The sequence below is a fragment of the Aulonocara stuartgranti genome (assembly GCF_965226115.1).
Source record: "Aulonocara stuartgranti genome assembly, chromosome: 5".
Classification (NCBI taxonomy): Eukaryota; Metazoa; Chordata; class Actinopteri; order Cichliformes; family Cichlidae; genus Aulonocara; species Aulonocara stuartgranti.
The window spans coordinates 8406194-8625699 of NC_138943.1; the positions used below are offsets into that span (position 1 = coordinate 8406194).

At 40.2% G+C, this 219506-nt stretch overlaps 7 protein-coding genes across 16 annotated transcripts; 3 read left to right on the forward strand and 4 right to left on the reverse strand.

Moving 5' to 3' along the window:
• Positions 1–8447: 8447 nt before the first annotated feature.
• Positions 8448–74254, reverse strand: spdef (SAM pointed domain containing ets transcription factor). 3 transcript variants are annotated; one of them, XM_082532481.1, is made up of 6 exons: positions 73926–74254; positions 11784–12236; positions 10888–11085; positions 10646–10693; positions 10241–10375; positions 8448–9430 (listed from the first exon to the last, which is right to left on the reverse strand). In XM_082532481.1, the coding sequence occupies exons 2-6, from the start codon at positions 12226–12228 to the stop codon at positions 9252–9254; spliced, it is 1005 nt and encodes a 334-aa protein (XP_082388607.1). In that variant the 5' UTR covers positions 12229–12236; positions 73926–74254; the 3' UTR covers positions 8448–9251. The 3 variants fall into 3 exon arrangements, with proteins under 3 accessions (XP_082388607.1, XP_082388606.1, XP_082388605.1); XM_082532480.1 differs by lacking the exon at positions 73926–74254 and adding an exon at positions 17317–17749; XM_082532479.1 differs by lacking the exon at positions 73926–74254 and adding an exon at positions 14048–14247.
• ilrun (inflammation and lipid regulator with UBA-like and NBR1-like domains) lies at positions 36889–53342 on the reverse strand. Its single transcript, XM_082532482.1, has 5 exons — positions 53007–53342; positions 50504–50658; positions 50183–50380; positions 44665–44969; positions 36889–40477 (listed from the first exon to the last, which is right to left on the reverse strand). Exons 1-5 carry the CDS (start codon positions 53162–53164, stop codon positions 40451–40453), a joined length of 843 nt encoding a protein of 280 aa, XP_082388608.1. The 5' UTR covers positions 53165–53342; the 3' UTR covers positions 36889–40450.
• Positions 54523–66737, forward strand: snrpc (small nuclear ribonucleoprotein polypeptide C). Its single transcript, XM_082532486.1, has 6 exons — positions 54523–54616; positions 61849–61891; positions 62027–62135; positions 63523–63582; positions 65478–65582; positions 66230–66737. The coding sequence occupies exons 1-6, from the start codon at positions 54609–54611 to the stop codon at positions 66352–66354; spliced, it is 450 nt and encodes a 149-aa protein (XP_082388612.1). The 5' UTR covers positions 54523–54608; the 3' UTR covers positions 66355–66737.
• A 13461-nt stretch (positions 74255–87715) lies between the features above and the next one.
• anks1ab (ankyrin repeat and sterile alpha motif domain containing 1Ab) lies at positions 87716–143728 on the forward strand. Of its 8 annotated transcripts, none has more exons than XM_082532471.1 (16): positions 87716–87782; positions 88287–88719; positions 112533–112605; positions 119625–119740; positions 123659–123757; positions 125672–125818; positions 130149–130256; positions 130977–131147; positions 132971–133108; positions 133327–133398; positions 134073–134156; positions 134272–134409; positions 135367–135543; positions 137897–137995; positions 138818–138915; positions 141092–143728. In XM_082532471.1, the coding sequence occupies exons 2-16, from the start codon at positions 88426–88428 to the stop codon at positions 141123–141125; spliced, it is 1848 nt and encodes a 615-aa protein (XP_082388597.1). In that variant the 5' UTR covers positions 87716–87782; positions 88287–88425; the 3' UTR covers positions 141126–143728. The 8 variants fall into 8 exon arrangements, 5 of the variants coding, with proteins under 5 accessions (XP_082388597.1, XP_082388596.1, XP_082388598.1 ...); XM_082532470.1 differs by having other exon boundaries at positions 87739–87782; positions 88198–88719; XR_014276692.1 differs by lacking the exon at positions 87716–87782 and having other exon boundaries at positions 88137–88719; positions 138818–139488.
• On the forward strand, positions 107380–108664 carry LOC309706188 (piggyBac transposable element-derived protein 4-like). Its single transcript, XM_082532483.1, has 2 exons — positions 107380–107719; positions 107809–108664. Exons 1-2 carry the CDS (start codon positions 107534–107536, stop codon positions 108355–108357), a joined length of 735 nt encoding a protein of 244 aa, XP_082388609.1. The 5' UTR covers positions 107380–107533; the 3' UTR covers positions 108358–108664.
• Positions 143729–145445: 1717 nt separating the features above from the next.
• Positions 145446–156567, reverse strand: LOC309706184 (T-complex protein 11-like protein 1). The gene is made up of 10 exons (XM_082532476.1): positions 155627–156567; positions 154883–154973; positions 154628–154757; positions 154401–154521; positions 153048–153268; positions 152179–152315; positions 150214–150395; positions 149699–149880; positions 147949–148121; positions 145446–146910 (listed from the first exon to the last, which is right to left on the reverse strand). The coding sequence occupies exons 2-10, from the start codon at positions 154959–154961 to the stop codon at positions 146678–146680; spliced, it is 1458 nt and encodes a 485-aa protein (XP_082388602.1). The 5' UTR covers positions 154962–154973; positions 155627–156567; the 3' UTR covers positions 145446–146677.
• A 443-nt stretch (positions 156568–157010) lies between these two features.
• On the reverse strand, positions 157011–202754 carry phc2b (polyhomeotic homolog 2b). Its single transcript, XM_082532469.1, has 15 exons — positions 202595–202754; positions 186656–187016; positions 184430–184573; positions 184210–184287; positions 183717–183878; positions 182306–182428; positions 181746–182040; positions 173429–173733; positions 172182–172377; positions 166891–167102; positions 165374–165503; positions 161438–161540; positions 161145–161259; positions 160014–160338; positions 157011–159897 (listed from the first exon to the last, which is right to left on the reverse strand). Exons 2-15 carry the CDS (start codon positions 186956–186958, stop codon positions 159743–159745), a joined length of 2646 nt encoding a protein of 881 aa, XP_082388595.1. The 5' UTR covers positions 186959–187016; positions 202595–202754; the 3' UTR covers positions 157011–159742.
• Positions 202755–219506: the final 16752 nt, after the last annotated feature.

Genomic DNA, 219506 nt, shown 5'->3' on the forward strand with positions numbered 1-219506 from the left:
AAAGTGGGATTCTTAGTTTTCTGCTTTTGCATTGTTGACACACGGTAATAAAAAAAAATCCAAACCAAAAGGGGGAAAAAATCTAAATATCTTTAATGAGAGGGGCTCGTTTATAAACCGCAACTAGTAGTGTATTTAATAATGATTTTCATCATTTAATATGATTTCACAAAAAATCTGCAGCCTGCCACAAGAGGGCAGCATAACCCAAGACTCACTAAAGATGTTCCAACAAATAGTCATAGAACATATATTCTAATTTTCATATACCCAACAAAAGCAGCAGTGAAAAAAACAAAAAGTAAAACAGCACTTCCAAGCCAAGTGATTCATGATGTAGAGGAAAGTAGTTGTTTGTCGCTTGTTTATTCTGCAATCACTTATACAGCACTTTCTAGTCTTACTGACAACATTATGCTCCAAGCCATATTTGGCCTTTTCATATATATTCATGCAGCACTTTTGTCTGTGTTATTAAACTCTTCATCCACCTTGCATTAAACCTATGGCCAAGTCCGAATCACCAGTTAACCTAAAGTAATCTATATCACTGTGGGGAGAGCTCGGAGTGCCCAGAGGAAATCAATGCAGACTCCAGACAGAAGGGACAGGAGATGAGAACATTCAAACACAGAGCCCTCTTAATGTCAGGCAAAGGTGCTAACCACTGCGCCGAAGTCAGTTCGCTGATGGAGCTACTGATCAAATTTGTGGTTATGCTTTTTCACATTACAGTTGTCACATGACTTACAGGGAAATTCAGCAATGGAAAAAAAACCTGCTACAAAACTAGTCTCTGTCTTTTGTGGTTGGGTGGATGTTTCTAAACAGACAACAGCACATCTTATTGGTAGTCCTAACACCTACCAAACACTGATATGTTTTGCTATAGGTTTATCTTGTATTTGATCTTATATCTTGTCAGAAGGGTTAAAAAAAAATACTGTAATTTTCTGAAGCTTTACATTACCTATCTGTCACTTCAGCATGGTGAAGATGACTAAAGTAATCACAGATATCACACAGTCATAGCTTTTGACTGAAAGGATGACATCGTAATTCCACTTAAGCCTTTGAAAACATGTGTCCCTATGTGTCAAACTACCCAGAGGGAAACATGGATCAAGAGGCTCATGAGCCTATCCCAACGTGTTGTATACACGTTGGGATAGGCTCACCTCTTATTCATCAAAAGAACCGCTTTTCATCTACAACAGTAAACTGGTCCGCATAGCTCCGGGCCACCTCGTTTTGGCAGATGTTCTCCCTCTGACTCGCTGCAAGATTGAGTGCAATTGTGAAATCTCTCAAAACCTGTTGGACTTCTCGAGAGCACAGTTGGAGGTGGGAAAAGTTAACATGACACTAAGGACATGAACCGGAAAAGAATATACATAAAAAGTAATTAGATGATAAGAGTTGAGCCTTTTAGGAACGTCACAAAGCTGATTTTACATTCACTTCATTTACTTAGACACAGCAAACAGATCCAGTCAACAACAAAAAAAAGGTTTGAACAAAGAGTTCTGATCCCACAGATGTTTGCTTAGACCAGATCTTCCCAAAGTGTGGGGCCCGCCCCCTAAGGGGGGCGCAGAGTCATTGCGGGGGGCATGAAAAGGGAAAAAACAACGCTTGGACACTGCTAGCACGGGGCGCCCACACAAACGCAAAGCAGGAGATGAAGCATCGCTGAATATGTTTCCAAACCAACTTCATTCTAAGCCAAAGACTAGAAAATATGGTGAAGCATATCTTCCCTTTGGCTTCACCTGCACAAGTGCCAAGGTAGGTCTCCCCTGCAGAATTGGTTTTCCCTGCAGGTGCTGGGCTCTTCAAATCACTGACAAACAGTATCCCACATTCTTGATTTTAGTTCACAAACACTTGTTGTAATAAATAACTACTCCTGACATTTTGGAAATATTAGCTCTTTATACAGTAAAGCATAGCTAGACTGGCCATCGGGCATACCGGGCATTTGCCCGGTGGGCCGCTGGCGATTTTTTGTTTTTATGGGCCGATGGATTTGGGGTTTTTTTAGGAAGGGTATATATAATAAAAGGTGTTGGATTGGCCAATTGGTCATGATCGACTCTGGGCTGGACCTATTACAGCCGAGGAGGCCGGATGCACCCTCCCCCTTGTTTAGCAATCACGTGATTTTCGCGCAAGGCATGCCGGGAACTCGTGGCAAAACAATCCAAGTACTGCATCAAATGCAAGAATTTGCAGCACCGCAAAACGTTCATTCTCCGGTTCCAATACCTTCTTGTTTTTCTTTGCCGCACAAAAAAGGAATGTACAAAACAAAAGGAGAACAATGCCGGTCCGTACAAAGACAGACTCGACGAAAAGACAAACAAAAGATACGAGGAAAAAATCAAAGGAGTGAAAGGGTCAGACCCTTACTAGCACACAGAGTGGACAAAAGACGTTAGCGTGCTGCCCAACTTTCACGGTTCTTGGAGTGAGCGCATACACTCATGAAGTTTAGTAACTTCAGGTCACTGCAACAAGCCCAGGTACAGTTTACCGACGGATGGGTACAGGACCTTGAAATGCACCGTGTAGAACGAAAGACCATCGTATGAACAAAGGTAAGTTTACCAGTCTCACATATCGTCGTCATAAATACACATCCGTTAACCGTTTATTAATAGGACCTTTGAGCTCAACCGTAATTAATTAGTAGTGGAAATAATTTCTGGTAGCATCACAGAAATGTAGCAGTAACCAGAGGTGTGGACTCGAGTCACATGACTTGGACTCGAGTCAGACTCGAGTCATTAATTTTATGACTTTAGACTTGACTTGAAAAAATGTTCTAAGACTTGTGACTTGACTTGGACTTTTACACCAATGACTTGGGACTTGAATTGGACTTGAACCGGTTTACTTGAAAAGACTTGATATTTTACCCCAAATATAAAATTTAACATGCATATTATATAGAGATTGAAAATGTGACGTCATTCACGGGTAGAACCGCAAAGGATTCTGGGAACTCGTGGCAAGAGGTACTAGCGCACGCAGGCTTTCAATTAAAATCAGTCACACAGCGATAAAAAGAAACACAAAAATGTCAAGAAGCTGTTGTGTTATTAACTGCAATAGCCGGTCGCATGACAGCCACGGGAAGCCGACGGGTAAAGAGATCGGTTGTTATCGGATTACGTCGTTGAAGAGAAATTGTTCGAGCCATGTTTCCGAAGTAACAAAGACGCGACGGGTGGCCTGGATTGCAGCCATTCAAAGACCAAATATAACGTCCCAGAACACTCCAGCTCACAGGTTAGTCTGCTCCAAGCATTTACACAAAGGTCAGTCTTCTGTTGTAGTTAATGCGTCATTTTTCTTAACATAATTGGTGATATAGGTTACAAGCAAGTCTGGCGCTGAACAGAAATTGTCGCGCTATGCTCCTTTATTTATTGTGTTTATTGTGCATAAATAGTGAATTGTCCTGACACAATATTGCGTTTCGCTTCTGTTATTATGGTACATTGACAAAAACATATACTTTTATTCACAGGATAAAACAGGTTTTTTGTATCACTAATTGCCCAGTACGATTACAGCATACAGTATTATTGTCACTGCTACATTTCTGTGATGCTACCAGAAATTATTTCCACTACTAATTAATTACCGTTGAGCTCAAAGGTCCTATTAATAAACGGTTAAGGAATGTGTATTTATGACAACAATTTGTGAGACTGGTAAACTTATGATACGTACGATGGTCTTTCGTTCTACACGGTGCATTTCAAGGTCCTGTACCCATCCGTCGGTAAACTGTACCTGGGCTTGTTGCAGTGACCGGAAGTTACTAAACTTCATGAGTGTATGCACTCACTCCAAGAACCGTATGATTATAAATATGCATATAAATATGCTACGATGAGATAGCTGACTTCATCTAATTAGCAAATGTTTTCAAGGCTACGTTGGTGATGCAGTTTTTTTTTTAAATGATATTTTTTAAAAAAAATATCATTTATTTATGTATGATATTTTTGTCATGCGATTTCAAAGCCGGTCCTACAACCGCATCCAAGAATAACATGCAGCTTATCTCAGAACTGTCGGTGAAAATTATTCTTGGAGGTAGGTTTAATTGAGCTGCATTTTAAAGAGGTGCAATTTCACAATTTGTGTATATTTTCTAAGTTCACTATTTTGTCATGTGTTGAGAAAAACACAGATTAAAAAATTACATGGTCTAATATTTACATTTAGCATATAACTGCAACATGCTTTTTTTTTTTTTTTTTTTTAAAGACTCGAAAGGACTTGAAATTCAAAGTTTCAGACTTGTGACTTGACTCGGACTTTTACACCAGTGACTTGAGACTCGACTCTGACTTGCCTGACATTACTTGAGACTTGACTTGAGACTTGAGGATAAAGACTTGAGACTTACTTGAGACTTGCAAAACAATGACTTGGTCCCACCTCTGGCAGTAACAATAATATTGTATGTTGTAATCGCACTGGACAATTAGTGATACAAAACAACTTTTTTATCCTGTGAATAAAAATATATGTTTTTGTCAGTGTACCATGGTAATAACAGAAGCGAAACGTAATATCGTGTCAGGACAATTTACTATTTATGTACAATAAATAAAGGAGCATAGCGCGACAATTTCTGTTCAGCGTCAGACTTGCTTGTAACCTATATCACCAATTATGTTAAGAAAAATGACGCATTAACTACTACAAAACTCTGACCTTTGTGGGAATGCTTGGAGCAGACTAACCTGTGAGCTGGAGTGTTCTGAGACGTTATATTTGGTATATCCAGACCATCCGTCGGCTCTTACTTCGGAAACATGGCTTAAAAAATTTCTCTTCAACGACGTAATCCGATAAAAAAACAAAACGATCTCTTTACCCGTCGGCTTCCCGTGGCTGTCATGCGACCGGCTATTGCAGTTAATAATACAACAGCGTCTTGCCATTTTTTGGGTTTCTTTTTAGTACCTCTTGCCACAAGTTCCCAGAATCCTTTGCGGTTTTACCCCTGAATGACGTCACATATTCAATCTTTATCCTGGTGGGCCGTCTCTAGTCAAAATGCCCGGGCCGATTTTTTGTCCCAGTTCCAGCCTTGCAGTAAAGTTACAGTGGGATACAAATAATATCAGGCTGATCCTGCCAGGATTTGTTCCCTCGGTTCAAATCACGGACAAACAGTATCCCACAGTTGTTAGTGTTTTTAAACCCATTTTGCACAGAGAGGCATTTTTTGAAAAATGTATTGATAGCAATGTTGAATATTATTACACAGGGAAAAAACAACTACATGTAAAATAATTACACCATGACGCCTCTGCCTTTCTAAATAGAGGGACAGTAACTGCGTGTAAATGTAAGCGTGTAAAACCTGAAGATAGAGACAAAATACTGTTAATCTGACTATCTGCCATTCTGCAATTCCTCTCATGTAAACAATAACGTGGCGCACAGCGTGACGTGGAAAAAGGCACCTTTAACATTGTGTGATGAACTCTGTATTCCTCTCCACACATAAACCCCCAAAAGGAGTTTTAAAAAATCTCAGTTTTCGGTGATTCCAAACGCCGTTTACGTGTGGACGAAACAGCTGCGTTTTCAAAATCACCCGTGTACGTGGGGACGCAGCGTAAAAGACTTAGTAGTTTATTTTATTACTACCTGCAGATTACTTGTATTTGCTTAATTGTTTATTAAATGTTTGAGGTGTGAAATAAGCCGCAATGGAGCAAAATATGGGTGTGTGTGGTTAGAGGATGTGTTTGTGCGTGCGCGCGGAGGGTGGGGGGGATATTTTTCTTGTAAAACAAAGGGGGGCCCAGCAAAAAACGTTTGGGAACTAGATGTGTTAAACTGGTGTGAAAGAGCTAAATCAGAGTACATGGAACTAACATAAACTTCAAGTAATGTTCACATGAACATAGTTGTGGGGTGGAGCAGCTTTTAGTCTCCTGTGAATTTGTATCAGACAGATGTGATGTGTGCCCTCTAGAGAGTTTACAGGTATGTGTGTGCTAACACAACGCAGAGGAGGAGAGACATCAAGAATGATGTCAGAGCAGATATCGTTGCTGTCGATCAATTTGGGAGGGCTTGTAAGGCCGTTTCAAAACAATTTGTTCTTTTTTCTACAGTAAAAAATTGCTTTCGGCTGCTCGTCGAGTCACAAGGGGTCATCGTGGTATGTAGCTCCAAATATTTGATTTGGTAGATTTTGACACGGTTCCTGGTGCAACCCCCCCCCCCCACCCCTCCCCCAGCCACCCAGGGATTTGTATCCCCTCCCACTGAATGAAAAAGAAATCAAATCAAATTCAAGTCTGAAAAGTGAAGTCATCAAAGGGCGAGTTCTTTGGTTGACCTTAATAAAAAAAAAAACTAAAAAAAACCAAAACCTTTTCTCGTAACAATCTGGGTTCAGTCACTAGTTTCACATCCTGCTGAATAAAATATGAAATTTATCTTGCAATGCCCGATCATTCTCAGAGTCAGTGAGGAGGATAATCAAGGATATGCTTATTGGGTAAAGGCCTACCAAAGCTGATGACTAATACAGAAGCTGCCTGTAAATAAACGGTATGTCATTACTGCTTCTTATTTAGGCGATATTGCACTTTCAGAAAAACACAATATTGGCAACAGGAATGTCATTGATCACCACATGCAAGCACATTTGCATAGGTTATGTGTGCAAAATGAATCATCTGTGTTATGACATATGGACATTGTGTCTCTGGGGGTTTGAACATCATTGAAAGGTTCTGGCAGAGACCAAGTATGAAATCGTATGGGGGAGTTGCTTGGCCTTTTTAGTGTTCTACTAGTGTTTTACTTAAGTGTAAATTAATTATTTATGTCTGGTGTTGGTGACAGCTTTCATTATAGTTTATAATATAAGACATTTTTACATCGCTTTTGTGAAAAAAGGAAACATGATACAAGCAAAGTGAGACTCATTAGCAGGTGTTTCCCAATTAGTGATTGTTGCTGGTGGAAACCACGAGAGCTGTGTAAATGTAATGCCTGGCAAATTCATTTGTAGATTAAACAAAAGCAGGCCTGCACCATATCTGCTGCCATGGGCCTAGCCTTGGTTTTTATCAACCATTTGGCCAGTCATCACACATCTATGTTCTGGTAAAGAAAACTCAGAAAAATTACACATTGTTTTTTTAAGTGCTCTAAGGAAGGCTAAGTTCATGTGCTACATTCTTGTTCCCTCAGGAGCAACAGAAAGCATCTGGCATGAGCAGGGTGACCCGGTGTCCTATTGTATTGCACATTTTGTTTTTCTCTCTTGGCTCTAGTTTAATTTGTTCCTGTTTGCAAAGTCAACATGTGAGTCACAAGGCACCTTTGGCTCAAAACACTGCCAATCTGTGGAAGAGCAGTTAACTGTTTTTACAGTTATTGGGACATAAAAGGGGAGAGAGTGGTGTAAGAATACAAGAAAAACAAAAAACAGCTGCATCAATCCATGCGCAGCTTTAGCTCAAGCCGCATCTTGTCCTTCACAAATGTATTCTTTGTGCCACATTAGTTTGTAGAGATCGGCTTCCCAGGACCGTTTTGAAGGTTAGGTTTTTGTGCAGATCCCAATGGACCCTATAAAGAAATACTCGCCACAGCCACAATCTTTTCACCCTGCTGCCGTCCGCAACAACAGAACAAACCGCTACTAAAACTCCAGTGAGATTATGTGAGATTATTAAACTCTGTGTCCAGACTTTATGGCAAGAATGACATGCTAAACTTTTGAAATTTTCATTTCAAAAGTTTACCTACAGTTTTGTTGTCATGGTGCAGTTGAACTATTTTTTATCTTGACTTTTTTGATTGTTTAACAGGTGCAGCAGTAAGTTGACACTGAGATCGTGACATCGTTTGACAATTGAGCATTTAAAAACAAAAGTTAACCCGTGACTCGCAGCGGTTTCTAGTGGTTGCCTGGGACCTCTCTGTGTTTCATTTGCATGTTCGCCCTGTACTTGCCTAACTTTATAAGTAAAAAAAACCCAACTTATTAAAAGTGCATCATGGGTTATCATAATAGAACCAGCAAAATGTTCATTCAGCTTATTTTTCACTTCATATTTTTGCCCTGCTAGTCTAGGTCTCAGCTAAAGAGGCTCTGTGTTTGAGGATATACTACTGAGTTAACTGGTGATCCTAACTTGGCTGCAGGTGTGAATGAGTATGACTAGTTGGTGACAGACTGGCAACCTGTCCAGGGTGTTCTCTGATCCTATGACAGCTGGGAGCTCCAGCCCTCTGCCATCCAAAGTTGCATAAACAACTAATAAAACAGAATGGAGAAAAAAAAGAGTTTTAATAATTTATCCCGTGTTTCAAGTTGCCAACTAGTGCAATGACTGAAAAAAATCATTTCATATTCCAGGAATGACGAATTTGTGCAACATGTCACGTCAATTCTCAGGTAAAACTTTATTTTTATTGCATATTTTGTCTCCATTTGTATATGATTATTCATTTCAAGTCTTTTTGGTTTATTAAACTTTGAAAACTTTGGGTTTCAAAGACTCACAGCATTAATTGCAGTATACGGCTGTGTAAATGGACCAGGCAGGGTAAACTATATAAAGGTATTCGAAGAGGAATGCATCACACTTCAGAAGTTATACATTAGAAAACAAACATATATACAAGGGTCCCTATTACACTTCCACAGCAGGATTTGAGGCAATTCCTAAAAAGAGGAAGTCCATTTCTCAGGTGCTTCAAGATGAGATAAGAAGAGTTTCCTGTTCAGACAAAGCCAGTGCAGCTGTAGACGCTTTTACCGAAGAGCCATCAGTTGGAATGCTTTGATTTGAGCTCAAGATATTTGGAAATCACAATAGGGAAACATAAACAGGCAGATCATGCAAATAATAAGGCAGTTCATGTACTGTTTTTCTGTTTTGCTTTGTCTTTGTTTTTTTATTCTGTTCTCTTTTTAATTTTGCAGCAGGAAAAAGCCTCAACAGCTACACTGTTTTTGTCTCTTCCTGGCTGGCTTTGCACAGATAAGACTGCAGCAGCTGCCAGCTGTTACTTCAGTGTTGGCAGTCAGGTGTGTACCATCGGGGTAATTCAGTGCACATGTTCCATGTCACCTTTTCGTCTCAGGAATTAGGTGTTCAGGTGCATGGTGACACAATTTGTCTTTGTAATTTTCCGAGTTCCCATCTCATCATCCTCTGTCTTCTCCTCCCACTTTGCTTGCAGTCTCATACTGGGTGAACAAACTGGTAGACCAGTCTCTGAGACACGTCGGGCTTGCGGATGATGCCTTTCTTGTAGTACTGACGTATGGAACGGCTCAGCTTGTCGTAGTTCATTGCAGGTCGATTCTTTCGTTGTCCCCACAGTCTCGCCACGTGAGCAGAGTCTTCGATTTTGAAAATACCTGGTGGGAATCAAAAGCAGTTATTACCACACAACGCAACACGTGCAAAACAGTGGATGATTACACTTTATGTGCACACATAAAAAGTCCGCCACTTGGACTCATATTTCATTTGGCATGCTTTTTGCCTTTCAGGCATTAACAAACCCAATAAGCGAAACCCTGACATACATCCGGCATTCATTCCATTGCGGTTTCACTTTAAATACGTTTTAACGGTGTATTCTTATTGTGTGTGGCTGATTTTTATTGTGTAGTGTTTGTACCAATTTGTACCATTGCACTACAGGGTGTGAAAAAAAGGAGGGAGGCGCGCACACTCTTAGGTTCTGATTTAAATCTGCCTTAAAATAAGAACAGTGAATGAAATAACTATACTTGTTCTATTTACTAATTTTGCATACACATGGCCCCTTTATATAGTGTTGTCCTACAATTATTACTTTTAAATTGTAATAATGCAAATTTATTGAAAAACTTTACTCTCATTCAAAATTTCCTGTTTGTTTTTTGATTTTTTTAAAATTAATGTGTCATGATTTTGGAGCTTCAAAGCAGTATGATGAGCCCATAAAACAGTAGATGAACTAATAAGAGATAAAAGCAGTTGCGACAAAAATTGAAATGTAAAAAAAATACATTTTGTTTTAAGCTGAAGAATAAAAGAAGAAATCACTTAAATTGTAATAGCACAATGTCATACACATTCTTCTGCTTTTATTTAAAAACACCAGGTAAATTAAGTTTTATTCATGTGCTCAAGGACTAAATAGAGCAAATAAAGAATAACTGAAATGAAAATGAAAGTACCCTTTTCTTTATTGAGCCAGCGAATGCAACGTCCATAGTTGTGGGGTTTGAGCAGGAGCTCTCTGAGAAACTGCCACAGATGAATAGGTTGACCTGAGCAAGATGAATCTGCCTCAGACCAAAGCTCCTCACTGCCTGCACAGCAAAACAAAACCATTCAGTCCTTAGGGTCATTGTGCATTGTTTCAATGAAAAAGCTCTGTACCGTGAGGGACCAAAAGATCAAGGAGCCCTTTAATCAGGACACTGAAAATACACAATGCAAAAGCCTGATTTTTCACTGAAATTCTGCAGCATATAGTTATTGGCGTCTATGTAAAATACAGTGTTAAAATTATACTGTGCGTTGGATTTTTTGTGTGAATGCAACTTGCATGACAGCTAATGCAAACATAAGAATCTTACCTGTAGTTTTAGTGTCTCCAATGGAAAACCGCTCTTTCATCCATGCAGCTGGAAAGTAAACAGATGCAGAAGTTCAAGCTAAGAAAAGGCTAGAACTTCAAATAATCCCACCCAAACACACATGAACGCAGTAATAAAATTTGCACCCGCTCAAAAGTTCACAGCAGCCAAATATCCGATAATAAAATCATCACAGGGGGTGCAGCAGGTTGCACATGTTGAACGTGTTAAATAAATATTACCTGACTTCCATATGTCCAGGTGTGCGTGCAGCGTGTCTCCACACTGCGGGGAACGCTGGTGAAACTCCTCCTCGCTCATGGCGCACAGATCCTTTCCCGTCAGCTCCTGGAAGGCCTTTCCCGCATGGGGCAATCTGTAGAGATGTTCAGTCCAGAGCAGCCACTTCTGGACATTCCCAGTGTTCCACTCTATCGGATCTGCAGGCGGAAATAGATATGAAATCAGTGAGAAAACTTCCAGCTGCCAATGCAATAAATGACCTTATCTTGGACCATTTCTTTAGTGACACTAATGTCATATGGATCAAGATAAGTCATTTATATATCAATATTGTTTTCACCTTTACCCTGTCTGTATTTTGTTTGCCTTTGACTCATAATAAATCTGCTGAAACCACAAGATAATCAAGCTTTTATGCCACAACAGTTTTAATCAGTAGAACAGACGATTGGGGATTGCATAGGTTTATAACAGCTAGAAGCCATACAATACATGAAAAACGCTTCCTCTGTTTGCTTTATGAGCAGGAGAGGCCTCGCCCTTAAGACTGTGTACACGTCTACTGGCAGGCAAGAACCATCACTATTACAATCCAGGAGTACCTTTGCAAAGGTCAGGATTAAACAGATCCTGGAGCAGGCAAACACAGCTTTGCGTCAGTAAGGATATGATTTAGGAGTTCTGTCATCTTGTGTCCACACAAATATGTGTTGATTTTGCGAGTAAGATCCAGTAGCTTAAGTATCTGAATCAATACTTCTATATTTGCAAATACAGAGAAACACTTCAGCATTTTGGGGGAGATGAAATATGTTTTGTTTAAGGTCAGTTTCTTTGTCAGCTATACGCTGTAATACACTCGCCACAGCTGCAGGTGTGCTGGAAAGCAGCCTACCTGGGGTGATGTTGAGCAGTTTGCAGGCTGTTTCAATGTCCTTCAGTACTTCTCCCACAACCATGCTCTGCACCTGCTCCAGGGATCGCTCCTCCTCCTGCCCCTCCAGGCCAGGAGAGATCCCCTGTTCCTGGCTATCAATGACCGGGCACTGCTCCGGTTCCTCCCGGGGTTCTACGCGGTTCATGGGTAAAGCCAGTGCTGAAGAGGCCTCTGAAACTTTCACCAGCCAAGTAGCATCTTCTGTGAGGAGCATGTCAAAGCAGGAGAGGTAGACGCCTGGCATGCCCCGCTCCAGGGCTTCCACATTTGGTTTGGTTTCCCCCATCTCCCAGGGGTCTTCGCAGCCTCTGCTTTGCTCCAGGATGGAGAGGGAGTCCTCTGTCATCCCAATCCGAGACCCATACGATGTGGTTTCTGGTACGCTGCCCACTGGGTTTGACATAACTGGTCCTGAGAGAGAGAGAGAAAAAGAAACACAAAAAGCCACATTAAACTTCTATCCTGTGAACTGCAAATGAAGTGAGACGTGATTTAAAAGTTTGTAACTATTCGGCGCAGCATAAAATCTGAAAGATCTCTCTGTCACATAAGCCCATGGTAACAGGTGTGCATGCCACTTAAATCTGCAGCAGACATTAGTTCATTTTAAGTAATTTAATCAAAAAAATATGCAAAAAAAAATCACGATTTAAGTCATGGTTACCTTTTCAAACAGTTCCTCTCCTTTGTTTCTCAAGATACTAAAATGACAGCTGCTTTAGTTTTGCAATGATCTCCATCAGAGTTGTGCATGAATGTGCAGAGAACCGAGGTTAGACTGTGCTGGTGTAGGCTCTATAAGAAGCTCTATAAGTCTAATGGAGATACTGACCCTCAAAACAGTTAAAACACACACAGCGCTGACAGGCGTGGGGCAAAATGGATCTGACTGAGTCTTATTTGAGGGTCACTGGCCCAGAATGATTCGTTTCATGGGGGTAGGTGACTTGTATTGAGACCCGAAACAGCTCTGCTGTCTGCCCGGGCTTTCAAGGTGCCGTCTCTGCAGCCCTCTGTCTCCACTGTCAGCTGGAGATTTTAATCAAATCGAAGTTAGATAATGTGGAGAGAAGAGCGTGCATAAAATCTGCCCAGCCAAAATGTCTGTTTTATGAAGAGCAGGCTTTATGAAAACAGCCCTTTAATAGGAGGTGGCCTTTAAAAGTGTACACCTATGAAGGTTTGTAAGCTGTAGCGCAAGTGTAATCTTGATTATGACACCCATAATGCTTACCTGCCACAGCTGGTAAATGGGAGGACATAGCAGCAGGTTATCAGCAGCTGTGGCTGATGCCACAGTAAAGGAAGTAAACTCCCACAGAGTACATGTTCAGGGAGAGTCACCATGTAAATTGTCAAAGTGCAAACAATTAAAGTCTCGTAAAATTTGCAAAAGTGATATATGGCATCCACCGAGTCAAAACCAACAATAAGGGTAACTTTGAAATAAACCACAAAGACATGAGAGCTCTCGAAAGAAAAAGAATCCATTAGTTTGCAAAGCTTTAACAAACGTGAATTTTTCAGCCGTGCTGCACTGACCATGGTCTTATCTGTTTTGTTGTTTATGCTGTTTGTACCTTTGATTTTTTTCCTGCTCTTGTTCTTGTTAAAATGCTTTTACTTGGCATTATCAGTTCTCTTATTTTAAATAGATTTTTGTTGTTCCGTGTAAGGTTTTCCCAGTTTAACCTGTCGTCATTTTATCACCACACACACACAATACGAGCTCAGAAACTATTCTCTCCTTCCATTATCAAAATAAACCAACTCAGTGGAGAATTATTGTCTGTTATGTGGGATTTCAGATTACACACTACCTGAAGCTGCTGTATGAACAGGTCTCCTATTGAGGTCAGGCGCATCAGCCTGCAATAGGAAAACCTGGATTGCGTGGCTATATTCACCTAAAAAGAAATGTAAAATCTGAACAAGCTAAAACTGTATTTCCACTATTGCCAAACACAACTAAATGAAATTTCAACTGCAAAAAGAAAACAAAACCCCCTTCTAGCTCTTGGACCTCAGCATGCCATTGATAAATAGCCTCCACAGTCTTCCTTTTATCTCTAAACTTCTCGTAAATATCACCCACAATGCCTTTTACTCCATCAGTCTGTCAGATTAAAAGCCACTGGTATCCAAGCCTGCTGCTGTGTGTCAACTCTGCTCTGTAACAGCTTGCGCTAAGCCCATTAGCAAAGCAAATTTAGCCATATTACCTTCTTCCAAAAGGAAGCGGGGACACCAGAGAAAGACACAAACACCCATCCCTGCAGAGAGGGATTAAGGCCCTGACTGATCTCTAAATGAGTTTGGTCAAGACGCTGATATTCATTTCAGGAGCATTAGTTTGCTCCATTTACTCAGCAAAGTCAGCCTTGGAATCAGAAGGAATGGGACTCCATCCATGCTGGCGCCCTCCCTGGGAACCATATTTTTTCCACCTGCTTGGTCTTATTTAACATAAATACGATGATTATGTGAGGTGAAGTTTGTATCACTGTCTTAAGTTTTGTATGGTTATAGCTGCGCAAAGAGATTTTTGTTTTTTTTATCCAAATTGCCCTATTTTTATGTGGAAAAATTCTTTTCCTAAAATGAAAGTGGTGAAATTTCCAAACCAGTGGAGCCAATCTAGCTAAATATTAACCTGCGAGCCAATTCAGCATTGTTGAACAGTTTTGTGAAAGAAGACAGGTAAGTGTTTAATTTATAGTTAATGAGTAGTGATTAAAACAACTCTAAATGTCCGGTCTTGTTTAACTTGGATGAATCCATTCAAGCACCAAAAAAAGAGAAAAGGTCAGCGATTAGATCTGATGCCATCTATCAAGGCATAATCAAAACACACTGAGTGTTATGCTGGTAGCGTTTCAGTCTGGTATTAAGAAGCGTATACAGCCAAGAGTGACTGTTTGCCATGTGACACCCCCCCCCCCCCCCTTTTTTTTTTTTCCCCTGTTCCTCATGGGAAATTTGGTCCTGCTCATGAAGTCATTGTTCAGAGAAAAACGGAAGGAATTTCATCTTCTTCTTACTTAATATGACTGTTGCTCTGAAAGAAACGCCTGCTGGTTGGAAGAGGAGATTTAGATCTGCAGATTGCTCCCTTAGGGGATTTTTTATTGCAGCAGTGACATGTGCAGGTGCTCTGTTCACGTTATAAATTAGCTTCAGTTTATGTGCTTATTTTATGAAATGCAATAAAGGTTTATTTCGCGTGCTTGTACTTACATTGCCTTATAATACTGATCCCATTAAACTCTGTTTTTAACAAATTTTTCCAACCACCAACACTGCGAGGGGATGTATGGTGATTCATATCTGCTGTTAGTCAGGTGTGCAGGCATTAAGCCAATATCAAAGGAAAATGGCTTTGATGTTGGTCTAAATTAATCTTGACAAAGAGTCTACTTAGAGCTAATTATGCTGGTAATAAACCTCATTTAATTGGGGTTGGACCTAAAGATTGGAAAACTTGAAAATGGGATAAAAAAAATAAACCTGTCACTGTTCTAGCAAAGACAGATATAAGGGCAGCCGTTACGTGGCCTCGGGCGTTTTCTTGAGCGCTGGGTTTAAATTGTAAATCATCACAAGATTGAAGAAAGAAAAAAAAAACCCAAACAAGCAAAAAAAACAACAGTTTTTTAAATTTTAAACACAAGGATGACCCTTTTCATCAGCTGCCTTACAAAGTGTGATGATATATGTTATTTGAGATACAATTCACAACTCATAACTTTATCAGATCATAGCACACACTGGCAAACAGGCACTCTGGTTAACCTTTAAATGCTAGAAATAAAAATACAGAATCTATCGGACAATTTCGCACTTGACCCAACATAACTGAAATCCTGCAAGTCTGAGGGAAATGGGCTGTGAAGCCACTGAAGAGAAAAACATGTAAGAAGGAACAAGGAACAAATCTCTATGTATAACAGGGCATATGTAGAGGATTTGGTTGAACCATCAACTTGTTTTTTCTAGATGCAACTAGTTCATATTTGCATATGACCAGTTCATGGAAACATGAATCTTTTACTTTTTGTTTATTTAATGTAATTTTTAAACTTGTGTGGGTTTGAAACTTATTGCAAATCTGAAATAGCTGTCAGCAAACTGTCAGCGTGCTTCTTTAGAAGAGAATCCCGGATCATTTTCAGTCTCCCGAGCGATCAGAGGCAGCAGATTGTTCATGAGAAGTCAAGTCTCACCCTCCTCAATGGAAGTGAAAAAGGAGCTAGGGTTTGTTCACTCTTTACACAATCATCACTGTTACCTTTCACGTGTACTGATTGCAAAGCTATGAAATTGTGTGCCATTATTTCTGTGTTTATATGATATGATATCTGTTTCAAAGCTTTAAAAACACTTTTGACTTCAGACCTGGTCCGACAACCAGGAAAGAACTACTATTTGATTGTGTAAAAACCTGCCCCAGTATTTCACACCAAACCTCCTGAATCAAGTAACCAAGTATTGCATGAAATTATCAGGAGATGTGGTTTATATATTTTGATAAAGGGAGAATAGCAAATTTTGGGGGGGAATAGAAAGGTCTTTTCTGTTTTTCTTACCCCACTGTTTGTACAATGTTATTACGTGTGATTATCTGTGCTATCTTGTTATCTGTGCCATGAATTAAAAAGAGATGTTAAGATTTATATAGATTCTACATTTAAACTGTGGCTTTAAACAGAGACAAAAATAATTTCATACACTTCTATACTAACAAGGTCACAAGGCCTCTGAGAAATAATCGATTAGCTTGGCATGAAAAGGAATATAAATGCACCTGTACCCTTGGAAGAAACAGAGCAGACAATCCTTCTGTTATTCCTCTTTGGAATTTCTCTTCTTTCTGTCTCAGGTAGTTGCAGTCGTATTTGATTTCCACCTTTGAGTAAAACCACAGTGAAATCGCCCGTCTCATCCCGCAGTGACAGCAGAAAGAAATCTGTTGGGTTTTTTGTGTTTGTTTCAAAGTCAGTCTATTGCTGTGGTTTATGGCATCTAACTGACAACAGCATTTTATCTGACCAGATTTTGCATATTTCCTTTCTGAATGGAAACTTTCAGATTTGCATGAGATTTATGAAAGAAGAAGAACAGGTCTCAGTCTCTTTTTTCCTTTTATATTTGACTGGGTATTTATTTATTTGCTTAATCTAACCTGCAGTTGGTTCAGGAATGTTTGAATGTTTCTTTTTAATATTTTTACTCTTAACTTTCATATTATGAACAGGGAATGTATTTAATAATTAAACCTTTCCCTTTAATAACTGTTGCTTTTTAACAGAGTCAAAATCTCTGGACTTCACTAATTAGGTTACACGACCTGTTCAAGACTACTAAGAAAACTATAGACACACACACATATATATCTCAGATATACAGCTTATGTCCTATAAATAATGGGCCTATAATAAGATTGTGCTACAGAAACATCCAAGACCCTGTTTAACAGAGAGCAACGTCTTACCCCAGCAATGATGCTCTGATGTTCTTGAGTCAATGACTTGACTGGATGCTGGCAGATGCAGTGTTGTTTCCAGCCAGTGGCCGGTTGCTGCCTGAAGGTGAGGCGCAACAGGCAGCGGGCAACCTTCAGTCGGCTTCTTGCTGGTGACTATCACTGAGCCCCAAACCCAGGTCTCCTCAAATCTTCTCAGGCTTTTTTGTTTGTTTAGTTGGTTGGTTTTTGGTTTTGGCAGAATTATACTTAACCTGAAAGTCACAGACTAAAACACAACTGCACACTTAGTTCAAGTGGAAGCACCTGCTACGGGTGTGTTCAAAGTGAAGCCAAGAGGACTAGTGGCTGGGTGAGTGAGTGCAAAGGAATTCCACCTCCATTGACTGCAATTTATATTTATAAGGCAGCCATGTTTACTTATGCAGACAACTCTCTCTCTCTCTCTCTCTCTCTCTCGCTCTCCCTCTCTCTCTCTCTGTGTGTGTGTGTGTGTGTGTGTGTGTGTGTCTTTGCTGATTAGCTCAGACCTCCTCAAACACTGCAAGCCAACCTTAGTGTTTAGGTGAGAGAGAATTCAAAGCGATCAGATTAAATAAATAAAAATTGCTGTTTAAAGTAAGTGATTATGTAGCCAAATACAAAATTTTAGTTAGGAATACTTTTCGTATCACGTTTCCATGTGTTGCTGGTTTTTGTTTGTACTCCTACTTTTTACTTCACTACCATTTGAAGACTATAATTACAAACGTACCATTTTTATGCCGTTTATGTTAAAAATAGGAAACATATTATTATTGATGTCTGAGCTGTGAGTAGTAACTTCTCACATAGTGCTAAAAAAAAGTGGATGTAACAGATCAAATTTATCCCTCAAACTCACAGAGTTTAAATGATAAATGTAGCTTCAAAACATGTCCATTTGTAGTGAAGTCTATAAATATAAACAGTCATTGGCTTCTGTTACCCATGACTTTAATGAGCACTTTCCTGAATGCAAGCTCAAAGGCTGACTGAAAACAACATGCTGTTCATTTTGTACATTGTAGTCCTGATTGTCATCACAAGGAAGTTAGAGTTGGAGGTAAGTGATAAGTCGCCAACATAAGTGCACCATGCAGATTCACGCCTCACTTGTGACATCTAGTTTTAAACAGCAGTGACAATGAGAGGAAAAATACTGGGCTCTAGGTTTCAAAACCAGACTTTGCAGAACATGGTAGCTATGCCGATCTTTGATATAAAGTATATTAGCAAACCCCTGTCCCCAGTATGGATGATAATAAACAGCTGCTTCTTCTCAAAAATCTAATAATGCCATACTTAATGACTCATTGTTTTCTACAGCACTGCTGTTATTGGTTATGCTGTAAGAACATTTTTAATCTAATATGTTAGTCACCACGAATTAAGTGAGATTTTAAATGTGTGTCACTTTAACGTAAACCACTAATCTGCGTATTTCCATCACTGTCTACTCAAGAACATGGAAGGAGATGCTGTTTAAACAAAAACATTAATTACTAAACACTTAAGATAATAATGTTTGTATATACCATTAAAGTCACAGTTTGATGTTAACATGTTAGCGTTCCGGTGTGCTCACATACAAAGCTGGTGTAATATTTCATTTTGCTTCTAAAAGGATTTCCGTGTAAGAACCCCAAGAGAAACCATAGACTCTTTTCTGTGTTAAGAATATTTGCACAGGCATCCACTGAAGTAATATGATGCTTCAGCAGAATGAAATTTAATATTACCTACAGTTAGTGTTTGCTTGTGTTTCTCCACTGAGCTGCAAAAAGGGAGATATTGAATAGTAAAATAATTCTGGCTTACGCATTTGTCTAACTCAGACTGCTCTTCACTACATGTCTGGTTTTTCCATTTGAATAACTATTTGCAAAAAATTACTGATGCTTTCCTCCCAAAACCTACTTTCTTTGAGACAGGGTCTTCTTGTGGCTTGTTTAAAAGGAATGAATAATTAAAGTGGTTTTAGCTGTCATATGGGAGGGTTGCACCTAAAAAATACGAACCTGTTGAGAATTAGCTGAATAACCTCTCAAAAGCAGATTTACTTTGTATTATTATTACTGCCCCCATAAGCAGCAATTTAAAGATTCTGCACATTAACACCATTGTTGCGTGGACATGACATCACTCTTACTCACCCGAGTTTATTTGCAAGTCATTCTTCTTCTTTAATGCCATGTTGTAATTTATAATCCAGTTAAACTTTGTTTTTCTTAACAATTTACTTATTATTCCTTTGTGATAATGTGCTTAGTTTCAACAGTGGTTTCTCAGCTTAGATATCATGAAACCCAAATAATTCATAACACCTGTGTGGGTGTGCCGGGCTTTCACAATATAACCGACAGAGCTGGAGGTCATTTTTTAACTGCTGAACACTGTTTATCATTACCATCACGTTTTTTCCCCTTATTATTATATTATTAAATGGCAATCACCAAAGTACAGTCACTTGAAAAAGAAGGTACACCTGTTTTATTTCTTACATTAGGTAAAACCTTAGAGGAACTACGACATATGACATACTAAACTGTCTTATTTAACAAAGACTAAGCTAAAATACAAAAGCAGTTAGTAAAAGCCTCAGTAAAGCCTTACTGCTTCCATTAGAATTAAGAGGGTAAGTAGCAGCCAGTTGCTGATAATCACATTCACATGATTAACTGACGATCAGCAAGTGTGAGCACCTCCATAAAAGCAGAAATGTTGGCAGTTTGCTGGTGTGGGACATTCAGATGTCTGTTAACACAGTGCTGAGGGGGAAAGGTTTTAGCAGTGAGCATAAACAAACATCTGTTACTTCCCATCAATCCAAGAAGGTAATTTCCAAACAATTTGACCTCCGTCATTCTGCACTGAGAGAGATTATTCGCAAGTGGAAAAGAATCAAATCACATGACTCTCTTCCCAGGTTTGGACGTAAAAGCAAATTTAACTCAAGATCAGATCATGCAACAATCAGAGAAACTGCAAAAAGCCCAAGAGCTATATCTCAGAATCTGCAGGACTCACTTGCTAAATGTTAAAGACAGTAAAATCAGAAAAAGACTGAACAAGTATGAGTTGTTTGGAGAGGCTGTCAGAAGAAAGCGTTTTCTCTCTCTAAAGAACATGACAGCACAGCTTTGGTGTGCATAGTTGCATCAGAATAAACTACAAGGTTTCTGTAAAATGTCCTTTGGGTAGAAATAACCAAAATGCAGATGAAAATGCACCACAAAGAGCTCATACCAAGTAGGGATGGTAATTAATAAGAATTTAGCAATTTCAATTCTATTATCAATATCACTTATCGATTCTCATTGGGTTTGCATTGCCTCCACTTTGAAAGCCACCACCATCGCTAAAGAGCATGTCAGACATTACATTCATGCAAATTAACTGCATGTACAAAGTAATGCATTGCACATACTACACAGAACAGTTTTCTTAAAAGTACTGGAGTAATTAATTACTCCCAGGAGAAAGTAACTACTCTTTACATTAATTGACAATGTATTGTCTCATTATTACCATTAAACAATATAAACATATAAGCTACAATCCCACTGGTCAACACAAATTCCTATCCTAATGAGGTACACATATGATCTTTCTCTTAGTATTTAGGGATGAAGCCGACAGCACAAAGCAAAGATGGAAACCAGCACAAAGAGGCTTCTAGGCGCTCACCACAGTGATTCTGCTTTAGAAACATGAACAGGTAGAAAAAGCGGCTGCAGCCTGACTGCTTATCAATTTGTTACCTGTTGAGGTTCAGGGTCTGGCTGCTGGGCAGGGGTCGGCATTCACTCAGGTTTGGCATTACTTTGGCTTCTTGGATGGCTTAACATTAGCATGCTGTCTGTGCAGGTGCTTGCAAAGAGCTGAAGTTGTGTTAGCAACATAAAGTGATTGTTTCTGTCCTGGATGCAGTTTGCACTTAACCACCCCACTCTCTTCCTTTTGTGCAATAAAAATAAAAGTAATAAAAGTGTCCATATCCACTCTGCAGACTGCCACAAGAACTGAAATCAGCTGTGCGCAGGTGCAAGTGGAACCGATAAGCGGGATCAATGACAGACTAACAATTCCAAGTAATTGAACTACTGCTGGCCCAGAGTAGTGCAGGCCTTAAAATTCACTAAGTAGCTACATATGGAGCAATCATATTTTTGTATTTTATGACAGTCCCAGATGTAAATCATGACCCAGGGAACTCCATAAACACTATATTTAAGTTCAAACTGAGATCTTTTTTTTTTTCATGAACACAAATCAGTGCATTAAATTATCCATTTCACAATTTGAAGTGACACTACATTGCATTCACTACATACTGCTGAATAGCAACATCAACAACTTCTCTGAACAAATAAATAACCTGGTGAAGTTAGTCCACTTTTGTTTCCTACTGCACAGACAAGATAAACAAATAAAAAATAAATAAAATGTTTTCATATGGATGACTGCATGGACTCTGTTTTTATAGTTCATGCATAGAAAAAACACAAGGTGAAACAATCCCCCAAATAATTCCTATTTTGATTACTTGACAGCTATGTGTTAAGTGTTAACATTGCACAGGTTTTATTAAGCTTTTACATAATACTTTGCACTAATATGAGTATTTTATGATTTCTTATGCAAATCCTGGCTTGAAAATAATATTAGCACACTTGTTGTACCTTGACCCGAAAAGGCTCCCAAAATATTGTCAGAGAAATATGAAATATAGACATTTCACACAGAAAAGGGTTTGCAGCAACATAGACAACAAAGTGATATTATGAACATCGATAACAATTGCAGAAAACAAACATATATTCCCAAACTGTACTTACCTGAAGCACCATATCGCTGCTTTTAAACATGCACTTAATTTATTTAGAATCTGTGAATCTCAACCAAAATTCAGAAAACTCTTTGTGTAATTGTGTTTGCTTTAACTGCAAAGTGACTGTAATTAAAAATAAAACCTCTTTCTGCTGGAGGAGTGTTTTGTGTAATTTTAGCCTGTTTGAACAATGTGGATCTGTCAAAACCATAGAAACAGGTGTTTGTGAAAGGGCATTCAATGAAAGCTTGTTATTAGCAGAACAGTGGTAACCCACAACAATAAAAGTACTACTTTATATCTAATCTTTCCCAACTAATCTTGCTTTTAATTTATCGTCGCTAAATGGCCCGTCCTCTGATAGCACCCAGGAAATTCTAAAGATTCCTGTTCTTTTTCAATCCCCGAACACATTTTCTATTCTTTGATTCAGAATGCAAGAGCTCTGAGTTTGATATGGTGAGCCAAACAGTTTGAATGGATTGATTGTGAGATATGGAGAGGGTGTGCACAAACTGCGTCAAGGCTTCTCAGCAACCAAGTGTTTGTAGACACACCAAATCAAACTGTGAGAGATGACAGCCACCATTCATAAGACAGCTCACTTTGAAACTAAATAGGAACATGTGCATTTGTGCATGGGCATAAATGTGCAAACGTGCATTTAATTACCTAGTATACGAGTGCAAACCTGTGTATGCACACGATAATACAAAGCTGCATTTTACTAATTAAAAACTGGCTTATAGTTGAAGTTAAATTTGCAACATTATTCTAAAAGATAACATTTTTAAAAAATTCTTTCATTAAATGGAAATGATTGGAGATTTGCAGGAAGAAAAATATTTGTTTGCTTTTGGCTTTGCCCACATCCATTCCATGAGCAAAATTTGCATGGCAGTTTCTCTAGCTAGCGTTTGCTTTTTTCCTTGGCTCTAGAACAATATTCTCATGGTTGAAAGACAATGAGCTAAAAGAAACTAACAGACTAAATGTCAAACACAAAGCCACAATCGGTCCATGATGATCTTGATATGACTAATGATTGTGCAGGTGTCCTTACTGTAAACAGGTGCCAATGACCCACCTAAGTTGTCTTAGCAGTGTCAATAAACCCCTGTAGTTGGCCTCAGTGTAATCTTTGTTGCATGAATTTGCTTCATACTGTCATGAATACAAAGTCAGTTGTCTTTCAACTGTGTGGGAGCTTAGTAAGCTGAAAAACGAATTTCACATTGGAAAAATGAAGCATCCCGAAGCCTCATTATTAGTGTATGGGCTTATTTAGTGACTACTTCTTAAAAATAGAGAGATTTATTCACCGAGCTACGCAGTAGATCTGTAGACACTTCCTAGAGATCTACTGCAAACTGGCAGCCTGCCAAGGTGCTGTGCAGCCTGTAAATTACTTGGACCTGCAGGGACATGCCTGATGCTGACTTTGTCCCTAAGTTGGCCCTGTGCACACTGTCTAGCACTGTGGAACCCAACTGGCATTGCCATAGAATACCAGAATTGGCAGGTTCACCAATGGTACCATGTGCTTTTCATAGTTCAGAGATGCCAGTAACATTGCTCATCACATTTGGGGGTGGATCAATGATAATCTGATGAGACATTACCATGAACAGAGACATAGGCCTCTATGTGCTAGGCAACAAAACCCTGACTGCCATTAGGTATCACAATTTAATCCTTAGACCCATTGTCTGGCCCTACAGTGCTGCAGTGGGTCCTTGGTTCTTCCTAGTGTGCAACAATACCCAGCCTCTTGTGGCGAGAGTATGGGGACCGTTCCTGGAGAATGAAGAAATTGATACCACATCTCAGACGTGTTGTATTGGATTTAGGCCACCACGCTTTCCTGACCTAAATCCAGTACAACACCTCTGGGATGATTCCGTCTATGCTGTAAGGTTAGACTGTCCAGAAGCTCAGTCCAGAAGTGGGAGGCAATCCCCCAGGACACCTTCCATTGTCTCATAAGGACATTTATCAGGAATGCATACAAGCAGGCATGAGCCATGCAAACTACTGAATACAATTTTGAATTGCTGCAATAAAATGTCAGCAAAGCATTTACCATCTTGTCTGGTTTTCACTTTCGTTTTCAGGGTGTCTTTGAGTTCAGCCCTCTGTTAGTTGATCAAACAACTTCAAACAATTTCTTTCATAACCAACACCGTAAAAGAGCAATTCTTAATTATACATTTCATTTTAAACCTTCATAATCACACTGACCCTTTGCTCATCAAAACACCAATGTGACAGTATATAAAATGTTCAGGTGTAGGCTTCATAATGGTATGGTGATGGGGTTGTTTGTTTAAAAAGTTGTGTATTAGCCATTACTTTTTTCCTTAAAAGTATCACTTACATGACAGTACATTACATTACTATCAAAGTGTTTTGATAGTAATGGATAGTAAAGTGATTTGTTACACTACTTGATACATTGCTTTCTCATTACTCCGTAGAATAAACTGAAATGCAAATCCATATCATAATGAGGACATACATGCAATCTTTCTATGGTGTTAAAACACAAAACAAAGTTGATAACCAGCCTAAAAGGACTTCACAATGATTCTTCTGCACAAACATGTATTAGTAGAAATGCAAACCTAACCTCTCATCACTTACTCCGTTACCTGTTGAACATCATGCTCTGGCTGCTGGGCTAGGGCCAGCATGAACTCAGCTTTCTAGCTTTGGGTTAGCATGCTGTCTGTTCTGTCTGACCTGTCTCTGCAGATGCTTGCAAAAACTGGATTTCAGAGGCAACAATTAATCTATTTTTTAAGTTGAATAACAGTCAGCTGTTAGTGGTAATATAACAAAGTGGATTCTATTGAGAACAGCAGCAACTCAGTCAGGAAATGGCCACAAAAAATCACAGCGCTGATGCTCCGGCATCAATTTCCTACCAAGTCAATTGCTACAGACCTCCAAACTTTGTGTGGCCTTCAGATTAGTTTAAGAACAGTGTGCAGAACTCTATATAGAATGGGTTTCCTAATTTAATGTGTTTACTAGAAAGAGATAGCATATTTCTCCTAATTTGGCTTCTCTTGATTGGCTCAATGCAGAATCTAATTTAAAATCCTGCTCCTCACATACAAGGTCTTGAATAACCAGGCCCCATCTTACCTTAATGACCTTATAGTACCACATCACCTCATTAGAGCTCTTACACTGCAGGCTTACTTGTGGTTCCTAGCATATTTAAAAGTCGAATAGCATAGCATAGCATCTTTATTTATAACGCAGTTTACATCCAACAATGTTGGCCAAAGTGCTACAAATATAAAACAAGAGAAAACAGTTAAATTACATATAGAATACCTTAAAAAGAAAAAATTAATATGATTAATAACAAACAGATTAAGAGACATCAACAAGTCCTGCTGTGCTGAAAGCCAAGGTAAATAAAGATGCTTTAAGACATGATTTAAAAACAGATAAGGAAGGTGCCTGTCTAACATGTAAAGCCAACTCATTCCACAATTTTGGTGCTGCCACAGCAAATGCCCGATCCCCTCTGAGCTTACGATTAGTCCTGGGCACACTCAGGAGGAGCTGGTCTGCCGACCTGAGGGACCGGGAAGGTATGTATGGATGAAGAAGCTCAGAGAGGTACAGAGGGGCAGCATTGGACAAACATTTAAAAACAAATAAAAGCAGCTTAAAATGGATCCTAAAATGCATGGGGAGCCAATGAAGTGAATATATAACTGGGGTGATATGCTCGCATCTACGAGTGCCAGTTAAAAGACGTGCAGCAGCATTCTGAACTAGCTGCAGTCGAAAAGCAGAAGATCGCCTCACCCCATAATAAAGAGAATTACAGTAATCCAGCCGAACAGTTAGAAAGGCATGGATTACTGTTTCAAACTGCTGTCATGCAAGAAAGTGCTTAATTTTGGCCAGCTGCCTCAGATGAAAGAAACTAGACCTTACAACCGACCAGATCTGGCTTTCAAGCTTAAGTTCAAGATCCATTTTAAAACCCAGATTTACAATCTCTGGTTTACAGAATGATTTCAGGGATTGCAAATCAACACATGGAACACCAGTGGTGGCAGGTCTGAACACCATTACTTCAGCTTTAGAATCATTAAAACAAAGAAAGTTTAGCGCCAACCACGACTTGATGTCCTCCAGACATGTTTGCAGGCGATTTACAGACAACCCATCTTTCTTTTTAAGAGGAACATAAAACTGGCAGTTATCCGCATAACGGTGAAAAGAGAGTCCATGTCTCCTAATAATTGAGCCCAAGGAAAGTAAATAAAGCGAAAACAGGATAGGGCCCAGAATGGAATCCTGTTGTACTCCATGACACAACGGAGCACAGGAGGACTCACTAAGCGAACTGAAAAGGTTCAATCTGTTAAGTAAGACCTGAACCATTTCAGAGCCACACCTGTTATACACACTGCTCCAAACGTGAGATTGAAATTTCCTGGTTTACGGTGTCAGATGCAGCAGTTAAATCGAGTAAGATAAGAATGACACTTTCACCAGAATCACATGATAAAAATATATAATTAAAAATTCTTAAAAGTGCTGATTCAGTGCTATGCATTGCTTTAAAACCAGATTGGAAAATCTCCTGGACATTTTGTGAATTCAAGTACGGGATCAATTGGTTACATACTACTTTTTCCAAGACTTTAGATTAAAAGGGCAGCTTAGATATTGGTCTAAAGTTTTCAACAGCGTTTGTATCTAGCCCAGGTTTCTTAAGAAGTGGTTGCACAATTGCATCTTTCAAATTCTTTGGAATCACACCTGAGGTAAGGCTGCCATTTAAAATGGTTAAAATAGTTGAACTTATGGTAGAAAAAAAGCACGGGTTTCATCGTTCAACCAGGGTTCAAACTTAGTCTTAGGATGCCTGATTTTTATAGGGGCAACAATATCCAAGGCAGTCTGGCAAGTGGTATGAAACCAAGAAGTGAGTTCCTCTACGTTTTGGAGTGTCTCAGGAATGGAGATTTGATTATAGGTGGAGAACCGTGCTGCAGTGAAAGAATTTAACAAACGAGATGGCTGAGCAGGGACGTGCCCCCTGAATTAATTTCTAGATAAAGAAATGTCAAACAGAACCGGCATATGATTAGAGAAAACAGGGTCAGAGACTTTCAGATTAGAAACAGGCAATGCGTGCGCTAAAACCAGATCGACAGTGTGGCCACACTGTTGTGTGGGTGCAGACACACATCGAACTAAATTAAAAGAATCAGTAAGATTCAAAAAGTCTTTAACCAGGGGCTTTTCTGGACAGCATAAGTGAATATTAAGATCCCTGACAATACAAAAGGAGTCATAGTTTATCGTGACTGCAGCAAATTCCTTTATAAAGTCCTTACTGTATTTTGGGGCCCTGTATATTATTGTGCACAGAATGGGAGGCAAATACTTTCCTCCCATGATGCATTGAGTGTTTCTTCTTTATTCACCTTTTTCACTTTTTCACATGTGTTTATACACATCTTTGCATTTAATTCTGAGTTATTGATAATCTCTGGCTCTCTACCATAGCATGTCTTTGTCTTCATCCACTCACCCCCAAATGGTTGCAGCAAATGGCCACCCCTCCCTGAGCCTGGTTGTGTTGGAGGTTTCCTGTTAAGAGGGAGGTTTTCCTTCCCACTGTCACCAAAACACTTGCACACAAAGGGTCATATGATTGTCGGGGTTTTCTCTCTTTTCTTTTTATTATTGCAGGGTCTTTAACTTACAATATAATGCGCAAAAGGAGAACAGTACTTGTCTGACTGCATTGTGCCAAGTGCAAATTTTGGTGGAGGGTGCACTTATAGAATGTGGTTATTTTTCAGGACTTGAATCCACCCCCTTAGTACTAGTGAAAGGAACTTTTAATGCTTCACCATACCAAGACATTTTGGACAACTTCATGCTCCAAATTTTGTGAAAAAATTAGGGATGGCCCCTTTGTTTAGAATGAAGAAAAATAACAAATTAGCAGCCTAGCAGTTCATCACTTCAAGCAACAGTAATCATGTCATGGAGTAATCATGGTTTCATAATATCAATAAGATTGAGAACAAAGATAAGTAGTTTCAGTATATCAGCCCTTCTCTTTTCCCTCACCCCAATTAATCAGGGTGAGGGAAAAGAGGTTGGTTGGTTTTTGCACCTGAGCCTAGTTCTGCCAGAGGTTTCTTCTCTCTGGATATTTTCCTTCCCAAAGCGCTTGCTTATAGAGACCGTGTGATTATTGAAGTTCCTTTCTAATACTGCAGGGCCTTTATCTTACAATATTAGGTGCCTTGAGGTGACTGTAGCTGCCAGCAGATGCAATATAAAGAAAATTCAACTGAACTGAAATGAATCATGTCCAGGTCAGAACCATACAACGAGCTATGTTATCTAAAAGAATTAGACCCTGAAAACTGTTTCTCTTTTTCTTATTAAGTTCTTTACACATTCTGTAAATGTAAAGTTGTTAATTTTCATTGTTTTACGTTAATATCATTTAAATTAAATTTGCTGGAATAGAGTGGAGTGCTGAAGCTTAGCTTCAAACATTTTCTCAGGTCGATTTCTCAGTCACCTTTTCTTATTATGTTATCAGATGTAAAGTTCCACTGAAAACTAACAGTACTCAGGTCATACATCATGCAAATGCAAATTGACAGGTTTTGCCGTCTTTGTTGTGAAAATGTTTAAATAATTACATTCTGATGAATTCCAAACTGAAAACAATTTTGTTTCTGTCAGCGTTAGAACTGTAATGACTATCACTGATGGAGACGAGAGCAGGATCACTTCCTGCTTCAGGGAAAAAAAATTTGCATTAGTATACATATATCCGTGTTTGAAGGCGAATTGTGCTAAGGGAATGTTTACTTAAAAGGACTTATTTTGACTTGTTTTTGTTTTGTTTTGTTTTTTAAGCAGAAACTGAGGGCGAAAAGAGGCATTCAGGAAGTTATAACTGTTTGCGGATCAGGACATATAACATAAAGTTTATGTATATAAGATGCCCAGGTGCTGTCTTCTTGTTAAACACACTCGCTGCTCTCTGGTTCTCTTCTGTCTCAGGCTTGGAATTTATTAGCTGTTCTTCATATGAGATTGAAGAGCCTTTCAGCCTGTTGCAGCAATGCTTTGAAATACTCTACCACTCCAGCTCTGTTTATAATGATTAATCCGAGTTTTCGTTTTACAGGCTTTGTGACAAGATGTCTGTGAAAAGCGCTTGTAATTAAACGTTACTTACATGATATTTACTTCCTTGGTGCTGAAATACTGTGTTTGGTTTTCACCAAACGTGATGCTGTGCATTATGGCCAAACATCTCCACTTTGGACTCATCTATCTAAACGACATTGTTCCAGAAATCTTGTGGTTAGTTCATGTGAAAAACAAAGATGTGTTGCTCTTTTTAGAGAGAAAAGGTCAAGTCTTCCAAACAAGCCGTGCTGGTTCAGTGTTTTTCTAAAGTTCATTGTCATGAACTTTAACTTTTAACATGCTTAATGACGCCTTAGTATTGCTAGGTCTTGTTTGTTTGTTTGTTTGTTTGTTTGTTTTTTAAATATATTGTATTTTCTCTGAGCATTGCTGTGTCTGACCTTTAGGAGAATTTTCTGGAACTTCCAGTTCGCCTTGTAATCGGAAGGTTGCCGGTTCGAGCCCCGGCTTGGACAGTCTCGGTCGTTGTGTCCTTGGGCAAGACACTTCACCCATTGCCTACTGGTGGTAGTCAGAGGGCCCGGTGCGCCAGTGTCCGGCAGCCTCGCCTCTGTCAGTGCGCCCCAGGGTGGCTGTGGTTGCAATGTAGCTGCCATCACCAGTGTGTGAATGTGTGTGTGAATGGGTGGATGACTGGATGTGTAAAGCGCTTTGGGGTCCTTAGGGACTAGTAAAGCGCTATATAAATACAGGCCATTTACCATTTCCACCCCTAAAGATTATCATCTAAACTGAACATTTTTCACAATTGAATAAATCTTTGTTATTCTGGAATGACAGACCAAATTGTTTAGGAATGGTCTTACGTTTGTAAGACTGTAAGACCATTAGTAAGTCCTGATTATTTGGCAGCAACAACTGTGTTAACACACACCTGAATGTCAGCAAAGCTGCAAATTTCTCCTGTTATAGAGGTGGTCTTCTGGATGTTCACAGTGGGATGCAAAAGTTTGGGAAACCTTGTTAATAGTCATTATTTTCCTGTATAAATCGTTGGTTGTTACAATAAAAAAAATGTCAGTTAAATATATCATATAGGAGACACACACAGTGAAATGAAGTTTGTTGGATTTACAGAAAGTGTCCAATAATTGTTTAAACAAAATCAAGCAGGTGGATAAATTTGGGCACCACAAAAAAAGAAATGAAATCAATTTGTAGTAGATCCGCTTTTTGCAGAAATTACAGCCTCTAAACGCCTGCTGTAGGTTCCAATGAGAGCCTGGATTGTGGTTGAAGGTATTTTGGACCATTTCTCTTTACAAAACATCTCTAGTTCATTCAGGTTTGATGGCTTCTGAGCATGGACAGCTCTCTTTAACTCACCTCACAGATTTTCAATTATATTCAGGTCTGGGGACTGAGATGGCTGTTCCAGAACGTTGTACTTGTTCCTCTGCATGAATGTCTTAGTGGATTTTGAGCAGTGTTTCGTGTCATTGTCTTGAAAGATCCAGCCCCGGCGCAGCTTCAGCTTTGTCACTGATTCCTGGACATTGGTCTCCAGAATCTGCTGATACTGAGTGGAATCCATGTGTCCCTCAACTTTGACAAGATTCCCAGTCCCTGCACTGGCCACACAGCTCCACAGCATGATGGAACCACCACCATATTTTACTGTAAGTAGCAGGTGTTTTTCTTGGGATGCTGTGTTCTTTTTCCTCCATGCATAACGCCCCTTGTTATGCCCAAATAACTCAATTTTCGTTTCTTCAGTCCACAGCATCTTATTCCAGAATGAAGCTGACTTGTCCAAATGTGCTTTAGCAAACCTCAAGCGGCTCTGTTTGTGCTGGAGAAAAGGCTTCTCTGCATCACTCTCACATACAGCATCTCCTTGTGTAAAGTGCGCCGAATGGTTGAACGATGCACAGTGACTCCATATGCTGCAAGATGATGTTGTAGGTCTTTGGTGCTGGTCTGTGGGTTGACTGACTGTTCTCACCATTCGTCGCTTCTGTCTATCCGAGATTTTTATTCGAGCCTTAACTTGAACTGAGCCTGTGGTCTTCCATTTTCTCAATATGTTCTTAACTGTGGAAACAGACAGCTTAAATCTCTGAGACATCTTTCTGTATCCTTCCCCTAAACCATGATGGTGAACAATCTTTGTCCTCAGGTCATTTGAGAGTTGTTTTGAGACCCCCATGTTGCTACTCTTCAGAAAAAATGTAGGTCAGGTGTTACTGAGCTTACCAAGCCAATTTGAGTTCCAATAATTAGTTCTAAAGGTTTTTGAATCAATAAAATGATAACAGTGCCCAAATTTATGCACCTGCTTGATTTTGTTTAAACAATTATTGCACACCTTCTGTAAATCCAACAAACTTCATTTCACTTCTCAAATATCACTGTGTGTGTCTCCTATATGATATATTTAACTGACATTTTTTATTGTAACAACCAACGATTTATACAGGAAAATAATGACTATTAACAAGGTTGCCCAAACTTTTGCATCCCACTGTATGTAACACCTGGGTTTTACTTGCCTTCTTTAGTCCTATGGAATCAGTACTGGTTTGTCTAGGTTTTAACTCACTGCTGCTTCATTTTAGCTTAATTTTTGTTAAATAAATAAAGACAAGATCTAATGTGTTGTTGTTCATCTGAGGTTGTATTTTCCTTATTCTTGACAATTTTTATTCTGTCCTGACACCTTGTTAAAATAACTGACGTTACTCACTGTGCCCGTTTGTACACTGCTCAAAAAACAAAGGGAACACAAAAACAAGACATCCCAGATCTGAATTAATGAAATATTCTTATTAAATACTCTGGTCTTTACATACTTGAATGTACTGACAGCAAATCACACAACAATTATCAATGGAAATCAAATTTAGCAACCCACAGAGGTCTGGATTTGGAGTCACACTCAAAATTAAAGTGGAAAAAACACACTACATGTGCATCCAAATTTGATGTAATGTCCTTAAAACAAGTCAAAATGAGGCTCAGTAGTGTGTGTGGTCTCCACGTGCCTGTTTGACCTCCATAAAATGCCTGGGCATGCTCTTGATGAGATCGCAGATGGTCTCCTGAGGGATCTCCTCCCAGAAATGGACTAAAGCATCCGCCAACTCCTGGACAGTCTGTGGTGCAACGTGGAGTTGGTGGATGGAGCCAGACATGATGTCCCAGATGTGCCTAATTGGACTCAGGTCTGCAGGGTCAGGTCAGTCCATAGCATCAATGCCTTCGTCTTGCAGGAACTGCTGACACACTCCAGCCACATGAGATCTAGCATTGTCCTGGATTAGAAGGAACCCTGGGCCAACCACACAAACATATGAGCTGTGTCCAAATTCATGGGCTGCATCCTCCTGAGGACCCGGCCTTCGCGGTCTACGTGGGCCGGGTCCTCAGAAGGTCGGGTAGGCCGGAAGTAAACGGCTGGGGAAATTGGACGATCTAGCCTTCTGATTAGCGTCACCGCTGTCTCGGTGGAGTTTAATAAACTCGGCCGTCTGCTCCTTGCTATCTAAAATATAACAGGACACTGGCGTAAATTCTCGACCATCTCACACTTCTGTTTATTCAGTTTTCTGTTTGACGTATATTCAACTGTGTAAAAACCAAAGAAGAACCCACCCGGGGGATTAATAAAGTTTTATTTTATCTAATCTAATAACTTTAATCTCAGCCAAACCGATTTACTCACGAACAAATAAAACACTGAAAAAAAGACAAACAATAACATTTTTAGGTTGTCTAAGTGACTTATTTATTACATTTAACCTGAGTAGCAAAAGTCCGATGTGATCTGAAAATGATGTGCCGGGAGTTGGCCCGTTCTCGGCGGCTTCAGTAACCCTCGAGCTCTCGGCTAGCTATCGAGCTGGTGGGTAACAGACGTCTCCGAAAACGTCGAAGCACTTTTGCAAATATGCGATATCTTGATAAGCCGAGCAGATATTTGAAGTTTACACACCCACATTCTCGCCTGAAAATATGTTAAAAGTTTATTTTGTGACCCAGAAAGACTAGTAAGAGTAATTTTAAAACTTAGTTGCGGCCGCCATTGCCAGAAACTGGAGTTTGGCTGGGCCGCGCTATGAATTCTGGGATATGGTGGGCCACGAAGGACACACCCGACCCATCCTTCAAATTCGGGGAAAAGGAGGACGCATTTGTCGGCTGCATTTGGAGGAGTCTACAAATTTGGACAGCCTTCGGCGTGTTGCTGTGACGTAATCGGTCTACAAATGCGTCCTCAGGAGGATGCAGCCCATGAATTTGGACACAGCTATGGTCTCACAAGGGGTCTAAGGATCTTATCTCAGTACCTAATGGCAGTCAATCTACCTCTGGCGAGCACATGGAGGGCTGTGTGGCCCCCCCAGAGAAATGCCACTCCACACCATTACTGACCCACTGCCAAACCGGTCATGCTGGAGGATGTTGCAGGCAGCAGAACATTCTCCGCAGTGTCTCCAGACTCTGTCACATGTGCTCAGTGTGAACCTGTTTTCATGTGTGAAGAGCACTGGGCGCCAGTGGCAAAGCTGCCAATTTTGGTATTCTCTGGCAAATGCCAAACATCCTGCAGGGTGTTGGGACGTAAGCACAACCCCCACCTGTGGACATTGGGCCCTCATGCCACCCTAATGGATTCTGTTTCTGACCGTTTGAGCAGACACATACATATTTGTGGCCTGCTGGAGGTCATTTTGCAGGGCTCTGGCAGTACTCTTCCTGTTCCTCCTTGCACAAAGGTAGCAGTCCTACTGCTGGGTTGTTGCCCTCCTACGGCCTCCTTCACATCTCCTGATGTACCAACCTGTCTCCTGGTAGTGCCTCCATGCTCTGGAAACTACGCTGACAGACACAGGAAACGTTCTTGCCACAGCTCGCATTCATGTGCCATCCTGGATGAGCTGCACTACCTGAGCCATGTGTGTGGGTTGTAGTCTGTCTCAAGCTACCACTAGAGTGAAATCACCCCAGCATTCAAAAGTGACCAAAACATCAGCCAGAAAGCACAGGTACTGAAAAGTGGTCTGTGGTCACCAGTCCTTGATTGGGGATGTCTCGCTAATTGCCTATAATTTCCACCTGTTGTCTATTCCATTTGCACAACAGCATGTGAAACTGATTGTTAATCAGTGTTGCTTCCTAAGTGGACAGTTTGATTTCACAGAAGTGTGATTGACTTTGAGTTACATTGCGTTATTTAAGTGTTCCCTTTATTTTTTGAGCAGTGTATTTTGGCAGAGCATGTGCAATCAGTTTATCAGAGCTGAAAACAGGAGAAGTGACCCAACACAGAAAAGTTAGCACTGGAAAAATAAAACAATTATTTTAAAGAGATTTCAAATGTTCTCCTTCTCATAAAGTGTCCTTTGTTATAAAGTCCATCTTATAAAAATGCTGATTTCAGTACAGTACCTGAGACACAACGCCTGGTTTCTCATGTATTTAAAAATTATATGTTTAAATCTGCAGCTGCAGGATAATAAGAGGCTACATGACATTTTTCAAGTGAGCAAATTTTCTTGTAAGGCAGTACTATTTAACTTCAGGAAATGCTTTCCCACTATTTACTTTTCGTAGTTCCCGATGCTCAAGACTTACCATCATTTAAAGTTGCCTGTCATTTATAACGCCTGCGGTGCTCCCCACCCACACAAATAAAATCCATAATCTAATCACATTGATAGCTCCAAAGGCAGCAAATTCCCCATTAACCAGATGGTGTTTGAAAACATATGGCAGCTTCCTGTCCCTAACGCTGACTCTCTCTCTCTCTCTTTTTATTGTACTAAAAATGCAAGAGTTGTACTTTAAACCTTTATTTTACATTAAATGGCTGACTTTGAGGACTCTCGTCACATGTCACATGTCACTGACAAGAGATCCCCAGGAAAAACTGCAGCAAGCTATTCTTCTTTAAACATTTTATATAAATTTGAGTTGTAAACATACCGTCCTAAACATAAATATGACAAATTAAAACATTATCTATAAACACAGACATTTTTTCAACATTAACTTAAAACCAAGTCAGTAAAATGTATTCCATTTTAATTACTTTAATATTAAAGTAAAGTTTTCAAGACAAAAACATTATCTGTCACATCTGACTTTCATTCTTTCACTAAAACAGTTGAAGCCTCACATTAAAGACCTCATTAACCTAATAGAAATGACAGAAAAAAGGAAAATAGAAAAACAGTGACTCAAGCGCAATGAGAGATGATAGACATGATGGGATGTTTGCTGAATTAACGCTGCAAAAGTCAATATTTGTCCTCAGTCACCCTGGCACACAAGACACATTCAAACAATTGCCTCAGTGCTGGCTTGCCTGAATGCACATGGACATCTCGCCTTCCCACACATAAACACACACACCTTGATATACTGCCAAAATAATAGATACAGACATAGACATATCACACCTTATCAACATATCTTATCACCATAAGACTAGCTGCTGTCATATGAGGCTTTCGTGCAAAGAGACTTACTGCTTCCACAGGAATTAAGATGATATCAGTAGTCATGTGCTGCTAGCTGATGAACGGCAAGTGTGAGCAAGACCTGCAAGACTTCTATTAAAAAAAGCAATGTTGGCAATTCACATGTCTTAAGCATTCACATATATGATAACACAATGTCACATTCACAGCAAATTTATCCCAAGATCAGACCGTGCGCATTTAGAGAAAATGCAAAAAGATCCAAGAGCTGCATGCAGACTCCAGTTATGTTAACTGTTAGAGTTCATGACAGTACAACGAGAAAAAAACCCTGAACAATTATGGCTTGTTTGGAAGTTTTGCCTTCTCTCTAAAAATAACACGGCAGCACAGGTCAAAATTAAAAATAAAAATAAAAAACAATGAAAAAAATAGAACACCTAATAACTCTGCCAATACATGCACACCATCTATCTTGAAGATAGGTGTGTCCCCAAAATACACTGGCATCAAAGCCTGACAGCTCAACCACGATGACTGACAGATGTGCTGACATTGGCAGCTGTAGGTGCTGGCGCATCCCTGGTGCTAATTAGAATCACTGATCTGCACCTGTTTACCATGTGCATGCTAATGGTGCCTTTTATAGAACTTTTAATGAAACACAATGTGGCTCTGTGTGTGACACAGATCATCCAAGAGGCTTTGGTTTTGTGGTTGAAATTTTATTACTATTTAATAATTTGCTTGGCATTAATTAAAGAACGCGTGTCTATGTGTTGTACTTTTTGTGTTAATGGATGCAGCTTGCTACCTTAAAACTCCACACGTTCATCCAAGTACAGTAAGCTGTGGCTAAAACTCATTTTGAAGATCTGAAGTGGGACTTTGCGTGATGTTACTGTGGCTACACAATGCATCTTTTGTGCTGTCGATGGATGTGAAACTGTAGCTCAACGATTACATGATACTGTTTGTGTTGGGTGTAGCTTAAGGTTAAAGCGCAGCTGGAGTATAGAGTGATTTTATGCAAAGATGGCATTTACTTTGACCCCATGAAAAAAACAAACACTGAAGTCATTGTTTCAGTGTTAATTTAATCATACAAATGCTTAATTATAGTTACAGGAGGAAAAAAAAAACAACTTAATTTTGACAATTTCTCTTCAGATAAATGTGCTATCTTAGGACTATGTAAACTTTCATCTCATCCACTCACTCTGCCACCCATCTCAAGTCCAAACATAGTCACAAACTAAAACTAAAGAATGGATCCAGCAGTATTTTCTCACCATTTTTCTCTTCCTCACACACACAAGCAAGCCAACAAGAAGGAAGCTCACGCATGCACGCACACATGCACGCACACGTGCACGCACACATGCACGCACACACGAAAAGAAGGAAAAGACAGACGTGAATAATCGAAGCAGTGCAGAACAGTGTATACTGTTTGGGAGGAGGACTGTCAGATGACTCAATACAAACAGAGAAGAGCTGCAACACAGAATGCTGGTGAATTTTAAAGATAAACATACATTATAATAGAAGAAACAATCCCCTTGATAATTAACCATCAAAAGTTGTTTAAAGGACTTTAAAATCAAAATATTAAAAGTTTCTAATAATCCTGTTTGAACACTTCCTTATAAAAACTGTAACACTATAATGGCGTTCTATGGACCACCCATTTTATTTTTAGGGCAAAAAGATACACAGAAAAAAAACCAAACAAACAAACAAAAAAAAAAAAACATGGACATAATGAAGGCAGCAAAGCTGAAGTAGAAATTCAGGTGTAACAGCAGACAAACTCATTCATGTGATCAGAAGAGAAAAACAAACAAACCCAAAAAACATACAATAACCTTCACAGTCAACATCAGACACTGGTGTAGGAATGAAACTAGTGTTTAACATTGAAACCTTTCATTTCAGGATATATAAAAACAAAAACCTGAAGCTGTGAGGAATACACAAATCAATATTTTGAGGAGGGGGGAATGCTGGTGTCACGATCCACAATAAGCCAAAGAAAACCTTAACTGACCCTCAGTGCTAACAATGCTGATAACAAACATCTACATTCTTCAGACAATCTGCTAGGCTCACACTACAACTCATCACCTTTCCCCCCTCATTCAGTATACTCAGCACTCATGACAAGTCTGGTGTAGTTTGGTCTTCTGATTTTTAGCACCACCTGCTGGCTATGAATGGGAATTATTAAATCTGCAGCACAGACAAAAAGACAAAATAAATAACATCTGGGACATTTTTGATGCGTGAATTTTTGGTGCAGAATCACTCAAAAATACTTCTGAGGTACACACTTATTAAAGCTCTCTCAGTAATGATGTGCATGTGTCAAGTCATCCTTTCCCCAAGTAGTATACACCATTTATGTCAGTTCAATCCAAAGAGAAACCATTAACATTTACACGCACACACGCACCAGGCAGGCACATACATACATACATAGACATGGACTCAGTCATTCATCACGCAAAATAGATTTAGATGGCTTTATCAACCTTTCCTCACAACTCACATATTCAAGCTTACTCACATCCATTTGCGCTTCAGCCTCCATTAAAAGCGAAACCCACCCTAAACAAAACAAAACAAAAATAATAATAATAAAATAAACTCCACCCTTGTCCCATGCAGTTTCAATTATGCACCTGCAGACTATGCAGCGGATGATGCCACCCGTTAGTGTCTGGTCTCTCTGGATTTTGTCTTTGGAAGAAACTGGGTTCCTACACAAGAATGACAAATATTTATATGCAGAAGGGCAGGAAGTCTTAGCTTTTAATAGTCTATGTAAACTTGGATAATAAGACTTGTTTCTTTAGATATTTTGTCAGACGACACAAGTCAAATGCATGTTCTCTGACTTGAATTGAATGGCATCCTGGATTCACAAAGTCCAACCCTGCTTAGTTTGAAGTTAACTGCAGTAGCGAGAGAAAACGGCTTCTGTTGGAAGCATCCAAGCCATCTTACAGTGCAAATCTGTATGACAGCAGAACATAAAATCTCCAAATTATCAAGGATGAGTGCTAAACTCAAATCAAGGACTGCAAAGAAAAGGGGAAAAAAAAGTGACTGAATGTGGAGCAATCAGTCTAACAAGCCAAGTCGTAGCAGGGGGGAAAGTGTGTTGCTGCAATGCAGTAACTGCTGGAGTCATATTGGAGTTTTGAGAATTTCAAGTTTCCAGCTTGTGAATTTCTTAAAATTTGAATTACAAATGGAAATGTGTGATTTTTCTGGAGCTTTAACCAAACAAATGCGGACGACTCACTTTAGCCAAAGTCAGATATTCAATGTTGCCAAAGCCAAAATTAAAGTGCCCCTATTGTGCTTTCTCCTTCCCTCCAGTGTGTTACATATCTTCTGCGCATGGAAATAGTTTGCAGAGTTAAAAAGGCCAAACTGAATTATTCCAACTCCAAAAAAAAAGCTGTCCTCATTTACACATTTCACACATGTAATAGTGACACAAACACAGCACAGTACAGGACTAATCAGCCATTTTCACAAGGCTAAAAATCCTTGTGTTTTAACAGTAACGATCAACATTATCATAGCTAGCAGACAACAGCTGTGCTGATGAGTCAAAGTAAAAGGCAGAAGCGATACAATGTATTTCTAACAGTTTTAAAAACCTTTTGTTAGCAGTCAACAGCTTTCAGACGGTTTCCTCACTTGTCATGAGAGGGGCCTCAAAAAGCTGTGAGCGTGCCAAAAATGTGAACATTATTTTGAACACTGAAATCATGTAAAACAATTCAGGCTGTAAATGAGCATAACAGGGGCACTTTAGACATAGTGTTACATTTTAAACATGGCATCACCATATCCATTACGACCAGTTGTCTGGTGATGCAAAATTGGTTGATGATGGGAAAGATTCCCATCTCTCTCATACATGAATGCAACTTTGAGGCTTACATTTTTGTACGCACTTAAGTGATGATTTTCCAGAGCTGGCAAAGACCTGTGCATGTTTTCTTTCTTTCCTTTCTTATGTGTAGTTTTCTGCTTCTGTGTTTTACCTAAAGGAGTTTGAAACTTCTGCACATTTAGATTTTTTACATTTTTTTGAGGGGGATGGTGAATAAAAGATAACACCTTTTTTGAAATACTGTGTAAAACCTCAACATGAATGACCACTAGAATTTCCTGTACTACTCTAACATATTTAAAAAAATAAATAAAAAAATTTCTAGACCTGGGTAGGAACCCAAAAGAGAGAAAGCATTCAACTGCCCACGGGAATACCAAACTGTTTAGGGTGACTTTCACTTTAATTAGGCACGTTTTTACCACGTAAATAAAAAATAGTCAGGTGTATCTATTTGTAAAGGTTTATAGCACTCTTAAATGAAGCATTCACACATGCGAGTCCAGGTGTTGATGTCAGGTGGGATGTTTCACGGCAGCTGATGTAATCCATCACCTCACTGTCCTCTGTGTTTCTGTGGAAAGGGTCACGGGTTGTTTTTGGAAGAGGGTTGTCATGAGTCAATATAAAACAACTGTTCCTCTCCCCCTCCAACTCCTCTGTGTTTAAGGACTCCCAGGGTGCTAAGCTCTTCATTCACCGTGGGGGAGAGGGGTCTTTGTCATTCTAGCTCTGTCCAAATGGGTAGGGTCCCTGTGGGGGAAGACAAAAAAAAAAAAATGAGAGAAAGCCTTTTGGTTTAGTTTCTATTACAACACAAAGGGGAAAGAAAAGCATAAGCTCCACCATGTCTGTGTTTATCTTCAGTTTCAGGGCGGTAATAAAAGGTGACAAAACCAAACCGCCCAGGCAGTCTTCTTTCGAATTAATGCATCGCTTAAAAAGCCACAAAAGATTCACACAGCTAGTTGACTCTAATTATTCCAGTGTAACAAACCCTGAAAAGGTTGAGAGGTCAAACTGTGAACAAAGCTTTGCCTATGAAAAGTACTGGACCACACCTCTTAACCTTTGAATTCTGATATTTGCATTTCTACAGGTGTATAAGATGATGGACGTAGCCACGCAGTGTGCCTTTACAAGCATATATAAAATAATGGGTTGTTCTAAAGAGCTTACTAAATTTGAGTGTGGTACTGTAACAGGATGCCACCACTGCAACAAGTCGGCTCATGCAAATTTCTTCCCTCCTAGAGAGTCCACGATCGGCTTTAAGTGGAAAGTGGAAGCATTGCGGAACCACAGCGCTTCAGCCATGTGCATAAAAGTCGCCAGCTCTCTGCTGACCCAGAAAGTGCAGACGCCAAAACTTCCACTGGCATAAACATCAGCATAATAACTGCATGCATGGAGCTCCGTGGCATGGGCGATCAGCTCCTCCAGGTGTAATGTGTAGGTGGTTCAGTCCATACAGTGTTTGAGGAGAGAATACCATAGAACAAAAAGGTCTCATCTAAAAGATTTAACTGTAATTTTTTTCTTCAACAAAGACCACTGAGGGAGTTTAACAACGCTGTAACATAGAGGTTTACACGTGTCACAAATAATTACCTGTCAGCCAAACTGTAGCAACAATCCATATCATCTCTGATTTTAACAGGCTGTTTAGCCACACTAGAATTGCAATTACAGTAATTAAGAATAAAAGTAAGAACTTAACAAGAAATGAGGAGCTCGCTTTGCTTTTCTCTGATACTTACCACCAACACTGCAAGAAAATACAAAACCTGGCCAAAACTAAAACTCTATAGCATTCCCAGTTGAAAAAGTGGGGCTTTTCATTCCTTTGGAATGTTCAGGCCTTCCACTGTAATTAAAAAATATATATTTAAGTGAGGTTTATTTACTCAAACTTACAAAAGAAAAGAAAAAAAAAAAAAAAAAAAAAAAAAAAAGGGAAAGCGGTTTTGGCTTTGACCATTTGCAGACCAACCGCTGATTTGAATGTAGCTACCGCCAAAGCACACACACACAAAAAAAACCCCCTACTTTGTCTGTAAAATTAGAACATTTTTTTTTAAATATTCAAACTTTGTTCTGCATCATCAGACGATTGCGCAATATGCTTCGCCAAACTGTACCGTAAGACTAAAATGGATTAAGTCACAGAAACTCTTTTCTGTTTTAAGTAATCCATCTCAAGTTACAACTAATTAGAATAAAGTTTTAAACCCTGAGGCTCGTCTAACTGTCCACAACCTGATATGCCGACAGCTGCAGAGCAGACTGCCAAGAAGACGGTTAGTGTCTAACCACAATCCCCCGAGTAAAGATATCTAATCATCTAATTACTCACGTGAACTTTCCTTTGGCAACATTTTACTCAGTGCGAAGTATATGTAGGTGAATTGATTATATTAAATTTGTGTTAAAATGTGTGCAAATATGTGTAGTCCCAAGAGGAAGAAAATGATAAATGCAATTATCACATTCATGCCCATAAAAAGAGAGAGAGGAAAAAAAGACATCTGATACTTGGGACCAGCTTCACAGGTTAAGTGGAACTAAACTAAACACTGATAATGTAATAGAATTTAATTTTACAGAGAAATAATGATCATTATCGCTTCTTCTTTTTTTTGTATAAAGAAAAAAATCCACGTAGCATTGCTGAAAGAAGGTTTCAGTCTCACAATTCAGCACTGATATGATTTCCACATCTCCTTCTTGGTGGGACAGCGTCAGAGCTGAAAGCAGCACGTAAAGGTTACTTAGTGCTTTGTTTAAATGGATCAAGTTTAAGAGCTCTAATGTGCAGCTGTCACGTTATAAATAAACAGCGACATGGAGGGTACACGAGTGGTAAAATACAGTGGGGCAAAAAAGTATTTAGTCAGCCACCGATTGTGCAAGTTCCCCCACCTAAAATGATGACAGAGGTCAGTAATTTGCACCAGAGGTACACTTCAACTGTGAGAGACAGAATGTGAAAAAAAAAATCCATGAATCCACATGATAGGATTTGTAAAGAATTTATTCGTAAATCAGGGTGGAAAATAAGTATTTGGTCAATAACAAAAATACAACTCAATACTTTGTAACATAACCTTTGTTGGCAATAACAGAGGTCAAATGTTTACTATAGGTCTTTACCAGGTTTGCACACACAGTAGCTGGTATTTTGGCCCATTCCTCCATGCAGATCTTCTCGAGAGCAGTGATGTTTTGGGGCTGTCGCCGAGCAACACGGACTTTCAACTCCCGCCACAGATTTTCTATGGGGTTGAGGTCTGGAGACTGGCTAGGCCACTCCAGGACTTTCAAATGCTTCTTACGGAGCCACTCCTTTGTTGCCCGGGCGGTGTGTTTTGGATCATTGTCATGTTGGAAGACCCAGCCTCGTTTCATCTTCAAAGTTCTCACTGATGGAAGGAGGTTTTGGCTCAAAATCTCACGATACATGGCCCCATTCATTCTGTCCTTAACACGGATCAGTCGTCCTGTCCCCTTGGCAGAAAAACAGCCCCATAGCATGATGTTTCCACCCCCATGCTTCACAGTAGGTATGGTGTTCTTGGGATGCAACTCAGTATTCTTCTTCCTCCAAACACGACGAGTTGAGTTTATACCAAAAAGTTCTACTTTGGTTTCATCTGACCACATGACATTCTCCCAATCCTCTGCTGTATCATCCATGTGCTCTCTGGCAAACTTCAGACGGGCCTGGACATGCACTGGCTTCAGCAGCGGAACACGTCTGGCACTGCGGGATTTGATTCCCTGCCGTTGTAGTGTGTTACTGATGGTGACCTTTGTTACTTTGGTCCCAGCTCTCTGCAGGTCATTCACCAGGTCCCCCCGTGTGGTTCTGGGATCTTTGCTCACCGTTCTCATGATCATTTTGACCCCACGGGATGAGATCTTGCGTGGAGCCCCAGATCGAGGGAGATTATCAGTGGTCTTGTATGTCTTCCATTTTCTGATGATTGCTCCCACAGTTGATTTTTTCACACCAAGCTGCTTGCCTATTGTAGATTCACTCTTCCCAGTCTGGTGCAGGTCTACAATACTTTTCCTGGTGTCCTTCGAAAGCTCTTTGGTCTTGGCCATGGCGGAGTTTGGAGTCTGACTGTTTGAGGCTGTGGACAGGTGTCTTTTATACAGATGATGAGTTCAAACAGGTGCCATTCATACAGGTAACGAGTGGGGGACAGAAAAGCTTCTTACAGAAGACGTTACAGGTCTGGGAGAGCCAGAGATTTTCCTTGTTTGAGGTGACCAAATACTTATTTTCCACCCTGATTTACGAATAAATTCTTTACAAATCCTACCATGTGAATTCATGGATTTTTTTTTCACATTCTGTCTCTCACAGTTGAAGTGTACCTCTGGTGCAAATTACTGACCTCTGTCATCATTTTAAGTGGGGGAACTTGCACAATCGGTGGCTGACTAAATACTTTTTTGCCCCACTGTAAATAACTTACAAATTCCAGAGATTAATCTTTTTCTTGCCAGCACTGCTCTCTTATTTGCAACGCCAGTGTTGCATTTTTCCATTATATTCTTTGTTATAATCTCTAGTGAACACAGGCAGAATCCAAACATGTGTTAACAAAGAAAGCTGATAACTGCCACTGTGATACCTGTCAGGGGTTTGAGGTTTATGTGAAACACACAGATGCAAAGACATCCTGGCAATGTCGAACACTTCGTAAGCTACACCCTATAGAGCCATAGAACTGCATAAAGCTCAATATTTAAACATTTTGTACAAGTCAAAACAACTGCTCATCTGCTGCCCATCACCTGTAGAACAGAGTATATAGTTTTTACAAAAACTTGCATATGGTACTTAAAAGTATAAAGGAGTGAATGCAGTGATGTAGGCTTAAAGGTGAGAGCAGATCTGTGATGAGTTCATTTTTACATATACATACCTGTCCATAAGTTACCACAGAAAGATTAGTTTGGAGACCATTTGACGCCCTATTTACAGCATTATGAGACAGTCCATTCTGATCTTGCTGGATTGGCTCTTGCGTGCGTTCCCAGGCTCCACCTGGATCTCTGAAACTGTTGTCAGTGGCATCATGCTTGTTCTTCTGTGGTGAGGCAAAAGGGTTGAAGTCTCCCTGCACATTGCGCTGGGGCTGAGTGTTGAATTCTGTCTCGAAGGAAGATAGCTGCTGGGTCACTCCAAGAAGACCTCCAACTTCTACACTAAGAATCACCCATATTACATCTGTGGAGATAACAAACAAGCACAAAAGTGACCTGACTGTGTAAGACTCAAATGTTTTGCCAGTTTGACAACTTTCTTAGTGTTAAATTGCCATTAAGAGAATATGTAGAATCACAATTGCTTTTATTACCAAGCTTGTACACAAACAGGAATTTGTTGCTGTATGTTGGTGCCAAAAAAACAAAAAAAAGAGTATGCAGCTAGTAAGGTTTTTAACGGGTAACTTTTCTGCTCTTTTCCAACTGTTTATATGGATTTATATGTACTCTTTTAGAGCATTTTTGCATGCTTTACAGCTGGTGAAACACTGGTTTTTGGAGGTTATCCCCTAAAGCATGCACTGCATTGCTGTTTTGAAGCTTTTAGAAAATAATTACTGAAACTATTATCTTCCACTTTGTATTGTGACCTCTTCCAACACTAACACTGTTACCAGCAATGTAACTAATGGTGCTGACATAATTGCATAATTTCCTTAGGGATTAATAAAGTTTTCTGATTCTGATAACAACAACAAGGGAGAGGTAGATGTAAGCACAGGAGTGCATGATGAGGAAGGAGATAAGAGACTGCTGTGAACAGGTTTCACAGGCTAAGGTGTGAATATCTACAGCTGAGGGTGATGTTGATTCTCTGCTGGGCATTTGTGGAGCTCCCCAGGTGACCTTCTGTCAGAAACATGCAGATTTCACTCCCTTCCCCCTTCACTTTAAACCAGCTTTCTTCTGATTGTCTGTCCCTCTAAAATAAAAGACTGAGATAGCGGGTGGGACCTCTGTGCTCACAGCCAGAGCTACATGCTTGAGACAACAATATGAAGTAGGTTTGTTACAAGTCTCAAATGAAGGCTTAAACCACGGGCATCCTCAACATTGTCTGGTGTCTGGTTAAAGCCTGACAGTCTGATGAAATTTTGTTGTTCGTCTTATTTTATGAGAAACTGAAGTATGCGCCAACCAGCGTGCAGCCTGTTACAGTCGCTCCTGCTTTTCTCTTAGTTTAGCTTTTTTTTTTTCTTACGTATTCTTTTTTTTTTCTGACTTGTATTTTCCTCCGTTTTCTATCTCTTACTCAATCATGTGGATTGAGAGAGTTTTTGTTCTTCTGGTGGCCGTGGAACTGTTACTTTTATCAAGGAACGGGACCGCGGCACATCTCTTACACTCACGGACTGTTTACTCCAGAGATCAGCTGATTGCCCTGATGCCGGCCGGTTCGCTGGCCAGGCCCGCAGAAGTACCAGCTGAAATTTGGAGGAAAACACATCGGGGATGCAGAGGTCAAGGACAGAAGAGAAGAAAGAAGGAGACGGTGAGACAGCGGAGGCTCGAAGCGAGGAGGAGGTTTAAACCGTGTCTGCCGTCTATCATGATGGGAAATGTGCGATCGTTGGCAAATAAAATCGACGAGCTCTCAGCACTGGTACGGAGTCAGAGGGAATACCGAGAGTGTAGCCTGATGTGTTTCACCGAATCATGGCTGCACCAGGACATTCCCGATGAGAATGCTTCCGTGGAAGGCTTCCACACTGTTTGGGCGGACAGGGACAGCATCGCTAGCGGTAAGCGGAAAGGAGGTGGGCTTGCTGTTTTAGTTAACAACCGGTGGTGTAACCCTGCCAACATAACAATCAAAGAAAAGATTTGTTGCCCGGACATTGAACTGTGTGCTGTTGGACTCAGGCCGTATTATTTACCCAGGGAATTCTCTCACGTCATCTTGGTGGCTGTTTATGTTCCTCCCTCTGCTAACCCCACAGCTGCATGTGACACTATCCACTCTGCCATAGCTCGGCTACAGACTCAGCACCCGAGTGCCTTTATTGTGATCTCGGGTGACTTCAACCATGTATCACTGGACAATACACTAACAACATTCAAACAATATGTGGACTGTCCCACCAGGGGAGAGAAAATCTTAGACTTACTGTATGCTAACGTCAAGGATGCATACAGCTCCTCCTCCCTCCCCCCACTTGGTAGGTCAGATCATAACCTGATTCACCTCACCCCCCGCTATGTGCCAATTGTGAGGAGGGAACCTGTGACCACCAGGACTGTTAGGAGGTGGTCAGAGGAGGCAATAGCGGAACTACAGGGCTGTTTCGAGGTGACCAACTGGGAAACACTGTGAGCCTCACGCCGAGGACATCAATGAGCTTACTGAGTGTATCACAGGCTACATAACTTTCTGCACCGACTCCATTGTTCCAGCTCAGACTGTTCATTGTTACCCAAATAACAAGCCGTGGGTGACTAAGGACATCAAAGCCCCCCTCAACAACAAGAAGAGGGCTTTCAGAGGGGGCAACAAAGAGGAGGTGAGGAAGGTCCAGGTGTTACTAAAGGACAAGATCAGAGAGGCTAAGGACAATTACAGGAGGAAGCTGGAGTGGAAACTCCAGCAGAACAGCATGAGAGAGGTGTGGAGGGGCATGAAGACCATCACTGGATTCAGGCCAACCAACAGCAGGGGAGCTGAGGGAGGTGAGAATAGAGCCAATGAGTTGAATCTGTTTTTCAATAGATTCGACACCACAGTGTCTGCTCCTACCCCCACAACCTCACCTGTAGTCAGCCTGGAATCCAGAGCCACACCACTGTGCCAGCCTCTCTCTTCACATGGCGCTGTTGCCTCCTGTGAGATTCCTGACACCCCTCCCCCACCCATCACCTTCACTCAATACCAGGTTGAGATGCAAATGAGGAGACTTCACTCAGGCAAGTCTGCTGGACCAGACGGAGTGAGTCCCCTCGTCCTCAAGACCTGTGCCCCCCAGCTGTGTGGAGTCTTTCATAAACTGTTTATGCTGAGTCTGAGTCTGCAGAGGGTCCCAGTGATGTGGAAGACATCATGCCTCGTCCCTGTACCAAAGACGCCACGTCCCAGTGGCCCCCCAGGATTACAGGCCCGTGGCACTGACCTCCCACATCATGAAGACCCTGGAAAGGCTCATCCTGGACCAGCTGCGACCCATAGTAAGACCACATCTGGATCCCCTTCAGTTCGCTTATCAGCCTCGTCTCGGAACTGAGGACGCCATCATCTACCTGCTCAATCGTGTCTACACCCATCTGGACCAGCCGGCGAGCACTGTGAGGGTCATGTTTTTTGACTTTTCTAGTGCTTTCAATACCATCAGGCCGACCCTCCTGGGTGATAAGTTAGCAGCGATGCAGGTGGATGCTTCTCTGGTGTCCTGGATTGTTGATTACCTGACAGGAAGACCACAATATGTACGTCTCCCACAGTGTGTGTCTGACAAGGTGATCAGCAACACAGGGGCACCACAGGGGACTGTCCTCTCCCCCTTCCTCTTCACCCTCTACACCACAGACTTCAGCCACTGCACAGAGACCTGCCATCTTCAGAAGTTTTCTGATGACTCTGCGGTGGTTGGATGCATCAGCAGGGATGATGAGACAGAGTACCGGGCTGTGGTCGACTCCTTTGTCACGTGGTGTGAGCAGAATCATCTGCATCTCAATGTGGCAAAGACCAAGGAACTGATCGTGGACTTCAGGAAGACCAGGAAACACTTGACCCCTGTTTCAATCCAGGGGGTCAGTGTTGACATTGTGGAGGACTATAAATACCTTGGAGTTCACATTGACAATAAACTGGACTGGGCTAAAAACACCACAGCACTTTACAGGAAGGGCCAGAGTCGTCTCTATTTTTTGAGGCGACTGAGGTCCTTCTACATCTGCCAGAAAATGCTCAGGATTTTCTATGAGTCAGTTGTGGCCAGTGCGATCCTCTATGCTGTTGCATGCTGGGGGAGCAGGCTGAGGGTCGCAGATGCCAACAGACTTAATAAACTGATCCGTAAGGCCAGTAATGTCGTGGGGATGGAGCTGGACTCCCTCAAGGTGGTGTCGGAGAGGCGGATGCTGTCCAAGATAAAGACAATGTTGGATAACACCTCCCACCCACTCCATGACATGCTGGTCAGTCACAGGAGCTCGTTCAGTGAGAGACTGAGATTACCGAAAAGCACCACTGAACGACACAGGAAATCTTTCCTGCCTGTGGCTCCCTGTACAACGCATCCACTTAACACACTGGTTACTGCTACAACTACACGTTTCTTTTCCAGCTATTTATTTATGAGTGACTTATGTATGTATATATATATATATGTATATATTGTACTATTCTTAGTTAGCGTATTGTCTGTCTTGTCTTACTGTTGGTTTATGTTGGTTTATAATGGAGCACTGTAACAAAAAAATAATTTCCCCCAAGGATCAATAAAGTATTCTGATTCTGATTACAGACTAAGGCAGTTCAATTATGGCAAAAGTCATAATCATGGGGGGTGAGGAACAGTGTTAGGCCTTGACCAGGGGGCAATTTTTTGTCTCCGGTAGCTATTGGTTCCTGCCAACCTGCCTCCGCTGTGGGAAGTCTGCCGGCACAGATGGAGGCCAAGAGGGCACAGAGTGACAGTGAGCTCAAGTGGCTCAGAGACCTGCAAAGCAGTCACAGAGGCGAGAAAAAAACCAAAGCCGACAGCAAATTGTCGCACACTGTTGAAAGTGGGCTGAGTGAAAGACCGTCGGATCTGCAGAAACAGGGAGCCACACACAACTGATAATCCTGCAGTTTTTGACTACAAAAACTTGAGTCTTACTTCCTCTAGATCAGGGCTGCCCAATCCCAGTCCTCGAGAGCTACTATCCTGCAGCTTTTAGATGCATCCCTACTCCAACACAGCTGAATCAAATGGTTTGATTACCTCTTCAGCATGCCATCGTGTTTGGCAAAGGCCTGATAACAAGCCATTCATTTGATTCGGGTGTGTGGGAACAAGGATGCATCTAAAAGCTGCAGGACGGTAGCTCTCGAGGACCAGGATTGGGCACCCCTGCTCTAGATTGATGTCTCTTAATGAGCTTTTCTGAAGCTGCAGTAAAAAGCGACTGACTTTAAGTTATTAGGATGAGCAAAGAACACAGCTATGAAGAAAAGGGGAGCCTAATGTATTACAGAGTACCTAAACAAGACCTTTGTTCTGAACATGAAAGCAAAATACTAACAGTTGTATTATAATGTTGTTTTTAATCATCACGGGAACCGAAAATTGTAAATGAGATATAAATCTGATTAATTATCTTGGCTTAGTATGAACTGAAATTATTATTTACTATTATTAGTCATAGGTCTCATAAATGTACTTGATAGTTAATCAAAGTAGTAGTGGTTCTTACCTCCATAAAATAATCCAGTGGCAGTACACATCCTCCACTGGCCCTGGTACATGCCAGGAGTTGTGGGACTTCGCATCTGCACACTCACATCTGATATTTCCTGGGGATCTAGCGACTTCACAATAACTGTGTTTACATGCCCAAACTGATCGCCTCCAATGTACTTGAGACAAACGCCCGGTGGCCATGACTCTGCACCTACAAGACACCAAGAAGAATTCATTCAAAATACATCTCAACAAAATCCATGAACACGTTACAGATTTATAAAGACTATCTACATGTATACAATGTGAAGGTGTAAATGTAAAGCCCATATACCTGTGTTTTGTATCCTCCAGGTCTTAGTGAACAGCGTATCTGGAGGGACAGACTCTCCTTCCCCAATTGTCACATCCTCAACAAAGGACATAGATGGGGTGTTGACATTGGGACTTTCAAAGTCATAATATGCACCAATAGCAGCCTGCAGATTCCTGTTCCAATGCAAAAGAAGCGAGCATAGAGTTAATACACATCAGCAATACCTATCGATCCTGGTTATTAAACTTGAAATCATAGTGCTGAAGTATAAAGTAAAATCTGTCCAAGTGTTTTTGTTTGTCTTTGCAAAGCCTGCCCTACTTTTACAATTAGCATTATTTGTAACATATTTGCCAGATCAGCTTGTCCTCATAACATATTTGACTACTTCAACATGCACCTCCTGAGTACAGTACTGTTAAAAAGTATCTGCCTTTTCTGATTTCTTACATTTTGGATATTACACTTACATGTTTTCAGATCAAACAAATTTTAATTAGTCAAAAAGAACAAATACATTTTAAATGATGATTTCATGTATTAAGGGGGGGGGGCTATCCAAACTAAAATTCCTCCAAGAACATCATCTAAGGAACTGCAGGCCACACTTGGCTCACGTAATGTCAGAGTGTATGACTCAACAAAAAACAGAGACTGGGCAAAAACACTTCTGACCAAAAATGGATTCTTATATGGCACTTTTCTACTCTTCCACAGCACAAAGCATTTTGTATAACATGCCTCATTCACACACTCCTATTCATTTTTCTATGCTTAAGTGCTTTCTATCTAAATTTTACACACATTCATACTCTGATGCATCCATTCTAGTATGCATAGTTAGTATCTTGCCCACAGATATCTGGCATGCAGACTGGAGCTGCCAGGGACCAAACCACCAACTTTCCAATTATTAGATGACCTGCTCTACCTACTGAGCTACCAAAAAAATCCCCACAAAGGCTTGCCAAATGCACCTGATGATCCCCAAAACAGAAAATATTCAGTGGAATGATGAGACTGGTTCAGTTTTTTGGAAAGTTTATATCTGGCATAAACTAACACAATATTTGATAAGAAATAACATCACACCAATAGTCAATCATGGTGGTGGTAGTATAATGGCCTTGGGCTGCTTTGCTGCTTTAGGAGCTGGACGACTTGCCATTATTGATGGAATCGTGAATTCCAATCTATACTAGAAAAACCTGAAGCCATCGGTTTTTTGTCCTGAAGCAGAAGCACACCCAGGTTATGCAGCAGGACAACAACAAAATATCAGAAAGATCAAAATAAATAAGATAAAAAGAAAACAAATGTTTTGGAGTGGCTTAGTTAAAGTCTGAATTTAAATCTGATTAAGATGCTTTGGCATAACCTTAAACAGGCTGCTCATGATCGAAAAGCCTCTAATGTGGCTGAATTAAAGAGTGGGCCATAATTCCTCCACAGCTGTGTAAAAGACTCATTGCCAGTTACTGCAGACTCTTAATTGTAGTTCTTACTGCCAAGGGTGGCAAAACTAGTTATTAGGTTTGTCTCAGATAGGTTTGGATAACTTTTCCCCCCTTAATTAAATTGTCATATAAAAACTGTATTTTGTATTAACTCTGATTATCTTTGTCTACTCACATTTTTTGCTGATCTGAAGCATGTAAGTGTGAAAAATACACAACAAAAAGAAGTAAAAACAAAGTTGTACAGTCCTACATAGTCATCTTAGTGGCACTTCTCTTAGTTTAGCTTTGCCAGTAAGAGAGAAATAAGGCTGCCTGGTTTAGTGGTTTGCTACCTCTGAGCCATTGCTCATATACTAGCCATAAATTCATGTTTACTTAGAACTTCCAAATCTTGGATTCAGGGGACAGATTCAAACAACTGCCGCGCAATGATGCCTTCTTTCCATTATGACCTCCTAAGCTCCATTCCCCTATACAGAAGCTATGTGAAATCAAGTTTTATCTTTCAAAATTGATCCAATAAAGGGCATCAATCGCTGACAAACTAAAGAACGTGAGCATAGCTGGCCAGGAGCACAAAGGCGTTGTGATCAAGACCACTTGTTGTCGGCCGCTGATAGATCACGACTGGTTACGTCATCAGAATAACGTGAAGTGAGCGACGCTGCCTTGAGTTTTGGCTTCCCGATGAGCACGGTTTAACTGGCTCTGTGCGCTGTTATGTAACATGGCTGACGATCCGGGAGGGAGAGTTCCCTGTGCTTAAATTAGCCTGCTAGCTATTTGGTTCCTCGGTGACTTCACCTTACTGTTTCCTCTGCGGTCACGGCAAACTTTACCGTTTCACTTCCGTTTGCCAGTGATGATAGCTTGGAGTTAACAGTCATCCCATAGAATGGGAATGGTGATATGATTACCTTCAGGGTTCAACATCACCTCCATAGCGCTCTATTTTGAACATTTTTTTTTTTATCTATGTAGGCTAACAAGCTAATTATAAAGCTAGGTTAGCGTCATACTCCTGTCCTCCCCACAGCGGGCCCTCCAATCCCCGCACTCACCAGTTGGTCATGTCCAGGAAGAAGGCGCAGCCGGCAGGGTTGAGCTGAAAGCCCAGCAGCCTCTGGAACTCCGAAATAAGGACGTCCTTGTCCGTGGTGCCCATGCAGCTGAACTTCTGCATGAGCTCCGCGTCCACGTCCATGTCCGTGCCCTCCATGGGTGCCAGGTGTCCCGTGGCGGAGACGGGGGTGGTACGGGGGTCCTCTCTCAATTGAGTCCGAGGCCTTGTTCAGCCATAACAACCAGTTCAACAACAACAACCGTTAATGCGCATGGCACAACTAGGGGGACGATGTTTGACGTTGCAACAGCGCGCTCGTCGCCCTCCGCCAATCACTTGGTGGGCGTCGACGTCATCTGTTGCTATTTGTAGCCACCTTTTCATTGGTTTATCAATGAAATCTGTTTCCCATCTATCTGTTCAATGTAAAATATGGACAGTATGACTACCGATGTACATGAAAACAGCACTGAATATATTAATTATATAAAATTTGAATTAGAATTAGAATTTAATTACACATATAAAATTTTTCAGAATTATAAAAACTCACTTTTTTAAAGATGTACTTTTCCTTAACCTTTCTATGAAGTGATTATGCTTGAAAGCAAAATTCAACATACAGGAAAGAAATATATAAATCAATAACGATCTGTATATATCATTTACATATATCAAATTTTCACAGTTTAACATTATACCTCATGTACCTAATCTTTTATCTATTCACATAATCATATTTTATGTATCAATGTCATGCTTCAAAATCCCCATTTTTCAATTTTATAAATGATAAATGAATACAAAGTTTTAAAAAACTTGTGTTGTTCATTATCAATATAAGGGGTTATATGAATATAGTGCTTTTGACAACATTTCCTGTCCAGTGTCTTGGGAGAAATGAACACATTTATTTTATTTATGTTGGGGTTTTTTTTGTTTTTGTTTTGAACAACACTGAATCTACTACATGCATGTAAATGGTGCCCTTTATCTGCACCGCCTTCTTTTTTTTTAACTGGATTGCAAAATATAATTGTTTTATTATTGGTACAAATAATATGGTGGGTTTAAAAAATGTAATTAGTTTGTTTGTTTGAAAGTTGCTGATTTTGGTTGCACTTACGAATGTAATTACGTCATTTACATGCAGGGGTAGTATGTACTGCCTAATAGTAATGGAAATCACTAAATGTCAAAAAATTATTATTATTATTATTATTATTATTATCATTGTACTTTTCATCTACTGTATTTAAATCACAACTAACTTGTGAGTTCATCAATAACTAAAGAAAAAGCACATACAACACATACAAAATTCAATTCATGTCATTTGCAGTTAACAAACTACTAAATCTAATATATGGTTTTAGAAACTGGGTTAACAAGTTAAAGCCAATACATGCCACATACATGCTAATTTGTGACTTAAGCCATGGCTGTGATAACAACTAAATACCAACAGAAGAAAGAAAACCATGTAATTTTCCATAGCACGATTTTAGGCGGAACTAAATTTGTGTAGGTCTCCATATCTTGTCGGAACGCTTATTGGGAGCACCGGCGTCGCGCTTTCTGGTGGAGGTTCCTGTGAAACATGCCGAAGTAAGTTCACATAAAATTTGTTTTTACTGATAAGTCTTCTACCTATTTCGTTTAACAGCATTGGTGTGCGTTTGTATTTAAATTAAGTAAGAATTGGTGGTAAGAAAAACCCTGGAGACTAATAACCGGGGTATGCTCAGACCGAGGCTGTAAGCTGTGTCTGGGCTCTGGCTATTTGCTGGAGCGAAAGCCAACATAAACGTTTACCAGCAAATATCGACAGATAGTGAAGTCATGGGTCTGTGATATTGAACAGATCAGTCTCTCAATTGTTTCTATTGAGGCTTACGTAATTTGTGTAATACGCTTAACAAATATCTAAACTACAGAGCAATTCACTGTTTTGTTCGAGTTTTCTCGCGGTTCCTAATGGTCCAACAAACAAATGTGTATTTAGTTCAAACTTTTCATTGTTTTTTCCCGCAGAATTACAGTGGCGTTTGCCTTTTTTTAAAAAGTATTTTTTAGCTAAAATTAGTGAGTCATCTGGCCCGAGAATATCTTATCTATTTCTGAAAAATAAGAATAATGTAAACATTTCTTGCATGACCACAGAAGTATACATGCTATCCTTTGTGAAAGGTAAATATTTCCAGCCGGGAGGGACTTTTCATGTAGGGCATCTCAAAATCTAGGTGGACATTTTCTAACACCTGCATGGAGCATATGTTACTTAAAAAATGCATTCTCCTTTACAACACACTTCTAATATACAAAAGGCTATATTAGAGGGAATATTTTGTGTAGTGGTGATTTGAGCTGACATGTGACATGGTGTTACCCTGTTGGAAAACTGTGGTTTCTAAAGGGCTGGACATTACTCAGGTACACCATGTTGTTTAAAAGTTGATTCATTTTATTTGGATGCAGCATTTTCAGTGGGTGAATAGTTTAATTTCTCATCCATACTTTTCCCACTGAAAAATGTTATTTACAGATGAACTCAATAAACCTTATGGGATTTCCTTACCTGGATTATTGACCATCAAACCGTGAACCATTGATACAAGGCAGGATGGATCCAGCATTTTATGCTGCTTCCACCAGTCTCTGACCGTTCAAATATCACAACAGAAGTAGCGACTCGTCAGACCAGAAAACATATTTTCAATCTTTTGTCTGCCAAGGCAACGATTTGGTGTGAATTGTTGCCTCATTTTCCTGTTCTTAGCAGACTTTAGTGACACCCAGTATGGTCTTCTTTTGCTGTAGTCCATCTGCTTCAAGGTTTGATGTGCTGAGCATCCCAAGAAAATCAAACCAGCGTGCCTGTGTAGAATATCCACAAAACTTAAAAAGAGGTTATACACACACAATACGGTAATATCAGAATCAGAATCAGAATACTTTATTGATCCCTGGGGGAAATTATTTTTTGTTACAGTGCTCCATTTTAAACCAACATTAAGACAAGACAGACAATACACTAACTAAGAATAGTACAATATATACATATACATACATACATACATACATACATACATACATACATACATAAGTCACTCATAAATAAATAGTTGGAAAAGAAACATGTGTAGTTGTAGCAGTAACCAGTGTGTTAAGTGGATGCGTTGTACAGGGAGATGGCCACAGGCAGGAATGATTTCCTGTGTCGTTCAGTGGTGCTTTTCGGTAATCTCAGTCTCTCACTGAACGTGCTCCTGTGACTGACCAGTAGGGCTGAACGATTATGGAAAATAATCTAATTGCGATTTTTTTGCCCCAATATTGCGATTGCGATGCGATATGCGATTATTTTTTAAGGTCTTTGTCTTCTGTATTATTAAACAAAGACAAGCAATACATCATATAGTATGGCCAATACTATATTACATTAATTTTAAACTGTTCTTTCCTGGAAGACAGACCTCTGTTATGATGACATGAGGTGATGCATGAATTGATGACTGACATTTTTATTTAACTTCTTCAATCACAACAGTATATTTGAACATACACAATAGTTTATTTTTAGCTTACAAACATCTGAGCATAAAGTGCTGACAAGGAACCCTGGTGTAAACATTAAAATGAAAGTCAGTACAATGTGCAGATTGCAGAAATATACATTAAAAAAAATCAGTGGCTTTACCACACTCAGTTTTTCGACATCTGTGAACTACTAGACAGTCATTCAATTAAAAAATAATATTAAATAAATAAAACTAATAAATAAAAAATACACACATCTTACTGATCTCTGCAGTCAGTAACATTACACATAAAGTGCAAACATAATAGCAATTGTATAAACACACACACAAACACGCCTTTAAAATTTAAAGGCGTGAAATTGGACGGTCTAGTTCTGATTAGCGTCACCGCTGTCTCGGTGGAGTTTAATAAACTCGGCCGTCTGCTTCTTGCTATCTAAAATATAACCAGACACTGGTGTAAATTCTCGACTGTCTCATACTTCTGTTTAATAAGTTTTCTGTTTGACGTTTAGTCAGCTGTGTGAAAACCAAGGAGGAACCCACCCGGGGGATTAATAAAGTTTTATTTTATCTAATCTAATAACTTTAATCTCAGCCAAACCGATTTACTCACGAACAAACAAAACACTGAAAAAAGCCCAACAATAACATTTTTAGGTTGTCTAAGTGACTTATATATTACGTTTAACCCGAGCAGCGAAACTCCGCGGTGATCTGAAAATGATGTGCCGGGAGTTGTGCCATTCTCGGCCGCATCAGTAATCCTCGAGCTCCCGGCTAGCTGTCGAGCTGGTGGGTAGCAGACGCCTCTGAAAACGTCGCAGCACTTTTGCAAATATGGGATATCTTGATAAACCGAGCAGATATTTGATGTTTACACAACTACTTTCTCGCCTGAAAATATGTTAAAAGTTTATTTTGTGACCCAGAAAGATTAGTATGAGTAATTTTAAAACTTAGTAGCGGCCACCATTGCTGGAAACTGGAGTTTGGCTGGGCCGCGCTATGAATTCTGGGATATGGTAGTAATTTGGACAGCCTTATAATCGCAGTATAATCGCAGCCTTTGCGGTTAGAAAATTGCACTTGATCATGTCGCGATATTATCGCAAATGCGATATATCGTTCAGCCCTACTGACCAGCATGTCATGGAGTGGGTGGGAGGTGTTATCCAACATTGTCTTTATCTTGGACAGCATCCGCCTCTCCGACACCACCTTGAGGGAGTCCAGCTCCATCCCCACAACATTGCTGGCCTTACGGATTAGTTTATTAAGTCTGTTGGCATCTGCAACCCTCAGCCTGCTCCCCCAGCATGCAACAGCATAGAGGATCGCACTGGCCACAACTGACTCATAGAAAATCCTCAGCATTTTCTGGCAGATGTTGAAGGACCTCAGTCGCCTCAAAAAATAGAGACGACTCTGGCCCTTCCTGTAAAGTGCTGTGGTGTTTTTAGCCCAGTCCAGTTTATTGTCAATGTGTACTCCAAGGTATTTATAGTCCTCCACAATGTCAACACTGACCCCCTGAATTGAAACAGGGGTCAAGTGTTTCCTGGTCTTCCTGAAGTCCACGATCAGTTCCTTGGTCTTTGCCACGTTGAGCTGCAGATGATTCTGCTCACACCACGTGACAAAGGAGTCGACCACAGCCCGGTACTCTGTCTCATCATCCCTGCTGATGCATCCAACCACCGCAGAGTCATCAGAAAACTTCTGAAGATGGCATGTCTCTGTGCAGTGGCTGAAGTCTGTGGTGTAGAGGGTGAAGAGGAAGGGGGAGAGGACAGTCCCCTGTGGTGCCCCTGTGTTGCTGATCACCTTGTCAGACACACACTGTGGGAGACGTACATATTGTGGTCTTCCTGTCAGGTAATCAACAATCCAGGACACCAGAGAAGCATCCACCTGCATCGCTGCTAACTTATCACCCAGGAGGGTCGGCCTGATGGTGTTGAAAGCACTGGAAAAGTCAAAAAACATGACCCTCACAGTGCTCGCCGGCTGGTCCAGATGGGTGTAGACACGATTGAGCAGGTAGATGATGGCGTCCTCAGTTCCGAGACGAGGGTGATAAGCGAACTGAAGGGGATCCAGGTGTGGTCTTACTATGGGTCGCAGCTGGTCCAGGATGAGCCTTTCCAGGGTCTTCATGATGTGGGAGGTCAATGCCACGGGCCTGTAATCCTGGGGGCCACTGGGACGTGGCGTCTTTGGTACAGGGACGAGGCATGATGTCTTCCACATCACCGGGACCCTCTGCAGACTCAGACTCAGCATAAACAGTTTATGAAAGACTCCACACAGCTGGGGGGCACAGGCCTTGAGGACAAGGGGACTCACTCCGTCTGGTCCAGCAGACTTGCCTGAGTGAAGTCTCCTCATTTGCATCTCAACCTGGTATTGAGTGAAGGTGATGGGTGGGGGAGGGGTGTCAGGAATCTCACAGGAGGCAACAGCGCCATGTGAAGAGAGAGGCTGGCACAGTGGTGTGGCTCTGGATTCCAGGTTGACTACAGGTGAGGTTGTGGGGGTCGGAGCAGACACTGTGGTGTCGAATCTATTGAAAAACAGATTCAACTCATTGGCTCTATTCTCACCTCCCTCAGTTCCCCTGCTGTTGGTTGGCCTGAATCCAGTGATGGTCTTCATGCCCCTCCACACCTCTCTCATGCTGTTCTGCTGGAGTTTCCACTCCAGCTTCCTCCTGTAATTGTCCTTAGCCTCTCTGATCTTGTCCTTTAGTAACACCTGGATCTTCCTCACCTCCTCTTTGTTGCCCCCTCTGAAAGCCCTCTTCTTGTTGTTGAGGAGGGGTTTGATGTCCTTAGTCACCCACGGCTTGTTATTTGGGTAACAATGAACAGTCTGAGCTGGAACAATGGAGTCGGTGCAGAAAGTTATGTAGTCTGTGATACATTCAGTAAGCTCATTGATGTCCTCGGCGTGAGGCTCACAGAGTGTTTCCCAGTCGGTCACCTCGAAACAGCCCTGTAGTTCTGCTAAGGCCTCCTCTGACCACCTCCTGACAGTCCTGGTGGTCACAGGTTCCCTCCTCACAATTGGCACATAGCGGGGGGTGAGGTGAATCAGGTTATGATCTGACCTACCAAGTGGGGGGAGGGAGGAGGAGCTGTATGCATCCTTGACGTTAGCATACAGTAAGTCTAAAGTTTTCTCTCCCCTGGTGGGACAGTCCACATATTGTTTGAATGTTGGTAGTGTATTGTCCAGTGATACATGGTTGAAGTCACCCGAGATCACAATAAAGGCACTCGGGTGCTGAGTCTGTAGCCGAGCTATGGCAGAGTGGATAGTGTCACATGCAGCTGTGGGGTTAGCAGAGGGGGGTACATAAACAGCCACCAAGATGACGTGAGAGAATTCCCTGGGTAAATAATACGGCCTGAGTCCAACAGCACACAGTTCAGTGTCCGGGCAACAAATCCTTTCTTTGATTGTTATGTTGGCAGGGTTACACCACCGGTTGTTAACTAAAACAGCAAGCCCACCTCCTTTCCGCTTACCGCTAGCGATGCTGTCCCTGTCCGCCCGAACAGTGTGGAAGCCTTCCACGGAAGCATTCTCATCGGGAATGTCCTGGTGCAGCCATGATTCGGTGAAACACATCAGGCTACACTCTCGGTATTCCCTCTGACTCCGTACCAGTGCTGAGAGCTCGTCGATTTTAATTGCCAACGATCGCACATTACCCATCACGATAGACGGCAGACACGGTTTAAACCTCCTCCTCGCTTCGAGCCTCCGCTGTCTCACCGTCACCTTTTTTCTTCTCTTCTGTCCTTGACCTCTGCATCCCCGATGTGTTTTCCTCCAAATTTCAGCTGGTACTTCTGCGGGCCTGGCCAGCGAACCGGCCGGCATCAGGGCGATCAGCTGATCTCTGGAGTAAACAGTCCGTGCGTGTAGGAGATGTGCCGCGGTCCCGTTCCTTGATAAAAGTAACAGTTCCACGGCCACCAGAAGAACAAAAACTCTCTCAATCCACATGATTGAGTAAGAGATAGAAAACGGAGGAAAATACAAGTCAGGAAAAAAAAGAATACGTAAGAAAAAAAAAGCTAAACTAAGAGAAAAGCAGGAGCGACTGTAACAGGCTGCACGCTGGTTGGCGCATGCGCACTAAAAGATATTGTGTGTGTATACCACATAAAATTTGTTTTGAGGTCAGTAAACACAACCAGAATTCATACATAAGGCACACGGGATTTTATTAGGGGCGCTGCCGATTTTCAGAAAAATCAAAGGATTTATTTTAAGTGTGTCATATTTTCCAAAAAACACAGTAATAACGACAGCCCGCTAGCATGCGCTACCAAATACAGAGCTTTGTTGTGTATCTGACGGGCGAAAGCTAAACCAGTTCCACACCACTGAAGTTGCAGCATTTTTACAAACCAATTCTGGTTCATCCGTTTCAACGATCCGCGTTCGCCCTTCTCATTCGCTGTCACCGGCACTCTTTTTCCTCCATGTGCATATGTAAAGAAAGGCACTGCGCATGTGCGTTTTACCCATATTCTATTGCAATATTTCATTTTCTTATCATTGCCCGAAATTATACCGGTATTACTGTGAATGGTATGATATGGCCCAGCCCTATTTTAAATATACATGTATTTTGCCAGAAACACCAGGATTTCAGGTTAAAGCTCAACAAACTATTTAAAAAAAAAAAAAAAAAAAAACGCCAAACAGCTAAAACGGCAAATGAGAGCAGGTAAACTGATTCAGCAAAAAGATGTAAACACAAAGCGCGTTTGTTTGTTTTTATTTTATTTATTGACCTCTGGCAAGAAAGCCAAATTTTTGCTCTTCAGTACTGAAGAAATTAAACCTTTACAAATTATGCAAAATTTCAAAACGCTTAGCTGCGTCTCTAATAAAACCGCTGTAACTTTACCTTCAAAAGCATAAGGTAATATTCATATGTTGATTCATGGTATTTGTCTGTTGTTGATCTACTGCAGAATATTTTTAAAGGTGTCATCTGCTATAAAATGCCAGGACAGGAAAATCTCCTTCATGTTCTTCTGTATTGTATCCTCAGTTACTTTGACACAAAGGCAAGTCTCACAAGTGTCAGCTTTAGTTTTTATACATAGATATAGAAATATGGATATGTACTGATAAATGATCAGAATTATAATATCTCCGATTGGTCATATTTAAAAGGTCTGGATTTAAAAAACAAAAAAAACAAAAAAAAACAACACAAGTACTAAAAAGTTAACCTCTGGGTTTTTTTGGTTTTGTTTTTTTAATCCTCAGGTTTTACTGTGACTACTGTGATACCTACCTTACACATGATTCGGTAAGTTTTGTTTGTATCATATCAAATTGTTGAAAGGCATTAGCGTGTGCGTGCGTGCGCGCGCGCGCGCGCGCGTGTGTGTGTCTTTTCTGTTCCAGTTAAATATCTCATGGTTTTACTCTGTTTCTGTTTAAGCCGTCAGTGAGGAAAACCCACTGCAGTGGCCGAAAGCACAAAGAAAATGTGAAAGATTACTACCAGAAATGGATGGAGGAGCAAGCACAGAGTCTGATTGATAAAACAAGTAAGAATATTATTGTCTGAATGTCTTGTGTCAAGAATAAAATTACTATAGGCTTTGGTTTGAGGTAAGATTAGGAAGCTTGAGTCATAGTCTCCTGATGACAAAACATGTTTTGATCAGGGGAGAAACTCTGTTCTGACTCTGAGCTCTTCTGGATACAGATCACTTGTCCAACAAGCCTATCGTAAATGTGAAAGTGCCCTCTAGTGGCAGTATCAGTGATGTTTTTATTTGCTTGTACAGTGGTCCGTCGTTTATCGCGGGAGTTGCGTTCTAAAAATAACCTGCGATAGGTGAAATCCGCGAAGTAGCCAACTTTATTTTTTACTGTTATTATAGATGTTTTAAGGCTGTAAAACCCCTCACTACACACACTTTTCTCAGACAGGCAAGAAGATTTTCACACTTTTCTCTCTTGTTTAAACACCCTCAAAGTTCAAATCTTCGTAGAAAAATAAGTCCAGTATTATATTATAATCCGAAAAATACGGTAACTTCTACCTTCCTTTAGCATGTCCAGAAGTCCAACTTTTTGTGCGATGGTGAGCATCTTCCTCTGCCTTTTGGGTGCTACTGCAGGTGCCTTTGACGGTGCAAAACGTTTCGTCGACATTGTTGTGCTTGTTGGGGAGAAAACTTACAAACATATAGTACAGCACTTCAGAGTCACACTGCTAGCGATCGAAGATTTATTTAAATTTGACAAGCTGAACACATTCTGTACTGGACAGGTGACACGGCATGGCGGAGATTGTTTGATGATTGTCTACAACCGATCAGGACGCAGAACACAATGCACTGTAATTTAAAAAAAAAAAAAAAAGCATGCAAAATTGCACAAAAAAAATCCGCGAAACGTGAACCACGTTATAACGAGGGACCACTGTACAGCAAACCGTCTATATGCTTAATGTAGGCACCGCATGCTCTTTTCCATATTTAGTAAGCTGGTTTAGAGGCAGACAGTAAAAGCCTGTTACATATCCCACACGGGCATGCTTTTGCACTCATGTAGGATATCCAAGTTCCCTGCTTAACCAGTGGGCTCTATACACCATCTTACTTGGGCCTATGAGATTACATACCACTAATCCATATATAAAATGCAAAGCTCATGAGTGTTTTTGTCCACTGTGGAGGAATCTGTTGTTTTACAGACTAAGTTCTTCTTTGTGGCTTTTAAACATGACACATGATTTAGTTTTTTGAAGTCACTTTTATGTTACTTCCTCTCCCATTTAAAAAGATCCCATTTGTTGGACTCCATATGTAGAGCATTGCACTGAAGTTAGATTGGGATCTGTACAGGATTCATAATCTTTATGAACAATGTCTTTTTTTTTTTTGTGTGTGTGTGTGTTTTTAATTTTGTCTTTTCTGCCAACAGCGGCCGCATTTCAACAGGGAAAGATTCCTCCCACACCGTTCCCAGGTGGCCCTCCCCCAGGTGAGTCCATCTTTACACTTGGTACTAATCTAATTTAATTAACCAACCATAACATGGACACTGGCTTTTTATAAATTCATAACCATATGGGAAATTTTGTTAACATTTTCTTTTTAATTGGAATGAAGTGCATTTCACTAGACTAACAAGAAGCCATACATGTGGAGCTTTAGCAGTCATATCCACAGGATAACTAACAATTAATTTGCATGAATAAAGCATCTCATGACATGAAAAAAAAAAAATTCAGTATTTTTATATATATTTCCTGAAAGCTGGATTTATGACTCGGGTTGGGATTGCTTAAACGTGTATTAAGTCCAGACTATGTGCCAATTATTAGCGTTTTAAAGCTTTTAAATAAGAGCCTTTGTATTCAGCATCTAAACTTATTACATGCATCTAGCGTGTATGCTAGAGATGCATCTGACCCTGTGAGATCAGACAAAAGCACACATTCCTTAAGTAATGTCAGATTGAGTTCATATGTAACTAGTCCCTGTAAAGTTGAGTAAATTCACTTTAAGGTGCTTCTTGGGTAGCGCTTGCAGGAGACAGAACATGATGTGCCTCCTGCAAGTGCTATCCAAGAAGCACCTTTTGCTTATATTATTGTATTATTGCCAGTAGTGAGAATGCATTTGAAGCAGATTGTCTCTTGTTGTGTGTTTATGTGCAAGGAAGGGCAACTACGAGCAATTTCTCAGTGTTGTGTGAAAATAAATTATTATATATATATATTTTTTTTTGGTAAATAAAATGTTGTTTTGTTTTGTTTTTTAAATTCCAAATTGTGGTAAAACTGTGACCACAAACCTGCACGACAAAGTTAATGGTAAACATATGTTGAGTTACCCCCACTCTAACTGACTGTGGCAACTCTAATCACATAAATTAATAAATAAATAGTTTATTAATGTTTATTAATCTTGTGGTTGCAAGATGTTAAGAGGCCGTACACCATCATCCACCACTGCAGCCCTAACAGACAGCAGCAGCTCTTTCTCTGTTAGTGTAGGTTGAAAACAAGCAAAGTGGGAGGTAAAAGAAATGATGGTTGAACATACTGGTGGGTGTGGTTCTACAGTACTTTAACCTAGAAATAAACAGTTGCATGTTTGGTTTACTTCCAACACGGCAGTGTGTAACCATATTCTGCACAGTTATGTGCAGATTAGCCTGCAAGGAAAGATGGCTACTGGTGCTAGCACTAACATTAGCATAGGCAAACTGTTAGGTGTTATGCAGTGTAAAGTACTGCACTTATCAGTGAGATTTAAAAACCCTGAATTTAATACTGAATAATGTAATTATTAGTTATTAAATGCTGCTTAAATACACATCCAGTATTTTTAACATGTTTAACCTCATCCATTAGCTGGTACTCTATTTTGGCTGTATGCTGAGTGTTGTCTTTTAGAAAAGTTGACTAATCTATTTTCCCCCCCCACCAGGAAGCACCTCGCTTCAATTATTTTATGATTTCCAGGAGTGAGAATGCATCTAAGTGAACGGTCGCCTGCTGTGGTGCTACAGGGAAACTCTTTAAAATTTCCCAACATTGAGCTCATGCGTGAAAATGAATTAAGGGGAACAACAAAACTGACAAGTTTGCAGATTTATTGATCAAAGAGAAGGAGAAAAAAAAAAAAACAAGGTCAAAGATAGTGATGATAAAACTGCAACCAATAAAACGATCCCTTAGAGCTGTAGTGAGCATAAGCTTTGTCTGTTGTTGGATATTTGTTTTCTCTTGTTGGTCAAATATCACTGTAAATGAGGCTCTTTGCATATACTGTGATTCACTCTATGGGATTTTGACATGTAAATTTCTGTGCACTTGTACAGAGTCTTAACATTAATTGTGCACTGGCATTTTTCTGTCTCAAATGCAGCTGGTCCTCCTCGTCCAGGCATGCTACCAACACCCCCAATGGGAGGTCCTCCAATGATGCCTATGATGGGGCCTCCACCACATGGCATGATGCCCGGTGGGCCTGGTAAGAAACATTTTTCCTTAATTTTTTTTTCTTTTCTTTTTTTAAACCCCAACAGTTGCTGTTGTTTTAACTTCTGTTTCTTTTAAATCTTACTGCCAATACTACAGCATTGTAAATAAGGATGTGCTATAAATGCCTCGCCGGTTAAGTAAAGGTGTCATTAAACTTGTTGCGCCATCTTGTGATAAAATTTGGTATTACCTGAAGGTGTGGCCTGGCCCTAGTTCCATTTTTAATTGATATTTATTCAACATGATACAGAAACATTTGAACATAGTCAAGTCATTTGAAAAGTTTGTTAAACAAGAGTGTGTTCATAAGCAATGACCACACATGCAGATGAAGCTGTTGACCACACAGGGTTATTTGAATATTTATTTATTATTCTATTGTGTGTGAATTCTCTTTCCTGATTGGCAGCCTTTCTTTTGCTTTTATATCACTGTAAAATCAATATCTTTTGAATCAGTTTTGGCAAAATTTAAATATCTTAAGCAATCACACATTTCTGTGCCTTGGTGGCCCGATGAGACAAAAGACAAGGAGGTTATTTGAAAAAGTCTGTCAGCGCACTGATGTGGGCGTTTGGGTAAACTGGTGTAATGAATAATACCTAAAGCTGTGTATGCCATCACCATTACATCTAGGAGGCATGAGGCCACCAATGGGAGGACCCATGCAGATGATGCCAGGACCACCAAACATGATGCGTCATCCTCGACCGATGATGATGCCGCCGGTGAGGCCGGGCATGATGAGACCAGACAGATAAGGCTGAGTGGACTTTGTGCTTTGTTTGTTTCCATCAAGAGCCGCTGTGTACGGAGGACACTTGGCTTAAACTCTTTTTATTTTTTTATTTTTTTTTTAAGCCTGCTCAGCCTGTCTTCAACCTTGAACATACATTTAAATTATGTCATTTCTGTATAAATACTTCATTTCCTGGTATTTGTGATAATATCCATACAAATCTTGTCATTTTGAAGTGTATGATTGGAAGAACTTTTTTTTTTTTTCCCCTGATATTCAACGAACACATAAGAGAAGCAGGTTTGATTTGACAATGTTCATCACTAAGGTTTTGCTTTGTTTTAGATTTTAAATGTTTTTGTACTTTGTTACAATGGTTGGAGGAATAAAATGTTGATTTAAAAACCTGTTTCCTTGTAATTATTTAAACCTTTATGTTCAGACTCTAAGCCAAGCCAGTATTAAAGCATTTACTTTATCAATCAAAAATTTTAATAAAACTCGTAATGTTGCCTCCGTACAACACCACTGATTGTAAGTCAGTCACAATCTAACCATTTCTGTAGTATTAACTGATGTGACTTTAACTGATGTGTGATTTTCAGAGGCTCAATTTGATTGGACAAAACAATCATTTTTAATACTATGAAAATCATTTGCAGTCAGTAACTAGTTGAAATCCACAGCTCATGGACATCACTAAATGCTGTTACTTGCCAGGCCTGGCAGAGCATCACATTCAGTTGCTTCTTGCTTGTGATGTTTTCTCTGCCTTCAGTTTTGTTGTCAGTGAATGAAAGCCGTGCGCTACTGGGTTGAAATCAAGTGATGGATTTGGACATAGAACAATATCCAATTTCTTTGGGTTACTTTTGCAGTGCGCTTTGTGTCATACATGGGAGTGAAACGCTGGTTTGTTTGAATCAGGGTAGTAAGTATATCTCTGTACACTGCAGAATTCATCCTGCTGTGTCAATCAGCAGTCACAACATAAAACACTGGTAACTAGATGCTCATCTGTTTCACGGATGCAGCATGCTTCCGATAATGAGATGTTCCTTTTCCAGTCATTCTGAAAATTGCAAAGATTTTGGACATGATACACTTTCCTCCTCAAGAGTTTTCTTTACTTGCAAGATGTCACTAGATTAGATGTTGTGAAGTTGTTTTTATTAACCAAAGAATAAAACTTGCAATCATCCTTGTGGTCTTTCAAGCTTTTTGGTGGTCCTGAGCTGGCCAGTTCTTTCAGTCTTAAGACTATAAGAGTCTGTGGATTTGACCGCTAATTTTCCTCTGATAGGTTTATATTGGATTATATTTGGTTTTTCAGCTTCACTTACTTTGACATCTTTTTGGACATCGCGGTCAGACTTGAATAGCTACCAAAAGCAAGTTGAACACTTGGAATCAAGATCCACATCTTTTATCTTCTTAATTCATCATAAAACAAGGGCACAGGCGTCACCTTGCTTTGAAACTGCTCTTGAGCCAATTGCCCAATTACTAATCAGAAATATTGCCTTAATATTTCAGCTTCAATATTTCAGACTCTGTGCTTATAATTTTAATTTGTACAGCATACTTTATGCAGAAAATATTTAAAACTTTATACGACAGGAATCAAGGCGATTCACAGTATCTGTACACCATAACGCAACAAAGATAGTGAAGAATGTGGAGCATTTAGGAGCTAAAAAGTAGATCAATTCAGTTCAATATGTTTTTCTTTTTACTAAAGAGTTTTATTCACAACAGTCACCTCAAGGTGCTTAATAATGTGAGGAAAGACCCTACAATAACAGAAACCCCAACAATCATACCACCTCCTATGAACAAGCATGTTGGCGACAGTGGGAAGGATAAACTCTGTTTCAACAGGAAGAAACAAAGCCAGGCTCAGGGAGGGACAGCCACGGGGAGAGTTAGAGATTATTAGTAACTCACAATTAAATACAGAGATGTGTATAAACATACGCTACAAAGGGAGCGAGAGAAGAAAGAAAAGTGCATCACAGAAATTCCCCAGTTGCCTAAGTCTAATGCAGCGTAACTAAGAAAGGATTCCAGGTCCCCTGATCCAGATTTAACTATATGCTTTATCAAAAAGCAAAGTTTTGAGCCTAATCTTAAAAGTAGAGAAGGTCTGTCTCTTGAATCCAAGCTGGAAGGTGGAAGAGGAGCCTAAAAGCTGAAGGCTCTGCCTCCCATTCTACTTTTAAATATCATAGGAAACAGAGGTAAGCCCGCAGTCTGAGAGCAAAGTGCTCTATTGGGGTGATACGAAAGCAGCTGGGCAGCAGTGCAACTCAAATGTATTTTTAATGTTTATTTGAAAAGGGACAATGCACATTAATTAACGTGAGCACTTGGGTCCATCATTTAAATGCCCCAGATGTAGCCATACACAGTAATTATCATCTGCAGTCCCTGATGGGTTGATGGTATTTCTAAAAAGTAACAAAGCCAAAAATGCAAAAACATCTTTGCATAGATAAGTGCAGCTGAAGCATTTGGAATAAACAAAGATTAAAGACCACTAATATAGCTCACATGCCAAAACCCCCTGTAATTAAACACTAATGTAGAATATGGCAATGTTGTTTTATACATTTGGAAAAAGAGTTGACAGATTTTTATTTCCTGAATGTTTCAGTCAACCCTTTGCTAACGGGTTTGGCATATGAACTCAAGTAGGTGACACAGAGCCGGTATATCTGCCTAGATATTGCTTTTAAAATTAAACTGTGTCTTTGAAATTAAAGCTCATAGTTGGCAGCTGAATGTTGTTTTGAGCTGCTGACAGAATTACATGGTGTGGATTGTGTGTGTGTTCAAAAATGGATTTGACACAGCATCGCTCAAAAGAAAAAAAGTGTTTGCTTCTGCTCTCAAAAGAGGAAAAGCGGAAAACTAGAATGCAATTATTGCCACTGTAATACACTCTGAACTCTACCTGCTCGTGTCCCGGTTTGTTATTCGACGCAAACATTTAGAGAATTTTAAACCAGAAATTGTAGAAAGAAGTTTCAAGGTTTGCCCCTCCCGTACTTGGTTCATCCTACATGCGAGGGGCACGTTGTCTCCGCCTGCAGGTATTAATGTGTTGGTTAATGTGTTAGCCTCTCTCAGCATTGCAAGCAGAGAAACACAACAGATGGATATTTCTAATATTGTTTCACAAGACAAATGAGAAAGTTCACCCACCCTCATTACTTTACCCAGTCAAGCATGTTTGAAGAATTACAGCTCTTACATAAGAATCTGCAGCAGCTAGTGAATCATTATCTCAGCTGACATTTGTATCTTCCACGCCTTGCAAGAATTCACTTCTGTCCTCTAGCTGGGCTCTAACCTCCCTATCCGTTAACACAAACCTCTGCCCATAGTTATGAAATTTTCTCAACAGATGGAGCTAGAGAGTCGTAATGCTTTCCAATTAGAGCCAAGACACTGGAATGATGTGCAGTGACTGATTTTTGTGCTTCCATGGACTGTCAAATTTCTTTGTATCTCACACTCCCAGAGGACATTTATGTGGCTTTATGGTTTAGGAAATTTCTAGGCCACGTACAAAAAAGAAACAAATTTGTTGGTGGGCAATAGCCATATGCTTCACGCTGCGTTTGCCAATTTATAGACTTGCAGAGCAGAGGGAAGGCACTGCAAAGACAATCCAAACTGTTACAGTGCTGTGCACCACATCAGATAACTTTTGGGAGCTGTCAGTTATGCATGGTGTAAATTGTAATCTTCAAAGAGACTCTGATAGATTACATGCATTCTTTAGGACACTCTAAAGGATAGATTTCATTAAGTGTCACATAAACATTCACTCTCCACATCAGTGAGACAGAAATAAAACCATGTTAATGCACATTTTATGCATATGTCGAGCATAGGCGGATGCCCCTGTGTCATCTGAAATCCACAGACTCTTTATGAATATTCAATCCAGCCATGAAGTGGAGCGTTGCCCTGAAGGGGAGGAAGTGGAGTGGCGAAAAGTGTTTATGATTAGAGCTCAGGAGTTGAGGAAATCATGAGAAATATGTATTATAACGAAATCTACAGAAGCAAAGCAGCTCGTGAGCATCCACCGCATTGTCGGATTGAGTGAAATTAGGCCCTGAAAAAAACATTTATGCAGAGATATTTTCAACAATGCAGGCAAAGGGAGCTTTGGGAGAAAGTATTCCCTTGATGTTTCCATCACTGGAGCTCTGTTTTGCACTATAAAACACTATCATATACACTCACTGACCACTTTGTTCGGTACAACTTGCCAGCACCAGGTTGGACCCTTTTCGCCTTTAGAACATATGTCAGGGAGTGAATCTCCCAGGGTATCAGATTTCGCATTTTTAATTCATATATAACACACAACACTGCTCATTAAGAAATAAATCTGAAAGTAAAATTTTTACTTTGGTTTTAACAAATTCACCAATATCAGAGTTGCACATCGGCAAAACGTGAAACTGCATTACAAACATGGAAAACAAAACAGACCTCCTGAATTTATTTACTCAGCTGATATGCAACAGTGTGAAATAAATTCAATTTCTTTTCTTCTTCTTTTTTTTTTATCTCACTAGAGAAATAAATGGTGCTTTAGCCACTAAATGCTCAACAAATGTCACCAGTTAGGAGCTAACACTACCAATTGAAGCTGCACAGCTAGTGTTGGGTGTTTTTGTGGAACACACTTTAAACACACAGTTTAAATCTATGTAGCTTTGGAGTTAGATTCCTATCTGCTCCATACCGCATGCCAAACTATCCTTAAGCCAGATACTGAACCCCAAGTTGCTCTCTCATGGGTTCATCGAAGTGTGAATGTTAGATTGAAAGCAAAAAGAAGTGCTTGTAAGAATGTGTGTGAATGAGGCCTGTTGTATAAAGACCTTTCAGTGCTGAAGTAGAGTAGAAAAGCACTATATGAGAACCAGTCCACTTTAAACCAAAACAATGAGCTGAAAGGTGCTGCAGAGCTCTGCAAAGCTTCACAGTGTTGGGTTATAGTTCTCTGTGGGTTCATTGCAACAAACTTATTAATGTAAGGATGTTTGATTTATCTTGGTTAAATGTAACTAACTTAACTTTATATTCTTTTGATGTTTGCTAACTCTTCTCATCTTTTTCCGTTTTTTACAGTGCAGCTCACATTCACCTTTTTGATATTCCTGTCACAAGTCAACGCATTAATGTCACGAATATCAACACTCAGAGCTCACAGAGAGGCACTCGGAAAGCTATTCTCTGCAGACCCCCAGACCCATTGGCGAGGCCTCAGCACAGAGGGGCTTAAGCAGAACTGCTGATTGATTAACCATTCATACCAAACAGGTTAGACTGCGGCAGACAGCCAGCTACCTCTGCCCAGATTTACGCTCTTTGCAAGATAGTTTGGCTTCTGTATTCATGATGGTGCATCTCCTTTCACTCCCAGCATGCACTTGGCACTCTTTCCATCCAGCAGCCTTGGCTGAATAGAAAATAATAATCCCCTGACCAGCAATTCCTCTAAAACCATTTGGCTCATAACTGCATGAAGACCAGGGTGATGCTTCAGTACGGCATGCAGGGGATGATTGCACAGAGCTACTGGGTGGACTATTGTTTAAAAGAATCAGGGAGAAAGAAAGCAGTCTGCAAGGCAAAGGTTTGGGTAGAGTTCTTTAATACCCCTTGTCTCTCCCTTTCCTCCTCCCTTTTGTCTCTTCCTCCAACTCTTCTACCTCCTCTCCTCCTCCTCCTCCTCTCTCTTGCCTCATTCTCTCTGCTGCCCTGCTACCAACACTACTCTGTAATTTAATCCATTTAGTCATGGCTCCAGATCAATATCCATTTTCCTTGGCCTTAGGGAGAGCCTCTTGAATCTGCTTGTTTCAAACAGTGGTTGTGTTGGCCAGCAGGGGCTCCCGTGGGCCTGCTGGCTGATACAGATGTACTACACAACAGTATCTGGGAAAACAAAGCTCGCTCTTTGAACTTGCATCTCATCTCTCACTCGCCTCACATTTTAACCTGTGTTTTGTTCCACAACCTACACTTCTTCTAAGATTTCCTTCTTGATTACTCTAAACAATACTCTTCCTGAGAGAGGATGAAATGCAACCCCTAGTTGGTTAGTAAATAAATGACACTGAATCAGATTCAATTAAAGCTAATTTGATGAGTGGACCGTGCCAGTGACCAGGAAGGAAGTTGGAATTATTATTTCTTCTCCCTCCAGGATTGATTTAGACCCACTGTCAGCACAGTGGAGCATACTGGGATGGGAGATGAAGAGTATTTACTATTACTATACTGCATTGAGGAGATTCAATCATGAACAGCCTGTTAAAGTGTCCTTGAGCAAAATGACGACACACCATCAGATAAATGTCTATATTTAGCTGAAGAACTAGTCATTCGCTGCCACTGGGCAAACATTTTGATCACACATAACATTGTTAGTTGCCCTGCTTCAGTATAAACTGTCTTAAGCCCACCCCACGGGTGCCACCGGCCAGCTGTACGCTCTGTGGACACTGACAGTGATTCTCCTTCACCTGCTCAACTGCGTTGTGCATTGCCATGTTTTATAAATAACTGTGTGTTAAATATTCATCTGTTAGCATTTGCATACAAGTATTTTGCACTTTACAGATGAGTTTCATAAAGTCAAAAGGACAGCCAAATAATTTACCCTCAACTACTGATATGGTTGGAACTGTCAGACCTTACTGCACTTTAAGTTAGTACAAAAAGGCCTGAATAAAACGCTACTCTCACCTGCCACTATGTTATTTATAGTTTAACTGCTCGTTACTAAAAAAAATCTAATCAGCCAGTCGCATGGCAACAACTTACTGCATTTAGGCATGTAGAAATGGTCAAGACAACCTGCTTGAAGTTCACTGAGTGAGGAAAAGTGATTTAGGGTAAGTGACTTTGAACGTGGCATGCTTGTTGGTGACAGATGGCTTGGTCTGAGTATTTCAGAAACTGATGATTTACTTGGATTTTCTCACACAACCATCTCGAGTGTTTACAGAGAATGGTCCAAAAAGAGATAATATCCAGTGAGCAGAAGTTCTTGGGTTGAAAATGCCTTGTTCATGGCAGAAGTCAAAGGAGAATAACCAGAAAGCTTTAAGCAGATAGGAAGGGATCGATTGTCAAATAAGCATTTGCAATACAATCAACAGTGTTGGGAAGGTTACTTTTAAAATGTATTCCATTACAGAATACATGCCCAAAAATGTATTCTGTAACGTATTCCGTTACGTTACTCGATGGGAGTAACGTATTCTGAATACTTTGGATTACTTAATATATGCTGCTTACAACTACGTGAATGTACTATTGCTGTGATTTATTACTGTTACTGAAGGTCCGCGGCTCCGAACCGTAGCAAAGGGACCTCTGGCTAATATGGTGAGTTCCATGTCGGGCTCATAGCTGAAAACTAGCTTTACTTTGTTGTCTGGGTCAACTTTGCAGCGAGAGACAGAGAGAGGCGTTGAAAGGCTGCTGCAACGAAACTTATTGTTTCAGAGGAAAACACGAACACAGTGTACAGTCGAGTCTTAATAGCTTACTTACAACTGGGCTCGTCAGACTCTCTTCTTCTTGGCTGCAGTCATTATTATTACATGCTTCCAGCTCCCGTTTCTGCTCGGTGACAGCTCGTACTTTTCCTTTTTCTCCCTCCCTCGCTCACAGACACATAAGGGTATGGCAGTCCATTCTCCCAGCAGCACGGACTACATTCTTTAGAGCTATACCTGTAGCATTCTGCCTATTAGCTTAGCACAACAAAAACAACAACAAAAAGGCACTCTCTCACCCAGGAAACACGCAGAGAGAGCGTCACCCTGTAACCATGGCAACCGTAACGCTGCCGCCTGGAACAACAGAACATAGCTGTCAAACAAAACCCAAACAGTCCTGACCCGCCACAATATGAAACAGGAAAGTACCGCCGTGTAATCCATTTATTTCAACTAAGTAACTGTATTCTAAATACCACCTTTTTAAACGGTAACTGTAACGGAATACAGTTACTCATATTTTGTATTTTAAATACGTAACAGCGGTACATGTATTCCGTACGGAACACTCCCCAACACTGACAATCAAGGTATGCAGAAGAGCGTCTTTGAACATACACCATATTGATCCTCAAAGCAGATGCGCTACTGTAGCAAAAGAGCAAACTGGATGCCAGTGCTGTCAGCTAAGAACAGGAAACAGAGGCTAAAATTTGCGCAGGCTCACCACAATTTTGCAATAGAAGATCACATCATGTTAATAGGGAGCAAAACCTCTGAGGAATGTGTCCACCACCTTGTTGAATGTATACCATGAAGAATTCTAAATGCAAAAAGATGTCTGAGCTGGTACAGGCAAGGTGTACCTAATAAAATGACCAGTAAATATAAATGATCAGCTCCATGAATCAATATTTAAGTCAGAAATTCATTCATTCTTTCTCTTTTGTAAGGATTTGAAATTTACAACCATATTAAACTGTATGTTCAAACTTTGTACCATAAAAGTTTCATGCAAATTCGAGACTGTCAAGCAGGAAATGCTCTAAAAATACTATCTGACACGAATGGACCCAGTGATGCTTAGCAAGTGGTGTTGACTACGTTTACATTTGACTATGCAAGCATCTCCAAATGCATGTCAGCTGCTCAAAATACATAAAAACGATTTCCAACAACTTAAAAGCCTCATCTTTTTAAAAGCTTTTCTGAGTTTTCTTCCTAATACGGCAACATTATAATGCCAACCGTTTAAATATATGAAGTATTCCTTTAAGATAACAGATCCTAATGAATTCAAATGAATGAATGAATGTTTAACCTTTAAAATCAAGTATCAAGTTATTCCTATTCTTATGATTGTTTACATGGATAGACACTTCACATCTAAGGCATGAACCTCTCTAACAGTCAAGCTGAATTTAAAAGCTACAGAAAAAGAAACATCCAGGAACATAGAGGCCGATCTTCTCTTCTGGAGTGTTTTTGTTTTCCCCAATTCCAAAAGTCTAAATTTGGAATAAAGTCACCTGATAAATTTTTCATATAACCTCACCTCCAACTAAAGGACTTGAATTTTTTATCAAGGTCCTCATCACCTCAAACATATGGTTCCCGTCCATACATGCATTTAAAAGCAGTTGCAAATTTCTGCCTTTTAAGAGTGTCCCAAGTCAATTGTTGATGTGGCATCACAAGATTATTTTTGTGCTTTTCTTAGGAAACCTCATTTTCTGGCTTTTTAAAGCACATCCTGCCCCTCTGTTCATATGATGTTGCTCCAGCGTACTCAGAACATTTCTAGTTTGAGCATCAGAATGGGAGGAAAGGTGATTTAAGCGACTCTGTAAATGCACACAGTTGTTGGTGACAGCTGGCTAGTCTGAGGTTTATAGAAACTTAATCTGCACAACAATCACTAGGTGTACAGAGAAAGAGAAATCATGGTTGTTCTCTGATAGAAAAAGTTTGTTGAAACCACAAGTCATATTAAATTGGCCAGATTTCTTTGAGGTGATTGAAGGGAACAGTTTCTCAAATAACTAACTGTTACAACTGAGGTATTTAGAAGAGCATCTTTGAATGCAAAGCAGCAGAAAACCACACCAGGTGCCTCTCATGTAAGCTAAGTTGGGAAAAGGGGGGCTACAATTCACACAGGGTCACCAAAATTGGACAGTATCAGATTGCTGAAGCTCAGTTGGGCACCAGTTTGCCTTCAGAACTGCTTTAATTTGTCATAACACTGACAATACTGGATTTTAGTTCATACTGACATGATAGTATAATGATAGCATAATCTGTGTTTTCCTGTTCCACCAGCTCCCAAATTGGACAGATCTTGTTGGAGGCCATCTGAGTACAGTGAATTTACTGTCATGTTCAAGAAACCAGTTTGAGATCATTTGAACATTGTGACATGACACTTTATCCTCCTGGAAGCAGTCATCAGAAGATGGGTACAGTGTGGTTATGAAGGGATGAACATGATAAAGCAACACTTGTGAGGTAGTTGATTCTGTTCATCTGGCTGTACCGGGGTTTTTTTGTTTATAAAATCGTTCTCTGTAAACCATAGAGATGGTTGTGTGGGAAAATCCCAGTAAACTTGCAGCTATTGAATTACTCAGAGCAGCCCATCTGGCAACAGTAACCGTGCCACATTCAGAATGTCTTAAATCAAATTTCTTCACCTTTCTGACATTCAGTCTGAACATCAGCATTTTGTCTTGATCATATCTACATGCCCAAATGAACTGATTTTCTGCCATGCGACTGGCCGATTAGATGTGTGTTAATGCACAGTTGAATTCGTGTACCTAATAAAGTGTCCAATGACTGTTTTTGGCTATTCTGGATAAACTATGTAAATTATATAAAGGAACTTTTTCCAAATGCAGGATGTAGTATATTCATTTATATACATAATAACCTCAAAAGCCTAAAAAATAAGGCATTTTAAATGTTTGTCACCAAATGCTGAAAACGTTAAAATTTTTTCTCTCTTCTGTCTTCTCTTTTAAAAATAGAATGATAATACTCACTTGACTGACAGCAGCCCCACATGGTGCAGGCATTAAGGCTTTCCTGTTCATGTTCATTCTGTGTTCTTATCATCAGGATCATGAACAACTTAATGCCCTCCAGTACAGTCCTTTTCACTTGCTCATGCACACAGAAGATGAAACGAACAAAGCGAAGGTGCAAAATCTGCAGTTTTATCCATAATGGCTGTGGAAGATTAACAGCAGAAAAGAAAGAAGTCTGAAAAATCTTTGCCTCAGAGGCACATGTGAAACTGCCTCAAGTTTTGCAAATTGTTTCTGCTGGGTGCTGTCTTTGCAATCAAATAGCTTATCTCTCCTATAGAAATTTCTCTTGTTCTCTTCTGCCAGTCAATATGCACCGATGTGGAAATTGGAAAAGCCATCATCTGTTACTATCTCACTCATGCATGTGATGGTGTTCAATACAAGCACTTGGCTCTTGTTAGAAATTAGCTAAGGCCCATCTTTATCAAAGTGTACTTTAGACTGCTTGTCCACTCTGTGCTTTCTTTTCTCTCTCGTCTCTCATTTGCCAAAGATTTGTTGATCCGATAATCAGCTTTCTGCTAAATTAACATATTCAGTCCCTTAAAACAAAACTGAAACCATTTTCTAGGCACAATTTGTGAGAATTCAGAGTTTTTACTGTCATTAGTGTCTTCGAATTGCCAAGGCAAGCTTCTCTGAGGAGATACTAATTTGCACATTTGCAGCTATTACTGACTAAAAAAATGTGTTTTATACACATAAAACAACAGAGACATTTCTCCTTCTAAAAATAAGAACAAGCAGGTAAATCAAGGTTCAAACAAAACATTTCCTGTAATGTCACCTTTTAAATCTGAAGATGTCATCATCACAGCGAGGATGAATGCTAGAGTGCTGTGCCGCCTTTTACTCCAGCAACAAGTAAAGTTGTTTCTAAAAATGTGCTCAATATAGAGTCAAGGGCAGAGTCTATTTTTGTAGAAGGAGAGGATTCTTGCTCTCTTTGTTGTTGAGAAAGTTTGAAAAGGCTAAAAGCACTGGAGTTAGTGTTGCGTATCTAAAGATGAAGGCAGATTTAGCCAGGGTTTTGGACCAGAGTTTGTCCAACAAAGAGCTGACGATAGAAAGCAGCTCCTGTAGTATTTTGTACCTTAAACATGTGCAAACCTTTCTTTTATAAATGGATTTTTTTCTTCAGCTATCAACAGTGATTAATGTCTTTATTCTCAACTTGTGTTCTTAATCTATCTTAAAGTGCTGTGTGAGCCGGTTCATAATGGAAGTGCATTGTCTGACACTATCACATCGCTGAGAATAAATTTCTCGACTCTCTTGCTGAATATATTGAGCATGTCTCATTGATTCATGACTGCCAATATCATTACTATCATTTAGACATACATTTCCGGTGCTCAGTGAATATGGAGCTTGTCAAGGGCAGCTATTATGGTGATGTTACACTGAAAGTGACCTGGCTGTGAACCGTCAGCGTTATCTGTGGATTAATTACTCTGCCCTCTCATCCTCACTCTACCTGTGTAGGGTGAGGATGAGATTGCGTCTTCTCCCTTTGTCCCATCTTTCCTCTGAATATAAATGTGTTCCCCATTCAATGCCTCACCATGTACCTCCAGTAAGAAGCAGAAAATTGTTAGCACTTAAATACAATTGGAAAATCTGTGGTGTTCCTTTTTCTTCTCTTTAACCGTGATATTCTGAGCCAGCCGCAGTAAAAACAGTGAATGTGTGAGTCTGTCAGTGGTGATTGTCATCATCGTCCCCCTGATGGGAAATTCAGAAACATGGAGCTGTGCCCATTGTTTTCACTGAGAGCGGCACAGGGAGCATTAACCTAACACAGGAAGCTCTGCATGCCTCTGGCTCTCCAACACAAACATTTACCCTGCATGCATACATACGTACACGTGCGGCCATAAAATGCGTGCATTCATGCATGACGACACTGCAGGTAAACACCCACCCACCCGACACACATGCCAACATACTACTGTTTCTGTTCTTGCATGCAAATGACAGAGATACAGTTAGAATTCAGGTTGTGTTTTGATTCTGATCTTTCCGGCCTGTTATGTTTATCTGTTAATTTTATCTTTGTCCTTTTGTGGCCGGCAGCATTTACTGTTTCACACGACTCCTCGCAGTGTGAAAGCAAAGAATGAGCAATCCCTTATCACACCACACCGAAAAAGTATTTTATATCCTTTTGACAATGATGGCATATGAAACCTGTAATGGCATTGATCATATAAGCAGATTTCGCTGGTACATTTCTTGGAATCAATCCTTAAATGTCTGCTGAGGATACAGCTCTCACTGTTTCTCACCATCACAACAACTTGTTCAAAGGCATCTGCTGCCTATCAATCTGTCTGATAAAAACATAAATCTACTATTAAAAGAAGAAATACAGATATTTCAACAAACATCTGAAGGCAAGACAAAGCTTATCTAAATATGAATTCTCAAGAATCCCTCAAATGAATTATCCTTATTTGTCCTGTGATATAGAATACAGTTTTAATATCTTAAGTAATATAATTCATTTAAAATTGTTCTGCAACGAGACTATTTCCTTATGAACACACAAACACAGCATACTGTATATACTGACATACAGTATACTGCAAATAACCATTTCATCCAGTTTGGTTGTTAATCTTAACCTAATCAGACTAACACCCCCATATTTTTGATTAGTTTACTGAAGCCATATATTTAAAATGGCAAATCAAGTACGTGATTTCAGCATAGTATTCATGTATAAGTTACTGCATATCAATGCCACCATGCATTGCGTACAATATCCTCTAGTGGAGTCCAAGTATAATATTATGAAACTTACCCAAACCCCAAGTACATAAATGTCCATCTAATTAGAAATGTGTAAAAAACTTACCATGGATTAAAGAGCAGGAGCCCACGAGCAGATGAAAGGCTCGTTTATTTTGTGATGTACTTCTGGTAAAGTCAAGAATAATCAAATAAATTCTACTTACATTTCAACTGTAAAACACACACAAAGAACTCTCATTTCAACCTTGACACATCAGATGTTTAATGATTGTAATCAGTCAGAGGAGGGAAAATAGGAATATTTTCATGAATGGAAAGAAATTTGACACTGAGCAAGATATTAACTACCATTAAAGGTAATTAATAATTGTAAAATATCTACAGCGAGACCAGTAAGATCAGTAAGAGTAAAAACTTGCATGGAGTATACTGGAAAACAAAACAACACAGCATAGGGTTGAGGTATCATTGTTAACTCTTATAAAAGATTTACTCATCCCTCCTACAGAAATGAATATATCCAGGTCTATAATTATACATTACTTATGCATTATTTACCCTTGGTATTAAGGATGCAAAAAAGTAGTTCTGCAAATGGTATTTCTGAGGATGTGTTGCTTATCAGTTCCAATGTTTCTTCCCACTTCAGAAGCAGAATCAGAATCAGAAGACTTTATTTATACCCAAGGGACAATTAACATACAACAGAGCTGCATGATGTTTGATTTGAATGTTTTCCTGGGTGTGGAGCATGCGTAATAGTTAGCAATGACAGAGTACGTTGTCAGTGAGTGAACACATATAAATCTAGTTGATCTAGTTAATTCAAATATAACCAACAAGAAGGAATCAATTAATAACCATAAACATAATAGATTTATATTAATCAAGCATTTTTATATATCTAAGTAATCAAACAAATCCCTTAAGTTTTTTTGAGTGTAAAAACCCTTCTGTAACATAGCAAAAACCTCAACAATCAAAGGGCCTTTTTTGAGCAAGCACCTGGCAACAGGGGGAAGGATAAACGTCCTCTTAACAGGAAGAAACCTAAAATAAATATAAAATATAAAATATTAGATATATTTCACTTTTTATCTGATAATAGCATTAGAAAAAGTACCACAGGACCACCAAGGTCAGTGAAAATCCCTTCAAAGACTGTAATGAACCCTTTCATCACACAAGAGAGTCTCGTTAAACAAGGGTGAAAAATGGGGATCATCAAAGTCATGACCATCACCTCAGAGCCATGGATGTCTGCACATGATTCTGTGCTTATTAAGTTTAATTTATACATTAGAATTGCCTAAATTTGGATATACGTTCTTAAGAAATATTTGATTTCTCTTTAATATAATGCACCCTAAATGGTACTTGCTTTGTGGTGCCCAAAGTGCCAAAAAACAAATAAATAAGTGAAAATAATAAATAAGTGAAAAGTCTCTTTCCATAAATCATGAACATGCTGTGAGCTGTTTCATGTATTCAAGTATTTTCTCTTTTACTACACCTGCCAACAACTTCACTCATTCTGCAGATTAAAGCCCCTGTAGACAGCAAAAACAAAATAATAAAGCATAAAATAAAAATAAAGCATAAAAATGCTCACAATAAGGTCTTTGGAAACATGTCATGATTTCTGGAAAGAGACATGCCTGCTGAGTTTTTCAATTGCATTTTTATGGTGTTTTGAAGACCACAAGGTCTGCCATCTAGTTCCATCTTAGAAGAGGCAGCTGTAGTTCAGGAATCACTGGAGTTCATTTCTTGGGTGTGGTCTGGCTGTACACATACCATGCGTGGAAAAACTTATTTAAGCAACTCAGGGTGCTGTACACTTAACCACGCCTGGACGTGGCATGCAGCAGCCATACTTGTCAAACAAACTGGACTTTGGGATTATACTCAGTTGCAGATACGGACTGCAGCGCACAGAGTCATCATTCCTGTAATGCTTCTTTAAAATCTGACTGAAGGGCACATGTTCAATCAGTAAAGTGTAGTATCACAATGTGTCACAAAAAACAGCAGGCACGCAGACATCTACACACAGATCCTAGCACTTGCTGTCCAATGATGAAATTTACATCTCAGATATAAAAGGATCCTTTTCCATGTGAAAACCAAAACACACATTCAACAGAAGGGCGATATCTCCAAAAACGGGAAACCTACGTCAAAAATAGTCTAAACAAGAAGCACTCCAAGACTGCAAACCTCCACTGGGGCAGCTCACTCTCTGGGCAGTATTTACTTTTAAGGGAATCGTATTGTTTTTTGTATATTCATTTTGTGTTCTTTATTATTTTTAAGCATAATTTAAGAGGTTTGTAGTGCAGTAAAAATAACATATTTGGGGGCCAACATGAAAGAAAGGCAGATGTAAAATGAAAAAATGAGGTCAGAGGTCAAATGTGACATGATATTTGGATACAAACTCTGACGGGATACTTAGAACCCCCATATATCATTCCCTATATGGCTATATGTTGTCAATACAAACATTGGATGTAAGAAACATCTTACTTATGATTGGTCTATTGACCTTGAAGGAGAGGTCAGAGGTCGCTTTATAAGGTACGTATTATTCGTTGACAATAGCACACTTGTAAAAATCATAGGTTCTAAGTTATAAGGCTTTTTGTCAGTTTTCGATGAATAAATCGTTAAGCTGACTCTGAAGACCTTGAAGGACGTAAGCCAAGTTTAAAAGGATTGTTGACATGAGTCAAGTCTACACCTCTGCAAAGTGTTATCAGATTCCATTTAAAACTTTTTGAGCTATTGTGTTTACAGACAGAAAGAATGACATGTATATATGCATGCAAATGCTACCCCCTTGGCAGAGGTACAGTAATAAATTAATAGCTGCACATGTTCGGTAAAAAAAATGGACTTTTTTTGGAGTGGTGATCCACTCTTTTACCACACTTTACAAAATAGGTGAAAACTGTTAACCACCAAACTCTTTGGCTATCACCATTTCCAAGCTGTTTAATTAGAAACACACTAGCAGGTAGCCAACTGTTGCCTCCTTCAGTTTAGGAAACCTAATTTCCCATATCCTTCAAATATTTCAGATCTTACTGGTAAAAGAGAGTCTGATAAAATTCACAAAACAGCAAAGTGAGATTACTGACAAAACCCCACTAAACTCTGAGAAAAGATCGTATCTCTACCCTCTAGTCTCTCTTTCTCATGCCGTCCTCCTCTAACGCTGACGGATATCCAGCACTACGTCTTCACTCAGCCGTGCACACTTGCCCTCCCATTTCCCTGCTGAGAGGTCAGTGCTGTTCGTGTCTGCTGGAAAGCTTTCACAGGAGCCTCATCTTTAGCTACTCTGAGCTAACAGCAGGTAGTTTTGCTGTTGCCTCTATTTGAAGTGATTCATTTCATCCCTTGACTTTGAAGTGTACAATGAAGGAACATTTGTAGTGTTGCCGAGTGTTGATTCAGAGAGAAACACTTGTTCTCAGTAGCTCCAAAATGATGGCAAACGCATGACTTTTGCTGCTGAGGTCCCGAACGTGTTTCAGGGTTATTTCAGAATGTGTATCTGCTGCGTTGTTGCCCTCTAAATGACCTTTTTTCTAGTCTGCTAAGCACAACTGGATTGAGTATGATATCAATCCTTGGACTGCTCTGCTACACCAATGATAAATAGTAATAATTCCCACTTTTGGGGTATGTGAAAATGATAGCATGGATGAATGGCATCCCTGCTGCCTTTGGGAGCAGAGGACCTCAGAGGTTAGCATCAAAGCATTTGGGTCCATGACTCTCGGGTTAATGTACTCTAAATCTCTCCAAGGCAAACAAGTGAAAAAATGCCATTTGGATCTACGCATTCACAGGCATGCAGGGAGCTGTATTTCACTTTTTACGATTTTCATCAGACGCTGATTTGCAGCACTTGTTTTGGAACTTATCTGAAGGTAATAGCGTCCTCGGTTGATTAACTTTATTAGATCTTTACCCAGTGGCCTCATTCTCTGTGCCTGTAATGCCGACTGATTAGGTGGGAACTGCAGGGCACCAAATTGCAGAGAAGGATAATGATTTACATGCGGGAGTGATGAGAAAATGGTATTAGAAGTTTTGAAATGTTATTAAAAATGTCAGTTGTAGACCTGGATACACATACAGCAGGTGCAGATAGAACAAGAAGAATCAGAGGAATCCTAAAGAGGCATTCATGTGTCACGGTGTGCAAACAATTTAGAAGCACAAAATCCACATTCACAGGCACAAACCCCGTGCACTTGAAAACACTGCACTTCAGCATGTGCGTTTACTGTATACACTGCCTCTCTGTGACTTGCACAGTGTGCATGTCTTTGTTAGAAGAGTGTTCATGAGTCACCACTGTCTTTACCCTAAGGCTCAGCATCCAGCCAGCTGAAGGAGGGGATGGATGTTTTATTTTTGTCTCTCTAATATGGCGTGAAGACATCATTATCTCGTAACGTTTTTTTTTTTCCAGAGCTTTTATTGTTTAAAATGGCACTGAATACGTGTATAACTTAAACTGTTTCATCATTAGACGTTCAATCCAGCGTGCGTCATTAGGAAAGGGTTTTGTTATTGCGAGCCTAAGCAGCGTGTGGCTGTATGAACCCTCCTCGGAGAACGAAGGATGTTATCTTTTCTGTCATGCTCATACCAGCACTGCCCATGGGGAAGAGGTGAGCATGCAAGGAACTTGGCTGATTGAGGGCACAGGGCACAGAGGCGAGCTGTGCACTGCTATGGCTGCCTGTGAATACTAAGGATGTCTCACAAGAGAATCTTTTGTCAGCGTCAGCGCCCTTTGAGAAGAGTCATAAATAGCACAGGGGGTGTGAGATCTTGTCTACATTCCTGCCATATCATCAAGATTTCCTATTTCAGTGTTTAAAACCTTTGTACTTAACAAAAACTCATACATATAATCGATAAATTATGTAAAGCTAAAAATTTTCTAACTTTCTGACACGGTGAGGGGCGATCATATTAAAAATCGCCACATTTCGAAAGAATTTCTCATGAAGTCACAGTTCAGGTGACTATAAGCCCTCAATTTTAGCTACATTTTGATACATTTTTTCACCTTTTGGCTCTGTTCGATGAAAGAGCCTTCTTCTTTTGCCTGCTCTCTTTAGGGGTTGCCACAGTGGATCATCTGCCTCCCTCACCCTCACTCCCTCTAACCCTATCCCAGCCATCCTCCTCTGTCGCATCAACCCTCTGCATGTGTTATGGTCCTGGGTGTTTGACCCACCTCTTTGAGTTTGGGGCTTTCACGTTCTTTTGGAGATTATGTATCGGAATTTCAGGAGCAGGACCAAGCATCCAAACACACTCCTTCCGGTTGTCATCTATATAGGTTCGTGCCCCACCCTCCCTGCCTCCTTGTTCTCCATTCTTTAACTTCTTCACTTCTATTTAGTACATGGGGATCTGCCAGGCCCGGGAGCCATCGCCAGTCCTCTTCGATGCCTTCCCCAAACCGCAGCTCAATTCATGTCAAAGCATTCACTTTTACCTACTAAAACGCTGTTAAACCTAAAATGAGGACGTGGGCCCAGCTAGTGAATTTATTGTTAAATATTTTCTGTTTGTCAGTTAGTTTGCTCATTATTTATGCTGTCATCTTTGTGTTATTCCTTAGCATTTTCAGTCTTCAGTGTTTAGTTCCATTTACTTTCTCTGTTTCCTATCTTATTCATTGTTCCTGCATTCTCCATTTAGTTATGGTCCTCACTTCCTGTTTTATTTTTATAGTTTCTCATTTCTAGTGTCTTGAGTTTAATTCACTTCCTCTCCTGTGTAATTGTATTTGATTACTGTGACTCTTGACCCTCCTGTGTCCACTTCCCCATAACGACTTTGTATGTAGGTAAGTTTATTTAAATAGTGCTCTTCACAGACACAAAGGTCACAAAGTGAGACAATTAAAACACAACTAATATCAACGGAGAGCCTTTAAACCAGAAGACAAATAAATAAATGAATTTAAATAAGTTTTTCAAAGACTCCACAGAGTCAGCTAAACGAAGCTGGAGTGGTAAACCGTTCCCGAGGCTTGGAGCCACAGACTGAAAAGCTTTGTCCACCCAGTTTTTTTCTTGTGTGTACTCAAGCTCTTCCTTTGTCTTTTGTCGCAGCATCTGTTAACCTCCTCTCTCTGTTTCCAGACAGTTTGGGAGTTTGTTTAGTTTTCTGATAGACTTTGTTTATGAACTTTTCACCAGCCAAAATAAAGGCTCACTTTTGATTCTGCACTAGATCCATGAGCCTTCTCCATCTTTTATTTCTGAGCTTCATATTCACCACCTGTTGTCCAGAGCATCAACTACTGGTTCGAACCATCTCAACCCTGCCTCTTTAAGTCACCAAGTCCAAAGGGCTCAACCTGAGCTCCCTCTCTGATCTACGCATGTCTAATCTTCTCCTGTCTTTTTTTTGTCAGTGCCGCCGTCAACAAACCATACAGCGTGGTAGGTCTCACTACCATCTTGTAAATATTCCCTTTCACTCTTGCTGTTCTCTTTCTGTCACAAATCATCCCTGACGCTCATCTCTACCCTGTCTGAAGAGTGATATTTTCTAGCAGAAACACTGTCTGGTGTCATCTTAAACTCTCCTCACATGTAAAATGAAATCCACTCAGCTTTTTTTTTTTAATCATTACTTTACATGGTTCTAAAATTGTGTTACTATCTCACTATGCCTCTACCTCTCTCTCTTCAAAGACTCACATTTACCAGTTAGCAAAATATCAAATGAAATTTGGTATTTATTTTAAATTCCTAGTCCTGCTTTCCTCTGAGGCCAAAAAAAGAGTTGTTCCCAGGGCTTTTATGTCTGTGCTGGATTATGTTGACGTTATTCGTCTGCAGGCATCCTCGCGGTGTTTACACAAGCTTGATGGATTCATCACAAAACTCAAAACTCTTGCTGTTGCACATTGTATGCTTGAAGTGGATGAACTGTTTTGTCCTCTTGTAAACTCATGAACAAGAACATTTGGTTTTGCAGAGCCTACAGAGTTATATCCTTCAAAAAAGTATACAAAAAATGTGTTTTTGGTCTTATGGATGAATTACAAAAACGAAGGGGACTTTTAAAGATGCTGCTTGGGATCAGTAGCAAAAATCTGTTCAATCTTAGTGAGTTGGTCTCACCAAATGACTAGAAGAAGCAGTCACATCTGTCTGCAGCTGTATGCATGACCCTTATTACCCCTGTTTTATGCTTAGTTGATGTTTCAAATCCATTTGCATACGTGTTTAATGTGAATACCTGTGTGCACACTGGATGTGTATTGCACATAATCCTGATTGAGCTGCTGCCTACAACTTAGTGAGTGCTCTTGCAAAGAAGATTAGATTAAAAATATAATCATAAATGATAGTAACAATGAAAATGGCACCAAAATCAGTTTCACTGAACTGTGAATATTTGGGCCTCAAATGGATTTGTGATTATAATATATGAATATGTAAGCGTGTTAGCGATAAAGCTTCAGGTCAGGGAGAATTTGCAGAGGTAAGAAAATGGGAGAAGCTCCGGGAGGAGCATCCTTACTTTTTTGCCAAGATTTTAGGTCACAACATCAGAAAAGAGTTAGGCCAAGAAAAGAGTTTTAGATAGGAATACGCTGTGTATAAATAGGTATACTGCACAAAGGTACAACGCTAGAAATCTCATTGGTATTCCATACAGGTTCAGTAAAGGTTTGAAATACTTTTTAGACTCTTTCTGCTCTACAGTAACAAAGCTAAGTAACTCAATAACCTCAATCTCTTCCATGCACCCACACTGGTAGACACACATGAACGACAACGCAGGAATCCCGACTCTCCCTCCTTTTCTAATGGAGCAGCCACCCAGTGCGTCAGTAACCTGATTACCCCAGCTGTCAGTCTGAATAAGGCCAGGCTTCGGGATCCTCCCGTCGTCTGATCCTCACTACAGGATAGAAGCAGTCCTCCTTGAGATTTTGGAGCAGAGCAGGACGGACACAATCACAGGGAAGGGAAAGAACTGGTAGGACCAGAAAAAGCCAGCAGGTAAGATGCAGTAGTTAAAACTTTGATTCTGGCTTCTTTGGTTCTGGTGAGTCTAAGTTTCTTAAATATTTGGGAGAAGATTATATTTTAAGGTAGACACATTATGTTTTATATTTACAGTATAAACACATGTGCTTCTTGCTCTATCTAAACCTGAGTTACCCTTCCAGATTTCTTTGGGAGTATTCACTTTTAGGCTTTGCATAACTAAATAAATGACTTGAACTGATGATAAAAACGGAATTATTTATTTTTTAAAAAGGCTGCATGTGTGGATAAAAGCAAGTGTAGGAGTATCAAAGTGAGCAGCCAGTTAGTAAGGGGAGGGCTACAGGATACAACTAGTGGGTGGACCTTGATTATTGTTTCCGTGCACAACAAGTCTCTCATTTGTGCCGTCTTTACCTCAAAACAGGAGAACTTTGAATGACTTTGAATAAGCTGCTGCGCAGAAAGATTAACTGATCCTTCAACATCTATATTTTATTAATCTGCATCTTCCAGTACATCTGTTGGCTTTCCACAACTACAAGCTTAAAAACTCCACAAAGACTTTGGATCACTCTCTGGACTGACTGAACAAGTTAGAGTACGGCAGAAAAACAGTGAAGGCACTGAGCTGCACTTGGCAGCTCCAGAAGCAATGGCAGAGTGCACACCGGATGTAAACCCCACCAACGTAATCCAGAATCCAGAGGCTGACATAAAGGAGCTGAGTGAGGTTTCGGCTGAGTCTGCATCAGCGGGAGCAGCCAAAGTCAGACCTGCAGACGCGGGGCTGATTCGAAGTTTGTCCAAGTCAGACTCTGATTTGTTGGCATCGCCACTTGGAGAGGAGGATGGAGGTCTGGTTGGCCGAAGTGGGTCTGTGTCTAACTGCAGCTCTGGGCAGCCATCCATGGAGCGCATGCCTTCCTTTGCCTCTGAGTGGGATGAGGTAATACTCAAGTTCTAGGGATGGGGAAAAAGTGGGAGGGTGTAGAGGACAGAGGGAGTGGTACTGTCACTATTCAGGCATGGACAGGCTTTCGAATGGAGCGTGTTAATGTCTTTAAGAGAGAGTGTGTTAGCAAGTGTGAATGTGTGAGGGGGAAAACAGAAAACCAATAAGAGAAGTAACTCTGGATTAGTGTGAAAAAAGACAAATGAGAACGGGCGAGGCAGTGCATTTCATGCTAGAGGAAGGAAGGAAGGAAGGGAGAGGGGGAGAGCGGAGGCAGCGCAATGAGAGCGATCAGGAGTCCAGCAGAAGCAGTGATAGAGTAACTTTACCCAGGCTGTTGGCGGAGAATGCCTGCGGGCGAGTGCTTGAATGCATGAATGGCTTGATCACTTGCACCGACCTCCCTGTAGCAGCCCTGGCATCCAAGACTAATTGGGCTTGTGCTGTCATTCCATATCCACTCAGTACATGTCTCAAGGGCCGACCCACGCTTCCACTGTATCCGGCTCTCTTCTGGCTCCTTTTCTACGTCTTGCGCCATCTACTTTCAGCCCAATGTGAATGGTCCTCCACCCCCCCATTATCCCCAAAAGCCTTAACTTGTGATTTCTGAGCACTTTGGAGCATCAATGCAGTACACCCTAAAGCACTGCAAAAACCACGGAATGAATAATCATTTCTTAGCAGAACTTAAATGGTTGGAGACAACGAAGACAATGGCTGACGACTGATAATATATTATTAAATTATACAGCTTAGAGGCAGAGCAGTACAATTTTTTAAAATGTCCACAGCAAAGTAGAACATATCTGACGCTTCATGCCTGGTGATTATTCCCCATCACAATAATAACGTGAAGGATTTTAATCAGATTATCAGATTAAGTTTTGGCATAGTGCCATATGTCATCAAACCCAGCTGATATCTTGGCTAGCAAATGGTTTAAGTCGAACTGAAATGGCTCTTAAGAAAAGGCTTTAGTTGTCTGCAATTTATTTGGGGCACTCAGTTCTTCCTGCTTGCATGAATTTTTTGCTATCAGTGCTTAAGCAAAAGCTATTGGCTCCACTGATAATTACAACTTGACCGATTCGTTTCTTAAAAATCAATCTTTTTTATGCAAAACAGAAGAGAAACTACAATTGGGCAGCCAAATGAGCAATACGAAACCCTTTATTTTGTGGATACTCTTTCATTACATCCACTAAGACTTTATATAAAAGATGGATCTAAAAAGTCACTGTAATGCAAATGTGCATTCCTTAATGTCCAGCAGGGAAGAATGGTTGCAAAACAAGGTCACATTATACACATGTCTTTGAGGAAACACTGCTTCTGCTCTTTTACTCAATTTTATTTTTATTTACTCATTTGCTAGCTTCAAGTGTTATTGAATACATCATCATGCTCAAGTTGTAACTTGTGGGTCCAAAAAGAAGGTAAAGCAGGATATAGTATCCTGTAACTGTTAGATCTCGCTTGTTACATCCAGTTTAAAGCCCATAGGTCAGCTAATGTTTCACAACAGGACTTCACTTAACATTGGGTCACATTGTGCTCACTACATCCATCTTTTATATTCAGTCTGTCATCCATTATTTTTGGTTAGGCTGGGACTATTCCAAAGTCCAGCATCTGAAGACACTGCTGTCAGGTTACAGTTATCCAAAAAGAAAGTTTTCCTCACATTCTGCTCTCTGTGATTGTAAACCAATGCCTGTGATTCTTGTTTTCCATATATTATCAGTTGTAAGTAAATCTAACACAAAACAAAGTAAAATTCATTTTTAAGATTTTAGAATTTGTAACGTGCACCAGAAGGACAGCACTTTTTAGTTTCTTTTAGATTTCACTGATTTCATAATTTTATATATCTAATTATTTAAGATTGCAAATTCAAAGAAGACTTATGTTTGTATGTATGACTTTTAAATGACAATTAAACACAAAATGCCTTCCCTTGATGTCAATGATGGCCCTACAGGCTCCAGAAATCACGACTGCTTCCTAAAAGTTTAAAAGCCTTTACTGTTATTTTAAGTGTATGTATACTGACTGCACTGGAAAGTGCCATATGCCTGTTGGGGAAATCAGTTTTCTTTTCATTTTTTCTTCTATATTTGTAATTAATTTACAGCACTTTAAGCTTTTCTTAAAGAATGCTCAGAGTGAGTTGTTACAGTAAACGTTGCCTAAATCTGTCTCACTGTGACCATCAGTAAGACAGCTGACTTGTTTGTCCTTTTCTTGACTCAGTTTCGAGCCTGTTTGGACTTGATTCAATTTTAAAAGATTTATCTTAAACTAATCTTGCCTCATGTTTTAATGAAAGCATTTTAAAAAAATATGTTCACATTAAAAACGTATGGTTTGTACCATATGTTACAACAAGGGCTGCAATGAAGCAGTTTAGGGGTCCGAGACATCTTGAACTTGGATCTCTCTCTTTGTCAGCCCTGCATGCCCTGTGCCTGTTCTCCACTCCACCCTTGTTCTCTGACAGGCCTGTTTACCCAGGCTATGTTGGGTGGGGTGTCCTGTTCTCAAGGGCATCCTGTTTTGCAGCTGTCCTGGAGTGTCTGTTTCTCTTCCACATGTCAAGGGATTTGTTTGGGTTGGGGATATGGGTGTGGGTGAGGCTCAGGGCAAAAGTTAAATCAGTTTGTGCATACATGTGTTTATATACACTATGTGTATATATACAATAGCACCAACACTTAGGGAGACTTACACCACATTTTTATTGCATTAGCAAATAAAAAACAGCTATCAAAGGCATTACATTAAGCACAAAATGTTTGTTATGCTTAAGTTCAAATAAGGACAAAAAAGTACTTGGATGCTCTCTGTTAGCATCAAAGTCATAATATTTTAGTCTTTGCTTTCTGTGTTTTTACTTGTAGATCAGCTTGACAGCTTTCTGTTAATAGCTATGGTGAAGTTTTTCCATCATGTTTCAGTCAGGAAAGCTTTCAGTTCATGCAGACAAGCATGTCAACAAGCTGGCTTTTTTCTCTCCCTTAGGTGCTCTAAGGACTCTTTAAGAGTCTCTTTTGAGTCATCATCTTGATAAAAAAAAAAAAAAAAGAAGAAGAAGCTTATTTTGGTTGCTGCCCTTAAAATGCAGAGTTCATGATTCCTTCAGTGAATAGATACAAGTTCACCTGAACACTGCCTCAAACCTGCATGCATCCACCACCTTGCTTTGTCATAATGTGCCAAAGCAAGGTGGCCTGACTGAAGATTCCCCCCCTGGCTTTCTCCATACCAGCTTTCTAGCATTAGATCCTTGTAGGTTGAATTTAAAACCATCCAAAAATAACACAAGTTTTAAAAAGCCTTACTGTGCATGTTCTTTTGCAAATTTAATCCTTGCTGCCTTATTCTTTAGGCCTACAAACGGTTTCTGTCATATCACTCTCCCTCTGTGCTTGCTCTTTCTACTCAAATGGCCTGTGAGCTGAATTTGTCTTGTTATTCCTGTTGATGCGTGATATGATTCTTGTGTTTACCAAATTTGCAGTTGCTAGGCAAAGATCTTTTATAGTAAATGTACAAAACCAATGACCCTATGAAATTGCCTTATGGATCTTTCTGAAAGTCTGCTGATCCAATTATTGAGCCAATGTATGTCATAATGCAATCAACCACCACATTAAACATGAAAACATCAATGCAACGTACCAGGCCTAGAGGGGGACTGGGCTTCAGGTCATATAAATAAAATCACTTTTGTGGCAGTACATGCACACAAAGAAAGCCAAACTGTGTACACATACTGGCATTCAGATGATCTCATTAAAAAAAGAAACCTGATACATTTAAAACATTATTATATCTGGTATGTTATATAATTATAAAGCATTTTTTGTTCTCCTTTATTGTGAAAAGACTTGTTATTCTATGAAAGTTTTATTTAAACAAAGGCAGGCATTAGTTTTTGTGATGAGAAAGCTTTCCTTTCTGATACTGTGGATCAAAAATCTTCAGATTAGCCATTAGTTCAGCACTTAACGTTGTTGGTGTAGAGAGTGATACTACTGTGTAATGCTTTGACGCATACAAATCCTTGTGGATTTGTCTGTAGTGTGATTAAACTAAGCTTTAATTAAGGAAAATACTCAGCAGAAAACCTCAGAGCCCTGAAATGGCAGACATCTGCAGGGTGAGTGGTGCTGCTGCATCTGTTGTTTCACATTTATGACATGAATCATAATGTCCTGTGCTTGTCCTGTCAGCTGTTGCTCGATTACTAAATGATATTGCTGACATGTGCCTAGGACTTGCACCCTTCATCAGAATTTCTGCCTAAAGTAAGATTGTTTTGACTCCATATAATTTTATTTTATTGAAAATTCATAAAACAGATGAACAATTACATTTCCTGCATCCTTCATATTTTTGTAATTGTCCCAAATTCAGTTTAAATATGTAAACTGTATTAGTCGATATACCTTGGTTGTAAAGTTGTTTTATTTCCTTTCTGTCAAACACAATAACCACAGGTGAGGTTTTTTTTTCAATGTTTAGAACAGGTTTCATGACTTTGTAATGACGTATTTCCTTTTGATTTTCTAAAATATTTTTCCTTTGTGAATTTGACTCTGTTAGCCACTTCTCCATTTTAGTTCTTTCCCACTACAAATAAGCTGTAAGACCAGGAAATGCTGCCTGCTTCACTGTCACTCTGGAAAGCTGAGGAATATAACAGCCGGGTGTTCTGAGAAACCGTCCTACTTTGGCAAATTATAGGCTACCTGTAGGCAAATTTGACTTCTGACAAACCCTAACCATAACCATAACAAATATTCACAATAGCTTAAAAAAATGAAGTAAATTTGGGTTTTGTGTTGTGCGCATATGCAGAGCATGCGCAGAAACAAGGGGTAGGATAGTTTGTAAGGTAGGATGGATTCCCTCACCTAGTGGGGGTGAGGGGTCATAGTTTGGTCCCGCCTTCACTGTTGTGATTGGTGTGGGGGTAGGGACAGGCTTAGGGAGTCGGGGGGTTCCCCGGAGGCATCTTCCTTGGGGGGCTCAACCCGGGGTAGCGGTCATGTCCGGTTAGGGGCTCTGTTGGTTCTCAGGTGACTGTTTCCTCGTGGCTGCGTGCAGCGGGGCTAGGGGAGGGTCTGTGCTGACGGACGTGGGTTACTGACCTGGTAGCCTGGCTGCCCCTGGGTGGGTCCGGGATGGGCGTGAGGTTCTGGGGGCGCTCCGTCTCTGGGCTGGGGCCCTGGCCAGGCCTCGGGGGATTGGGTCCTGGTTGGTGTGTTGCCAGGGTTGTGGGCGGGTGGGTGCATGGGGGCCCAGGTGCCGCCGGTGCGTCGAGCCACCTGGGGGGCACTTCAACTGGTGGGGGAGATTGTCACATCTTGCAGGAGCTTTCCTCTCTTCAGGAACTCTCTCTGCAGGAGGGGGAGATACAGGAGAGGTGGAGGAAGATCTCAGCCTGGGCATCTATTGTCTCATGTAGTCTGGAAGATGAATGGATGGTGGGGTGGGTGCAATTTTCTCTGTGGTGGGGTTGGGTGGACTGTCCCGGGCCCTGTGGGGCCGGGAGGTGCTGCTGCACTGGGCCCCGGTCTGGATGGGCCTGGGCCCCCTTTCCCTGGCGGGTCGCGGAATATGGGGGTGCCTACTGGGAGGGGTCACTTGCCCCTCCCTTCCTTCCCTCCCCATCTCCAGCTGCCTCCCTCTTCCTGCTCCACCACAACCACCCACACATGCAGGGCCTTGGAGTAGGGGTATGTCACCAGGGTGCAGAGGAGGCTACCCCCCCCCCCCCCCCCCCCCATTCTCTGCGGCCTGCTGGAGCGGGGGGGCTAGGAGGAGGAGTTGGACGTCCGACTGCGGTCTGGAGTGTGGGGCCTCCCTGCTGCTGCGGAGTCGGGGCGGTCTGCCTCTCCCCACCGCAGGGAAAAGGGTAACACCACCTGGGTCTGGGTGCAGTTCCCCCCTCCAGGGGCAAGGGTACCTAGACCCGGTTCGTAGAGTACGCTTGGGGAGTGTGATCGTGTGTACAGCGTCTCTTTATGTCTGTCTCCACGTTGGTTGAGTGTGGAGTAAGTGCATATGAGAGCATGAGGGTGGGAATGGATGTTTGTATCTGTGTGTGCCTGTATGTCTGTGTCTATATGTCAGGTTGGGTGTCAGACGCCACCTCTCTGGGGACATCTCAGGCCCTCCAAGGTTTGGAGGCCTATCTCCCCCTACCACCACTTCCCCTGCCAGTGGCGGACTCCCTCAGGTGTCGGTGCGTTGGTGGTTCTTTGTGTCTGGGGATGGGCGTCCAGGTACACACCGGCTCACTCCTTGGCGGCCGCTTATCGGGGCCAGGAGCCTGGGGCTCGGTCGGGCCACTTCGGAGGTGGGGTGCCCCCGGCCTCTTGGCCTGGGGCTCGGTCACTCAGGCACAGCTGGCTGCCGGCGGAGCTCACGGGCGCGTCACTGCAACTCCCCCTGGCTTCTGCTCTGCGGCTGCTGAGTGAGCCCTCATCTGGGACTCTCCTCAGCTCTTTCTGGGACAGTGGCGCAGCTGCCCCTCTATTGGTCTTCCTTGGTCTCTTGTGTTCTGGGGGCCTCTGGATGTCTGGAGCCTGGATCTCCTCCATGCCTGCTTCATGCCCTGGAGGACGGGGCTGTGGCCCCCCCACACCCTCTAGCAGATCATTACATGAAGGAACCTTTTAAAAAAAACAAGCGCGTCCATGCTCACAGGTGTACACACGGGTGATCACACCCACAAACTACACCCTTTTTGGCTTCTACCTCAAAGCACACTGTGTTCTGTTGATCTTATGTGCTGCACAATAATGTTTAATATTTAGTATTTACTGTCATATTCCCATATATCATTGTGATGTTGTTTATTCTATTACTCTTGTTCTCTTCTGCTTGTTTTCTTTTTTCTTTCTCAACAGGTGATCCAGGTGATTGATATATGCATTTTTTCCCCTTTTTTTCCTGCCCATTCTGTTGGTTTTTGGTTTTTGCCAAAAATAAATAAATAAATAAATAAATAAAATAAATAAATAAAAAGACTTAATTAACAAAAAAAAAAGAAAAGAAAAAAAAAGGATGGATTCCCAGGACACCGGCATTAACTTCAACACCACTGATGACAGCAAAGTTTGAACTACTTCTGATTTGTGGTGTCTTGTAAAACAAAATTCAAGTTCAAATTTGGTTTTAATTGTTTGTGTAAAACAAAATTACTTATGCATACATATCTAGGTTAAATCTTACAGCCCAAATTAGCTAAACTAGTAGCTAGCTAGCTTAAAACAGGTGCAGCTGAAGTTTGCTAACATTAAAAAACAAAATGTCTCATAAATCAAATAAAATTGTAGCAAGTGTTAATATTTTATGGTAAGGGTTATGGTAATTATTATTAATTGAGAATAATTTAAATGGCTTGTAAGTGGTGATATTTATTTTAAAACCTGATTTACACTTTTTTTTCAAGCACAACTATATGTTTTATGAACATCCCACCAAATCTAAATATTCCAGTACATGATTTTATGTCAGCATCCTGCACTATTTTTGTTTGAATGTATATTTTAATTATACAGGAACAAGCAAGTTTTTTCTTCTTTCTTTGAGGATAGGGAAAAAAGCACTAGCCTGTTAATAATAAAAAAAAAAAAGATTATCTGTCAGTGATGTGATTTGAGCGTCTACGTTAAGCTTCAAAAATGCATCTTAGACTACATCTTGCAGGCCTTAATAACATTTATTAATAACTACTCAAAGATAAACTACTATCCAGTTTTACCATTACTGTTCCTGTAAAATTAAACAACATTTTTAAATTGGTTTGATGGTTATTATCAGTAGCAGGCATTTAGCAAATTTCTCCCAGTAAACTGACTACTTTCACCTTTTACTACTTTTACATGTGGATTTAGTTGTGAATTTCTCCTTTTCCCTTTTTGACATAATGCTACAAATAACTTCAATTATAAAGTAATTTTCACTTCAGTCATCTTAATGTCGTTAAGGTGATTGGCATCGTCAGTACATGTGTTGAACGCTCAAAAGCCAAAGGTTAAGCAGCCACATATTGCAGATGCTTAATTGGGTTCATTTCTGCATGTACTCAAAGTTTCCCAGTGGTATTTCTGGGGTTTCAAATTATTCTGTGGTTATAAATCACACAAGCTGATGTGGCCCTCCAATATATTTTTATCTTGTTAATTTCGTTCTGTTAAATATTCACATGCTTTATGCATGTCATAAAAAAAATGAAAAGGGCACAAAAATATCTTAATGTTGTAGATTACAGCTGGTGCCAAGTTTTTTACAGTATGTGCAAGCTGGTTCATAATTTATACAGCGAGCTACAGCAGAGTGAACACATTCCAAGATCTGGTTTGACAGATGTGGTACATTAATATGAGAGTAATGGTGTTTTCAGGGGGCTTGGTGGGGTGAGGCACAGTCCTGCTTCTGATGCCGTGTTGTCTGTAACATTTCACAACAGGTGTATCAGAAGCAGGAGACTGCTTCCACACTGCTTCCAAACTGCTTTTAATGCAGTTTTTGCACATGTGCAAGAGCTGAAACTATAATTCCTTTCAAAAATGGGAGTTTAAAATTTTGAAAATAGAAATTTCAGATTGTACATTTTAAGATGTCCCAAACTGTCGAGCCTAATCAGCATCCTCTCCTATTACCTGATTCCACTCTTTCCAGGCCTCCTCTAGCATTAAGATCACCACAAAAACTGTGACCTATGATCTTCATGGCATGAGTTCAGCTCCATTAGCAGGTCCATGTAGCATAGTTTTAATTATAAAACTGCACCAATTTAACATCTATGATTTAGAGTAACAGAAAAAAAAACATATTAGCACCCTTGATGTTTTGTATGTTTTCTGGTATTTCACTGGAGAAATCTGCATTTGCATAAAAGTGAACACCCTTTTTTCAAATTTGGTTGATTTTGTGACTTGGCACAGATATTTATTTGGAGGGTTTTTTTGACAAGCAGGATTGAATAAAACTTTATTATGAAAGTTACATTTAAGTGGCCCTTAAATTTATTGCAATGTGAGCTCAACCTAAGCTAGCAGCTTTCACAATAAATCTTAAAATATTTCTTCCTCAAAAGAATTTTAGAATCTTGTGAAAAAATAGTTTCAAACCTGTTCAATATAACTATATTTACATCATATGGATTCTTAAATGATACTTGAAAAGATGAATAAGCTGAACCATAAAGGCGTTCTTGACTTTACTGTTACTATTCTCGCAGGCTTTATTTATGCTGTGTGGTTTCAGAGCTGTCAAATAAAATCCGGTGGATAGAATTATGTGTTGCTGGTCTTGTATACTGTGGAGCTGCTGGGCCATCTGTCTTTATTGACAGTGATACTGAGGCGCTAATCCTGTTTCCAGACAAGGGACAGTGAAGCAGGCAGCCTTTCTAAGTAGTCTTTTTAGTATTTCTATATTCAGCCATCTATTTCTTTGTCTTTTCTGTTCTGGATTTGCAGCCATCATTTATGCGCATTCAGACTCTGGCTCAGTGAACAATAATGCTCTCTAAAGGGCATTGTTTAGGATCATTTCACATTATCTCAAACATGTTAGCTAGTATGTAGTTTGTGGAATTTAAATGCCTACTGTTGTTACAAAACTAGCTGAACTGCAAATATTTGTATATTGTAGCATTTTTATACTTTTTTGTGTTCTTGCTGCACAGAAAAAGGGAAATTAAGAAAGGATGGTGCTGATCAAGTGTGTGACACTTGCCAAGCTTAGCTTGTCATCGGGTCTTTAATATAGCTTATACCTCTTCAGCAATGGCCCCATCTGATCAATCACAGTCATGAACAGTGTTGGTCAAGTTACTTGAAAAAAGTAATCAGTAACTAATTACTGATTACTTCCCCAAAAAAGTAATCCCGTTACTTTACTGATTACTTATTTTCAAAAGTAATTAGTTATTTAGTTACTTAGTTACTTTTTAAAAACACGATTTACAACCTGAACAGGTGATAAAGTGATAGATCTTTCAGCCCAATTCTACTTTTTCTACATAATCCATCATACAAAATGTAATCAAATGGAAAGGTCCCTTTTTAAAACTTGTTTTATTAGTTTTAATCTTTTAACTTTATGCATCAAGCAAAAATGTAATTATATGCAACATTCTCTGACTGGAAGAGATTTGTTTAATATTTAAACCTATTTTCTGCACATTCCGGCACATAATTTTTCTTTTTTGTGTGTGTTTACACTCACTCTTTCAAATAGATGCAAGTAAAACACAGCAGAAAATAAATAAAATCAAAGACTCAGCGGTCCTATTTTCACCTGTAAAGCAGGAGCAGGGTAGGCGGAGGTTTACCCTGGTGCAGGTGTGCCGCATAGGTCAGTTGAAGAATCCGCGAGTTTCTCTGTGAATTTCCCATTACGTCGTTGCGCACTCGGTGCTTGTTTGGAAGTTTGGGGGGGGGGGGGTTTTCGCTGTAAAAAGAAGTTTTCTTCCCACGCACAACGGATGCTAATGTTTTTGTCACGTTTTATGGAATCAAACTTAAAGGAAGGTCAGTACTTCCACGCTTTAAACGCTGCACGCTCATACTCTCTCCCGGACTCCATGTATTATCCACTGTTGATTTTTTTTTTTTGAATACGTTTTATTGACAAAGCACAAAATACAGATATACAAATACAAAATAGCAAACACAATGTCAGGGGGTTCGTATAAAAAAGCAAAATAGACACAGTCTATTATAGAATCACATGATATTGAACAGGGAACATAGGTTTATGGTTTTGACAGCTTTTTGATTGAGAATGTTGTATGGTTTTAACATATTGTTTGGTTTCATTTAAAAAGCACCGAAAGGATGGTTTTTTGCTTTAGATTATCCACTGTTGATCTGCAGACAGCTGTTGTCACAAATGTCGCACTTGTTTACGTCACTGTCATGAGACATTCTTGCAAAAAAATCACGGTTTTAGTAAGGCAGTAACGCAGCGTTCCTACGGGAAAGTAACGGTAATCTAATTACCGTTTTTGCAATAGTAATCCCTTACTTTACTCGTTACTTGAAAAGTAATTGGATTACAGTAACGCGTTACAAGTAACAAGTATTCAATCAATCAATCAAATCAGTTTTATATTTCTATAAGCCTCAATATATAACCCGTTAAAAGTAACGCATTACTGCCCATCTCTGGTCATGAATAAGTCTGCTTACAACAGACTGATGCATGCTACAAAGAAAGATAAATCTAGAATATTAGAAAAATATGAATATGTTAAATATGTAGAGCCAGCAAGTATTAGTGGTGTTTGTGTGTATAATTGAAATAGTGCTGTACAGTAGTTATTAATGTGTGTGTGTGTGTGTGTGTGTGTGTGTGTGTGTGTGTGTGTGCTTTACTATTTTGGCAAGTGAAAATGTGCTACTATATTAATGATTTTTGCCTTTTTGAGCCAGACAAAACCAAAAAATATAACTGTAAGTTAACAGACTGCTCTGTCAGTAAGACATACCACTTGCACAGGGAAAATATGATAGATTATAATTGTTATTCAGTTAAATTGATGCTCAGTTTGAGTTTTTATTCTTTCTTCTGCAGCGCTGGTGGTGTTTGATGGTCTCAGACCAAGTAAAGAGTATGTGTAAAAATAGAAAATGCAGGCTTAGTCTAATTTAGACTAATTAATTTAGGCAAATTTAGGGTCAACAAGTAAAAATAGGGTTCCTGTTTTAGGGTTATATATTGAGGCTTATAGAAATATAAAACTGATTTGATTGATTGATTGATTGAATGAACAGGAAAAAAAGGATTTTAAGGAATTAATTAAGGATTAAAGTTGAATTTTTATTTATTACTGATGTTTAGCAAAGATAGACAAAGATTTTAGACGTTCAAAAGAAATGTGAAACTCATTCTTGGTATCTATGAGAGGTCAGAGGGATGTCGCAGGACTGTTGACACTATTTTCTAGAGAACTGATTGGTCAGAAGGTGATGATTTTGCAGCTTTTTGTTCTCTTTTCTTAAATATAACCTGCTCTAGACCGGCTTTTTTAATCATGCTTTTAAATCTAAGCCCTTTTCGTGGGACATTTTTTTAAGGGACATAAAACATAGTAAATACACACATCTATACTGTGATAAAGATGCAGTATGTCTGCCAGCAGGGTTAGGGTTAGGGAGCTGCCTTAGCTGTTTGCTGACTTGTACTTCCCACTTTGCCTGTTGATTGGTTTTTTTGGTGGAAGGGACAGGACAACCGAATAGAATATTAATTGTCACTTTGTGCATTTGACATGTTGCGTTTGTAATAATTTCAATTAAATATAGATTTTAACCCTCCTGCCATCCTTTAAAAAACTCACACCCATCACCCTAGGGACCATTCTCAGCCACGCCATAAAAAGACCATATATCCATATTTTATTCCACTTTAAATTAGCCAACCTTGTAAAACTACTTCTCCCTGAAATATTCATGTAAAGTTTTAATTATATTTTCGTTGTTTTAACCCTTCAAATCCCAGTGTTATTACATGAGCGCCCTGTGTTATAAGCCCCAAAAACCAAAAAATGAAACTAAATATTTCCACAAAAAACCAGTTGAAGTAATATGTGATTGTCATTATAAGTAGGCCTTTAGATGGACCAAAGATTGGCACCAACATACATTTTGACCTGCCATTATTTTTTTTGCATTTTTTTTGCAATTTAAAAATTAAAACTTCAAGGCCCTGAGTCTTCATTGACATCCAAGAAAAGAAGAAAAAATAAAATCATATGATGATAATTTGGGGTTGAAAAATAGCGTTTATAATGGAAGTCAATGGGCAGAAAATGGTCCCCAGGGTGATGGGTGTGGGGATTTCTGCTGCTCAGCCATTTTAGGCTGATTTAAGGAATTCACACTGGAATATTAACATTGACAGGTAAAAACTATCCTGTGGCAAGTTTGGTTATATTCCACTGAACACAGTGGAAATGGCAGCCATTTAACACATAGCAGTGGCACAAAAAGGTCCCAAGAAGGCAGGAGGGTTAAATGTTTTGAAATTAATTAATTGCATTCTGTTTTTATTTATGTTTGACACAGTGTCCCCAGACAAGCAGGTCCAACAGCAACTAAACCCTCTGTAATTTTTGCCGCTAGCTGAAGTTGGGGAATTTTCCATTTTTATTGTATAAACATTAAAATATTCCATCTCCTGGTTTCCAGCAGTACTTGAGGGTCTAGAATCTCTTGGAATGTCATCACACGTGTATTTATTTCTCATCTTGTGTGCACTAAAGCACCCATGATGAGAGTTAGTATCTAAAGACTGTAGAGTAACACTCACTCAGGCTGACTACCCCAGGATAAAATTGTCCAAACCCTGGCAAATAACAGGCCTGTCTTAAAGATAACAGGCTCAGTCACCAGCATGTTAAAGTGCCATTGATTTAAGTCAGCAATGTGTTATTTGTATTGATTTGTCAGTGATATAAAGGATACACAATACATCCCAGGCTGTAAAGCAACACAACTGAGTTATTGTTACAGTTCTGATAACTGACTTTCTGCTGATGATAAAATGTAGGCTGTTGCAGAGGTGTGGTCCCTGGGTTTCGGCACCACTTGTAAAATGCACTTCACGCACACACAGTTTGATATAGCGAGATATCACGTTTATTTCTGACTATGCTTTTTGTGACAGTTCACAGTCTGGTCAGCTCCGGTCTCAGCTGTTTCAAGCTTCTCTCCTCTCGTGTCCCGTCTCACTAAAAAAGGGGAAAAACTGTCATCAGACCAAACGCCACCAGCTGTGTTCTCACCTGCCTTCCCAGCACCGCCCCGTTGAGCTCACTGCACCACCCCTCCCCTGCAGCCAAGCCAGGGACCACACCTTCTCCACATAGGCAAACCTGATTTCTAACGTGATTTTTGTGTTTCTTTTCCTGCGTGCAAAACGTCTCACTCACGAGTAAAGCAGCACCAAGAGATCAAAAATGACTTGATGTTATGTCTTCCTAATTAGCTCACTTGAGTTGAGCATCATCCTCTGTAGTTAAAGCGCTGCTCCTTCCATATTTACAGCAGTTTTACTGTCCTCTTATATGAATAAACATCATATCACCTGGTTTCTAATTAAATAGCTTTGTAAGTGTCTTAAATAAACTTGCAGATGGGAGCAGGTAAAAAGTTGCTTTTCTTTGAAAGGATACTTTTGGCCTTTTACCAGCAGAGGTCTTGATTCTGATTACAGTAAGGGGCATTGTTCTTGTAACGACAGCAATGCCTCTTTGCTGTTTGCTGTGTCTGAGGGGCGAGGCTCCAGTTCCACCATAAACTACAACATCATCCCCACTGCTGCTGTGTTGTAAACCTTTTTGTTGAGAAAAACCAACCAGCTTGAGTGGAGTATATTACATTTTATTCACACCTATGCTTCTAAATACATTTTGCAGTATGCACACATCTAATTTTAGATGCATGCAAGAAAAATCCTCATGCTGTTGTGCCTTCCTCCTTAGTTTTCCGTGCAGCTAAGAACAGCCTCTTTATCTCAGTATCCCCAACTGCTTCCTTTAAAATGAAAATAGGCTACAGACAACAGGAAAATAAAAATTGCAAAGCATTTCTTAGTACTGTTATTGACAGAAAGCAATCATTGGCCTGAATGGGGAGAAAAATTGGGCAATCAAGTTGCCTGATATACTTTTTTACCCACAGTTGGTTGAGAATTGTCAAACAAACGTCTCTAAACCAACAAAACCTGCCTTTATATCACCCACACAGAGTGGGGGTGAGTTAAGGAGTTAAATTATTTAATCACCTTGGATTTGTGTTCAAGTCTTAATCTCCTAAATTAGATCAAGACCAGTCCTCCAAAAATTTGGTCTCTGAGACAAAGTGGAGAAAAACATTGTTGTGGCAAGTGTAATTCAAAAAATGTTGATCTTAACTTGTCCTTTTGGTCAATAATTAGGATTTAAACCTCTTCAGAAAAAAGCTTGTTTCAAGATTGAGAGGAATAAGTCATGATATCTGGAGGTGTTACAGAGTAAGTGCCAAGGACTGAAGGAGTGATCACAGGAATTCAGCAGGGCAGTTGATTGCATTGGAAAGAAGCAAAATTATTTCACCTTTACCATCAGATCTTTTTCATTGAAGCACTCGAGCATGAAAAGGTGGCACAGAGTGGATAATTTTTTGCAATATGTGCATGAACTGAGGAGCGGCTTAAACTGTATTAACATCTAAATCACTTCAGGATTTAGTGCTATCATTCAGCTGAGCACCGATTTTTATGATACAGCCCACTCAAACCTCCAAGTGCTTCATAACAGCATTATCAGTAGCATTTCAGTGTGAATACATCTACTTGATCATATCCCTTCTGACTCCCAGACATTTTCTCAATGGTATTAAGTTAAACTTAATACCATTGAGAAAAGGCTGGGTTAACTTCACCTTTCAGATATAATACTTAAGGAAAAAGCAGTGCTTAACTGGATTCAGAGAACAAACTGTGACTTTATAAATTGTTATTTTATACCTATTTGGTTAGGTTGATGCACGCTAGTTATACTGCTGTATTAGGCCAACAGAGCACTGCTTCCAAACTCCAGCATTACTTCAGGTCCCTGGAGTTTCCATTGTGGGTCAAAGCCTTTATCTTTATCAGGCTGGGTTCAGGTGTCAGACACTGTGTCTATTATACATATTAGAATTCAAATATATAACTTTTTGATAAAGCTAGTAATTGACCTATTCCTTAGTTATGCTGCTGTAGGCTTAAGCTGCAGGCAGATCTCCCATAATGCACCGAGCACCTTTCCTCTCTTCCACTCCCCATGTATTTGTACACCGTTACTGCATGTAATTAGCTTTGTGTCTTCTCTCTCTTGTAGTTTGCGCTTTGTTCTGTGATTTGTTTGTTGTGTTTCTTCCTTCACCCCAGCCGGTCGTGGCAGATGGCTGCCCTCCCTTACCCTGGTTCTGCCGGAGGTTTCTTCCTGTTAAAATAGAGCTTTGTTTTTTTCTTTTCAGTAATGCAAAGCCCTTACTTCTAGGCTATTGTTGGGTTTCTGTGTCTCATGTTATGGTGCCTTTACCTTATACTATATAAAGCATCTTGAGATTGGTTTTTTTAATAATTAATTTTTTTGTGATTGGACACTGTATAAATAAACTGAATTAAAGTAGGTTTTGCTTTGTGTTGATGCAGAAAGTCTGTGAGGTGTGTCTTAATATGAGTTAGATTGGTGTTACACTGAGTGATAGAACAGCCTGCTGCTGGTTATCTTGGCATTAAACCTACAAACAGGTTTAATTGGCTATATTAGTTTTGTCTAAAACCAACAAAATATTCCATCGAGCAACTGTTATGCTTATTTTTATCACCAATTAATATATTATATAATAAAATCAGATATTTTATTCATGCAAAAACCAAAGTTTGGAAATAGAGACTATGTGTTTTGGCTGTTGGTGATTTCGTTGCTGACTTCTTGGGAGCTGTTCCTGGGAGTGTTCATTTTCTGTATGGAGTCGAGATTTAACAATTACTGAGAATTTGAGGTGCTGGTGGGCAGATTTTGTGGACTTTAGACAGAGCGAGGCTTATTTGTTCCCTGTGTCCCACCTTTATTCTAACCTGAAGAAGCCAAATTGTAGGTATAACTTCATATTTTGTGTGCAGATTTGAGCGTTTTATTGATCCTCTCTTCTAACTCACGGCAAGAAAGCCAACAAGCACATTTTCCCAAATGTAGAACTATTGCTTTAATTTTTCTTGTGGTGTAAAGATTCCTCTGTAACATCAGTCTTTCGTTACCACCATTTTTAGCTTTGGCTTAGGGATAAAGTAGACTTACTTGTTAGTGGATAAGTACATTTGGTACAGTTCACATGGTAACTGTTTCGTGAGAAATACCTTCAATATACATTACAGTGCAAAACATTTTGGGCACCAGGTAAGGGTACAAACAGTAAACACAGAGCCAGAATAAAAGCCAAAGAATAAAGCCCTGATTTTATGGCGCCTAAGTGTGGGAAGAAGAGATAGGATGAACTATGGCAAGCACTCCAAGATATTGGGGACATCCTACTCGCTCTATAAAACTATGTAAAAGTGTACCTGGGAGAATTAATGCAGTTTTAAAAGCAACAGATGGACTTTATATGAACTTAATTGACAAACTATTCATGCCTTTGTTTTTGAAAGCAAGCTTTACTTCTGGTGGGTGCAATGTTTGCACAGTTCTGTGTGTTTTAACGTATATGATGGCAACTTTCTCTTTTTGAAATCACATAAAATACCCTAAAGGTTTTTTGCAACTATTGTTTGGGGAATTGTATGCACCGGATGAGGCCATATGCACATGAAGACATTTCAGCACTTTAGTTATTACGTAATTAATTTCCTCAGAAGCAGCATTTTTTGGTGACGGGTCTTAATAAAGGTGCACTTAAGCTTAGATGTAATGCACTCCTGATGAGTGTGTCTATGTGATATAGAATGTAACTGGGTTAATTCATAAAGTAATGTGCGGTCTGTATTGCTGGAGGCATATGCTGTGTGTCCCACGTGCCTGACTTCCAAATGAATCAAGGCAATCCACAGTGTTGATGCCACTAGCGAAGTGCATAGGGCTTTTTCAAACACTAAATATTACATCAAATAAGCCTGGCTGTGTCTCTGGTGTCACTAGTGGAAGCAGAATCAGTTTTTCAGGCTTGCAAAAATCTTCATGCTGATTATGAATAGACTACTCCAGTGTTTCTAAATATAGTCTCTAGCCTGATTCGCAATACTGTGTTCATACATTTTAAGGTGACCCCAGCCTGTTAATTGGCTTGCTTGAAGTTGTCAGAACTTGTAGCTGGATTTACACTTGTCTGTAATAGCTGAAGGATATTGAATGTTATTTTTGTAGTAGATTCTTTTATAACAGAGTGACTGGTACAGATCATTTGCCTTGTTGTTCTTGTTCATGACTATACACCTGGCCAGTGGTAGGGCTGCCACGATTAGTCGACTAGTCACGATAGTCGACGACTAATTTAATTAAACCCCCACGGACCGCCATTTGGCTTTTTCTACCTTTAAAACCCGGGAGAGCAGCCAAATGGCTTTTAGCTAAGCTTTAGCTTCAGCCAAGTGGAAGCTAAATTGGCTAGTCATTCATATATGTAAATTGGGTTGTTACCTGGGAATTCTGGAGGGAGGGGAGTGGGGGTGTGTGATTGAGGGGGTGGGGGAGCTGCTAAAAGCTGTGCACTTCCTTTTGTGTTTCATCTTGATGCATTCTCAATCATCCAGGGAAATAAATCTCCAAAAGTCACCAACTTGGAGTGTTTCAGTTTGCCATCTTAGGGAGAAATCAACACACATGGGTGTATGTCCTTTGTTGCTGAGATTTATTGATAAAAACAGTACAAAAAACCAACCATTTGTACACATATTTACAAATAATAATAAAAAGTGAGTGAGTACATTTCAACATTATACCAGTGGTCTGATTGATGCCACAATGGAGCAAATCGAGCAAAGACTGATAAGTTTGCTGCAATTTCCAGTGTGTGGGGATCATTTGTCACCAACTGCATCACGTGGTCTACATATCACCGTTGATGAACAGCTTTCCCCATCAAAGACTCGGTGCTGTTTCCTGCAGTATATTGCAAGTAAACCTGACAAGTTTGGGATCAAGTTTTGGGTGGCTTGCGACCTAAAATCCAAGTACATTTGCAATGTCTTCCCATATCTTGGCAAGGACCCCAGTCGTCCCACTGGGGAGAGACTTTCTGAAAATGTAGTAATGAGGCTGATGGAACCATTCCTAGACAAGGGCAGAAATGTTACCACGGACAATTTTTTCACATCGCTTTCACTTGCGCAAAAACTTCTTAGACGGAAAACCACCATCCTCGGCACAGTCAACAGGATTCGCAGGGAAATTCCTCAATCCACTAGACAGACAGATCGCAATGAATTCACCACTCAGGTATGTTACAGGTCTTTTGTGGTTCTATGTTTATGTGTTTCATTGTGTGTAAAAGGGCTATGGAAATAACAATTTATCTTATTTCTTAGGTGTTTTCAACCTCTGCTGCCACGCTGACGGCATATGCGGCCAAACGGAAGAAGACAGTCTATATTCTTAGCAGCATGCACAGCGTGGTTCAGACTGATAACACCACCAAAAGGAAGCCAAACACTGTCACCCTTTACAACAAAACAAAGTGTGGCGTGGATGTGATGGACCAGATGGTTCGGGAGTACACTGTCCACAGAGGAACACGGCGCTGGCCAGTCGCCGTGTTTTATAACATGATTGACATGGCAGCACTGAATGCACATGTGCTGTATCAAGCATGCACCGGGACGAAGGAAAGACGGGTGGACTTCCTGGTGGAGCTTGCAAGAGAGTTGGCTCACTCTCATGTAGCTGCGAAGAAGGCAAGAAAAGAACAGTTGCTTCGGACACAACCCTCCACACCTAGCCCTGGAAAAAGAGCCACGTGTCAGGTCAAACACAACTGCAAGAACAATCATGCCACTGTGCGATGTGTTCACTGCAAAAGATACACATGTGGTAAATGCAGACTACAGATACCATGGCAGTGCCAGGATTGTGAGTGATTGCTGAAAATGTTGAATTGTACTCACTCACTTTTTTATTATTATTTGTAAATATTTGTACAAATGGTTGGTTTTTTGTACTGTTTTTATCAATAAATCTCAGCAACAAAGGACATACACCCATGTGTGTTGATTTCTCCCTAAGATGGCAAACTGAAACACTCCAAGTTGGTGACTTTTGGAGATTTATTTCCCTGGATGATTGAGAATGCATCAAGATGAAACACAAAAGGAAGTGCACAGCTTTTAGCAGCTCCCCCACGCCCTCAATCACACACCCCCACTCCCCTCCCTCCAGAATTCCCAGATAACGACCTAATATACATATGAATGACTAGCCAATTTAGCTTCCACTTGGCTGAAGCTAAAGCTTAGCTAAAAGCCTACCAGCCATTTGGCTGCTCTCGGGTTTTATAGGTAGAAAGGTAGAAGCCTGGGGATGCTAGTCGACGCGTCGTTTGAAGCTTTGTAAGAGCCCAAAAGACGCAGGAATAAGTAGTAGGATTTAAGAGTGTAATAACGGACTGAAACAGAAGATGGCAGCACTGCATGTACAAGGATGCCAGCTGCCGTTAAACCCCGAAGAAGAAGAAGCTGTGTCCCAGAATTCATAGCGCGGCCCAGCTCAGTTTCCAACAATGGCAGCAGTTAGTTTTAATATTACTCTTATTATTCTTTCATAAAATAAACGTTTAACGTGTTTTCAGGCGAGAATGTAGCTGTGTAAACCTCAAATATCTGCTCAGTTTATCAAGACACCACATATTTTCAAAAGCGCTCCGACGTTTTCAGAGACGTCTGTTACCCACCAGCTCGATAGCGAGCCGGGGTTCAAGCCTCACTAGAGCTGGTGAGAACACCGGACTCTGGGCAAATCGTTTTCAAACCCACCGCCGTCTTTCGCTACTCAGGTTAAACATGAAATATAAGTCACTTAGATAACTTAAAATTGTTATTGTTTGGCTTTTTTCAGTATTTTATTTGTTCCTGAGTAAATCGGCTGAGTTTATTGAACTCCACCGCAACAATCTGCACATTTCATTAAAATTTAATAAACTTCCATCTTGTCTTTATTTTTAGTTAGCACATACCTTAAACACTTCAAGCTGTAAGCTAGTGATAGTTATATAAGAGCAGATGCATGCTGGTGCAATAAGTCTGTTTAACTACAATAGATGCATGATCTGATTAGTCGACTAATTGCAAAAATAATCGGTGGACTAACAAAATAATCGTTTGTGGCAGCCCTAGATTACAGTGATTATTATTCATAGGAACGGGGAATAGGGTTGTAATAAATAAAATATAAGGATGTCCATTTGATGGCCCTGTAATGTACTGGCAGTCTGTCCAGGATGTACTTTTTCTTTTGTCCTCTGACATGGCATGGGCGAGGTGCTCATGGCAGCACCCGCTGCTTATTGAGAGTAAGGGCGATATGCGTTTTCACGTCAAAAAGTCGTCATAAATAAGGCTCCAATAACACCAGAAGAAGTCGCCAGATTTGTCGCTAGTCGCTTTTTATAAAAAAAAAGTCGCAACACTGCCTGTGAAAGCTAAGATAGAACACATCCCGCCCACAGCCCTAGGTTGGAGAAGTAGTTAACAAAATGCAGAAGTAGACTAATAAAATTCACATCTATTTCATCTTTGGACGTCTATTTTTATTTTTTAAGCTTCAACCAAATTTCTTTAGCAGGTGAAGGCTCCAAATACACAGGTCTAGAAACCAGTTGGCGACCCAATGGCAAATCACTGGTCACTAGGAAAAATGTTTTTTCCCCGGCCATTTGGTGAGTGATTGTGCAAAATTAGCCTCACAGATTTGCTTTGATTGCTAGCAAATTTGCAAGGTTGTCTATAGTTTGTAATGAACCGACCCGTCAGCAAACAGATCAAACGTTTTCAAGTTTTACTTCCACTCAGCCAGTAGTATGCAAGTGTCTGCCGGCAAGTTGGTGTGGGTAAGTTGGTGTAAACTGTGGGTAACGGCAACAATCTGCTAGTGACCAATCACAATGAGGTGTTTGGTGCAAAACTTCCTTTGTAACTTTGTAACTCACCTACACATTTTTCCATAGCACCAGAGATTGTCAAGGTGTTGTCGACTGAGCGCTTAGCTTGGTGTTTAGGGTAGTTTAGGTAGTACCAAAACCATGACTGATTGAATAAAATTGATAGTGGACATAAGTGTATTTGGAACAACAGTAAGCTTCGGTTCAATAAGAAGCGATCATTAGAATGAACTGAACATGATTTATTGATGTACAAAATTCAATTTGAGGTATTTGGCGTTCAGACCCCGATGGCCTAGCACAGCAGAACATAATCCCAGCTGTGATAGGGATAGAGTCTAGACGCTGGTGGTGGAGATGAAGATGGAGGCTTGAATGGAGCCTGAGTGATGAGAGGCGGTGATAGGGAGGAGGTGAGTTGCATGAAGGCGACTGCAAGGAAGAATAACAGATGCGCAGTGAGATTTAAAGTAGCCAAGTAAAGGCTGATCGGCCTGAAGGAGGCCAGCAGAAAACTGATTGGACTAGACATGTGATGTCATAATCAACTTGACAGCGTGGGAAAGTGGAATTGATGTAAAGCTTAGATTATCCGTCAACACCTGGGAAGCAGACAGATGGGTGACGACAGATCTTCCTTATTGAACTTACGCATAAGCTTCATTTAAATGTCAGTCTCATGAAGAGGATGTTTCAGAGCCATTTCAGCTTATTTCACCGGGCTAAAGTCCAAACTTTAGATATTTTTTTCTTTTTCACATTTCCTAAAATTGTAAAACTTCTAGATTAACATGCAAAAACAGATTTAATTTTATTAGTTTATTTTCTATGAATTTCAACTTGAAGATGTCAAACTGTTCCATTTTTGAATTATTGTGTTTAGTAACAATGCAATAGTCTCTCTCAGATAATTAAACTACTGATAAAAACAAGAAATCGCAGATAATCCACACAGGGTTATCACCTCTGGCTAAAGCTGGAAAAATCTCCAGCATCGCTAAGGCTGCAAATTTCACTAGCTGGCAGGCCAAGTTGCACCTCTAAACTACCTTTATGCCAGTGAAGATAAAAAAAAAAACACTTGGAAAGTCCTGCTATTCTTGATTGCGTCATTTCTTGACTGTTTTTGTGCACAGCTGGGATTCTCTGTCTCGAGCAAATGCTGTGTTTCAAACTTTGGAGTGTAGAGTGTAAAGCTTGTTTATTATCATTTTTATGCAATGAAAAATGTAGAAAGTAATTCTATCTTGCCTTTCTCAGTGCTTCAATTTTTGACAAACTTTAAATCAAGTCTATGAAGTGCAATAATAAAATACTGGAGTTTTCTTCAACTGCTGAAATGTATATTCCTATATATCTGTGCATATTCATTTCTATTGGGATGAAAAAAAATAATGTTCATAGCTTGTCTTCCTTGCCTTTCAAATATCAGCTGTGATACCTTTATCAGTCTCCAAAAGCATTTCACTAGAATCTGCACAAATGTTCTGTTACTCAGCAAAATAAACAAAAACAAACAACCTTAAAATATATTTTGGCTCTGGAAAATCAGAGTCCTCTTAAATAAACACGCTCAGCTCTAAGCCCCAGAACAACTCTTTTTTGAGTTGTTCTGTAATCTCCTGCATGCAGCATTGTGCACACTTAATCTTGCAGTAAGCTATTGCTTTATTCTCTGAAGCCTAAATAACACAGGTCTGAGGGGGCAATCAGTTACTCCCTGAAACAGTCAACAGCAGCTCTCATTCTCTTGGGTCTTAGTTTATGCATTTTGGACCTGGTTACAGAACTTCCTAGATATTCTTGCTTCACCTTAATCAACCGTCTGTGTTTTTGCTGAGTGAAGCATTAGTCATTGAATTGCTGTCCACGTTGGACTGTTGCTCGTAATCCATCAATGCAAAGTAGCCTGCCTTCTCTCCAACACTCCCAGCAGTAGCAGTGCACAGACCTAACTCTTCAGGCAGTCTCACTCCTTCCTGTTTTATAATTGGTTTGGCTCAGGTAGGATAAAGGAAGGTTGGATGTGTGTTTTACATTAATGCATTAAAGTCGATCCATTATGATGTGTTGCCTTCTGTTTTAAAGTCATGAGTTAATATGTCAGTCTCGGGTAAGGTAATTTTTCACCAGTGTTTCACGTTTATTTCTCTTCAACAGATTGAGAAGATCATGAACTTAATTGGAGCAGGAATTGAAACATCCAAAAACAAGCAGCCCATACCAAGTTCAGGTAATCCATCAGTAACCAACTTGAATTTGGAGTCTTTTCTTCTCCACAGATTTGACTTTGTGGTGTAAATGCAAAATAACAACACTGTCTGAGGTATTAAGGAATGTTACTCATTTACCACTGATGAGTTAATTGAGCACGATTTATATAGAATATTATCTGAAACCCATCATTTTACACCAGCAAGAGCTCCTTCATGGCATTTAAACACGCCTTCAGAAAGGACGAAGAGCTCTTTTATTGTTCTCACAAGTTACAGTGATTCATGCTGACTTTTGTTTGGCACATCATTGTTGTTATTTATTACTCACAAGGTTTCCACTTCATGGGAAATCAAATTCTAAATTCCCCTCAGTGTTGTAATTTTTTTTCTCGTGGTACTGTAGATCTCAATAGGGCTTGATTTGATAGTACGCTTCATCAACTGTCCTTCAGGCAGTACAGAGGGAGAAGCCAGCTGGCATCATCTCAGTTTGTTTAGATAACGCAACTGAGTTGATACAGTGTAAACCTACCCCCATTACATACTCTGTAGGAAAGGAGGCTTTGTCGTACAGGACTGTGTAAGGGTGTTTTTCTGCACAGGACTGCGTTTTACGTGTCTCATCAGATTTATTGGGATAACATTTTCATTAGTAATGTGCAGTATGCTTTATGGGCTGCAGTGTCTGCTAACGAGAGAGTTTCTTTCATCATATTTCTGATTCAATGCTGTCATTTCTTCCATAACATCTTCCTGTATTCCTCTTACAAATGTCCATTTGGTGTATTTATGTGATTGCTTTGACCACTTTTAATATAAAATAGTGAAGATTGTAAATTTTCTGTTTTGGATTTAGCATTAAATTTTATTTTCAGTCGTCATGTCAGGAAGACAATTGATTTCTGTTAGCCTTGAGAAGTAAAACCTATATTGTAAAAGTAAATAAACATTATACAGCTTTTTGAGTGGCAACAATATGGTGAAAATTCTCAATGTTTATGATTTCCCCTAAAGTAAAAAAATGCAGATCAAAGTGCTTTTAAGAAACTCACAATTTAGAAATGTACATTTTCAAAAGAAGAGGACGAAAGTATATCAAAAACAATAAAAATAAACTGTTCTTAGAAATCATTAAATGTACTTATTTCATCACAATTCAATTCTTTTAAGGATAATTTCTGTTCATTCATTATCTTTAAGCTCAAATATATCTTTTTTTAAGGAAAGCTTGTTAATTTATCATTTTAATTTTGACTTAAATTCCAGCTCAGTGAGCAGTGTTGGATTAAATGCTATCTAAGCAATTGAGACCTGGAGTTATTCCACATTACGTAAGAGCAAATATGGTGTTTGTTTTCGCTACACTTATAGGTGTGTACTATTAATAGTCCTTGTTTGAAGAATGACATGCTGAAAGTGTCCCAGATTCAGCTGAGTCATACACTTGCTGCTCCGATTTAAATCGGAGATTGTGCACAACTAGTTCTGATGGTTGCCAGGATGCTTTTTTTGTGTCTCTCTTAATAAAAAGGTCATATTTCCTTTTTTCACTGTGTAAGGGAAGGATCGGCTACCCTTCAGAGTAATCACATGGGGAAGGAGGTACACATAGATAGGAGGGGAGAGATGTAGGAGGGATTATGCAAAGATGGAAACCTAAATTGTAAATCTTTATTCCACTTTTAGCTTTTGTTGTGACAGGATGAGGAAAAACTTATCCACTTCATAACACAAGTGAAGGATGGTCATTCATCTTCTCGAAGCAATTTCTGAAAAGAATCAGATTTTCTCGGCTAGCAAAATGTTAATGCAGTTTTGTACCATATAAATCCTCAAAGATAATGATGTTTGTGTTGTGTGCCCATCACAAGTGCCTTGATTGTATGAAAGAGTTCACTGAGTAAATGTGCTTAGAATAAGAGAGGGACTGGAGAGAGACCGCACAGCTAACAGCACACAGGAGGCATCGGCTCGGTTTGTGTACAGGCACACTCTGACGTTCAAAGGAAAAGAGTCCGCCTTCAGTTTCTCTGAATTAATTCAGCTTTGCGGCTCATTTTCTCCAGTGCTTGGGTGTGTTGACAAGGAGCTACTGCTTTTCTCCTGCTCTGATAAAAAGGCATGGCTTTATCTACACACAACCTCTACCTCTTCTTCGGTAAATAGGCCATTCGGGGTGTTCCGTGGAGCCAAGTCTAGACCTCGTAGTGCTCACACAGCACAGAAACCCACTTGGACAGATTTGACAGCTTGGGCTGTTTAACAGGGGATAAGACAGTGACCCATTTCCCCCCACCCCCCATAGGAGAATTGGATCCTCTGTCAGTCAGTAATTAGGTTTTACTATCGTGGGAGGTGTTCCTGTCCCAAAAGAATGAAAAAAATTGGGTGGGGTGGATGGTATTTTGAGCAGTTTTGTTGTATCGTAAAAGCTGAGATTGGTATGAGGCTTAGAAGAAAAGTGTAAAGTATGAGAAGGAGGAGTTGTGGGATCTTGTAGTGAATCATAATTAGTCCACTTCAATCCTTCTTACTTCCTATTACCATCTTATCTCACCCATATGTTTCATCGCCGCCTCCTCTATTAGTCTTTTTCCGTCTTATCTCTCTTGCACATTCTCTCCTTCTCCCTTCCTTTCTCCTTCCCCCTATCCATCATTCTTGTCCTCAGTCACAGAAAATTTAATAGCAGCCTCTTTTCCTGATAACGAATGATGAGCATCGGTCCTTGTGGATGACTGACAGGTCATTGAGACCTGACTTGGCCTTTCACCTAATTGTTAAGGGCGAAGAAACAAAGGTATACGTGGCCAATTAAAGAGAAGGTTCAATCAATAGCCCTTCACTTTGCCTCCCTGTGTTGTCATTGCTTCTCCTCGCCCTCTCTACCTTACTGACTGGCTGGCTACCCATTGGGGAATGTGTGAGGTGATTGCAGGCTGCTTGAAAGCCTGCATAATAATGCTTTGCCTGGAGCTGTACTGGGATAACACCACTGGACACCCTGCATAAGTGAGTGAGAGAGTCTTTCAAGCCTTGTTCACCTGTCATTAACATGCATTTTTGGTCAAGATCACAAGTGGACAGTTCTAATTACAGGTGTGAATATACTCAAGATGTACCGAGATCACATAGCTCAGACCTCCATTGAAGGTGGTTTGATTCACCTTTTTTGTATATAAAAGATGAACGTAACATTTGGGACATCAGGGATTGGTTTGTGTAGACTGCATTTCAAAGCTCAGGTGTTGGGTTAGTGGGTCCTGACATGTTGCGGAAAAAAGACAGAATAATGAAAGATGGACATATTTAGATGAAAAAATGAAGTGCTAAACTTGGTTAGCAAATGCTTCCATAAACCGTGGAGGTGCAAAGCACATACCACACATATTCACAATTTAGTTCTAATAGTACATAAAATAATAGATTTTTATGCAATAAAACTGAGGCACAGACTCTTGAACTGTTTAAATGTCAAAAGGTCACCAACACCACAAAGAAAGTTACAGTTCAATAACTATAAGCTATCTACTTCAGGTACTTTAGCATTGGCTTCATTTTTCAGCCACTTGACTGCAGAGTTGCACTTGTCAACTGAAGCTTTGCTAGTCACTAAAATACAGCTGTGCATCTGCCATTGGCTTTAGCAGTTTGAACACCTGTGGCTATTATTTATTATTACTTCTGCGAAAGACTGTTGGATGATTTTGTAATTTGTGAAAGGCACTTTAATGCAATTCAATTCAGTTCAGCTCAATTTTATTTACATAACACCAAATCACAACAGTAGTTGCGTCAAGGCACTTTATATTGTAAAGCCTACAATAATACAAAGAAAGAAAAAGCCCCTCTGAGAAAGTTCTTTGGTGACAGTGAAGGAAAAGCTCCCTTCTAACAAGAAGAAACCTCTGGCAGTACCTGGCTCAGGAAGGTACTGCCATCTACTTAGTGATAGCTTACAGTAATCTGCTGTTGTGTAGAGCAGTGAGATGCTGGTTTGAAAAATTAGACTGCAGCAGGAATCTGGTATTTGGTCTTATCATTAGTTTTTGTCATTGTCTCTCTTTTTCCCCTTATTCTCTTTCCCCTCAACCCCCAAACCAGTCGAGGCACATGCCTGCCCCTTCCTGATACTGGTTCTACAGTGTGTCTTTTCCAGTTAAACAAGGTTCCTTACTTCCCACCATCATGAAGAGTTAGCTCACAGGGGGCTCAATCATTGGGGTTATATTGTATTGTCTTTACCTCCAATTCAAATGTCTTGGGATGTTGCAAATGATTAAAAGTGATAGCTTGGCATTCAAATGCCAAGTGTGAACTTCTGCAGTTGTCCAGTTGTGATCAGATTACTAAAGACATGTTAATGCCACACATGACCTGATTTGTTTATTTTTAACCCCAATTCTAAAAATTTTATGTCATCTTACTTTCTTATGCCGGCTTTTTCCTGTAAGAAGCCTCTGTTGTGCTCTAAAAATGGTTGACATGACATGAGCATCTGGAAGTACATAATGGAATTTGCCTCTTTTCTGTCATGCTGGATGAGATGGAGAAGAGGCAGGTCTCGACATGTCCTCTTCTCTTCTCTTCTCTTCTCTTCTCTTCTCTTCTCTTCTCTTCTCTTCTCTTCTCTTCTCTTCTCTTCTCTTCTCTTCTCTTCTCTTCTCTTCTCTTCTCTTCTCTTCTCCAAGTGTATTAAAAACTCTGCTGACTTGAATCAATGCTGCCCCCCCTTGTCCTATCATCAAAGTAAGATGTAAATGAATTAAAGCCTTCTGGTAATAAGCAGGGATTTGAGCAGAGTCTTTGTTTCAATATCCCATGTTAGCCAAAAAAACTGGCGTGGCTCCTGCAGAACTGGATCGAGGTCCCATCATCCCTTTAAATTCTAGTCATTCTTAGCTGGAAAAGACTGTGATTTGGGGCTTTCGGAGCTTGTTCCTCGCCTCTGATGGTGGTGTCCTTTCTCCACTGGCAAGATCAGAGTGCTTCTGTGCAATTCTAATCAGTGCAGTGGAGGGGGAGAGAGGGGGAGAGGTACGTTAAGGTTAGAAAGGCACTGCCAGAAAAGAGTGAGTATGTGTGCATTTTATTGAGAGAGAAAGAGGAGCAAGATATAATGGGAAGGGGTAGACAGACAGACGATGAGTCGAGAGAGAAAGTGTGCGTGCGTTTGCATCTGTCTGTGTGTTTGAGAACGAGAGGCAAGGAGCAAGACAGAGTGAGGGAGAGTGCAAGCCAGAGAGGGAGAGAGAGGCAGAGGGAGGGGAAGTGATATAGTGGGAGAGAGGTGGTTACGTGGAGCAGCACCCCACTTCATCAGGCAGCATACGGCAGCCCTGCAGTGCGATCACACAGTATGGGTATGGGGCTATGAGATTGAGAGAAAGAAAGCTGAGAGAAGCGAGAGAGACAAGAGGGGGGGGGGGAGTTACAAAGAAGAGCTTGAGGGATTTGCTTGGATGAGAAGGGGGGGGGATGAACAGTGAGTCTGTTGGCTGTCGTGGATGTGAGAAGGACGTGGCGGCAGTGGCTGAGCTTAAGGCAGATCGTTGGTCTCCTGTGTAGAAGTAGCCAGCGTGAGGACGCTATGCCCTGTGAGCAGTGAGGGGTAGCGTGTGTGAGCCAGGAGCAGCTGCTGTGACTGCATCTGCGCTGCCTGCGTGTCTCCGACAGGCAGGGGATGCAGCAAACCTCTGCCCTGAGCACAGAGGCTGCTAGCTGCACCCAGCAAGGGGAAGAACCAGGTGGGCTGGGGAGGGAGTGGGGGGCGCCTGCCTCAGGAAGGAGCTACCTTAACCGGCACTGTGGTCCTGCAGTGATCCTCGCTTCAGAGTCAAGAGGCTCACCTGCCATCTGTTGGATCTGAACCTGGATTTACTGCTTTCAGAGATGAGAAGCACGTTCTTTGGCTTAGCCGCACATCCAGCAGCTTGCTGAAAAGTGTGAATGTGGGCAGCACAGGGAGCACTGGTACCACCAAGGACATTGAGCCTTTTTCCTTTGGCAGACAGCTTACCTGGAGCTTTATCAAGGAATCTAAACTTGGATTTTATTATGAATTGAGGAGTTTGGAATCAGCACACTGTGGAAAGCCTAAGCCAACGTTTCTTTGATGTAGGATTTACAATATGTCTACCTGACCGTACTCCGTGTGGCTGTGGAGTAAGGACGAAATATGATTTAAGCAAATGTCTATTCCTTGATCAAAAATTACACGCGTACCTCAACAGTACTTTAGAATGCTGCTACCTTCATTGTATGAGCCTTGTCCTAGCTCTCAAAGAGGTTGACCAATGAAGCCATGGGACTCAGCCAGAGCTTTACAAGTATGTGGTGAAAACCCTGACAGATTCATTTTGGGGGAGCTGAGTATTTCTGTGTTACATCCTGATGGAGTAGTTTCTGATTTTAGAATAAGTGACGGGGATATTTTTAACAGAGTAAATAATGTCAGGTATATGAAAATGTCTTATTTAGTGAAACATAATTTCCATTTCCACTCAGTCTGAAAATGATCTAGTCTCTTGACTTGTAGTGGTGTGTTGTAATGATTTTGGACGAACTAGGCACTTGTTTTTACACTTGCTCATCTGCTCACTAAAGGAATGCTTAGTGAGCTCGGTTTGTTGGAAGATGCTGTAGTGGCTCAGTCCAACATAACTTAACAATACAGAGCTTCAGATGGGCTCCCTTCCCCGCACTACCTCCACCCTTGCCTGACATATCTAGTCAGTCACACTAACACCAGTGGGTGTATATTAGCCTAGTCAGTCCCCTGCAGGGCTTGAGCGGTGCCTGCAGCACTTCCTTTCCTCCTCCTGTGTTTGAGTTTAGCCGGGCCCCCGCCTGTACTGTGGGAGCCCCTCACCCCCGGCCTGGACCCTGTCTCCCCCCTACCCTGCCTGGTGCTGCTGCACTCGGCTCTGCTTCTGCTGGCCGAGGATGATGTGGCAATGCCATGTGTCGTCCTCTGAGTGCCGCTGCTACCGGCTGAACGGCTTCTCCCTGCTGAAGCGCTTCCCTCTCTCGGCAGATGGGGCCTGTGGTAAAGCCCTGGACCAGCCGGTGGGAGAGTGGCTGGAGCACGTGGGGCTGCCGCAGTACGAGAGCAAGCTCCTGCTCAATGGCTTTGATGACCTACGATTCATGGTGAGTCACCTGCAGCATGTCATCTCAAGGGTCGGTTCCACTTTACATCACCCTGTCTCTCCACTGTCAAACAAGCTGCATTAGTCTTTTTATGTCACCACTCTGCTTGTCTCTTGGTAACTCCACGCCCCCTTATTTCTGTCTCTCACTCACCCTTCCACTCTCTCTCTTCCTTTATAACACTTTCCCATCTCCTCTCCATAACTCCTCCTCACCTCTGTGCAACGCATGACCCAGCTAAAATTTATGGCCTCTTCCTGAATCCCTATAAAGAGTATGAGCTGTCACCAGTGGGAACACACAGACAGCCAACATTCATTAACTTTTTCCCAGCATTCCCAGTCATCTCATTTACTGCAAAATTCAAATGTCTGTCTCCACATCGATTCCCTTGATTTACAGCCACTGTACTTGACCTCTGTTTAGGTATAGTCACTTAACCAGGACAAACAATTCTTAATATAAGCACAGCATGTTTTATCCTAGATACACTTTGCATGGTTGATTGCTAAATCTTATTAAATCCTCCACAGATTATTCTCTGTACTATCCATATGGTGGGCCTATCTTGCATTTACTGTACAAGAGATGATTACACTGCAGCAGCATGCTGTTGTGCTGTATTTTTTTTTTTTACAATGATATGCTGCAATTGCATTACATATGTTTGCATGCATCTATTTTTCTATTTTCAAATTTTTTATTTATACTGTAAAAAATGATCAAAATCACAGTTTTTTCCACTGTGGTGGCTAAAAAATGATGCCAGAGATAAGTTTTCCTAAAACATAAAAAGTTATTGAAGAATTATATACAATTTAGCATTTTTTTTATGCAACAGTAAGAATCTAATATTAATATATTCATACTAAAGTGATGTCCACAATCTGTCTGAAAGCTTTATCATGTTTCCCGTAAAGAACATTGTGAGGAAACCTGATATTGCATTTGACAGGGATAGCCAAAAACACCACTTTCCATCTGATAGTCATGTTTCTCTGAAAACATGGCTATATGCTGTAAATAAGTAGGCCTGGGGGTAACATTTCTCAGGCCACAGAGTTGCAATAGCACCATGGGTTATATGATACAGTGCGTCTGATGTCACAGTGGAATTCAGTCAAGTGAGACCAGTGAGGTCAGAAAAAAAGAGTGGTTGTATTGACAAATCAGTATAGTTTATAAGTGCTACTGTCTTTTCTGGATTTCTTTTCCCATTTTGGGTAGAAATGAGATTGCAGTATAGTGGAAATTTGTAAGAATGTGACCATTCAGATGGACTCAGCTTTATATTTGTTTATGAGGCGATAACACAACTATAAGAGCATGGTTGTAAAAAATAAAGGAATACAGTATTTGGTAGGTGATTACAGCTACACTAATAAATCAGTTATCTCCAGAATAATACACTGGAGTTAATTAAGTTGGAAGTAATTTACACACTGAGAGATTTGGAAATGCTGTTATGTAATTAACACTAGTAACAAAAGGGCAAGTTGACTTTTTTCAGTCAGAAAATGTCCAGCAAAAAACACATTATGGATTCAGCCAGTTGTATTGTACTAGACAAAACTCAGGTCATCTGTATTAAATTCAGACTTCAGTGCATAAGATTTGAGGGGATGAGTCCTTTGGCACTAAAAAAGGATGATTTCTAACCTTGACTGATTAAATCTAATCTTTATATGTTTTTAGTCCTCTTGCAAATGACCATGTGGGAGCAGGTACTTCATTTAGTTGATGGAGAAATCTGTTCTTCTTATTGATTTGTTACATAGGCAACATAAGCCAACAAAAGCCAGATGCAACAACCAGGTAGAATAACTGTCATCCTCAATTGACTAAGCAATATCTCTGCCTGTATTTTGTTATTTTGCCCAAAATGTAACATTCATCATTTAGTAGATATAGTAGACTTAGAGAACAAAAAGCGAGCTTTACCGTCTGATTGGGATTGAATGAATCCATGTAGATCAAGATTTCCAGGATACAGTGTGATGTGGACTTGGTTCATTAGCCTTTCTGATGTTCATGTTCATGCCACAGTTAATGTGTCTGCTAGACTTGATGCATCAAGGAAATAAATCATTAGCTTCACAAGGCAAATTAGCCATGGATATTTACAAGGATGTGGAGGTTGCAAACAAGAAGAAAGGTCAGAGTAGGCAGGCACTGTGAATGTTTAATATTGACCTTTTAGATTGTGCTAGGCTTGCTTCAGATGTCATCAATCTAACTGAACTTAAATATCAGAACTCATTTGTGGGATTCATTGCAAATTTGAGTAAAGTGATCAGTAGAGGGCAGTACTGTGGCTCCTTTTTAATTCCCCGTCATGTTTGATTTCATTTATGTATTAACACTGTATTTAGGAACAATGCAATGGAGCCCAGAGGAACATGTAGTAATATTTAACCATTTCTGGAAATCAGCTGACATAAAAACAGGGTAAACCCAGAGCAGATTTTACTTTAAACACTATATCGTTTGTGAGCCCAGAGGGGATTGAAAGCTCTTCCCAGTTTAATTCTGCAGTGACAGGAGTCTCAGCACGCAAGCCTTTCTGTGCCCACAACCCACTGCTGTCACAGCTTAAGATACACTGTATAGTCCTGCTTGGAAAGTTTCCTTGTGTCCGCCCGTCAGCGCACAAGAGCAGCCACTCACATGAGTCGGCAAGGCTCTCTGCATGTGATGATTGCTCTGAGATGCAGCTTTTGAGGGATCATAAATTATGAACAGTTGTGTGCCCATTCTCATAATTTTTACACGATGATAATCATTTTTGCACTACCAAAAGTGGGGCACCCGTAGCTTTCACTCTCTTGGCCTTCATGGCCACACACACATGGCTTATAAGCTATGTAAGAACTGAACCATACATTCCTGTCACATGTTTCAAATGCGGCATGAAATAACAAGTTTGCAAAGTCTCCCGAGGCATCATCAAACTTCCAACCGTGTTAATAAAAGTGGAGGATCTATTTTTGGACCTCCCTTACATCAGGCCCGCTTCATTTTGACCTTTTATTCTTGCAATCAGTGAGTAATCTCCCAACTGCACCCTGATAGAGGCCTGTGAATACTGCTGCATTGTGCTCTGAAACCAATCCAGAGAGAGCAGATTGAGTAAAGACTACAGAACATTTTAACATTCTTGGCCAGAGAGAATCAATCTGCAGCAGTCCTCAGGGAAAAACGCTTAGCTCTTCATTTTCATGGTTCTCCTTGTATTTACATTCCTACCTATAAACCAGTAGAAGATGATGAAGCAAGTGGGGCTGTGATTTGAATAAGGGAAGAATTTTCTTTTTGAAGCTTTCAGGATGTGAGAAAAAAATCTATTGTTCATTGTTTCCACACCCTAAATTAACAAATAGTCTCAAATTGTTGTGGAATACTTCCTCTTGGACTGTTTGGTGTCCCTGGATGAAGCACAGCAGCACAGGGATCCTGGAGACGCAGCAGCAATTCTGAAGGCTTTGTTCCTGCTGAGTCGCACCAGATCAGATTGATTACTCTTGGCACGCACAATTTATTTGACTTCATTGTCCTCCCACTCTGCTGTTACTGCTTGTGTCAGAGATGTGCATATTCTGCGTGTTTGCGCATGCGGTGTGTGTTAAGAGCAAGTGTGTATTTTTTCAGTCACAGTTTTACCCTTGCAGTAAGGCTGTGGAGCAAGTCATGATACTTTTGAGTGGATTGTTTATTTCTGTGCAAATATGTACACGGTATTATAAATGATTTTTCTTGCATACTGTTGTTCTGTATATCCATTTTCATTCTGCGTACTGTCTATGTGCTTGTGTGTATGTGATTGTTTGCATGCACGTATGTCTGATGACTACGCCTTTGGGTGCGCCTGTGTGTGAATGTGTTTATTTGTGTGTCTCTCCTGTGTTTGTGCACATGCAGGGAAGTAACGTGATGGAGGACCAGGATCTCAGAGACATCGGGATCACTGATCCAGGACATCGAAAGAAAATCCTCCACGCGGCACGCAACTTGCCCAAGGTGCTTAATATCGTAGGTTATCTTCAGCACTAAGGAGACCAGCAACTGACAGGATCTCAAATAACAAAAAAACCCCAATAAGGACAAGTACTTCACTAACAATAGCAAATAAGCTAAAAATAGATAAATGGCACCCTGATATGTGTTATAGTGTTGAAGGAGTATTCATGCTGTCCATAGAGTGGGTTAAGCCTGAAGCAACAAAGCTGTCTAAGCAAACAAAATGACAGAGTGGGTTCATTTAAAACCTATTATCTTTCATTCAGGAATACACACTTTTCACTCTATGATAGCTGGGATGGGCTCCAGTTCAGTGACCCTCAACTGGACAACTGATTAAGAGGATAGTTGAATGAATGAATGGATGGATGAGTGGCTTTATTTGTGTTTGTTATACTCTGATATCTGTTTGATATCACTGCAAATGAAAAAACGAGTCATAAAACACTAGTTATTACTTTTTTTTTAGACAACTATCCATTTTTAAAAGACAATTTTTCTCCTCATTTACAATAAAAAAAATAAATATAAGGTATGCTTGAGGGAATTATGTTTTATACTATGCTAGTATTATTTTAACATTAATCCACAAATTAACCGGTGACTCTGTTAAAAACATTAAAATGATAGCATTATGCAGTTGGTCCAGCACCTTCGTGATGCAAGTCCTGTTTTAGTTCACAGATGCTTTCTGTGAGATTGAACTCTGGTTAATATGGAAATCATTACAGTTTAATGAACTCATTTGGCCTCTTTCACTACGATGTTTGTAGAAATGTTGTTAAACTGAACAAAAACCAACTGTGCATGCAAAATTACTGTTAAATTCATGTAACGGTTGCACTGGCCAATTTTGTTCTTACCATCGTGAGTACGATAGTGAATCATTCTGATCTTGCCTTCTACATTCTGCATACGGCGACACCTCCATTTCTCCAAGGTCCATTTCTTGCATATTTACTTTGAGGTGGACTATGAAGGAAGCTGATGAAGTTATTTTAAGAATGGAACAATATTATCCAAACTGCTTTATTAAAAGCAACTCTTTTCCATGTTCTTGGTTTGAACTTGGTTTGAGCAGATCTTGACTATGTCTACGTGCCACTGATTTACTGTACAAATCTCTGTCTGTGTGTTTGTTTTTTTTGGCTGCTAACTCCTCCTACACAGTCAGGAGTTGAGCAACCAAACTTGGCACGCAGGTACATCATAGGCTCCTGAAGGTTATTATGTATATCAGGTTTCTGATGTCATCAGATTCCCTAGCAATTACTGTACTAAGCAACAGGCTAAAATGACTTGTTTTTAGTGTTTAACAATTATAACACCATCTAAAAGTATTGTATCTTTTTTTGTCATCATAGTAGCATCTCATTTATATCCACAAAAACTGAATTATACATGATCTATGGTATGTTGCCTAGCAACCACATAGCAGTTAGCTAAACTTACCTATTTACGTGCCTACAGCAAAGCATCATATCATTTTCATTTCATGGCCACCAGCATGAACAGGTCAAACAATGCTATAGCATGGGCATGTACTAGTTCCTTTAGACCACCACTTGAACAAGTGTACCTAAAGAAGTGGAAGCAGCTGTCACCTAAGATCATAAGCTTTGCAGTGTTGTACAAATTACATTTTTGTTCTGGAGATGAGAAAAGTTTAGATGGAATATGTAGGGATCAGCAAAGTCAGGAGTAACCTTCCCCGGGGATTATAAATGATGATTTCACAGCACTCCATCCGGCAATCGTTGATGTTCCAGTCAAGAGCTGAACTGACATTGCTGTTTTTTAAGCTACTTGCCTAGCATGGCCGCTGCAGCAGTCAGCTTTAGTTGGGTAGAAAACCCAAATTGTCCTTCCATAAAGTCACAGTTCTTGCTTACTTAGATGCATCTGTCTCCGTAGGTAAAAGCACTGGGGTGTGATGGCAGCACATCTCTTGCCACTTGGTTGGATGGCCTTGGTCTGCATGAATATCTGCCCAACTTTCTTGCCAGCGGCTACCGCACACTGGAGTGTGTTAAGAACCTGTGGGAACTGGAGATCATCAATGTAAGAGGCCACTGATTACTCAAATTATAAATGCATGCACTACGAGTAATTAAATGCATAAAGTAGCAAAAAAATTACTTTTACTTATTTTTTTCTACTAACATTTTGCAATGTTTTATGACATTTTTCCCTTTCTGAGTCCGAAAACATTTTTTTTTCGATAAAATAAATGTTACCTAAAAATATAATTAAGTAAGTATTAAGTATTTAACTGTGTCTACAATAGTCAGTGCTCACCCATTAATATTGTATGCGCTACTCTCCTTAGTACTTCTATATTTGTACCATTATGTTTACAGTTCAGTTGCTTGGGTCGTGTTTTATTTACCTTCATGTTTGAATAACAAAGCTGTCATGGCTGAGGTGGGTAGGTGAGCTAGTGACTAACACTGTGGCACCGCAAGGAGTGAGCATGCTCTGCTCATTGTTAAGGAAGAAAATCTTTAAAGTTAATATTTTTAAGCTGTCTTGCTGATGTTCATCAAGAGCATGCAATCATACAGGTCATTGTATTATATAAAGCTATTCTTTAACCAGGAAGTTAAATTCTTCAGGTTCTGATTATATCTTTCATAAGAGTGTCGTGGGCTGACATAAGCAGGATTAACCTAGCGTGTTTTCTAATGTCAGGTAAAACCATAGATGCAAGAAAAAACACTCTGCACCAGGAAAACATGCACTCAGGGACACAGAAACTATATTTTATAGCTACAAAACTAATTTCAAAACGGTAGAGGAAATGTAGTTTGTTTTCGTTTGTCACTTGTCATTCTGGCAATTGTTTTTAACACAGCTAGCATGAAGTTTTTTTGAGACTGAGAGGTCTGTGTGAGTGTTTCTGGATTCATTCGGTACATTAGAGAGAGCAGTCTAAAGAAACTGAAAAAGGTAAGTTTGTATGATAATATATTATATTGCAATCATATTCTCAAATTATACATGCCCTGTCTGTAACATCTGAAAATAAAATATAATAAATAATAAAAACAAAGATCGACCAAATGGACCAATACGGCAATGCCACGATGATCCATTTGGCAAAGTAAATCCATTGGGTATCCTTGTTGGTCTTCAGACAACAATTCTGATGGCTAAAGAACCAAATGGGACAGGCGGAAAAAAAAACAAAAAACAAAAAACAAATTATACATGCCCGTCATAACTAAGACTAAATGAAAGAAAACTAAAATAAATTGAGACATTTTTTAATAATAAATAATCACATAATCACTCACCATACCTTTTATACAAGACAAGAGTAATGAATATTGATTGTATTTAAATGTGACATTCAAAAATGGATATAGAATACAATTTAATAATCCTTTAGTTGTCCCACAGGGGGAAATTTGGTTGGAACAGCAGCAAAAAAAAACACATATACAAACAGAACAGGACACAGGACATAGAACAATAGTTACCAAAGCAGTAGTGTACAGTTATTAAAATTAAAGTACAGATATATAGCATGTACTTGGAAAATAATTCAGAAAACATTTGATTTAAGTTTGCCTTAGTTGATAATTAGTTGCTTTTGTATTAAGCTCTATGAACTTTTGAGGGTTTACAGTCCAGCACTGATTAACTCTGTGGATGGATGAAGTCGAGCCAGTTCTCATAGCCTTAATAACAAGGCCATCCTAATATGTGGCTCCCAACGAAGTTAAGAGACAAAGTTGTGACTGATGACATGGAGAAATGTAATTTGGTTTTATCCGTATGGAAATAGTGTAACATTTTATGATAATTTGTAATTAGAGAGGCGGTCTTATTAATTTTGCCTAGAAACATGGGTGCAACATGTATAGGAGGATTGATTTCTCAGATTGTGTGTACATGGAGAACAGTGTTTTTCTGACAGGTTTGAAACATTATTACTAGAATATGGAAGTAGAAAAACACATGATCATTAGTTAGAGATTTTTCAAGACGGTGCTCTTTTTAAAAAATAATTTATAATGAAATATTGATAATATTGGCTACATGTAAATTATCCAAATGGATTAATCTGCCTGTGATGACGATTTGCAAATAGCCATGGCCTTGTCTGCTGGAGTCACAAATCAAAGCGCTTAAGCAGTATTGAGCTGCAACAACTTTATAGGCATCCTTTTGATGTTTTTCCATTTGCCACTTGATACCTGGTTTATTCACATTGTATTCACATTTCACTTTTTATAACTGATGCTAGAGATGTTGCAAAGTGGAAGTTTATTGTTGATCAATTGCTTTAATATGAAAGCTGTGCAATGTCTGCAGCATTATCTCCTTTTTGCACTTTATAAGAAGGAGAAGCTTGTGTAAATTCAGTGTTATGATATCATCTTGCTCATGTGAAGAGCAAGAAACTCATAAAAAGGTAATTTACCATGAGAGAGTGGTGATCTCTTGCCTATATCATAGTGGATATACATATATATATATATATATATATATATATATATATATATATAGTAAATGTCCAAACTAGAACATGTCTGAAGTGGGCTGTTTCCTTATGTATGCTGCATGTGAGAGATGACAACTGGAAAATATCCCAACTTGATTTTCCTAAAACTGTCCAAACTTCATATGTGAAAATAGGATAATCCAAACGTGTCATAGGGTTATGTTGCTGACATCGGAGCAGCAGAGACACAAGGGTTGTGAGAGTCAATACAAGCAAGTTTGTCAGACAGAATGTGATGAGACAGGAATGTGCGTTATATAAAGCAATACATAAATCCCATCTATATGCCAATACAATTTTTTGTGTTGTGCAGCTGTCTGAATGCAGCCATCTCATTTGACCAAATGGTTATCAATCAATCAATCAACAGTATTGTGCATTTCCTTTGTTCACTGCAATAATGTGATCAATATTTCTTACTCTGAGAGAGGGTCTGACTGGATCACTGATGTATATGGAATCAAAATCTGTCTGTCAGTTTTTAATGTGGTGATAATGTTTCCGTGTTTTCTAATTTATAACAGATTGTGTTGAAAATATTATTTATTTTTCTTGTTGTGACTCATAAAAAAATACCAGCAATGAGATGATCCAATATGGCTCATACGCAAAGACAGCACCGCAACAAAGCTGATACTGAGTCATCATTTTTCTTTTTGTTTTGTTTTTTTTTACACTTCTCACTCAGTTTGTTTGTGTGCATAGTTATGAAAAACACAAAAAACTGTGGCGGTAAATTAGCAGAAACCAGCAACAGCTGCAGTCACAGCAGCAGCAGCAGCAGCAACAGTCGAGCAGCAGCCAAGCATACTGTCCATGCAGTGTGTGAGAGATGGTGTCCAGCAGACTGCGATGCAGAAGGATGGGGGTGTGAGTGCAGGGCACATTACTTTCAGTGTGCAGAGTAGCAGAACTGCCTCTCAGCATCTGAACTCACTTTGCCCATCACATCTCCGACATCCTCCTCAGCGTCTCACTGCAAACAGCATCGAGCACTGAGATGATCTATGAGCTGGTTCCCTGTATAATCCCAAGGTGTTCTTTATTACTATTTAAATTCCGTCTCATTTCACAGGCCTCGTGCACACTGGCCTCACTGGGATTCTGCACATGGTTTTGATGAAAACAGCACCAGAAATCCAGCACACAAACCAGTTGCCTCTTCTGCCTCCGACTCCCACTGAATAAATAATTGAAGCTTTAGACAAAGAATCATATGAGCCTGTTATGGAATATTTTGTACCCGTGACATAATTGCAAATGTAACATTAATCACTCAACATCCACCTTTACTGGATGAGCATGAATGTTAATAGCCGATTATGCAAATTGTCAGTTTTGGGGTGATGGGTTTTGACTATATAAAATTAGCTTATTGTTCCTTTTGTGATGATTTGAGTCTCACTAGCTGCAGCGGCCTTTGTAAAAAAAAAAAAAGTTTAGCGAGACAGATGCTGTGGATAGACGAGCAGTGTTTTTATACTGTGAATGGCAAACACAGTGTGTATTTACATAGTGACACTGTTATGCTTTATCCTTTTCATATGTCACATGTTATCCTACATAAATCAGTAAAGTCTTGTGTGTTTTTTAAGCACTATGTCCAAAAATGGGTCGTAAATTATAGAGCGTCCCGAGAAGGAGACAGTGCGGTACTTCAAGCTTACGGCAAAACAGATTGAGGTTGAATTATTGACGAGAGTCATTTCTGTTTGCCTGTGGATGCCTGCCAGTGAGGGGTGCTTGCCACCAACTCTGTGTCAGTTTATTTTGAATATAAAGTATCTATATTATTTTAGTCTAGATAAACTCCTGTATGTAAGATATGGATCTAAGAGTACAGGAAAGTCTCATGCTATGCCCTGATGTTGTCCTCTCTAGGTTATTAAGGTTGGTCCTCTGGGTCACAGGAAGAGGATCATTGCCTCTCTAGCAGAGAGACCCTACGAAGAGGCTCCATCTAAGTCCCGTCGTCTGTCCCCAATTATGGTAATGCATTTCATATTTTCTCACATTTTCTCTAGAATTCACAAAAATACGGTCAGCTCTAAAAGATGGAAGATGTTTTTATTTAAAGCACCAGCCAGACTGCAGCAGTGTTAGTGCTGCTATTTAACCACTGTCGACACTTATTCGATTAATAGATCAGATATGCTTAATGTGCTTAGTAAGAAGGATAGCTCTGCTCATACCCTCGGTATAACACACATATTGTGTCACTCTTGTCTGTTATGAGATTTTTTTTTCCCTCAGCATGTTTAGCCTCGTTCCTGTGTGCTGTTATATTTTAGTTTATTTTTTTCTTACTCTACAACAATCCAGACAGAGCTGAAGTGTAAAGCAGCATGGCACGGTTGAGCTGTTTTTCTATACTGACATCATTTTGTGAGAAAATGGATCCTTTTTCTTTCTGCAGCGGAAATCTAATTTTGGAATGAGATTCTTCAATATCATTATGTTCACAACAGTTAAATACTGAGGGCTGATTTCCCAGGCAGATTAAACTGGGCTAAAAAGAATTGAGAATCTCCATGGAAGAGGCTCTTTTTGTCGAGGATTAGGCTTGGATGTAGATCAGGAAAACCAGCCTGTGTAGACAGTGCTTTCAAATCATTAATCTGTGTGTGTGTGTGTGTGTGTGTGTGTGTGTGTGTGTGTGTGTGTGTGTGTGTGTGTGTGTGTGTGTGTGTGTGTCGATGCGTATGGCAGTTCCATGACCTCCTATCCCAGACCACATCTCCCCTGAGTCAGCTGGACCCCTACACCAGTCGCTCCATGGACATGCTCCTTCCCCTGACCGAGTCAGATCGGAGGCGAAGAGGAGTTGACCAAGACTGTAGTGTATCTCTGCGTTCTTATAGCGAGAGGCCACGTTCTGTAGTGAGTGCCACCTTCTTTTACCTAAATGCTTTTCTCCAACAATGTCTGTAGCTTTCAGCAGATGCAGGAGCACAATCAGGCACAAAGAAATGACAAAGATGCAAAGAAAACAGCCTGTTCTCTGTTTCCGCACACAGAAAACCATTGACAATAAGTCAGTCAGATTAATTGCAAGCCTTTTCTACAAACCCTTGTTTGACCTTCAATCTAACATACATAATATTTACAGTATATTTAGTCTTTCTAGCCATAGGTTTGACATCATTTGTCTTATCCAGTGTCTAACATTTGGGTTTTTCTTGGTACTGAGGCTCATATTGTTTCCTGCTTGTTATCAAGTAGAAATAACTTTGGGGGTATTGGTATTCCGTTTTAAATAATCACATCACTCTTACCTCTTCTTTCTTTTTTAAATAAATAAAAGAAACAAATAAATAAATGCTGCCGAAAGTTAAATGTGTTGTGCTGGTCCGGATGTAAAACGAAGTTTTGCATTGAAGGGTGGATGTGCAGAGTGATTGATTAAAGCAAAATGTAACTAGAACCAGTGAAAAAAGCAGAGGTGCATTCAAGGTTGTTGGGTTTTTACATTGTATTTTTGCTGCGTAGCCAGGTCTAAGCAGAGATGTTCAGACATCCTTCCACTCAGCCACCTCCTACAGCTCTTGCTTAGTCCTTAATCTTGGAGATATATAAACTCTCCAGTATGTCCTAGGTCTGCCTGAGGCTCTCCTCTTGATTAGACATACCTGATAAACCTCAACTAGGAGATGTCCTGGAGATATCCTGATCAGCTCATACCACCTTGTGGCTCTAATCTTAAGGATGTGCTCAGATGTACGTAGAAAATACAGTCGATGGAAAGTTTTGGAAACCCACATTTTGGAGCTGACATTTTGAATCAATATAGTTGGAAAACTCAATGTCATATTTAATCATCTGTCTGATATTTTCTCCCTGTCCAAATAAACATTTGAAGCACTGCTGATTCTTAATGAACAAAAACTTGAGTTTATTTCTTATATATAAATATGTGTAATTTTAGCTAATTAAGCTAATCTTAACTTCCATTAAGTCCCCAAACTGATAAATAGAATATAGAAAATATGTGTAAAATATAAAAAAAATAAATTGATGATCATTGTGATGAAGTAGTCTAAGGAAGAAAAAACAAAAAAGACATGAAGTGCCATTGAGCATTTTTTTTTTTTTTGTAGACTATTGTTTCTTCTTTAAGAGAAGAAACCAAGAATAACATAGTGATCAAATCTTAGCATTTGTTAAAGGTCAAACTACAACACAAACAGTGAAGCTGGCATAGCTGCTTTCTGACTCACTGAGGCCAATCTGGAAGCACACGGGAGCATCCACAAATAAGGAAAGGGAATATGGTACCACTGCTGTATAAAAATCAATACTTACAATTTCCATAAAATCTTAGTGTGTAATGATCATCATAAGTATATTTTACTCTGACAGTGATTCATGAAAGCACTGAGCACAGCCTACACTGACCTTAAGGCCCAGCATGCATAATATTTATTCGTTTCCTAGCATAAAAGACTTGCATTAAACTGCTGACCAGACATCTGCCTTCACACTAATGTTCAGCGGTCAGAAACCCTTTACCTTGCCAACTTGATGGATGCACAAATTAGTATTTGAAATGAGTGTGGTTACAAAGATCCTGCAAAACATTGAAAAAATAGCATTTTATCCCCTTTAATATCTACAAAAATTGAACACAAGGCAGAGAATATTTTGTTCTTGGATCAGTCTGTTCTCTTCATTGCATTTAGCAGCCTGTTCATTTGCATCTGCAGGACAGACACAGCGACCGGCATAAAGAGTCTCGTCTAAACCTCCGGCCGCCGAGCCACTCTGCTACCTATGCCACGGTCTCCGCCTGGCATCACCAGCCTGAGAAACTCATTCTGGACTCCTGCGGGTACGAGGCAACAGTAAGTCACTTTTACTGTCTTCAGCATAGATGCCAGAATATGCTGTAAATATGTTATAGATGGACTATTAAACACTATTAAACAAGAAATAGTGTAGAACACTTTTATTCAAATACATCCTGTGCTTGCGATGGCCCGTCTGTGTCTGTAGTTGACTTCGTTTGCCAGCACCAACTTTTAAATCATTTTTTAAATTGTGTTTTGACTCTTTCCTCTAGTATCTAGGATCATTGATAATCAGGGATCTACGAGGGATTGAGTCCACACAAGATGCCTGTGCAAAAATTAGGGTAAGTATTTGCCAATGTCCTTCTAAGAGCAAATGTAAAAGCCATCGTGGTAACACCCAACGCTGACGCGTGGTTGGGGAGAGAGCTATAACTTTATGTATAGAATAACCAGTTAAACATACTTTTTTTTTAAAATTTGAAAAAATTGGTGGTATTTTCCCAAAATAAGGTTTAAAAAGCCTTTTTTTTTCTTACAGGTTCTTGCCGGTTGATTTTTTTTTTTACTACTTTAATTTACATTGTGGGCAAACACCATGCTAGTTCATGCCATCAATCCAATAATAAATAAATTTTTAAGTCCACTAAAATACAATAAAGTAACAACTAGATGTATCTGGCAGCAAACAGCTGAAACTAAACCTTTAACTTGCTTTCATGTGAGCAGCAATACTGTTGGTTCATGATCTGTGTTCAGGTTATTATAAAGGAGATGATCAGGCATATTGGTTCAAAAGAGCCGATGTTCGGGGGTTGGGAGGCAGTCGTCTGCTGCGACTGGTGAAAACATGAGGGGAAAGAAGAGAGAAAAAAGAAGTATGAAACAGGACAAAGCCTAAATTGTAATAACAATAACTGAAAAGTGTTTTTATCCGTCATAACAATTAATAAACTCCCCAAAACAGGCAGTAATTTTTTTTCTTTATTCTCACTTATTCTTTTTGTATCTATTCCAGAAATCCAAGGACTCCAAAAAGGGTCCAGTTGTCATACTGTCCATTACCTATAGAGGTGTTAAGTTCATCGATGCAGCCACAAAGGTAATGGGAATTATTGATTATTGACCTGTCCAATGCAAACACTGCTGTCGACTTTCTCACTGTCCATTAGTGGTTGATTCCCATTTAGCGCTCACTTCATTCCTGTCTTCATTAGACTATAGTAGCAGAACATGAGATCAGGAACATCTCATGTGCCGCGCAAGACCCAGATGACCTCTGCACATTTGCATACATTACCAAGGATCTGAAGAGCGGCCACCACTTCTGTCATGTCTTCAGCACTGTGGAAGTGGTGAGTAACATCAGCCCTGTGATTGATTTAATAGAATTAGAACTATAAGCATAATACACTGTAATTATGCTAATATATTAAAATAATCCACTACAGACAGCCCCATATTTTCATATCATTGTGGAACATTTTGCAAATTTTGGGGTAAAGAAAGAAAGAAAACCAAAATGTCCCATTGTAGGACGTCATATATCCTGCAGTTAAACCTACCTTGAGCATCCTATGGATTATTTTCTTGATTGGCTCATCAAATAGCTTGATTAAAGACCCACTCCTGCTATGCATGGCATTTCCATGCACAAGCACAAATTATGTTGTCATTTGAGTCGAAAGGTCTGTTAAAAGGTCAGCAGTGAGGTTTCATTTTTGGCAGCTCGACCACTGTGGGGGCACTTTAACTGCAGGGAAAAAAATTTTGTTTGTGGGTTTGTTTGTTTTTTTTTAATGAACTGCATTGAAAAAGATCTTTACAGGACTAAAAAAAACACTGCTGAGCCTCGATTATTTATACTTCACACAGTTCCTCCATGCACAGAATGTCAGATTAAAAACTGCTTTAGCTTTTCTCTGTAAATGCATCATATTTAAACAAGAGCCTGTGGATAATTATACAAAGTAATTATCCTAAAAATGTGAAGAGCAGCGCTTTTGTGTGCTGCGAATTTGCTGAAAACAAGTGTTGCTAACCAAATTGAATAGTGGTTAACTCAAAACAAATACTGTAACACGTTCAGAAGACTTTTTTAGTCCAAGCTTTGTAGCGTAACTAATACAAGGTGCTTAGTTGTGTTTTTTTATGGAAATTAAATGTTTACTGAGCACACAAGCAAAGTGCATAAAGATTTTGTCTTTGTTGTGTGCGGTCATTTAAAGTCAGCTGTTAAAAAGTTGTTTTTGCCTGCTTTGCTTTTCGTCACATATTTCAGTACAATGAATCTTTATTTTCCACTCACACAGACACAGACCTACGAGATCATCCTAACGCTGGGACAGGCATTTGAGGTGGCTTATCAGATGGCGATTCAGTCCAGGGCGAGACACTACATGCCTCCTTCATCTCTGGGCTCTGAGGTCATAGACACCAAAACCAGCCGTCCTGTATCTCAGTCCTGGAGCAGCATGCGAAGATCAGCAGTGAGTACCAGCCTATAAAACCTTAAGAAAATCGTGGCGAATGTGTGCATCTCTGAGTGCATTTGAGTGGTGAGGTTGCTCTACACGTTAAAAGGAAAGCGGGTGTGAAGGAACATATTGTGCAGTCATACTTCAAAATAGGTAGACAGACCCTGTGACCCACTTTTTCTCCACTGCTGAACCCCTAATGGGCCACCTACAAAGGAGGATTTGCTGTGCGTGTGGTAGAAAGTGATGAGTCATTACTTTGCTCTGTGAGTCACTCCAATCAGAGGAGACTTTCTTTTTGTGCATATGTGAAGCGTGATGAATGATTCCTTTTATTTGTTGCTAACAGTGGGGTGGGAGGAGGTGTGTGATTTCCTCTGGGATTTTTCTAAGCTTGTGCACAGCCTCGTTGGTCAGAACCACCCGCTGCTTCCTCACTTCTGATTGAGTGTGCTGCATAAATGTTCAGGTATACCCTGAGCATTGATGTATTGACCTTTCAGGCTGCATATAATAAGCACTCAGTGATCACTGTCACCTGAGAGCGCTGCACAGCCACCACTAGGAGCATGCACGCACACACACTGCTGGACCACTTGCTTATTCAGAGACACAAATCACATTGTTTTACTACCTGCCTGCAAGGATAATATATGGAGTGATCACAGAGCTGCATAATGAGCCTGCTGGTTGTTTAAGTTTTAGATGAGAAGAGTGGGGGGGGGGCTGATTTCTGTCAGCTGCGATTTGTTTTAATACACTTCGCTGCTACCAAGTGAAGTGAAACAAAAACTGTGACAATCATGAAGGTTTCTTATGTATTTTACCTAAGAAGAGATTGACTGTTTGCTAAGCCCTGTCCTCTGTAGTTTGCATAAAGACAATATTTCCTAAAACAAAAAATATTTATCAACTGTTACTGTCAGGTTTTTCCCCCCTCTGGTTTTAAAACAAAAATATTGTAAAGGAATCTTAAGTATGCATCTCAAAATGAAAAAAAAAAAAGTCCAGTGTATGCCCATTGGCCAGATTCGTTAATGGCTGTTTCCCTTAAAGAAATCCAGTTGCGATTGGTCGGTGTATTTCTTACGCCAGGAAAAGCCCCACCCTACTATTATCATTAAAATACATAGTTATCAGAAATAATGCAGTGACTAAAACATATGTCATTAGATGACATGTATACATTACTGTTATTGGGTTAAATAGTACTCAATGACATGACATATTAGGAAACCAAAATATTTGAGTGTTTGCCCATTTAGTGTCAGAGCTTTGAAATAAAGCAGAAAATGGTAAACATAAGTGAAAACAACTGTTAAACCAGTGTGCTAAGACAGATTCAAAAGCTGCACACCTCTGGCTCAATTTCACAAACTTCGCCAGCTCATCATCTATGCACAAATATTTTTTGTTGTGTCTAAAGCTAGCTAACCCTAGTATTTTATCTGTGCTGTGGATAGAATATTTCTAAAAATGCTTTACAAAGCTTCCACTGTTAATTAGCGTGATGATCAAATGTTGCTTACTTGAGTAACTTTAGCTGGAGTGTAAATGTGCCCATATTCAATAAAGAAAAGGGCCTAGCCAGTAATGTTAACCTTTGACAGACCCCAGGATGCACTCAGTAAAGGAACAGTGCAAAGTGGATTTCTTAATAATGATGTATGTTCTTGAGTTTCTTGGCTTTGGGAATAAGTTTGTAATCTTTGGTGTGTTTGTTTGCTTTTTAAATTGGAATATAGGAACAACACTGATGCAACCTTCATAGCTGTTTCCAGTATATAATCGCTTCACCGGGATCACTGACAAATATTGATATGTGAATTTGAACAATTTATAGAAATACTGTTACCCTGGACAGTTAATTTCTCAAATCAGATGCATGCACAGTTATTGTAGGTTTGTAGGTACTAAACTAGTCTTCTGGGCATGCTGCTGATTTCTTTAAACAGTAAAAACACTCGTAAATGAATTCCTCACACTTTGCTCCATCTTTACTATAGCCACATGCACGCCACTTGAGCAAGTGGAGAAATCCAACTCTTCACAGACCTGCCATATGGAGGGCCAAAAATGACACAAGTATAAATAAATACTGCCATGCCTAGCTGGAGCTACTAAGCTATAATTGGACCGTCAGTATTCATGGACAGGGTTAAGTAAACAGTCAATGACAAGAAAACTCAAAGATGCTGAGAAATTTGCCCTCTTGAGCTTTAAGGACAGATAATGAACTGCTCGTTCTGCTGCTTCTGGATTTCTACACTGTCTGTTTAGTGCATATAAATTCTCTGTCCCTCTGCGCTCTTCTGTTTTTTTAACATGTCTTTATTCTTGTCTTCTTGGTCCTCCTGCTTCCCAGGGTGCCCCTCTGCTCGAATGCCGCTGCTGTCACTGTCACACGTGTACTACCCACCGTCCTTCCTTCCTCCCGTTGCACTCTGTTAGCCCTGGAGTCCAGGTCCTTCTCTTTCCTTTCCTCTATTCAATCCTTAATCATGCATCTTCTTACACACAATTCCCTCTCCTCTTTATTTTTCTTGCATCTGAGTGCTTCGGTGCACCTCGCCTCCACGTTGTGTGGTTATTAGTATTTCAACCATGAACCTCATCCTTTTATTTTCCCATCTCTCATCTTCATCTTACATTTTAGTGTTAAAATGCAATTAGCTCTGTGGTTGGAGCGACTCATTGATGTGATTTACCGTCTTTATATGAAGACTGTTGGCTAAATTATGCCAGTGTGGGTTTAGCCCATTGCGTCAATAACATGATGGCTGAAGTTGTTTCTGCTCGATGGTTTTAAACTGTTTTTAAGATATTTTCAACTGAAGGTGTCTTTCATAAGCAGGAAATTTCAGATTGCCAAACGCCTACGTTGAGATTTTTTTCAAGCTAATTAAAAGTCAAATGTATTTCTAAGTAAATTACTCAGCGTAATGCATGTAGAATTATGTGTCTTTGCCGTTTGTGCTATGACAGTAGCCAATGGTGTAGAGCATGGTGCTTTTGAACTACTAATCAGCGTATGTTTTAACTCCCAGAGGGTCGTATTGTTGGTTTTACTGCCGCTGCTTATACAGGCTGAGGGTCTTTTCTGTCAGACATCATCCATGTTGTGGATTGAGCCCTGAGTGTCTGTGATTATAACATGATCACTGGACTGTACCTCTAATCCACATGCACATGTGTGAGCTGAGGACTTGTCAGTGTGGCGCAATGGCCTCCACTGCCACACGTCTCACGCCCTCCTCTCGTCCCTCCTCCCTCCCTCCCCCGGCAGATCGACCCCCTGGAGATGGACCCAGACATGCAGTCCCTGGGCAGCACCACCTGGCTCTTGGACCAGCGGGACGCCAACAGGCGCCCTGTCAGCACCAAGTACGAGACCACCATATTCTGAGGCCGGACTCCCACAGCCGCCCCTCTGCACCCCCCTGTATTTTCCTCTGCCCCTGCATCCGGTTCTCTATTTATCTCTCACACTCACACATATATACATGTGAGCCCCGTGCCTTCTCACTGTGATGGTATAGCATCCCTCAGGGCTGCCTACTCCTGCACCCTCCTTTGCCCTGCCCAGCGACCCAAACCAACCTCCTACCTGCCATGACAAACACTCCTGCGGCTCCCCCATGCCTCCCCAACACCCCCTGGCAGCCTCCGTCGCCTGTTGCTGCTACAGCCAATGGCGGAGCTCTGGAACGGATGATCCTGGACTGATCTCATTTTACAGTGGCCCCGCTCTCTCAACCAAACTGCCTCTTCCTCCTCATCCTCCTCTTCCTGACAACTTGCATCTGCCTCCAAATCCCCGATAGCTCCCAGAGGTTGCATCTTTATTATTCTTCCTCTTTCAAGCCATTTTTTTTTTTTTAAAAAGTGATTCTCCACAGACAAAACAGGCATGCTCATTTTTTCTCTTGCTCTGTCTAGACTTCACACTGGCTAAAGGCAAGTTGAAGTATTTCCAGAAGTGTTGAGTTTATATTATTTTAAAAATGGTTTTCTGTTAGACGTTTTGGGAAATATGTCTAGCAGAGAATTACGTGAGGATATTGACAGTCTCACAGGTGTATAGTTAATATAAAGCTGAAACAGAAATCACACAGGCTACATATCTCAATAAGCACATTCACCAAAGCATTCTCCCACTGATTATTGACAAATTTCAGCTATTTAACAAATAGCTAAAGAAACGGTCTAATATTATTAGATAGGTTAGATTATAAGTATACTGCACGTTTTAGTTTTCACACCAGCCTAGACACAGGCGACCCCTCCTCTCCCACCCTGGCAACCTCCAGTTACTAGGGGAAAAAAAGTGTAATGGTTGCTGAGGTTATTGGTTGTGAAATTGGTTGCTAAAGCCCATCGTGCAACTTTCCTTGCGATTGTTTTGGTTTCCAGCAGATTGCCACTGGTGCCCGTTGTTCACATGGAAGATGCCAACTCATCTGCAAACACTTGCTAATTATGCACAGAGTGACCATTCATTTTCAAAGTAAAAGGTGCTGTTGAAATGTGTTGCTTGGATGAAAAGAGCAATTTTTACTTTTGAAGGTGAACAGTCTCCAGTTTTAGTCTGCAGTGCACTTCCTAAGGTTTCACTACCACTCGGGAAGTAGCTGTGGCAAGTGTTTATAGACAAGTCACCCTCCTTGATGTAAAGTACAGGTGAACTTGCAGTCTTAACAACCAGTGCAATCACAAGCAAGTTTTTGATGCAGCTCCATTTTAGCAACCAAGTTCACCCAGCAGCAGCCAGAAATCTCCGCAACTAGTCGGGGATTAAATATTTTCCACTAACGACCCGTGGTTGCCAGGGGGACCAGTCTCTAGGCCTGTGTGACTGAGGCCTAACTGAGATGTGGGTTTTTTTTCCAACCTAGCTTTTGTTTTTCCATTCAGTTTAAGTTAACTATAACAACCTCAGTCCACATCCCAAATTTCAAAGTTCCTCCCATCAGGGTCCACAGATTAGGAACCGCTGGGTTAAACAAGCCACATCGTTAGGGAGCTTTAGTGGTGCTGATTGTGTTTCATTTTCTAAAGGCAGGTTAGCTAGTTATAAGATTGTATGCCAAACAGATTAAAGCATTTCTACTTAGTTTATCCCAAAAGTTGGTAAATGTCTGTGTTATAGCAACCAAAACAAAAAACACAACCAAAAAAAGAATGGCTTAAATAAATTCATACAATAAAAATAAAATAACAGCAAAAACTACTGAAAAGAAAGTTACATTTTCAGTTCAGTATCGGTTCTTGTGGCAGCTGAGCTTAATTAAGCAGGTGCTCTGCTACCTGTAAATCCAGTCAGCTCCATATTAAATGTACAGTTGTGTCCCCTTGCATAATTCCCAGCAAGCATATTCTCCAAAATGTTAACTTTTTCTTTATTGTGTCTTTTTGGTATCACACAGATAGATTTCGAGTCTGTAGCTTATATTTAGTTTTTTTTTTTATTATTATTATTAACATATCTTTTTCATTTACACAATTGTTTGGTTGTTTTGCCTCTCGACAGTTATAATTTTTTTTCTTTCTCCATCTGTAGCCTGTCCTGTCTTACCAGGCATCTACCACTGTGAAGCACTATGAGGAGGCTGCTTTGATAGCATGGGATGCAAGATGGACAATTAATCAATGAAAGACAAAACAGCAACATGCAGCAAACAACTTGTGTTTTCTTTTTGTTGTTGTTGGGGTTTTTTCTACGCATTTGTACAATACTCATAGAAAGACCACAAGGAATCGGTCACGAATCTAATCACTGATGTCTGGACTCAAAACGGACCAAAAACTGAGACCTCGTAAACTCACACAAATACACACATACACACCCAGAAGGACAATATCAAGGACAACAGCCTTACTTCATTACGGTTATCTATAATCAACTAAAATCCCCTAACCTGCCCGAACACCACCACCCAACAACTGCACGCCTCCACCCTGCTTCTAAAAGACTTTAAAGGCAAAAAAGAAAAGAAAAAAAGGCAACACTTCTTATTTCCTGCTGTATTTAAACTGACTGTGACTAGCTGGGATGACGTTGATGCAGAGATGGTACAGTTTTTGTCAGGATGAGTCTTTGCTCTGGCCTTGTACTGCCCAGTGCCTCTCAGCAGTCGTGGTAGCACTGAGAGCCTGAAAATCACAGCTTCTTCTTATTGTCAGTTTAAACAAAGAAAAAAAAATGAAAAGGAACACTGTGTTTAAAAACATGGCACTATCCCTTTTAAGACCTTGTTTTCTTTTTTTCTTATGGTGCAAATTTGACATTCGTGGATTTTTGTGATACTTTTTGATAGACGGGGCATAACTGAAATGTGGGTTGGGGGGAATGATTACGAAGGGATTGTAAAGAATCCCAACATTACTACCAGAGGCAAAAAAAACAAACCATAAACAAAACGTAAACAAAGTTTAAAAAAGAATATTGGGTGTATTAATGAGCCTCTAGCACAATCTGATGCACATATCCCGTCATAGCATCTTATTATCATGATTACTTGAGTAGGTATCCATGCTGTTTCACTCCAGTTTAGAATTAGGTACAGTACATGCAAAGTGTGTTACTTTGAGGGGGTGAAAAGATTTTATTCCACTACATTAAAAGAGCCAAATCTAAATGTTGCTCTGGTGTCGTGTTAATGCGAGTGGATTTGTAATGCTGAGAGCGTGGTACCATTTTTTTTTTTCTTAAAAGATTTTCCTCCTGCACTGTGACTGAAAAAAAAAGGTCGTCGTGAAGTCGACACATATCTGTGGGTTCTCCCCTGTGTGCACTACCTGCTGTGCGTGCTGTATGCCTTGTTTCTGTCTGTCCTCATGGGAGTTTGGACTCTTACATCACTGGCCACTGTCCTTGTTTTTTGTGTGCTGCGGGAGAAGTGAAGGATTGAGCTCGTGGAGGCTGACTGATTTTATTTTTTTTATTACGGTGTAACCGGCCTGCGTGCGGTACCGTGGCTGTGTCATTGCCACTCTGTTTCTGACTGTTAACTGTTAGCTTCCACTGACGATTGCATGTTGGCAGTGTGTTTGTGTTTTCGTACCCTTTGATGCACTTGGCCTGAGCAGTCTCTCTGTATGTACCGTAGCAGTGTCTCGTCTCCTCTCACTCACCTGCCATTCGCTTTTTACGTTCCCTCTCCCCGTCACACGCCAACTCAGCGCTTCACCCTCATTTCGTTTTGCCATCGTCGTCCAACATTTTGTCACGTATGTTCTCCCATTCTGTGTGTCACCGAAACAACCTGCTCTATTATGGATGCACAATATAAAAGCATTACACTTAAATGAGCAGCAAGCTATTTAAAGCAAGTTTTGGTGGCATGATATCGCTGTGCATGTAACCGCTCTTTTTAACATTGGTGTTTTCCTTGTGTAGCTCGCCCCAGCGTTCAAGTTTCCGGATACCAAGCTGTGAGTTGAAGGGGAGCAGCCGATGCGAGTGTGTTTGTGTGTGTTGAGTTATAGCGGGCAGAGCAGTGTGAAAGAGCTAGAGAGAAACTGAGAGGTAAGCCTAATGCAATGTGCAGGGCCAAACCAGCGCTTACTCTGACATTTAGATCTCACTCCGTATATCCCCTGCTCCTCCACTGCCCCTGAGATGAATCCCAACACAGACTAAAAGGTAAACCGGTAGTCCCACATCACTGGCTAAACAGGACCTGTGTATCACTCCTGTCTTGAGAAAGGTCACTCAGAAAGGTCAAGTCTATTTCCTGGCCTCCGTGTGACTTTCTGATCTTGTTATGTAGGTACTGTAATGTTTAGAGCACTGTAGACCATTAATGATATAGACCATTAATGAGCATTTCTATTGATTCAGGTCTATTGAAAATGTGGGAATTATTATTAAAGGGTAACAAAATGTAGAGGAAAAGAAAAAAAACTGTACCAGCATACAATGCTTTGCCCATGTTTCTGGACAGAGTATGGTTTGTCAATGAAAATGTGATACTGTTTCAAATTTCAAAGCAATATTATATTAATGACATTAAATAATACAAAGACTAAAGAATCCCTCTCACGTCTGTTGTCAGCATTGATTTCTTTTATATGGCTGAGTAGTTAAAAGCAGAAACATTACACCAGCTGTTTAAAATTTAAAGTGACAAATACAACAAACATGGTAATTAATGTACAATTATACTTTCACTCTTTCTCCTGCCAAAGAGATTAGTGGGTGGTGCAACTTTTTATTCTAAACAAACGATTAGCCCCCAGTCTCTGTTTCTCTCATGTCTCCAACTGCATTCAAGTCAGAGCCAAGCATCCAGGTGCCTGGTGAAAACACACACACACACATCAGTATTCAACACAGTAAACGTAGCATTTCCACAACATGAAGAAACATTTTTCTGTCAGGTATATGTTTATCAGTTCTGTTGGGACGTATAGCAAAGTCAAAGTTAAATGAGAATTGCCTGTCCTTTTTTTGCATGTTTTTGCTAACCGTATGAATACAATTCTTCAAAACTGGCATTGTTTTAGAAATGTTTTATTTTAGCTACATTCCAGCTATGGGTATACATTTAATTTAAATAGAAAATGAAAAGCTGACTCTTTAAAATGCATGTTGGGTCATTCTGCATAGCTCTCGAACCTAACAGCTCAGTCACACTACAGTAAAAGCAGGGAAAAAAATTGCCCATTGCTTTGTGTTTGAATCCATTCGTTTATTCAGTTTTTGCAACTGGAGACCGATTGACTATAGTTGTGGCGACCAAGTGGTCAACCAGAGGTTGAGCGTGTAGCACCCTAAACCTCTGGACAAGCACACTGGACTGCAAGACGACTGCATTGGTCACCGATAATCCCCAGAAAGTCAAATAATTGCCATTTAATTTATAAACGCAGACAGACTGGCAAACAATCTGAGTTAGTCTACTCTGATGAGTACAACCTGCCTGCTGTCCTGCAGCAACTATGTAAGTATTTGAGGAGGAATTTCAAATCTATGAGGGGCTTGCTGGGCCCCACTGAATATAAGTTAATGTTGGTTTCTGTTTAATGAGAATTCCTGAAGCATTTGAGATTTTCACTCATTTATCACATTTAATTGCTGTATTTTCACAAACGCAATGTTACTGCGAACTTAACTCCAGTCAGCCACAAACTGATAGCAGACTGGCTGTGCTGCAGTCAGATTCCAACGTGATGCAATAATTTTGGTCGTGTCATGGTCTCCTACCACTGCTTTACCTAGTGTGACTGTAGCATGAAGTATTAGAAAGCAACAAAGCAACACTGGAAAAAGTTAATATAAACTTTATCTTTACTGAAATTGATTGACTGAATATAAAAGGTGGATGTAGATAGGGGTGGATGAATCTGATATTTGGATCTGCTACCAATGGGTCATTCTGTTCAATTTAAATCTAGATTTTACTGAATTAATTTCATTTCTGTGTTTCATGAGTCAAAAGCATGGAGGAAGCTAAAAGCAAAGAAATAGGAGTTTATTTATGACTTATAAGTTAACTTATTTGCTGAAAAGCTCAGACTCGGATGCTTTCTCTATCAGCTTCTCTCTCTTGTTTGCTCACTCTCACTGGTCCTCACTCTTGTTATGCTCAGTGTAACACTTGTTAAAAAGCTTTTATTGCATTACTACAGTAACATACAGTAACATGTTGTCAGCTCCATGTGGTATTATTTCATCTCATGTTTCTGTTATTGGCTTTACCCCACGCATGCATAAAAGGTGTGCTCACAGTGACAGCAGGTAAAGGAGAAGTTCATTTGAATTTCATTTATATAGCGCCAAATCACAGCAGTAGTAGCCTCGAGGCACTTTGAGAAGTGTCACTGTAAAGTATGCAGTGGTCACTCGCAGAGCTAAAATAAGACTAATTTGAATAAATTAGACGGATAACATTTTATTTATGAAAAGTATATTTGAAAGTATAATAAGTCTTTTATTAAAAAACAAATACAAGTTACCAGGTATCGTATCATCACAATTGGGTGCATCACTAAGGTAGCGACCAATGAAATCACCAACTGTCTGCTTCTGTATTTATAATTATTATTTATTGTATGAGCGGGGGGAAAAAACTGTATAGTTGTGACCAAATCTGTTTTTGTACCAAGATTGTGGATTAAACATGAGAGTCAATGGAGACACAAGTGGTCACTAAAGGAACTGCAGTTTTTCCTCACTTGTACACTGTCTGACTTTGACTGCTTCCAGAATTGGCCCCTGCTGGCCATTATAAAGAATCTAGGTTTAAGGCGTTTATGCACTGGCTTTACTTTATAGACCCCAGGGCTATGTCCATCTTTTTTATACAGTTTGTTAATGGGTTACAAAAATAGTGCCAGAAGCAAATAAAAGGGCACAAATTGGTTTCTGAATACTTCCTTTGCTTGTTGGCAGTCAGCTATAGCACAGTCACTCCAAACATTTGAAATGTTAGCGTGTACATACATTTAAAACAGGACTCTTGTAAGCTTCACTACAATAACATGTAATGGGGGAAAAATACTAAAAACCGTATTAGTATTTTTTGAAAAGAAAAAAAAATACAGATTTTAAAATAAGACCTCTTTAGGATTTAACTTATCCCATTGTATGTGCATCCTGTAACAGTTTTTTTCTGAAATATTGCTTAAAATGTAACAAGGTGAACGATAATTTCTTTCAAGCTCACGTGTTTTCATGTCTTTGAATGGCTGGTGGAAAAAATATATCACTTTGGTATTTGTTTAGTAGCACATACCCGCTCCAATGTCAACGACTGAAAGAAACACAAGTATATTTTTGATTCAAGAAGAAAAAAATAATAATAATAAAAATATTGAAAAGGTGCATGCTGTCTTTGGTAAGTTACTCATAAACATTTTTCAACATGAAGAGCTACATATTAAAGCTTAAGTATTATTTACAGACTCATCATATGTTCTTTGGTGCTCTGATTTCTAAAACCATTCACATTCAGCGTCTTAAAATGGCTAAATATAATAATTATAGCTTTCACCTGGGTCAGAATTACTAAAATTTCTTTCACGTGTTTGTTTTTTTCAAGGCAGTAAATATGTATAAGGCAACACAGGATTTTGGTTCTGTGCCTTTGTTTCTTTAAATTGCCTAAGAATGTAGCTACAAACTGAAAGGGTCAGCCTCAGTTTAGCGCGAGTCCTCCCCAGCCTCGGCCCCTACTGGCTGGAACAGCAGTTTCCTGAGGATGGGCGCATAGAAGGGACCAAAGACTGTTTGGTTGAAGTGGACGATTCGCCCAAAGGCCGTCCCCAGCTCAACTAGCTCAGCACTCAGCAGCCCGAGGGGAGCAGGCAGCTCTGGACTCCTTTTAGCAGGGCCGCCCCGCAGCGTGTCCTGGAGGAAACCCTGTACCCTTTCTCCTGTTTGATGGAGAGAAGGAGGGAGAGAAGTCAGCTCTGCAGCAGCACACATCCAAGTTTAAACAGAGATTATCTAAACTCAGCAGCATTAAAGTGCAGGAACATGTACTTATCTATCTTAATGAAAATATTTTTCCAGGACCGCTTTTTTTTTAACCACTCTGTTTGGCCAAGTTATCCTAAATTTTAATGAAGTAAGAACTTAACCAAAAACCTGATGCCTTCTCAATGTCTTTGAGGACACACTGGACATCATGCCAACATATGCCAAGTTTTCAGCTAATAGCTCTTGTTGTTTATAGATTCAACTGAAGATATGGGAACAGGCTGCTAATAACAGTGTGACAAACACTGGTTTGTCCCTTAAGTGCTTATTTGAATGACTCATAAGTCAGGTTCAAGTGGTTTAACAAACAAAAAATATTCCTGTGAAAATGGTCAGGTACAAGGAGTGGACAGAAAATGAGTGGAAAAAGCAGCCAATAGTCAAAGCACACGTTCAAAAGACCTTCAGAAAGCGTGGAGAACCATTGCTCAAGACCACTACAATAAAGTCTGGCTTTTCGGAAGCAATATATAAAGAAATACAGAGTAGATGCTTATCTGTATTATAAATATTATAATCTTATAATATATAAAATACAAGATAATATTTCTTTTTAAAAAGAAGGAAAAAACATATGCAAATACTCTGTAGTTTTTATAATAAATACTTTGAGGATTTATTTTTCAAGGAACATGATCTGCGTCAACATCCTGATATCATCATGGTCTTTCTTGTGACATTTTACACAAATAAAAAAGATCAAATTAACTGATTAGTTTAATCTGTCCATTGAAAATTGTGATTCTCCAAACATGAGTTTTTGCTACGTAAAATATACTTCTTTTAAAAATGTTTTTCCAGTAACGGTAGTCTATAATGGCCATTTTTTCCACTCACACCTTACAAAACGTAAACAGCTGACATTATATAGTAATACACACTGATGTAAGTCCAATATGTGGATATATTTCATTTCCCCCATCCTGTCTTACCTATAAGCACGCAGACTGGGTTGTTGTGTTTCCACAGCTCAGATATTTGTCCCTTCAGCAGATCCTGGCTCTCCTCCGGCAGGGCTGCTCCTCCCTGAGTAGCCAGCGCTTCAGACATCTGCTGCAATACTATCTCCCCAATCCCCAACAAGGCCCCCTTCAGGTCAGCTTCCCTGTAGCACCAGAAACCGGCATCAGACCAACCATCAGCATTCTTCATCAGACATATATTGTCTCACAGGCCTACGCATCTATGCACAGGAACTGATGGAAGTAATAAAGGAGTTCTCCAAGAGCAGGATTTTGAATAAAGTTCCTCTCCTGCCCATTGATTAAACTCCTACAAACTCATCTTTGTTTTTCACAATTACACATTTGTTTCCATGAGTGCACTCCTTAAAATGGCTTAAATATAATTCTACACCCTTGCCTCTTTTTAGTAGATGCGTATTTATGAAAATGCAAATTAGTGTCGTCTTCTGTGCCCTCTCACCTCGTCTGCTGCTTGCCTGCTGCTGAGGCATATCTGCTTTGCTCTGACAGTTAACACTGAAAGACTACTTTCTGCTATGCAATGATAAAACTAACGTAGGAGTAATTGAGCCACAGATGTTTGACATGGAAATAGATTTTGAAGAGCAAATGCCAGATTGTCTGGAACTCAATTTTTCAGAACAGCTTCTACAGTGTTAGAAATTTTAAATTAGAACTATTATCCTCATTTAGACTCCATCATTTTAAAGTTGGGGAAGTTCAAAATATTCCTTACTCCACTTCTACTACTTCTACTATCTCAAACAAACAGTGTTAGCTCCTCTAACTCTAAGACCACGCTCCCTTTTAAGCCAACTTTCTTCTGACTGGCTGTCGCTGTCAAACAGACGGTTTGAACAGCAGGTAGGTGGGGCTTCTGTGCTCACAGGCTGCGCTGTGACCATATTAAGGATACCTGCTCTTGTTGACAAAATTTAGAGCCAGAGTTTAAAAAAAACACAACAAAACAAACCAATGTCTGACAAAATTGGAGAACTTGCCAAATATCAAACATTGTTTGTATTTTTTCAAGAAAACATCACAAAATAATTCAAACATTTTTTTTCAAATCTATGAAATTGATTTGAGGTCATCTTCAGCCATGGCGGAGATATGCGGTCTAGGACTGCTTTATTTTGAAACTCTGGTCATGTTTAATATTAGCATCCACCATGGTAACAGTATATGCATAAAAGACAGTCAGGTAAAACAGATCCAGTTCATAGAGTTCATAGATGATCTGAACATTCAGGCTTGATTATAGCTGATAACTCCTCACAAATGTTAGATAAACCTCGTACCCCTAAACAGCTCTAACAAGTTAGCCTCATCTCGCATGCTGATTGGTTCAGTTTTTGAAGTTTGTCAACTATGAATCCAGGCCAAGTTTGAGATATTCATTGTTACAACACACCAAAGCAAAAATGTTCAACCATGGCAATGGCTTCTAATTTTGCTCAGGATTTCTCTTCTGGCGTTTAAATAATGCCTTTTATTGCAGCTCGGACCAGAGTGCAAGCAGACCTCGAACATTACAAGCTGCTGTTCCACATTTATCCGCTAATCATGACACGCCCTCTCTTGAACAGAAAGAATGAGGTTAGCTGGATCTGTTCTGACAAGCTAGTTGCCTCATGTCACCTCCATTGGTTTCTTTCTCATACAATACCTGTTCCCTGTGACAGCCAGTACATGCATCACCACATCCTCCTCTTACCTTGTGTGACTGCCCTCCAGCAGGGCAGTGATGGACTGCCTGAGTTTACCTACAAACCCCTGCAGGGAGAAAACGACGCGGCCGCACTGAGCGTTAGTCAAGAGCAGCACCGACGCCTCCAGGACCAACATCTGGAGCCGCTGACCAAGAGCATCCAGGCGGGCCCGATCCATCAGGATGGTCTGTGTGTGGAAGGCAGATTGGGGTCACAAGGGGGCAATGTTTTCCGCATAAATATGAAATCAATACCTCAATAAAGAGTCTAATGGTTATAACCCTAAATAAGATTGCGAAGCCACAGGTAATTGATGAATTTCCAGGGGTCATAGAGTATATAAATGCAAACTGTCATGATTCATCAATTATATTAATGCAGCGTCTAAAATCAGTTCACATGCTTTTAACCAGTGAGGAGGAATGGGTAGGCAAACTGAACATTCCCTCATAATCAATAAAATATCACCGGGTCCGATGAAAAGCATGGGCGTGATGTAATTTTTCAGACGGCAGCTGACCTCAGGGTATTTCTGGTCCTGTGGGTCCCAGTGGAGAAGACGTATGTAGGCCCGGTTGAGGACAGCGGTGGGGCTGAAAGGACCGCGGCTGTCAGGACCGGGAGAATCAGACTGCGCCTCACACGGCGACACCACCTCAGACGCTGCTGTCTGAAGCCAAGCAGTGGTATTGTCCAAAGAATCTGAAGAGAAGTGACAAATTATGAAATGATTAAGAATATACTAAAAAACTGAAACTACGCAGATGAGACCGACTAAGTGAATCATGGATTTTAGTGGCTACTGAGCGAGACAGAGCCATAGACTGTTCATTAAAGATGGATGTAGCCATGGTTATGTCACTGTGGTTTGTCAAGCCTCGAGCTGAGCATTTTCACCATCCCCATTTTAGACTTTGTGATGATTGAGGCGGAGATCGACTGAGAAACTGAGCAATAACTCCATGCAACTTAAAGCATCCCCTGCTTTATCATCAATTTTTAAACTAATGAGACCATCATTTAAAAAAATAAACATGCTCTATTCAGTAGAAACTAGAAACTCATGTAGGGATTAGCTGTGAATTCATACTTGAGTTATTTTGCTAAAACTGCGTTTACCTTGTATGTGTTTGCACTTATTATTTACATATTTAAATATGCACCTTTAAAGCACAATAATTTCTTAAATTTACCTCTGTGGTTTTCCCCACACCTACCTTAGTCTAAGACTGTGGTGCTCTGTTAAAAAGTCAATCATCTCCATCCCACTTTGTCTTTTTATGAAGAGTAATCTATCAGCATATATTGACCTTTTATGTTACATTTGCAATTGACCTGGGACTATAGCCTTGGAGTTAAGTCTGTGGAACTGGTGTCGGATGTGGTGGAGGAGCTGGACCCAGTAAAAGGTGGTTTCTGGTTAGAGACAGCTGGTGAAAACCTGATTGCTGTGATGACTCTAGAACAGGGGTGTCCAACTCCAGGCCTCAGGGACCAGTGTCCTGCAGGTTTTAGATGTGTCCTTGTTCCAACACAGCTGATTTAAATGGCTAAATTACCTCCTTGACATGTCTTGAAGTTCTCCAGTTCTTTTGCTGCTCTTAAAAAGGACCCGTCTCATCTTCTCCTTTTCCTTGACATGTCACTCGATGACACTTGGAATACGCTCCAGTAATCCCAACAAAGGCTTCACATGGGATTGCACCAAGTGTCTCTCCCAGGTGATAAAACTCTTTTGCTTAACTCATGATCTTGCTTACTATTTAGACTTTTCAGTATTTAAACTACTCACCAGAGTAGTGAGAAAAAATTGTTTGGCAAAAATCTCCCACTGCAGGTAAATTTTTTTAATCCTGAAAATCAAACCACGGGGAGTTACACGATTCTAATTCCCATTTTGACCACTTGGGGTCAATATCCTAAATGGCTGTTACTGATTATTTGTCTAATGACTCCATAAGCATGGTGTCTACTCTGGAGTTTATTAGATGAAACAATTACATTAAAAAACAACCCAAAACAAAACAACTAAGTGTGGATGTGAGACTGTGTGGTTCTCTTTGTCAGCCTTTTGTAAAGGCTGACTCTGACTATATGACAGCTGGGATAGGCTGCAACTCCCCCCATGACCCTAAGTTGGATGAGCGATTAACAAAATAAATGGATGGATGCTAACATGGCTTATTCAGCACCAGTGACTGTCACGCTGCCAGTTACTCTGATTAGCCAGCGCTACAGAAGCAGAGTACATGAGCCAAAAACTCAGTTCAGGGATTGGCTGTCCCACTCCTTACCCAATATATGAGAAGCAGAAAAATGGCAGGATGGTACTTTAGAGAGACGAGGGTCAAAAGAGGTTCAATTGAAAACTGAAATATCTAGCGACCATAAATGTAGCACTCACAAAGTCACCTTTATCATCTATCACTCGTTGCACCAGTGAAGTTGAAGATTGAAGAGTGCTGGAAATGAAATCCCTTCTCACCTGGCTGCTTGTCCAGGATCTGCTGGAATTTCGCCCGCTCGTACTGTATGGCCTGCTGCATGAGATGAGGCCTCAGGCTTTGAATGGTGAAGTTAACCATGTCGGTCTTCATGAGACCCAAGACACGGAAGATCTCCCTGGGAGGAATAATGTTTGAGTAAAACCTTTTTTGACATTCTTGGAAATAAGGTAACCTCAACCACTAGAGGGCAGAATTTTTATAGGCGTTTGGAGATGTTTTAAACAGTGGATACTTTAGCTCTACATGCATTTCCTCAAGAAATAGCAGGTAGAGCAAAGGACTTGCCCAGTTAAATAAAGGTTACACAACTCACAGCATCATCATGTGGCGCAAAGTGGTATTACATGATAGTACAGCTTGGCCAAAGTTCAATTTTAGTTAATATCTCTTCAGCACAACATATAGATGCTTTGGATATAAATTAATAGATTTGCATCTTTATATTGTTTAAATAGATTTAGTTAATTCTGGTGGGATTTATACTATTTTTAAAACAAGAATTTACAAGCACTTTTAAATATTTGCACATACTGAAGATTATTTTTAGTTCTAATTGGACATTATGAGAGGTATTACTGCAGAACGGAGCATCCAAACTCACACCAACTGAAAAGAAGTTTGGATTTATCTTATATTGGTACTGCATTACTAAGCAGAAAACTGATCAGTGAATGTATATTAATTCGGTTTTACGTTACATTTCATGGTAATAATGTGGTCTGCAAGTGATGTCATTACAGGAATACAGCTTGCTGCATGCTGGATTTTAAACAGGGCCACAGCCTGCCACTGATTCCATGTCAGACACAAGTTTATTCGCTGCAGGTGTTGTTAACCTGCTTCTTACCTCAGGAGCTCCACAGGTTCCTTGAGATCCCGCAGTGCTCTGACTTCTGGGTCGCGCACCGGAGCACATAAAGATGCCATGGTGTTGATAACGAATTCCGCCAGTCGGTGGAGGTCCAGAGCCCCGTGGTCGACCTCCTGCCCAATCAGATCCATATCCAGCACCTCGTCAAGCTGAGACCTCAGTCTGACGTGAGCAGGCAAGAGCAGGGACTGAAGCATCTAATGTGAAGAAAAATGTCTGTTTTCACTAACATGTTATGTTTTGTTTCGAAGTATTCAGTTTATCCAGTTCTTTTAATATAATACACTGCAAACACTCACTTGGAACTGTTTTTTAAGTCTATTTAATAAAGATTTAGCTACTACCAAGTTTACAATCCCTGGGCAGATAAACACAATCTTAAACAAGCTATAAAATACAAGCACACATCTAAGATAAAAGTAGAGTAGAATATGGGTTTGATTAAAGATGACATGGCCAGTTTCTTTCTGTTTTTTTAATTTCTTCTCCTTTTTTTTGGAATCAAAAGAGAAGATATGAAAATCTACATATGTGCTCAAGGGATCTTATTCCATTTCTTATTTAAATTTACAGGAAATAGAAGATTGTGCAAAGACAGAGCTTCTCTAAGTAAATGTACACTCAAAGCAGCCAAACCTGAACCTCTCATCTGTTTTAAATAAATCTGTGCAAACCTTGTGGAGGCGCAGTAGTGTGACTATATTAAAGATAAACATCTGGGTATATATGTTGGGGTTCCCAGAAGCTACAAATACACTTTGCAGTGACCTAATATTTCATCTCAAAATATGCAATGTTGTTTTTTCAGTATGATCAAAGAAATGAACTGGATAATCACTTCCCTTGTACTGTATATTTTAAATCACCAACATTTTCATTCAATGTAAGGCACAAAGATTTCATCAATTTTGAAATTCTGAAACAAGCAGCTGTTCAGCTTCTTTCTTGTGTGAAAAGGACTGGGACATCTGCCCACAACAGGATTTCTACACATCAAAGTGATGTATAAACTCAAAGGACTGCCACACAGTTGCCAAACCCAATCTGTTGTAATATCATTGTGACGTGTATTTCTCTGATTTTTCTGTTTTATGTCACTTTAAAAATGACTTTTTAATTGGTACAAAAAAACCCCTAAAAGATCTAAAATGTAAGATTTTTTTTGTCTTCACATTTCTTATAAACCTGAATATTTTTGACAGCATCATAACAAATACATTGTGAATTAAAGTAATGCTTTATTGATCAGATAGCGCTAATTTCTCCTTTTGTAAGGTTGGTGATCATGTTTGTGCTTTCCTTTTGACCCTTACAATGCCAGATACTCACAGTTTTGACTTCCTGCAGCAGAAGGACAGCGTGGCTGTAGTTTGGAGGATCGCTGTTCAGCTGCTCCTGAAGACTGTCCCAAAAGGCCCGGTGAACGATTTCTGTCACTCTACCCTCCAGGCTGCAGACAAGCAGATTAAAAGAACAGCTCAAGGGTAAAAACACTCATTAATATAGGAACTAAGAATAACCAAGGTCACTGTAGATGTGGTTAAGTGTTTTCTTGCCTGTCTGTAGAAGGATTTCGGGGTTTGAAGCAGAAGTCTCTGTTCACCACTATCTCATGTGCAAGACTCATGTTGGAAACACAATTTTCCAGCTCCATTAGACTGGATAATGAGGCAGTGGGTGGGCTCCCTGACACCACAGACAGGACACACACACCCACAGATAATTAAAACTGCCACAGTGGTAATATTTCAATTACTAATGGCCCCTGAATGTGCCTGAAAACAATAACTGCTGTAATAACTGCCACGTACCTGTTGGAGAGTCAAGTTTTTCCAGACAGGGAAGGTCAGCAGGGGAATCATCAGTGGCTCCCTCTCTCTGATTTGGCATTTCAGAAGAAGTCTAGACATTTAAATCACTCGTTAACGTGGTACAAATAGTCACTTTTGTCAGGTTTTAACTACGCCTCCACTCAAAATGGTCATGGTTGAGACTGTTCGTCAATTGATTAACAATCAAGCAACAGTTTTAGTCATATTTTAATGAGAAACAGCACAGCTACAGTTTCAAAGATTTGCCCCCTGGTTTGGGGACTAGTGATCAAAAAGAACATAAAGTGTGACTACTTCTAGGAAATTATAAGGGGTTTTCATCTTTTTCTATAAATGTACAATAGTCCTGTATCTATATTCAACTCTATCTATATAAACACACATTTTTCTATATTTATATATACACACATACATATGTACACACACACACACACACACACACACTATAGCAACTATTGATATAAATATGTTTATTGATATAAACATAAATATTTAGGTTAAACATTATTTATTAGGAAAAAAAAGAAAACTAATGAAGTTGGGTACAAGGGTAAAATTGGGTACACCTACACTCCACACACAGAAAATGTACTATTACATGTGTACATTAAAGTATTAACAAAAAAATTACATAAAATAAAATGAGTAAAAATGTATTTATTAAAGTCAAAAATAGGACTACACAGAAATGAAAATATGACACCTTTCTAAAGGCGAACTTACCTGTTGCTGTTATTTAAAGAATATAGTATAGGTTTTAGAGGTGAGTAGTATGTTAGAAACGTTACAGTGTTTCTTTCCGCAGTTTAAAAACCTCCAGTTCAAAACGTCGTTTCAAACTTGGACTAAACCATTTTCACCAATAAGGGGGGGATGGTTAAACAATGATAGACGCCTTTCCTGTTTCACAGCAACATCTATCCTGTATGCGTGGCTGTGGTCACATAGAAAAATGCAGCTATAAACATAATAAACCATTGAACTAAACTATTTTCTACCTTGAAAAAGACATTAAAAATGCCGCTACTTCTTTTGGTTTCGTCCGTTCTCAAATCAAAACAGTGGGCGTGTCTGTGCTGCAGTTTTCTGTACTGTACGCTGCTCGTCTCTGCGTCTGAAACAAAACTAGAGCTACCTGTTTCTTCATTATAGTTCGGTGGAAACAAAAAGGAAACCGCCCGTCAGCCATTGTACGAAACGTTATGAGAGCTCAACACCTGGAAATATCTTTGTTCCAATTTCGAGAAAGAGCAGGTACACAGCTTAGGAACGTGAACCGTCAACCAGTGCGTTATACCGAACTACTCAAATGCTGCACCAGTACTTTTAAAAGGCCTGTTCTAGAATTACTAATTTTTTTGTGTATGTTCTGTTTACTTTATGCTTTATAAACCAGACGATCCATAATTTATTTTTTTTTTATATTGTGCGTGTGTTCCGGTTCCAGGTTTGTTACATACTGGATTTTATATTTATTTTATATGATATTCAATTTCCTCACCTCCCTCATCAAGTAGGCCTAATGGAATGGACACAAATGGAGCTAAAAAGCTACTTTGCTTTTGCGTGTCTTCTCAAGCTCATGTTTTCTATATCATATCCTAATAATAATAATAATGCCATCATTTCAGATGGTGTTCTGTTTGTTAATTGTTTTTGGATTTCATTTGTGATCAGTCTATAGATTAGCATATTTCTTTAAATACTTAATGTGACAGGGAGACTGAACATGTATCAAAAGAAGAAATATGTGCCTTTAAAAAAAAATGCTTTGGTGCCCGGTTATATTTAGATCTTTGGTGCTTAATTGAAGAAATCTCTAAATATATTGCCAAATCTGCCCATTTTCAAAACCATTTTCCATCTTTAATTAAATAAAACTGATGATATTTCAGCATTTTAAGTTTCGGTCCTCATGAGTCTGGAACTTCAAGAGAAAGAAACAGTGGTCATAAAATTCTGATAACATGCTCCAAAAAACACAAGCACATTCAAATGGAATTTGTGAAATTAAATGCTTTGTATATAAATTAACAACTAGATGTGTCATTAATAAAATAAATAAATAATAAAATCCACAGACACACACAAATGTCCCGACACAGAATTGTATAGCAAATTATTTATGACTGCAAAATGTGTAACAAACAGTTTTGATAAATACAAGCATTTAACAAAGCAGTATCAAAAAAAAATGTCAACTTTCCAAACTCGCCCACAAAACAAGTAAATAAGAACATTTTTCCCCCCATAGAAAACAAACAAACAAACCCAAAATTCCCAAGCCAATGGTACTTTATACATTTGCATATTTCAAAATATCAAACACCTTTTATACTTTTGTTAAAAAAGCAAAACGATAACTTAACAGATTCACACTCTTCTTCCTCACTTGAGCTTTGATGCACATATAAACTTTTTTTTTGGCACCGCTTCACAAATGCCACTCCAGATTTCTCACTTTTAGGTGAAGCGTTTCCCCAACATTAAAGCAAAAGAGAGAATAAGTGCCAAAAACAGAGCTGCTACAAAAAGAGAGCAGCGTACCCACATTTTTTCTTTGATAATTTAGTGTACTTTTACAAATCTCATACAAGAAATCAATATCATATTTTAGTAAATCTTTAACAACAACAAAAAAAAGAGCAGCTGAAAAAAAATCATTTGTAAGCAGTGTAAGTTCAGAGGAGAAAACTGGCAGATGGAAGGGAAAAATCGATGTCACAAAAGAGGCTGCTTAAATGGTTTCTTCGCATTCAAGCTTTGTATTCGAGAGCTGTGAGAGTCCATTGTGAGAAAAGGCAAAGGAGCATCAAGTGAATAAAAATGGGCAAATTAATGAATGCAATCTTCTGTTCCCAGCCGCACGTACAGCCACCTCGCTCTCATTCACACGCTAACCAAACTGTACAAAAACTTGTCTAATAATATAATAAATCGAGACTTCTCTCATGTTTTGTCCCAATGCCTCCATTCAGCACTGACTGTGCTGCAGTGTGACCTGGCCCAATCATAACTGAACAGGTAATGCACCTTGGCACTGTCTCTTCTCGTAGCCACATTTTCCCTCAGTTAAGCTTTTAGAGACTTTAAAAAACAAAAAAAAAAAAAAAAAAACCTTCTCCAGGGAAAACATAACACTTCATTTTTCTGCAATTATCACAGGATCAGTATCTTCATCTGGAATCTGCTTAATGACATTTGATAATTGCTGTTACATCTGGTACTAAAAGGACACTCTTGTTATCTTAATTCTCCTGCACTGTGATCACAGCTTAACAGATTACACATGTAATAGAAGATTATCATTCCCCAGCTTGAAAAGCTGACGTTATAGAGGTGTTTTCCCCCGTCGTCTGTTTATGGCAGAGAAGCAGATTATGTAATTGATGGATATAGTGCAACATCACTTATCAACTTATGGACTGGCACTTTAAACTTTGAGCTATATGTCCATGTTGTGTTGGAGCTGTGGTGAATCTATTTGTTCAATAACAAAGAGTGCTATCAGTTAATGCTGGCAAGCTTGGTTTGTAAGCTGCATCTATAGTACAGATACCTGCACAGATAATAAGTTCAGCAGTGCTTTAATACCATATAAAATGTCAGATAACGGCATTAAAAAAAAGCTCCCAAAGGCACCAAACACAGTTGAGAAGTTAAATATAGCGACTCTATTTAGCTGAATGGAAGCTTTGCCAAGAGCTATCAGATACAATTAGGCTGTTTGAAGGCGTAATCTATCCAGAAAGACCAAACCATTTTTTGTACAGGGCTGCAGACATGTTTATTGATACAGTAAAGTTGAGCATTTTAACATTGGGGTCTTAAGTCTAGCTTATGTTACTCAAATTGCTTGTTACACCAACCGTGACGTCATTACAGCCCTGTACCCATTTATACTGGTGCTTGACGCACATCAGATTCATCTCCTATTAAGAAGAATCCTTCACAGGAGCATTGGTATAGGAGAAGAAGAAAAAGGATGCAAAGCTACAGCAAAGTCATGTTTTTAAGCTGTTGCTGCATCTGCCTTGCTTTAAAAATCCCTCTAGAATCTCTGAGCTTCTGTACGACTGTGTCACTGAAATGGTGGCATGATAGTACACACCAGCCTACATGACACTGATGTGTCGTGCTTGCCAGCAATTGTGATGTCACTGTTGGCCAGTACCACTGTTAGCGAGGGCGACAACGGGAAGCATAAACTGGGTAAGGGGGATTAATGGCTTTTAGAGCCAGCGACTGTAGAAAAACTGCAGTTTTTGGCACTTGTGCGTTGGCTTTTTCAGCCCCAGAGGCTGCTGCTTGCTATTAACTTGTCTCCAGTTTTGACATCTGGTGTCTTTTCTACTAACAGTTATACTCACATCAACTCATTTAGTTTTTTTGTTTTTAACCCAGAAAGAACTCACCAGGTGCACTGCCAGGTGGAAACTTATGCGTCTGCTGTTTCAACCATGTATACTTTTAAAGTATAATTTCTTTTCATCTGGAAAAATAAAAGATTTTGGCACAGCTTTTGTACAGGCTCCTTTAAGGTTTAGCAACTGAAAAGCTTCTCCTGTGACTGCATGTAAACACAGACTGAAGTGTCTGACACGTCGCTCTAACGTTACCAAGCAGAAGCATAAATGGTCACAAGGCGACTGAGCTGATGCCGGTGAGTATGATCTGGTTTGGGAGGTCGAGTCAAACTTGAGTGAGATTCTGGATGACAGGAACCAGTCCAGTAATGGAGCAGGCCTGCTCACAGTGCAGTCAGTACTCTGTGCCATCAGTGCTATAATATACAAATACACACAAACAGACACACCCATACACACACACGGTTTCCTGCTAAGAGTCTTTGAGCATGTTGATGCGTGCAAAGATCTTGAGTGCAGGTCCCAGCTTAATGTTCATAGTGCTCATCAGGTGGTCCTCCTTTAACAGGAGCAAGGCCTGTCCATCGATTTCCTGAGAGCGAAACTCGTCTGCTATCTCCTGGCAACCTGTGAAAACAGCAGAGGCACGAGCTACAGTTAATAACAGGTAAACAGGTTTCATACACGGAACACATCGGAGTATAAAGCATTATGATTGTGCCTTCTTAGCAAAGCCTACTCACCTGGTAGTGAACGAATGAACTCATAAACCTCCTCCACATTCCATTTGGTGGGGTCGTTGGGTACGAAGCGCTGACAGAGCGGTGCTCCATCTCTCCCAACGCAGGCCTCCTGGTCCGAGGCCCTGCTCGGCTGACGGCGGACAGGGACCTGGGCTGGAGCCGGGGCAGGAGCCAAAGGTCCAGAGCTGGCTGCTGACATGGGAGACGGTGGCTCCTCGTAGCTTGACATGTCTGAACATGGGCTGGATTCCTCCTGACTGGGCTGGGAGGGATGTGGTGAGGATACAGAACCGCCCTGAGTTTGCTGTGGTGACAAGGCCAGCTTCTGCAAAGCAATACAAACAGGAGTGACATCAATTGTTACATTTAAGAAAGGATAGCGCATAAGTAAAACACTCCCAGGTCAATATAAAAGTCAACGCAAAGATTAACGGGGTAATAAGTAAGATTTGTAGGGTACAATAGGTTTAAATGCCGATAATACACCTGCAGGGATATGATGGGGATTAATGGATCAATACCATTGCCTCAAAGATCACTTTGTCTTTGAATTGCAAAGCCCTAAGCATATTGGTGTATACATGACACAAAAGCACCCCCCACTGGAGGTTTAAAGCTGAATCCTTATAACATTACATAAGCTGTCCATAAAATACTAAAAAGCTCTTGATTAAAAAAGAAAATTTTACACCACATTTTACTATTGTGGTGTAAAATGCTTGCTTTATATTTTCCACTGAATTTCTGCTGTAATTACCTAAACTGCTTCTCTTTAAGATCAGTTAAAGGATAATGTGTTACGTCCCAAAAGAAGGCTTTGACGTGTGGGGAGAAAACTGTGAATCCAGTTGTTATCTACATCTATATAACTTGTGCAAAAGGCAGAAAATCTCTACTAATGCTCTCCCATTTCTGCCGGTCACCAATAAAGGCTGATGAAGATCATCGAGTACTTAATGACCCTTTAAAGACAGAGGGAGATAATCGGGCTCACACAAATTATGTTCAACTTCATTAAAAAGCAAGAGGCATGAAAAGTGCAGGGTTTAAAATGTGCAGCAGAAGCAGTATCTGATGAGAGGTAAAGTGTTGATGAGGAAGTTTTATGACAGTTAAGAAGCATGTTTTTACCTGCTTTTTTGCCTCAATACTGGGGCGGCCCTGAGACCGTCGACGCCAGCGATTTGCTGGTTTGTTCCTCTCTGGACGGAAAAGTCCAATTCGCTTCGTACAGCCTACGTTGTATCTGTTCATACAAATAAATAAATATATATATATATATATATATATATATATATATATATATATATATATATATATATATATATATATATATATATATATTCTTAAATTCCTTTTTTGTAAACATAATGGAAAAATTGCTATTTTCTCACATGAAAGAAAAAGAAGCCAAGGTTACTTACCTCTTTGCACAAACCACCGAGCAGAACCTTTTAGAGCCTTTGAATGTGTAAGCAAAATCAACCCAGCCACAGTATTCACACGTCAGCTTGGGCTCATCTTTTTCTGGGGGAGAGGAAGCAGCATAAACACAACACACATGTCAAGTATTAGACTTTCTTCTGAACAAAAAAAAAAAAAAGAGACATAATACTAGGCGTGCAGAAAATTAAAACTGTAGGTAGCTCATCTAAACCAGTGGTCCCCAACCCCCGGGCCTCGGACCGGTACCGGTCCGTGAGTCGTTTGGTACCGGGCCGCGAGAGTTGAGGCTCAGGTGTGAAATGTATAATTTTCAGGGTTTTATCGGTTTTCAGCGTTATTTTGTTATCGTTTTTATCTTTAACTCGGTCTTCCTGGGTCTTTTCACATGTGTTATGAATAAATCTTCTTTTTTTCGGTACCGGTACTAGTTTTATTTTGTTGTATTTTTCCGTGACACCTTAAAGGCTGGTCCGTGAAAATATTGTCAGGCATAAACCGGTCCGTGGCGCAAAAAAGATTGGGGACTGCTGATCTAAACTATTCGGGGCCCAATGTTAAAGCATTATTTCTACTTCTGATGGAGAGTCATGGGATGGTTAATCAGAATCAGAAATCAGAAATCAGAAAGGGTTTTATTGCCAAATGTTGAGCAGGTTTACAACATTAGGAAATTGCTGCGGTGCTTCAGTGCAAACATACTGTCATAAAAATATAAAAATAAGAATAAGAATTAAAAGTGCTAAGTGGATAGATATATACATGATATATACATGAGTGCAGGTGGTGATCAGTGCCAAACATGGAATGATGCAGTGAACACAGCGTAGGGTCATGTGTTAGTGGTGGGAACAGTCATATGGTTATTGTTCATGTGTCCGACAGCAGAGGGGAAGAAACTGTTCTTATGGCGAGAGGTTCTGGTGCGAATGGACCGGAGCCTCCTGCCTGAGGGGAGCAGGTCAAACAGACTGTGTCCAGGGTGAGAAGGGTCAGCTGAGATCCGAGCTGCACGCCGCAGTGTCCTGGAGGTGTACAGGTCCTGCAGAGATGGGAGTCTGCAGCCAATCACCTTCTCAGCAGAGCGCACAACACGCTGCAGTCACTGTTTGTCCCTGATAGTGGCTCCAGCGTACCACACGGTGATGGAGGAGGTGAGGATGGACTCGATGATTGCAGTGTAGAATTGCATCATCGTCCGTGTTGGCAGGTTGAATTTCTTCAGCTGCCTCAGGAAGTACATCCTCTGCTGGGCTTTCTTAATGACGGAAGTGATGGTGGGCTCCCACTTCAGGTCCTGGGTGATGGTGGTACCCAGGAAGCGGAACGAGTCCACAGAGGTGATGGGGGTGTCAGTCAGGATGATGGGGGGGAGTGGAGCTGTGTGCTTCATGAAGTCCACAATAATCTCCACTGTCTTCTGGGCATTCAGCACCAGGTTGTTGTGGCTGCACCAGGACACCAGACGTTCAACCTCCCTCCTGTAGGCAGACTCATCCCCGTCCGAGATGAGTCCGATAACGGTGGTGTCATCTGCAAACTTGATTAGCTTGACAGACTGGTGGGTGGAGGTGCAGCAGTTGGTGTACAGGGAGAAGAGCAGAGGAGAAAGAACACAGCCCTGAGGGGAGCCGGTGCTGATGGTCCGGGAGTCCGAGACATTCTTTCCCAGCCTCACATGCTGCTTCCTGTCCGTCAGGAAGTCAGTGATCCACCGGCAGATGGGATCAGGCACATTCATCTGGGAAAGCTTGTCTCGGAGATGGTCTGGAAGGATGGTGTTGAAGGCAGAGCTGAAGTCCACAAACAGGATCCTGGCGTAGGTTCCTGGGGAGTCCAGATGCTGCAGGATGAAGTGTAGGGCCATGTTGATGGCGTCGTCTACAGACCTGTTGGCTCTGTATGCAAACTGCAGGGGGTCCAGGAGGGGGGCCGTGAGGGTCTTGAGATGGGAGAGAACTAGGCGCTCAAATGACTTCATGACCACAGATGTCAGAGCCACGGGTCTGTAGTCATTTAGTCCAGTGATCCTAGGTTTCTTGGGGACAGGGATTATGGTAGAGGACTTGAAGCAGGCAGGCACATGGCATGCCTGCAGTGAGGAGTTGAAAATGCCAGAAAACACTGGGGCCAGCTCGTTTGCACAGTGTCTGAGGGTGGCAGGAGACACACCGTCTGGGCCGGGAGCTTTTCGAGCATACAGACTCTTAAACTGCTTCCTCACATCTGCTTCATGAATATGAAGAGTTGTGGTGGGAGGAGGTGGTGTGAAATCCTCTTTTGTGTGGGGTGAGGAGGGGGGTGTTGTAGGTGAACAGTTTTAAGGTGGTGATGGCTCTATGGAGGGGGGAGAGGTGGGGGAATGAGTGTCCAAAGTGTCTCTATTGTTGGGGCCGTTGGAGGTGTGAAGGCTGCCTGATGGCTCGTCAAAACGGCAGTAGAAGTCGTTAAGGGTGTTGGCCAAGTGCAAGTCGTCAGTGGAGTGGGGGGTTTTAGGCTTGTAGTTGGTGATATTCCTAAAACCTTTCCACACAGAGGCCGAGTCATTCTCTGAGATCTGCTGCTGCATCTTCTCAGAGTGCTGATGTTTAGCAATGTCCACTTCTTTAGTGAACCTGTACTTGGCCTCTCTGTAGCAGTCCCTGTCTCCGCTTCTGAACGCCTTTCTCTTTTCCAGCCACAGCTTTTTGAGTTTAGGAGTAAACCAGGGTTTGTCATTGTTATAACTCACCCTGGTGCGTGATGGCACAATGCTGTCCTCACAGAAGTGGATATAGGAGGTGACAGTGTCCGTAAACTCGTCCAAGCTGTTAGAAGCAGCCTTCATTGTGTCCCAGTCTGTAGACTCCAAACACGTGCGAAGCTCCTCCACAGCCTCGTAGCTCCACAGTTTTTTGGTCCTCACGACAGGTTTGGAGAGCTTCAGCCTCTGTCTGTACGCGGGGATTAGGTGGATCATGACGTGGTCAGAAAGTCCGAGTGAAGCGCGGGGCACCGCACGATAGGCCCCGCTGATCGTGCTGTAACAGTGGTCTAATGTCCTCTCCTCTCTGGTCGGGCATTTAATATACTGCTTGTATTTGGGAAGCTCATGGCTCAGATTGGCTTTGTTAAAGTCCCCAAGAGCAATGATGAGAGAGTCCGGGAATGTCCGCTCCATGTGCAGTATCTGCTCCGTGAGTGCGCACTGAGCTGCCTGCGCATCCGCATCTGGGTGCAGAAGTCAAATACATACAAACCTACATTGTTTTGAACCTCTTTCAAGAGATTTCTCTGCGAGTGCAGTGAGTCTGGTCTGCTTTGTTTACATCAGTTGGTCAACCCTTGTAAAGCTACTGATGGCACTTCCTCCCCACATTAAAGTGAAGGCAAAAAAACCAGGCATTTGCAGCAAAACCACAAATGTCAACATTAGCTAGTGTTGCCAAATATCTACTCCACACCGTTTCCGATATTTTCAACACTTTTCTACATAGGTCTTTTTCTAACTTATAAATGGACAACTTGTTACAACATGTTAGACAAAGGTAAAAAAGAAGCATGTATCAGGAAACAGGAACTGACAGAACATCTAATTAATAATGAACTTCCAGCAACTGAGTTAAAAACACTTCCAGAGGGTCTACATTATTTAGAAGTGTGGGGTTTGACTGTTGGGGAAGAGGAGCAAAATGCAGTTTACATGGTTAAATAAACTCTACGGACACACCAGGGTCAGAGTTTCTGTCTGTTGGGTCGGTGTCTGCTCGTAACACCTTCCAATACTATGAGAGGATGATCATTGTAAAGTGAATTCCTTTAACCTTATGTGAAACCCTGGCAGGAAAAATCAGGAGCGACAGACTAACACCTCCAAAACCTGGTGAAGCTACACAAAGAAATATACACAATCTACACTGTAATGTGTTCGGTCTCACCTGGTTGGCTCATGTCCTCGGGCTCGGAGTCTGTGTTGGCTGCGTTGCTGACCGGAGTTTTGTCCGGGTCAGATGAGAGCTGATGGTCCAGCTTCTTTGGACTATCGATGAGAATGGGCAGACGCTCCACCTGGTGTGGGGCATAAAATATTTATAAATGGACTAAAAATGAAACGCTGCACTCAACAGTAACAAGAAACAATGGGTGTGGTTTAAGGGTTTACATCTGGACTGCTTTATCACAACAGCTGCATTCTGTCGCCGCAGCAACATTAACGCAAAGACTGCTGCTACTCCAAATAATAACCTGGAAATCAGGGCAGCTGTTTCACTGCACAGCCCCACTGCGCCTCATTACCGTAGTATTAATGAGATGATTTTTTTTTTTTTTTTTTTTTAAAGTCAGCTGACTGCTGGCCATTACAAGTTAAACCTTTTAGACTTAAAAGGAAACAGTGGTCACCAACTGAATGTTTTCGTCTTCCGGATGTTAATGTTTGAATATATAGCGATCACAAAAATAACAGATAAACACCATCATTGTTAAACCACCACAAACAGTGACCATTTAAACTGATAATGTAGACTTGACATGTTCACGTCAATGTAGTCTGATTTTCAAGCATTGCATGTCGCACACATGAAGCTTGCATACAGTTAATTCTCCTGTCCATATGGCACATAAAGCAACTTGAATACCAGCGTATATAAAGTAACAGTTAACTGTTAACAATCAAGTTCTTTTACAGGACAGTGTTGGCATCATAAGAAATATATACTCAGTGTTTAATTTATTCTTCTTCTTTTTTTTCCCCCCTTTCTTTTTCTTTTTTTAAATTGACAGAACACTGAGGTGGAAAATGTAATCAGATTCATTTGAGTCATAAAATGAATAAAAAAATGTATTACTATAAAAGGAAAAATAATCCTCAGCTCTGTGTGTCATCACGTGTGTACGCATCTTCATAAATACTGCATTTTATTTATTTTCATGTGTGTTGATTAAAAATTGGAAATGTAATCTGCTTGTTTAGCCATGTGTGCATGTATATAGAGCATTTTCACAAAATGTCCAGTAGGAGGCAGAGAGGCCAAAGCCTAGAAATTAAAACTACACTTTTTTCCCCCCTAATGACTAATACAATTGAGAAGATACAAACATTAATATACAAGCACATGTTAAACTGTACAAACAATATGAGATAATAATGAACCAATTTCAAGGGAGATGACTACACAGATTAAGGAAGGATTTTAATGCCCTTGATTAAATGAACTGACTACAGAGCGCTGCTCATTACCTTCTTCCATCTGTATTCTTTCCCATTCACAGGGTCTCATCTCCCTGTAATTAACGAGTGAATCAAACAGAAGCTGTACGATGTCACTGCTAGCAGTAACAGAGGGTATGTGTTTGCCTGCTGACAGTTCCCTGCAGGCGTGTACACTGGAGACGGTGCTGGCTTTGGGTTGTTTATCATGTTTGTCTGCCAGTATTGCCGAGATTGAGCACTTACACACACGGGAAACGGCTCAGCTCCTTCCTGGATGACAAAGCCTTCGATGACATGTGTGAGGACCTGGGGCTTGACGATGGCCTGAGGTGGTTTGTTCTCTCCGTTTTGTGGCGTGCTGCCCGTCACGGTGGGCACCTCGCTCTCATTTCCTGAGGTCATGGCTGGAGGTGGGGTCCCCACTGCTGCACTCGGCCTCTTCGCTGTACCCCCACCTGATGGAGAGAAAAAACAAAAACAAAATGGGTCTATTTAATACAAAGGAGCACGTATCCATTGAGAAATGTTTCAGTTTGAATGAAATTAAAGCTTAAAAAGAAGTAGCTGATGATCGTTTCAGTCATTTAGAAAAGCAGAAAAGACAGATTACATTTTCAGATTTGAATGGTTAATGCTTCTACGATAAGCTGAATATTTTTTGGTTGTACATTGTTGGTTAAGCAAGACAAGTAGAGCTGGAGTCCTTTTCCTTTTGTTTGTTTTTCAATAGAAATGTCAGATTTTCATATAATCATAATTATATAAAATTTTATGTAATTATCCAATATACTACATTGGAAATATAAATATATTGGATTGTATACATATTTATACACATAAATATAAATACAGTGTGTTAGAGTAATATTGAAAAGGAAACCATAGAGTATTTGTTTAATAATTTTCTTAACAATGTACTTAAAATGAATCATTTTATTGTGATGCTACGTGTGCATGTGCTGCAGACAATGCTGAGATCATTACAAACAACACATTTGCAGACACTATGCTGGACATATTATGGCATTTGCTATAATTTCATGTTTAAAAACACATGAAACAAACAAAACTTCAGCTGTAAAACCAAGCATTTCATTCCCATTTTAATTTTGGGGAAATTTTATCAAGCATATTTAATAAAAGTAATCATGTCATCAAATCTGCATCACATTTAAGTGAAAATGTTCAACAGTAACCCATCTCAGTTTCTTACAATTTATTACACTCGCCATCCACTTTGGCGAATTCCATTAATGAACATCAATTTAACTGTTTAATGCAATCTTCCAATAACATTGATGCATCAGAACGGAGAACGAAGGTAATTAAAGTGACTTTAAACATGTCTGATCTACTGGATTTTCCCACACGACCAGCTTACGAAGGGTCTCCAAAAAGGAGAACGCATCGCGTGAGCAGCAGTTCTCTGGGCAGAAATCCCTTGTTGATGTCAGCAGTCAGAGAAGATTTACCAAAATAACCAGTCATTACAAACACAGTATGCCTTGAAGCAGATGAGTGACAGCAGCAGAAGACCCTGCCAAGTGCCACTCTTATCAGTTAAGAACTCAAGCCTGACCGATTTTGTTGGAATATCAGCCGCCGTAAGCCTTTTGTTACCACTATTGGCGTTTATAACAGCCAATAAATGAAAAGTAAATAAGACACAGGAGAAGAGCCCCAACCATGTTAACCACCAGAGGGCACTCTGCAACCTCCCCTGTTGGCAACAAGTTCAAAACATTACAAACAATCAGCTGATCAAAGCAGGGCATGAATGAAAAAAGAAATAACTATAAATAATAAATGTTAGGAAAAGCTGTCTGTGTGTCTGAAAGATAGAAAATAAAAAAACATATTGGAATATGGGATTTTTAAATCATCAAACATAGGCATCGGTATCCAAAGTCCAACAGTGGTCAAGCTCTACTTGAAACAGATGGACTACAGCAGCAAAAGACTACACCAGGTGCCACTTCTGTCAACTAGGAACAGGAAACTGAAGCAACACACTTAATGTGTTTACCAAAACTGGACAACAGAAGAGTGGAAAAAGGTTTCCTGGTCTGAGGAGTCTGGATTTCTGCTGTAACATTCAAATAGTAGAGCCAGAATTTTGCAAAAACAACATGAAAGCATCCTGGCTTGTTCAGCCTCCCCACTGCCAGGGACCATTCTTGTGATTTGGTGCTATATAAATGAATTGAAATTAATATTTCAGCCCCTTAGTACCAACTGAGCATCCTTTAATAATCACAGCCTACCAAAGTATTGCTGCTGACTAAATCCAAATCCCTTTATTACAACAGCATACGCATCTTCTGGGGGTCGTTTCCAGCAGGATAACACAAAGCTCCAAGCAAGTCAAACTGGTTTCTTAAACGTGACAATGAGTTCAGTGTACTCTTATAGCTTCCGCAGTCACCAGATCTCAGTCCAACAGAGCACCTTTTGGATGTGTTTAAATGGAAGATTCATCTGATTGAGGTGCAGCTGATAAATCTGCAAAACCTGTGATGCTGACATCGTTAACTGATCAAACTCTAAGGAATGTGTCAAGAATTATGTTGAATCTATGGCACAAAGAATTAGAGCAGCTGTAAAGACAAAAAGGTAGCAAGCTGTACCTAATAAAGTGGCCACTGAGTGTGTGATAACAATGGAGTTGACACCTCCGCGGTTTGCAGCAAGCAAACATAAACTTTGTTTTGTTTGTTATGTTTTATAGATAAATAAATTTATGAATAACGTAATTAGTTGCAGCCATAAATTTAAAGGCTAAACTTTTGAGAACACGAAGCCTATTATTATTATTATCATTAGTATTAGTAATTAGTAGTAGTAGTTGTTAGTAGTATTATTTGCAACATCGTAAATGTCTGTCTTCATATAACAGCACCGAGGACTAATGCGATTACATTTCGCAATCTCAAAGGTCAAATTACGGTCACTTTCAGGCAAATTAGCGCAGTTATATCCACCTGCTCATCTGCCGGCAGACCTAAACGATCCCGCACAGACCTCCTGTAATAGTGCACCAGTCAACATCAACGCAACCACCCCACATCTGTCGCTTGCACCGCCACAAAGACGCTTCGGCTTTTTGTGAAAACCCCCTCCAAAGCGAAAGTAAACACCGCTCCTCTGCGCTTTGTCACCCTAAAATCCGGCTGGATTGAATGAGAAAGCGTTTTCTTACCGCGCAACTTCCGCTCTGCTCAGTCAGAAAGCACGTGCGGTTTGCAGTTTGTTTTTGCTCCGACACGCCAGCCTGCCGCTGTTGTGCGCGACTTTAAGCTGCAGCGCCGCTTCAAGTAAATATCTCCCCGCCTCCCCGTTTCCTCCCACGTTAGTAGCTCTGATCCTCCTCACTCCGCCTGCTGCTGCACAACAACACAAACCAGCACAGAGCCTCCAGCTTCAACCTACTACAGGAAATATCTTCTTTTTGGCACAGACTTCAACCAGTCTCTCACTGAAAATGCAAGCAATCCTCAAATAACCCTGCCACAAAAGGCATGCTTTTCAGCAGGGCCGCAAAGAGGATTTTAGAGTTACACGGGCCATCCAAGTCCCCCAATATACACTCTACCCCCACACACAAAGAAATTCCCCAGAACACATATTGGAATCATCTCCACACTATTTAGACAGTTTGGTCCGCACTTAATTTAATGAATTACTTCATAGAAGCAAAACATGGTCTCAAAGCATTCCCCAAATGGGTGTCTAAATATCCTTTATCGCCCCTTTTCGATTAGTACCTACTCAGATCAGCTCGATACGGGGTACAACTCAACTCATTTTCTATTACAATCGAGTACCACCTAATGTGCTTGGGGTTATTATAGCAACGCAGCCAAGCATCCTGTGACTTAATTAGTATGTGACACGAACGCCACAACAAAGTGGTGGTTTTGATTTTCGTGAAGGAGACGCCCTCATAACTGATTGCGTGACGCCACTGACAAACCAATAGGTTGCGTGCAGTGTGCTGACATCCCCTCGAATCGTTTGGAACCCCAGCAGAGTAAGTACAAAAACAGTACCTGGTATTATCACTTAAGGTTGGTACTAATGGACAAGGAGCTTATGTGGAACTGTGCATCTCCACCCCACACATTCTAAGGCAATACTTCAGTCTCCTTTGTCAGAGACATACACTTTTTGAAAGTATGTGTTTTACTAAATGACTATGAACGAGACAATAAAGATTAGTGTGTAGGAAACGCATGACGATAGTGTCAAATTGCCCGTCATCAAAGAGAAGGTGCAAGACTTGAAAACTACCACAAAGAAAAAGACAGGTAGAAAAAAGGACCGGTAAACTTCCCATAAGTGAAAGAAACTAAATGAGATGTAAATCCCAGAGCTCCTGCCCAAAGTGAAAAGTGCCAGTGTGCCAGTGAATGGATGCAACCCCAATAAAATCAAAATGATAACTAGAAAAACATTCAATTAAAATAACAATTTTAAAGGTTAAGACTAAAGCAAACCCCAAGTGTCAGGGAAACATTTTAACCATTTATCAACTCAGGGTCATGGTGGGGCTGGAGTCCATCTTAGCAGTCATATGGCAAAAGTTGGTAGGCTACTATGAGGTTAACACAGAGACAGAAAGCCAGCTTGTATTTGTCATTTTGTTAAACTGCTATACTTCAGGTTAGCTGATACTTTAGGACTAAGGCCATAGTTAGTGGGATCTGGTATATTTGTGGTGTAAAAACTTTAGCACACTATACAAATGTAAACACATTTCGATGTCAACTGCTCCCTATTGGCCAGGTGAGTATTACACAACTCGACAGCAGACAGCATGTGCCAAAACAAGGCAGGAGCTTACAGAAGGAGCGGACATTATCAGAAGAGGTTACAATTGAGCACCTTGTTCTACCAGCTTTGATCTTGATTTTATTTGATTGTAAAATTGCTTATAATCTGAATTGTGTGTTAAATTATCTGTAGCATTTAACATTTACCACTGTGTGCCCTTTTCTGCTTACAATTATTAGAATATCCGTTTCCTTCTTGACGGTGTACCTCTTGAAAAAGATTTTTAATCTCAGTGGAACTTAGCAGAATTAAGGATATAATATAAACGTTTTAAAGTTTCTATTATCATTTTGATGTATCAGTTTACCCATAATGAAATCAACAAATGTCTATGTGATGGATGTATGCTGGAAAAGAGTGAAAAACTGGATTCATTATCATACCACCTTTGGCAGAAACCCCCTCTGATTCATAAGATGAGTGGTTAGGGTGAAGTCATGACCACAGATATGGAAAACAATAAGAAGAGCAGTGTGAATGAGCTGATAACACATGTTTTGATGTAAGAACAAAAATGTATCTTCCCTCATTATGCAAGTGAACAGATTAAAGACATCAGATGTGAGATGGCTGAATTGTCGAGGCGCAAATTTGTAGCTAACAGTTGTTTAACTCCTACTAGTAATGTCGTCCCAGAGGCAAGTACATAAATTATGTTCTTAATAAGACTTTCAGCTTAGAAAATCCCACTGAGTCTCTACCTTGCTGCTGAACAGCTGGTGTGGCTAAGTCAACCTTGGACTGCTCTACAGGCTTGGAGGGTTGGGATGGAGAAGCTGCAGGTTGCTGTTGCTGCTGTTGTGGTTGTTGCTGTTGCTGTGTGGATGGGGTCTGACATGTCTCTCTGACTACCAGTGAGGTCGGCTTATCTTTACTGTCCTGAAGTAGTCGGGAGGCCTGGAAAGTGCAGTAGAAACAAACAAAAAGTGTGAGAAGAAGACATCTGAGATAAAACAACAAACATCAGGGACTGAAAAATTGAAATCCATCAGCTTTGGAAAACATTACATGAGGGGGAAAATATAATACTGTGAAGATTCCTGTGTTTTGGGGGTTTTTTCCCTTTGTGTCTCTTAGAGAAGAAATGAAGACTGTGGAACTGCTGTAAAAGTAGTTTTTGTTTAGCTGGTTGCCACTGTCAAAATACCAAATTGCAGAACGTGTACCAGAACTCAAAATACTTTAAACACATTCATTACGCAATTTTGAAAAGGATAGCATTACTCTGAGAGAGATATTTTCCTGTGGTTTCATATCTACAGGTAGGACACAGGTGAAAAGTTCACTTTGGAGAATTGACTTCTTGAATTGACATTTTTCATATTAGAAAAGAAAGTCTCAAAAATTTGAACGCAAATAGCTTTGCACATCTAATCGTGATTTTACTTAAAACAGATGGGTTACATTCATTTCAAGGACATATTTTCACTCCTCAAAATAATCCTCATTTACATTTTGCTGAGATTTGGTGTAGCCCCTAGGTTCAGCTACCACATCCTCTCAGGTTAAAGTCAACTTTTTCAGATGAGCTAGCAGTCAGACATAGTTTAAACAGCAGGTAATTAAGTAAGATCACCATATTAGACACATTTGCTCACCTTGCCATTATAAAGATCCAAAAATGGGAAAAAATGTCTAAAACTGAGCATTTAGAGCAGTTTTAAGTCTGAGTTTGTGACTCACAGGGATTACGCACAGTCATTATTTAAAGTAATGACCACGTTTAATATGAGTGCCCACCACTGTCATTGCAAATAAACAAGAGACAATAAGGTAAAGCATAAGAAGCCTCCTTGAAAAATGATCTGTGGAGTTTTTGACCTGCTATAACCGTTTATTTATGGGTAGGCTGCCCATTTGTGTCAAACTTGCAGCATTTTCACAACCTAGAAAAATCCTGTCTTCAAGCTCTTTTGTGTGTGGCATTAATCTGCGTTTGTGTACGTACCGTTGGCTGGATTTGTAGGTTGATGGCAGTGAGCTGGACAGGCTGAGCTTTGGCATGGTTGAGGGAGGAGTGAAGGGCATGTGGGCTGATAGTGGAGTGGAAGATGGTAGCCTGCTGGCTCGGTGTAGAAGGCTGGTGAGGAGCAGGTTTGGGCAGCACGGGGACAGGATGCTGTGACGGCTGAACGGAGGCCGTCTGCAGCAGCTGGCCCGTCGTCCTTTGGGAACCTTGGCTCTGCTGAACCACAAACTGCTGCTGCTGCTTGTGTTGCTGAACCAGAGAATGCGGCTGAATCTGGGTGTATGCTGGAACGAGAACACAAACACTTATTTCTGAAAGTGATTTTATTTCAGCTATGATTATTTGGTAAAACTATTTGGTAAGAAAAAGAACTGTTCATAAATATCCTTACAAAGCAAGTCATTGTCATACAATGAGCATTCTTTATTTCATGCATGCTGACAACTGTCCAAACTCTTGATATCCGGAGAACTGCGCCTCAGGCTCATAAACATTGAAAAATGTAGACGTCTGCACAAAAGAGCTTGTTTTGCAGCGCCTTCACCTGTAAGTCCCTTGTTGACAGGATATAATATTAAGAGCTTGTTGAAAGGTGCATAGAGAGGCCCACTGTTGCAGTGTTGGCCAGACCATTACTCACAAATAGTTTTAAAATGGCTTGTCACCACCTGTCAGTGCTGCTGTGGGTAAAAGGACATCCTGAGCTCATAACTTGCCCCCAAGCCCAAGACACAGCACATCAATCTTGTATTGTGGGAGCATGTGCGAGTGGGAGAGTGTTCTTTGGAAGTAGCCTGAGGCTAGTCTAATATTAGAAATGCCTCAGGAAGAAACATGCAGAGCCAATTATCTATGACACCCTGTATAGAGTTAAGGATGAGTCAGTGGGTACCAGTATCTCACACACCTCCTTGATTTCTAAGAATTTTATCAACAAAGAAAAAAAAATCTGATTACTAAAAATCCCCCCCCAAAATGAAGAGTTATCCCTGAAAACTACTAAACAGCAGGTCCTGCTATATAAGCCATGTGAACCTAGAGGTGCATCTGGTTATGTTAATAAACATCACAGTAAATCCCAGAGTGGAAAACTGCCAAGTGCATCAGTGTTTGTCTTAGATCCCCCTCGGCCCCTCCCTCCGCCCCCCTGTTCTTTTCGCATTGTTTCGTGTGGGACAGGCTCCATCTGGTTTCCAAGTTTCCCTGTGAGGCAGTAACCACACTCTGTACCCTGCCGTGGAAAATATAGACATTTCTATCCAGCAGAGTTTGCATGTCATTAGTCCCTTTAATGGTACGAGGACCGCTGAGAAGAGTTTTCATTTTCACATGGTGAGACACAGTGGAACCCACTGACAGAAAATTTGGTTAGCTGTGGCGTCGGTGAAAACCTTCAGTTAATATTTATTATGTTAAGAGAAGGATAAATATAAGATGTGGATGGGTGGATAAAGCCAGCTAGATGCTAACCATTAAAGGGAATTTAAAAAAACAAACTTTAAAAAACAGACCGTGGAAAATTATATCCATCAACTCAACAACTATGCCCATGGGTGGGAAAAAGAAATGAGTGGAGACATGCTTTTTTTGTCAACTCAAGCATCACAGCCCCAAAGCCTTTCATTTAAAGCATATTTTTAATGTAAAGAGTCTGCGTGGTAGAAGAGAATAAAAACGTAAAGTTTTGTGTTGGTCATGGACACGGCAAACAAAAGTCCACTCATTCCCATTTTAGCAATCTTAATTTACTAAATAAAGTTTACTCAACTGTCTTCTTGTCTGAGACAGCCAAAATAAATAAGTGTAGAAAAGCAAAGTTAACAGTCTACAACAACTCTACAACAAGTCTCCCAAAAATATCTGATCAGGCCTCCTTTAAGGGTTCATAAAGTGTGAAAACTACAGATAAGCGGAGCACAAGAATAGATCATGAGAGTGTCCTAATCATTAATTGCCATTCAAGCCAGAGCTCTGAATCATGTCCAGTTTTTACAGCCTTCCTGCTGACAAAGACATTACACACTGCCGGCCAAAACCACCCCAAAGATGGTTAAGCCAAGGAGCCACACTGACGCGTTTCTTTAAGTTAAAACAGTAGCTTTTTAAAAACACACACCAAATGTGAAACAATTGAGACAAAGCTGAATGGGAATGGTTTGAGAGTTTAGGTTTTTTTTTTGATGGGTTATTATGCTGTGGTTTTGCTGGTCAGGCCTGTGTGAGGTCAAATTGGGCTGTATTCAGCACATGAGCTAAAATGAGTCTGACACCCCTGCTCTACATGATGATTGCGAGCATCAAATTCCATAGAAATCCATTTTTTTAAAGACACAAACCCTGTTTTAGTGCAGCCTTATGGTTGCACTAAAATAAAAATAAACCTACTGACTGTGGTGATTCTTAATCTCCTGGATAACATGAACATTTGTTCTGAACTCAAATATTTCTTCAAACTGGATTTTCTACAAAGTGGTAGAATGACGATGATGATAGACATGCTACATAAAATCATACTATGTGTAAATACCAAGTAAATGGACCAGAAAATGAGATTGTTTTGAATTGATTTTAACATCGGACATCTTCCCACAGCAGAAACATGAGTTTGTATGAGCACTGTGGTGTAACATCCACTGATGTTACAAAATAGTGTAATAATTTTAAGACAGCTCTGGCTGTGAAGTCAACCTACTACCTCCAAACACCACAAGTTGTCAAGAAAAGCAAGTTTGTTGCTGCATCTGCTATTTTACAATGTTCATCCAAAGTTATGAGGGAGCCACAGTCTGCTGTTCTTAGTCTTGAATGTAGCAAGAAGGCGGCTACTCAAAGTTAGTGCTTGTTGTTGTTGAGTTCAACTGATCGTTGGGTATTGGAGACTGAGTATAATTCTGTCATTACAAACTGACCATCTTAAGATATAAAACAGTCAGGAAAGGACCAATTACAGTAGCAGAGCCTGCTACATGTATGTCTGTCTTTAACTTGTTGGTTGCCATATTCAATAGTTAACAAATGGTGTGCACATTTACCTATTTTATTAATGATTATTCTATTGTAATGTGATCAAAGAACAAACGGCAGCAGAAAGCTCCCTTGCGGCAGTTAAACTGCGTCAAACTTGCAGTATCAAGAGACTCTCAGCCTTCTGTAAGGGAGGAGGAGGGGGATTTCTGAATCAGTACACACCAGATACAATCAGCCCCTTCGCATGAATCCTGACATCTTTCTCAAGCCTCTAATGAGTAACAGAAAGAGGTCTTGAAAGAAGAGGAAGATTTGGAAATTCGTTTAAATGTTATTCCCCCTCAAGGTCTTAAGATTAAGGACTGGAATTACTCAGGCACCCCACACCAATATATACATACAAATCATATAGTCTACAGTATGCGGAAACCAACTCCCTCCGCCCCCAACGTTGTGAATGTTTGTAGAGTTCTTACTCTGTGTATTGCCGTGCAATGTCCTGAAATTGAGGACAGTATGCATTCCTTCCAGCTTTTGCAGCACCAGGCCCTGGAAAACCCCAGAGTTTCCACATTTTCACTGACTCCTGCTTTGGCTTACCATCTTGAAAAATATTGACCAACAACACCACAGCAACAGTAGACCTTGAGTCACCTTTCCTAATTTTAATACAATTCCAAATAAGGATTGAAGATTGTTTATCAAGGAAAATTAGCTCCATGAATCCGGTTCTCAAATGGCTTCAAAACTTACAGTACAGTAAAGGTTTTATACATAAGTACACCTTAAAAAAAGAAAAAGAAAAAAGTTTTCATCTTTCCAGTTTTTTAGTGCTGATGGGGTTTCCCTGCTGTGGTTTTATAGTGTGGTGCCGGCTCTTTGTTGCTGAGAGAAGGTGATGACAGACATACACTTGCTGCATCAAGCCAGACGGCCTAACATTTGCTTCCTCCTCAATTCCCATGAATGTGAATCTGACAAACTCTCAGCGTAACCACAATTAATCAATTTGTTCTGTGCTGAGTTCGATTTAACACAGATTTGGTAGAAATGAGACACGTCAGGTGTTTGTTTTTTCTTAAGATTCTATTTGTGGCGATAACAAGGGCACACGAATAGGAGTCTTTTGATGGGAGGTGCACGTCCGTTTTGTTAAATGAATTATAGAGTAATACAATATATACTTTGTGACTATAATTGGCACAAATGAGCTGACACTTTTGTGAGTGGATCTATTCCAACTGCATCTTTTAGTCTTTGTCACACATGAAACTCTTTTCCGGCCTGCTGCAGGTTCTGGTTGGAGTGGCCCTCCAGAGCAGGAAGAGGACTCAAAACCTGGAGTTTGTCTGACTGTGAGATACAGCTGACAGGTGGACTACCTCCACAAGAGCAAAATGGGTGAAAGGCCGGAATGAAGACCATAGAGGACCAGAGCAAGCTGCTAAGCTTGTGTAACCTAAAGTTTATGTTTGGGTAATACATACTAACACATGCTGCGCACACCAACCATTTAACTGCATCTATTATCTCTTTCTTTTTCCACTTTGGGAGGCTGTAAGGCATCCTTCACATGAATTATTAACCCTACTTATTAGGGCTGAGCCATATTATACCGTTCACGGTAATACCGGTATAATGTTGGGCAACGATAAGAAAATGAAATATCGCGATAGAATATGGGTCAAACGCGCATGTGCAGTGCCTTTGTTTTCATACGCATATGGCGGCGACGGCGAATGAGAAGGGCGAAAGCGGATCGTTGAATGAAACGGATGAACCAGAATTGGTTTGTAAAAAATGCTGCAACTTCAGTGGTGTGGAACTGGGTTAGCTTTCGTCTGTCAGATACACAACAAAGCACTATTTTTGGTAGTGGGCCGTCGTTTTTTGGAAAATACGGCACACTTAAAATCAATCCTTTGATTTTTCTGGAAATCGACAGTGCCCCTTATAATCCTGTGAGCCTTATGTATGAATTCTGGTTGTGTTTACTGACTTCGAAACGACTTTATGTGGTACACGGCGCTCGAAAATCTGTCAAATGTTTTAGTACGACTTTGCTAAGCTACGAACCCGCACCGCTTGATGGATTGTCGGAGCATTACGGCAATCGTAGTCAGGAGCCTCGCGGAGTGATACGTACTGCGCTTCAACATAACATTACCGTATTGTGTGTGTATAACCTCTTTTTAAGTTTTGTGTATATTATACATGGTTATGCTGAGGATATGTCGGCCAGTTTCCACTGGAAATGCCTTTTGGTTAAACTGTCAGCAAGGAATTTGCATTTGCACTGTTACATTTTTATATAACTTTAACGCACATAAAAAAAAACTAAAAAAAAAAAAAAAACAGCTGCTTGTTTAAGTGAAAATACATTGATTTTTTTTTGCACTAATAAAGTTGTGGAGTTGTAAAGTATTTTGTCTAGTGTCAAGTATATCGTTATCACAAATTTTCAAATGTATATCGTGATAAATATTTTTGGTCATATTACCCTGCTCTACTACTTATGAATCCATTTATCAATCTGAAATTATGATGGATATTTTTCACCACTTGTTTGGCCGGGAGTGTCCTGTTTAAAACAAAAATCACTGCAAATATGCAATATTGTATGTACTGTATTCTTTTTTGAAATATAAAAAAATAATTAAAGCAAGGTTATTGATGTAATTATTCCTTTTACTTGTGCAAAAACCATAATTACCATATTACACTTCTAAACACTTCTAAAGTCTGCAAGCCTCCTGCATAAATTCACCACCCATTTTGTTAGGTGAATTTAGGCTAAACGTCTAATATCAGTCAATGTCTGTGTAGTAACTAGCAACAAAGTTAGTAACATTGCAACATTATAGGTGGTTCATTTGCCAAGTGAAACTATTAATAATTGATATCATGAATGTGGACTGTGCAAAACCACTAGCTGAGTTCATATCTAAATTTTCCTGGTGCATAATAGCAATGAGCTACTTTTGAAATGCAACAGTTAAGTGTCATAATTTTATTAAGACTAAAATCACTAAAATTGCTGATCAATTACATAAAATGCTAAGTAGCAATTACCTCTACAATCTTTCATGAACCAAAACCATCCTCAGGGGGTGAAATTACCCACCAACAACATGGAGCAAAATCTCTGGTTTCCTGCAGCTAAAAATAATGGCTGCTCCCTTCTATTACCAATTTTACCCTCTAAAGCAAAGTGCATCTTGACCCAGCCACAGTCAAGTTGAATCCAAGCTTTTATCCTAATCCGAATCCCATCAGCCAGCCACGCTGCCTCTTCTCTTCCTGATCCACAGAGTAATAACTCCCCAGCATCTCATGTGCACACCTGTCCCTCGTGGGCTGCTGCTATGGCAACCCATGGTAATTTTTTCCCCCCAGACAGCATGCTGCCAGATTTTCAGCTTCCATCCTCCCTTTCATTTTATGCGAATCTATTACTGAAACAAAGCAAGACACAGTTGTGCACCGACGTGCACAGATAATCCCCACCTCCCCCTCTCTTCACAAACACACAAGCCCAAGTGCGCACACACACACAGACACACACACACACACACAACACCAACCATAAATGTAAAGAGTGTTACAGCCATGCAGTCATACAGACATAAATATGGCACATGCACAGACAGACAAATTATTTCGCAAGATGTGATTTCCTATGAGGACCCTCTTTAAAATGCATCTAAAGGTTACTTATCATGCAAACAAATGGGACTTAATTTGACGTAATCAGCTTGTGCTGCTAGAACATTCACAACCATTCACACTAAAAAGGGGAGAAAAAAACATTAAAAAAAAAACAGCTGCTGACTTTCAATTACACAATAAGTGGTTTAAAAACACTCTTGCATGGCAGTGTGCCTTTCACAGCTTCTAATTCACAAAGCAGCTAGACTGTTCCAGACACAAAACCAACACGCTGTCTCTAATAGAGCTGGTTTCACCCATTTAGTGAGTGAATGGATTTGTGAAGCAGGCCCCGACAAGTCATGGCAACAGCCAAGAAAAAGCTTTCAAACGTCCATGTGTGAAATGTCTTTTCATCTAATCTCACTATAAACACTAGAGCACAGCTCTGTATATGTATATAAGACAGCTGTCACAAAGCCAAAATCTTTCTTGAGGTTTGAAATGTACATCTGATACATAACAGAAGCATGCAGCCGCCGGCAAACAGTTTGTCAGTTTCCTTTTTCTGTCCACAAAAATGAAACTATAACTTCGCTGCAGTTTTAGAGCTTACATGCTCTGTGGACCACATGTTTTCAGAGGAAAACATTGGTGCATTCAGAACACATAGCATGAGCAGCACAAGAAGTTTTATCTAAGATGTGCTCAGAAACAGCATTTAAAATACACTAAGATTAAAGATTTTACTGGCTATAAGACAATTTGATTGAAGAAACACAGAAGAGGAAACTCAGTGGAGACACTAGGATTCATGCTCTTGTGACCACCAATTTCTGCTCTGCATAATTTCATGGCAATCCAGTCGAGCTGCTGATATAATTTAGTCAGAATCAAAGCAGTGACCTGACAAACATTGGTTTATAAGACTGCTTTTAAGTTGCTACAATACATGATTAGGGACATTAAAATGTAATCTGTCATGCTACAGTGTTGCTTGCACATGTTGGTTAGATTGTCTAGAGTGTATGGCAGTGTCACCACTGCCTTTAGAAGAGAGTTTAATGCCAGATGCCCTCCCTGACATAGCCCTCCTTCTCCTGGCCTTGAACTTCCACATGTTAAATGTGTTTTAACAACTACACTGTGGCGCCACAAGTTTTAACTTGTATTAAGTGGACCCAGACAAAACTCCACACAGTAGGGCCCTGTCAAGGTTTCAACCCAGGACACTCTTGCTGTGAGGAAATGGTGCCATCAATTGAACCACAATGCTGCCATTTAATACCAACACTCATATTCAACAAGACCTAGTAAGCACATCTTGATATCTTACACAGAGTTTATTGCTGTTTTTTAAGACTTTGTGTTGCAAACAATTTGGCAAGCGCACAAAGCATTAGGTTTTAAACACATTAAGGCTGCATGTATCAATAAATATTGGTTGAGCTGCAGACAATTTTCTTGATTAAAAAGAGTGACAGCAGTAAGTAAAACAAGAAAAGTATTACTTCCTGTACTTTTAAAGATCAAACAAAACAACCTGTTAACCAACCATTTGTTTTGGGTTTGTTATTTGCATCACTAATATCCATCATTATTATTTTTTTCTCTCACTTGTGTGAGAGACATTTCTTTAATGGATGGGATTTAATGTTGTGGATATGCAAACTTCTCTTACCTGGAGCAAGCAGAGGCTGAGCATTCACAGCGGTGACACTGCGGCTCATGTTTATAGCTCGGACTTCTGTGACTGCTGCACTGTCCCCCTTCTTCCCTCCTTCAGAGGGACTGTCTAAGGAGCTGGTCTTCCCCCCTGCTGAGGCCTGGGTACCTTGACTTGGGTTTTTGATCAGTGACGCAGGCTGGATAGGCACAGGGGCCTGCTTCAGACTGAGAGCCTGTGGCATCTGAGTCTGAGAGGAGGATGTTGTCGCCCCCTGCTGGCCACGGATGGCCAGATTCTGTACCTGATTCTTAAATACAAAAAGAGAGACAAGATTCACAAATGGCTCAAGCTGTGGATTTTTTGACTATGTTCATAAGAATTTTATTTGTAAAATGCTGGAAATTCATTTAAAGCTTGTAAGTTTAATATTTATTTTTATGGATTACTGCTTTGCTACATATGTGTAAAATGTATAAAGTTATATTTACGAGAGGGAGCTGGAAAAGATGTTAAGACGAGATAAAAGACTGCTCTTGTATTATTAGTGATAATATAGGTTCCACCAATATTACCTGTGAGGAGGCCTGCGTAGAGCTGTCTGACTGCACAGCCGTCACAGTGGCAGCTGGGGTAAAGATGAGCTGTGGGGACAGAGGAACAGCACGACCCAGGCTCCTCGCCACCTGTACCTGGGCCTGGAAAGTATGGCACACATTAAAAAAAGGGGGAACTAACATAGGAGAAGCAAACTGTAAACTAAAATTACTCTCCTGTGTCATTACTGATCATATTCCCCCACCAACTAGTGAAACTGCAATTTTAATGATGACAAAGACTTATATCACCAAATCAGTATCTAACTACCTGTGAAAACTGGCTCAGTACCCAGGGCATGGTGTTGAATAATGGCCATAACCATTTTGACCTGATGAAAGCCAGAGGCCAAACATGCACCTATGAAATAGGTGTAGGTAAAGCTGTGCCAGAAGCATCCATTCTGCTTTAGAAAATATGACTCAGTACCTTGGACATGACACTGAATAAGGGCCACAGGCTCCCAATAAATGTTAAAACACACTATTTACAAAAGTATTTACAAAAACTTAACAAGACAGAAGATTATTTAATCATGGGGTGCTGCATGTGTATATTCAGTTAGTTTTTAACCTCGGGTGTATGATAAGACAAAACAGGAAACTAAAGAAAATATTTTGGGACACTGATACGAGTAAATGTAGCACCAGGAAACTGTACTCGAAATAAAGTCCATGACTAAACTGACATGCAGTTTGCTTCCTGCCGCAATCATCACAGACATCTGATAACGTTGTGTTTTTGCTCGTAATAAGCAGGTTGTTCTACCACCTCATTGCCAGTTTCAGTTTGCCATCAGTTGTACAATCTGGAAACTCCAACTGACAAGCACTCAAAACCAGCTATACCCAAAATAACCAATTTCTATTCCTTCAACAAGAGAAAGAGAGAACACACACACACACACACACAAACCAAAAAATGTTTTCTGAGCATTCACGTTAAAGACATCGACTTCCATGTTTGCAAAGAGCTCTCTGTAGGCAAACGCATTATCCTGACCACCTACTCTACTGCAAGATGACAACAAAACACGTCATTTACAGTGGAATTGCTTACAAACACAATATGTATTTTGTATATTTTATTTATTTATGTATGTAATGTTCTATACATGTGCAATAACGCCTTCATTTATTCTTTTTTAACTCAGCCCTGTTTTTATTGCGAGTTTCTCTCTGTGCATGCAAATTTGTTCAGTAATGCATCTGTGATGTATTGACTGCATGACAATAAAGAAATCTGAATGGCATAAACACATACACAGGGCCTCCAAAGAACAGAGTTGTGCCTATTTAAATCAAGCAATACGAGTGTGCTAGTGTTTATGCATAAAGTGGAGGATCATGTAAATGTGCCTGTGGCCATTTCTTTTCTTTGTAGTCTTACCATCTGTGCACGCAGGTACATCTGTGCTTGGGTGGGTGTAAGAGTGGGGCTCGATGGGCTGCCCAGCAGAACAGCCTGCTGGGAAATAGTGGTGGGGGTTGAGCTAATATTCTGAGCTCGGCTGATCAGCTGAGCTGCCGCTGGAGACGTGGTCAGGTTGATCTATGGGGAGAGATAATCAGGATTATTAGGTTATACGTACAAATCCTGAATAGATGTGGGGAGTTCTGAGACAAAAGCATCATATCCCCAACTATTAAATTCGACAGCATCAAATTCAATAGTTAAAATGTGTTCATTCTGCTAATATTTCTTACAGCTAAATACGTACAAAATCAAAAAGAAACTTGAATCTTTTTAAAGGTAAAACAGAAGGAGCAACCAAGCTGCTAGCATCCTGCTGCTAAAAATCAACTTGGCTCGATGATAATCCAACTGGACAAAGATAACTTAAAGAGGCTTTTAGGAAGGCAGCACTCCAAACTGCACTTACCGTAGCCTGAGTAGATCCTGTTTGCTGAGATGAAGTGCCATTTTGTGAAGAGCTTTGCCGGCCAGCCGCGATACTGGCCTATCACAAAGGTAGAGAGAGGAAGAAGGACAGGGTGAGTGATGCACAATTTCTGAAACATGTCTTGCAGCAGGTCAACAATAACTGCAATCATCATCTCTAAACTGAGAGAATGAATTATTTGTGATGCCTGCTTGCTGACCTGCTGTACAGCAGCCAGGCTGAGGCTGTGCTGCTGCTGGAGGGCTGCAGTTTGCAGCATCAGATGCTGCTGCTGAGCTGCATACATCTGCTGCAAGTACTGTGCTGCTGTGTTGGGCTGTCTATGCAATGCCTGCTGGAATACCTGCAAATAAAAACAGGTGCAAAAAAAATGGCCAGTTTAAAAAAGACATTTGATTTTTACATCTGAACTAAACTTTCATAAAATCCAAAGAATCACAAATTCAGTCACCTCGAAACAACATCAATTCTTCATGATATGTCAACAAAGCAAACCAAAGCCTCTGTGCCTCTACCATGTGGGTAATCTCAGTACAAATTTTTACATGATAAATAAAAAGAAAAGAAAATGGGTTTTATAATTGTATTTCTATAGCAATGCCATGTGTTTACATTATCTAATGGCACAGCAAGTAGACAAGCCCAGATATATCTGACAGCCACAGCCATGTGTCCGCCTACAGTGATGATTTGTTAAAAGGGAGCTACTTCATCATCCTCCAACATAACAATGCTTTCCAAAATATGCAAGAAAACCGCCCCTGCTGAACATGGAAAAGGCAAACCTGTTTCACCAAAAACACACCCTAAGTATAACCATGCAGCTTCAGTTCTATTGTGTGACAATGTTGTGCAGGTTTCTGAAGAGTTACAAGGTTACTTTAGTTATTGCGCAAGTATTAAACACTTATTTTAGACTTACTTAAAATTTCCTTGGAAAACAATACCTGTGTGACTTGTTGCACCATAATGCTGCTATTGCTGGCACCACTTCATTCACAAATAAAACGCTTTCTGTATTTCCAGAAATATTGTTGCAAATTTCATTGAAATATTGTGATATAATCTGAGGTTGTATCACCCACCTCCACACTCTCCACATTCTTCTATTATACAACCGCTTAAAGCCACCAACATCACACCTATACTAAAAACAGTTCTGTTCTTTGTACAGCCTTACCTGTGGTTTTTTGAAATGATTTGCTCTTTTACAAACATACAGCGGTGCTAGAACCATGCCAAAGGCATACAAAAAAAAAAAGCAGGCAACCCAAAAACTCTGATACCAGTAACAGTTGCTAATACATCCCCATATTTAATGCAGTTTTATTTACTAGGATCTTTGCTCATGCAGATTATCTGGTGGGAAAAATGAAAAGAAAATTGTGTGATAACAGTAAACAACATCAAGAAATGTCAGTTTGATTGCATGGTTATTATGAATTTAACATTTTACAAACTTTACAAAGTTTTAGATTTATAATTATTTTATCACTTGAGCTTATAAATCTTGTCCTGATTGTATTTCAAAATGCTTTACAGACCAAACTGCTGATTTTTCTTCATTAAGCAATAGTCATTAGTATGCAATATCTTTATCGAATCCTAAATGTGGTACAATCAAAATGTGTTGAATCTGAACTGATTGCATCACTGCCTATTTAACAGACTAATCGGGAGACAGAAGTCAGGGTTTCAAAACCTCCAATTACTGCAAACACACAAACAATTCTTTTTCCCTAAATGTGGGACAGAAAGGTTTCACACTGTGCCAGACACAACTCTAAGAAAGTTAAACCCCTACTACTGGGAAACCACCTCTCCAAGTGCCCTATGCCATGTTTCCAAGGATTTTGACCTGCAGTCAACAGTGTCACAGAAGCATCCGGACCCACAACGTGTCGCTGACGGGCACAAGTAGCAAAGATGAAATACATGCATGAACTGATTTCCAGCAGTCCTTTATGCTCACAGTGCTGCTCAGTGACAATAGTGATTGCCTTGTGATTGTCAGCATGCTGAGGGGGTGAAAAGAAGGACTCAATCTAACAAAAACCCTGCTGTCAAACCATCAGCACTCAAAGTTGAGTGGACCCAATTCTGAGGGAGGCTAAGCCTGTGTAGAGGCTTACCCCGAGGGCAAGAGGTCAAAAGCACTAAAGCACAGAAAACATTCTTTCCTGTCTCCAAATTGGAGACATGCTCCAACATTACCACATATTTGAGATCCTTTACTGGGAAGACAAATTCCCTTTTTCATCAATTCCCTTTGTAAAAAACGATGCTACATCAAAAACAATTTTAGAAGCTTGTATGTCACTTTTAAACACCAACAGAGGGCAGTAGAGCAAAGAGTGTCAGGATGTTACACAGAATACCTCAACTTAAGCTCTCAGCAGATTTATTACAGAACCAAAACACTCACCTGTACTGTACGGTCAGGTATTCCACTGTAAACCGATATCTGAGGCACTGCCGGTCTTCCAGCTGTAGTACTACTGCTGGAAGTACTGCTAGTGTTAGTACTACTACTACTACTACTGCTGCTGCTACTACTATTACTAATGCTAGTGGAAGTAGTAGAACTAGTAGTAGTTGTAGTAGTATTAGAGGTACTATTACTGCTGACAGCAGTGGTGCTGGAGGAAATGGTGGTGGACGTGGTGGTGGCTGCGGTGGTCCCGGTACTGCTGGCAGTGGAAGCAGGGGCCCCTGGCTCACTCTCCATGGTGCCCTCTGCTCTTTTCACCTTTGACCCCCGGCTCTTCTGAATGGCTCTCCTGTGCCTTCAAGAAAGAAGCAAAAAACCTGATGAATGTATGGAAGCTTGTTTCTGCCACTGATACAGAAGTTGGAATTAGTAATTTTTTTAGACAACCAACTCAATAATTATTAACCCAGAGTTTTGGCTCATGGATTGCAAAAATGCTTTAGGTTTCTATGTTTACATACAACTGAATCGAGACAAAGTAGTCGAAACAAGATGCACCTGAACATGGTTGTCAATAAACCATTCAACACCAGGTAAATGTAAGACCAGTGACACATCTACCGCATCAAAGTTATACCCAAACTGTTTTAGTCTTATGTTGCACTATAAGTCAAGGGCAACAAAATTAATTTTACCACGGTTGGTCACATCCAAGGCCATATACAGTTTACGGCTTATTATGGTTACATATACCAGATATTCTTAACAACAACTTGTCCAAAGATCCCTAACTATGTCACATCATTTAGTCAAGCACAAATATCTCAAGGTAAAATAATCAATCTAAAAATTCTTAAAAGCATGAACCTGAAAACTCAGTACATGTGGGGAATTTCAAAGAAAAAAAGTCAAACTTAAAGATCTTTGAAAATTTTAAACTAAATGAACTCCACAGGGTTCTAGGATGAAAAAGGAGATTCACATGAAAACTTACAAATGACTAAGAAGTTTTTCAAAGACTAAACTGATTGGCAGGCTGGATTAAAACTTGCAAAGGACTGGATTGAACCCCTACGTCTTCAGTATGACACATGTGCCACAATCCCTTTAAAGTATGAAAAATAAGTAAGTACTAATTAGTGCATCACCCTGCCACCAAAACAAAAGGCAAATTAGACTCATAAATGATCAAAGGGCCCAAAAAAGGAACTCAAATTAAGTAAAATCTCTTCTGAATAAAAACTCTGAACTCTGGTTATGAAGATTTCACCAGGTCCAGGTTTTGTGGATTTTATATTAATGTAAAGAAAAATTATCTCAAAGTCTCAGCTTGCTCAAATTAGTACTTGACTTCAAAAAACATTTACTACATAACTATAAAATCACTGTTTTACTTATAACTTTTACAGTTGAAACTAATCTTTATCACACCTATCCATCTTCTGCTCCTGATCAGGGTCTAAACCAATACCTTTAGACCTCCCTCTCCCCTGCTACCTCCAGCTCTTGTGATACACTGAGCCATTCCCATGGCTCAAAACACCTCACCCAGGAGGAGTCCAGAAAACACACCAGTCAGATGCCTGAATCACCTTGCATGAAAGCGTAGTCGTTTTACTTCGAGCCCCTACCAAATTATTATGCTTTGAAAGAAACTCTTCTGCCATTTTGGTATCTGTGATTTTATTTTTTCAGACAAGACTCAGAGCTCATGTCCATAGGTGAGGTTAGGAATGCAGATCGACCAGTGAATTACCAGTTTCACTTTTTCCCCCCCAGCTCAGTGAGCATTTCAGTGCTCAGTTTATCCTTCGCACCCAGCTGCAAACCAGCCCAGTGTAAACTGTAGGTCACTGCAATCTTTTACTACAGCAACTACCTGAATAATCTCTCACTGCAGAAACCATGAAAGAGATCACGTCGAACTCTGCAGCCAATCATTAACTTTTTTTTTACCCTGACTTAATTTGACACCCACATCCCTGTTGCCATGACTGTCCAGCCCCCACTTTGACAAACTACACAAAATATACATATATGTTCTGATACTAAGCATTCTCTCTCATACAAAACAAGACATACCATCTTTTTGGGGAGCCGCTTTCATTTTGTTGCTGCTGGGTTATGTAAGAGCCCCTATGCAATTCTCTTTATTAAGTTTCAAACAGTTTATACTCCCTTTGCTTTTACTGTTCAAAGAAGGGAGTTTTCATCTCATTGTTTACTTTGTATTTATGTATTCAATAAACTGAGCCAAGCTAAAGTTATATAAAGTACAAGTTACAAAACAAACATAAGGATATCTCTTGTCATTTTGCTTAAGTCACACCTCTGCTGTCTGTTCTCAAAGACGGATATGCTGTCCGACTGCACGAAATGAATATGCAGGATACAAACACGAGCTGGAAAATAAATGATACCTCTGTTTTCATGTAAAAATACACATAAAAATTGTATTTCAGGAATCCAGTGAACTCCACTGAATTTAGCATAAATATAAGGGGTAAGCAGACACTACAAGCCTAAATTAAGTCAACACTCAGTCCAAGAGTGTTGAGTGAATAAGATTTTAAAAAATAAAATAAAAAAATGAATCCATTCCATTCAGTCAGTCACAAGAATAAGGAGGAATGATTTAGGGTCCTTCCATAAAAGCCTTTTTAGGTTTGGTCCCTTGGTGCTTTGCTATCCATTAGCGCAGAACGAAAAAGGTTCAGAGCTCTCCGGGTAGACAAGGTGGAGAAGATTTCAGCATGGCAGCTGATAAAAAGTGAAGATGATGGAAGGAGATCAAGCATCCTTCCTTGGTGGAAAATAAGCAATCTTTGGAAAAAGTCAAAGATTCTTTTGTTTAAACAAAGTCCAGCAGTTAATTTAAAAAAAAAAGAAAAGAAAAAGAAGTTAAAAAAAAAAAAAAAGCTCTCAGAATCTTAATGAGTTCAGATTCTTTTCTTGCTCTGACTAGTGTCAAGAATGGGATTAATGAGCATGTTTGATGGGGGGATCAGAAAGAATAACAATCACTGTATGAGTTAGAAAAGGGGGGAAAAGGGAGGAATTTATAGCCTTCAGGTTATACAGGTTCACATTAAGTCACCGCAGCTACAAGGAAAAAGGAGCAAGTGAGAGGTGAAGGTTGAGTGAACAGGTTCAGGATTTTAAATGGGCAGGAGTGGGACGAGTGTGTAATGGAAGTAATTAAATAAGGAGCAATGCTGCCGCCATGCTGCAATTCTTAAGCCATTTCCTCCACATACTCATTCTTTTGAGCAGATTAGGAGCCAAAGCAAAGCTCTACAGCCCATTTAGGCTACAAAGGAGACTTGGAAACAATCTGCCATCTCACTAAACCACATGCTATTCCTTAAAATGGCAAACGCAGAACAGCTCACAAAAGGTTACAAAATATTTGAGCAAACCAGTGAGTGAGTTAAAAGACATTTTTTTAACATCTGTTTAAACAGCTTAAATGCTTTAATTGAAACCTTAGGTTGCATAACAAGAAAGGCAGCAACCAGTCAAATTAGGGCAGTACAAGCATCAATTAAAAATGCTTTTACATATTAACCTGATATATCTAACACCATTAAAGCAAAGAACTAGATCCTAATTTAAACTGGATGAAAAATGGAAAAATGTAAAAAACATATTCCAAGACCTTCTAAATTAAAAAGACCCTTATTTTCCATTCAGCGGTGCCAGTCACTGATTGAAAACTTGATGTTTTCATATTTGTGGCTGAAAAACTGAAATGCAGTCAGGCAGTGCTGGGTCCAGGTTGTAAACAAAGCACCACTGCTGCCAAAGCCTGCTTGTCTGTATGCCATCATTAGCCTACATCCCACAGTGTGCTTCATATTGCCTCCCCATGTGGGGAGAGGGGAGGGAATCCCCTCTGGTAATGATCCCTGCAACCCATGTCCCTCTGAGAGGAGTCACCCATCAATCAGTAAACAGTGCCATGTAGATCACCCCTTGCTCAGCCCCATCCAAGTACCACTTTTACATTGTTACATCCACAAATCTGGCTTTGAATTGGGTTTCATGGAGGACGACCCCTTGCACCCATGAAAAGTGCTATTCAGCTTTTTTAAGACAACATCAAAGCAGCACCAGCAGCATGAAACACAGTGCAAAGAGCCAGTCAATGCCATAACAATGTAATTTAAGTGCTGTTGGAGCATATTGATCCCCTCATGCTAGCATTACAAGACCACAAGAACTGACAGTCAGCTTTGCGTGTGATCCATTTCGCATATCCAGCAGGACGATGAGAGCTGTTAAGAGACTGTCAGACAGACTGGCTGTCTCTACAGAGCTTACATCACAGTAAGGAAGTGCAGAAACCTCCATCAGTGCCCATACAACTCTGATGACCCACATTAAAAATACTATGAGAATGCATTTGTCAGCTCCACTAATCGATTGATGTGTGATAATAGCTTTAATAGCTAAAAGATCCACAGAGAAATGTGTGCCTGTGTGTATTTTTATATATAAATTTCTGTGTGTGTGTGTGTGTGTGTGTGTGTGTGTGTGTGCGTGTATCTGTGTGTGAAGAGGGGTACTCTGCTTCTGAGACAAAGCCCCCTAACTCTGGTGTTCCTACCTCCTCCGACACCCCCAACGCGATGCAGGGGTATGATGCCCCATCCCCCGGGGAGTGTGCTGTCCTCCTGCAGGATGTTGCTCCTCTTTCCTCTTTGTCTGCCTAAGTGAGTGGCTGGCTGCCTGGCTGACTGAGTGAATAAATGAGCGCGTGCAAGGGTGTTTCTGTGCAGCCTCCAAACCCCCTGCCCCTCTTGTCTACCCCCAACACACAGCAAGCTCGTCGTCCCAGCATCAACACCCAAGTCCACCAACCAGGCCACAGCCTGCCTACTAATTATGTGGTATCCTAGCGACAGCCAACGGGCGCTTATGGAATCCCCATGCAGAGCCGCATCCTGATTGGACAACAGGATCCTCTTTAATGAAGATGATGGTAATGATTTTACTCTCCCCTCCCCCGCTGATGCTTCCTGAATACTGAATTTTTTTTTTTAGGATGCTTAGACCCTAACCCCCCCATATCACCCAAATTATTTCCAAATAGCTGAAAATCCAAGATAATGAGGCATTTCATAAAAATAACCCTGAAATGCTTTTTCTTCTCTTTTGCTTAGTCTAGACCCGAACAGTGGAAAACCGAAGGCTTCATTCCTTTTTCAGTATTTCAGTTTTCACTTCAAGTCTGCAGCACAATTTCCACAAATAACCTGCAGTTGTAATAGGCCCATTTTCCTTAGCATTCAGCTAAGGACAGGAACAGTGAGTCACAGGCTGAACAACGAAGGGGTTACATGAATAGGATGAGGGACCTATGGAATCTTCGATACCCAACATCCACACTGATGGCGAAACTAGCAGCTCAGTGTTCAAACATTGTGAATAAGGACTGCTCTCATGTCTAGAGATTGACGAGGAACAACACACATGCTACGAAGGGGGAACCAGGACGACAGTCGGGGGGAGATATCATCACCAACACTGGATATCATCACAGTCCAGGATGAGACAACAAACATCCGCGAATGAAGATGGCCCCAACCGACCACGTGCTCAGTGAATACCTCAGGCAGCAGAAACCTGAGAAAGAGGAGGAATAATCATGGAAGGATAGACCCCTGCACGGTATGTACCACCGGCAGATAGAGGAAGTGGCTGACATCCAGACGTCCTACCAGTGGCTGGACAAAGTTGTACTGAAAGACAACACAGAGGCACTAATCATGGCAGCACAGGAACAAGCAGGAACAAGGTTGGGAGACGCCACAAAGGGTGATGGAGAATGGCCGAGCTAAGATCCTGTGTGGCTTCCAAATACAGACGGACAAAATGGTGGTGGCTAACCAATCGTACATAGTGGTGGTAGAGAAGCAGAAGAAGACAGCCGTAGTGATATATGTAGCAATACTAAATGACAGCAACATCAGGAAGAAGAAACACAAGAAGCTAGAATTAGTACCAAGGGCTCAGAGAAGAACTTGAGAAGATGTGGAGGGTGAAGGAAACAGTGGTCCCAGTGGTAATTAGAGCACTAAGTGCAGTGACTCCCAAGCTAGGCGAGTGGCTCCAGCAGATCCCAGACACAACATCTGAGATCTCTGTCCAGGAGAGTGCAGTCCTAAGAACAGCTAAGGCCATGTCCAGACTAACACGTTTTTGTTTGAAAACGCATCTTTTTCTCTCCGTTTTGGCCCTCCATCCACACTGAGACGGCATTTTCGATCAAGAACAACGCGTTTTGAATACGCTCTCCAAAGCGGATACATTTGAAAACACTGTTTTTGCGTTGCAGTGTGGACAGCAAACCTGGAGCCTTTTCGAAAACGTTGACACATTTTAGTCATGTGTTGCAGTCATGTGACCAATTAAACTAAGATAGCGGAGGGCATTATACAGCAGTTGTTTTGCTTGCGCTCAATTTTGACAACCCTATTAAAGATTAATATCAAATGTACATGCTCCAGATAGCTTTTCTTCAAATTCTTGCTTTTGCAACTTTGTAGTTTAATGTTACTTGCAGCAACAACTCCACCTCATTGTTAGTCCATTTAAAAAACTCGGTGCTTTTCCTCGACATTTTGCTGCAATGTTTGAAAGAGCCGGAAAGTAAATAAACAGCAGACAGAAATCAGGCAGGTCGAATCATCTTGCGTTTCACACATGCGCAGTACTGGAACATAAGCATTTTCGGCCGTTTCAATGTGGACGCACAACTCTGTGAAAATGACTGAAAACGATAGTGTGGACGAAAATGCAGTTTTCAAATTTATCTGGGCTAGTGTGGACGTAGCCTAAGACACTGCGCTCAAGCTCCCAGATCCCACAGGGACGAGAGGTTGTTTTTTTTTTAAGAAAACAAAACAGATTTTTGATCCACAAAATTGTTTCATTATTAGTTGTGAAACTGAGACTAGCATCATCTTAAGTCATGACATGGTATTGCTTTATCTCTGCTGACATGAGCTCTCAAACTATTCAACTGTTATTCTCAACCTTTGCAACTTTTTTGTGACACTATTCATCTGCAGCATGTCTTGACAGTTTTTAAAAAAAATAACAGTGTACACACTAGACTAGAGTGATTTATTACTGAAGGCTTTGAATAATTGGTGCCAAAGATTTCTGTATGGACATCAAGCTTAGAAACAAAATAACAAAAGAGGAAAACCAGCAAAACCCCTCATAAAAATGAAATGAGATAGCTTTAGAGTTGAATTTAAACTCCTCTTTAATGACAACAGAATTCGTTTACATGGAATTGGGAAGATAAAAACCAAAGGATAATGGCATACTTATGCTCTACCCCACAACATTAACACGCCACCCAACTGTCTGGCGGTATGAAATGTGGCTATTTGAGTCGTTTGCTGGTGCAACATAGTATTGATTGGGGCCAACCATGCGTGAACCTCATTGATTATCATCTTCTCATTAGCATATAGATTAGCTGGCAGTGCATCCAGAAGTGCAAGCCTGAAATCTCACACTTGGCTAACAGAGCTGTGGCAGGGGGGTTGGGGGGTTAAAAACAAGAAGGAAAGACCAATAGTGTGGCTCAGTGAGATATCAGCTCTTTGATGATAAAACTCAACATCCTAAAGCTCAGTCTCCAAAACTGCTATCAAAAACAAAGTGATTACGATGCAAGGTGGTGTTCAGCCAGGGGCCTAATAGACCCTAACAAGAGCTATGATGGTAAAAGTCTAGGTTAAAGTTAAGTTGGCAAACTAAATTATTTGAGGATGAGGATAATGAAGATATTTAAAGATGCCAGATGGCAAAAAAGGCAAGATATTATTAAATTAAATTGGTATGAGTCAGACTGACAAAATGAACATGAGTTTGCCGGGGCTATTTTGTTGACATCTATCTCACAAACATTTAATGAACCATTTGAAGTAGGGCATTGCATTTTGTTCTAAGGAACTTTTATGCAAAATTTCAAATGTGGCAAAAAATTTAAGGCACTCAAAATTTATTATGGTAATGAAAAGAAATAAAGACAGACAAACCTAAAACATAGGAATAAATTCAATATAATGATAAACTGATAACTGGTGTTAGTTTAACTATTCAAAAGGTATTGATAGGATTTTACCAGTTCATTTTTATCAATGATAATTTTTGCTTGTAAAAAGATAAACAGAGCTACCTTTGACACACTGGTTAGGTCTCAAAAGCTTTTCTTTAGACTTCATAAATTGACAAAACTAATTCTCTCTAGTTAGCCGAACAGCTCTGACTAAAGTCAAAGTAACTAACGAAGTTCAAAAAGACCAACTTAGGATGGGGACCCACTGTCTTTATTACTCACACCTAATGGCTTCATTTGTTAAGTACAAGATTGCCTCTTACAATAGAACCTCTGCACAAAGACCTTACCTCTAAGTAGGGCTGGGCCATATCATACCTTTCATAGTAATACCGGTATAATGTTGGGCAACGATAAGAAAATGAAATATCGTGATAGAATATGTGTAAAACTCACATGCGCAGTCCCTTTGTTTACATCAGTGGTTCTTAACCTGGGTTCGATCGAACCCTAGGGGTTCAGTGACTCAGTCTCAGGGGTTCGGCAGAGCCTCCGCCATGACATGCATGGCTCATTTTGTGCACCAGTAAAAAAATCACATTTTATTTTTCACTAAAGAGGGGTTCAGTGAATGTGCATATGAAGCTGGTGGGGTTTGGTACCTCCAACAAGGTTAAGAACCACTGGTTTACATACACACATGGCGACGACGCAGAATGAGAAGGGTGAAAGCGGATCGTTAAATGAAACAGATGAACCAGAATTGGTTTGTAAAAATGCTGCAACTTCAGTGGTGTGGAACTGGTTTAGCTTTCGTCCGTCAGATACACAACAAAGCACTATTTTTGGTAGAGCATGCTAGCGGGCCGTCGTTATTACAGTCTTTTTTGGAAAATACGGCACACTTAAAATCAATCCTTTGATTTTTCTGAAAATCGACAGTGCAGCTTATAATCCTGTGAGCCTTATGTATGAATTCTGGTTGTGTTTACTGACTTCGAAACGATTTTATGTGGTACACGGCGCTCGAAAACCAGTCGAATGATTTAGTACGACTTTGCTAAGCTACGAACCCGCACCGCTTGATGGATTGTCGGAGCAGGAAATGTCTTTTGGTTAAACTGTCAGCAAGGAATTTGCATTTGCACTGTTAAATTTTTATATCACTTTAATGCACATAAAAACAGCTGCTTGTTTGAGTGAAAATACATTGATGGGGTTTTCTTTGCACTAATAACGTTGTGGGGTTGTAAAGTATTTTGGCTAGTGTCAATTATATCGTTAGTTATATCGTTATCGCAAATTTTCAAATGTATATCGTGATAAATATTTTTGGTCATATCGCCCTGCTCTACCTCTAAGAAACTAAAATATCATTTTAGAGGGTTGGGCCTATTTATTTAAACTTTTAATGGGTCATTCCCTTCCAATCAGTACCTCCCACCCAATTTTAGTGTATTAATTAAGCAAAGCCAAACTTTGACAGTCAGTAATTGCAAAAAAAAAAAAAAAAAAAAAAGCTCAACATAAATGGAGTGAGTTGGTATTTCCCCAGTATTTAAGCAATCAGAATTACGGATTTAAAAAAAAAAAATAAAATTTACGTCACAGTCTAAAGCCCAAATCTAATTAAATTTTTGTTCAGAATTAGAGCTCTTTGTAGAAAAAATAAAGTTTAATATCATATGATATACCATAGTATCAATATCATAGTAGAACTGCACCCATTTAATGTCTACAATGCAGTGTAACAGATAAAAATAGTGATTACTTGTATCTCGTATTTGTTTTCTTATGATCAATTGGAGAAGATTTCAAAGAGTGCATTGTGGGTAAACCTTTGAGGGTCATATCACCGTGTGTGGGAGGTCCTCAACATTAGGTCCTGAAGAACTTTCTCTTCAATGCTATTTGACCACGCAGGACCTCAATTATAGAGGGTCTCAGATTTCATTGTTCTTTCAGTGGAATGAACCTCAAGTCAGAGTCAAGATCATTTGTTCTGAAAAAGCATTTCCTTGGAGAACTCTGGTGATGCTGGGAGAATCCCCTGAGCCTGATGATAGCTGATGGGCTTGTCCAAACACAGCAAGCAGGCCACTGCCCTCGCTAAAGTGTGTAAGATAGCGATACCCTCTGATCCCAAGGAAAGGCCTACCATGGAAGCGTAATTGAGCCATCTGATTCCGATTCAGCTGTGGAACTTGCCTTCCACAGCTGAGTAGACCAGCACAAAGAGACTCTGGCTGCTTTCCAGGTTAAGTGTGCTGAGAGTGTGTGCAGTTCCAGCATATGTAGGCTCATGCTGCGAAGATACAAAACACTTTGACTTTACTCTCCAGAGAGGACCCTGGCTCATTTAGTAAGGGCTAAGACTGTAAGGTGAAAAATGCTCCAGTAGATGCTAAAAATGTCTCAGACTATTAATGCCTCTCCAAATAAACACAGAAAAAGCAGGCAGAAAAGCACACATAGACTGAGAGGCTGAAGTGGTGCCGACAGAGAAATGAAAGATTCTTTCTCTGATCTATAAATATCACCATTAAATAGTTCTGGTGAAGCTTGGAGATTATCAACGCTTTTCAATCCCAACTATTCTATCAAAGCAGTCTCTCGGGCATCACTCTCAGGAGTCTTTCATGCCAGCAGAAAAAAAAAGAAAGCGAAAACTGGGTCAGGTATAAGGCAGAGGCAAATAGAAATGTAGTGCTTCCTTTAAAGTCCTTTAAATATATATCAATGCCAACAGGGAACCAGAGAGACAACAAAAATTAGAGCTTATCCAAAGGATAACAGAGAAGCCACTTTGTAATTTTGAAGTAGCCGAGAGAGCTTAACTGTGTTAATTTACTACCTTTCAGAAGCAAAATCTTGTGCCCAAAATAACAGATGTGTTACTCAACAGGTTTAAAATTATGAAAAACATAACACATGTTGACATTCTGACAGAAAGCTTTAGTCAATGTTTATAATGTTAAAAGACACTGAAGTAGACACACAGGCCATGTCCAGACTAATACATGTTCGTTTGAAAACGCATCTTTTTCTCTTCGTTTTGGCCTTCCATCCACACTGAGACGGCATTTTCGGTCAAGGAAAACGCAGCGTTTTGAAAACGCTCTCCAAAGCGGATACATTTGAAAACGCCGTTTTCGCATCGCAGTGTGGACAGCGAACCTGGAGCCTTTTCGAAAACAATGACACATTTTAGTGATGTGGTGCAGTCATGTGACCAATTAAACTAAGATAGCGGAAGGCATTATACAGCAGTTGTTTTGTTTGCGCTCAATTTTGACAGCCCTATTAACCCTTTAAAGCCGGTCAGAGCGGGCACGCTCTGTTTTGCGTAACTATTTTTAAATCCCGTTAGCTCTCAAACCACGTAAGCTAGCGCAATAATTTTTTTTGCATATGAAACCGGAGGAGTTGTACTTACATCTTATGCCATCAGCTTGTTCTAGGTCACAGTTTCCTTCCACATATAGCTTTGCAAAAACTGCATAAAAAGCGCTTGGAGCAACAAAAACATAATATTCCAGAAACACGCTTTGCCGATCCGATCAGCTGTTCATAACACTTCCTACGTTGGAATAGACGTCAGCGCGAATTTTCGCATGTCCACCATTACATGCCCGAAACCGGAAGTGACGTCGTTTTTGCGGAAATGTAGTTTTTTTTTACCATCAGGACCTCATGAGCCTATACTGGTGTTTTTAAAAGTTATCTTTGACTTTATGACTTTCTGTGTCATTTCTGGGATGCTTAGAACTCATATTGCACTGCTGGAAATAGTTTATTTTGATGCATATGCTGCTTTTTTGCAAATTTGCACTATAATATTTATTTTCGTTTTTCCTGCAGTATATAAAAATTGGTGTATTTCAAAAATAAAACTATGAAGACACTCAAAATAAATTTCCTGTGGTAGGAAACTATTTTGTGCAACTTTTTTGTATTTACAGTTTTGAGGGATAAGCCTCTTAAATTTCTCTAACTAGAAATATATGTTAAAAAAGCAAAAACGATTTTCAATTTTTTTTTGTAGTTTATTGCACTTTTTGCAATTTATGTAATTACTATGCACTTAATGCAGACATATTATTAAAATCTGGGCTATAATGGTTGTATTGATGTATAGCAACTTGAAATGCTCCCAAAAATGGCACCACACCATGTAAAAATATAATATAAGCTCTGGCGTACTTGGTTCTATGGTAGGTCTTAAAGGGTTAAAGATTAATATCAAATGTACATGCTCCAGAGAGCTTTTCTTCAAATTCTTTAATTCTCACTTGCTTTTGCAACTTTGTAGTTTAATGTTACTTGCAGCAACAACTCCACCTCATTGTTAGTCCATTTAAAAAACTCGGTGCTTTTCCTCGACGTTTTGCTGCAACTTTTCAAAGAGCCAGAAAGTAAATAAACAGAAGACAGAAATGAAGCAAGACAAATCGTCTTGCTTTTCACGCAGTACTGAAACGTAAGCATTTTCGGCCGTTAAAATGTGGATGAACAACAATGTGAAAACGACTGAAAACGATAGTGTGGACGCACAGCGTTTTCAGACGAAAACGCAGTTTTCAAATTTATCTGGACTAATGTGGATGTAGCCAAAGGCCAACCTAATAATTTACACCTATGTATGGGCCCTGGGATGCAGTTTAAGGTCATCAGTGTGTCATAGCATTATTTCACCTGAATTGTCATCTACTTTAATGAAGAAGTCCATTTTCATACGGTGTCAGCTATAGCCACTATGTGACCCTGAAATAAATAAGCAGTTTAAAAATAATAATAATAAAAATGAACAAACTGTGTACTGAAGGGTAGAGGCAGTTGCAAGTCACAAGTAAATGTAAAGCAGTATGCATATGTAAATGAGCTCATCTCTAAACAAAACATAGGAACAAAGTGTGGCTTCTCTCTCTCTCTTGTGAAATAAACAAATAAACCTTTTCATAAATACCTGATAAAAGCCCATAATTAATTTGAATAACAGCATCAGATCAGGTGCTGTCTATAGGAATTGAAGGGTAACTAATTATCTCTGCTTGATTTTTCACAGCTGGCTAACTATTCTCAGGTTTTTAAAGGAGCCTCTACTACAATAGCTTGACATGCTTTTAAGTGGATAATGCATAATTCTTCTTCAGTTAACCCCAGTGTCACTGTAGAAAATCTACAAGTTTCTTCCCTAAGCCTGCTGTGTTATTTTTCTGCTGCAGACAACTACCGTAAATGTCGGGCTATAAGCCGCTACTTTTTGCACAAGCTTTGAACCCTGCGGCTTTTAGTCAGGTGCGGCTTTTCTATGGATTGTCCGTGATTTTTGTCATATCGTAAGACGATTTGTTTTGTGTGTTCCGCTGTTGTACGGCACTACGTTGCCTGGCGGAAGGATCGGGGTTCAAGAGTGGTATGTTAGTCACATGTCCGTCCGCCAGGCAACGTAGTACCGTACGAAGTAGCGCGAAAAACAAACTTCAAAGTAGCGCTACGCGTTCAGCGGGAGTCGTGGATGATGAGCGGCGATAAACTTGCAAGTTATGCCCAAAAAGCAAGTTATGCCCAACTCCACCGGTGGATTCTGACAGCGTGGAAAAGTGTGAAAACATCCACGATCACCAACGGATTTTGAAGGGCTGGACTGCTGCATGATGGAGAGGAGGACACTGCCACGGCCCTTCTGAGGGTGTTCGACTCTGACACTGACAATGAGGATTTCTTTGGTTTTGAAAGTGACAACGAAGGAGAGAAGAAGAGTGGATGACGAAGCCATCATGAGCCTGTTTGTATCCGACACTGGAGAAGAGGACTTTGGTGGTTTTAGTGCGTAGGAAGAAGAGAAAGATGGTGGTGAATGACTGACTTTTCTTCTTGTTAAAGCTGTGTCACTGCACCTGAGCCTAAAAGGTAGGCCGAATCTATTGTTCTGGTGTGCTGTAGGTTATTGTTATGTACTACATGTGCAAATATGTACCCATAACTTGTTTTTCAAAATATTAATAAAAGTGATGTCTCCAAACAGCCATCTCTTTCCTGACAATTCCCTTTGTGCATATTCTCTTACATATGATAAGTCAACATTGAAACACCTGCGGCTTTTGGTCAGGTGCGGCTAATGTATGTACAAAACAGGATTTTCCCCTGATTTTAGCTTGTGCGGCTAATATTTAGGTGCGCTTTGTAGTCCGGGAAATACGGTAGTCAGTTGTTTGTATGAGCTGAAGTGATGTAAATGCTTGCCCCCCCCAGCTACAAATCAGTAAATATCCCTAATCTAAAAAAGATTCACTGCAAGTTAAATATAGGCATGGATATAGGTTTAACAGTTTAGTATTATTCTCATCATAATTATATACCGCTTATAGATTTTGACGCCTCACAGTTTTTTTACAGTGATATTCGGCACCATCTTGCAGCACCTTTTGAAGTGGCCGTCTCAACTCACTGGCTCCAGGAAACGGATGCAAATCAGGTACAAAATAACCTTCAAACCAAGGCCATAACAAGGCAAGTAAAGCACAACACCCTCTGTAAATTAATAAGCTGAACTTTGAAAATTAATAAGATTTTAATAAAACATAGAAACCAAACCAAGCCTGGACCTGTAGTTGTTCTGCTTAATCTGATTTTAATTTAAATTATAACTGTGGCTTTAAAAGAAATCCAACATTTGTTCAAGAGCTATCTGGAAGAAACTGTAAAGGTAATCTAGGTAACTCCGTGAAAAAACCATTAATGGCTGCAGCTGGTGTCCAGATGATGATGGAGAGGGTCTTTGAGCCACAATAGTGACAGGCTCTCCATCACTTCGTGTGACTACCGTCAAGGCGAAAAATGAAGCCAACAAGAAAAAGGAAAAAACAAAACTCTAGTTCCTCTAGATGCCACTTGAGGCTGCCTCCAAAATTCCCAGAAACTTCCATGTTAAAATGGCCAAATTTATAGCACTAAAACCACATTCATAGCGTGGATGGTTTTAGCCTCAGTTTAACTTTAAACTGAGGCTTACAACTCAGGAGGAAGGCCAAAATAACCGACAGGTGTTCAAACACACACATCTGGAGCCCATGAAAGTCAAAGACCAAGCTCCACTACTTTAGAGTCCTTAAAGTGGACCTCATTATCATGGCTTGTAGTGTAGTAGAGACCATCCAAGAGGTTGTGCTTTAGTTTGGGTGAGTTTTTCTGTTTTTCTGCCTCACAGATTTCTGCTCCTAAAAGCACTGCTAATTTTCCTTAAATGGACAGACTGTTCCATGCAGCTTTTTAAAGGGCCCGGGCCATCGGCTGTGTTGACCTTCACTTGTCAACATAACTACCTCCTTTATGCCAAATGTCATGACCTTAGGGGCCACAGCTCCTTGTTGGTATCCACTTGGCCAACTTTGCCTAGCATTTCAAAATTAGCAAAGCTACACCCTACAGACACTGTTGTCAATTAAAAACAAAAAGGGAGGCTTATTATTGGCCAAAACATTGCATTTAAACGTTTCGCTCATGCGCTGTCTCATTCATAAGCATTTTTACTCCTTTCCTGCTGGCAATGAATTCCATTACAAAACTAGCTAACGTTAGCTACATCTGAATTGTTGTTATTCATAATAATAACACAATTTTGTTCCTATATGAGGATTTGAACAGTAAACTTAGCACTTAAACTAACGTCGACGTTAGCAAGTCAGCTAGAAAAACGCTTGCTGCTGTTCTGGGGCCCGTGTAGACGTCTGCTTGTGCTATCGACTAACCTCACGCGTTCCGAAGCACATATAAACACATACAAACAGGTATGTGACCCTTGTACGAACCGTGACATCCTGCGCCAAGAAGCCAAATATACGTGACCTTACCGTTGCCGAAAACCTTGTTTCGTCGCTTCTCCTTCTGACTGCTCTCGCTCAGTGTTTCTCCTGATATTCTACACTGGACGGTGGCTCGCTGCGCCCAACAGACTCGGAGCACTCCAGCAACGGCAGAAGAAACAGCGGCAAAGGAGACTTGGCCTAGGGAGGGTAGACCGAAGCGACTCTTTCGTTTGCATTCCATACAGGCAACGTGATGCAAAGCGGACCAATGAGCGTAAAGGGTGAGATTTGAACCCACCCCCTATTGTCAATTAACCCCTCCTCTCCTCTCTTTCCATTCACCTGTCAAGTGTCGGCCTCAGTCCTGATCTCCATGGTAACAAAGAGCTTTAATCTTTGCACTGTGCTCTGTTTGCAGTGCAGCTACGGGGCCACAGAGAAGCTTTAAAGATATGTCACACTTTGTTTGGCCCTCTTCAAAACGGAGGTCAACATCAGCGACCTCAAAACAGCACCCCTGGAGTCATTTGATTCAGGGTTTTGTTCCGGGCCACTTCTTTGCCTTGTAAGCTTAGCAGCTATTAAATTCTTTCACATACAAGCATGTGGACTCTTTTTCTTGCACGCTCACCATTCTGCCGTAAAATAGTATTATTTTGATCATGTTTGCTTGGAAGATGAATCTAACCTGAAGTGCTGGCTTTTTCACAATTTTCAGTCGTCATTATTAGAATGTTTCTTCATTTGTAAGACAATCTAGACTTTAATGCAGGGGGAAACTAAATAAAATTAACTAATTAATACCAAATTAAATTAAATTCAGAGAATACAGCGAAGGAGATAAACAGTTCATAATGTAAATCTTATGGCATGGGCATAGATAGAGGCAGCAGGTGAATTCTGAAGTGTACAAGGTTATTCTCTCTGCTCAGATTTATACAACCAAGACTGCAAAAGTGATCCAACAGTGCTTCATATGTGCAAACAATGACCCAAAGCATACTGTAAAAAGTGACACAAGGGTTTTTCAAGGCAAAGAAATGGGATATTTGTCCGTTTGTCAATTAGTCATTTGATCCCAACCCATCAGAGGATGCTTTACTGAAGACAAAGCTGAATGCACAGAGACCCACAAACAAGCAGTAACTGAAAGTTACTTAAATAAAGGCCTGGCAGAGCATCTCAAGGGAGGAAACAGCATTTCATGATGTCTTTAAGCTGTAGAGAAAAGAAATTCATTGACTGTATTTAAAAATGCAGCATTTAAAAATCCTTAGAATTAACCCTTTCATGTATGAATTATGACAACCTCAATCAGGATTTTTTTCTTAAGTATTTCTATTCATCTTTAAGAATGAAAAGATGAATAAAAATACTTGAGGAAAAAAATCCTGATTGAGGCTATCATAATTCATGCATGACAGGGTTGAATAACAATTAAAACAAAACAATTAAACAAAACAATAAAAAATTGCAATGAAACATGTCAAACATCTATAGTAACATTAAATGACCGGTGGGTGGCAGGGTATGGAGTGACACATCAGTGTTCAACATAGTGGTTTATGAGCAAGTATACCATCAACAATGACACAAATACAAGAAAACAGCCTTTGAATAGCTGTCCACTGTAGTGACCACTATGCATGAAAGGGTAATAATTGACAATAATTTGTTTAAACCTCTTGAATAAAGATTGAAGAATGAAGAGTGTAGAAATGCAAAAATATAAAAATTGAGTCATTGTCCAAACACTTACTGACCTAATTCTATTATCTAAATTAATTTTGCTAATAGATTTCAATCAACAGGACATAAAAAACTGCATGTGTATGATCACCAGTCAAAGCAGATATAAAGACAGACTGATAACTTTAAATACAATAAAGATGCATGCGCAAAGAGTTCAGAGTTTCAAATATTTAAATACCTATATAAACCCTATTCACTGTATTAATTTGAATGGCAGTAAGATATGCAAGCCAATAGGAGTCTGACACTGGAATGCAGGCACTGTTTGCATTAGTTACACCTGTGTCTATGATAATGAAGGTGTAACTAGTCAAAGGAGCTTGCAAAGAAAAGCGTCTGGACTTCTTTAAGTTCCTTGAAGACATTTCACCTCTCATCCGAGAAGCTTCTTCAGTTCTAAGGTCAAATGGTGGAGAGTCCCAGATATACACCTAGTGGGAGTAAACCCCCACAGAGGGACAAAAGGACCCCCTGATGATCCTCTAATCGCCTGAGCCAAGGTGTGAAACTGGGTGTGGGTCCCAATCAGCCAGAGTTTCGGGTGTGTTCATTGTGAAACCTGGCCCCACCTTATCATGCGAATTCCTGAGGTCAGATGGCCCAGGATGTGAGTGGGCGTTAAGGCGTCTGGGAAGGGATCTCAAAACTGGATTATAGATGGCAGACAGTTGGTGTCGTAAACCACCGCCTCTGTTCAAAGATGGTCGCTCACAGTGGACATAGATGGCTTCTTTCACTCCTCTTTCAAACCATCTGTCCTCTCTGTCCAAAATGTGAACATTGGCATCCTCGAAAGAGTGTCCTTTATCCTTAAGATGCAGATGGACTGCTGAGTCTTGTCCTGTGGAGGTGGCTCTTCTGTGTTGTGCCATGCGCTTGTGAAGTGGCTGTTTGGTCTCTCCGATGTAGAGGTCTGAGCATTCCTCACTGCACTGTACAGCATACACCACATTGTTAAGTTTGTGTTTTGGCGTTTTGTCTTTCGGGTGAACCGGTTTCTGTCTGAGCGTGTTGCTGGGTCTGAAATACACTGGGATGTCATGCTTGGAAAAAACTCTCCTGAGTTTCTCTGATACACCGGCTACATAGGGGATGACAATGTTGTTGCGTCTGTCCTTCTTATCCTCCCTCGCTGGTGTCTGGTCTTCTTTTCTGTGACTCTTTGCTGACTTTAAGCACGCCCATTTAGCCGCACGTTTTGAGTGCTTCCGTGCAGCTATCCTAACTGGGCGTTCTTAAAGTCAGCAAAGAGTCTGGCTGATTGGGACCCACACCCAGTTTCACACCTTGGCTCAGGCGATTAGAGGATCATCAGGGGGTCCTTTTGTCCCTCTGTGGGGGGTTACTCCCACTAGGTGTATATCTGGGACTCTCCACCATTTGACCTTAGAACTGAAGAAGCTTCTCGGATGAGAGGTGAAACGTCTTCAAGCAACTTAAAGAAGTCCAGACGCTTTTCTTTGCAAGCTCCTTTGACTACGATGACCTGGATGACTGAGAACCTTCACAGACAAGGTGTAACTAATGTGATTATGCAAATATTTTGTACCCCACAAAAGCGGTTTTGGCCTTCACATTTTATTGACTCGTTTTATTTACTCAGCTCTATCTGCAGAAGAAGAGGGGATGAGAGGAAATGTCAGAAAGTAAAACACAGACTGACCAGAACAACCAAAAAGTAAGGAAGTGCTTATGTTTCTGTACCTTTTCTTCTGTTCTGTTTGTTTCAATTTAGAATTTTCAACACACAAATTTGTAGTTTTCTATCATTTTGTGATTTTTGTTTTCCAGATTCCTTAAAAACTGCCATCTTTCACAGGTTCGGGTTGTGGTTGTCTTTGCTCTCTGCACAGACTCTTTAGCATTCCACATGCAAGAGTAGGCCCCACTGAATCTGTAATTTGTATCCTCATGGAAATGACCCAGCATTGTAATAAATTGGACAGCAATGAACTGCTAATGTTTCAGTAAGTCACTGTTGTGTTGCCTGCAATATGAGGAAGCAGCACATTCATACGCCTGCAAATACTGAATAATTTATCTGAATATGACTTATTTGGTTGGCCCGCGAGTTAATTATGTGGTCTTTCATAGCTCCCCTGATACATCCCTCACAGCATCAGTATGAGCACAGCATCGTTCCAGTAATGCAGTTAGTCCCCAAAGATACGCTGTGGGATTGCAGCCAAGATTAATGTGTGATATTAATGTTATAGCAGAGGTAACAGTGAAGTCAAACACTGCTCTGTTGGACTGGAACATACCTTCAATGTGACGCTTGTATGCCATAATGGACTAGCGGTAATGGTGTGCTGATAATAATGTGAGAATCTTAATGGAATATTTATGTGTGGCTCCCATTCAGCTTTGTTGACCAATAAAATCAGAGATGGAGTTTTTATATTTTTTTACAGTGATGCAAATAATTTTAAACTTAAAATAATTTAGTTAGCTTTCTTTGTTCTTTATTGCTTTAAGTAAGGTTTCAAACATAAAGTGTGACTTTTTTGTGGTTAGTCTGATTATACAGAAGTACAATTATTAAACCAAAGCCACAAGCAAAGGGACACAGGTTTATTGTTTATTGTTTAATTCTGCATGAATTTTACAGAAAGGCTATTCTTCTTCTTCTTTGTTTTTTGTTGTTGTTGTTTTTTACCAAATGAACTGCCTTTCAAAACATGTGGGAGTTCAAAGCCCCAAACAAAATGATAAACTGTGGACAAGCAGCATTAATTAAAGTATTATGTTTCACATAGATGGAACCAGTAGCTTTTATGCTTAGCTTTTCAAAACACATAAAAACAAAATAAAACATATATTGTATTGTCTTTGGCCTCAAGTGAATTTGTATCCATACATATTTGTATACATATTGAGGGATGGTGCAATGCCTCTGGATTGGCGGAGTGGGGTAGTGGGTCCCTCTGTTTTTAAGAAGGTGTGTTCTAACTTCACAGGGATCAAAGTCCTCGGCCTCCCTGGGAAAGTTTATCAAAGTTGAAGTAAACTTTATTGTCATCTCTGCTATAAACAGTACAGTATATAGAGAGATGAGACAACAAGTCTTCAGTTCCATTCAGTGCAAAAAAACAACAATAAATATAAGAAGAGAATAAATATACACTTAAGACTAATGTAAAAGGATCAATGTGGACTGCGAAAACAGGGGGCAAACCATGACACATTTTAGTCATGTGATGCAGTCATGTGACCAATTAAACTAAGATAGCAGAGGGCATAATACAGCAGTTGTTTTGTTTGTGCTCAATTTTGACAGCCCTATTAAAGATTAATATGCAATGTACATGCTCCAGATAGCTTTTCTTCAGATTCTTTGATAGTCACTCGCTTTTGCAACTTTGTACTTTTGTGTTACTCGCAGCAACAACTCCACCTCAATGTCAGTCCATTTAAAAAACTCGGTGCTTTGCCTCCACATTTTGCTGCCATGTTTCAAAGAGCCAGAAAGTAAATAAACGTCAGACAGAAATGACGCAGGTCGAATCGTCTTATGTTTCACGCATGGCACGTAAGCGTTTTCAGTAGTGATGTGCGATACCACTGATTTCCTTTCCGATCCGAAAAAAAATTCAGGGTGGTATCGACGATACTGATCCGATACTTTGTACAAAAACTTACTTTATTTATTGTATCTTTTATTGTATCTCAAATTATAGCATCATCATGATTACAGGACATCATATTACTTGCTCTTATCACTTAATAATGCAGAATTCATCATATAGAAATAAAAAAACTGAAGTTGTGCGCTATTTGAGCACGCTGCCTACCTGCAGCACTAAAGGATTCAGTGAGAGACGTCTGTCTCGCCCTAGCAGCACCTGTCCCTGTCCTCCTCTTCAGTTCGCCTCAACATAAGCTCGTCATATTCTGTGATCTGATTTACTGTGAGGTATTTCACGAGGTTAGTGGTGTTGCCACAACACCTCACTGTCTTGCCACATGTATTGCAAACCACATCTCGGCTGTTTGTGGAGGTAAAATACGTCTGCATGTAACTCCAATTACACTCAGCCATTGTTGTGAGTGCACACGCCAAGGGGCTGGACACATTTATACAGCTGTATTTTGCACATGACTATGAAAGGCAGAAGAGGAAGTAGTTCCTTCCAATATTGACAATCCGAATGATATAGTTTCTTTCCACTGTGTTCCTGTTAATGATAAACTACAAATTTACCCTAAATTACTAAAATATTGATATTTTAATGTGAGAATCGATTATAGAACATAAATGACTGGTATCTGAGGAATCGATATTTCAGTATCGATCCGCACATCACTATTTTTCAGTCGTTTCAGTGTGGATGAACAGCAGGTGGTGTTGGTCATCCAGGCGAGGTCTGTTATGAGCGGCTGTGTGCAGACAGTAGTGATGGGACGTTCTGTATCGAGGCTTCGAAGCGTGTGTCGAGTAATGAGGGGGCGTTTCCGCGAAGCGCGTATCGAGGCTTGCTTCATTTATGGGAGGAGCTGAAAATGATGACGTCCGAAGCCTCGCTGCCCGGCTGTACCACGTGACTGGTTCATGAAGCGGTTCGAATTTTTTCCGCGAGATATGACAGCGATATAAACCCCTCAGACTTCATTCAAAATGTGGGTGTTTGATGGAGAGTTGCGGTTAGTGAGAGTTTGGAGACAGTTTGGAGGTTTATGAGAGTGAGGACAGAAAGTCAGGAGAGAATGGAGCCAGCTAAGAAGAGGAGGATGTCCTCCCCTGTGTGGGAACATTTTGATCTTATTCCTCCCAACAAGGTATGTGAATTTCCACAGAAGATGTATTTTCGTAATACTGATGGTGCAATAAAACCTATGTTAGGCTGTCTGTACTTTTGTACAAGGTGAGGTGTTTGCTATGTGCCAGGGAGCTGGGCTATAACAACAACACCTCATCCATGCTTAGGCACTACAGAGTTTTGCATGAGAATAAGGGGAACACCGATTGTGGAGCAAGACCAGGTGAGCCATCAAATGCCATGATACTATAGCATGCTGTAATGTTACTAAATGATATAACAATATCATACAATGCAATAAGTGACGTGTGTGATATTTATATTTGTGCTTTGTTTTTATTGTCTTTCCATACTGCCAGCATAAATATACACAGTATACTGCCATCACTACAATATAGATGTTTTACACACTCCTTTTGTTGTTGACATTTACAGGCTGTGTGCAAAATGCCACACTCTTCAAATTCATGCCAGCTATTATTTTTACGTCCAGTAGGTGTTGTTAAGATTCAATATTGAGGAAGGGTACAAGAGGTGATCGAAGAATAACCACACCGATCCGGCCGGGTGAAGTCAAACGATGATTTTAATGAACACACGTGTGGGAAGACAACTCTGTACGCAGACAGGAAGTAGTCTTCGACTTAATCAAAGCATGAACAGATATTTTATAGCATCAGGGTTTGTTTACTGACGCCCCTTCATGCGTCACCGGTACATTTTATACATAGATCAGATCAACATCATCATGACTTTTCACCTAGAAAATCATCTTCTATTTTCATGGCGTGGTACTTTCCGTTCTTATCTTAAAATGAATTGTTCCTCTTTCTTGCCGAGACAACAAGGACGGTTCCTCTGAATAAATTTAACTCTATGTGTGTGTGTCACGACCTCACATGCTCTCTGTGTCACCTCTTCACCTACTGTCTGTGTCTCGTCCTCAAATACTCTTTCTCAATTCACCTGTTGCACTTCTGACCTTTTACCAGACCAGAAGCTCACTGAGACTATGTGTATGTCTTCTACTAAATAAATGTTTTAACCAAGAACCTCTACTAAAACCTTAATATAAAATGATCTGATATATAAGTGTTTTGTAAGCATGTATTGCAATTCCTTCTATGGCTCCAAGTCACTTGCACAATAGATTGTCCGAACATCGCGCCGAACAAAGCTTCCGACCCCCAATTAATTGACCGAGCTCCAACTCTTTAATAAGCACAGATATGCATTGTGTATAAAATAGTCATAGCTGCTTAAGGCCTTCTTAAAGCTATCTGTTACATTGTTAAAGCCTCGTCTTAGCCTGCGGCTCAAAATAACTATCTGCTTTCACTTCTGCATACAACTTCCTGTCAGCCTGCAACTCAGTCTTTCTGAAAGAGACACTGTTTAACCCCTGAATGCAATATAAACTCCAGATTTTATTATTAATGCAATGGTAATGATGACAATTATTTAACTATAGCAGTAAAATAATTTCCCTTCTCGACACTCCCTCTCATGACCTCTGGAACACCAGAGGTCACAATACATTATGGTTCACCAGGCCTCGAGATCTCCAGGATCCTCGCCCCTCCTGTGGTCGCCGAGATCTTCTGCAAAGGAAACAAAACACCTTTTCTTGCATCTCCCTAACTTATCCTTTTTGGGACTCTTTAATCAAAAGCATGATCCTAATTATGCTCTTAACTTATTGACTTGTATTTATGTATATTCTTCAACGTTACTCATCACTTTAAAATTCTTTAAGCGCTGGTTTCACGTCCAGTTGCTCGCTCTACTTTCCCTTATCTGATCATCAACATCCTGTGCACAAATTGTCGCTGCTACAAGTTCCTCTACTCTAAAAGAAAACAACCACTTTAATCAATTAAGTTTAAGCATATAAGCAATTACTCCTGTATACATTTCATCATAGCTAAATGCTGCCTTGAAACAACTCCTATGTGTTAACTTCATTTTAACCTCACATTTCCTATGTTATAACCCATTTTGGTATAGCCTTTTTATTTCATTTGCTCCCTTTAATGTAACAATACCTTCTAATTCTAATGTATCAGACTTAACCAAAATATATGCTTTCCTTCCTCTTTGGTCCTTTTTAAGTTCAGTTAAAAGCTAAATGAATTTAAGGCCTTTTGCCTGGAATCAATACTGTCATGTGTGTTTCTTAACTCTGTGTCTGTAAGCGTGTGCAATCCTTCATGAACTCATATTATCCTCACAGTAGATTGGCTAATCATAGCGCTAGCCAAAGGCTCGTGACCCTCCAGAGACAAATTTGAGCCACAACTCCTTTAAAAGCACAAAATGCAATATGTATAAAAATCATTTCTACGTAGAAGCTCCCCCTTTATCCTAAAAATACCTTCCATGTAATATCTGTATGTGTAAGCCTACATTATAACCACTTCTTCTAAAGATCAAAAAATCAAACCTGTTCTACTCCTTCAACCCTCACTAATTTTCCCTCTAAGATTTATTCACAGCTTTGAAAAACCAGCATTGTATCTTCTAAACAGGATTCAGTTCTGTCATGGTCCTGGGCCATGTTGGCCCAGTATTCTTGGTTCCTTGTATTTTCGCTCCTTATTTAGGCCAGGTTTTCTAAGGTGTCCTGTTGTGGTGTTCCCTAAGTGTTTTTCCCTTTGTGACTCTTACCCCCTTGTGCCCCTCTGTGTATTTATGAGCTCTCGTCTCTCTTTGTGTTTATTCCATGTTTCCCCCAGCCTGTTATGTCTGTGTTCTCCCCGTGCTCTGGGTGTATTTAAGTTGTGTCTTCTGTTATGGTAGTTGCTGGTTTGTCTGTGTTGTTTCCCCTCGGTCTCCCTGCGTCTCGTTTCTGGTTTGTGTTATTAGCTTACCCAGTTTAGGTTTCCGGTTTCTTGTTTTTCCACCAGTGCTGTTTTGTGCCCACCGTTGTAAATAAATATTCACCTGCACCAGAGCTGCCGCCTTTTGGGTCCTTTTCTACAACTCCACACGGCTTGCCTCGCAAACCGTGACAAGTTCACTTTTAATCCTTTAACCTTAACTTAAAAATAACAGTTTCAGTTTTACCATATCCAAATGATCAAAAACCCAAAAGGTCCTAAAATGATCCTAAATTATTAAACAATTAAATTATTAAACCCTAAACCCCCCTTTATCTTGATACATTTCATGTGTCAAGATACTATACAAAACTTAAAAATGCTCAGTTTCCCCACTCATGATCCAATCTATGTCATAAAAATAAACTTAAAACAGAACATTTATCAGTCATGTGTTTCTTCAATTAATGGTGACTGAGTTACATCAAAAATATTTCCCCTTTAGCATTTGGCATTCTCCCAACAATATACTATAATCCCATAATCTAACCCCACCTAATAAAACAAAACAGAAATTTTCTCTGGTAAAAACAAAATGTTTGTCCACATTTATTCATCCTCACTCACATGCAGTCACACATTGTATTTGCTGATAGTGGAGCCTCCCGCACGATCAGATACTCCACCCTCAGCAAAATGAGCTCCGTCATTTTTTATTTTCCATAGGAAAATATTTCTTTATGCTTTTGGACTGGATTGACTCGCATAAAATCCTTTTTACAGGGACTTACGACCTTGATCAGTCCCCAGGTAGCTTTCTCCTCAGCCAATTGTAATCTGGAAAGCCGCCTTATATTTGCTCTTCCCGAGAACTTTCAGCGCCGTTATTCACTGTTGCAGGCCTGCTTAAAACAGAAATGAAAAATAGAGCTGATTGTTAGCTCATAAAAACAAAACAAAGTCACCTGACCGGTTTTCTTTAAGTGCACTGTTACAAAATAATGGGCCCAATTTTTAGACATGTCCATGTTTCCTAAAACTCCCTCTATTAAAAACAAAAACACCAACAACAACCTACCTGACAGAATCAACCCATCACCACAACAACCTTAAACACACAAATCTTGCCACCACATAATTTCACCTCCTCAATACACCAAAAGTCTCATTAAAACCACTCAATTTGCACACAAAAATCACCCCCTTATGCTCTTAAATTCAGCATAAGACCCCTTACGACATCATATAATCACTAAACTATAAATTCCCCACCCCAATCTGCACTTCTCGTCTCTGCTATGCTTCCTCGTCTGAAAGTCATTTCCTTAGTCACACACATACAGGAAGCTCCTACGTCACCACTCACTCCAACTAATTTGCATACTGCATACTCTCAAAAAGCTGTAACAACAGAAACATATGTTTAAACATTCCCAACTCATTAAATTATGTTATTTCTTTCTACAGTTATCACTAATTTTGATCACTCAGTACGAGAGCACCCCTAAGTCACTCTTTTTAAAACTACTTTAATCCCTTTTTTGTTTTCATAACTCCCTTTGTCATATGGCTTATTCTATTCCTCAATTACAAACTCAAATGTATTTTATTAAACATTCACACCATTGTATCATTCATACAAAATAGCAAGCTGTTCTTCATTGCATATGTTTGTGTTCTTAGCCAGGTTTAATCAGTGTCTATGCATTAAACTCCATGAGCTTGTCTTGTCTTTATAAGGTTAATGCATTTTCTGTTTGTGTGTGTGAATTTGCATATGGTACTTTTGCAGTGTGTCAGACTCCTTCATAATTTTGCCTTTAAACAGTCAATTTTCTCCTCCCCAAATTTACTAACCCCAATTCTGATTTCCTACCTTAAATAGCAGCATTCCTTGTCCTCAGCCAGAAGGTAGGGCTCCACTTGCCACTTTCCACCTCCACCCTAGCCCAGCGGCCTTACCCGTCAGGACCCGTCTTCTTACTGAAGCCGAGAGTAATCGTGACTGTGCCTGCCTTAGGTTGTCCCAGGGTTTCGAGGTGGGATCTTACCCGTCATGGGCTATCCAGCCTTCCATACTCGCCTGATACGGGGCCCAAGTGGGCAGGGGAGGGAACACACTGGCTCTGGGAATTAAAGGAATGTAAGCTGCTTCCTTCATTGCATCTTATATTAAACTATCTCACTTCTGACTCCTTCCTAGAATAATTTCACATATGGCACTTTGTGTATGTGTGTTTTCTATTCATTAATGTAATTATCAGTTATTTTCTCTCTTTATTTTATTTTATTTATCTGTTTGTTTATAACGTTCTACTTCAGTTCTACTAAACCTTGATGTAAAAACAATACTCCCTTATTTCACGCACACACTCTGCATTTTGCCTACGCACACACTTCTCTCTCAGACTTCCTCTGTTCACACATCACCTTGCACTCACTCTACTATCAACTTTCATAGTGTTATTATTATTTAGTATTTTGTACACCTCACACAGAATCATTCAAATCGAGTACTCACAGCATTCACATCACAACCTTCAACTTTCACTTTCGATCCTGCAAGACGCAGAGATGGATATCTCCTTCACCTAACACAAAACTAAATTACCATATCAACATACAATTACTGAAATTCAAACTCAAATACACCGTTTGTTTTAATAAAGTCAAAGAGTAAACAGGTGTACCAAGTGTATGTACTTATGTGTTTTAAACTGAAAGAAAAAGAAACTCAAACTCTTATAACATCACTCATGCATCTCTTAAATTAAAAACACTTTCAAACTTTAAAACATCCTACTTTACATCACCAAAGAAATACCTCTCACACCTTTATTCATCATTCAAAACCTTCTAGTCACCGCATTCACACAAGAAATTGAAAAAATAAAACACACCAGCAACTATTGCTGGAGAGAAGTTACTACTGAAAGTAATATGTTAATCTTAAGTATATACAGTGCACTCAATATATTTATCTATCTACATCCAAACTCAGTCAATTACTATACATCCACTACGGCAACTCAAAACTTTATTTATAGTCCTCTAATAAACATAAATGGCATTTGAAACACACACTCAACACTGTTTGCAGCAGTATTTGTAAAACCAACTGTGGCTTAAACAGTTCACTGCTTACTCATTTGCATCTTCACTCACACACACACCGTCTAAAAATAGCAGCAGCATTGCCTCAGACTCCTTTCACACAGATCTTTTTATATTACAAAGACGTCTTATATTTACAACTACTGTCAGATCTGTCAGCTTTAGCGCCTAACCAATTTAGACAAATTTAAAATAACCGCCCACCAATTAACCAGTATCAAGACTTTAACTGTTTCTGGCCTCATTTCTAAAATCCCTAACTCAATTTAAAAGCGTCAACCAACCCAAACTTTGCCTGAAGCTCTATTTTTGGCATTTCACAGCCAAGGCTTACCTCGAAGTGTTAAGTTAAAGTTACACGCCCGAAGACCAACTTCTCCTGTCCAAAAAAGCGCAGGTACCGTTCCAAACGGTAAGGAGACTAACTCCTAGTTTAATTCCAGGCTGCCCTGTACCCCACAGTAAAACCACACTGAACTATCCCTCTTCGCCGAGAGGTCAATGTCGCGCGTCCACGACAAGGAGGGAGCGTAACCTCCGGGCTCTGCGCTTCCTAGAACCCCCTCGGTTCCGTTCTAAAATAATTTATAATACTTTGAAACAACAATCAACACCCAAAACAAGTGTATAACTGAAGCAGGTCCAACCTTATAACCAAAAAATAACCAAATTCCCTAACATACTAAAATCATTTCCAGCAGTCCAACTGCTTCCCGCGGTCCAACCGCCTTAAATCCTTTCCAGCAGTCCAACTGCTTTAAATCCTCAGTACTGTCATGACATTCTCATCAAAATCAAAACAGACATCCACCAGTAACTTCAGTGAGTAGACTTAAATTTTATCATATCCAATTTGGCACACTTTGGAAATAATTCAACAGGTAGTGCCTTACCTTTTGGATAAGCCGGCTTATGCCCACTCACTTAGACCACTGGAATTCATGTCTGCCCGTCAGACCACCTAAGACCCCGGATTTCTCCGTCTAAACCTCCAACTCTCCCTCCTCAATAACCGGACGAAGCCCCCAAATGTTAAGATTCAATATTGAGGAAGGGTACAAGAGGTGATCGAAGAATAACCACACCGATCCGGCCGGGTGAAGTCAAACGATGATTTTAATGAACACACGTGTGGGAAGACAACTCTGTACGCAGACAGGAAGTAGTCTTCGACTTAATCAAAGCATGAACAGATATTTTATAGCATCAGGGTTTGTTTACTGACGCCCCTTCATGCGTCACCGGTACATTTTATACATAGATCAGATCAACATCATCATGACTTTTCACCTAGAAAATCATCTTCTATTTTCATGGCGTGGTATACTTTCCGTTCTTATCTTAAAATGAATTGTTCCTCTTTCTTGCCGAGACAACAAGGACGGTTCCTCTGAATAAATTTAACTCTATGTGTGTGTGTCACGACCTCACATGCTCTCTGTGTCACCTCTTCACCTACTGTCTGTGTCTCGTCCTCAAATACTCTTTCTCAATTCACCTGTTGCACTTCTGACCTTTTACCAGACCAGAAGCTCACTGAGACTATGTGTATGTCTTCTACTAAATAAATGTTTTAACCAAGAACCTCTACTAAAACCTTAATATAAAATGATCTGATATATAAGTGTTTTGTAAGCATGTATTGCAATTCCTTCTATGGCTCCAAGTCACTTGCACAATAGATTGTCCGAACATCGCGCCGAACAAAGCTTCCGACCCCCAATTAATTGACCGAGCTCCAACTCTTTAATAAGCACAGATATGCATTGTGTATAAAATAGTCATAGCTGCTTAAGGCCTTCTTAAAGCTATCTGTTACATTGTTAAAGCCTCGTCTTAGCCTGCGGCTCAAAATAACTATCTGCTTTCACTTCTGCATACAACTTCCTGTCAGCCTGCAACTCAGTCTTTCTGAAAGAGACACTGTTTAACCCCTGAATGCAATATAAACTCCAGATTTTATTATTAATGCAATGGTAATGATGACAATTATTTAACTATAGCAGTAAAATAATTTCCCTTCTCGACAGTGTCCTGCTAGAGCAAATGAAGCTTCATGAAGCTTCGCGTTGGGGTGAACCAATTGGATGAAAAGCTTCAGTGCTTCATGGGGCTTCTTCTGCCCATCACTAGCAGACAGGAATAGGACCCAAGGTGCAGACCCCGGAGACAGATGTGAACTCAAAACAGCTTTAATGTTAAACTCAAATAGAACATAACTGGAAAAAATCAAAATAAACTTACACCGGAGGCCTGACAGAACACACAGCTAGGTAAACGGTAGATCGCAACACAGACACAGAGAAACACAGGGCTTAAATACACAGAGGGAGCAATCAGGGAATGAATAACAGGAGGGAAACACAGCTGGGGCAAATCAGGCCTAACGAGACAAGGGGAAGCGAAACCAGATACATTAACCTCAGACAAGGACCTTCAAAATAAAACAGGAAACATGACACTGACTGAACTAAAGACATAGACTCGCATGCACTGCAACAGAGGGAACAGAGACGTGGGACCAGGGCAGACACAGACACTGACTGGACACGGAGATATAGCAACTAAGGATACACAGAGACGCGAACTAGACAAGGGAATACAGCTGACAGGGGAGACAGAGCAACTAGAGAAGACAGAGACATAAACCATAAGACAGAACTCAAAGAAACCAAAGACTAGAAATTATAAATATAATAAACTCAAAAACCCTGGGTCAACGACCCAGGCATCCTAACAGAGGTCATTTGAGATGTTGAGATGCTGAACCTCATCTCTGTACGCCGTTGCTGCTGATGAGTCCAACCCCGGTTGTGTCGTCAGCAAACTTGATGATGTGGTTAGAGCTGTGTAGGGCGGTGCAGTTGTGTGTCTGGAGAGTGAACAACAGTGGGCTGAGAACAGCCCTGAGGAGCTCCTGTGCTCAGTCTGATGGTGCTGGAGATGTCACTGATTCGGACAGACTGAGGCCTCTCTGACAGGAAATCTAGTATCCAGTTGCAGAGAGAGGCGCTCAGTCCCAGCTTGCTGAGTTTCTCAAACAGTTATTGGGGGATAATGGTGTTGAATGCTGAGCTAAGGTCTATGAACAGCATTCTGACATAAGTGTCTTTCTTGTCCAGGTGGGAAAGGCAGAGGTTAAGTGCAGTGGCAATGGCATCCTCAGTCGACCTGTTCAGCCGGTATGCAAACTGCAGCGGATCCAGTGAGCAGGGGACGTTGCTCTTCACATGTGCCTTGACAAGTGTCTCAAAGCACTTCATGATGATGTGGGTCAGGGTGATTCGACGGTAGTCATCAGGCAGGATACTGAGGATTTCCTTGGCACTGGGATGATGGTGGTGGACTTTAAGCATGCTGGGACGATCATCTGGCTCAGCGATGAGTTGAAAATGTCTGTGACGACATCGGCCAGCTGATCAGCGCAGTCGACCTGGGATGTTGTCTGGTCCAGCAGCTTTCCGTGGGTTGACCTTGGTGAAAGTTCTCCTGCAGGCAGAGCTATGGTCTGGTTGGGGGCGTGGCTTTCTTCGTTTGTGTGTTGTTCAGTGCATCAAACTGTGTGTAAATAGGGAAGTTGCAGTCCGTTTGGCCTCTCAGGGCCACCGTATAATAGAGAGAAAAGCCTGTCCTTTTGCTGAACCTCGGCATCAGACAGAACAATATAACTTTTGTTCTGGTTGTGGAACACTGGACCAGCTCTTTATCCTCTCAAGGATCTTTGAAGGTGTATGGGTTTTTGCTCAAACAGTCTACATATTTTTTGCACATTTGTAAAAGGCATTTGATCACGTCCCTTGGGTTGTCCTGTAGATCAGCGGTCCCCAACCTTTTTTGCGCCACGGACCGGTTTATGCCCAACAATATTTTCCCGGACCGGCCTTTAATGTGTCGCGGATAAATACAACAAAATAAAACTAGTACCGGTACCGAAAAAAAGAAGATTTATTCATAACACATGTGAAAAGACCCAGGAAAACCGAGTAAACGATAAAAACGATTACAAAATAACGCTGAAAACCATACATTTCACACCTGAGCCTCAACTCTCGCGACTCACGGACCGGTACCGGTCCGAGGCCCGGGTGTTGGGGACTGCTGCTGTAGATGGCACTTTGGAAGTGTGGGGTATGAGTCGTTTTGAAACCATACTAAGAACTGGGTTCATATTGATAGCAATAAGTCAGACCTGTTCGGTGGAAGTTGGACTTTGCTTGGGCTGACTCAGTGATTATATTCATAAATTTAATGAATTTCAAGGTGAATGGGTCTGATGCGCAGATAAGACTTGCATTCTAGATCATTTCGAGCCAGAATAACAGCAACCACATCCAGTGCTTTTGAGCAATTGGGGTGCCGGTGTAAACTTACCACTGGAGACAAAAGAGGCGAGGGGGAAGGCATGTTCAGAGGAAGTGAGAGAGAAGGAAAGGTAGGCATAGGGACTTTAAATATAGGGACACTGGCTTGGTAAAAAGAGAGATCTGGTATGATATGATATAAGGATATGAT

Coding starts and splice junctions, on each gene's coding strand:
- spdef (XM_082532479.1), bottom strand. CDS start 14,096: ATGGGTGTTTGTGTCTTTCTCTGGTGTCCCCGCTTCCTTTTGGAAGAA. Junction 10,694..10,887: donor CCTGGACATATGGAAGTCAG/GTAATATTTATT, acceptor TTTACTTTCCAG/CTGCATGGATGAAAGAGCGG. Junction 9,431..10,240: donor CTGGCTCAATAAAGAAAAGG/GTACTTTCATTT, acceptor GATTCCCACCAG/GTATTTTCAAAATCGAAGAC.
- ilrun (XM_082532482.1), bottom strand. CDS start 53,164: ATGGAGGGCACGGACATGGACGTGGACGCGGAGCTCATGCAGAAGTTC. Junction 50,659..53,006: donor TTCCTGGACATGACCAACTG/GTGAGTGCGGGG, acceptor GCATTGGAACAG/GAATCTGCAGGCTGCTATTG. Junction 40,478..44,664: donor CTGTGGTAACTTATGGACAG/GTATGTATATGT, acceptor CTTCCCCCACAG/GGACCCTACCCATTTGGACA.
- snrpc (XM_082532486.1), top strand. Junction 61,892..62,026: donor CCTACCTTACACATGATTCG/GTAAGTTTTGTT, acceptor TTTCTGTTTAAG/CCGTCAGTGAGGAAAACCCA. Junction 63,583..65,477: donor CCCAGGTGGCCCTCCCCCAG/GTGAGTCCATCT, acceptor TCTCAAATGCAG/CTGGTCCTCCTCGTCCAGGC.
- anks1ab (XM_082532471.1), top strand. CDS start 88,426: ATGGCAGAGTGCACACCGGATGTAAACCCCACCAACGTAATCCAGAAT. Junction 88,720..112,532: donor TTGCCTCTGAGTGGGATGAG/GTAATACTCAAG, acceptor TCTCTTCAACAG/ATTGAGAAGATCATGAACTT. Junction 138,916..141,091: donor AGGCGCCCTGTCAGCACCAA/GTACGAGACCAC, acceptor CTCCATCTGTAG/CCTGTCCTGTCTTACCAGGC.
- LOC309706188 (XM_082532483.1), top strand. CDS start 107,534: ATGAGGCTGATGGAACCATTCCTAGACAAGGGCAGAAATGTTACCACG. Junction 107,720..107,808: donor GCAATGAATTCACCACTCAG/GTATGTTACAGG, acceptor CTTATTTCTTAG/GTGTTTTCAACCTCTGCTGC.
- LOC309706184 (XM_082532476.1), bottom strand. CDS start 154,961: ATGCCAAATCAGAGAGAGGGAGCCACTGATGATTCCCCTGCTGACCTT. Junction 152,316..153,047: donor GAACCTGTGGAGCTCCTGAG/GTAAGAAGCAGG, acceptor TATTCCTCCCAG/GGAGATCTTCCGTGTCTTGG. Junction 148,122..149,698: donor CTGGAGGGCAGTCACACAAG/GTAAGAGGAGGA, acceptor CTGGTGCTACAG/GGAAGCTGACCTGAAGGGGG.
- phc2b (XM_082532469.1), bottom strand. CDS start 186,958: ATGGAGAGTGAGCCAGGGGCCCCTGCTTCCACTGCCAGCAGTACCGGG. Junction 173,734..181,745: donor TCAGCCTCTGCTTGCTCCAG/GTAAGAGAAGTT, acceptor TTCTCGTTCCAG/CATACACCCAGATTCAGCCG. Junction 172,378..173,428: donor ACCTACAAATCCAGCCAACG/GTACGTACACAA, acceptor TGCACTTTCCAG/GCCTCCCGACTACTTCAGGA.